This window comes from Anomalospiza imberbis, chromosome 6 (assembly GCF_031753505.1).
Source record: "Anomalospiza imberbis isolate Cuckoo-Finch-1a 21T00152 chromosome 6, ASM3175350v1, whole genome shotgun sequence".
Lineage (NCBI taxonomy): Eukaryota > Metazoa > Chordata > Aves > Passeriformes > Viduidae > Anomalospiza > Anomalospiza imberbis.
This window is the reverse complement of record NC_089686.1, coordinates 7,338,420-7,626,777: the sequence shown is the minus strand read 5'-3', so window position 1 is coordinate 7,626,777 and position 288,358 is coordinate 7,338,420. Positions and strand designations below refer to the sequence as shown.

At 42.8% G+C, this 288,358-nt stretch overlaps 2 protein-coding genes and 2 long non-coding RNA genes across 6 annotated transcripts; 1 reads left to right on the top strand and 3 right to left on the bottom strand.

Annotated features, from left to right (window-relative positions):
* Nucleotides 1–73,605: 73,605 nt before the first annotated feature.
* On the bottom strand, nt 73,606–246,014 carry BRF1 (BRF1 RNA polymerase III transcription initiation factor subunit). Of its 2 annotated transcripts, XM_068192214.1 has the most exons (18): nt 245,700–246,014; nt 232,156–232,236; nt 202,804–202,977; nt 177,457–177,488; nt 168,655–168,727; nt 159,416–159,565; nt 157,734–157,827; nt 147,949–148,075; nt 146,943–146,982; nt 146,760–146,852; nt 145,796–146,074; nt 121,613–121,674; nt 119,403–119,484; nt 119,249–119,304; nt 117,166–117,422; nt 82,639–82,690; nt 79,428–79,596; nt 73,606–77,259 (listed from the first exon to the last, which is right to left on the bottom strand). In XM_068192214.1, the coding sequence occupies exons 1-18, from the start codon at nt 245,884–245,886 to the stop codon at nt 77,222–77,224; spliced, it is 2,046 nt and encodes a 681-aa protein (XP_068048315.1). In that variant the 5' UTR covers nt 245,887–246,014; the 3' UTR covers nt 73,606–77,221. The 2 variants fall into 2 exon arrangements, with proteins under 2 accessions (XP_068048315.1, XP_068048317.1); XM_068192216.1 differs by lacking the exons at nt 168,655–168,727; nt 177,457–177,488; nt 202,804–202,977; nt 232,156–232,236; nt 245,700–246,014 and adding an exon at nt 161,938–162,314.
* On the bottom strand, nt 90,744–97,489 carry LOC137475185 (uncharacterized). Its single transcript, XR_010999730.1, has 2 exons — nt 91,009–97,489; nt 90,744–90,858 (listed from the first exon to the last, which is right to left on the bottom strand). It is a non-coding gene; the product is annotated as an uncharacterized lncRNA (long non-coding RNA).
* Nucleotides 163,279–166,747, top strand: BTBD6 (BTB domain containing 6). Of its 2 annotated transcripts, XM_068192218.1 has the most exons (5): nt 163,279–163,895; nt 164,145–164,439; nt 164,636–164,726; nt 165,000–165,118; nt 165,356–166,747. In XM_068192218.1, the coding sequence occupies exons 2-5, from the start codon at nt 164,234–164,236 to the stop codon at nt 166,386–166,388; spliced, it is 1,449 nt and encodes a 482-aa protein (XP_068048319.1). In that variant the 5' UTR covers nt 163,279–163,895; nt 164,145–164,233; the 3' UTR covers nt 166,389–166,747. The 2 variants fall into 2 exon arrangements, with proteins under 2 accessions (XP_068048319.1, XP_068048318.1); XM_068192217.1 differs by having other exon boundaries at nt 163,279–164,439.
* A 10,961-nt stretch (nt 246,015–256,975) lies between the features above and the next one.
* On the bottom strand, nt 256,976–264,644 carry LOC137475177 (uncharacterized). The gene is made up of 3 exons (XR_010999724.1): nt 263,687–264,644; nt 262,028–263,399; nt 256,976–258,769 (listed from the first exon to the last, which is right to left on the bottom strand). It is a non-coding gene; the product is annotated as an uncharacterized lncRNA (long non-coding RNA).
* Nucleotides 264,645–288,358: the final 23,714 nt, after the last annotated feature.

The window sequence follows — 288,358 nt, the reverse complement described above, 5'->3', positions numbered from 1 at the left end:
TGAGGGTCATTCTGTTTGAACTGTTTCATCTCAAAGATCTTTTGTGCATCAACATATACTATAGAGGGCAGCAGTTTAGACAAAAAATGGATGGAAAAAACTTGAACGGTAAACACGGATAAATGTGGAGGAGGAATGGAAAAATACAAGTGTTTAACAACAGAATTGTAATTTCCTAATGAAACAATCAGCAGAACAAAGAGCTTCTCTCCCAGCACAGGGAGAGGCAAATGGAAAGGGAGAGCCTTGGGAAGCCAGAGATAAGAAAATCACATCTGTTGGACTCCCCTGATGGTGCTGGCCACCAGCCCTTAACGATCCCTAGCAAAGCTCTGTACATGTCACTAAACCAGTGTCCAAGCTTTACCAGCTGGAACAGTAGGCACCCAAGTCCAAAATGAGCCAGTTTTATCCCAGAACATCAACACTAAATTGTTCATGTCCAGTCATAAAAAGGATTTCAGCCTAAACAGATGGAGTTTAAAGATTTAACAAATGGTCAGTATAACACAATAGGGTCGCTGAGTTTCTGCTCCTGGACACAAAGCCCTGGTGGTAGCTGTGCCCATGCATGAATTTGCCATGAAGGCAGAGGGGTTTTGCCCCCTGCCTCAGGCTCACCACTTGCTGTGAACCAAAGGGGGAGGGTGGGAAAGGGGAGCTGCAGGGTACAAGTCAAAGGGGGCACAGTGAATGATGTGTCTGCAGCGCCCATGTCACACTGCCTGAAAGGAGAGCATCCCAAAGACAGAGGGCTCAGGGGCACACAGCAAAGCTGACAAACCTGCCAGCCTGGCAGTGCTCATGGCGATGAAAGGGACACCAGGGGTAGAGGAAAGGTTAAAAAAACATCAGACCAAGGGATGAATTGGAAGGGATGCAGAGGGAAAGTAGAGATGTAAAGGCAAACCAGGACCCCAGATGAAGTTGAATTTATAGCAGCCAGACAGCACCACTCCCACCCCTTTAGCAGCTGGAGCATCAGTCAGCTGAACTCTAATGGAGTCAATTTGCTGCTGGAAATAATGACTAAATTACTCCCATTTGACCACTGAAGAGGCTGAAGTCAAAGTAGATGAACATCAGGAGGTAACTGTTAGTGTCACCGAAACTGCGGGAAAAACAAAAACCCTCCAACAACATTTTTTAAAGTTAGAGAGCCAAGGCATTACTTTATTATCTGGATGTATCACAGGAATCATCTCATCCACATATAGCCCAGATGAGCAGAGAGAATCATTCCATGACACATGACTTTTTCAGATCTTTTATACAGTCAAAACTCATAGAAACGAATTAGGTCAGTGTTCATTGGTCCCAAGTTCTGTAGTTCTTAGTATTTGGTCTCCTGTTAGATCTGGATTTCTTTCCTTCTGATGTTAACTAGATCTTCATTCCTTGATTTTCTTACCAGTCTTTTCTGGAGGAGATGTCTTCAACTCTGCCAGCAGCAGAGTCTGGGGTAGATGTTTGTATATGGCCGCTGATGGCCCTTTATCTTTTGGGCTACTCCCAGTCTGTTGATATGTTGAGCTCATCAGACACCACCTGGTGGAAAAATGCCCTTGAAAGACACTTAAAATTCTTTTTCCCGAGGCAAAGGCAAACAAAACCCCTTGACTAAAGTTATATAAAAATCTTTAAACTGGTGTGTTTTCCAACATTAGGAGCAGGCTGATGTGTTGTGAGGGTTTCTTTGCCTGCAGAGGGAATCCCCAGCACCCTTCAGCAGCACCAAACTTCTCTTTCTGCAGAGCCCTTCTATCAAGCTAAAGTTTCTGTCTCAGTTCCTGCCAAGCCCCAAGGAAAGACCGCTGGGCCAAAATGCCAGCTGATAAATGAAAGGGTTTATTTGAGGAATAAACAAGGGACAAGCCTTACAGCAGCAGCACTTCTAACCCTGCCCTGGCCCACCCCCTGTTGACAGTGGGGAGAGAGGATCAATCACTGAAGAGAAGTGGAAAAGGGATATTGTTTATTTACCATTTCTGAACAAGCAATGGCAGTCACAATCTTTGCTTTCAGCCCTGGTAGCTGAAGCTGCTGAGGGTACAGCAGCTCCTGGGGAGTTTCTAGACCAACACCCCTGTAAGAATTTGTCTGTCAGAAGATATGTGTGATACAGCACTGCTGGAAGGTCTGAACAGCATGGGAGAACCAATTTGTCTCATGAGAGACTCCTACAAAATCCTGGTCCAAGTTGTTAAAAATAGGTTAGAAACTGTTGTAAAACAGTTGATAGTTGCTAAGCATGTACTGTTAGTTTGGTTATGGTAAGAGGAGTTTGAAGGGGCAGTTGTAAGAAATACGGTACTCAACATACCATATTCCTGTTTTTAACAAGATGGATTCAGTTCAGCCATTTCACCTGGCTGCCTCTGCCCATTGCAGGATGAAGGCAGGAGCCCAAAATGGAAACTAACGAAAAGTGCAGATGAATTCCCAAGTGCTCTAAAATAAGCAGAAGTTTTGCCAAGAGGCAGATCCAGAAAACCACTTAGGCACCAAAGCCCTCAGTATTTCTCTTGCAGGCTCTGACAGCAGGTAGGAGACATCTCCTGGCTAAGCCCCTCGGCTCTCCCCAGGGGCTGACCTGCCTCAGGCCCCACAGCCTGCTCTCACCAAATGCTGAATTGCAACAGAGGCCAGGCTCCTCCTATTTAGATGCTGCAATGCCTGGCTTTTAGGAGCACTTTCTTTTATATTTTTAGGGGTCTTCTTTGAATCTTTTCCCAAGAGCCATCAAAGTGTTTATTTCCTCATCCTATATAGGCAATTATTCTGTTACTGTTCCCAGGATAAAACCAAGGGTGAGGCCCTGGCTATACAAGCCTTGTGTGACAAGCCCTGGGAGACCTGTCAAAAGGGAAATGAGACTGAAAGAGATGGTTGCCCACCCCACCTACCCCTCCCCACCTCACCTCAGTACCAGTTGATGATTCATATGCTGCCTGTCACTCAGTGGGAAAGATATTGCAACACTCCATCAGCATCACCTAGCCCTGATCTACACAGACATCCTTCAGAGAGGCAAGCTTCAGAGTTAAAAGCAGCAGCACCCAAAGGGAAGGAGCCAAGATATTCCACAGTGAGCCTGTACCACCTGAAGATGCCTGAATATACTCCTGTGGATATACAGCAGATCAATAACAGGTCCCAGACTGTGAATCCACTTGTATCCCTTGTTCCTGTCACCTCTTCCACTCCATCTTCCCCATGCAACTGTTTGAATGAAGGATCCCTGCAACCCCCCTGTCACTGACAAACTTTGGTACTTTGTCATTTCAAGAGCAAGTGTTCATTTTATTTCTTACAGGAGCTCAGTAGCCCTTGGCCTCCCTAGTGATTTGGCAGGTTTGAACTATTTTGAAAGAAGTCAAAAGAAAGTTCCAACAATTCCCCACTCCTGAAGATGATGAGGAGCAAATCCTCACACCTTGCAATAGTCAGGGCTGTGCACACAGAAATGGCCTTGGCACAGACTGCATTCACTGGGTGCCTCTCAGCTGCTTGGACCCCCTCCTTCAAATTAACAAAGCTTGGCCTTGAGAAGGAAGGGGATCTCAGCCTATTACATGCTCTTGCATTTGCTCTTTGAAATGCACTTGCATTTTCAAAGCACACTTCAGCTGGTGGCTGAAATGCTCCCTCCTGGCTCCAGGCCTCCTGGTCACCTACCACGAGCCAGGAGAAGAGCACCAGCAGGAGACACTGACAGTGACACTGACAGTGACCTCACCCACAGTGCTGCCCTGCCATTGCAGCGGAGATGCCCTGAGCACCGGGGCTGCAGCCTCATCCCTGGCTCAGAGGTGGCCCCAGAACCAAGGGTCACCATTGCTCAGAGGTGGCCCCAAAACCAAGGGTCACCATTGCTCAGAGGTGGCCCCAGAACCAAGGGTCACCATTGCTCAGACGTGGCCCCAGAACCAAGGGTCACCATTGCTCAGAGGTGGCCCCAGAACCAAGGGTCACCATTGCTCAGACGTGGCCCCAGAACCAAGGGTCACCATTGCTCAGAGGTGGCCCCAGAACCAAGGGTCACCATTGCTCAGAGGGGGCTCCTCAGCCCCAGCATTCAGATCTGCCATCCTCATCTTTTGGCAGGAGCCTGATGTGTGAGTCATGCCTTTAAACAGATTAGGGATACAGATAAGGCGCTCTGCACATTATTCGTGGCAGAGCTGCAGGTAGTGGATGAGCAGAGCTGTTTTTGGTCATCTTCCTAACTGGAATGATCTTGCCCTGCTCATGGCCCAGCCTCCTGCCCTGCAGCATTAGTATGCAGGTCCCAGCGACTCCCAGGGTGAGTCACCAAGTGTAACACATCACAGTGCAACCAAAGCTTTAATAAACAGGGCTCTGGATTTTTCACTTTATCTCTATTTCCATAATAAAAGCTTTCTGTTATTATCTGTGCACGTACTTGTCAAATCAGAGTATTCACAGGGATATTTTTAATTCCCAATCATTCAATAACTTATAAGGAATGCAGAGCAGACACGAAAGCCAGGACACCTGGGGTTCTGTGTCTTGGAGCACAAGCACAGCAACGTAACTCTGAGTGAATGTACTGCATATCTGCCCAGGAAGATTTTCCAGCCTTCTTCAGACTTATCCTTGCTGAGATTAAACCCTCCCAGCAGTGGGCAGCTCTGCACTTGCACTGCACGAGGGTCAGTGGTACTTGGCACCTCATTTGCCAGCCAGGGTAACTGGCATTCCCCAAGTTCATCTGTCAGATCAGACCCAAAGAAGGAGGAACAGCAGCTTCTCAAAGAGAAAAAAAAAATCCAGCTGAGCTTGGTAGGAAAGTTGCCTTGAAGACAACTTGTATTCCCCAAGGGCTGTGCCACCTTTCTCACTGAGCAGCAACCACGGCATCCCAGACTTCACAGCCTGCTGCTGACACTGCTTCTAGCTCGACTCCAGGGTAACAGCCCCTAAAGCAGGGACTTTCTGCAGTCTCCTCACGTTTCCAACTGTTCATTTGGTGTGGCCTGGCTCACCTTGGCATGGAGACAGACAAAAATCAATACTTGACCTATCTTTATATGTCTCTGACATATTTCTCTTCAAGACTTCTATCGTATTTGTTTACCTACAATGAACTAATGTTTTCCCGATTTTCTAATCAATATTAGCTAGGACTTGAAAAAGGTGCTGAACAAGATAATTCAAAAATGATCCAAATAAATCAATGAAGACAGCTAGACTACAAAGTTATTACTGTCATTGTATTGGGGAGGGATGCTGGGCCAGGCTGGTGTTTTGGGAGTTTGTTGTATGACTGTGCAACAAAAGTCCTCAGGGCTGGACTTTAGTGATACCTCCATAAATTCCTTATGCTCACAGTCATGGAATAGATAAGATAGGCAGTGGAGATCTAGAAGAAAAGGTTCACATTTAGAGCTGATTTGAAAACTGGTTTTAGAAAGCGCTGGAAGAATGAAGGGGTGAAGGGAGACTGGAGGGGCTGATGCTGGGATCTGTTCTAGAAAACCAGAGAGAGGAGAAATAAGGAAGAGATGAGGACAGGAGGACATGGACAATTCAGGGTGAAATCCAGTCTAGAGAGGGTCAGAGAGCCCAGAATGGAGGCAGGTCCCAAGGGGCATCTCCACCTGGTCCCTCAAATTAGACAATTAGACTAATTGCCTCCTGACAACAAGCTGTTACAGGAGGCTGCAGCTGTGCCCCTAGAGCCTTGGCAGCCTGGTCCTGCCCCTGCTTTAGCCTTAGGAGAGGTGCAGGTTCCCCTCAGGGAGCAGTGGGGTGGCACAAGGACAGTGGGCTCCTGACAATGCCACCATGCTGGAAAGTTCCAGGGTCCTGCAGGTCCCACAGCTGCTGCAGGGAGAGGGCAGAGGGTTTCTGCACTGCCAGAGGGTGTAATTACAGGAGTCCACTCAGAGGGAGCAGGGGCACATTCAAACCATTTCACTACCTTTGAGAACTAAGGGCTTCTGCATTGTTTTCAAGGAGAATTCTTTCCACAGGGTGAAAGGGAGCACCCCAAGGACAGAAGGAGCTGAAGACTGGCAAAGGCCTGCTCTAACCCAGGAAGCTGAGATGCAGAGATCCACAGATAAGGCTCAGAGATGCTCTGACATCCTGGCACCATGTGGAGCCTGTGCTGCTGCCCGCTGCCCAACAGGCTGCCACAAACAATTTCCATGCCAGCTTTGTCCCTGCCCTCTTCTAGCCTCTGCCCCCAGCCCTACTCCTTCTGCCATAATCCCACATATGAGCCCAACTTTGAAACTCTGCCTTTGCACTGTTTTTTCCCCTCTGCAGTCAAAATTGCTGCAGCTTAACCTCAAGAGGGTGAATCTCCCAAAGAAGCAGAAAGGCACTGCTCTGCACGGCGTCTGCTGAAACCCAGCCTGACTCACCCCATAGCATCCCTGACACTGCACACCAGCACACATCCCTCAGATGTCTCACCCTAGGTGTCACAGCCATTTCCTTCTGTATCCTTCCATCAAGCAGAGGCCAGTTCTGTCCCTATGACTCACTAAGGACTTTGTGAATTATGTTTGGGATTGGTTTTCTGCCTGGATTTAAAAATTGCCAGAGATAGGAGCCCTGGTGATCTGACCCAAAGCTCCCTCTGAGTGCACTGGATGTACTCTTCTTTCTCCCCTGCAAAAGGTGAGCAGCAAGGATATCACAGTGTTTGGATGATGAAGGCCTCTGGCAACAGCAGATAATCCTTTCGGGCATCCTAAACCTGGAGAGCTAAAACTACACGAGGAAGTGAGCATGAGTTTCATGAGTTTCAGGCTCAGGCCTCTCTCTCCAGCAAATCCTGGTTCAAGTTCTGATAAATCCAGGCTTAGGGAAGCGATTTAGGAATGAGCTGCCCCTCATGGGCACTGCAGGGAGAGGCTGGGTAGATCAGGACATGAATTCAGAGACAAGGTAGCTATAGGGACTGCCTGTAGGGAGCAGCCCCTGGAGCAAGCGTTCCCGGAACAATACTGGGATTTACATTCGAAGAGAAATAGCTGATTGCCTCTGAGGACCTTTTTGACATTCATGGGGTGCTGGCAATCAAGAGATCAGGATGTGAGAGCAAACAATGGCACTGGTTTCTTGGACAGTGCAGATAAAACCTCTGGGAGTAGGGTTAGTTGTGGAAAATGCTGTTGCTTCTTAGGAAAGAAAGGGAGTGGAGGACTTGGCTTCTCCTTTGGCATGACATCTATAAAAGGATGAAAATAGACCATGACTATCCCCCCTGCCTTGGTCAAAGTCATGCCCTGACCAGGCTGACCCACAAGAAATAGCAATATCTATATTTCCTTCTGCTGTACCAATGGGAAAGTCCTTCACCTTTTTTGGATTCAGCTTGGGCATCTGCACAAGGCACTGTGACACACTGAGAAGACATTCCTCAAGAGTCTTTTTATGTCCCTACTAATTACCTATATTTTTAATTGCAGAAGGGAAATTTTGAAAGCCACACAAAGAGCAAAATCTAAAAGCAGATTAGTGAGGTGAAATAGAAATGCCCTGAAAGTATACATTCAGGTAGCAGTAAAAAGACTTTGTGTTGTTGCTTAGAGGCATACACTAAAAGTATATTTTCAGTGCCTGGCTGCCACAAATAACTGCACTACAATTAGATGTGTGTATTATAAAATTGTGTGGGTGTGGTAATTATCACCCTTTGCAGCAGAATATATTTATACAGATCCTAAATTACAGCAGAAAGAAACATCATTTGTGAAGGTTTTAAAAAAACATGTTGGGAGGAGGATTAAACTTTCCATTTTATTTTTGGGAAGTATTCTATGAAAAAGTAGAATGCATCACATGTTGTGTTGGCCTAGGAATGGGTAACTATGCAGTCAGAGGGAGAGGCAGCCTGTGTAGGTCCCTATTTATCACAGGAGTGTGTAAGTGTGCTTTTGTGTGTGCACACATCAGAAGGACCATTACAGTGCTGCTCTGGTGCTGCTCTCTGCCTAAAATTCTCCTTGCAGCAAACTGAGTGTGATGTAGCAATCCAGACCTCACTTTGGGTGCACAGCAGCTCACACCTGCATACCTAGGATGAGAATCATTTGTCTGTGCAGCATCATCTCACCTTTTGGTAGGACTGCACCTACCAAAGCAAATGCTTCTTCAGCACATGGAAATGTCATGGGTACAGCTATGGAGAGCAGCTATGCCCACAGGGTATTTTCTCCAAGAATCTTCCTTTTTCAGTTCTAACTTTTCAGTTCTAACCTTGCATTTGGTTTCCAAATGCAAAACATCCTTGATCATATAATCTACTCTAGCCTGAGATTGTTTTCTTATGCTGTAGTTCATACAGCAGACACAGATGAATCCATCACAGCTTCCACCTTTGCCTCTACTGTGATTTTATGGGAGATTCTTTTTATCCCAAAAGTGTTTCTATTACACATGGATCCATCACATTTATCTCTTATGTAAGACTGCTTAAGCACTTTCTTGCGACCTCTTAGCATCTGCCTAAAGCCACTATGGCTCATTGCAATGAGATGGAGCTTGACTGGGAGCTTTTTATTATTTGGAATCCAATATTCCCAGCTTGCATATTATATTTGCAGAAGCCTTGTGAAGCTTTATAAAAATTCTGTCACATATATTCTATTTTGATAGGGCTATTTTCATTGTGTTTCCAACTCTATTATTTAAAAATTGTCTAGCTCGGTCTCCCAAATACCATTTTCAGGCAATTTCTTCTCCTAATTTGATGAGCATCTCCTCTGTCTCTCTCTCACTTTTTACATAGCTCTGTTCAAATTTTCTAAGAGGTCAACTTAGAGGGCAGAATGTGTTCTTTATAACTGGTGTATTCTGGGTTTTCTTGACTGTTTAAACGAAATCAATACATTATCCTTCAGTGATGTTGTATTGATCTGCTGAAGGCTGTAGTTTTATTTGGTCACAGCTGAAGGCTGTAGTTTTATTTGGTCACAGCATTGCTCGTGTGAGCTGGGGGCCAGAGGTCAGCAAGGTCATGACTCCACCACAATAGCAGGTTTTGGTGTGCCTCATTTCCTCCCTCACCCATCAGCTTTTCAAAGGCCTGGCAGCACCGGGGTGATGAAACAGAGTTGGGCTGATGAAACAGTTGTCTGCAAATTCAGGACAGAGCAAGACGGATCATTGGCTGCTCTTTGCGCTGATACCACACAGCAGGATGATGGAAGTTTTTTAGGACATCCTTGAACTAATTCCCAAAGTTACTGCCCTCTGTTGCTACCAGAGCTCCCTCAAGGAGTGCTTTTACAGGATACCCACAGCCAAGCACTGTAGTAGAAGGATCAAGACCAGTGCACATCTGAGACAGCCCCACCAGCAGCAGAAGCCAGTGCTGCGCCAGTGCCTCTCTCAAAGGCTGCAAGGAGGTTTACATGGCATGCAGGGGTGCTTGTGCTCTCAGCCCTCCTCAGCTACAGGCCCTGTGTGACACTGGGGACAGATCTGGCTGAGGAGGTTTCAGGTGAGGTGTGTGGGCTGCAGGTACCATCTGGAACAGTAAATCAGTGTTTCCAGCCACATTTCTGACCAGAAATTTGTCAAGGCAGTTTTTCCAGCTTGCATAGGAAGGATTTTCCTACCTACCCTCAGTGAGCACCTGGTTTCTTACAGTGACACTGATCAGGCTGGCAGATCTACACTGTCCACACAGCTCTGGTCAGATCCAGCAAGTCTATGGATATTTTTTTTTTTTTTAGCTATGTATTGGAAGAAGCAGTAGTGCTGTGAAAAGAGTATGAATGCTGAAGACACAAGGAAAGAAAAGAAACCAAACAATTCAGTTTTCACAAGAAAAGCTATAGCAATAAAGTCTGGGCCTACAAACTAGTACTGCAGCGAAGCATCACTTCCAAATCTATCAGAGAAGTTGCACTGTTGATCAGATTTGAAGGTTTTAGAATGAACAGACAGACGAATATCCCAACATGAAAACATCAGGGACTCCTGAGAGCAGTGGAAAGGGCCAGCACTAGAGTCAGGTTTCTGAGTTTGCTCACCAGCCATGGCACATCCTTTTATATCAGTGTACAGAGAACCAGCAGGCTGGCAGAAGCAGATAAACAGAATTTCAAGTGGAAACTGTTAATGGCACTACCACTCATTAGAATTTTACAGTGAATGACAATTTTCCCCTAAAAAACTTTTTTTAAAAAAGTATTTTGGCAAAAAAAATAGAAGCTGTAGATCCTGATAGGAACTCTAGTTCCTTTTTTTTTTTTTTTTTTTCTGTTAAATTGTCTACAGTGCCAGATCCTCAAATGTGTTGTATTTCTTATAGAGCATCAAAGCTCTGGGAGAGGATATGTGAGAAGATTCAAGTGTTGAAAAGGAGGGGGCAAATCTGAGAAGCACAGAAGGATAAAGACTCAAGAAACACCTAGAACTGAAGCAAAGAACCACTGCCCTACTTTGGTTCCTTGACTGAACAGTTTAATAAAAGCCACAGTTTTCTACAAAAGTGTCTACCAAAAACCACATCCCACAGGCTGCTCCCTCCTAGACACCTTCAGCCTCGCAGGTTTGCAGCCTTCTCCATACAGTCCCAAAAGGATCCTCATTGATCTTTCAAGGATTTAAGGTCAGAAGTTCATCCAGTCTGGATGAACTACTGCCTTCTCCAAAACAAAGAGCCACGCCTGGCCAGGGCTAGCCTACAACTGCTTTTGGAGCTGCTTTTTCCTGGCACAGACCATAAGCATCAGAGCATCCTTGCCAGCCACAGAAAGGGGCCACAGGTGGAGCAGCACAGCACACAGCACTCTGCTTCTAGAGTCGTTTGGGAATCATGGAATCATTAAGGTTAGAAAACACCTTGAATATCACCAAGTCCAACTGTTATGAAGCTGGATGTCTCCCTACAGAGCAAAGGAGATTATTGCTGTGCTCACCATGCCAGAGCCCTCCTGGGGCATGAGCCCCCAGCCCCCTGCTCCACATGCAGTCTGGCAGCAGTGCAGTTGAGTCCCTTCCTCTAGGTTTCCTGAGTTATTTCAGGGCCAGTGAAGATATTTTCTGTTATAGATGGATAATGAGATAATCCATCTATAACATTTTCTTTATGATACGATACCGATTTACAAGATATCCTTCTAGAATATATTTACTTTTTTTAGTGAAGAGGTTTTCCTTTGTGATGTAACACAGATTTATAAGATATTCTTCTGGAATATATTTACCTTTTTGACCCAGGAGGAAAAAAAAAGCTAACAGTATTAGTGATATGCTCTACAAAAACTATGGCAAAAATTTAAAAAACCAACAACAAACAAAATACAAACAAAACTTGAAAAGATGTAGAAGTTTAATCTCAAAAGTTTTCCCTTTTTTGCTTGAACTTGAGATTTGATGAAAGGCAGAAATTAACAACCACTTCAGAAGAGAACAAGAGCATTCAGCCAAAACCCTTGAGATTTTTCATTGAAGATTTCAGCACTCTTGTTTTGGTGGTTCATTGTTTCTATGTTGATGAAAAATCTGTGCAAGAATGCTTTCCCCAGTGGGTTTTGAAAATTTAAATTTGAAGTTCTTGCTTCTTTTATTGTGGTTTTTTTTCTCCTATGAGCCCTTCTCACCCAGGTTTACTATTTTTATATTGAGTCCCAGCTGCTAACTTAGCCTTGGCTTAGTGCTCTTACTGCAATGATGAGGCATTTCCATTTCTGATTTCTAGCATATGTTGCACTTAATATAACACTGCCCTTGTGCACCAGTTACCCTGGAATAATGGCTGTGCCAGCAATAGAACAGGGGTATAGTCCCTGGAGAACAACCAGGGCATGAAACCTGTGCCAATATGCAGATGTCACACAGTTAATAGAACAATGATAGATCCTTGAACTGTACAGAGAGGTATTTTTGTAATGTATACAGAAATATGTTTGATACTGCAATGAAAGCTTCTTTTTTTTTAGATTTCTCTTAAATGAACTTGGAAAAAAATATCTGCAAAAGAGCCAAGAGATAATGACGAAAACCTGAACAAATAATTCCAGGGATGAGGCACCTACAGTCTGAGCTGATTATTTTCCATTTCTTAGGTCTGTAGCCTGGACTAGATGATTGCAAAGACCATGTTCCCTTGTAGGATTAATGGGACTTTATCCTTTTCAAAGAGGAAGAGACACTATACTGCAAGATCTGCCTTTTGCAAGGTTTTTTTACAACTTCTGTTTTGGGAAACCAGAGCAGAGCATCTGAAAAGAGAAAATTAGCAATGGATTTGAAAACCACTATTGAACACAATTAGCAAAGATTATTTGCTGATGGCTGGTACTTTGCATGATGCTGTGAGCAGTGTCACAGGAGGTTTTCTAATTGCTGTGTTGTGCAAGATGCTGAGCTTCCTTCACTTCTGGAGATAACAGGTGAGGCCACGCCAGTCTCACCAGTGACCTGAGTGAGTTCTGCACCAGTCAGGCTTTGTGACTCAGATCCATTTTTGCTTTATTCTAGGAAAGACTTAGCTGAGCCAACATCTTCAGGGACACAAGGTGAAGTTTGCAGCTGCAGCTGAAGCAGAGCATCTCCTTGCCCTGGGACCCAGCCCAGGCAGCCTTTGGGAAGGTGCAAGCTGGAATTTCTGGGTGGTTTGGCTAAATCTACACACCAGACCTAGCAAGCAAAACCCACCTTAAAGCCCAGCTTTTGGCTGGTGTAGAAGTTTTTGAGACCAGTGCTTATGTCCCATCCACACAAAGGCAAACACAGGGCTGGGAGCACTTGCTGAAGGAGCAGCTTTCCCTTCTGCAGGAGTATTTGTTTCTGCTTCCAACTAAGTCAGAAGTCAAAAAGAAATTCTATCCAGGAGATAAACAGTGCATTACATAAGACTTAATAAAAAGTAAATTGTCATCAGATTTATCGCAGTTAGAAAAAGGCTCTTCAGTCTGTTGGCATAAAATAAGTACTAGGTTTTAAGAGGCTAGTGAGAATGAATGAAAGAGTATATTTGGAGTTCCATGTCCTAAGGCTTTCTGTGCAGGGACCTGTCAAGCTTTTGGAGCAAAAATGTTTCAAAATATTTTTTTAAGGTCATAAAATTGTATAAGATATAACTCAGAAGCATCAGGTCTTGATCAATTTTGCTTGCATGTGTAGTATTAAAACAAAACAATAAAATCAGATTTAATATTCCACAGCGAATTCTGATCACTGAATGTTTGTTTTCCTCTCCAGGTTGGACATAAAGCTAAAATATCAAAGTACTTTTCAGAACTTAAGTTCAAAGATTATTTAAACTATGAAAGATCTTATTTTAACATCATTAGAAACAGCTTGCTTCAAGGCTGCTTGGCACAACTGCATGAGCTTATGGTCCTTGATGCCTACTACAAGTAGATGTTTGTGAGTTCATTGCTCTTATCCTTTCTGTGGGTTGGGCTTCATACCAAGCATATATCTCCTATGATGCCTCTATAGGAACAAAACCCAAAGTCAGTCAAAGCAGAAAGACCAGTAAAGGAGCCAAGTCTGTGCTGTGGGCAGTGATTTTAGGATACAGACAGACCCAATCTAATAATGTTCAAAACAAGAAGCTTCAGCTCAACAAAATAAATATTTTTATTTGGGGGAAAAATACAATTTTAGGGGATTTTTTCCCCTTATGGATTTTTTTTTTTTTTGAGAATCTCTGTGTCTAACCAAAACTAAAATGCAGAATATTTTACCATTTGTTATGGATAGGAATATTACATTTAATCTAAGGATCATTTAAAAACCCAGCACTGTATGAACTGTGAACTGATGATGTCAGTTCTTTGTCCTTTAAACTGACACTTTCCAGTAAATCACACAAAAGTCTCAACAGGCAGGAAAGACAATGACTCTTGATTGGAAAGAGAAGGAAGCCAGTCAGTAAACTCAGATCCCAAATAGCTCCAGCTTTAAGCCAAGCAAACTCCCCAGTTTAATGGTTCACAGGGGAACACATCTATACAGTAAAAGCTACCAACCAAATAAATTCCATTGCCTTCCCCCAGACTCCCCTACTCCCACAGGTCCTTCAGACAAAAGTCTATTTCCCTCCTTAGTTGTTAAAATTATTTTTAGTGCTCTTAGAATACAGAAAGCAGAAAAGGAAATAAAAAAACAATAGAATTTGACACAAAAGCACCCTTCTCATTAGGGCTTTTTAAATAGCATTAGAGCTCATTGAATTTCATACACTATTAACATTCTTACTCAATCCAAGGCAAACCAGTCAAATCCAAATCTATCAGATTTTACAAGCAAAGGAATATTGCCAAGTTCTAATATTTCTCCTGCATTCAATGTCAGAATGGGGTATGGAGTCTCTTCCAAACTCCAGATTCCCTCGTTTAAAAATCCCTTTTAAATCTACTACTCTGTGGTGTTAAAAAAAAAAAAAAAAAAAAAAAAAAAAACCCACTCAACAACACAAGCAAGACCAGAGTTAAAAAGGAAGTTAAATCTTGAAAGCAACGTCTAGGCAGGATCCTCAGACAAACAGTGTTTTGGGAGTGAAACTGGCTTTAGCACAGCAATCAGCCAGGATTTGAGATTAAAAAGTAGCTAAGACCCTACCAGACAAAGCCTTTGTGCAGATAAAGCTGACTGTGACAATAATAAAGCCCCCAAAGACACAGAGGCATGTCTGAATGCTTGGCCAGTCATCACCAAGCTGCCTCTTCGACTGGGAAAAAGCAGCCAGGGTCCCTGGTGCCACTGAAACCAGTGAGACCAGGCATGGGCTGAAGCCCAACAGGAGATGCTGGTCCCTCCAGTGCTGCTGGGTTGAGTCCTTCCTGCACAAGCACTGAAGGCTCACACAGATAACTGCAGGGATCTGCAGTCTCAGCCACCTCCACACAGCCTTGCTAGAACAACTTGCAAAACCTTGGTGGGAGCTGCGTGAGGTGCTGTGGCTGCAGGAACAGCTGCCTGAGGTGTGTGTGTGTGTGTTTGATACATTTTCATTGAATGGTTGGCGAATAGAAGCGATAAGGAAGAATAAAGTCTGTAGTTAGAGCTCATTTTGTATGGTATGGGATGTCTTGGGGGTTTTATGGGTTTAATATATTCTCTGCTCCTGCTGGATCTCAGCACAGACCTCCAGATGAGAATATCTACTTGAGATGCAGGTTGCACTACAACTCATTTATAATGAATATAACAACTTGTGAAGTGGATTTAGAAGTCATTGAGTTATAGATTATTTGGGTAAACGGGGCACAAGCACTGCAGCAAGAAACCCATTTAAATATTAAGGAAAGCTATAAACTGAGAAAAGAACCAATGACAGGGTAATATCATGTCAGAACATGCCCTCCAGAGAGGGACCTCTACTGTGTATTGATCTGAAAGAGCTCCAGAAATCATTCTGCAAGCCCATAAAGCTCAGCAGTAAATGCAGAAAGGTGAGCTGCAAAGGCCGGCAGAGAGATGGGATACATAAGCTGGACCAAACCCTGCCAGCCTCATCTCATGAGTAGTTTCTCTCCCCTGGTCTGTAGCACACTCACCAACAGAGTGTTAATCAGTGAGTAGGAGTGGAAGAGTCACTCCCTTGGACTGAAAAGCCATTTCTGGGAGAATTTTTACCCTCTGTGTATCAATTCTGCTACTGTTCACAGGCACTTTATTAAAATTATTGATAACTACTAGTCATCCAAATGTTCCCATATCAGAAGCAACAAACAGGGTTTTCAGACTTGCCTGGCACTCTGCTTAGTTCAGAAAAGTTTCATTAAAGTTTCAGAGACCCCCTTGAAGCCAGCATTGTTCCCTCCTGCTGCATCATACACATAGCACATCCAGGTGAGGTTGTGTGATTCAGCAGGAAGGGCTCAGCAAGAGAGGTGAGCACAGTCAATTCAAGGACACGTAGCTCCTGAAAAACAAGAGGTTCCTGTTTGGCATGCAATTTGCAACTCAAAAGCGCTGTTACACTTGTTTATCCTCTTCCCTCCCTCCTGCCCTTGTTTAGAGAATGCTCTCCCATTTTTTGCCGCATCAGGGAAAACAGTGCATGTGGCGGATGGGCCAGGGGCACCCGACACCGCTTACTCGAGGCTGGCAGCTGCTTTTAGCGTGAGCACTGAAGCACGCTCCTTGGATGATGGAGCACTCTACACAACATTAAAAATGCCGAGCAACAAAATTCAGGGAGAAGTGCAGGGGACTGTGAAGGTGTGAACTGTTGTGCAGTGGGCACAAAGACAAACACGGTCCCAGTGAGATGGGGACTGGGGAGAACGAATGAACTCAGTCTCAGCGTTACACCCAGTCTTAATCAATTTATAGCAGGACATTATAACCGGTAATAACAATCTAATGGGAGGGCATAGCTGGCACTTCTGAAACCCTTGGATCTGAAGGTCACTCATTTTATCATCGAGACAATCTTTTAAAAGCCCCGTTGGCGTGAACCATTAACGGGAGGTGATCAAGGCTTTTAATCTAAAGCCTTTTATCCACAGCAGGCTGCGGTGGCACATCGCGCACCTGAAGACTGGGAGCATCACCGAGCACACAAGCTGGCCCCGAATCAGAGTGCCCGGACATCAGGAAGGGGCTGCACACACAGCACATCAGCCCTTGCGGGCTGCCATCCGCGCTGGCGGCCAGCGGAGCGGCGCAAAGGCGAATTCCTGCGCGCAATTCCAGCCGGAGCGTCTGCCGCTCCAGCAGCCGGCTCAGGCTGCGCTGGAGGCGCCGCGCCAAAGGGGGTGGCTTTCATCAGGGCCAGACTTCTCCTATAGCAATTAGTGGCAAAGCCTAATAACAGGATTAATTAGGATATTGCCAGAAGAGACTAATTGTCTACTGCAAAACTGGCTCTTTACCCCGTTTCTTGGCTGAAAGGTTTCTCAGTGACCTGTGTGAGAGCTCTGCAAGCCAAATGCAGGCACAGTGCTGAAATGAAGCAGAGAAGGGGAAAGCATGGTAAAGGGCTGTGAAGGGAGAGAGGGAAAAGCTCTCCATTCACAGGGCTTCTTTATAAAGTGTATAGGCAATGTCCCACTGAACCTTGCTGATTAAAGACATTCCAACATCAATGGGTGACAGAGTTCCTTCTCTGATAATATTTCATGAGTTCCAGAGCTCACAGTTTCCTAATGGATATCAGTGAGCAATTTCTTTTTAATCATCACTGAAGAACAAGAAAACAGGACCCCTATTTTTCCCTCAGCTGTTACACTAATTTATTTCAGGCCAAAATTAGAATCATGTTAATTACAACTAATCTAATGGCTTGCATTCCATGTTTTACCTTTACAGCCACCTTAACAAGGAGACACATCACTTCCTTATTAAAAATGAAACCAAACCAAAACAAAACCAGAACCAAACAAAACAAACAAATTAAAAAAAAACACATTGCTTTCTGCAGTACTTTTTGCATGCAAAGATGCAGAGATGTATACACACCGAACTTGTATTACTCTTACACTTTATAAAAATCTAGGAATTGGAAATCATATTGCACTTTAGAAATATGAACTACTGGATATTCCTCTTTCCCAAGATAATAAGAATGAGGTATTCAGTTAGAGTTGCATCCTGAAAATCTGGTCCTTACTATTTTGCTGTTGCCCTGGGGTTGTGGATTAGAAATGTCCTAAGACAGTAATACAATTCCACAGTACATCCATCTCAGTCCTGCCTGGGATTGCATGGGAAAAGTGCACACCAGTTCCATACAGATCTGTGAAGGTTTTCAGAAACATTCCGCATCCTAAACTGTGGCAAGAGGCCAGCACTTCAAACATTTTTGGTTACAGTGAAATCCCCCAGGACCACAATTTGGAAACATCAAAGCTCAACATGCTCCCCAGCATTCTGCAGCTGCTAGTCTGGCACCAAACAGTAAAACCGTAGCTGCTGTGGATTAAAACTGGCATGGTTCCTCTCTCACCTATTCCTTGAAAACAGTTCAAAATCCATTGTTGCTGCTTCTTCAAAGGCCTGTACCTCTGAAAAGCACATCAAAATCCACAAGTGTGAATCAATGCTTTTGAATTTTGGTGACTCTGCCTTGTAGGGTGCTTAATCCCACTTGGGATTCCAGCTCAGCAGCAGGTAAGAAGCCAGACAGGTGATCTGTCAAGAAGCTATCAGGAATTCCTTAGATGAGTCTAGCCTTGAGAAAGACCTTCAAGAAAAGTCTAGGCCCTTGAGGAAATGCAATTAGTCACCAACAGCTCACTCCTATCCTTGTCTCGCCCACACCAAATGACTGCAGTAAATCCACCAGTGGGAATTGCACACTATCCAGTTTCCTGGTATTGTGCCTCTGCAAAGAGCTCAGATCACACTAATTGCTACTTCATGTTCAGGACATTGCAGAAAAGGGAAGAAAGAAAGGAGAAAACAAGCAGAGAGCAGTGGAAACTGGTAAGAGCTCGATATGAGAGGGAAACATCTGGAATAGTCATGAGAACATTCTTCCAAATGGCTGTGAATTGTCATTCCCTCCTAAGGGACCTATGAAAAAGGAACTGTGTGTAAGGGCAGCACTCACCCTGGCTTCCCCCATTCAGAATCAGCTTCTAGAAGAAATTCTCTTTCAGACTTTGGAGAGAGAACTTGCCATTCTCCCTACCCAAGCCTGACAGTAGGACCTGATTCCCTGGCTCACAGGGAGGCTGCTGAATAAATAGGGAATTTTTGTTCCATCACCAGAGCAGTGAGGCTTCCCAGCAGGCTGAGCAATTGCTCTGAATCCTGACATACCAAGCCAATTGCTAACCATCTCCTGACAGGATATTTTTGTTAACACTGCACTTTTGGGATGCTGGATAATCACATGTTCTCTCTCCCTTTTATTCCTTCTTTCGGTTATCCGTGTCAATATTTCACTGAGTTAAAGTAGTTACTCTATTCTCCTTCACCTTTTCCCCCCCTGCCACCAGTATGATTTTATTAAATTTACTTACTTGTTTATTCCAGTACAAATTTCCCTCATTCTGAAGCCAAACAAGAAGAAAAGTTGAATTTAGAAAGATTTGAAATTCCTGAAATAGATGACAGCTGAGAAAAGACTCACTCGTATGTTAAATCATTCAACTTCACAAACACCCTTCTCTCATTTAGGCTTGACAGATGTAAATGCCAGCCAGGTACTACCTGCTAGTAATGCTATCTATACTCAAATTAAGCAAAGGCATTATAGAAAATCCTTTTCATATATGTTAACCATCAGCAGAAGAGTGGCTCTCTAGCTCCTTTTCCCCCCCAATTTTTCATTTATGTCATGTACGGTTGTGGGAGGACAGGCGTAACATTTTCTTCAGGTTAAATAACTAAGAAATCATCAAATGCTCCTAAATCATGTCACAAGTTCTGCCAGTGTCCTGTCCTAAATAACATATTTTTTTATGCAACCATGAATCAAAAATACTGACTAGGCCTGCAGTAACTGCAGTCATGAGATAGCAAGAGAAGGTAATCTATAAGAAAGCCAGTCTTCGCAAATGTACACAGTACAAAAATGCCTACCAGACAAAATAAAAAACTGAAGGATTTTATCCATTTAGAAACCAGGCAAAAAAAACACATTCAATGCCAGATTGAAATTCAGACTGAACAGGAGGTTTCAAACCAATTGCCAGGTCCACCAAGCAGCAGCACCTTCTGCTGTGCATAGCAGACTCCTGGTTACATTGGCAGGTGCAGAGAGATCTGCTCCGGGCATGGCACCGAGGTCGTGGCGCCAGCTCACTGAAGGTCACTCTGAACACAATATACTCCAGAGACCTGGCTTATCTCAGCTGAAAATTACAGGGGGTGGAAGGATGGGATGGTGATAGGCTTCAAATAAAAAGATCCCCATATTTGAGGTTTTTCACTAAAATAAGGTTTTCTATCAGGAGAATTGCCAGCTGCAGTCTGAGACCCAGTGGCCCCTACTCACAAGGTGATACACTCAAACAAGAGGCTTACAGACTATGATATTTTCTTGTTCAGTGTGTGAATGCCAAGCAAATACTCAGTCAAAACTGGTTGTTTTAGAGATGGAAAATTGGATGATTGCAATGCTCACGTCTTTGTGGATGATGCCTTGCACTGGGAGGAGGGAATGGGAGCTTGTGAATAATGCCTTGCACTGGGAGGAGGGAACAGAGCCTCTTCTCATTTTTATACTGTCCAGGCAAATGAACAATCAAAAATCCAGGGACAAGAGATTCAACAGTGAAAAAAAAAAAAGATAACATCTTCCATCTGACAGTCCCCATGCCAAAGGAGAAAATCTTGGACGTCCACCCTGCGGGCCCCAGGATTTATCAGGATCTGAGCCCTTCTGTGCCAGGAACTGTGCAGATTACAATAGCATACACATAACCAGCCCATACCCCAAAACACTTGTAGAGTGTTTTTAAGAGGCTGTCATTAAGTAGAAAGAGGGGGAAAGGCAAATACAGGTCAGTATCTTGGGTTTGCTATCTGGAGTGAGACAGTCTCACCCAGTCACCCCCACACCAAAACCTTTACCTCCTGCCTCTCTCCTTTCTTTAGCCCCATGTGCCAGGTGAAACCAGTTACCTGTTTGACGCTGACAAAGAGACCCTTTCCCCATCATATCAGATCACTCAAAGTGCTTGGGAGAGAGAAAACACATCCCCAGGTCTGCACCCGATTTTCATTCTGATTCTCCCTGTACGACCTCCTCTGGAAAAAAATCTTGGGATGTGGTATAGGTAAATACTTCCTAAAAAAAGCCGAGGACCTCAGGATGTATCCTAGGGATGACAGAAACTTGTGGCACATACAAGCGGGCAGATCCAGTTCTCTGTCTTTAGCTCTATCTGCAGTGGTGAAGTTTTAACAGAATTGTTCAAGCTCCTTCTCAAGGCTGACAACGAGAGCTGCGTTCAACTCTTGTTAACTCTATCACTCACTGGTGGGTTGTCCCAATGTTTCAGACATCTTCCAAAAAACTTCAGGAAGAAAACAAGGTATTTGCTTTCTCCACTTTCTTTTTCATCCAAATCAGTCATGTGTTTTCTTGAGGTGGCTCAGCTCTGTGGGTAAGACAAACTCTTGTAAAGGGACAGAAGGAGGCTTGATGTGTCCTGAGAACTGCAGGTAGCTACCACAGAGCCAGAAATCCTGGGGGCAGCCACTAGGAGAACAGCAGGTTTATGCATACAGCAAGCTGTGGCAGCTCCATCCCAGGAGCCTTAGACATGCCAAGACTGAGCCAATATAAAAATCTGCTCAATAGAAACGTGCCTCAGAGCAGCAGCTCCAGTGCTGTGAGCTCCACAGGGGCAAGCAGGGCAGAACAAATCCAAAATCCCCTGCACAACCTATCCAAATGTCCTGCTGGGACAGGACCTGAGGACGTGTAATCTCTGGTGAGTTGCTGAGAGTCTTCTGCCTGTATGGCCCCTTGTGAGACCTCCAGACACTCATCCCTGCCCAGGAGGTTCTTGTATACTGGTAAGGTCAAGACTTGGGCAAGCAGCAGCAGGGAAACTCAGTATCTAGCACAATTATGGCTGTAGCAAGTCAGAGCAAGTGTTAGTGTGCTAGACACTGTACATAAACAGCGTCAATAAAAAAATTCTGAACATATAGGTTGTAAAACTGTATATAGGACATTAAATACATAGAATACCAAATTCTGCACTACAGTTCCCCTTAGATTGTTGCAATGTGTCAGCTTCACTGTGTTTCAGACACACTCAGATGTGAGCTCAAGCTGGGATATTTCCCTCCTACCCAGCAGTGTAGCCTATCCTCAGGGAAGAGTTCAGAGAGAGGTATTCCTCACTGCAGGGAAAACAGTGGTGCATTTTAAACCCACCTCTAAATAACCCTGACAGTCTCTCAGAAAAAAAGGATTTGGTTTTCTTTGGCAGCAACGTCTGCTGCACACCCAGATGGTTTCTGTGCCCACCCCAGCAGGCTCAGCCCAGCCCAAAATCTGTCAGAGTCTCTGACAGAAGCAATCACCAAAGAACAGCCCTTCACTTCTCCTGGAGATGCACAGAAAAATCCCTTCCTCTGCAATGCAAATTCCAGCTCTCTCCACACCTTTCACACGCCCTCCTCTCTGCTACTGTCCCTGAGCTCAGCTGCCACCAAATCTGACTGATGAAAGGTGGCAGCTCTATTGTATTAATTCCTTCCAGAAAACAGAAAAAAAGCCTCACATGCTTTTCATATCAAACCCATGGCACATTTCAGAGTTTCTCTGCCTGCTCTGGCTTCTCTTCTGCACGAAACGTGGCCATTGAGGGGAGTGCTCCCCAGCCTAGGAGATGCTCTTGTCAACCAAATGGCAGATTTTCACTCACTGTTATTTTCATATTAGATTAAGATTAAGTACGCTCTTTGGCTGATCCAGTATGATAGCTGCCAGCAGCTGCTCCAGTCTTAGGGACCCAAGCCCTGTCTGGGTGGCCTGAAAGGTGTGCTTGTAGAAGACAGCTGATGTTCTCCAGTACATGAACTCACACCAAAGGTGCAGTCTTAACAGAAAATTAACAAAAGCCATACCCCTAAATTTTCCCAAAGTAGGAATCCTTTTATATACAAATCGTCATGCTGCATAAACTCAAATTAAAACACCTCCTGTAACTGCATCTTTATTTTAATGACAGCCTGCTTTCATCCTCATAATCCACTGCCCATCATACTACTATAGACAGTTTTTACAGCTTAAACACCATCTTGATATCAGGTAATTGCACCAATCTGTGAAAAGTTTCTCCACATGACAGTAATTCCCAATAAACAGTCATTTGATCACCTGTATCTCAGTCTTTTTCTTTAGTTCCATTTTAGAAAGCCTGAGCTATGGTTTGTCCCAATACTGTGCCCTGAGTGTTGGCAAAACCCCTTCACCACAAGATTAACCACAAGGAACGGATCTGGACCAAAGAACCCATCTTGCCTGATAAAAAGGTTATTTATTGACAATATACACAATTTATTCAAGGCAAAACACAATGAGGGAGACAATTGTCTCTAGTGTCTTTAGGATTTAGTGTTTTCCCTCACTACATTTGCTTTCTAAGCAAGGCAGCTCACTCACCCCCTCACCCTAGACTGGGTCTTTCTTGGAGGGCATCCTCAAGCTCAGAGTCATCTTTCCAGAATCTTCCCCAAGTTTCTGACCAAGCCTTCTGTCTCCAGAACAAGCTCAGCCCCAGCAGAAGCAAAGCAAATGTCCCCAGGACACCCAACCCACGTCAGAAAACTGGCCCAGGCAGCCAGCTTTGTAATGAGCACAAATCAGTCAGAAAAGCTGAAAACACTTGACCGTTGTCTTCTCCACCCGTGTATAAAGGAAGGAGCAAAGCTCCCAGACTCCGGTCACAGCCGGAGGACTCGGAGGCACAGCAGGTCCCAGACGAGCCCCAGAGAACACAAGGCAGCAGGATATGGAAACTTCCCTTGGCATCCAGACATGCCTTTTACAAAAGCAGGGGAACTAACTGCATTTTGCCACTCCTCAGTTTTGGGCCAGTTCCCAAAGGCTCTTTGTGCCCTGCCGGGCGGAGGAAGCCGACCACCCCGAGGAACAAAGGGCTGGGGGACAGCCCCGGCTTCAGGCTGGTGCCGCTCTCCTTGGCAGCAGGCTCTCCCCTGAAAATCCCTACCAAGCCTTTTCCTTTGAGACTTTGTCCAAAATCCTCTGCAGTTTAGAGACTGCACAGCATTCAGTGGCCTTGGAGCCAGACATTCCTCTGCATTACTCTACTGGCCACAGCAGTAGGGAATGGCTCTACAGCAATTCCTGGGAAACTGAGAGGAAAAGCAATGGGTGGCCAGACATGCATCACCTCCTTCACAGATTTCTGGTACAAGGTGCAGCCCTGCTGCTGGAATATAGGAGTCAGACTCTGACAGAAGAGGATTATTTTGAAATCTAACAATGAAGGACTGTTCTTCTCATTACAAAGTGAAAAAGAGAATGAGAGAGGGAAAGTCCCTTCTGCAGTAGTTTCTCAGGCACGAGAGAGAATATGAACAGGTTTTTGCAGGAGCAAAAGGGGAATTGGGGTCACCCCATTACTCTTGTACAATACTTTGCCATGGAGAACAGCTGCACATTTAAAGAATGATTAAAGTGGATGCACATGCAGACGTGCCCATTTATTCAGCACTGCTCCTTGGGGCCCTGCAGCCTCAAATCCCACAGAGGGGTGTCTCTCCCTCCCAGCATGGTCCCCACACCCAGATGGACTGGTCTGGGGAGCTTCACAGGTCCCCAAGCACACAGGAAAGTAGGGCTCACCAAAATGAGAAGTATGTCTCTCTCTCTCTCTCTCTCTCTCTCTGTGTCAGGCCATATCTCTGGTTTCCACTCCCAAGCACAGCAACACTTCCCAGCCCACCCAAGTAGCCCTTTGACTTTGTCAATGAGACCAAAATTCTAGAAAAGGACAAGGGGAATTCATTAAGTTGTTTTTACAGCAAGGAAAGACCCTCCCAAGTAACTTCACATCGCCAAGATGACCAGTCAAAGAACAGCCTTCACCCATTACCCATGTCTGCTGGCCTCAGAGGAGAGAGAAAATCCCAAAGCTTTTGGATGACAAACTGGAACATAACTGGAACATCTGCATCTAAGCCGAGCACAGGAGGCAGTGTGGGTGAGCAGAGGACATGGAAGCACTTGGGGACAAATGCTTTCTGCCATGGCTCCAGCACTACTGTAGCACACAGCCACTCCTGTTCCCAGGGTCCTCCATCCCAGCTTGCTGTAGCTGGAAGCTGGGAATGACCTCGGCTGGGATGGGTGCTCACATGAATTTACTGGTTCAGGAAACTCATCCACCAATGGGTTTACTGAGGAAGAAGCTACCACACACTCAGGTCATCCAAAGTCCTTTGCCAGGCCACTGCAGCACCACATGTCCTACCAAACCCAAATGTAAAAAAAATGGAAAAAATTTTATTGACTGCCACAAAAGTAAGCGGATAGTAAAGTCATTCACTATGGCCAGTGCACTTTGAGTTTGGGAGGTTATTTCCTTGCTCCTGGGGAGATGTGGTTGGCTGGGGATGGGGATTTTCTCCCTGTCACTCTCCTGTCCCAGGCCACATAGCCACACCCGGCAGTGATAATGGAGGGGTGAGAATTTGCAGCCCTCTCTGGAAAACCTTGATCTGATTTATTCAGTGTATCCTCTCTGTTTTCTATGTTAGGTGCCTGGCATCAGTCTGTATTAGGAGTAGCAGTTCAGCCTCTGACTTGGAAGAAGTGGGGAAGACCAGGATGGTGTTTTTTCCAAAGCTGAGAGATCCCACATGCCTGAGGAATTTCCCTCTCCTGCTCTATTAGTAGCAGTAGGAGTGAGTGATGGGGGCACAGCTGTTATCACATTACAGTCTGAAGTGCCTGTGCTCGCTCCCAGCTTTCCCACTGGATGAGAAGTGTAAACACCTCTCCCTCACAGCCCGTGCCCCGGCACATGGAGAGCAGCAGCTCCACCATGGAGGTGGCCAAGGAGACAGTGCAGCAGGCTTTGGGTTTCCTGCCAAGGGAGTGCAGGGACAATCCAGCACAGTGAAAAATGATCTGAGGGGCTGCGCTTCGAAGTCCCCCTGCTCTGTCTCTATCAACTCATTCCTCATCCAGCTGCTACGAAAATACTCCTGGAGTGCTCAGAGGTTATGTACTATGGTTTGGCCATTTGCCAATTCCATGAGGATTTTTTTTTTTTTTTTTTTTTACTATTACAGCCTTAAAACTCCGACTAGAACTGGGTCCTACAGCACAAAACTTCATTGCTACAGTTTAGCTGCCAAAACATTGCATCAGCCATCACAATAGCCTGGCACCAACTAAAGAAATACAGCATCTTCTCCTTGTGCTCAGCTCAGAGCACAGATGTCAAAGTCACCAATGGCTGGAGCTGCTTGGAGATTTTGGGATGAGACTAAAGTTTTGTCAAAATATTCAAGTTCCCTGGAACAGGAATTGTTTTATTCAAAGCCTCTTCAGTCTGATAAATATTAGCTTGGTGCAAGGCAGAGGTTTCCAGTAGGTCAGCAATGAGAACTGGGACCAGTTCAAAAGCAGGTGATGAATGCAGGCAAAAGTGCAGGGCCCCAGACAGCTGTATAATGTCATTGCAATGTTGGCCACCATCCTGATAACAAAGCTGCTTTACTGAGCAGCTGCATGGTCTAGGGACATCCACTTGCCAGAAAAATGGAAATATTTTACTAATGTTCATAGTGAGATCAAAAGCAGACATAGAGAAACCAACATTTCTGGCCAAAGAGACAGCTTAGTTTCCAGACAACTGTCTTCAAGATCTCAGATCCAACTCTCTGCCTCCAGTCTCTTTGCATTCCTTGCATCCTCACTCAGACATCTCACCTTCCTGAGGATTAATTTTCCTTTGGTTTCCATGCTACTCTTCTGTCCTGTTTCTACTCATACCTCTCTCACAATGTCTCTGAAGATCCTCCTCACCTCCCTTGTCTCCTGATGAGAGGGCCCTGCTCTCAATACTGCCTTTTCCCATCGCTTCCAAGACCACTCCCATCCCGGACACAAGTTCAGCAATCCCCTCCATGCAGGTGGCTCCTGGTTCAACCCTGACCCCAGACTGCCCAAACAAAGTCATGCACTGTCCTTCAGCTGCAAGCTTAGAGCATGTCTCTGAGACAGATTCAAGCCTGCCTCGTCTTTCCACATCAGAGCCAGCTAGGTCATCCTTCCAGGGGGAATTCCAACTATAGTTTCCACCCAGGATCAGCACTGCCAAGCTGAACCTTCCAGGTTCAGTCCTAATACTGCTACACAGGCATGGCCTTTTCTGTCATTCTGAACAGCCAAAACCCTGGCCAAATTCTCAGCTTCTCAGTTACTGCAGCATCATCTCTTCCATCCCTCATAAATGCAATCCTCTCCCCTTCTGAGCCACTCTGAAGCCTACTGCAGAGACACACATTTTGCATCTGTGTGCCCTCAAAAACTCACCCTGGAGCACCAACTCCAACAGAGTCCACTTTCTTTTCTTTTCCACCTACTCTCCCCACTACCTATTATCCCTGGGCCAAGAGACCACCTCCTAAGAGCTCAGCCTGAGATACAGTTTTCCACAACCACTCTTTCAGACAGGTACCCTGATGCTCTACAGATCTGAGCTGATCCTTCAACTTCCTCTTTGCTACAACACCTCCAAGAAGCTGGATCCTTCAAAAGTTTCTGCTGGCTGGCATAATGGCACTGATCCTTTCTGCTGCCTTATCCGCTGTCCCCACCCACTGTTGCTAATCCTGTATTTAGACTGCAAACTCTGAATTGCACCTGACACAACCAAGTCCTGACTGAGTTAGGAAAAACAACTGATAATAATAACATCATACACCTATCCTGACTACCAGCCTTAATTCAGTCCTTGAAAAAGCTTTAAGGCTCCTTGTATTTTATCAGTTCCATTCACTCCCTAAAGCACTTAATCCTGAACACACCACTCTGGTCTCAGTGCATCTTCCTGGAGCCCATCAGCAGTGGAATCACAGCAGAAACTGTGGCCATACCCGCCTGCCCCGCACTCAAATAATGGAGAAGCAAAGATCCTGTACCCTGTTAGCAGTTCCCAAGTATCCAATAAAGTTCCTACATGAGAATCCAGCCAGCTGCCTTGTCCTGCTTGAGAAAGGTGTTATTGTCCTGCAGCTAAAGTAACATTTTATGGGCTTTGATGGTGTGCTGGGCATGGACTTTCATGAGTCACCACACTTGCAGCATTGTCATTCCTGGGCAGGAAATAATTCGGACACTGCTTTAGGCTGTGTCCAAAACACTGTTGCTCATATTTATGATGCACAGCGTGTTAGTACCACAACACCAGGCATTTTTAACTGCACACAGAGTTGAGCAGAAACCAAGCTCTAAACTGATTTTTAGGGTTGACACTAGATCCAATTTGGATCTTGCCAAGCTGTCCAAGCTCAGGATTGGCCAGTAGCTGTCTCTCATTTTGGGCCCAGGAAGGCCAGAGGCAGCTGTTCATTCTGATTTTGCATGGCCAACCCAGCTGCTTCCTGCTCCATCCACACGCCATCAGACATTGTCAGTTTGGTTTCTTTGGACCCACAGTGGCAGGAACTGGTCTGGAGGAGCACTGGGGTGGCTGTAATGGCTACACTGTGCCAAGATCACTGCGTCTCATTGGAACAAACCAGCAGGCACTGCAGTGCAGAGCTGCACCAGGCATTTTTGCTACTGAGCAGGTCCTGGCCCTCAGCATGACCCATCTATCCCACTTCCAGGACCAGGCTAATGTTGCTGTGCAGCCCTGTGCCAAACAGCTGTGTCATCCTGCTCAAAGGCACCTGGTGGGCTCTGACTCAGATCAGTTTGATGCAGATGTGCTCTCAGCCAGCTACAGCCATGATCCTGCCTGGAAGGGCTTTCAATGCCATCAGTCAGACAAGCAAACATGAATTTGGGTCACCTCTGCCTGTAGTATTTTTTCCTCATCCCAAATGTCCTTCTTCTCTCCTTCTCTCAGTCCCAAGGACTCTCCCTCCTTGTTGTTTTAGCAGGACAGGGAGTGCTGGAGCTGCCAAACTGGGCATGTACCTTGGCTGCATCCTGACCTTGTGTTGGAAAGAAACTTGTTTATCCAACTTCCTACAACACCCATGATTCCACCAGAAAAACCATCCATACATGGAAAATTGATTTACAAGTCCAAACCCCAAGTTTGTTTCCTGTGCAGGGTTAGTTTGCTTTAGCTCTAAGAGGGATGCCTGCTAGACCACAACAGAATGACAGTAAAAGCTGTGCCCTTAGAGTTCCCAGCAAGCACTGCCTCCAGCAAATCAACACAGACTTGTAACAGAAATAAATAAATAGATACATAAATACTGCCAAAAGACACATTAACCTGCTTCTAATTGGGAGAGTTACAGAATGGAAAGAACATGTGAGAAGCATTAGGAGTAAAGCAGGGCAGAACAAATGCCTTCTCCAGACCCATTTTGGAAAAAAATTCTGCTAATAAGGAGCCCATGTTGTTGTACAAGAAGAGAGTCTCTGTCATATTATTCCCCAGCACCTGATGCACAGAACAGCAAAGGGCCTCCTGTATAAACAACAACTCTGCCCAGGCCATTTTTAGATCATGAAGATGTTGCTGCTTCTGAGCCTGTACTTCAAAGCAGCCAGGACAAACAAGGTTCACACAAATGTACGTGAAGAGAAGGTAAACTGCCTAGGAAGGCAAAAAATAAAGTCCAGGGAAAGGAAAATATTTTATGAGTTTTCTTGTAAAAAGAAAGTTGCATGGATGGAGGAAACAATCTGGTATTTAGCTGAAAGACAGCACCAGATGAATGAGAGAGTCCCATAAAGACATCTCCCAAAGAGAAATGACTGCAGAAGACTGATAAATCACCTCAGATAAATGAGCTGGGGTGCAAACAAACAGGCAGTGTCACTGAAAGGAGATCAGCATTTGAGTGTGAAATAAAAAGGCCCTGCGCTCCTCAGACCTTCAGACAGGACCAGAGTGTGCAGCCAGCTCACAAGCAGAGGAGATGGCCGTGCCCAGACCCAGGGACTCTCAGAGCAGGGCCCACATCCATGCAGCACACAGATGTATTTCCATATCTGAGGAAAACTCACTGCTTTTATCAATGGGACCCAAAATCTGACCATGACAACCTGGTGGGTGTGCAAAGAGGGGCTCCAGGGTATCCTTTGGGTTTCACAGTAAACACACAAAGAAAACATTGCACAAGAGCCTTCCTTCAGCTACTGCTTGGAAACTACCCACAGCTGACAACACAGCTTCTCCATCAGGACAGTCTGAGATGACCCTTTTATAAAATATTGTCAACATGCATCAACAGTTATTCAGATCCCCTGAGGCTTTCCACAAACACATTGAGGCTGGACATAGTATGCAAGGTAGATCTCCAACATCCCACCTGCACACCAATACTCCATCTAATGCTTTTTGCCACATCCAGATAACATCTCTCCTTAATCAGGTTTTGCCAGTGTTTCCCCCTTTTTGCTGGAAAAGGGAGGAAGTCTAGCCTGTCCCCACTACTCTGAAGTTGACTTTCAGAAATACAATAGTTTTGTCGCAAATCTCCTCAATGTATTGTATCAATTCACCTCCACTGCCATAAACCATGTGAATGGGCCTCGGTGTGTGGGAGACAGTCGAATACAGAAGGAGCAATTCTCAGGCTATGAAAGGAAAAGGGTTGGAAAGCTCCCAAAAAAAGGTCTCGTGCAGGTCAGTACAGGAGGCTCAGCTCTGCACCACTGAGGGAGGAAGCGGCTTCGTGTTACTGATAGGTGAGGTGTGTGAAAGAACAATAAAATGCTTCAGTTGTGGGACACTTCAGGTTACACTTGGACGTTTCATGTCACACCTAAATTAGCACACGTCAGAAGTGACATTTTAAATGGCACTAATGCCACTGAGCTGCTGCAACAAAAGCTCAGGGTTTTATTACACAGGGTTTTATGAAGCTCTCGCTTACAGAGAGGCCCCTTTACGCCTGTCTGGCACTGGAGAATGGCCTTACAGTGGGTGCAAACAACATCACATTCATCTTTGTGCCCTCCACACTGGCAGAGGGCTGCAAAGGGGCCCTGTAGCAAAAACAAGACCTCAGTCCAAACTATTGTCTTAAGGAATTATATAGTCTAAATCGCCAGAGTACATATTTTCTTCCATAAAAAACTAGGTTCAGAGGATGGCTTCACAAGAAACAAAACTTTAGAATGTATAAGCTGTAAGATGCTATGTCAGTTTTTTCATTGGGTCATCACAAAAATTTCCATCCCATTGTGCAGCTTTGCTTTGTTAGCATTTCTTTAACATTGCTGATGAATCCATAGAGCACCTTCCAGATGTGCAGTTTGGTATTTCAGTTTAAGAGCATCAGTACAGCTGGACTCTTCCAGCTGAGCTTGTTTTCCTCCAAATTCAGAAAAATAAAATATATATACACATATATAAATAAATGCAGTAGTCTTCCCTGAGCTTAGGTCATTTCAGATCTAGGTTACTTGTGAAAAATCAGTCCTATTCATTCACAGCCAATTTCTGCTTTCCCAGATACTTCAATGGGAGCCCAGCCTTCCACCACCAGCCCCAAATCCAGGCAGCACAGTCTGCTTATGGGTAAGGCATACTCCTACAGGCAGAGAAAATGTTTTTAGCATAGCTCCCCCTCCCTCCATGCACTCCTGCACCCCCAGCAGTGCTGCTGCCAGACTGTGCCTTCAGATCCGTGAGGACACCAGGAGAAGGACGGGGTGCCCAGCGAGCGTCTGGCTCGCAGACACAGCCGCGAACGCCGCGGGTTTGCAGCAACGCTCGGCAGCGTGCGGCCAGGAATTAGGTTAGCACTGATTGGGGCAGGCTGGCAGGAGCATCCTTTGCTTTACCCATAGACAGGCTGGTCACATGAGGAACAGCTGGAGTGCACACAGAGCCTTCTTTAATTAAAGTGCTACTCGCCATTTTTCTGGCAGCGCTCCCAGAAAAGCAATAAAATGGCAGCAGAGAAAACAAATACTACATAACACACTTCCACTCTCCTTTATGTTCCCAAGACCCCCCCTTCTCCCCCAAGCCTAATCTCCTTACTTTCTTTTTCTTTGTTTTTTGTTTTTTGTTTTTTTTTTTTTAATTTTTATTTCAGTTAATAACCATTCCTCATTTGTGACAGGCTAGGAAAGGAAAAGGTCAAGAGGGAAGAAAAAAAGGGTCAGGAGAATTGAAGAAGCCATTCACTGCTGTTCATGATTAAACATGTGGAACAATGTACCTGCTTATTAGGACATCTCCTGCTCCGGGAGAACATCTGCAGAGCGCACACACCTTTTTCGGAGCCGCGAACGCACACTGGCACCTCACGGGAACATAACAGCATTCACATGCCAGTCGTTATGGAAACATTTTCCTTCCCCCACCCCTTTCTCCCTTGGATCTACTGCTTAAACAAGCTTGGGATTGTCAACACACCAATAGCTGTTGTCTTATCCCAAATTAGCCAAAGTTCGTTGTGTTTCTCCAACCTCTGGCTCTCATCAGAGGAGCCCAAGGAGAGAGGAGCGGTGCCTGTCCTGCAGCACACAGACATTTCACAGATGGATCTGTTCCCAGCGAGAAACCTGTGCAAGGATAATAATAGCCACAATGCTATTTTTGTTGTTGCTGTTGTATTATTAGGCTCTCTCCAGCACAGGGCACGGAAAGAAAAACACAGGGACACACAAATCAAAAATGTGAAACCAAAGACAGGTACACGTTTGTCCCAGGACAGAGGAAATGCATAATCGTCTTCTGAAGGGGACCAAGGTTATCAGGGACAAAGGTGCTGAAACACAAAGGCTGTTTCACTCCAGGAAAGCATGTTGGAGTTGAGAGAAATCAGGAGCTAACTCAGTTCATGAAGTTTAACTGGAGTGTAGTGGGACATGGGGTGTGAGAGCCAATCCTCTCCGAATGCAAGGAAGGAAGCTGGACCTAAATGAAAAACCAGTCCCAAATCCTTAAACCCAAAGCCCACAGTGGAGCTGATCTGAAACAGAGAATGTCGGAAATCTGGATTTGAGGTTTTCAGCTTGAGCCCATCTCTGTGTCTGAGATTTACAGTTTGACATGTTTATATTGAAACAAGATGGCTATAAATACAGTATATTTTTCTCCCAGTAGATTCTAAGGAGAGGAATGTTTAAAGCACTCAGCAGGGGACTAGCACAGCTCCCAGTGAATTTAATTATAAACTCTCCCTGCTTTTGCTCCAACTAGTTTAGGCTGGGAGTAGTTAGACTGCTTTTGAAAATCCCGCTTTATTTTTGAATAGCTGCAAATCATCTATATTTATATAGCTGGATGTACATCCTAAGAACATACACAAGAACATATTTTTTATTAGCACAAATCAGAAATTTTCCAAGCAGAACTCTTTTAATTTAGAGGGTAAGGAAGAGAGGACAAAATTAATTCTGTGCATAGGGGAAAAAAATAGCAATTTTGACAAAGCAAATTGATATTGTGAATAACCAAAGAAATTATCCCACTTTATATCAGTTGGCCAGAACCATTACCTCTCAGAACTGCTGGCATAGCCTCAGGTACTGTGGATGGAGGGATGGACCTATTCTCTGCCACAGGCTGGGATTTCTGGCCAGACCACATGCCCAGTCATTCACAAGACTCATTACTGCTTTAAAAGCAGCCAGGTATCATTTCTGAATAAAAGCAACATGGCTATTAACTTCTTGGGCAACACTGGCCTACTTAAGAGTTTTATCAGATCTATCTGATAATCCATGGCAGGGACAAGAACCTCTTGCAAAATTTTATCTGTGGCCATGTAATCCTGTGTGATTATTTTTTTCTCATTGTCTGAGCAGAATTATTTTGTCTCACAAGCATTTCTGGCATTTCACTCCGCACAGAATGAACCAGTTTTAAAAATGGAAAAAGGTGGAAGGCAAAAAAGCTATTGTTGATGTACAGAGTCTTTAATTATAATACTTTACCTTTGGAGAAAACTATTTTTCATTAACTGAACGGGTAGTAGTATATGATGGCGATTAAGTTTCATGGAGCTGAGTCCAAAGTGGGGAAGATAAAGTTACAACTGAGAATTTACTTTAAGTCCAAAGCCAGCTTCTGTTTGGAGAGGTGTTTGATGGAAAACTGCGCTGCTTCTAACTAAATGAGGCTTAGATAGGTATAATTTTGTATGTATTAAAATTAGGGCTCCTCTAGGTATAAACTATGAAAGTTTTCACACAATTACCACTCTTGAGGACCACAGAGAGCACACAACATAAAGAAACTGCCACTTTTTGATTTAATAAATGAGACCAAACACATGCTTTTCCCTTGGGAGAAGGAAATAGAGCCATCAATGAGCCAGGTTTAACCAAAATAACTGAATAAACTTCAAAACCATTCACTCCAGTGAATTCTGCCTGTTCCAGTCTAAGGGAAATGCTTTTCTTCCTCACTCTGGTTTTCCTGACTTGGGCTGTCTCTCCTCCTACCTCCTGTGGACCCTCCAGCCCCTAAGCCCTGGATGGAGACTCAGGGCTGTGTATGAGCGTGGCCTTTTCACCCCCCTGTGCTCCCTGCATTTAATCCAGAGGTTTATCCCAGGGAGGATAAGTGCAAGTGGGAATTTCTCCACCACAGGCTCATTTGGAGCCCAGCCCCTCCAGCCAGGCAGTGACCTGCCCCCATCTCTCAAGCACCACAAACAGAGAAAGAGAAAAGGGCTCTAACTTCTTCATTAACCATTGTCAGCACAGGGAGCAGAATAATGGAGTAAAAAGGTGGGAAGGTAATGAACAGACACCATCTCACAGGGATGGCTTGACGAGACAAATATCAGACGCCGAACAAAATGCATCCCCTCTTAAGTGGCATTTCTATATTTAACACCATCTAAAATGTGATAATTTACACTGTCACAACATGTCTCTTAGAAACAGTCCCATTTTACTTGCAGTCAGCCAAAGTCTGGAACTCAAATTCCGTCCTCCTTTCTTGTAGGAAAAAAAAAAAAAAAGAAGGAAAGGAAAAAAATGAATAAAAAATAAAAGGAAAAGCTAACATCTAGCAGAGCTGGGTATTTATTAGACTTTATAAAACTCCATGCTTCTGTTGTACATAAGACAGGCACAAAAGGGGCCCCCAAAGTGTTATTTCCCCAGCAGTGTGAAACAAGTGGCTTATTCAGTAAGTTTTCAAAGAACAGAGGCAAATGGATTATCTCAAGGAGAAGTTAAACACAGAGAAATGCACTGTAGCTCACTGTTGGGTTTAGCTGCCTGCTGGATGTGGAGGAAGGGGGAAAATCTATAAAATCTATCATCGTGGTGTCCAGCTGAGTCTTTACACTTCTCAGGGAAATCTGAGCTGTGAAGCACCAACAGCTGTTTTTCTCCCAACTTGTGAAATCACCCACAGAATGAAAGTGTTTTCTTAAGAAATTCTCAAAACACAGCAAAGAGGAGCTCACTAAATCCTCTGGCTCCTGAGGCCGGGTCAGGATGACAAGGTTTTTCCAGCCTAGCTGTGACTGTCAGGCACAATGAGGTGTGATTTGTGACCAGTGTAGCTGGGCTGGTGAAAGCCCCAGTCCAGGGAGAATTACACAGGCTTTTGCTTGTTTTCCTTCATCCAGCCCCACCAAAACACAGGTTACCTGCTCAAAGCCAAGTCCCTCAGCAGGGGTGCCTGACCAGTTCCCCACTCCCAGCTTTCCAAACAGGGGCAGATTCAAGGTAGGATTGAAAGTCCTCTTCACTTTGCATGCTGGCACAGTGCTCCTGGGATCTGCTCCAATAGGTGTGCCCAACACCCAGATCACACACAAACCCAGTGTTTTCTTAGGTCTGTAGGGTAAAAAAAAAGAAACACCTTTTACCTAAAAGTGTTCAGCTGCAAAGTCCAGGCAGTGAGAGCCAGGACCTGAGAGTGACCTTGTAACAAGAGCAATAATCTTCCTACCTAATTCAAAAGCAAAAAAACTGTTCTAAATTTGGATTTGTAAGTTGTTATCCTTTGTCTTGCTGAGACTCAGATGTTTCTGGTCTCTTCAGGATGAAGGATACAAGGGAAGGCTGAGGATGGTGGATAAAAGTGAAGGATGCAAGGGGTTTTATGAGCAGTCCCATGGGATGATCAACACAGCACTTGGTCCTGGGGCTGTTTATTGGGCACAAAAGTAAGAGACTGGTACCAGAGCGAGGCAGAGCTGCTGAAGAGTGGGGGACAAGGTCCAGCCTGACCACGACACAAGTTCCCCAAACCCTGGGGTCAGCTCAGGGAGCTTAGCTGAGCCCTTTCCTGGTAGAATCCAGCAACTCTGTGCACTGTTTGGGCTAATTAGTTTTTCTTTACACCAGAGAAATTCTGGCTGCCATTTTCCAAAACAAGCAGGTCCTTAACACAGAGATACCATCCACCAGTAAAATGAGTTTGAGGATTTCTGCTTGGCACAGCAGTGCAACAGGCTGGAGGAGGTAGACCTGATATATGAGAAAGCAATTTTTTTCAAGTATACAGGGAAGCTGCTATAATATCCTGCTTCATCCAACCTGAAACAGTTTGGGTTGCACTTGCTGAGTACTCTTAAATGTATAAATAGTTTCAGGGCATTTGGCACCTTTCACAGATTGAGAGACACAGCTGATGTCTCTTCTGCTGCAGCATCTCAGGCATTAATCTCAGTTCAAATCGCATCCCTGTTGAATTCAAAGTTTTTCTCCTCCAGAAATAGCCTGATCATGCAGCTAACAGGGCATGTCCAGGGGTGGGCACAGCAAGGTCTTCCCACACAGAGTGATCAGAGTTTCTTTCCTCAGCTTGGCTCAGCAGACAGAGAGATAATTTGCCTCTTCACCCTTCTGCCCATTCATGTTTCATGCAAATGGTAGAAGAGATGGAAATCAGCCCAATTCCAAGGCACCCTCATGGAGGGCAATGACTGAGATCCGAGCCCTCCTCCCAGGGTATGTTCAGAAGGGAGAGGGTCAGGACAGGTATTAGTATCTGTTCTGAATGTCCAACCTTTCACTCTTATTTGCAGGACTCTTTTTTTGTCAAATAAAACATCCATTTAACCCCGAAACACCTTTTTTTTCTTTTACTCTGCAAATCCCAAACCAGTCAATTTGGGGCCAATCTAAGTAATTACAATAATTGCTTTAATGTTGAGCTATTCACTCAACCTAAAGTAATTTATTCATTCAGCCTATTGCCCTTCACCTAGACTCCAGGTTTTATTCCACCCAGCAGGGGTGACACCCAGCCCAGAGTGCCTCTAGTGTCCCACCACCCCTGAGGATGGTCCCCACGGCAGGCAAGGAGCACCTTTGCTCTGCATCTAGTCGTGTCAAAACATCCAAAGAAAAAGACCAAAATAGCACCCTCAGTCCTTGTCTTACTCTGTCTGCAGCAGAGATGTGCCAGTTACCTAATGGCATCAAATTAACAAATGAACAGGTCTGGTAGACCAATTAGCAGAGAGTGCAAGCAATTTTCAAACAGGCTGCAATTGTCAGCTAATGACCTTGGAAAAAGCTTTTATTTTTCTGGCTCCCTCAGAAAAGTCCATATTAAAATTGTTGATAGCTGCTGAGTGTCACTTTTTGGGCTTTCATGTCATGGAACTGAGCTGGGTAAAAAAAAATATTAAAAAAGGGGGAGGCCAAATAGGTGTAATTCAAGCATCATCTCACTGCCTTGGCAGTCATTTAAGAGCACTGCATCTTTGCTCAGCAGGCATATCAGCTTCTCTCTGGGGCCATTAACTTCTCAACACCCAGTAATGCACCATGCATCTGCTGGAGCATCACAGGACAGGCTGAAAGATCATCTCAGGTGCACCCTGCTCTTCCAGACATCACTGGGGCTTTCCTTAGGGAAAGGCAGCTCCCTACTTATGCCTCCCAAGGAAAAGCCTGGAACTGAGTCTTTCCCTCTGCCCCTCCTATTTCTTAAATAAAATCAAGCCAGTGTGTTGACCCACAGAAAACTGTCCATCCCCATCCAGGAATTGCTAATTTGTGTGTTCCAAAGGTCGGTTACACCTCAGTGCCTCCCAGGAGAATACAGTGCTGAACATAAGGTGGGATAAGACAGATTTCTGCATACCAGAGCATTTCATTCGGGACCATGCTGATGTGTCACTTTATCTTACATCAGCTGGCCCCTTCCCAGGGTCTGCCATCAGTCCTGGAGCTGCCCAAGAATGTACAGCCAGTATCACACAAGCCCTCTGGGCTGGAGAGGGAAGGTTTCCTCACCCAGAGGAAGCTGCTGTGGCTCTGTTGAAACCAGCCGAGTCCCAGTGGTTTGCAACAGAGAAGGGAAATGACCTCATGGGGAAGCAAAATTCCAAGTGCCCGGGGCATGCAGGTTTTGGTCCTCATTCCCATCCCTTCAAGGTGGCCCAGCAAAGTCTCAAGAAGATGGCCAGAAACACAGAGCATGTATTTGGTTGGCTTGGAGCTCCCCAATCCCTTCCTCAGGCAACTGGAGTCCATGACTCCCAGAGAGATCCCTCTAAAAAGGAGAGTGTAGAGAGGGAGCAAAATAGTCCAGGAGAGCAGAACCACTGCTGATTATTTTTCTTGATTTTGCCTGTGATTTTGATATATTCCTTTGCAACACACCCACGACATTTCAGGTGCTCCCTTCTCTAGTACCCAACTTTGCCACACCTGGGAAGGTCACGCTGGAGTCTCTGGTGGTGATCCCCCAAGGGCTTCCTCGTGCTGCCATTTCCACAAAATTCCCAAGATCTGAGTGTCTTTGAGACCTCCATGCCTCTGTCAGCTGCAGTTGGAATCAACTGAGAGGCTCACCCTTATTAAAGGTCAAGAAGATAGACTGTAGGTGGATAACTCCTGCAATTGTGTGTGTCTTGTTCCCTTAGGAAAGCAGGTTAAAGATGGAGTGGAAGGGATTTCGGAGTGGAAGCATTTCTGAAAATGCTTCAGAACATGCTTTCCTAAGAAATATACTGCATATCCACAACTCCTCACAGGAAAGAGCAAGATGAAAAGATTTTAATGGTAATTTGCCTCCGAGGAACAAATTATGAATTACTTCTGGCTCAGATGCTCCTGAGTAAGGGATCAGACCAAAATGAGCCTGACAAAGCCTTTGTAATTTCTCCTTACTATGAGGTAGTAATAGCATCATCTGTCCTGCAGCATCAGGGTCACGGATGATTGTGTAAATCAATAAAGTAGACAAGCATCTTTCACCTGAATCAGCTACTCTGTGTGCTGTTTATTTGGTACCATTGTGACTCAGAAAACTTAATTCCTATTCTGTTATTGGACCTGGTCCAAGACCTCAGCAAGCTCCTGTGCCTCAGTTTACCCACTATAAAACGGGGATATTGGCATCAACACAGTTTCAGAAAGGGCTTGAAAACAGACACTGATATTAAAAGGTGATCATGACAAATCTCTTGCTGTCACATAGCCTTCAGTGTTCCACAATTTGCTATTGCAATTAAAAAAATAGCAATTCAGTACATCTCCACATACAGGTGTTGACAAGCTGTCTCTCAGGCACCCTGGGCACTACCAGAAGCAAGAGATCAAAATAAAGTGTAAAAATGGGCTGCTACCCCTCCTTTAACTCTGCTGTCTTCAGTTGCAGCCTTGGAGGTGCCTGATGCCCGGGGCTTGCTTCCCTCATTGCCAGTCTGCCTTAATCCCTCCCTGGGGGTGTTGGGATGGATCCAGTTTGATTTGGTCTGCCCCTCTTCTCTTACCGAAGAGTTATCAGGGTAGTAATGAAATTTCCACAGGCATGGCACAGGCGTTGCCAGTCCTGGCTCACAGCCAGGGAATCAACACCATAACTTCATAAAGACCCTCCCAGACTCGTTTGCTCTGCTCTGTTTTGGGCCAGGCATTTTCACACGGGCTCCATCCCCACATCACATCTGATAAGCTAAAGGGCCGAATCATTCACCTAAATAAGAAGTGGGAGCCAAGAAGTTTCAAGTAAGAGAGAGGATATTTTCTGCTGAGATAGGAAGTGAGATGATGAGCTGATAAGTAGGAGAGATTTTACGTGGCTATGAATGCGTTGTGTTTATATGGCCTTACACCATAAGGGTGAGTTAATAAACAAGATGTACTTATATGGCTATCTCTCACGTCCAGATGGTGATAAGTACATTGTAATGGCATAACTCTACATCCCATAAAACCAGATTAAAAGGCATGGCTTCTTTTAGCAACAAGCCGTACTCTTTCTGGACATAAATTTACTTTATATTTACTATTTATTTATAATTTACTTGGTATTTTTTTGACATTCACCGTGTGTATGTGTGACAACGATTACATTTCATGCACTTCTCTCTGTTTGCATGCATGTATTTGTACCTCTATCGCAGACTTATTCAAACCTTTTAGGATTCAAACATGTCCTGCTCCTGCTGCTTGAAATTTCACCTGCACACCTCAATAAAAACGCTGGGTTCAGAGCACTGCCAGACTGGGTTCACCACACCAGGGAAATGAATACCCTGATTTGAGGTCATCAATTTGCAATTACACCTAACACAAGGCAGGTTAAATTAACAAACAAACAAATAAACGTGTTCCAAAACGAACCCTTATATTTCAAAAGTCCATAGAAACCTCATCCACCACCACCACCAAAAGGTCACTTCTTATAGTCACAGGATGTAAACTGAGAATGCAAAAGTGCATTCACACAAAAAGGGTGAGGGGAATAACCAAGAGTTGGTGCAGCCTTGTTGCTCCCCCTCATTAAAATCAAGCTCCCTTCAGCCCCAGCACCACTGGTGCCCCACCAAGAGGAGGCAATTCCGGCAGTTTTCCCGCGGGGCTGGGGAGAGCTCTCCTCTCTTTGGAAGTGCAAATGTACTCAGTTGGGTGGCCAGGTGCAGCCATCTCCTGTGCTGGGAAGCCATTAGCAAGTGACTTAAGTCCTGAAGGAGAAGCTGCTCAGTCCCACCCGAGCAGGTGCTCGGCGGGAAGCCCTTCCCATCCTTTGTCCCAGGAGCCCCAAACTCCGGCTCAGCTCCGTCCCGGCTATGCACATATGCTAATGCTCGCACATGCTTCTCCAGCCAGCTGGACCCAACGGGAATCTGTCCCTTTTGGATGCAAATGCCCCTTGGAGGGGGCTGATACCCCCATTCTTATCTGGGAGAAATTCTCCTGCTCTGTTGGAGATGAATCGCTTCTGCTGGGAAACATGTTGCAGGTGTGAACACCTGCAGAAGGGTGCCCGCTTGTATTTTCTTTTGAAGTCAATCTCAAACAGCATTTGTCATTCATTTACTGTGAAAAAACGATTTCTTTTTTTTTATTGAAGTCCACTTGAAATTTCCTGTAAATCATGGTTTTATTCCTCCTGGCACATGAAGGGGATCTGCAAAGGGGATGAAGGGGAATTTGCAAAAATGTGCTCATTTTCAACTTGCTTTCCTCAAAATCTCAAAACTTCTGGTGCTTTCTCCTTAGGTGTAATTCTGAAATGAGAGCTATGTTTTAGAATACAATAACAGTAAGTTTGTTTTCTTTTAAGAGCCTTAGCCAGGGGTTAAAATGACAAAAAGATCCCTTAAGCAACAGCTTTCAAATTTCCTTTTTTGCAAAGAAGTATAACTAACCAACCCATTTCAGATGGTGGAAAATTATAAATGATGGAGGGAAACTGCACACTTGGGTATGTACATGAAAGCAGCGAGTTGCCCCAAGGACACCACTGCAAAAGCCCTTCTTTTATACTGCCTTTGGCAGGGGAAGAAAATGTTTAAACACATTAACCAATTTAAATAGGCAAAAGGAAGTTATTTCCTTCAGAAACTATAATGCACTGTAAATCAAAGAAACTTTCTGGAAAATGTAGTAGACATGAGATAACAGATAAAAGACAAACCAAAAGAAACTCAACTAATTGCTACAGAAAACAAAAAAAAAAGTACGTTCAAACTCTGTTACGTTAGATCCCTGTTCCCTGGGAGCACAATTTTCCTTCAAAAAGAGAAAAGAAAGAGGCATGTAGATCTGGTTTCTGTCTGCCTCAGTTCATCCAATGTGTGCCCAAAAGATAACCAAGAGAGTTTGGTCTGTGCTGTCATACCTCTTTAACATCTCAACTAGCCAAAGGGATGCTGAGGATGTCAGGGAAAAGAACAGCCCTGTTGGACCCACCTTTGATCTTTCATATGTGAGTTATACAAATAAAACACTGCACATTAAAACTGTTTTGGTCTTTCCATTTACTGTGATAGAGAGGCAATGCTGAAGCACAGAGATGACTGAAAGGAGAGAGGGTGCTGGGTCAGAGGATGCAGAGCTCGCCTGGGGACATCTAAAGACCATTTTATGAACCAGGCTACAGTTGAAGTTCATAGACCAATTTTACTGCAGTGCTGCCCACTGAGCCCCAGTTAGCAGGACTCTTGTGGGGGGTGTAGATATCTGTGTCTGCCAGGTTACAGCCCATTATATCCTTGCAAATTGTTGTTCCTCTTTGTAGATGTTTTAGCTATTGAAGGAATCCCTGAGAAATGTGGTAGCTCTGGGACTAACAACCTGTTCAGCCAGCCCTGATCCAGGAGGGCTCACACCGGGCAGAGGAGCTGTGTGGATAACCGTGGGTAGAACCTGGTTTGCCTCCCCCAGCCCACCCTGACAGGTTGCATGTATCACAACTTAGTTCTTTCTGTCTTCACCTGCTTTTATCTACAACGTGGGAGAAGGATTTGTGATTTAAATGTCTGAGATCATTGCTTCAAATCGCACCTACCCCTGCTGAGAGCCCGAGACAGGTGCCAAGGATGCTGTTTGATAGTCGGCAACATCAAGGCTGACTCAGATGATGAGAGAAACCTGTCCTCTGCTGAAATCAATGAGAGGCCTTTGCAAAGTGCCCTACTGTTCTGTTTGTGAAGCATGAGACCCTGGGAACACTGTTTGGTGTATATATATTTTGTTGGCATGTTTCATTACGCAGCCACTTGACATTTTCTCCAGAAGGGCATTGCTCACTATAACAAACGAGTTTGAGCAGCGAGTCAATGCCAGCCAGCCAAGAAGAGCTTTCACTGCCTCCTCTGTCTGCAAGGTTAGAAAGCTGGGAGGAGAAGAGAAATCCATTTATTCTAGCTGGGATCATGGTGTGATCACCACTGGGGATGTGCTCAGCACAGTTCAATCTCCAGAGGTCTGCTGGGGATGAGGGCTGAACCCTCTGGGGTACCCCAGGACAGTGGGAGCTGTGGCAGGTGAAGTACTCTGACAATTCAGGTGCACTGCAGGGAGGTACTCAGCCTCCTGGCAGACCTCTCAACATCTCTCCATCCCTCCATTACTCACCTGGCAGCAACAGGCACAAGAAAAACCCAAGAGAGCTTAAAGCCAACAGGAGCTCATGCCTGGGGCTGTGTGTGGAGCAATAAGGAGCCAAGTGTCTGCAATAGCTGCTCAGTAAGTGAGCACCATCTCTCCTCAGCTGAGACAGGCTTTAGTGGAAGAAATAGGTTGTGACAGAGTAAGTGAAGATGATATCATGGGGAATTAGGGTTGCATGAGCAACCCTGAACCTGGCCTTCCCTAATGCCAAGACCTGAGCAAGGCTCTGGGAGCAGCAGTGGGATTTCTGGGGAAGCAGCAGCCCACACTTAATATAAGAGTAATCACATGGTCAATAAAAGTATTCCAGTTTTCTGTTTTTTTGAAACCTCCTTATTTCCCTCAAAGACAGAAGGGATATAAGACCTTCATAGCACCATGTTGCCACACACATTACTCAATTCCTCCCGACAAATATTGCATTACACCAGGTCACACAGCCCTACAACATGCAAGATAACATCTAAGCCATGGGGCAACCTAAGTATCTCTGCTTTTTCAGCCAAAAAATATGTATTCACTGTGGTCTTAGGGCTTCTTCATCTGCTTGACCTTCCTATTCTTGTCTCAGCCCACAATCTTCCAAAAAAGTAAAGGTTTCTAGTTAGAGGTGAAGGTTAGTTTGAGATGTCATGGCCTGGTCTTAGTGCCCCCTGGGATAACCCTGCCATGGTCCAGTCCACAGCCCTTCCCAAGCACACACAGCTCATCCAGCAGTGGGATTAAGACACAGAGGTATCTGTGGCCAATAGGACCTTTCCACTCCAAGCTTCAGCTCTGAACAGTTATCTGGGTCTGTGGGTCCTCCCCTTTACCTTTTCCTCTGGAACGAGGTTTCAAATCAACTCAGGTTTGCTCTCTCTGGAGACACCAGAGGACACTCCTCTGCCACACTGCATCAGAAAAAAAAAATCAGTGAAATGGCTGAGACAAATCTAAATAAGTTAAATAGTTTTAATAGCAGTCAAAAAGTCTAGTACAAGACCAGATTGTCTGGCCACCTCTTCCTGTTCTCCAGGCTCTTAAAGCAATGCCTGTGCTGAGCTGAGTTTTACTTTGTTAGCAGTAGCTTTTTCTTTTTTTCCAGACCACTGCTTCTCTTCTTCTTGGGGACATTTGCCATCTGTTTTATAATTTCACCATTATCTGATGGTAGGACTTAATGACCTTTCTAGACTTTAATTAAAGTTTCTTTCTTTTTAAATCATCTTCATCAAATTCATGTTTCCAAGCCACCTCTCTTGTGAATATTTTATCATTCTGACTGCAAGGATTACATGACAGAAATATATTAATTACTTTTTATTTTATCAAACTGATGAATTAATCTGTGATTGGGTATGAAAAGGGTAGAAAATGTCTCCTGAAGTCTACACAGATGTCATGTTAGTCATTCTATGATTCACTTTACAATTTTTACACTATTTGAGTTTTCAACTGGAAATGCAGGCTTTAGCAGTTCAAACCAAACATGTGACCAGCCAGTTAAGCCTCGTTAAGCATTTACAACAGCTGAACCTGGCTGCATCCTGCACAGAGCAGTGGCATCACTTTCCCCTGCAGAATGTGCTGAAGATGGTAGAAAGGAGGTAGGAGGTCATTATCTACCCCAGGTGGAGGGACCCGGATGGGAGCACTTGGGACACCAGCTCCAGGTAGGTGACCTCTGAGCAGGGAGATGCTTCCCCAGTCCCACATGGAGCCTTTCCCGGTGCTCACTGTGGCCCTTTGGCCAGTGCTGCAGGGCTTCTCTGCGTGGAGGAGAAATACTCAGTGACAGGCTCCTTTGTCCACTGTGGAATTCTTTGATGGCTGCTGTCAAGACAGTCAGGCTGAGCTTTAGCATCTCTGCTCCACTCCTCATCCATAAAACAGAAGGAGGAGAGAGGAACACACTCCTGTACGTCCCAGGGAGCTGTGGATAAACACATCAAACTCTGCCGTGCTGTCAGGCGCTGTGTCTGTGCGGGGACATTCAAACTCACAAGCTTAGAGAGCCAGCCTCTGCTTTTGAGTAATCAGCAGGACAGGAGTGATTAGTCTCCCCCTCTGCTAGCTTCAGACAGGGACACTTCTCTCCAGGCAGGGGAGGAAGGGAGGAACCTCGGTTGCTCTGTTTCCTCTGCTGAAGGCAACAGAGCCCCAGCGATGAACTGTGAGCGCAGGCTGGGCAGCATCTGTTCACCTGCTCTCGCTGCCAGGGCTGCTGCTGCCGTGGTGCTTCGAGGGCACACAGCTGGAAGGGAAAACCTCTACAGGGGCTGAGAGGTGTTACTCAAATTAGGAACCACATTTATCATTGAACCACCTGGAATACATTGATCTCTTTATTGTGCTTCTGCAATAGCACCACATGGAAGTGTCACAAAAATCTGTTTGTTTAATATTTTGTAATGCCAAGTGTGAGGTTTTACAAGAGTATGGCCAGAATGGAATTAGAGGATTAAGTAGCCCAGTGTTCAGACTGATAGTTAAATCATGAAAAAATAGGAACTATTACTCAACAAACCTCTTAGGAAAGCAAGGAACAGGTAAGATGAGTCCATCCCTCTCTGGTCCCAAAGTATTCTGTGGTCTCATGCAGCCCATCCCTGCCAGCAATAGGGGAAGAACTCTGAAGGCAGGTCTGGAGCAGTTTAACCTCAGGTGACACTGCATTTGTGCTGTGCTCTTCTGTCCCCTAGAAAAATCCCTATGGCAAGGAAACTCCGCCTTGAGTTAATAGTGGGTGATTCCAGACTCACCTAAGGGAAAGAGAAAAAGAAACTGGGAGATTAAACTCTGGATATTAAAAATGGGGCCCTGGAACATCACAGCAAGTGTCCAGCTCCCTAACACATTCAAACACCACTAAATGTGCTAACAGAGTACATGCACACCCTGGCATGAAAATTGTCACAACAGAGCTCAGGGAAGGAAGAAAAGTCTTTCTCTGGCAGGGAGGAGCATCCCTGAACCCCAAGGAGTTTGTGAAGGACACCAGTAATTTCTAACAACCAAAAGACAACACACTACTGGTATACTCATAGAATACTGGTGTTTAGGCTGTCCTAAGCCCCACCACTGCACTTCTCTCTCTCAGTACAAGCTATACTTGGAGAAATCTGCCTTTGTTCAGATGTGCAACTGTACAACTGTGTACAGCTCTGAACAGCTGTGCAGAGGATACCTCAGTTATGCATGAAATATGCATAAACTGATACTTGAGTTGGGAGTTTGGCACCAAAGGAGAGCCCTGGCTTTATGAGAGGGCTAGAACAGGAAGGGAACAGAATGTGAGCTGTCTCTCCTCAAAGGTATTGAGCCTCTCAGAGTGAGTGAGAACACCAGCAGTGCTGGAATATCTGCATTATGGGTGGTGAGAGGATCCATGGAGGATCCTCTGTGTCATCTGGAAGCCAGATTGATGCTAACTTCCAGTACACAATCCTCAGGGACACTGTATGTCTTGAAAAATGTAGATGTGAAACTTACTTTTAAATTGGGGGAGCAAAGGGACACTGTTTTCACTAAAGCAGGACAGGGAGCAAGGATTCCTCTGCTCTCTTTTTGGTTTCCTCTAAACCATCTGTGCTAATTGCTGAATTGTTTTGTGCCTTGGTTTCCCCTGAATTGTTTTCCCCTCCACCCCTGAGAAGTGTCCTAGAAGTTCACACAACCTCAATAGGGACACAATATTTTTCTTAACTCTTTTGGCACTCTAACCGGACAGTGCTGTGCCTGTCCATCTGTCCATCCATCCCTCCACCTGCAGGAAGCATCACTCAAGTCTGTCCCCTTACTCTGGCAGGCTGTCTCTCTCCATGCACCCTGCTGTGCCTCTGCTGCTTCCCTGATTCCCTGATTCCCTGCCCTGACTGCAGAGTAAAGGATGCACAGGACGCTTTGGGACTATTAGCTGCTCTGAAAACAAACCCTTCCCATCCCACGCTGGAGTCTGCCTCACATACCAACACCTCGGGGAAATAACTCAGCTCCACTGCCTGCTGCTCACCTCCCTGACCAGCTGATCCCACTGATGGTTCCCTCCCACCCAGCACCTTCCCGCTGAATTTACGGCACAGTCCAAACATGTTGCACTTGGACTCTTCCCCTCTTGCGGCTGGAGAAGGAGGAGTAATTGGGTTTGTCACCTCTGATGGCACACCCAGAGCCCAGGGAAAGCGAGCCATTATTCTCATTTACAAACAGGTAGGTAATCTCTTCTCACATGCCCTCAAAAATCTTTGTGCTATCGGAGCAGGCTGTGCAGATTAGCCGATACTGGGAGATTGTCTTCAGCAAAGCAGTAAAAGCCTTAAGTGCACTAGATTGGTTTTTGATTGACTTTTGGAGGAATAGTATATCAGAAGAATCCCAATATGCTCTCCCTGTGGTACTTTAAGTGGATATAATGGTCAGAACTGACAGACAGTAATGAGCCTTGTAGACAGGGGCAACTGTATGTTATTTAATTTCCACTAAAGAAGATATCTCAGCATGGAACCTCAGGTCTAAGACAACACACAAACACTCAACAGACAGATTTTCTTTCTAACACTGCTGAAGCACAGGGTGGTGCAGTTCCCTCTACTGCTTAAAATTTGGGGGCAAAAATCTTAAATGTCACCAGGCAAGGAATGCAAATAAAAAATTACTTCCTCTTTGGAAAGGCTGAGCGAGAACTCTCTCATACACCCCACTTCCTACTGTCTAATGGCTTTCACACAAATCAATTCAAGCTGAAAATGTGAGATCACTGATTAGTATCCAGGGAATTTCAGCTTGGATGTGGGAGAATGGATCCCCTTTGCATCAGACAGCAAAACATGGACACCCTGCAGCCAGGGATACTGTGGGGTTTTTCTTTGAAGTTGTGAGACTTGAAATAGAGTTTCTTAGAGAACGTGGGTTAATTACCCTGTTAGACACTCCACACCAGGTCTCAGGAGGGTCTCCTTGGCTTTCCACTATCTCCTGATTCAGAAAGAGGAGAAGCTAATTTTAAAATAACACTTTAATGAAAATTCCAGACGATCCATAAAACATTTGCTAAAATAAACAGGCCTGGTTGGGTGCTTTCATCCACTCTACCAAGATGTAAACAGACTCCTTTCTGACTCACAGCACTGCTGCTTTCTCATGGTTTCTTCCCAGTGGACAGCAGGACACTGAATTTCAGCTCTCTGGCGGGGTCAGATGGGGCTGAAGGCAGAGCAGGCAGCTGCCAGGCCAGCAGGGAGGAGCCCCTGCCCTGTGCATCCCCAGCTTGGACCATTCCCGGGAGAGAAGCGGAGCCAGCCCGCGCTGCTCCAGCGCCCGGCCCATCACAGGGTCCTGTGTGCTCTGCTCCCAGCAGTGCTGGAGTCAGCACAGCAAACCGGCACAGCAAACCTCTCCTAAGCCCCCTCCCAGCACCTCATCCCACTGGCTGGCAGAGCCCATCCACCCTCCATCCCCTTTCCTCGTGACAGGGCGCTGAAGTGGCAGGGGAATATATTATACTGCCCCTGTTCTCATACTGTTGTAAATAGTTTTAATGGATTTATGACCCTCCCTTCAATTTCTATAGAGCTTGCCCTACGTGCCCCTAAAAACTGGAGTCATTTTTAATGTTTTTTCCTGGTTTTCTCATTTTCCTCTTGGTTTTCTCAGCAGTTACCCCATGGGTCTGTGCTGCAGCCTATCCACTTACTTCCCTGTGCTCTCATGTCCTCTTTTTGTTAAGTCCCTGACAGATTTGGATAAAATGACCCTAAGCCTGGAGGTTTTCCTTTATGCCAGCTACAGCTTGTCCCCTCACCTTCTGAAGTCAGGGCCGGTGCCAGCCGGCAGCCGCCGCGCCCTGTAAATGTGCTTAAAGTCCTGACACTGTTTGCCACCCGGATGGGGAGCAGACTCATCCAGCCTGCTGTGGGAGGCACAGCAGATAAGAGGCTAATGCAAAATCTATAGGAAATTAGATGGCAGTAAATCTGCTTGTTTAATGAGAGATTCGGGCGCTGAGGCTTGGTCGGCTTTCAAGAAAAGAGGAATTAGTCGCTGCTCAATCCGTCTGCTGCCGAAGCAGAAAGACCAATATTGAGAAAATGCTGTTTGTGTGCTCAAGATGTGTGTCCAAGGGGTCCTGGCTGGAATGCACTAAAATGTGTGGAGCCCCGTGCCAGTGACAGCCCGTGAGTCCCTGACAGCCGTGCCTGGAGCCACACACAGGGACACGCTCTCCCACGGCAGCCCTCAGCCCACGTGGATCGGGTGGATAAATGCTTTTATATGTCCCCAGGGGAAGGGAAAACATCGTGTCAAGGAGCTCCAGTGGAATTCAGGGCAGGCCTCAGCGTGGCTCTGTGGAGTGGCCTTTTAGGGTGCTGTTTTCAGCACACAGGCAAGAAGAAGCCGGGTTGTGGCCAGGGCTGGCCATCACCCCAGGGCTCAGCAGCTTCTGCAAGGGCTGAAACCCCTGCCCAGCTACAGCTGCTCTGAGGGGCTGATGGCAGCACCCCAGCATTCCACCCCCTCGTGCCATGTTTCTCAAAGTCCTGCTTTCCGTTCACGTGCAAGTTTTGAGTGAATTAAATTAATTCACTGGCAGTGAATTAAGGGGTTAAAGGCTGCCTAAGAAGTGTATTTCTAATCCCACCAAGCCATCACAAGCTATTGCTTTTCTTTAGCGTAATGTTTTACTAAATTTCTCTGTGGTTTTTTTTTTTCAGATTTTGCAGCATTCTTTTCTCTCTAGAGATGGTCTGAGACTTGCTATTTGTATGCCTGGGGATGCACTGGATATCTGTGACCCCACCCACCACAATGCCATCCTCCAGCCCACATGAAAACCCAAATCACACTTGCTAAACTGAGCCAGAGGTGATAGAGAGGCTTTTCTGGTTCTCTTATTGTAGCAGGGGGCTGTGACAGCAGGGACACCCAAGAGTCTCCATGATTTAAATGGGTTTCACTGATTAGATAAGAGCTGCAAAGCCAGCACAGGCAGCTCCAGAGCTTGCTATGACTGTATGTAGAATATTTAAATAACAAAAGACACACACACAAAACCCCTGGTTGTCCTGCCTCTAATTACAATCCCATAAACTAATACCTGCCACAGCATTCAGAAACAAAAATTCACATAGGTGCAGTAATTCAACACACTGAGTTAGCTACAAAAATCTTTCCAAACTCATCTCCTGATGCCTCCCCTTCCCCTCCCAGTGGGATGAGAGCTCTCGCCTTCACAGAGGCTTTACAGAAAAACTCACAGTTTGTATGTTCATTTTTACCAAGCTCTCCATCCCTCATCTCTGGCTCAATGGGCCTTGTCCTTAGAGGAAAGTTCAGGGAAATTAACCCACACAGGAAACAGCTAAGCAGGATTTGTCTTGCCTCTCACGTTGGGAGTTGAATGACAGGGAGATGTGATAAGGCTCTATAAGCTCAGGAGTCTGGAGAGGGTGAGCAGGGACTGATGTCTCATTGCCTTCCACAGCACAGGAACAAGATGGCATCAAACCAGTGGATGGCAGGTTAAAAACAAACAAAAAAGAGGGCTTTCTAAAAGTAAAACAAAACAAGAACAAAACCAATAAAACCCGACCAACCAACCAAAAAAACACAAAGAAACACACAAAAAAAAATGGAATTAAAAAAAAAAAAAACAGCTCTGGGAGATCCTTGCAGCACTGCCCTGAGGATGCTGAGGGTTTACCTGGCTTCAAGGGGAGAATGAAAGAATGAACATCTCCACAGCAAATAAATCTGGGCATGGTGAATCAGGCTTGGAAAGTGCCTGGTAGGGGCTGGGGGTTGAGGAGGAAAGCCACTGCCTCGTGTTTGTTCTGCTCTTGCCCTTCTCCCAGTGTGACCAGGATCCAGGCATCCAGCAGCCTGTGGGATCCTGGGGCTGTGTCAAACCCAGCGATTCCATGGACTGGGCTGGAGCAGCCCCTCCAGGCCAGGCTCCAGGGACACTACAGCACCAGAGGCTGCAGACACGGGCTGCTTCCTCAGGAGTGTCCACAGCTTAGCAGCCCAGGAAGGGCACAGATCCATGAGATGGAGTGTGCAGAGCAGCAGCCAGGGCTGCCAGGCTGGGCTGGGGCTGCCCCACACCCACACACGTCCCATGGCACCGTCTCTGGCTGCTCCATCTCCAGCTGCACACTCAAAGGAAAAACAGCATCGAGTGCTTAGACAGGGGTCTTCACTTTCCACCAATTTCTAATCAGCGGCTAATTAATTCTCAATGCCCCAGTGAGGTAAATATATCTGTTTCATGCATTAATACATATATATATTATGTTTGATCTTTCCTTAACAAGTCCCCGTAGCCCTGGAAATCCACACTGAAAACGGAGAGAGGGGGGTAAAAACAGCACCAGCTTTGAAATCCAAAAGATCTTCATTTGTATGTGAGATTGAAAGTAAAAAGAAAATAGTTATTTGGCAGGTCTGTTTCCACTGAGGGATTGGTTTGCCTCAATTTGTATTTAATAAGTGTACCACCAAAAAGTATTTAATGCATAATGTATAATATAATACAACTAGCACTACACTAAATAATATCCTCTGACTTTAAACATTTATGACTGTATGTGACTATTTCTTTTGAATTTCAAACTACACAGAAAATATTTGTCAGCAGTAAAAATAAGCTTGTGATAGATAAATAAAATATTGGCGCAATAAACCCGAGCCATGATGTGCCTATTTAAATGCATATATACCTCTATTTAATGCAGAACAGTCAATGCTGGTTTTGGATAACATTCTACTAATGTGTACACTACAATATAGTAATATTCAACATCTTTTTCCCTTCAGCTGCAGAAGAATTGCCAATTCAGTACAACACTTGCTGCTAAAGGATATGTTTATACCTTCTCATTTTTATAACTTCTTGGTTTTATGCAAAGATGAAAGAAATTGTTTCACCCACATACAGACAGGAGATTTCACACCAAAGAGTATTTAGATGACATAAATCCAATTATTGCCATTTTATTTAACTGTAGTTTTTACATTTCTGGGAACTGTGCACTAGGCTCATTCTCTTTACCCAGGGAAGCAGCAGCTTTCATGGGAACCTTTGGGACAGCAACAAACTGAGCTCTGGAAAACACATGAGCATTTTTAGGGCCATGCTTTGATGCAGTTTAAGTACATTCCTAAGGCTGGGAACACATTTAAGTGCTGTCCTAGCTTGGGCTGAGTCGATTCAACTTCACAACTGTTATCTGAGCTGGGCCCTGAGCTCTTCTATTTTTGTTTTTATTTTTTCCAATTGGATCTGATATCACACTTGGCTGGCAAGATAAGATGCAGTACTACAGCAACAGACAGTCTTGTCACTATGATGGTTATGTAGATCAGAGCCTAAAAGTTTGTCCCTCCCAACATTTTTTAGTCCTTCTGTTGTTCAGAAAATTCCTCATCTCTGGAAAGCTGCCCTGAGTTGTCACAGGAGACCATCCTGAAGGACCTGATGCTCTTCAAGCCAAAGTCACACTTGACAACACAAATGTCAGTTCACCCACAGCTTTCACATGGGGCATGATGCCAGAGGCAGGACTTGGGGGCATAAGATTGGGAGCTCCACACAGGAAAACAAGCCAGAAATATTAAGGTGCAAAAATAATTTTTTTAAAAAAATGAAGTTCTCAAGATGGCCAGATTTTATTAGCTTGGACTGAACTTTTTGGGTATGTTCCAAATTAAAAAAAAATAAAAAATGAGGGGAGTGGAATTCTTGGAAATTCGGGCATGAAATACATGGCTTTGTTTCAACCTTCATAATGAAAAAATAACAAAGTCAAGTACCAGAGCAGTCAGACTTTATGTTCTCAGTAAAACAAAATATTTTGCTTAATATTTCACCTTGCAAAAATACTTTTAAAAATCTACTTTGAACTGATCTAACCTGGGCTTCCTTCACATTTTGGCCAAAGAACAAAAAATAGAAATCCAGCATTTGCACAGTTCCCTTGTGTTCTTGTGGGCATCCCATTTTGTTCTGACCCAAAAAAGATCTTTCAGTCCTCTGATACTTGGTGAAAGAGAGCACCTGGGCCTCCCACCTTGCTCTGCTCAGGATATGGAAGCTGAGCACAGGCAAGTGTCTCAAATGTCTTTAAAAGCCTCTAGAAATTCTGTTTCCAAAGAAAAGTTAAAAGTGTGGAACAAACACAGGTGACGCAGAACTATTTCCTTGAGTGTGCTGAGAGCCTGGAACAAAGATCTATGGGGTGCCTCTCTCAGCTGATGGAGAGATGGTTCTTTCTCCAGCTCTTCAAGGCAGCATAGGAAAAAATAACTAAATATATAATCTGGCAATCTCCGTAAATAGCAATAGGTCAAGGACATGCTCATTTTGGTACAAGGAGGCCTTTACAAGGCACTCAAATTATGAATGCTGTGAAAGTGCTGAGTTAACCTATCTGCTGGTAAGTGCAATTTTAACCCAGGGTGCAGGCATTCTTGTGGCACACACTTGTCAGGGTGGGGTCAGAGTCAGGAAAAGATGGTTTCTGAGGCATTTAGGTCTGTGCCACTGCTTTATTACATGAGAACCAGTGATAGCTCTGAAGTATGGGCCACATGCTGCTCTCTGTTATACCGGATTAAATCTGTAACCCATAGGGGGCTAAATCTGGGTTTACACTTGCTTTGAAAATGCAGAGTCTGGTCTCTGCCCCTGCACAGCGTCAGGAGGTGCAAACACTTGAGACAGTCGCTGCAGCATCCCCGGACTGCACTGAATGCAGCATCCTCTGCAACCCAACCCTCGTTCATGAGCACCCAGCCAGTTTTCCAGCCAACCTATCAGAGAAAAACGGCCACAGCAGAGCAGAAGTATTCCCAAACTGTGAACCATTCAGTGTTTTCGTATGCTGCTCGGTTGATTTTAATGAGGTTTCTTCAAAGAGCTGCAGTGGACACTCTGTGCTTTTACCAAGAGCCGTGCAACCTCCATCACCTGAACTTCAATTATCCAATTTCCCTGGTACCTGGAAAGGCAATGCATGGTAATTACACTGAAAGTTATTTTAGTACCTCAATCATTCAAATTTCGCCAAGCTCCTCATAAATTCAGAGAAGCCAAGGTTATGCTATAGACATGGGTGTGTTCACATGTCAGCTTTAGGTATCTAAAAAATTAAAGACTTGACAGCAATTTAGAAAATGAGTTGCTGGGTTTTTTCAAACACCAGGGAGATCAAAGGACTGATGCAATTTGGCGAGATGTTGTAATCATTAACTGTTTCAGAAGGGATCTTCCAGCCAAGTGTTCAGCTTGAGGAATTGTTTAGAAATGTACAGGATAGCTCTGCATCTCCCAGCCTCAGAACCAGCACAGAAATATGCATGGGATTTACTGTGACAGGGAAAAAACCCTCCTCATTTGGAGTTGAGCTAATCTCAGAACAGGACAGCTGAGGCAGGAAAAGCCATTTAAGTAATGTCATGTTTAAAAGGCCTGGTCTGACCTTCATGTCTATCTGCTTTCTTGCAGGGCTGCCTCTGAAGTGCTGTACAACATAAATAGCTTCTGCCCTGGGATTTTAGCCTGAGCTTAGCAGAAATGGCTCTGGTGGCTGTGATGCACCCTCTCGCAGTGATTAGTCACTGAAGTTTTCCAGTTCTTCTGCCATTTGGGGCATGTGTTACACTTCTATTTATCCAGACATGATTGGGGAGGCTGCTGATTAGTAGTGACTGAGGGCACTCTTACTCAGCAAACCTGTGTGCCAGATAAAAATAGCAGAGAGCACATAAAAGGGGAGGACGAGAACCGGCCCAGCAGAGAAGGCAGCTTTAGGACACAAAGTTTTCCTTCAGCCTCCAAGTCTGTTGGAGTTAAACTTGTCTCCAGAGTCCAGTGATCAGACTGGCAGGGACTGCAAGGACTTTCTTGCTCCCTCTGTAGCTCAGGCAGCTTCCCAGGGTGAGTTACACAAGAAATTGCTGTTGCAGGGACTTCAGCATTGCTGATTTGCTCAACCTCCTCTGCCCCTTTTCTGACGCATTTACAGTTCTTAAAAAAAAAAAGTCCTGGGTCACACAGGGTGTCAAGAAGTTTCTGTAACCTATGGCAGGGTTTTATGTGGCTCCTCAAGGTGACTGCTGGGTTCAGGAAGAGGTCAGAAGCAGGATCCCTAGAAACTTTTACGCACAGCTCAGCCTGCAGCTGCTGCAGTTTTAATAATGCTTCTCCTCAGCTCATCGCCTCGCGTCTGATCCCGTTTGCACCCTCATCCGTTCTCTGGTCTCTGAATGATGTGGTCACTGACTGGAGCTGGGGAACAGCAGGGGGGATGCTCACTCTTCCCTTGCACTGCACAGAATGTCCTGCAGCAAGGAAGGCAGAGGGGGACCGTGCTGCTGGTGGAGAGAGGGAGGGAGGCAGGGAGGGATGCACAGCCCTCCACGGGATGCCCACATGGAGGACAGGGCTTGGTGCAGACACAGGAGCAGGCACAGTCTGCAGAAGCACCAAGGCAGGCTGATAAAACATCAAAGCCTAACTGAAAGCAGAGCATAAAACAAACCAAGTGGCAGGCACATGGATGTCCTTATTGGCTTTAACGATGTTATCCATTCATTTAAAAGCAAGCACACACACACACTTTCCAGCCAAGGACCTCGGAGGGGCTGGCAGGCGGCTACAGCGCCTTCTTGGACTGGGCCTGAAACCAGAAGAGCAGCTCTAATTCCAGCAAAGGTTTTGGGACAAGTATTTCATGACATTTCCAAGCTTTGTCTGACCTGGGAACCTCACAAAGTTTCTCAGAGCACTGGCAAGGACAGACTATATATTAAAGGCCTCTTAAAAGCCCAGAAATTCTTAGCACATCCAGCAAGCTGCCAGCACCTGATGGAGCAGAATCAACAGTCCTGACTGGACAGTGAAATCACTCAGAAACATTCAGCCTCAGGCACTCACTTGTATCAGCAATCTGGGCACTGAACGATTCATTCGAGCATTTCTTCTCACCACATCTCACATGTTGTAAAGGAAAAAAAAAACAAACCACCAAACCATGAGACATCTTCTTAGTGCAAATCTAACTTGCCAGGCTCCTAATCCACAGCTCTGGATAGCCAGGGACATCATTTCTCCATAGGGTTACCTAATACACCAGGGGGTGGGATGATCCCATTATCCTCTGGGAAACCTTGGGATCCCCATTAGCTATTTGTAAATTCATGCTTGAGGTTTCTCTTATAGCTCCTGCCTGGACATAGCAGTGCTTCCAAATGCTCCACACAAGTCCACAGGCCCCTCCTGTGATACCTCATCCAGTCCCCTGGATTTACAGTCTCTGTCACCAGACAATGAAGGAGGGGTGAGGAAAATCGCAGAAGTGAAGACTGAGTGAAGTGAAGATTTAAGAAGCCTCCAGTTTTGAAATCCAGTTTCCAAAGTTCGTCCTTCCCATTGGACCCCACAGCTCCAGTTGCAAACAGAGCCACTGAAATTACCCCAGGTTTGATCTGGTTTTAACCAAGGGTTAAAAGAACATGTATCCAAAAAGGATATCTTTAACCGGGCTCAGTTCAGAGATTCAGTGCTCAGTCATTGTCAGGGCAGAGCAGGGCACTGTGATCTGACCCTGACATGTCCCTGTTTCTGTCACATCTAGACCCGTCCAGCTGAGCCCCCAGGGACCCTGGAGAAACCATTGGTGCCACAAAGGCACCTGGTGAGCAGAAAGGGTTTGCAGAGCTAGTAGAGACGCTGAGGAGCGTGCAAGTACTTTGGATTTCCCTAAAAAGCAAAAAACTGCTTGGGAGAGAACAGAGGTTTGGTTGCCTCCTTCTGTCAAGACGGAAGTTCACATCCCTCTCTAGAAAGACCTGGAGCAACATGTGCCTCATCCAAAGTCAACTGGCATGAATGGGAGCTGGGTATTAACTTCCAAGGCCAAAACTTCCAGTCCTTAAACAAACAGAATATGAAATACAGACAGAAAGTGCCCACCATTTCCAGCATGTTTTCAAGGAGCAGTGTTCACTCCCTGAGATTGAGGAGAAATCTCACTAAGACAACAGGAAGAAGTTAATAAAGTTTTTCCATGTGATGTTTATTTGGTGTCAAGTATCAGCCAGTTTGCCCATCTGGGATATTAATAATGCAAATAGTGCTAAAGGTTGCTTTGCTCAGAAAAAGCCACAGGAACTTATAGAGTTCATTAGACTCACATATTTCCTCTCCTCCCATTTAAATAAAGAGAGAGGACACCATGCCGTTTCCTTTCACACAAAAGTGTTGGGCTTTGGCAAGGTTTTTACATTATTTAATTAGCCCACTCAAATTTCACTGAATTGGGAATATTCTAGTGACAATAATATCCCTCTCCTGCTGAGTATCAGAAGGTGGAAAATGAAAAGCTCTGTCATGCAAATGCAGCCTCAGCAAAGTGCCTAAGGTGGCTGGAAAATATCGTTTAGTCCAATTATTCTTCCCGCGATTCTTGTGAATTTGGGGAAATGAAAATGAGCCAGAGATGTTCCCCTCTCTGAAACCTGCTGCTGCCTCACCCCATGAAAAAGCCACTCCACAGATCTGCCTTGCCCACTGTTGGTGCAGTGCCCCAGTGCAAACACATCTTGCAGTCACCAAAATCAACCAATACAACACGACCCAAAATATGATTAGCAGACAAAAGCCCGATCCAGATCCTAATGTAAAATATCCTCCTGCCGTTCATGGGAGTTAGAAGCAGACAGATGACTCACTGATTGATATATTATCCTGCCCTGCCAACACATCTGGGTACATCGCAAAGTGGAAAACAGTGCATTAATCTCTGTCAGAGGGAAATCAATGGGAATCAGGCACCTAATTCCCTTAGCTGCTTTGGGAAGTCCCACCCTTTCTCCACTTACCATAAATCAAATTTAAAAGAAAATCTTTCTCTGCCTGTGAACATACTGCATCTGGCCCGCCATGATCTCTTCCCTCTGAAATTCATCCCTCAGCATCTGCTCCTGGGGCCTGAGGACCAGGTGCCTCCATGGCTCTTTCCAAGGCCCGTGGATGATGCTGCAGGAGGCTGTTATGGTTTTGTTCCCTGAGTGAGAGTCACCTCCTCTGTACCCAGTTATCCTCGAGATGGTAGGTACAGGGGAAAGCAAAATGAAGGTGACACCTTAAAATAAATATAGAGCTGAGAATCAATCATTAATTTTGCAGTCGTGTACCTGCTGGCTGAGCTATTCTGCTCCTCAAAGCACTGGAGCTTCTGCCTGCAGTAGGAGCATCAGTCAAAATCACTTTTGTTATTGGGTTGGTACCAGTTCAGCAATTTAGATACATAACTATGAGCAATCACTTCCTCATTCCTGGCTTGCCATGTTCTGGGCAGGATTTTCTGAGGAAAAGCTGATTAATCACAGGAATTTGAGGATAACAGAAGGGCTGAGCAATATGAACACCAGGTGGATTTGTCTTCTGCACAATATGGATCTGGGTCCACAGAGTGGCAAAACGTATTCCATGCTGCCAGGCTGCTGAAGTTCACTCCCAAATCTGTGTGTGGTGGGCTGAGCCCCGTACATTTCCCACAGAGGGAAGAGTTACATGTGGAGGAGGTTTCCTGAAGAAGAGGTGGTGCTGCCTTCAGACAAAGAGGAAAGATATGACCACCTGTCCACCCCCCCTTTTCCACACCTCTAGAAAGCATCTCAAACCAAACTATGAAAGTACAGGGCAGCCAGGCTGGGGCCAAGTGGACCTGGCTCAGCCATGCCTACAGAACCCCCCCCAGCCCTGCTTCTGCTCAGATCCCTCCACCAGAGAAGATGTGGCTCACTTCCAGCCTGGGCAGCGAAAACATCAGTCTCCAGTATCCACTACTGAACAGCAGTACCACCACCATGCTAAAAGCAAACACATTTTCTTTTTTTTTTTTTTTTTTGGTCCTCAGGTGGTGGTGTTTTGTTGTGGTGGATTTTTTTTTCATCTTCAAAAGACATTGATTCGTGTTAAATTGTATAGAAATAATTCTCCTTTCACAGCACCGCCTAAGTCCCTTTCTGTCACAAAGTCCCACCTCTATAAAGCTGTTGGCCTCCTGCCTATTAATTTTCTCCTTCAGAAATCAGGAGATTTCTGAATCAGAAGGACAGGCAGAAGTTATCCCTGCAGAGATGTGAGCTCAGCCAGGAGCAGGGAGCACTGTAGGGCCCCAGCTGCAGCCCAAAAACACAAGTGCTTCAATACAGAACAGCGATTTTTTTATTTTACACTCTGATATTGCTGCTGCACCAAAGGAGTGATGCAAAAACTTCCCAGACAAGAACAAAAGGCAGGAGAGGAGCAGGGGCATCTAGTTGGGGGCAGAGGATGCAGAGCAGCTTTCTCCAGTGCAGGAAGGAAATGCTTTGTTCAGAGCTTATGCAATTGAAAATGCAGATTCAAATGGACCCGAAGAGCTCACAGATGCATGTCAGGCTGGTTAAAGCAAAAGGGAGCTGGAAGGGTTGGCTAACAAAGGGAAGTTTGACTACAATATTAACAAAATTTTTAAATTAACGTTTCTTTGTGAAGCAGTGTTTCCAAAGTTTACACATTATCCCTTACTATAAATACTAGAGCAAGCATGCATTAAATGTAACTTACATTTCAGGTGTGTGTGTGTGTAGTAAATATTTTAAAATACACAGTTTCTCTGAAGTGAAATCAGATATCTGGACTGAGATCAAACAAAGTGTTTAGAACAGCTTTTTTTTTTTTTTTTTTTTTTTGCCCTTCAGTGTTTTAGCTCAGCTGGCAAATCTGAGCATCCATCATCACCCTGCTTATTCTTCCATCCTGTCTGATAATGCATCTCCACATGGGCATCAGAAGCTGTGGTTTCCCATAAAGCCCACCTTCCAAAAGCACAAGTAAATCAGCCTCAACAAGCCCCACAAGAGCTGCCAAGGAGCAGAAAAAACACATCTTGGAAATGAACTAGATCAAATCAGGAGCTGTGCATTCGTTTGACAGGTTGTGTCCTCTGTAGTTAAAATAAACCTACTGTACCAGGGATGTTTTCACTGTAGTGCACAAACATCAAGTGCTAAGAGCATTTCAGTTTATTGCAAAGAATCTGTTTCCCAGCAGCTGCTCCAAATCCAATTGCATTTTTCTCTGATCTTGCTATTTTTGCATCTATCAGAGACTTTAGTCTCCTGCTACTTCTACAGGATCTTAAACCCGACTCTGACAGGCTTCAGGAAGCAGAACAGCCCTGAGAAACCCCTGGCAGAGCAGCCTCTCCTCTTGCAAGCTGCTTTCCAGTTTGTTCATGCTGTTGCTGCGTTAATGAGGGTTTGCAGGCACATAAAAAAAAGTGCATCATAGAACCAGAGAATCACAGATTGGTTTGTGTTGAAAGGGAACTTAAAAAATTCTTCTAGTGCCAACCTGTTCCACAGTCTCTCCACCCTCACAGTAAAGAATTTCTCCCTGCTATCCAATCTAAGCCTCTCGTCTCTCAGTTGGAAGCCATTCCCCCTTGTTCTGTCATTCCATGCCCTTGTAAAAAGTGCCTCTGCAGCTCTCCTTATTTAGGTACTGGAAGGTGCTATAAGGTCTCTCCAAAGCCTTCTCTCCAGGCTGAACGATCCCAACTCTCTCAGCCTTTCCTCACAGGAATGGTGCTGCAGCAGAGCAGTGTCCTGAGGGGCTCCCAGCTCATCCACACCTCATCCTCATGGCAGAGCTGATAGCCCCCCCATCTTCACAGCCTTCCCTGAGTGTGCAGTTAATAAGTACAGGGGAAAACATGAAATCCACAACTGTTTTGTTTCCTCGAGCCTCTGTGCTGGCCCAGCCCCAGGCCAGTCCTGTCCCACTTGCTGGCAGCACAGCATCATAGCAAAATAAGGATAAAATGCTCCCCCCAGCCATCTGAGCCTCCTCTGGCTGCTTTCCTGGGGGTAAAGGGATGAGCTCCATCGGAATAACAGTGCTGCCTGCATAATCCTACAGCAGGAGTAAACATTCAGGCTTAACTGTTTTGCAGGCACAAACTGAGTTGGCACAGCAGGAAGATGCTACCCCAGTGCATCAAGACTGCAGGTGGTAGGGCTTATCCCCAAGAACCTGAGCTCCTACAAAAGGAAGATAACCTCATTTTGGCTGGAGGATCTTAATGCAAGTTGGGAAACTCCTGTTTCATTCATTCCAGCAAAGCCCCTTTGCCCCCATCCCTTGCAGAGCCTGTGGCAGCACAGGGAGGCAGAGTGCTGGCTGGGATATCACTGCTGGCAGGGTTTGAACCAAAGCTGGGGACACAGCTGCAAAATCAGATGGTGGCTTGGCACACAGAATTAACTGAGTGTTATCACCTTCCTGGCCTGAGAGTGGCTTCCACAGCACATTAGGATTCCTGAGTTTTATCCTTGCCCATCCACAGCATCTTACCTTGCCTTTGTTTGCCAGCTCTGCTGCCATGGCACCCTGGCACACATCTGGAAATGCCATCATAACTGAGGAAGCAAGGCAAAGTTTTCGCTTGAAAAAGAAATGAATGCAAAACAGGTCAAGTTATTTTTAGGGAGACTTTTGCCCAGGCCCCATCAGTGGGTTCTTTCACCGAGTGATTGGTGTGACACTGCAATATGATGTGTGCTAGGAAGTGGTTGGTGGGAAAAGAGCTGGCAGGGAAAAAGCCAAGAGCTATAAAGGTGCAGGGGAAAAAAAAAGGAGGTGAGATTTCAGCTGTTAACACACAGTTTCATGTGTGCAAGCAGCACTTGGCACCCGCAGCGTGAGGGGCGGGAGTCGTGCTCATTGCTTTCACAGGTCACCCTGCCAGCCCTGGCCCTCCACTGGACCCACAAACAAGGCAAAGCTCATGTACAACCCAAGGATCGGGTGCTGCAGGGGATCTGCATGCCAGAGACCTCCATCTCCCAGGGGCTGGAGCCACCTGGGGTCCCACTCACCTCGTGTATGGGCCCTGTGGGGACTGGATGCTGCTCCACGGGAGGACAGCTGGCTAAGACACTTGTACCCACCACAGATCAAAAACAGTATTTGAGCTAATTAATGCCAAGAGTGATCATGAAAATCACTGCAATCACATCCCTCTTCCCATGACATTGCTGCATCCACTTTAATTGGTTTTCTGTTGGCCCAACATCTCTTGGTTTCTAAGCAGGAGACGTTTTGCATCACCAGTGCTTGACCCTATTGAAGACATTTCCAGGAGCCAGCCCCAGGCAGCCCTGGAGGTGGGATGGAAGGATGGTGATGCCTATCAGGGGGGCAGGGCAGGGCTTGGGATCATTCATAAGCACATTCATTTCATGTTGCTGCCAGAAGCAATCAGCAGCAGGACAGTCAGAGGTGTTGGCATGAACATATTGGTCATTACATTCCAGACCCATCCTCTGGGATTCAGAGAGAGCAGCCTTTATCTCCCTCTCCTAAATAAACAGAACATAAAACCAGGAGAAACTCCCCAGAATACCAAGAAACCTTCCAGTTTTCAGCCTGGTTTACTTCATGGTTAATTTATTCTTATTTATTCTTATGCAACCTTGGGGATTTTTGCTTTCTATTTTCCCCGGTGCCTGCCCCTTTGAAGTATTTTTAGATTGAACTCAGATCCCCTCCTTGCCTTTGCTGGGTAAGACAAGACACACTCTTCTGAGTCTCTCCTAAGATAAATGCTCTGTTTTCCTACCAATCTGCTCTCATTTACAGCCACATCACAGGAATGACCAGGACATGAGATCTGGTAGTCCAGGGTCAGGCTTACACAACCAACTCCTTCCCTTTGGGGCTGCACTTCATGGTGACTCTCCCTTGTTCAGCATCCCATGGGCCAGACATCCCTTCTGCAAATGGGTCCCAGGCACTAGAGTGAGGATAAGGACACAATTCCTGTTGTGCAAGGTGGTCCTGTCATAGTCATAGCATGGTTTGGACTGGGACAATAAAGATCATTTAGTTCCAAACCCTCAGCCATGGGCAGGGACACCTTCCACTTGTCCAGGTTGCTCCAAGCCCTGCCCAACCTGGCCAAGAACGCTTGCAGGGATGGGGCCACAGCTTCTGTGGTCACCCTGTTCCAGGGCCTCACCACCCCCACAGTAAGGAATTGCTTCCCAATATCTGGTCTAAATCTGTCCTCTTTCAGTTTAAATCCATTCCCTCTCATCCTATCAAGATGCCCTTATAAAAGGTCCCTCTCCAGTTCTCCTGTAGCCCCTTTAGGGTGCTGTAAGGTCAGCTCAGTGCCTTCTCTTCTGCAGGCTGAACAGTCCCAGTTCTCCCAGCCTGTCTCCATCAGCAGAGATGCCTCAGCCCTCTGAGCATCTTCGTGCCCTCCTCTGGACTTGCTCCAACAGCTCCATGTCCTTCTTGTGTTGGGGCACTGCAGAGCTGGACACAGTGCTGCAGGTGGGGTCTCACCAGAGCAGAGCAGAGCAGAGGGGCAGAACCACCCCCCTCACCCTGCTGCCCATGCTGCTCCTGATCCAGCCCAGTTTATGTTTGTCCTTCTGGGCTGGGAGCACACACTGATGGGTCACAGTGAGTTTGGTGCCAACCAAGACCCCAAGTCCTTCTCCTCAGGGCTGCTCTCTATCCATTCTCTGCCCAGACTGAATTTGTCCTGACCCATGTGCAGGACCTTGCACTTGGCCTCATTGAACTGTCCCCACAGCCCAGCAGGTGACTGGGACCTCCTAAACCAAAGCTGAGGAAGGGAAGATGCACAAGATCCAGGGATGCAAAGAGGAACACCCAGCCCTCCTTTCTGCCAGCTGCTGTGCCTCTATCCACACTGTGAGAATCAGTGGTGGATGTCACCAAATGCCCTCTTGCTGCCACTCAGGATCCAGTCCCTCCCAGCAGGATGCCCCAGGGCTTGCACAAAGCTCCTGACCCAGAACTGTTTAGTGGCTGCCCCCCTCACACCCCAGCAGCTCTCAGCTCTGTGGTCCTGCCCCCACACATCTCAACTTCTCCTCTCTCTCAGGAGCATTTTTGGGAATTTCACAGCAAGGCAGCTCCACGGTGCTCAGCAGTGTTTGCCTGGGAAACAGAAAGCAGCAGAAGTGGTCTAAATACTTTCAGGCTTCTGGCAGTTCACAGAGCAATACCCCAGGCAAAGAAAAAGATATCTTGATTAGAATAATTCTAATTGTCTTTTCCTTCGTTCTTTCTACAGAAATTCCAGTCTAAATTATCATCTAATTTCAGAGAGCTCCATGACCAAGATTATCTATGAGTCATTTGTAATTACGTGCCAGATTGTATTAAAGCATGAAAATACAAAGGTTTCTCATCAAGTACTAAGGGGGTTGGGGGAAGAGAATCAAATTACATTGGAGCAAGATAACTGTTCCAGCCACTTTCTGATTCATGGCATCCAGCAAATGCAAAGGAAAAAAATTGAGAAAATTCTCATTTTAATAATTGTATAATTGTGAAAACCGACAAATTACAGGAAATCTCAGTCTAAGGCTGACATACCATCCCCTTCCAGTGCTGCTCTAGAAAAGACTGTAAGGAGCTTTAAGACTCTCCCATTCTGACTCTGCACTAGGTCCCATGGGAATTTCTACAGCAGCTTCACCCTGGGCCTGAGTTTAGTGTTAAAAAGTGGATAAAAACTGCCCGTTTAGAAATGCAGTCTGTATCTATCCAAACAGCTTTAGCTGGGGGCAGCAAACACAGCAGCTGTCTTTCTGCACAAAAAAACCCCACTCCAGCAGCAGAAAACATCCTGGGACTTCTGCATCTCTCTCTGGCAGCCTCCCTAGCCTGACTCTCCCGGGACAGGAGCTGCACTGGAAAACTGGGACTTCTCTCCCACAGCAGCAAATCCATGGCCCCAGTTCTGCAGCATCAGTGAGGAGCCCCAGGGTCATTCCAGGCATGCTGGATGCTGTATTTGAAACAGCCAGAGGGAAGCAAAGGAGAAAATGTTCTCCATGTGGAAGCATGGGGAGGAGAGGGGATATTGGAATGAGGGTCATTGGCTGCAGGGGCAATGTTTGGGGCTGTGTGTCAAGGGAGACCCAGATGACAGCCTTGACAAGGCTCTAATGTGTTCACTTCATAAACAAATGCACATATGAATTATAAAAAAAATATTAACATGCTGTAGAACTTGGATGGGACCAATTGTCCTTCCTGAGAGAACTGAGTCCTGTTTTTCCCATATAACTAAGCAGTCCTAAACAGCAGGGAAAAGTCTCTAACCCCAACAGCCATGTAAAAATAAAGCACAAGATGATGAGAGATTCCATGTGATACAAAGGTCTGGGATGAGTCTCCCCAGAGATTTTCACACCTTTGGTTAACTTGGATGCTGCCCTTCCAGCCAGAGCCAGGGCTTCTGCACCTCCCTGCCACTTTCCAGGGCAGCTCACACCCTCCTCTGCTGTCCACAGTCACAAACGTGGCAGGCAATTCATCCTCACCATCACAGGCACAGCTCTTCCAGAGAGCTGTTTGGGGAGGAAATGAACTTCTTTTGTTTTCCTTGACTTTGCTGATGGCCTCTCACAAACCTGCAGGCAGAGCTCTGCCACAACCCACAGGAATTCCCCACTATCCTGGGAAGGGGTTGCACTGGGTTTCACGCCCTAGAGTCCTGCTCACAGGTTTGCCCAGCTTCAGGGAGAGATCAGCTATAGGGTTACACAGGTGCCTTCAACCATGCTTGGTTGACACAAGCCAGGTGAAGAAAAATGGCAATAATAGCACTTATTTACTCAAGCAGCACCATCATAAATCTGTTTGGAAAATCCAGGGAGCAATTAAATTTTTAAAAATTGGCATCTACCATCCCTAGCTTTCCATGGGAACCATCTCCCTCATTCCTGGGAGTTACCCTTAAACCATCCCTGCCAGCTGACCCCATGACACACCTCACTGTGAAAAGGATAAGCCTCCACATGTGCCCAAAGCACAGCTTTGAAGCCTTCCAGGGGACATGAACACTTTCTCTTTTACTCAGAAACTCAGTCCCTTCCTGCTGCCAGGAGATATCCTGTTGTTTTACCCCACTGAAATGAGGACAACTTGTTCTCCGTGGGATGCAAGTGTTTCCTGGAGCCTCAAGTACCTGCCCTGCTCTTTAGTGACCACTTGCCCCAGGGAAGGGCACTACCTCCCATTTCCCTTCCCCATCACACTGGTGTGCCTGAAATCAATGAGATCCTTCAGGAGAAGCATCATTTAAGAAAGAGTTCCAGAGGCAGATGGAGCAGACGCTTCTGGAGGGATCAGAGCATCCTGGGAATCTCCCTGGAGGGCTTCTAAGGAGTCCAAGCCACAGCACATGGACACAGGCACCACAGCAGTGAGCCAAGGGACAGGAGGAGACCCACAGCATTCAGGATGTGGCTTAACTTGGCACACATGAGCTTCAGATTTCACTGATGGAGCCCACATTAAACAAGCACAGGCTCCAGGATGTGACACAACTTTAGTAATAAAGCTTCAGTGTGGGAACTGCCAGAGAAAGAAGCTAGCAGCAGCGTCAATAAATGTGCAGGGCGAACAGGCCAGCTGCAATTTATTCTGCATGTGCTTCAGACATTTCACATTGTCTTCATTCCTCACAAAGTTTTTGTGATGCCTGTCGCATGAGCATGTTCTGAACACCAAATTTAGCCGCAATGAGCATTGCTTAGCAGCCTCACAAATGCTCCCCCTGCCTATTGTGGAGGGGAAAATAAACAAATTATTAATCTGAGATATTTATGGTGCAACATTTTACGATGACTAGTCAGCCTGGCTATACATTAAAAGCTCTTTTGTTTTGTTTTGTGGCATGCTATGGCTGGTTAATAGTAGAAGGGAGGCACTCCAGCCTTTCCTTTCCTCAGAACAATTAGGACTATAAAGGAAAGGTGAGACAGGTGGGAATGGGATTTCCTCACCTCATTCCTGGTGCCTACAAGATTGACACTCTGTCCCAACAACTCACCAGCAGTTCCTTTACATTCAGTGGAGAGCAACAGGCAGCCCAGGGAGTCACGAAGCTAAGGCTTTAAATGAAGGAAAATATTCCTAGAGAGTAGACTGCCATATGTATATCTGTGGGTGTGTCTGGCACTGCCACACCTGAGAGCCCAGAATGGTGAATTTGGAAGTCAGTGAGATAAACAGGCCACATCAGTGGTGCACAGTCAAAACAGAGCAAGAACGAGAGTCCCTGTATGTTTTTGTGTGACCACAGAGACACAGGTCTGCTTCTTCCCAGAGCACCCTGGCATGGAAACCTTCCCAACTGCAAAGGTGTTTCTTCACCCACCTGAAATGCAGGGCTCCTTCCTGCCCCTTTGTCCCCTTGGCCACCACACAAGCCAGCACTGCAATTTGAGAGTTGGAAACTGTAACCTCTGCAGTGCCAAGCCTGGCAGAGCTCTCAGGAGTGGGCTGACTGGAATTCTGCAGGAATGACAGAGCTGTGGGTGGCAATTTGCTGCTCATCAGCCCCGTGGCCACTTGAAGGCTGCATGCCAGGGCTCATCACGTAGGCCATCTACTGCAGGGGGCAGAGATGCTTCTTGTCTGTCCCTGGCAAAAGGAGGGATTGTTTTCTCTTGGCAAGTGACCCTTCTTTCAGGATAGGGCTCCACAGAAATACCCACTGCTGGACAGAGGAAGCAGCAGAACACGACAAGGGTCTGTGTTACCCAAGAGGTGCTCAGGAGCTAATGGGGATGACTGCAGGGATGGTGACAAAATGACAGAGGATGCTTCCTATTTGATATTAATATCACAAAGCAGGGGAGAAGATGAAGAGCTGGTGCTTCCCCTGACACATCCCTTCACTACTGGGATCCTGAAGGGCAGTTCACCCTGATCTCCGCTTCCCAAGCTCCTCCTGAGCAGCTGGCAGGGAAACATTGCTTTTTGAGGAAGGAAACTTCATGGCAAGTCTTTGAAACTCACAGGGCTTTTCAGACCAACTGTTATTTTCCTCAGGGCTCATAAGTAGAGAAATTCTCCTCTACTGAGTGTTAATATCCCAGCAAACTGTCCCGTTTCCCCTTCTATGTATTGGTCAGGGCATCTCTAACAAGTCTATCACTAAAGCTCCTACACACATTAGAGATGTTATTTCTTGCTGGTGTGTAGCTGGTCCTACACACTCTATCTGGAGAGGAAGGGGAAGCATTTCCTTGAGGATCTGTGCCTAGCTGTGAAGCTCTTCCAAATGTGAAAAACAAAGCTTTTGAGATTGGATCAGCCAGATCTAGAAAAACCTGGAGGACAAAGGTCCCCCACAGTGCAAAAAGCTGACACTGAATCTTGGCCAGGTGTAACACGGTCAGCATCCAGAGAAGGAACAAAGGATTGGACAGCCTAAGGAGGTAGCCAGGCAATTATTCATTTAGGAGGCATTTTTTGTTGCTTTTGTGAAGCGTGATTCATTTCTCAGTATGGGCATGGAGAGTCGATCCTCTGGCTGTGCAAATGAATCAGCACACACTCCCCTCTCCCTGCCCCCATGAGGCTGAGACCCTGCACAGCCAAAAGCAACCCTTGGAAGAAGCTGGTCTGAGAGTCAGCAGCTGCTCACACCACCCCAAACAAGAGTTCACATGTTTAAAGGGATAGAAACACTTCTTGTCAAGGACTGGGTGTTGTGGATGTGAACATATTCCTGTAAGGCAGCTCACACCTCCTAGGAATGTGGCACTGGTTGCTCAAGAGAGAAATACAGAACTGGAAGAACCATCAAGGCCTGGAAAGGGTTTTTTTGTCCACAATGTTCCTACCTGCTTCCAGCACAAGCATCTTATGCCTCAGGAAATTTAGCAAGAGTGGGATAAGAAGGCCAGGTTTTCACAGGGCTTTCCCACATGGACAGGGTCTCAGTGCTCTCCAGCCTCATTTATCTCATCCCCACATGCTGCTGATGCTGACATCCAGAGATGTCCAGAAGGAGTTGACACTGTGCTGCACTGCCTGTCAGGGGGCTGCTTCTAAGCTTCCCAAAAAATGTCTTGACTGCAGCAAAGGAATGAGGCGAATATACAAGAAATGTACTATTTCTCCTGAATTGCATCAAGTTAATGATATTTTCCTCCCCCTTTGCACCTCTGTAAATCAGCACGTGACTGTGGGACTCAACAATGTTGCACTGATGTAGAACCACACTTGGAAGGGAACTGGTTGGTGTAAATCATCTCTTTCCATTTCCTAGTACATAATCTAGTGCCAAGTTCTGTCAAAAACATGGAGAAAACATTCACTAGATTATTCCAATGGCAATAGTCTGTCTAAACACAACTTTAAATGTCTGCCATTAAAGTTTTCTTCATCTCATTAAAGCAACTTGCAAAACCATCTGCTAGCTAATGAAGAGTTTTTAAAGCTTTAATATTTTATTTTATAGTGAAATATACAAAGGGGAAAACAGGACAGGTATTTAGAAAGACAATGGCAACAATCTGCTGTTCCTCCACAGAAAGCTGATGATGTTCACTCCCATGGCTAATTAAAGTGACTGAACACTTCAGCCCCCTTGAAATTCCTTGTACATATAATACAATTCCTATCTCAGGATATTTGCCTAACACACAGCAACTGAAAGCAACACTTCCAGGAACTATTTCTCAGCATCCTTCTCTTCCAAAATACCAGTGACTGGTACATTACAGAGAAGGGCAGACAACATTCCTGTTAAGGGTCTCCGTGCACTTGCCAAAATCCCTTGGTGGTTCTAGATTCCCTCAGCCCTCACATTCACTTCCTTGAGTTACTCAGAAATCGAACAAGAGATGAGAAATCATGGTGAGATCATCAAGGACAGTGATCAGCCAGACTCAGAGCAAAGGCTTGGGCGAAACCCCAAGGGACAGCACTGCTCTTTCCAGGAAAAGGAGCTGTTGCCATTACACCCCATCCCTTTTCCTGTGGAGTCACAGAGCTGGGCAGGATCTGGCTGTAATCACCAGCGGGAGGAGAGCAAACTGGGCTCATGCCCCTGTGAGCAATTAGTGGCAAAGGGTAGCCACATGGAGCCATCTGAGATGGTTCCACCACCCCCTCAGCAGTATTAGGGAACAGACAGCCCATTTCAGAGCTGAAATGAGGAATTTCAGGTCACAGCTTACCAGACCAGGTCTCCTCCACTTGCTGCTCGCTTCTTCACCTCTGATGTGGGACATCCTTGGTTCTGATACATGGACCAACTGGTACTTTCACACTCCATGTTTCACCATCATTCTCTGTGCTGCTTTCCCCTGCTTTTTGTCTCATTTAACATCTCTGCTCCTCAGTAGTGATTGCTTACTCCTGCTGAGCACTGAGGACTCTGCTCAGAAGGAAAGCTGCAATCCTAAGCAGAGTAATTGCAAAATATGGCAATAGAGGGAGTAACTTAAAAAAACACACATCCCACCCCAAAACCCCTCAAAGCACTTTCTTGGATAGCAAGCCACCCTATGGTCCTATCAGCCTTAGATATAACCAAGAATTTAATGACAGCTAAGCCTGACTGTGAAAGAAGGCTTGAAATTAACTGGCAGAGCTACAGCCTGCCTTTCAAAGCTCTGCTGAGTCCTGTAATGGCTGTGTCTTCATCCTGCCTACTGCTGATCTTCACTTGAGGTGTCACAGATGGCCTTAACTGCTTATCTCCTTCTGAGCTTCTTACCTGCTGTGGTAGATTAACAGATGGGACTGATGAATGGGCTGAATGCAGCCCTTGGGACCCCTAAAGTACCTCTCTGCAGCGTGATTAGTGCAATGGTTCTCCCCACTCACATAAAATTTGTAATCTTCTAACTGATGTACTGTCATGTCTCACCTTTGGTGTAGCCCTCTGCACTCTGTGCTACATCCACAGGCAGTGACAATACCTGGGGTCTGTGCTGGGCAGCTTTACAGGGCTGGTACCACCCCTGCTGACAGAGACCTTTTGCCCACCAAGAGGCCAGGGGAGATCACAAAGTCCACACTTGCACATGTGCCAAGAGCACTGGCCAAAGTGTTTCAGACGGCATCTTATTCATGCAGTGCAGCCAGCAACTCTGAACCAACATAAATTACACTGGGAAGATGAACAAGATAAAAGATCCTTCATCTTACCACAGGCAGAAAATACACTCAGACTCTGTCTCGTGGTGCCTGATGGCCCAGAAAGAAAACACAATGATTCACATCGTGCTGATTTGCTGTTGGAGACCTCAGAGCTTATCATAGGTCCTACTGATTTAATGCACCACGCAGCAGTAACTAACAATTTTTCAGTGGCCTTGCGTAAGAGTTTGCTTGAAAGCAGTGAGTAGAGTTTTGAAAACATTTGCTTTAGCTGTATTTTATGCCATGCCAACCCTGAATCTTACCTGAATGGTGCTGGTGCGTGTTGGACTCTCCTCCATGGAGCTCCCAGAGCATGGGCAGGAATCACATCCGATACAAGGATTAATCTGTTTCCCAGACTCGACACTGTGCTGAAGAACTCTTATTCAATTACAACACATCCAGCTCAGAGAAAGGCCGTGACCACCTAGAAAGTTCTGACAACCTCAGCCATCCCCATTTATATTAAAAGCAGCAGAACAGATAACTCTAGATAACTCCTCTTCGCTGTTTAAATAGACATGGCTTGACAGAGTAAGAAGGGGACTTAGCACAGTATCTGGTTTTACACCAGGACTGGTTTTACCCACAGTACTCTCTTTTACCCCAGAGCACTTCTATTCCTTCCTTCACTACTGCTACCACCTCTAGAGACTGTTGGTAACAGCACAGATCCTTGAGTGATGTGAACCAGCAAAGCTCTTCCTGCCTCATGCTCACTGCTTTTTGCACAGGCCAGTGCACATCATTACAAAGAATATTCCCTCATCTTTCTGGTTTTAATGCAGCTTTTCTCCTTAACATCAAGCTACAACCCTTAAACTCACTCTAAATAATTAATATCTTTTTTTTTCAATGATAGCTCACTATCTCTTCTTCCTCATCTGTCTTGGTGTCCTACCTCTTTCAATACCATCCAATGGACTGCTCAGGCTATAAATGATGAATATAATGCAGGACATACCATGAAAGAGAAGAGTCAGAAACTCTTGTGTGGAAAATGGACAACACTGCCTCACCTCTGCTGCTGCCAAGATGCAGCTTTTGCCCCTTTTAGTCTCTGTGTACAAATCCCTTTTACTTTTCCCACAGAAGAGCACTGAAGAAAAATTACCTAGAAATCAAGAGTGCTGGTACTGTTTCTTTTCATTGCTCTGTTCAAATTCCTTTCATTTGCTGTATTTTTCTGCTTTTAAAGAATTGAGAAACTTTACTAGGAGCACTGAGAGCACTGAGAAAGCATTCTTGCTGCAATTTGGCAATAGAAATGGATAACACAGTGATTGCCATCCCCGTGCCCAGTACCGTGTGACTTACTGCCCTCCCACACAATAACAAATGTACACTTCAGGCTACAAGTTGTTAAATCCTGTGCTCCTGGAGTCCCATGGCAAGAAGGGAATTTTATTTTGCATTTTTATGAACTGTATGTGCCTCCCTAATTTCCATGAGAATGCACAACAGGCCCTGTAAGAAAAAAATAATTACAATGAAGCAACTCACCAAGTAAATTTGTTATGCCTTAAGTCCTGAATTCTCACTGAGCCTCCTTTCTCATGTACTTAACTCCTTTTGTTAAACAACCACCACTCACCAAGATCACTGCCAGGTATCAGGGTGGGCAAAAAAACCCCTGAATAATGTGCTGTAACTCTTCTTATACAAGAGACAGGAGTAGAAAACTGCAACAGCCTCTTCTGCATTACAAAACAAACATAAGAACAAATGTGTATGACCTACTGGTGACAAATGAAGGTAATATAAAGCCTTGTAAGATTTCAGCTTTATTAGCATTATTTAACTTCTGAGACCACTAAAGGAGGCATATTTGATGAATGCAGCTGTGGGGACAGAATGGTTTTTGTTATGAAAGGCTGGTGTGGCACAGAAGAGAAAAATTAGAGGACAAAGCCAAGAGCTGTACAGCTTGGGAAGAGCAGAAAAGATGAGGCCAAGGCAGTCAGTACTTTTTAACAGCTCAGATGTTAGCAGGGAGAGGGCATCCGTGATGGACACTGCTGGAGAAGTTCCCAACTCCCAGGGGAAATGGCTGGAACAGCTGAAGAGAAATTCAGATAAAAACATCCCAATGTCACTGAGAGCAGACGTGTGCCTTGATCACACTATGGGAACAGTGAAATGCTGGAATGACACATACTGCCTTATCAAATCTACTGTTAATCATCCTTTTATAGGCTAAAACTTTGCAGGAGACACTCCTGAGGATCCAGTAGAACCTCCTTTTCCAGCAAAAACTAAAAGGAGCAAACACCCATCTGTACAAAGGGCAGATGTGAATTTTTGTCTCCAAACTGTGGCAGCCAGATGTTGATAAAATAACACGATTTTTAACTCAGCACACACCTTATTTATCAAGATACAACTTTCAGAAAGAAGCACTGGAACAGTTCCACTAAATACACATAACATATACTGTTCCCACAGTCAGTTAATTATACAGCTGAGTGGAAAAGCCTCATTAATGTTATGCACTTTACAGAAAGTATCTACATCTATCAGTGGAACAGTATCTTGTAAAAAACACTTGCCTGATTGCTGTGTCTTCCTTTTAGAGACAAAAGAAAGCTCTAAATGACAAATTTTGGCCACGACCAACCAATCATGCAGCAATCAAAACTGAACATTTTTAAGAACTAAGATAGAAAAATCAGAAATCATCAGGAGAGCATCATAGTAACAGATTGGCTATGTAAAGTTTTTATTTTTTATTTACAGCAAATATATTACAGTAAAAAAGGTTAACATGACTCGTGGTTGTGGAAGGATGGTACATATGCATACCTCAAAAAGGTTTCATTTCCTTGGCACTAACTGAACCGAATACGAGGATTCAACACAAAAATAAGAAACAGAACATTTATTAGGCAAACTCTAACTGTACACATCTGCAACTGGGGTTTCAATCCAATCCAAAGAACACAAACAAGTCATCAGGATGGCAAGGACTTTTTCAATGAACATGTTTAACCCTCAAGACAAGGCTGTCTGGCACCATTTAAAAGTTGCTATACTGAACACACTGATTTTAAAGAAATGTCACAGATGATTAAGACACTGAAAATGCACTCAGCACAGTGAAGAAGCCCATTATTTTCCTTATTTCTTTTTTTTACTCCCACAATACCAGAGTGTTAAAAGGCTGCATGGCAGACAAGCTGGATGCAACAGCTGGAGAATTTTGCCTGTCAAGCAAAGTGACTTGCAGCAAGAGATGTGCTTTCTGCAACAAACCCAATGATACACAGCTTATGTGGCTTCAAGGAAGATGATCTAAGAATGAAGCCTTATAAGCTCTTTACATCATAATCAGAATCCTGAGAAAAGCAGGATCCAAATTACTCCAAGTGAATTTGGGCTTACTTATACACAACAAAATTGTCCAGATATACCAACAGTAGTAAACAGAGTTAATGCAGTGTTAATCCTTTTACATTTTAATGACTATCTATAAAAACAGAAACTAGCATGTTCAAATCTGTTTACATTTCCTGAGCTTAGTTAAAAGAAGAAGGAATGAACGTTACAAAAATCCCAGTAAGTCACCAATAAATTAAAAATGTACATAACCACTATAGCTTAAAAAGCTCAGAGTGAAGTCTGCCTATCCAATATGCTTTCTTTAAGAATCCTGTACAGAAACCATGCCATTAACTTCACCAGCAATACTGAGATGCTATAGAATTGTAGGTCTTTTTTTTTTCCTTGCTCTTCCAATAGATTGCATGATGGCCTTTCCTAATCAAATCATATGAGAGCATTAAAAAACTACAACCCTCTACTTGCAGTGCACAAAACAACGTTCTCAGCAACACAATGTACTACTGAAATTCAAATTTCTTAGCTGTAGTTATTTGGGTGGGCTCTCAGCTCTCACACACAATACCACCACCCTGGCAGCAGGTTTGGTATCCTGTGGGGGAACAAACCAAGAGACTGGACCCTCAGCAATATCCATCTTAGCCCATCTTAGCGGTTTCTTTAAGAGCCAACATCTTGCATTTGAGAAAAGCACTCGACCTACATGAGTCATACACATGTTTATTTATGCATGTTTATTTCCTGCATAGAGAATACTGTGTACCTTGGAATAAAACCCAAGCCTTGAGAATATACTGAGAGTATATTTGTAGCAGTGCTATGGAAGATTAATTCAAACCCAAACAATCAAACTCAACGGTCTCAAAGACTTGCAGAGCACAAACTTTGATAAAACAAACCACTTTTTAGAAAACTGACTGCTTATAGCATAGCTTTATTTTATGGTGTAGATAAAAGAGAGGTAGAAAGGTGTATCTCCTCAGTATCAGTTTCTGTGCAGTATTTATAAAATGTCAGAAAAAAAATCTATAGCTTTTTGGTGAAAATGTCAGCTTTTCTCCTAAGAATTATAAGGAATCTCTTCTTTCCACTTAAGTGCTGTAAACTAAGTAACTGGAATCTGGTTCAGAAGAGCTGCTCTTTCCAGTAGCCTTACCACACCAATTTTGTTACTAAGTTCTGCTTCTAATAAGTCACTACAGAAATACTCCCGTACAGGGCTCAAAAATTCCTCACAGATACAACCCACCAAACCATATTTACCAACCAAACAGTATCAAGTCTGCTCCTAAAAAAAGCACTCACTCTTGCTCGACTTGCATGATCCATCTTATGCAAGCTACCAAGAGGGATAGAGAAGAATGGAAGTATGGAAGGCCCTGTGGCCCTTCTCCTCTTTGGTGATGACCTCAGATGTGAGCACCATGATCACCCTGTCTGGCAGAGCATCCTGAAGCAGCTTCTCCTCCTGCCACAATCCAATCTCTGCAGCAGGAGGATGGATGGTGCTTTAGTAATGAGCGCTCTTCAAAAAAGGTAGGAAGGAAGACCCGACCAGGAGACACAGCTGAACAGAAACCATGCTGCTAAGATAAATATCCATCTTTCCCTGGTGTTAAGAGAAGCCTGCAGCACTACAGTTTTCATGATTGTCACCAGAGAAGGGAGGGAGATGGAAACATCAGCTGCAGACATCAAGAGTGTGATCCAGAGTGCAGTGCATTTCCCATGGAGCTGAGAGCCTCGGGCCCAGCCATGCCAGGGGAAGGCAGGTCAGAGGCACCAGGGTGGGATCTGCCCACAGGGGCTCCAATCCTGCTCTCATGGCACTGCCAGAACTGATCTATCTGTGACAGAGGACCTGCCTGCTGACATTTTGGGGCACACAGGGCTGGAGCTCCAGCTTTATTCACATAGCAACGACTGTTCAAGGGTGGGATTTGAGCCATGAAAGCCAGGCTGCTGCATGGTGACCTTTAATTTACCCAGTGAATGCTAAGCAAATTACATTAAATTAAATTCAGTCAAAGCAGATGCTAGCTTATTTATTAAAAAGCTCAGCTTTCTCTTTCTTTCAACTGGTTTTAGAGACCAGCAGCTCTTGGGAGCAGACCTTCACTCTAACTTTGTCAGGCAAGAGCAGCTCCACAGAGATGGCCAGAGTGACTCTCCTGCAGCAACACCAGCCTAAAGAAGACATGGCTTTCCCTAAGAATGCCCAGCAACAGCTCATGAGCACAGCATCTTTGCCTCCTTGCTCCCTGCACTTCCTACCCAACTCAGGTGTTCTCCTTCCTTCCACAAAAACCACACCAGACTCACACTGGAAGACAGTTCTTCATTGCCTTCTACTGTCAGATATTTCAAGAAATCTATGAATTAACTAATGTACAGAAGTATTTACTCTGTTTCAGAAAACCAGTGCTGCTCTGCAAATATATAACTTGTCATTAACTTCTGACAGGGGTGGGTAAGGGAACTCGTATACAGTAACATGGTCGCATTCACAATCCAGGATGGAAACATTTCTTTCTGTCAGTTGTAGCACGATGAGACAACTAATGGTCCTGTACTCAAATAATCAACAGGCCCTGTCCTCCAACCTGCTCCCTTTCAGCAGTATGCCTAAAAGCAGTCACATAAATAAGAGATGTGCTGCTTTCAGCCACACAGGCTTCATGCACAGTCTGTTTTGTCTCTTTTGTTCTCTGGAAACATTACTCTCATTAATTTAATTTTCCATCTGTGATCCACCAAAATAAAAATAAATTCAAGTAGGAATCCAAACTGGTTATTGCTGGGTTGTGGGTCAGTGTAAACTGACCAGACCCAATGCCAACCTCGAATTCACTTCACAAAAGTAAGGATTGTTTGATTACATTTGCTGACCACAGACAGCTTCTTTCACTATTCATACAGTTTGAAGACCGAAGATTTGCTGGGAACAAGACACAGTCCACGTCCCCTGGAAGTAAATGGAGCTAATAGCCATCATCTTCATCCATATCACAGCCATAATCTGAAACACACAAAGACAAGGGCATATAAAAATGCAAATATTCCGGGTAGATAGAAAACACAATAGAAGTATTGCTTCTTTAAGGTTGTTTTCTTGCTATGTAACTACAAGATAAGTTTTGCCTTAGGCAAGCATTTGAAAAATCATCTGTTTTCTTAGGCCTAAGTAAGTTCTTGCATGTACTTTCCTCAATGAAATAAAATTAGTTTTAAGCATGTATGTGTAAATATCTCTTCTCACTTGTCATTATACCCTCATTTAGGAATACTTGGCACATGTATAAGTGGAATACTTGGTTTAATTTAGAGGCTAAGGTGATCAAGCCTGATTGCCACAAGTGACTTGGCACACAGTGGCTGATAAGCAGCAGCATTACATTTACAAGTAGGCACATTTTTCACCAGATACAGGCACCAAGGAAAAAGCTGGTTTGTTTATATTATTCATGGATTTATGAGCTGAAATTGCAAGGGTTCAGAGATAGCTCAGAGTTCCCATCAGCATCAAAAGAGCCCTGGAACGAATCCTGGCCAATGCATCTGACTCAGATCTCCCCTATCTTCTTACTTCTAGACTTAAAATCTTTGCCCAGATTTTTAAATCCAGTTTTGTTTTCTTAAACAATACTGAGTGCAAAGACTGTGCTGTGTGTCAGAAGGCAAGTCTGGTATGTTTCTAATGCACCAATTTCTCTTCTGTGTGCTTCCGAATGCACTGACACAGATATTTTCTGCTGTGCACATGAACCTATGGATAATTATTACATATGAAGAAAGTTAAACTTTATATTACAAATCCAATACAGGGCAACATCTCACCCAAAGAGACAAGCAAATGCTCAGAAGCAGAATTAAGTGTAATCTATAATGATTTGTGTAGAAGGGGTGAAGTTCACCATCTGTAATTCATGTAGTTATTCCAAGCAGACAAGTCTAAAATCCACAGAGAAAGCAGCTAGGAAGAGTTATTTGCTGTTCTGAGCAGCTCTGTACACCTGCATTCAAATTCTGGGAATACTCCTTTTCTTTTCCTCTTTATTTTTATTTTTTAACTCTAATTTTTCAGCTGTTGTCCAGACCAGACAGGGAGTAGTGGAATGTTCTCAGAATGGTTCAAAATTAGTAACATTTACAAAGAAAAAAAACTCAGTGACCTTTATTCTATTTTTGTGGGGGGTTTATTAATAAACATAGACCCACCCTCCCCCACATGGATGCCTTTTCTTGGGAACGTTATTCTAATAATAAATGCAGGCAACAAACTGTTTTTCCTACAGTTCAGCAATTATTTTCCAGCAGAGAAATCAATTTAGAAGCAACAGACACTTTTGTGAAATGTATACATATTGTCCATGAAAGCTAAATGAATAGTGATGGAAAGATTTCTGCAGTAAATAACATTTCGTTAGGAAACTTATTCCCATCTTGAGTCTTCACAACCCATAATTAGCAGCTCCCATTTTAAAAATAATTTTGTGTTATTTTCAAAGTTTAACTTCTAAAGGGAAGTTTTTAATAAAGGATAAATGTGGATGTGTCCAGCTAGGAAAAACCACAGTGGAGAGGAGGCTGCCTTTTCCTGCCAGCAAAGAAATCTAATTAAACCAGCGGCTTTGCTGGCTAACCCAAAGAAATTAGCACACATCTGTGTACCATACACGCACCACCAATGCCATTCCTGCACTTGGTGAACATCTGCTTCCTCCTAACACCTTCCCCAGAAACAGAGTGTGATGATTTCTTGTGTTTTGAGCTGGACAGACACGTCCCCAGGGCTCATGGACAGCCTGGACATCCCTGCAGCCTCCACTGAGGAGGCACAAGGAGCAGGGAGGGGAGGCTCAGGGGGCTCCAGGCACAGCCAGTGGAGGGGTTACTGACCCCCTAACTCCTCAGATCCACCTTAATAAACCTAATTCTGGAAAACACCTCACACTTCAGCTTGTTCTTAAGAAGCCCTCTTAGCCTAAAGCTCGAGATGCAAAGTTCTCTCAGGAGGAGTCTCTAAGGTCAGCTTTCAGACAAGGGTGATTCCAGGCTTCCCACAGGAATGGGCAATGCTGAAAAGGCTGCAGGAGCTCCAGGTCAGGGACAAGTAGGAGAATCCTGTGTGTCCCCAACCCTGCAAGAACAAAGCCCACAGCACCAGAGATGGTAGCCCCAGCTCACCATTTCCTCCCATTAACTGCAAGGCGCTCATGCAGTGATCTTCATCTTCTTCTACCTCTTCCTCTTCCACCTCTTCATCGGGGTTGTAAGCTACTGGGCCACTCTCCACAAGCACAGCTGCTGGTTTTTCTACATCAGAGGCTTCAGCTTGTGCATTTGGAAAGGTAACCTGCATAAAAGAAGAGAGAACAGTAGAGCAGCTCTTCTTTTGGTCCAATATTTGTACAGAACTTTAGCAGCTTCTAAACAATAGGGACAGGAGAGATGGAAGTTCATGTCCAGTGCTACAGGTTCAGCTGTTCTAATGGAAGTCTGAATGAAAGTCAGGCAAAACCACCCGGTTTTCACTTAGTCCAGAGCCAGGCAACTGAAATATCCTGTAATGGTAACAGCAGAACAAGGATTTTCTGGCAAGCACAAGGGGAGGAGAAATTTGGGAGCAAAGGCTCCTCAGTAGAGCTCTGTGGGAAAACTTCCAAACCTCTTCCACAGTGTGCTCAATTCACATCAGGCCTATTACAAAATAACAACGTTATTGACAATTTAATGATAGCAAAAATGTACCCTTCAAATCAGAAAAAGCCCAACATGTATTAGTTTTGACAGCTCTGGTTGGATTTATTTGGCGGCGCAATGAGCTGTGGAACAAATAGCACTCTGTAGACAGCACTTAATGTGATGGCAGAGCACTCAGTTGATAATACACACTGGCACCTGTACCATTACCTATGGAATTCAGCAGAATAATGATCTCCAAACACTAACTTGGGAATGAATCATTGACAGGACCTGTTCTGTCCTCCCCAGCTGCTCCAAGGTTAGGCAGGACACAGAATGGAGGGAGAGGAAGGGCAACACCACAAGGGAATAGAGGTGAATTTGGAGTAGGTAATGCTGTCTTTGGTTCACTAAAGAGACATCTGGGAACAGAGCAGGAAGCAGCAACAAAGCCTGTGCCAGTACAGCCCAGGCTCTGGTCTTTCTGCTCTTCTCATTTTCATGCTGTGCTCATTCTGGAGCTCCACCTCCTGCTCTCATCCAGGGAAGAAACATCACAGGAGCTTTACCTCCATCAGCTCTGCAATAGGGTATTTTCCACACCCATTCTGTACTTGGACTGTTTGGTTTGTACACTACAGCCCATGGCACACAGAACCAGATAATTAGCAGCAATTTGAAGAACCTTAATGATTAACTAAGAATGCTGTGTTGTCATGTAAAGAATTCTGAGAAGGGAATATTGACAGTACCTGTCACCAGTCAGCTGTTACCAGCACTGAGTTATCTTCCCTAGTAAGAAAGATGGAAAATACTGGGACCTCTTCCTTGGAAGGACCAGTGGTGAAGTGCTTCTAAAATGAATGGTCCAAAGGAGACCAAAAAACCCCAGCTCCTCTGGTCCACACCAAGAGAAAAGTGCCACAGTGCTCTAGTTTTTAAATTACAGTACACAACTATGTACTGCTGCATGTTCTCCAGTGGAATTGGATATAAAATGGATAAAATTGATAAAAATGATAAAATGCTGCAGTTTATGTTTATTTATTTATTTATTTATTTATAAATGTATTTCCGTGGGATGCAGTAGCTCCCAGAATCCCTGTAACTCCAGGCACTTCAGAGATACAACGTAAGAGAAAATCCCTGTACCAGAAAGTTGATAGTCTAATTATTCAAACATCAAAGCTGTTCCTGAACTTGTCATATACCATGACAGTCAACCTAAAGAATCTGCCTGAGTTTTTCAAAATCACCTCAGGGTTTGCTCCAATAGCTCATTAATAGGGCAAAAGACACCCATTAATGTTAATAGAAAATCAAGTATTTAGATATTCGGATCAGTCAAAGACAGGTTTTCATTATTTTTTAATGCTCAAATTAATCATATTATTTAGAGGAACTTCCATCCAGTTTATATTTCCTACCACTGCTTTTGCCTCTAGAGTGATCAAATTGTGTCCATCTTGGTATAAGCAGAAATAGACACAAGAGTTTGAAACAAATCAGCATCATAATATACATCAATTTATATGTTTAAAAGTATCCATCTGCTCTGAAAAAGTGGGTGAATATAAAGGAGCTACAATAGAGTCATTATTTTTTAAAATTGCTCCATGCTAATTAAAATGTGACCTTCTTCTAATTATCATGTCCACTTCCAGACTGCTGTACTTCTAAAAATGTGCAGAGTTTTCTAATGAGCACAGAATAAGAAGTGAAAATGTATTTCCCTAGGCAGGATATCAAACTGTTTCTGAAAATCAATGACTTTTAGTCATGTTAAAAATAAGGCAGTCAAACAACACCTTTAAACAGAACTTCCTGAATTCACTTCCAGACATCCTGGACTGGAGTTTGATACTTAGCTTTATTTATGGATGGGCAATTGTCAAAGGTGTTGAACTACCCAAGGGAACTGGCTCACTTTCACAAGGGTGTCAGTGTCACACGTTCATGGGCAAGAGGGACAAATACCTTTGGTATACTGAATTTTTAGATATGCAGTAGACAGTTTGTTGTACACAAAACGCCTGTGAATACTCTGTACAGCGTGAAAATAATAGTGAAAGAAAGCAGCTATCATTGTTACCCGGTTTCACTATCAGAAAATAATCATGATCTCTCTGGGAGGTGCACAAAGCCACCCAAGGAGGGCTTCTGGCAGGGGCCGGTTACCAGCACTAACTCTTCTGTGGCACCATTACATTTTCAAACTAGACAAACAAAGCAGAGTAAGCCAGGCTGTATAGGGTTAGCTCCTTCCACACTGGTCTCTGACAGAAGCCCAGCCCATCCCTGGGGTCATCTCTGGCTGCACAAAAGTGGAGTTTGCGAAGTCCTTCTTCTCTGTGAGGACAGTCCAAGTGCTGAGAAACAGGCACGAGTTCTGCCCTCTCCTACCCCTCCTGACCATTTATTTGACAAGGAGCTTTTTAGCTGCTTGCAGGGAGTTTCCTCTTTTTTGCTGTCCAATGAAGCATCATGAGGCTGTGCTAATGTTCCTGATGGATAAATAAGGCAAGTCTGGGTTAGAAAACAGCCGAGCTCAGCTTTGCAGTGTTCACAGTAACCAATTCCTGGCCTGATCAGACAAACAAGACTCATTTCTTTTACCCTTATCCACCACATGACCACAGCCAGGCTGAAAATAGCTTGTGGGAATTTCCAAACTCAACCTGTTACACCAGGAGAAGTGCTGGACTTTTCATACCTCTTCAGTGGCAGCCTTCTTAGCAAATTGGGTAGAAATCAAAGGTCTTAATCTGCAAAGAAAGAAAGAAAAAATGCTGAACAGCAGAAAAGTTGCACAAGAGTTTGACACAGAGTATTCATTCTCCGAACAGTGAAAGCACTTTGCTAGTGTTATGTTGTGCAATTACTTTTTTAATGATTTAAGAAAAAGAGCAGAGAGCCACAAATGCCACGATAATTAATACACACATTCCCTTGGAAGCATCTGTCCCAGATCAAGGTAATAATAAAAGATGCCAGCACAGTAGCAAAACCTCATGTCAAACTGCAGCCCCAGCTTCTCCCCAAGGTTTTTGATATAGCTGTGTTTGTCACATTTTACAAAAATTGAAAGAAAACTGATTTTTGGAAGAATGCAGACATGGCAAGACTGGGCCACACTCTGATTACCTAGCACTGGTCTATAACTGCTTCTCTGCATCTGATGATACATAGAGGATACCAGTAAGATTATGCATGCAGGATACCATCATCATGACCAGCAAGAATTTAACATCCAGCTACAGAAATCATCAAAAAAAAAAAAAAAAACAAAAAACAGGGATGCTGAATACCTTGAATGAGAAATGACAGAAACTGAACATAAACATTTTTTAAAACTCTGCATCAGATGTGAAAGAGACCTGTGTATCTGGGGGAGAAGAGCTGGATCAGTATAACTTTACAGCTAAGTGTTAAATATTATTACTTCTGAAAAACATTTCATAGTCTCTTGTTTCCTTACTGCCAAGAAGGCTGTTCTCAATCCATCATTTAGTGTTATTTTCTGGTCTCTCCTGCTCATCTAGATGTATCTAGTCATGAAGAGGATGACTTGCTTTCTACAGAAACACTGCTCAGACAGTTCCTCAAGCACGTCTTTTAACGAAGTCTAGGCAAACAACTTAATGAATACCAATTTATGCCTCCAGAGATACAGTCTTTTATGATAAGCAGTATTTTAGTCTCATTTTTCTCTTAGTCATTCCTCCTTGTTAACACACAGAAACTCTTTTTTTCCTACTAATTTATTTATTTCAAATAATCAGCAGGAGGAAACAAAACCCCAGAGAATGAGCAGGGGAGACTCAGATCATTGTTTCCGATGGTGGTGACAATATTAAAATACAAGATATTAGCTAAGCTCCAGAAAGGTTCAAAAACTGGTCATCTCTGAAATGCTTTGCAGGACCCAAAAGGCATTTCAGCAAATCCAGTAAGGCGCCTCCTCCCAGCAGATCAAAACAAAATGAAGCTAAGGGAATGTTTCAGGAGCAGTGCCACTGAAGAATCCAGAACACATTATTCTGCTACAGATACCTCTTGTCATATTATATAATTACAAAAAATTTCAAAAAAGAGAGTCACTTGACCTATATAAATATCTATTACTTACAAATCCTGGTCGACTTCTGGGCTCAGAGAGATTATATTTGAAGACATGGACACACTCCTCCCTATGTGCTCAGCCTTCTCTTTCTGTTATCTAACCCCAATTGTAGAGTTTTCATCTTTAAATGTTGTCAAGTCCAGCCTGCTGCAAGGAGCGGGGGTATCTTCAACCTGACCAGGTTGCTCAGAGCCCTGTCCAACCTGACCCTGAATATTTCCAGGGACAGGGAATCCACCACCTCTCTGGGCCTGTGCCATTGCCTCACCACCCTCATAACAAAAAAATTTCTTCCTTAATTCCTGAGATTTGAGAGTACCTACCTACTTTCAATCACTCTTTTCCAAAAAATCACTGTTTAGATGCTTATAAACATATGAATGCAGCAAAGCCAAAAGGTTGCATAGCTGAAGGATTCTAATTAACAAACAGGGAGTGTTTCATTGACGTGACTGAAAAACACCCAACATTCTTAAAAAATAAAGGACTTTTATTTTAAATTCATAGTCATGATTATTGCAATTAACATTGTACCAAAGATAGCACCTTTTCCCTCCTGCTACCCAAAGACATCAGACCTCCCTGGAGCACCCTGAAAATATTTCCTCCCCCCAATTAAAATCAAGCTGTTGAGTAAGACTCACAAGGTAATCAGAAACTGCTGACATTTCTTTTAGTGCAAATTATACATGTGCTCACACAGTGAAGAAAACAATCACAGCTACAGGAAGCAGAGTAAACATTCCAGTTTCATTTTAATTAAAATGGTCCCCTAATGAAAATAAAAAGATTCACGTTTATGAAAAGCCTATTTGCAAAAACTTTAGTGCTACATCCAAGAGCCCTTCTATACCATTTCTCAGCAGCAAGGGACTCTCACACCCAAACTGAAATTAAAGCTGTATTTCTGTTCCATGAGAGCCACTCACAATATGCACATCTTCACTTCCTTACTGCAAATACAGCACTGCCATCTGATTTGGGCAATACAGTTTCTCTCTCAGCATGGTATAAAATGCATCCAAAAGCAGTGGGGTGGATCCTGCTCCTGCCATGGATGGTCAGCACCTGCTGCGGGCCAGATCCAAGGGTGGATCTCATCACCTGGGTGGAATGGCCCGGCCCACTGCCCCCCATACTATCTGCTTCCTAAAACACCAGCCACAACACTGGAAAAAGGTAGAACCATCACAAAAACTTATTTCCCCACAGAAATAATGGCTTTGATTCAAACTACAGCTATAAAAGTTATAAATATATAACCCTCTTGGCTCTCCTTATGCCTAGGGAGAACCCTACTCTTACTGTACAAAACCGTTTAAGAAGGTTTTATAGTTGGGATGTTGTTTTGTTTCTTAAATGCCCCAATGTCCTGACCTCCTTAAACCAGAGCAGCTGCTGCCACACCAGCCATATGGAGCAATAAATTACTGGCTGCCATGGCTACAGATACAGGCTCCTTCTGCTGTCTGGCTGCACCTCAGAGGGTGGAAAAAAAGTGTCTTCATGGAAAAGCATGACCGCTTTTGAGGCTGGGACAGGTCTGAGTATCAATGATCAAAAAGCACCTTGAAAAAATCAGTAATTGAAGTACCTTATCCAGCTTTCACTGGGCATGACTCAACCTCATCTGTAGAAGGTTACCAAAGGACACACATGCACATACACACTACAGAAGAAAGATCCTGTCCATCAAAGTCCAGACTGAATTAGAGGTTCACAAGCTCAATAAATAATAACATCCTACATTAAGGTACAATTCCATATATACTGAAGTGACAACAGCATCCGTTTAAAACGTAATGCTGTGACTGGGAAATAACGGGGCTCCTGGTCTTCCAAAGTGTGCCAGTTGTCGTTCACTATTTATGACGACTTCTAGTTTGGGGCATTTTCCTTTTGAACTTTGCAAATTAACACAGTACCTTGTGGGAGAGAAAAACAGAACAAGCAACTTTCTCAACAGCAATGTAAACCGTAAAAGGGGATAAAAAAGATTTCACACAGCCCCAAGTGTGTTACATCCACACTTCAAACTACTTCAAAAATTATGCAGATCTACTAATGCTCATGTCAGCCAACACACATAACACTGGAAGCAGATTATCTTGACATGTTTGTGACAAAAACTAATGGCATGGTACAAGGCATCAGAGGCTGCTCCCTGCCGAATCCACTCCGCTCTCAGCTGAGATGTGCACGATAACGACTGGGTTTGTCCTCCAGCTTAACAATTTAAAAGAAGATTCAATATAATAGCTCCTGACAGGGCTGGAGATCACACAGACTGAACTTTCAAAGTGTTTTTCTCTGCAAAACAAGCTGGCTGTGACAAACAACAGTTTTTATTTTGCTTATTATTTAATAACAAAAGATTACACAGCATAGTACATAAAAGAGAAAGAGCAGTGAGAGGTAATAAACCCACCTCACTTGCATCAGACTGTTCATCCACCAAAAAGTTTGACAATACCATAACAATCTCCTCAGTTCAATCCTACAAGTAATTTGGGAACTCACCCAAAGCTCTTTTCTTACTGAATTTTAATTTAATCCACCCATGTAGGGAACATCTTATTGCTGCTTACCGCCCATACTAATTTTATACACGGATGGTCCCAGAATATGCAATGGGAAGCAGAGATTGAGCAGAGCCCACAGCCACAAGCCTGCAGTGTAATTATGCAGGTCGTCCAAGACAACTGCCCATGAAACCTATATATCCATGCACAGGCCTTTCATGTGCAAGGACAGAAAAAACTATTGAGAAATGACTCAACAAGAGACAGGTCAGGTTCTTCACGCTGGCCGAGATCCTCCTCCCACCTGAGGCCAGATGGTTTTGCCTCAGGAGGTCAGTTTACTAGACATCTGTGTGAGGAGGAAATTAATATAAATGTTTATACAGGCTAGGAGTGCCCTTTAATTAGGTACTGTCAATGTTATCCTTACCGGAAAGCTGGGATTACCTCTCTGCAAGGATTGAAATCTCTTCTTGGAAACACAACAGCATCAGGAGATACTGCCCACTGTCCTGCCATTGGGTCAGGACAAAGGGGTGACCCTCCCAGGCTTGGATGACTGCTGTTTTCCAGAGGGCACAACAAAGGCTGCAATGACAACCATAACCCTGGAGCACTTCGGGGTTTGCACATCCAACTGTGGATCCCACCATCTTCTACATCTGCTTCTGCCTGAGAGCCAGATGCTCATGGGAGCCTCTCCCTCCACCCAAGAAGAAGTGGAGGCACACAGCCAAGGCCAGGGCTGGCCATGACACCCAAGAACAGCAGCATGATGCCCTGAAGACAGGAGCTGGGGGTCAGGGTGTTACTGCACCAGCTCAGAAGTCCAGATACAACCACAGACACCATCATGCTCTGCAGAATGACGAAGCACCTGTGATGCCCGCACCTTGAAACCGCGTGTGCCTGAACGTGAGGTAGGCAGGTGGTTTTGGCTTTCTCAAGACCAAGCTCTTCACCCTGTCCAGCTCGCCATCACTGTGAAAGCCCCAAGGAGTTTCCTTGAGTCACTCCCCCACGTGCCAGGGCTGCAGAGACCCCAACTAATGGCAGAAAGACTCTAACGAAGAGCATGTCCAAACTGCAATGAGCTCAGCTCTCACACAGCAGGATCCTTAGGAGGTGGCTCAGTGCTGCCAGCTGTACCAATGTGACTGATGGAGCAGCAGGCAGGGTGTGAACCCTCCTGGATACTAACAGACAGCTGAGCCAGTTCCTGCTAACTCTGCTCCAACATCCCTGTGTGAACTCCAACTCCACCAACAGCCAGTGCTTTCGTCCTGTTTCCAAGCAAGCAACACTATGGAAAGAGCCATTTCAAGCAGGAAAAAAGCAAACTGAATTGACAACAAAAACTAAAGTGAAATGAGGAATTGTTCCCACTTCTGATTCTCACTCAGTCCTCTTTCATGCTGGATCAGAGGAGCTTGGCTTTCATCAGTGCAGCACCAGACAACACGGCACTGAGAACATCTTCAGTGCTGATGAGAGCAGCCTCTCCCAGCAAGTGCCTGGAACTGAGCACTGAGGGACCAAAGCTCGCAGGAGGAAACTGGAAAAAAGTAAGAACCTCTATCATTCACAAAGGAATAGATTTACCACTGAGGAGCTAAGCACCTACATCACTCACCAACAGGCTTTTGAAAAGCAGGAACTTTGCTAGTGTGTCGTGAGTTAAACACCTATTCCAGGCTTTTTCAGAGAGGGGCAGGGGCTGTAACATCTGTCTTCAATAACCCAGCTCAGAGTGGGCAATATCTTTCTGCTTTGCTGCAATGCTTTTCCTCAATTAGATGCTGGAAAATAGCAACTTGCTGTTCTTCCCACTGACTAAACCAACAGATTTTCAACAGCAAAAATGAAAAGAATGACATCTAAGGCCAACTCATTGGGACCAAATAAAATGATGCTCCTGCAGCAGATCCCAAACAATACCTCCACATATCTGCTTCTAAAGGAAATTGCTGCAGACCATGGGAAATTACAATTGCTTCAGGACAAGACAGGCTGACTGATCTAATATTTCTGGTTGACACACCTTCTTCCTGGGTTTGTCAATAAAGACACTGATGAGTTCATCTCTCCACAGGTCAGGAAAGTATTAGTTGAAAATATGTTATTCCTTTCACATGGAAATTTTTCCAGATGAAATGATGGCAGCAAGGCAAATCTGCACCTTGCTGAGAAAAGCTACTTAAAATAAGGAAGCTATGAAGCATTTTAATGAAGGTAAATGAGTAATCATAATGGCCTCAGTTAAGCACGTCTAATGGCAGTGTCACTTTTAAAACATGGGCGTGAGACAACTCATGTGGTGACAATCCATATGCCTTAACTACCGTGTAGCACCGTCTTTCAAATGGTAACAGTGCAGAATGCAACTGCTATGGCAGAAAGAGCCATTATTAGCAGATAAGGCAAATAAAAATAAATTTAAAACGGTGCTTGAAACTATAGTAACAAGAAGTGAAATTTTAAAAGTTAAATGAACACATTATCATCTCAACAGAAGGATTATGCTATTGAAAAATTCTCAGCAGTAGTACTGCTGTCTGTTTCTGGTGCAAATGTATTTTTCTAGACTCAAGCAAGGAGGATTACAGATATTTGCTTTTGGACAAGTGTTTTGATCAATCTTAACCTCATGAAAGCTTCAAATGAAGCAAAAGATAAAAAGAAAACACCTTAGTAACCTGCAGTCTCTGGGAACAATTCATTGAAGTTGTTATACCCAAAGGTGATGCCAGATCGATCGCTGGATCTTCCCTGTTGACATTACAAGGACAAAAATCATGCCAGACAAAAGAGGAACTCACTTCTTCCACACCTCTAGCAGCCTATACCACCAGGTAAATTCAGTTTCTCTCATCCAATTACGCAGGCAAAACTAATATTTCAGAATTCAGGCAACTACAGATTCATACAAGTAATCCATCAAGAAATAAAGATGGATGACTGATTTTTTTTTTTCCTTGTGTCTGGTCTATTATCCATTAAAGAACAATTTCACTGGCAGCCATCTGGAAATCAATGTATTCCAAGCTTTATTTTATGATTACCAACATTCCCCTTCGTAACTCATTTCTAATTATAAGCAATAAATCATTCCTTCTTACTTGTAATTTATAACAGCCAATTATGGCAAACCTCTTATTTAAATAGCAAATCTCACTGTAAAACATCACATATTTTGAGGTATGCACAGACCATCTAATCAGGCAGCCGAATGGTAGAACGATGATTTAATGTGGGTTTTGCAGCCACCAAGAAGACACAAGTGGAAGAATCCACCCTCCCTTGTGGCCTGTACAAACCAGAACTTTTCAAAACTGAAAGCACAGGTCTCATCTGCCTGACTTGATGTAGAGGAGAACTACATGCAGCAATAAGAGAGCCAGGACACAACTCAGGGAAGGCTGGTGTCAAGGATTCCCTTTACTGTGTGAGGAAATTATTAAAGAAGCTGCAGCAGAAGAAGCTGTAAGTTGGTTAAGTAAGAACTTCTGGCAATGTCTAGTTTCATTTCAGGAACTAACAGTGAAAGAACACAGCTCTAAATTTAATATTTAAAAAAACACAACTCAAGTAGCTTTTCCCATGTCTGGATTTGTGTTTGAAATGGGCTGGCCTCCTTCCCCCAAGCCAAAGGACTCCCCCATGCACCGCCCAGGTGCTCAACATCACACCTACTCCCTGTTACACGGGTTTTGTAGGTGTTAGCATGGAGTGTGAGCAAGACACTCACTCAGATCACTTCTCCCCATCCCTCCCAGCCAGGAGAGGATCAGGCAGAACAAAGCAATGAAACAGTTAGCAGAGAAAAAGTGTCACCAAATAAATCCAAATTCTTCCTTTGGGGAGAAGTCTTCAATGGTGGTTTGCTATGGCAACCCTTACCAACAGAACACCAGCAAAGACATGTAGTGGAGGATGTCAGATGAGACCAAACAGGGTCAGTCCAAAAGCACAGGCAAGGACACAGAAAAAATTTTAGTTGTATTTGTTCTTCAGTGTAGGTCTGAGTAACAGGCATGTGAGTGCAAACACAAGAGAGAGGCTTCTTATAAATAGCTCTGCTGGGATTTGTCCATTAGGAAAAAAACCTCACTCTTGTCAGAAAAGTATTTGATACAATTTTGGATACAGAATTTATTACATGAGAAACTGATCTCGGGAACGTGGAAGTGGTTCCCACTGAGATTTTATTCGGTCATCACACAGCTCGAGTCTGTTCCAGCTTCACATCGTGTCATCTGGTAAGCGTTTACAGTAGGAATCTAGGGAACTGGATTTGGAAAAAATCCATCACAACTGACCTAAATCTGATCTGACCTGAATAATCAAACTGAATACCAAATTCAAAAATGGCTAGACCAGAGAGAGGAGCAGGAATTCTTCAGCTGCAGGAGATATCTCACGCTCTCCTTGGCCATACATTGAGTTAGGCACCCCCCTTTTCTTTTCCCAAACAGCCATGGCAATGGAGGCTATGGGAACATCCCCTTGTTCCAAAGGTGTCAAAGACAAATGCACAAGTGCTGGATGCTCCACTGTGTTCCCTTTCCTTTTGAAACACCATTCACTCATGAGAGAAGGTGGTGGTGCATTCCTCCCTGCCAGGCCGCACTATGATCTAAGCGAAGCACCTGGAAATGGGGAATGGAAGAGAGCACATGAATAAAATCCAAAGAGAATGCTTTGGAAGGGCACTGGTGACCATGTCAGTACCATCTGGCTGTGTCTTTGCCACAGAGTCACCCCAGACGGTGGCCTTGGCTGACGTGGTGCCGCAACAACCACCGGGAAATGTTTTCTTAGAGCCATGGGCACATCAGCCCACCCTACAGCCACATGTCAAAGTCACAACCTGCACCAAGCTGTGCCTGTACTGCTGCTCCAGGGGGTTACACTGCCAGCACTGCTTTATTGCTAGACACTGAGCTGAAGAGGTACAGGTGCAGCACCACCTAAGCAACACACAGAAACTCGCCATAGATGGATCATTATTTACAGAGACCTTGTAGTGATGTGTTCAACAGAAAGTTTCACCACTTTCAAGATTCCTTATCTTCTTTTTATGAGAGATCTAAGTATTATTTATTAGTCTTCTCCACACACAAAGCTCAAAGGCATTTTAACATCTGGTTTACTCTCTCAGCAGTGAGAACAAAAACACTCTGAAGAAAACTAAAAAATCACTGACTTGATGTCGGTGAAACTTGGGCAGTATTTCTGGCAAAAACTTTGAACAAGGATGCAAAAAACAGCCTGCAGAAAACTAAAGGGAGGGAGAAACAGACACCAAAGCCTATAAATTTAATTTTGAAAATAAGGCGTCATTCTTATTATGCCTGTGGATGTGTATCTTCCCCATACAGAGTTTGAAAAGCTTTATATAAACTATACTTCTAAGCAAGCTTGTAATTAGCTAGGGGCAGGCTTGGCTTTAATTACAGCTTGAAGAGGCACACATTATGGAAATACTTGGCTAATAACCACAGTGATGCTCTGATGATGGCTGAGGTCAGGCCAGCATGTGATTGCCATGCAACCCCCTGAGTACTTTCTGTCCTGTGTAAACTGGGCTCCCTAATGAAGCAGCAGGACGGGTCTGTCGGGTCTTCCTCCCTGCTCTGCCATACAGGCTAAGCCAGGCTTTGCTGGCAGCAGTGCTGAGATGTCCTGAGTGCCTGCATCTGGCCTCCCTGCTCCTTACAAGAATGCTGCGGGATACTTGTTCTCACCGCACCTGGAGATGCTGTGCAAGAGGAACCTGACAGAGAGAGATGAAACTGCACCATTTCAGCATCAGGCAAGAACAGGCTGCACCCAGTGCATGAATTGGTCAGATATCAGCATACACTGTAAATATATACACTTTAACCTGTACAGCTTTTTTCCAAGTTAATATGAGGTTGATCCCACATCCCATCCCAAAAACCCAACAGGATACTCAACAGGAAGAATATACCTCCAATACAAAATTCCTGCAAGTTCACACAGCTCTCTCACAATTTTGGACCCAACCTTTACTGGCATGAGAAAGGACCAGAAAGTAAACTGCTCTTTATTCCAACCTCAGAAACTGCTTGCCTGGCAATCTCTGCTTGGGTATAAGTATGCATGGATAATGAAGTGCAAAACCAATACAAATCACTGGGAAAATGGCTATTTACCATTGAATATGACACAAGCTTAAAATATGCCTTGCTACACACTGTGGGTGCTTGCTCATACACTCTGTTATGAACCAATGCATCACTGAACTGGGTCACAGAAGCCCTTCACGATCTAGAAGTCCTGTCTCCTTCACAATGCATTTGGTACAGATAAAGAGATAAGTATAAAAATGCAGCCACATTTTTTTACAGAAAGAAAATTCCAAATGGAAATGTTATGAAGGAAAAGAATACTAACTGATGTTTTAAAATCTGTGTGCAATACGTGCAACTGCAACTGCTTCTGAGGGATGAGAACACTGCTGCTGATGTGGGGAGCAGACAGCACCATCTTCTCTGGTGTGTGTAAGGCTGCACATCTGTGGTGAAGTTATGAGCTCTGCAGGGGATCCTATGGGTAAAACAGACTTACTTGATAGTGACTTGCTTTAATACAGCTTAATACTAGTGTTAACAGATATAATTATCCAATAGAAAGCTCACTCTAACTGCAGGGGAGATGCCTCTCACAGCCGCTCATGCTGGTTTAACTGGATCAACTGGAAAACCTGTCCAGGTGGAGACTGCACTGCCTGCAGTCAGCTGCACGTGGCTGGTGAACAGGGGGCACCTCTGGGCCACCAGTCCCCAATCTGGCTCAGTCAAAACAAGCCAGGTCAGCCTGAGGAGACCTCTGCTAACTATTACCTTTGAAATTGCTGGAGTTTTCACAATCAGTTGGAGAGCACTTGCACAAGCAGGTCAGGCAGCAGATTGAGCACGGAGAAGCTGAGTTCAGCTGGGAAGATGTTTTCCTGACCTTGGCTTACACCCAAGGCTCCCAACACCTCCTTCCACCTGGAGAGGTGGAAGGCTGACTCCAATTTCCAACACTCAGATGGCCAAAATTTCTGTAACTGGGAATCAGCCACTCCCAGTCAAAGCAAAACACGGCAAAACCCGCGTGGCAAGATCTGTGTAAAAATCCTTACTCCACCTCAATTTTTCACTCAACCTTTCCAAGAAATTGAGGCCCCTGTTGCGGAGTTCTTCAGCCAACAAAAATCCAGCTTCTGAGAAGCACCAATGTAAAAGCCAGGCAAGCAATTCTTCCTGCTGAACATCCTCTCCTCCACTTCACTGTAGCAATGGAAGATGCATTAAAAAGGTAAAATTACTGCAGCTACAAGGCTCCATGCAAAAACTGCTCATGCATATCCTCTGCTCTGTGTTCACAGAAATACCGAGGGGCTGGAGTTGTCCTTCAGCGTTGTGCTGCTCCATCTGAGAGGGAGTCACATAAATGCTGTGTAAGCTACACTCCTACCACAATTACTAAGATATGGGCTGTGAACAGTAAAGGAAGTTCAACTGACCATGAAATGTGCAAATAATACAATAAATAGATATTTATACACTGTCTTAGTTATACAGATTTCCTCCCTCCCATCCAGTCATTCACATTTTGTCACCGTATTGTGTCTAGTTTTTCAGATAATTTTGGACATATAACAGATTTTAGTACAACTCTAGTGACAATGTGTAAAATCTTAAACAAATGCTATCCATCTCAAATAGATCCCTGCTTTTTCCTTTGTACTTAGCAGTGCGTGCTCTCCAACCCCGTCGTGAAATAATTGTATTGAACAGAGAAGCCAGCAAATTTCCACTGTAGTTCAAATTCCTCTAAATACCAACCTATGTTTGAAGATCAATTTAAAAAAAGTACTTTCTGGTTAATCTTCTGCCTCTTTTTTTTTTTTTTTTTTATTTAATAGTTTGAACTTCAACTCCTCCCAATAAAAATTCCCAGCAAAGAAACCAATATTCCTGCAAGACCTGAGCTACTTGAAGTGCTCAGCAGCATTGTGAGGCTGGGTATGCACAGCCCCTTTCCAGGCTTTGTGCAGCACGCACCCTCTCCAAAGGCAAGGGGCTCCCTGCTGCACACAAAGACCAGGCTGTTTGGGCTGAAGTCACAGCTTCAAAGACCAGCAGCACAGAATTTGCCAACTCGCTTGGCCATTCAAGCAAATGTCAACTGAAACAAAAGCACACGGAGGAAAAGTTGTTACCGAACGCCACACTGGGAAAATAATGCAAATTTGTATCAATGATCAACTTAGCTTTAACTGAGCCTAATGAGCAAGCTGCTTACGTTCTTTTTTTTTCTTTTTTTTTTTTTTTTCATCACCACACTCATTTTGCTCTCTAAAGGCATTTCTGAAGCATCAGTTTTGGAAAAAAAAAGATTAAAAAAAAACAAAAAAACAACCAGTGACACCCTCCCCTGCTTTCTTAAGAAACTTCAATGCATAAAGTTTAGATCTCCTACATTCTGTACTTGGTCAAAATATGCAGCAAATGCCTAAGAAGTGCTTGGCCCCAGAGAGACAACAGTCTGCACAGGCTCACTCATAACACACGCCCGCCTTTCAGCTGTTTAATCTCTATACACTGTATTTCCTTTATCAGCACCACAGCATCGCTACACTTTGCCTTAGTTTTTTGTGTCTACAAAGTATCGTGAGAACATCAATACTTGGCAAGCTAACACTTGGGCTTTTAGCATGACATCACAGATCTCTGGGTTACTTTGCTCCGTTGGTTAGTAAAATGTTACAGCAAATAAATAGTCGTATAAAAGAGGGCTTTTTGTTGTGTGGGTTTTTTTTTAAATACAATTTAAGTGCTATATTGCAACATAAACACTTTTTACTGTGCATGTTTTTATAGAAAAAGTTTTACAGAGTAAACTGCTTTAAAGAAACTGAATCAGATTTAACACACACACAATAGACTTACATTAGAAATTAATTTGGTAGCAATTTATGATCATTTGGTGTGAATTTTCACAGTCATTCTTACAGCAAGAATGTATAAGTTCAGAAGTGTTATGTTTTGCCTGGCTCAATGGGGAAATTACAGTTCTAAGGTTTTTGTTACCTCTGAGCTTCTGAGTATTAATAATTTATTTGAAAATCTTAATACAAGAGAACAAGAAAGCAGCCTAATCTCTTAAACAAAATACATGTTTCTACCATAAACACACTTCACACGAAGGTGCTAAAACCAATTGCCAACACTGGCAAAAGTTGATCAATCCAATATTGAATTCATTTACTGCCTCTATATCTTCCCACTGAATTCTGATGCCCATGTAAGCAGTCCTAACCTTCAAACTCCCCATCCATCTCACAGGATAAATATGAAAAAATACACTTCAGAGACAGCATACGAGTGATGTGGTGTTTGCACCAAATGGCAGCACCACCCAGAGAGCCCGGGAGCAGATTTCTCTCATCTCTCAAGAAAAGCAGTCTGGGGAGGTGCTGTGGCTGCAGTCGTGCCCTGGGCTCCTGGCCCACCACCCCTGCTGGCAGCACAAGGAGTGTGTTTGGCAAAACCACACGGGAGCAGCTCCGCTCGCCTGCCATGCGCCGATCCCGCGGCCCCCAGTAACAGCTGTCGGTGTTCAGTGCACTTTAGCTCAGACAAAATCTACAGGGTGTTCCAGCTCCCAGGAAGCTCAGGGCACAGGCTCAGGAGCCTGGGATCACCAGTCGCTCTCCTGTAGACATCACCTGAACAAATCCTCCAGGATGATGCACGAGAGGCCAGGCTGATGCTGATGCCTGACCCACCAAACCCAGCTCTGCCCTCCTCCCATTTCCCAGTTTTCAGAAAAGGACTCCATCAGACTCACCCCAGCATCAGCAAGAGCATCTCAGACCCAACCAAACCCGACTGCTCCCAAATGCTGGTATCCACCTTGGCCAGCAAGCAAGTCCAGGTGTGTGCCCTCTTACACAACCAGCATTTTTGCAGCCTGGCTTTTGCTTTCCTTTCCCTCACACATTTCAACATCACAGTTCAGATGAGAAGATGTGAAAGCCCCTTACAATTTTTAAGGATACCAACACCCTGAGTAGGTATCTTTAGCAGCAAGAGCTAAAAAGTGAAGATTCTACATGTCAAACTGCAACTCAAAGTTGGCTTTAGTTCTGACAGGAACAGCGTGCAAGCCTCATATTTATTAAAAACAGATGAAACAAGTCCCAATTCTTTTTGAATAGCAAAACTACTGACGAGACCTGGTGGAGTTTAGCACAGTGGGAGGTTCAGCTGTCTATCACCACACGTTTAAACACTTGAGGTCTCTGCAATAAATGTTGAATTGAATTCACCATCAAAAGACAAAATCCATGTTCTATCTGCCAAAATCTTTAGCAGCCTAAACAGAAAATGTCACAATTGATTTTCAGCAAGGGTATAGAAATAAAAACCAACGTTTTCTAGTCTTTAGGGGACAGATAGATAGACAGATAAACAGCATGACAGACATATGAATTTATTACTGCAGGTAATTTTTTTATTCCTCCTAAGCAAAAACTAGGCTTCAAATGGATTGTTACAGCTAAATAGATTAAGGAAAAAAAAAAACCCCAAAAAAAAACAACTAATGAGTAATTTTATAGTTCAATTCTCTGGTCTGTCGCAATCATCGGCCTAGAGGTATAAAGCAAGCAGATTTTTTTTCTAAAACACCACTGTTTTATTTGCATTAAGGTTAAAGAGCTTCCTCTCTCCTTGACTGGTGTCAGATATAGTAAAATAAAACCAGTTGAAAGGAGAAAAAAAAAAAAAAAACCTGCCCAGAGAGATTAAAAGTGCTGTTTTGGAGGCTCTCCTCCTCCCTCTGCACTTCTCTGACAACGTCATGAACTACCTTTGGGCTCACTGCACACCACAGAGCTGCTGCTGGGCTCTGTCTGCAGAGCCCTCCCAAACCCGCCCCCCTCGCCCCCGGCCAGCTCCAGCTCTCGCTGGCAGGAGATGCATTGCTGGCCATGCAATTCCAGCAATTGGAACTCCCTCTTCTCTCTAAATTTAGCATGGGTTTAAAACTCCCGATTTAAAGAGTGCAGTGAAATACAGAGCAAAGGAAATGTGAGCCAGCGCCTGCAAACTCTCGAGGCTGACTCCCAGCATTTCCTGAGCACACGATGCTGCAGCGGCTGCTGAGCTGATAAGCAGTCTGCTCTGCTCACAGCCAGGCTCCCACGTCTGAGAGGACTGTGAAATAAGCAACTTCATACACTGCTGTAAGGGAATTAATGCCAATATTAGAAAAACTCATTTGAATAATCAGGCTCTGCAAAATGCAGGCCTACTAAGCAGCAAGCCGGACCACTTTCAAAGCCACCACGTAACCTGTTTTCATACAACCCTTTCGACATGAAAAACTGACCTGCACCCAGCATCAGATTTTAGTTTGCCCCTTCTGTTTGCTACACTAAAAAACCAAACCAAACAAACAAACAAAAAGCTTAAAGCAGCTGCTCCTACTTGAAATGGTAAAACATCTGTGAGAAAGGCCACCAGAGTGGGGAAATAATTAGCTGATGATTTGTTTCTTTAGGACTAAACCCACTTTAACAGGGTCAACGGGAGCAATGGTGGAGAGAGGTCAAGACAGCTCCACTTCACACCAGCACGGGCTGCAGGCAGGAGCTTTAGGCTGCCCCCACTCCAAAGAGCATGTGACAGCCCCACTCATGCAGGAGAAACAAACCAGCCCTGGTGGTTTACAAACTCCTTTTAGGATGTTTTCAAACCCTTTTGCACTTCTACTTGTGTGAGTAGCCAGAAAAAAAGAAACTTTTCAGGTGCTGACTTCAATGAAGGGAGATGAAACTGGCCCAGCCTGGCATCCTCATCCTGCCCTTTCACCCATTAGTGACTGGGACATGCAGCATCCTCTGACTGCACACAGTTATGGTTCACCTCCAGCTACAAAGGATCCTTGGACGTGAGTAAATGCTTCACCATCACCATTTATCTTTCTTCCAGTTCATGAGCGCACTAAGGAAGAAATTCAGACTTTGTCTAATTAGATAAAGCTCCAAAAGGAGACAAAGATCTTAATTCCCTCCAGTATTTGGCCTTCAACCTGTATTTTGACTACACTGCTTTCTAACACAGCATCCAACCTTACCACCACTGAGACTCCTAATGTCCCAGCCTTTTCCTCACCTGTATCCCAGCTCTATCATGCCTTGCGCTGCTGTTTCCATCACCTACACCCCAAAAGCTTGCACACTTCCTTGTTCCTGGGCTCCTCACTCCACACTCTGGATGGGGCTTCAGCATTTTCTCCAGATCAACACCACTATTTTCTCTCCTGCTGAAACCACACTAATGACTCCCATTCTCTCATTTGCAGAGGCAAATGGTTCTCCAAGACAGGCCTAATGCCTCCCTAATCTGTCACATGCTGTTCCTCCAATGAGTGGACCAAATTGGTCTTTTTGTAGAGCCTCATATCTAATTTGCAGTCCACTATCTCTTTATCTTTCTCAGCCTTATGGCTTTTACAGCTTCTGCGCCCATGTTCCTCTGCATTTCAGATTGTGTTTCTTTGGATGCATTAGCCTGGATGTTTTCCAAGATGCTCTTTTTTATTTCCTACTCTCAGTTATATTTTTTTTCCTTAGCAGCACTACTTTGCACAGCCATTTTCAGTCGACTTTGCTGTATGACTCACTTTATTGTCTCCTGCAGATTTCATTAGTGCAGTTCTCCAAATCATTATGGGGTAGGACTGAATTTCATGCATTGTTCAAGCTTTCCACAAAACATCTTCTTGCAAGTTAGCACCCTCCTTGCTGTTCACTTTGGCAGCTGGGGAACTGCTCCTCAAAAGGAAAGATCTTGGGGTAAGAGAATCTGCCTAAACAGAGCAAGTTTCTTAAAGTGCTAAGAGGAAAATGCTAACAGAGAATCCGGGTGTGTTATCATCAGCAGCTCCTGGAAGACTTTGGTTTTTCCCATGACCTGTTTTGTTAGGTATTTGAAGGTAACTCCTTGCCAGGAACAGATGGTGTTCAAGCAGACAACTGGCAAAGGATCTAGAAGAGTGCACTGAGATGGTGGTGTGTGAAAGTCTGGCCCGTTATCCAAAACAACGGTATGAATACAACAGGAGCTGCCAAAAGGCATTGTTTTGGAAAGAAAATGTAGTAAGTAGGACAAAAAAACCCTGTAGGTGACGAAATTTAAGAAACTTTGTGATACAAGGATGGTGCCTTGGCTATTAGCTCAATTTTTGAATTTGTATCAAATAGTCTACAGATGGCTGGAAGTGAGCAATGCTTTGACACGTGCCCGCATAAAAGAATATGATAATGATCTTCCACAGATGTGATGGCACAATTAAAATAGCGGACAAGAGAAGCACTTTTTGAGAAACACTCAAAACCAAACAAATCTTAATGCTCCACCAAATGCCTTCAAGTGGCTGAATAAATTTCCTCGCCATTTTTATTCCAATATTACCTTACTTCAGACCAAAAAAAGGATAACACAGGAGACCTTCAAAAGAATTACACTATACATTATGTATGGGTTTCAGATAATCTCTAACTCCAAAAACATTTCATTTTCAGAAATTGCATACTCCCCCAGCATAAACATTTCTAATGATGCAAAACAGAATCAGAAGGGATCCATCCCCTTTCTAATGCTAAATATTGCACAAGTAACTACCATCTTTGTAGTCTCAATGCTGCATCAATGCAATATCCAAAACAGAATACAAAATTGAGAATAAATTGTTAGGAGATTACTCTTCAAGAAAACTATTGCCAGTGAGCTCCTAATAAGACCTGTCACTTTGACCTTCATGCATATTTTTTAACACCTTCACTTGCTGCAATGTTTGTGTGAGTCTAAGTGCAATGAAGAGCCCATTTAGGGAGCAGTCTCTTGGGCATTATGCCTCAGCAAGCCACAACCTTGAAATACCCATGGAACCATTTAAAATATTTACAGCCCCCAAGGTCAAGCTCTGGAGTGCCTGGACAGAAATCTATCACACTCTGAGAAATGGAAACATTTCTGCCAAACCTCCCTCCCTGAAAAAAGTATGCTTAACAACAATGTCAAAGAATTGTTTTAAGCAAACCCAGCAGATATAAGGAAACTCACTTTTTTTTCCCTCATAATTCACCTCTCTGCAAAACACAGATAACATTAATCTTTAGAATGCCCCCTATAAAATTAGGAAGGAAGCCTAACCACAGATTTCATGCCTTTATTTTGAATGACTGTATTTTTGGGGAGCAGGGGATGCTGCAGGTGTGAAGCCAGAGCCAGCATTACAACTCCAAGTGCCAAACACTGCAGCAGAAAATCCCCATAGAGCTGTTTACCAAAGACTGCCCTGTTACTCTATTACTCATCAGGGGGCAGTGGGGCCAGAGCAGCAGCTGCATTTCAGGTTGTGATGTAACTCACTGTATTGCTGCAAAGCCTCCCTGAATGCCCTGAGGCGTCATCACCCGTTCATGCCAGCTCCGTATTTCTCTCATATCAGTGCATGTATCTACCACGTAATGGACATACAGGCAACTCCACACTTTGCAACATCACAATCCATTTGGAATTCACTTTTTGCCCCTTAAGCATCCCTCCCTGCACATTATCTGTAAATTATTTTGATTAAGGCATCTTAAGTACAGTCAAATGATTTTGATTATGATATGATGTTCTCCTAATTGAGCAATTCAGGGAAAGTTCTAGTTTTATGCAGGCACGATTTTGAGAGAAGTTGTTCTCTGTTCCTCCCACTTAAACAGCAAGTTGATCTTTCTCATCCTAACCAACAACTGAAGGCTACTGAAGAGCTACAAAGCCCACAGAATGATACTTGCATAACCATTAACTGAATGTTTGCTGCAATCAAGACAATAATTAAAAGCCATTAAAAACAAGCCACAGGCTGACCCAGCATCAGTCTCAACCCTTTCAGGCAATGAGAACTGTCACTAGAAGTGACAACTTTCTGGCTCATCAGGACACTGGCAAAAAAAAGGCCCCAAGAAATCCTGTAATTTTTTTAACAAGATCCTAGTCTATCTCACAAGTGAGGTTTTCCACTGCCAGATGGTCGATAGGAATGCTAATGGAAAGAGTTGAAGCTGAAATAAATCTGCCACTTTTAATCAATCACAGACAACCATGTCATCAATAAGGGACTCGTGTTATGACAAACTCCCTTTGGTTCTCTACAAGCGAAGTTGATAAAATGCATCACATCTATGTATTCATTACCAATATTGGGCAACTCGAACATAGATGTTTTTGAGGGTTAAAGGTGATTTTTGAGGTTATTCCTCCCCTAGCAATGCAGTGATTTTGGATTCATCTTGAAAAACCAACAGTTACTAAATGTTAGAAGTTATTTAGATAGGAAAACAGTTGGGAAAAAAAAAAAAAAACAAAACAAAACAAACAAACAAAAACCAACAAAACCAAACCCTACATCACTATAAGTTCAGAAAGTCCCGTTAATTTATAGAATCATAAAACAATTTGGGTTGGAAGTAACCTTTAAAGGCCATCTAGTCCAACCCCCAAAAATCAGCTACTACCTAATATAAATGCACTCCTGATTTCCAAGTCTTTGCCCACACAAACAAGGTACACTCTCCACTGTTTAGAAAAGATAATTATGAAAAGATAACTTTGCAATATCCTGACACTCCATCTATGTCTCATAAACTCCACTCCAACCCCTCCAAACATCTGGTGACCACAAGAAACTATAAAGGCAGAAATCACCAAGATAAACAAGCTCCTTTGTGAAAACTGGAAGTATGAAGAGGAGATTCAACAGAGTTCCCCCATCAAAGGGGAAGGAATCAAGCACATGCCACACAGCCATCAGCTGTAGAACTGGGGATCTTGCTTCAGGAAAGGAAGGGAATGACCAAGGTAAAAAGATGGCAACCAGTAAAAAATTTGACTTTGCTACTTCCATTGCTTACTGGTTGTTTTCCAAACATATTTTTAACAGAGACTTCCAAATTCAGCCTCAGTACGGATCATATCTTTTTACTTTCACTGACAATTGTCCAACACTGTTTCAAAATGTAATTACAAAACCAAGACTCCACGATTAGGTGAAGGAAATCTAATATTTTCCCAGATTAGAGGCAATATGGTATTCAGTTGCTTGAAAGAAAAAATAATAAATTACCAAAGTTACTATAGCACAAGAGCAAACAAGTAATTTCAAATCCATTTACAGTGACACAGGAAATTATAATTAGCCCAAACTTCATAACTTGTCTATCAGTACAGCAATAAATACATCACTAAAGATGCTTCTGCCTCCTCGATCAATTACAAACTCACAGTATCTAACAAACAAAGACCATAAGTCAACAGAAAAAAAATTCAAGGTGGATTAGCAGCTCTCACTGGGAAAAATCAGGCTGACACAGACACTCCTTTGCCTTCCCTTCATCGGCCAACTGAGAGATGACATCTTTGCAATGATGAGCCACAGAAATGAAGCAGTCACAGTTTGCTTGGGTTTCTTGGGTTTTTTTACATCCTCATCCAAGAGTAATTGTGCTGGACAGGATCACCGGAACAGTGTGCTCATTCTTCAATATAATTTTGAAGGAATATCGAACTGTGTCTGCACACAGAGAACACTGTGGATCCATTTTATGAAATAATGAATGCCAGGATGAGTATCCTGATATCTTCGAAATTTAAACCCAACAATTTTTATTCCAGTAATAATACTCTGAAAGATAATATGTTGGAGTTATTATAGACTCCTGCAGCATCATAGATTAGTTTCACAGTATTGATTCTCAGGAGACCAAAATGGCAGATACGTGAATGTTCCCTACAGTTAAATCAGTGAGCTCCTTTCAGCGTTTCTGAATTATTATTCTCTATTTTCCTATTTAATTTTTTTATGCCTTTGAAGTTCTGAAGGAAAGAAAAACACAGCTATTTTCTCCTCTTCATGCAAAATGAAAGGTTCTTTTTCTAGATTTTGAGAGAACTGCAGTCAAAAAAAACATGCTTAGGAGCCTGTTAGACAGAAAAATAATAAATCACATTGAGATATACTTGGTAAGAGCTGAAGAAAGATCATTAAAACAAGGATGATGCCCATCCAAAAAAGTCTCACAAAATAAGAAAGGAAAATATTTGCATCAATAAAATAGACAGCATCTACAGTAACTTAATTACCTGAGAAAGCTGCAGCAGAAATTGGCAAAAATTCCAATGTTTTAAAGTAGATTGTTTCACCATTTTGTCCCAAATGCATGCACAATGCCTGAGTACATCCATTTAGGCAAAGGGCTGCCTCGTAAGGGACAGAGCCTCACCATTTTGTGTGGTGCCTGTATACATACCAAAAAATCCCATATACATACCAAAATACACATTGTTCTGGTGTGAGAGCATGAACCAAAGTCCACCAAGGTCAGTGAGACAAACTCCAGGCCGAGGTAAGTACAGAAAATCTTCAGGTGATCCATTAACAGAAGATTTGGGAGATTGGCATCATGAATCACTTACCTAAAGCATTCCTTATCTCATCTTATGACATTTTAAAAGCAGCTACATCTAAATACCTCCTCAGAAATTCTCCTGAATATCAGTCCTTCTGCAGCGCCTGGCTTAGACCCTTTGGTTATGGTGGTAAATTGAGAGTGTTTAAATCATTTCAAATTTACCCTATTAAGTGAATTTAAACTGGAAGCTGGCCAGATATCTCTGGAGCAGTGATGTGGAGCAGAGTGCACAGGCAATAGGAGCTCTGCTGCTCAGAGTGCTTTAAGAAAAGATAAGTCTTCCAATAAAAGACTGAAAATCTTCATCAACTTTGAAAATTACTTGGAAGTAGAGCCTGAAGTGGGTCACCTCTGCTCCACCATGTCCCCCACAGCATATGCCAACACCCTGCCCCAGCACAGGCAACCACAGCACAAACATCAACTCCTAAAACTGTGGTCTGTAGAGAGGTAGGGTATTAAAGGTCTTGATTATGATGCAAGAAAAATCCTTAGCTATTTCATTTGCTTTAAAATAGGTTTAAAAATGAAATCAGCAGATACTGAAATTGAAAAGAGAGGGAAAGTAATTTATACAAAAATGCATCTGTTCCTGTGGTTGGCCTCTTACAAACACTCTGCAAAAGCCATCTGAAGTCCAGACTTCCCTCGGTTGCAAATCCTATCAGCAAATGCTGAACCATAAACTTGAGTTTTCCAGTGTGTGGACTTCACCAAAAAGTTAATATAATGCTGTACTTAATACCTGTGAGCTACTGAAGTAGCAACAAAATAATGAATATATACTATATTGCAAGCTCACTCAGTGCCTTGGATCTCAGGATTTCCTACTGCTTCATAATTTAAGAATTCCTTAAGTTTTAAGGAGTAATTTTAAATTGTGACCCAAAGCTAACAGAAAACTACAGTCTAGTAATCACTGGATCTCAGAAATGTTGTCAATTCTCCCCACGAGATGGAAATAAATGCATGAAACCTGCATTTTCCTCTAACAGCTATCTGAAGAAATTTTTCTGTAAAACTTGTGTGTGTGTATATATAACTGCATGTGTAAAAAAAAATATCTATAATTTTTTTAAAAATCCAGACTCTGCAGATTACTATGTTGAAAGGCAAACTTTCAATGCGATGCAATTACATTCGTATTTTCTGCCGTTGAACACAGGAGTTATTTATCCACTCCTGGATAAAACACAGGAAGCACCTGAAAAATGCTGGCTCAATAAACCCAGCAAATCTCCCAAACAAGTTTGGGCAAACGAATCCCGGAGTCGGGTTTCCCATCCATCATGTCAAGAGTGGTGGCTTGTTTTTCCAAGGATGGCCAGGCTGACCTACAGCCAGGGCTGCATTGTTGGTGCCAGCGGGGGAAGGCTCCGGAGCAGGAGCAGGCTGTGCTTCCTGAGAAATCCCTCCTGAACACAATGGGGCTCCGGGAGACAATGGTGTCTCCGGCTCCTTTTGATGTTTGGAGTTGTTCTAATCTCTTCAGGTTAGATTAAGAGAGAGGCAGCCAGGGTCAACAAAGGTCAGCGAGATGAGGTTTATTTTTACAGAAACCTTTCCTTTCCATCCAAGATCTCTCGAGCTACTCAGTCATTTGCTATGAAGTTATTTTGCATTATACAGAATTTATGATTCCTTACAGCTTACACACACCATATTTTACATTTGACTCAGTTCACTGGTTACAGAAATGTCCAAACCTCAGTGGCTTTAAATCCTTAATTAGCCCTTTTTCTTTGTCTTTCTGCCCTTCATGGCTTCCCCACACTCCTTATTTTTTTTTTAACAGAACAGAAGCAACTATTGTCATCTCATGCTTTTAGATTTGCTGAATTGATATGGCATTAGGTTTATTTTCATGAAATGTATGACAAGGTCTATCTGAGCCATACAAGATCAATGTATAAAATCCAGTTAAACAAAATTATTTCATTACCCTAATGCTTTGCTCTTGAAAAGGAACAAGAATATTTCAGGAAATAACAGGAAAATGAAAATAAGAATGGATAGAAAGTATCTCTATTCCTACATGGATTTATGGAAATTTAAGGTATATATAGTCTGGACTTTTCCCATGATGAGACTAAAGCTTTCTTAGCAAACTTCTCTCTTGTACTTTTGGAGTATTTATGCTCTGACTTGAAAAATAAATTACATGTGATCTGATGGTAAGGCCCAATAATGTTTTATATTCCAGATTTCCCAGGGGTTGAAATCAAAGGTGCACCAGACCAGGTTGTAGGCAAAGCAAGCTCTCAACTCACCACTGCATTTAGACGGTTTTAGAGGTGGGGCAACAAATGAACCTGTTGGCAAACAGCAATTCTTTTGCACTGTCACATCACTGAAAGCCGTTGATGATCCTCATCTCCTGGACACTGTCCAGAGGTGGAGGAGAAAGCTCAGAAGGTACAGCCTGACACGAGAACACCCAGACAAAGCCCACAGTAGGCACCATCAGTGATATATATGAGCAACCAAAGCTGCCCTCCCAGACATCGTGTTCCACAAACAATCCACACAAAGGAGCTCACTGTTCTGCTGCTCTGTTCCCATCATATTTCTCTGTAATATTTCATTAGGTATGAATAAAGTGCAAACATGTCTAAAACGTGCTGTATTTGCATATCAAATTTTAAGCCAGTATTGCTTGCACACAGTTTGTCTAGCAGGAAAAAGAACAAGCTTCTAAATCACCTCCAGTTAAGAAGCACCTTCAGGCACAGAATTAACCCTTCCATTGACTTACTAAGCCCAGACTGGACAGTCCCACCTCTGCCTCCAGGAACAAGGCAGCAAGTGACACTGCCTTGTAATAACCTGCTGCAGTGCTTTAAATTACCCTGATTTCTGTCTTGCTTCTCTTCATCTAATAATTTGATTCATTGTTGACTTTCATCTCTGTTATTAATTCATCAGATGACTGATTGATTCAACTACAGCTTTAATCTGATGATTATCTCACTCAACTTCAGCAACAGCTTTAGCCAGGATTCCAAATTATTTTGTTTCTTTACTGCTCCATGATAAAATCCATGCAGAAGTGTGCAAAGCCATTTTTCTCTTAAAAATACTATGTTACCCCTCTAGACAGGCAAAGATAACCTTACAAGATAAATATGCCATCCGCTTCATTCCACTTCCAAATCTGTATGCGTGTCCTTCATACTTCAGATTAAATATCTCAAACCACTCAGATTAAATATGCTGATAACTTCTTAAAAGAACACTATGCTGTAACAGCATGTATTTCTTTCACATAAATACCACATCTAAAACCATTTCAGAATAAAGAGGTGACAGACTACTGAATACACATCTGAATACTTCTGTTCTGAATGTGGCCTGAGAGGGCTCTCAATGTCTAACATCTTTCAGTGATTCAATTCAGCAGGAAAGTTACAATCAACTCTGAGTATAAATAAAGATTTAAAATCCGTGGCACCATGTCATGCTGTGGGCTGTTACAGCCTCACTGTATCCTTTAAATTGTCTGGGTTTTGACAGCTGTTGAGCCAAGCAATGCCTGGGAAGAGTGCTCAGGACCAGAGGTTCTCCACTGCAGATGGACAGCAAGTCCTGAGGTCCACACATGCTGTACTCTACTCTGTGTCTTCCCATCTGACCTCTGTGACAGCACATGTGATCTGTTCATGGGCATAACTTTGGAGGAGACCAGAAGATCTACAAAATGTTGGTGGTTTCCCTCCATCACACTTTGTAGGTCACGAGGAAGGGGGCTGTATGAGAGAAGAGGAGATGAGCTGCTCTAGAGCAGGTCAGGAAGTGTCCTCGGTTCTGAACATCCTGAACACAGCAATGGGTTTGCTCAATCCATGCTCTTGCAGCACTGGAGGAAAGGGAAAATGCTGGGCAGAGACTTCAGACTTACAATAAATTGGAAATCCAACAACAGAAGAAAAAGTTAAATTTGCTGCATATATCTTCCAAGACCACATGTAGAAGTTATCTCAGAATGTTTCAACCTATATTTAGCAACAACTGCAGCCAAGGTAAAATTGAACTCAGTGAGCGCACCAGCAGCATCACTGGGTAATGGAACAGCACTTACATAAATGACTCAGTTACAGCACTCTAGCTGATTTAAAACTAATTATGTGGATGCTGTTAAATATTACGTGAGCAAACAGTACTTCAAGTTTTGTAACAAACTGCTGCAACTTTCCAGGCCTTTACCCTGCCATGGTGAAAGAACTGCACCCCTAACCACAGAATGGCTGCCAGCCATCCCATCTGGAAATGCCTGCACACAGCAAGGAACAAGAAGCTTCGTGTGACTGCTCCCCTAGCTTGGGTATTAGCCTTGGTAAAATAATGTATGCCATACTGCAGTGAGGGAAAGTTAATATTTTGTTTGGTTGGCTCCTTTCCCTTCAACATTTTACAAATACTCACTGAAAACTCAACCTCTCTGACACATCAGACATACACTTCCCGTGGTTTAAACGGGAAAAATGAGCAGACACACACTGTAAAGATCAACAAGCAGACCCTGCTGGAAAAGGGGTCAAAGAAAAATCAATTCACAAAGACTCATTTTCCAACCGTGACAAAAAAAGAAAAAAATAAATCAGAAAAATCTGCAGACTGAGAACAAGCATTTCACAGTGCTGAAGCCCTCTCAGCCACAGGACATGCACCTCCAGGGTTTGATAACAAGACACATAACACTTCCAATTTTTTGTTTCTTCCCAATCTCCTCATCCCTGCACCACACATAAACATATAACTATTTCTGCTAACACGCTATAAAGTTCAAGACACTGCACATACATATTTATATTGTCTCCCATTAGACCCACTGAGTGCAATTTGGAAGAAAAAAGCTCGCAGAGTCTTTTCTTATAACCAACCTGAAAATGAGAACATAGACAAACAAGGCACTCGCAATCCAACTGTCACACAAAATTATCTTCTGGGCTGAAATTGCTCCTACTTGGTTTTAAAATGCAAGAAGAAATTATTTCAGACAGTCACCAAAAACCCCTCTGCATTTTTGTGCTGCCCAACCACCCTCCCCCGGAACCAACACGGGGATGACTTTCTTGAGTGGGAGGCAGAAAAGAAATATCCAATTTATATTAAACAAACAAAAAGGCTGCTGTAAAAATAAGGAGACTTGACCTGGGTCTGGGCCACAAGGTCGAGCTGGATCAATGCCTTTTTAGTTTTAAATTGAAGGCATTCTAATAATTTGGGGTAAATTGAATAGAGCACTGGATTTGGCAGATTCTTGTTATTCCTGAAACACTCACACAAGTCTAGATGTGTCCTCACCCAATCTTGAAGGGTTTATATATTTCTCAAAGGTTCTCATAACTGCCAGTAAATGACAGCTCAGGAATACTCCTCTGCAGTCCCAGCAGACAATGCTCCCTTATCCTTACACTAAACCACATTCTGACAGCATTAAAAGTCTGTACTATGAAATTTGAAAGCTCTTAATGAATGATGTACAACTAGGGATGGATGATTTGCAGCATCACTGAACTTAAATAAATTGGTACAGGTCACATCAAGGAGGCTTTTTTACATTATTTCCCCTATCACTAAGCTATTTTTTCTCCAACTGTATTTTACAGAGTGAGGATACAGGAGGGTTAATTACCATACTGAAATTCTGGCATTTTATTCCAGAATTCAGAAACTAATGAACCCCAAACTGGGATTTTTAACAAGAATACTCATTTTACTAATATAACATGCTAGAAAATATTTTAAGTTGGTTTCTCTTGACTCATAGGCAGAACAGGCATGAAAGGGGAAATGATTCACCTCCCACAGAAGGAAGGAAAGAACTAAGGGATGAAGGAATGAGTTTTTTGCTATACTCACCCTAAGAAATGTGACAAGAAGTTCAGAGATGCTGGAATGAGCAGGGAATGACTGTCAGCAGCAGCTCCTGCAGCAGGCTGGGGACACAAGCCATGCCAGGCAATGGCTGGGTGGGAGCTCCATTCCCAGTGGTGCAGAGCACAACCAGTGTAACACTACCCATACCTGCTTCAGAGCTTAACACAGCTGTATTTTGAGAGGTATTGAGCCCGACAGATGTGAAATAAAAATGCTATTGTATCAGGGGGATTGATCTTCAAAATAGTCTGAATAAGAATAAGCATCAATTCCTGACAAACACCTGACAGCTTCTGTAAGGACAGGTTTGGGAGAGTTGAGGGGGGGAGGTTTGCTTTGTTGAGGCATTTTTTGGTTTGTTTTGGGGATTTTTTAAAAGAAAAATTTATTCTTTCCTCATCTTTCTGTCCTAGCTCAGGGTCAAGAGAAGTGAATTTCAGGGTACACCTGCTGCATCGTTGCCTGGACCCCAAGCTGGCTCCTGCCTCCCAGTCTCTCAGTGGCATTTCCTCAACTCTGCATCCTCTCAGAGAGAGGTGTTGCATGCAGAAGACGATGCCTTTTTCCTCCTGTGTCCTCACTTACTGAGGAAGGAAAGACTGCTGGTCATCACATTTCAGAGTTCAGACACTGAAACCACACACTCTCCTTTAAAACATGTTGGGTCAGATCCATTTCTCTCCCTTTCTTGCCTCTGCTTTACCTCTTTATTACAAAAGGCTGCTTAGCTCACAGGAACAGCAGTAACCTGCAGCATTAGCCAGGTTACAACACTACAGGCTTGAGCAGATCCACTCCTCAAATCAACTGTGAACAAGCAAACTCCAGTGTCAGCTCCTTTCAAGGTCATTCAGGAGGCTCTCCCACAAAGAGCTAACTTTAATAAGGAGATGCATGACTTAAAAGGCAAAACCTTGGAAGCCTTGAACTCATTTTTTTCCTTGGCTTAGCTTTTTATAAATAAAATACTAAACATAATTGGTATAAGCTTGTCCCTCTAAAAGTTACAAGATTGGAAAATACTGGTAGGATTTATTTAAAGTGGAGGTACTTATCAAATGTCACCGTTTTCCTGTTCAAAATGAGTAATCATTTTGATTAACCTTTGATTTAAATTATTATATACCACAGCAAAGCAGAAACACACATGAAAATACACTCCAAAGAAATTCTCAAAGCGCAGATCACATACGAAAACAGTTATGTCCAAGTGGTTAGAGAATTTATTCACCATGTACACAATATTCAAATGACAAACTGACTCCACACACTCTCACCATGTGTACCCAGGAATCACAGTGCCTGAACCCTGCAGCCAACATGAGACTGCTTCCATACAAAACACTAAATAATACCAAATAACAACTAAACTGAAGAATAAACTCCTAACTACCATCTCAGCAATGAATCACAGGATCTTCTGTAAGAAATTTTATTCCAGGTGGGAAATCAGTGTTACCCCTTTAGTCACATATAAAAAGAAGGCCTAAAGCAGCACAAGAAAAGAAATAAAATTTAGTATCTCACTTTGAGTAAATACACATGAATTCCAAACCCTGTAACAGAATTCAAAGCAGAGAGAGAAAAACAGGAAATCAAAAGTAAATTGGACAAAGAGCCGAAAGCAATCCTGAAAAATAAAAATACATGGTAGAAAATTAAAGCATATTAAGATCTTATCTGAAAGGGTCCATTTGTAGAGAGAATGATCACCAAAGCTAGCACAAAAAAGACTCTCAAAAGCTTCATATCCACCAAATATAGGGATCTGTCCCTCATCAGGAGCTTTGCTTCATCACCAATTGCCAACCTGTAGGCACTGGTTGCAGACACCCACCAGCCCACCAGACTCCACTGCACCACTTGCAAAGAACTTCTAAGATATTCATTCCCAAACTTTTAAACTATTATGCAATGTCATTTTTCTTTACAAAAAGGTTCTGAACCAACAACTCTCTTCTTGACACAGTGAATCAAAAGTGCTCTAGCTTTTATAATCACCTTGTTTAACTAATACAAAGGTTTTACGATGCCCAGGAGCTCCTTAGATTATTCAAGCTGAGCTTTGTTTCATGCTGGTTTGGATTGGCCTCAGTCATTTGGGAAACATGAGCTGATGCTCCTCCCCTCCACAAATACCAGTCTCATAATGTAGAACTAAAAATATTGTACATGGAAAAACCCATTTCCTTTGCTTTTATAAAAATCAGTGACAAGCCATGGCCAATGTAGAATAAGCATTCACAGAATCATGGAATCATAGAGTAGTTTGGCTTGGAAAGGCAAAGAGCTTTCAAAGGTCACCTAGCCCAGCCCAAGGGACAGCTTTCACTGGACCAGGTTGTTCAAAGCTTCATCCAACCTGGCCTTGAACACTTCCAGGGATGGGGCATCCACAGCTGCTCTGGGCAACATTCAGACTTGCAGCTGAGTTTGGAGCAGCCAGCCTTACAGAGCAATAACCCCATCCTGGACACCAAAAAGAACAACTACAAACAAGGGTGGAGGCTGAGGGACGCTGAGGGAGGCAGCTGAGGGCCTCTCATTGTTTCCCCAGGCTCCTTTGGCAGTGTGGCATTGCAGGTCCCTCCAAAGCATCAAAATTAGGCTTCTGCCCATATTTTAGTCTCCAGGGAAATATGATTCCAATTAGAGACAAGAAAGCACCAAGCAATTTATCAGGGTAAACAAGATGTCGCATGCTAGGCTGCAAAAAAGCATCACATACATTCTCCCTAATAAAGAAGATTTTTCTGGAGTTGTGACACGCATTGAAAACCTAACAAAATGCTAACTAGAGCAGGAATTTGAGCAGCAGAACAAGTCCCTGGTACTGAAAGGGCACAATTCCCAGTACCAAAATTCCAAAGCACAGGTGGAGCCATGCACCAAGCTGTACTGGCAATATGGATAGTTAGCAAACACAAGGGAGACTGTGGAGAGAATCTGGAGGTGAATTTTCAAATCTAATCAGATCTGAGATCACTACCAAGGGTTTTTGTCATACTCATAGCAGGCATGATTTGGTTTGCTATTATATATTCATACGGTCCCATTCAGAACAACCTTGTTTCATTACAACAGATTCCACTGTGCTTCACAGTCCTGCTTCATTTCTTCCAAGGCAAATTCTTCAGGAGATTAACCTGACACATTTACTCCCCTGATAATGGATCCTGTCTTTTCTGATATCATTACCAACTTCAAGCACATAGCAAGAAATAGGCATCAAATTTTTTAAAAGTAGTGACTTGAAAGCTTTCTTGTTTCCACATTTTCTTGGTACAGCACATTTCACTTTACATGTAATGTTGTAAAATTCAGCTCAAGTAAATATAAAATAAATTATTAAGTCTCTAACCAAATCCTTCCAGTCCTAAAAACCCTCTTTATTGAACTTGAAGTGCTCCAGTGCATAGTACAGCTCTAACTACAGTTCAAATTTTAAGAAGCTTGAAGCAGCAATTGTTCTTTTCTTGGAGTTCAACATATTATTCTTATGTTTCATATGCACAGAAGACATTAGTGAAGATAAACTGTGCAACTGGTAATTGAAATTAGAGTTGCAACATCTATTATGGTAGCATCCACTGTGCCACATCTTCAACACACTGGGAATGAGAAGGATTTTGCATATGAAGCACCAGTCGTGATACTCTCTGGAACAAAAATGTAATAAGAAATGGAATGAAATACATTTACACGACATAAAGTTTCCTAAAATTACTTACATTGTCATTATTAGTCTTCTACCATCTTAACAGACAAATTAAGTAAACCCCCAGTACAATTCTGGGAGATGTCTGAGGAAAGTCAGGCTTTTTCTAAAGCTTGAAAAGTTCACAGTAAAGAAACCTGTTGAAAACATCAGTTTCCTTCTGAAAATGCAGATGTATGTAATACCTGCCCACCTAACAAGGAGAAACCTGCATAATCTTTGGAAGAATTCTTTGAATTACTTTCCTACCAAAATTGAAGAATTTACCAAACATTTCTGACATTTCAAAATTAGGATTTTCGATAAAATAAGATGTAGATAAAACTATACTGTCATTGAAATCCAAGTAACCATTAAGTGATTACAGTATCAACAAAGCTCTAATAAAAGGGCCACCAACTGAAAGACTATCCACTTCAAGCATATTCCTGGGACCTGCTTAGCATTTCAACTCTTCATAAATTTCTTCCAAATCAACAGCTTTTTACAAGACTGTAAAATTTGCCTATCATTATCACATCAGGAAACAAAAGCTTTGCTGTATTTTAACTGATTAACATAGTAACTGCTACTTTATGTGATATTAAAAAAAAGAAAAAATACCCAGACATTGCACCCTCTCTGGTTGGGGTACCCGTTCTTTAGGGATAACCTAAAGCCCTCTCTGTGGAAATAACAGCACAGACTATTTTAGAGCAAGAAGCAATTAGAAAGATGGAAATTAATATCAACTTCCTATTTCCAGAGTGCTTCAGACTGTATATGAAGATGATTTCTAAGACACATGACAAACTTGGCTACATCATCTGTCCAAATCTGGTGTGGTAAGTAAAATGACTTAAAAGGAAAGCAAGAAAGATATTTATCTATCTATATATATATATATATATATAGATAAATTTCCATTTTTATACCGTTACAGGACCACTGCTTTAATCACCAAGAATGAGTATTCATTTCCCATCCTGTAACTTGGTACTCCCTGTACTGGCATCTTTTAATTGGGATCAGGACTAAAGAAATAGCTCTTTAAAATCTGAGTACAACTCCAATGAACTAAAGGACTGAATGAAAGCCTGGTTATCCACGGTGATACTGCAGTCAGATGCAGCTTACTAAATATTTCAAATACATAAAGGTAAATATGCAGGCCTATAAATCACTACAAACCAAAACAATAGATGATCGTTAAGGTCCTTTCCAACCCAAACCATATGATCCCATTTCTGCAAATGCCTCCTGGAAAAAGACAGATTATCTGCTTCATTCATTTTCTAATGAGCAACGTTCAGAAGTTTTATTATTATTAATTGCATATAAATTATCATGATTTTTGTATCCCTGGGAAAGTATTTAGCCATTCACCTCTCAAAGGAACAGTGCTGAACAAAAGGCAATGAATGCAAGGCATATAAGAACAATGCAGAACACAGAAATTTATGCATGCCATTTAAAAGGCATGGCATTTAAAAAAATCAAAAGTAGTCATAAATCTTTAATTATAAGGGGAAAAAAAAAGCCCAACTAATGTTTGTCAAGTCCTTGATATTATTTAAGCAAGAGCACTGCCTAATTCAGGAGTGCAAAATCTTCTTAGCTCACTTATTTGCATGTATCCTGAACCATCTCTGAAGTGCCCTGCTGCAAAATTCATTGTATCCGAGACCTGCTAATCATCATCAGAAAACTCTGTTATGCATCTTAAGGATGCACTTTAGGCTCTCAAGAGGAAAAATAAATACGTTTTATTAGCTGCTTTTGGAAAATACTGATTTGTATTTATTTAGAAACCTTTTCAAGTTGCACCACTGTTAAATTAAATATTTATGGCATGATTTTCCAAAGAGTTTAACACCTGTTAAGAGTTTTATATGACGACTTCAACAGGAGTTCCAAGGGCCCAGCATTTCTGCAAACCTCAGCAGTGACAAGGCTGGGATGTGGCAAAGGAGCTTGAGCTTGGACGTCACTGCTGAGCTCTGAAACGCAACCAGGATCCTGCCCAGCCCCTACTTCCCACCCAGCAATGCATTTCAGACAACTGAATTGGTCCTACTTTACTGGAAATACCAGAAATATGACTCATTAACACCTGTTAACTGCAAATAAAGCATTAGCTAAATGCTGTTAAATTAATCCTCAATGCATCTTCCCCATCCTTTACTAGTGGGAAAGTTATGAGCAACCTGCAGGGGAGCCTGACATCCCCAGTGAGTCAACAGCTGGAAAGCAAAGCTTTTGATACTGAGAATGAGAAATCGAATGAGGATGAAGCAAAAATACAGAATAAAGAGGAAAATATGTCTGATACACTGTAAAAATCTGTATCTGGCGACAGTGGGGCCAGTGACTCTGGCATTTGGCTTCTCAGCTCAAACTGAAGCCCGTGCCTCTGGCCTCACTGTCAAATGAAGTTAAAATAAGGGATTAGGTTTTGCCATCCTTATTCTCCTCAGCTTCTGAGGGATTTGCACTTACTATCCTTCCCAGCATCATGTTTTCAGGTACCCCATGTATCCTGCTCTTTCACAAACAGATGTTTTCTCACACTGTGTAGGTGGCTGCCCTCCTGCCCTCCTGGGTCCCTTACACAGTTTCAACACATGCCTAAATCTGAACAACCGGGCAAAGACAACATTTTATATTTCAAAATTAAATACTGATATTTCCTTGTGGCATTTGGCCTATAATTCTGGCAGTAAATAAACAGGCAATAAATAAATAAATAGCATCTAAGTAAGAAATTACTCTATGCCAAAATTATTCAAATGATGATCCAACGTGACTTCATAAACCACAGACAGATAAAACAGTTGAATATTGCAGATTGGACACATCAATCTCCTTATACATTTTACTGCACACTACAAATCTGCCCAGCAAGTTGAGTATTTCTCTCATTAAAAGAGGAGCTTTCATCACACTATAAAACATTTTCAAATGTAGACCAGAAAACCGACAAGCATATTTACCATAAAGCTTTGTGTTTGTGTCATCAATTAACAACAAAAGTTCGGAACAAAACTAAAATAAAAGCTAATCAAAGCAGCTAGCTGTCAAAACAGATGGGAACTATAGTTTTCAAATCAAGCAAAAGGAAAAGCTTTCAAACATTTAGTGTCATGTCAGCTCATACACACAACTTAAAGGAAGGACAGCAAATGTCAGGATTTTATGAAGAAAAGATGTCCCTGACTGATAGATTTATTTATGAATTTCCAGTGATTTTGTGGGTTTTTTGGCTTTGGGACAATTAACTCACACCTAAGCAGACCTCTGAAACGTGAACTATAAATAAGGTGTCACCATGACAGTGCAGCAAAATAAATAAAAACAGAGCCTCGACATTATTTTAGCCTCAAACAAATGCTTCAGTCCCTACATTGTCTGGCTCAGAAAGATACATAGACAGTCTCACAGACAGAGATATAAATGAACAATTGTAGTACCTTTTTCCCACACTGTTTACAGGGTTGGCTATATTCCTACTGGCAATAGATTTTCTTCTTGACAGCTTCTTGGTGTTGGTGCTGTCATCAGTGCTGTCATCCTCTTTCTTTGGTGTGTTACTTCCTTTGCTGTTCAGGTCCCTTAGCACATTATAATTAATTTTACTTGAGATTTTCTTCTGTTCTAACATCTTTTCAATTGCCTCTCCTGCTGTGCTGGCTTGAATTGGCTCCCGCTTCTTTGCAGATTTCTTTGGCTTAATTAAAATATAAAATTAGTGATGTAGAATACAAACAAAGTTTCCATGAAGCAGAGGGGCAAGCTGGAGTGCAGCAGTCCTGGCTCAGGCGCTCCTGATGTGGGGGATGCAGGTGATGTGCCCAGGCTAAGCCAGTGCTCCATCTCCTGCCACTCAATGGGATCAAAGGGTCTCTTTTCTCCAAGAGATGAATGTTTGCTTTTCTGCCAAATGCCCAGAGAGTTTATTAGAAATTCTTTACTTATTAGAGAGAAAGAGAAGAAGGATGGGCCATTTTTCACATAAGAAAAAAAAAAAAAAAGGGGAGTGAACTCCTTCTTAGAGGAATAGGGACCTCACAGCATCACCCAGCATGGAAATAAAGACTCTCCTCTGCTTAAACTACCTTTAAAGCGAGAGTGAAGCTGGGTCATGACTCCCCAGAGCACTGACAACAACACAGAACTGCGGCCGTGTTTCAGATCAAATCTGAAGGCAGCATGGGAAAGGCTCTGCCCAACTCCTCCTCCACGCTGAAAAGGGCCCAGAGCAGGAGCAGCAGCAGCTTCCCAAGCGTGGGCTGGCATGGGACAGGGAGCAGGAGGCTGCAGGCACGGGAGCTCTGTCACCTGCAGCTGCCTTTCCCAGGCACAGGCTGTGAGCCCAGGCGATGCTGTGCAGAGCCAGGCAACCAGGAATGACACCGGAGAACATTTCCAGCCGTGTCCCATGCCTGGGTAGGTACGAAAAAGAAAACAACCCAGAACCTCTGTTTCTCATTTGGCATTTTCCTATTCAAAGGAAGGTTTTAACACCAAGCTCTGGAGGAGATTTATTTTTTAATGGATAATAGCCCCTCTGTTTACCTACATGGGTCAAGTGCTACCTTGAAATTGGAAAGCACCATATTAATCAAGTTCTACTCGAGCTGTCAGAAACAATAAAAGGTTAGAGAAAAACTCCTGTGTTGTCCGAACAAAAAAGTGGGTGTTTGGGCTACTTGGCAGTGCCAACGAGTTATACAATTTTGAAAATTGCTGGTAGACTGCCACGTCTGCATAAACGCAGGATGAATGAGAAACTCTGAAGTATAAAACAGTGTTTCATTGTCTGGTTTTGTTTTTATTGTTGAAATACCTAGGGGAAGCAGGAAACTCTGCCTTTCGCATTAGTCGGAAAAAAAGATAGAGGATATACACGCTAAAAACTAACATGGTTTTAGCTGCATGTGGAAGATTTGAGTTGTCACTTGCTCAATTACACCAAATAGTAATGCTGTAAATCGTGACTATACAGCCAATTAGGCTGCTTTAAACTGCTAAACATGGAGACAGGACATGCCATTTGTTAACATAACCATTGCATTCTTTATGAAAGGTAGAACAAAATACCCCTTCAAGTGACTGTAACAAGGATCTGTTCAGTTCTTCATAAAGAAATCATTATTGTAAAAGCAAAGAAAGCTACTGAAGTTATGGCAAGTACAAACAAATTCCCCATGCACACGTTAAAAAAAAAAAAACAGACGTCTTAAAACCTGTATTTTAATAAGCAAGCAATTAGAACAGCAATCATAAATGCAAAGAGCTAGCTCTGACTTTGACATGCACAGAATTTTCTCATAATAGCAATTTAAAATAAAAGTTTGGGCAAGAAAGTGTTTTACTCACCACCTAAAAAAAATACAGGCTTGCAATTCAGCAACAGCTAGATGTACTGTAGCTTTTGCTCCTTTAGTGGTGACCTGTACCATTATGCCCATACATCTACATGAAGCTGATCAGCAGATATAATCAATTTCCAGGACATTTTCAAACAGACACAATTAACACTTAATTTAATACCTTGTGCTCCTTATAAATGCCAAGTTCTTTCTCTTTTGCTATTCTTGCTTCCTTTTCTGAAAGATGACAAAAGGGTAACCAGCATGAAAATTACACAAGACTGCATATTTCAGCAACACCAGCCAAAAGGCAAATTTCAGTCCTACATATTTACCTTTTTGTTCCTTCAAATAATCTGCATTTTCTTTCATCCACAGCTCGGTTTTTATCTGAGCTTCAGCTTCATTAAGTATATACTAAAAGAAAAAACAAATTTATCTACTTTCAGAAATCAAATTGAAAACCACAGAGCAAAACTGAACTGAAAAACCACTGGCAAGGTCATTCCATATTCCATTTCTAAAAATACATTAAAAGAAAACATGAGTGACATAAGACAATCAGAGAGTATTTCTAGTAACATCTGAAGCTGGCACAAGCAATAACCTGTTTTCAAAAAACAGTGCTTGGTTTCCAAATTATGATGAAGTGACCAAAAACCACCCAGGACTCATTATACATGGTCTGTTAATGAAACAAAAATGATCCTGGGTTTATGATCTTTTTCAGATGACACAAGAGGTTATCATGACAACGTGGTTGTCTGCAAGTAATTCTGTGTTTTGATGGTGGTCTGTAATTCAAAACAGGATGGGAACCATTGCCCTGTGCGACCAAAACAAAAACATGTGTCTTCTGGGTAGGTTTCTGTGAAGCTTTACACAGAGATTATTAGTTCAATGGCCACATCTGTGTGAAGGAAACCAGCTCAGATTGCTGGAGCTTTAGCCCTCTAGATTTCAGACAGCTGAGTTCAGTAACCACATGTAGACATTTTGCAGTTAACTCCACCTAGTCTTGGTAACCTCTTTAGTGGGAATGGAGCTGTAAAACACATCTAGGACTATTGAATCACAGAAATAAATAGACAGATAGGTAGCAATTACTTAATTGTAGATGACCTAAACGTAAAAATTAACTCAGTATTTAGCACAATTGCCAATGAAACAAAAGTTCTCTACAGATGATGCTGTTTGGGAGTGAGAAACAGCAGAATGGAGAAGACAAATGAGGTCATCCATCATGAACAAGACACTTCCGTTTTAAGCAGTGCACCTGAGGCTTGCAAAATTATGTTTAAGTGCAAGAAAAGCAATCTGAGGTTTCTCCATCTTTTGGGTCTGAGCATTCAAGACTTTCTCCAAAGTAAGATGTACATCTAGGATTTCATAAGAAAAATAATTCCAGTCAAATGAAAGTAATGCCGGGAGGAGTCCTTCCTCCAAGGGCTAAGCAGGAGAGCAAATGGCTGTGCAAGTCCTGGTTTATCAGACCAATATTTTCACTCTTTCATCTGCTTCTATTAAAAGTGGGCCATAACAGTAAAATCCACTTTTCCCTAGCTCAGTTATTCATCCCTCTTAGGCTTTCAGAGATTTCATAATCTTGGACTTACAATAGTATAGTCTATTGCCACAGAGATGAACATGAAGTCATAAAAGCAGAGTTATGACCTCATCACAGAGCCTAGGAAGAGCAGAAAATGCGTTCTTCCCCTGTGATTGTTTTAATTATGGACTGGCTATGGTGAAAAACCTCAGCCTTCCTGCTCCCTCCATTCAATGTCTGCTCCGATCGTGAGACCCTAATGCCCAGCCCAGCAAATCCCACCTCACAGCAACGTTTTGGAGATCAGTAATTCCTGTGCAACCTCATCAGTCTCAGTGATTTTGTACCCCAAAATGAGTTTTTAGCACTGGCATTATCTGTTCAAATGACACTGTAAACCAGTGTGGCAGCTGGAGAGGGCATCAGGCTCAGAGAGCTGGACTGTGGCATATCCAAGTGCTGACCAGCTGTGTGGCCTCCAACGAGCCCTTTTCCACAGCCATGGGTCTCTCCCACTCAGTCTGTATGTTAAATGGTATTTTTTGCTGCCACACAAATAAAAATAAATCCAGAAAACATCACAGTAATCTTTGGAACTACATAAGAGCCACACATACTGGTTTTGCAGTTTGGTTTCCATGGCAGCCCCCTATGTTGAATCTATCTTAATTAAATAATGAATGTAGAGCTCCACCAAACTTTTTAAAGTTCTCCTTTGGAATAAAAGACATTCTAAAACATAATTATTCCAGCATGTTAAAAGCAAGCAGCAGCAGCAGCAGCCTCATAAATATATATGTAACTTGGGCAAGGAACACCAAATTCACAGGTTTGCATGAACATTAAATTTCAGATCACTGAAATTGCTCAAACCTCTCTATAGATCAGAGAGAAGAGGCAGTTGCAGAGAGGATAAACCAGGTAAAAACCATTTTGTTGTTCTCAGGTATCCAGACAACCAGGATAAGAGACACCAGGGACAACAGGGCACCTTACCCGATCTATTTCACTGTCGTCGATTCCACTCAGATCTAATTCTCCATCCCCTGTATTCTCACCTAGAGAAGAGAACACATTTTAATCAGCCCATATGTTTGTCCAATACCTATTGCAACTTAAGTACTGCAGTAATGTAACACTTCAGGACTGTCCTTCAGAGATTTGTATCCTTCTGCCTTCATCCGGGTGGTTTAATGTGCTGCTGAGTATTTTCAATACAGAACTTCATGCACAGAAATTCACCACATTGGATTAATTTAAAATTCAGGAACGATTAATTTAAAATTCAGTCTTCATCAGTACTAAAAATCTGCCAGAGACTTCCAGTCGCCTTTTTTCCCACCCATTTTAATTTACAGCCACAAATGTTCAGCAGGAAGCTGGGGAAATAATTTCAAAAAGATGACCACTTTTCTTTCATCATAACAAAAATTTATCTGTTAGAGCATATAGGTCAGTAATTTATCTCTAAATTATGACTTAGAAAACATTTTCTATTTTCAGGGAAGCAGCACAGACCACTGCTGACAGTTACACCACGACGTTCTTCTTGACTTTCTATAATTACAATTTCACTGCAATTTTGCTAGTTTGATAGTTATTAAGACTTCTGAAAACAAAATTTCAAATATTCCATCCATTAAAAAGCATAACAGCACAGAACTGAGGCTTAATTTGGGACCGGAACAGCGTACAGCTGCAAAACCTGATTTTCCACATCACATTAAAGAACTACAGTAATACACTATTAATGTAGTCCAGGTAGAGAAGAAAACAAATTATTTAACAAAGACTTATGCTGGGGAATGAAGCAATCATCTTGGTCATCTCCATTACATCTAATAAAGATCAAACAAGAGATGACCTCACTAGTTCACCTGCAGAAAAATATAAACAAATTAAGTTTCAACAATCAACAATAACAAATTAAAACCAAAGTGGTGCAGAACAACTTGGCATGTTCACAGCTCCCACTCCCCAGTACTGGGCATGTGCCTCCCCACAAACCAAGATATTTTAATGGATATTTGAATGGATATTTGAATTGATATTTGATATATTAAATGATTCCCCAGCCTGGTGCTCCTGCACAGTGCTGGACCAGCAGAGGGTGATGCCAGGATCCAATGGCAGATCATGGCAACCAAATGGTAAAGTCAAGCAAAGCTTGGAATTAAGAGCATTCCCAGAAGATAAAACAATGATCTGCTTGGCAAAAGTCAGGGGTTTAAACCAGTTGCCTGAAATATGTGAAATAACAGGGCCGGGAATCCAACCAAAACACCTGGTTAGGAATAAAGTCTGAGCTTCCTGAGGGGGTGCAAAGTGTATGGCTGCTCAACTCAACAGACATTCCCTGGGATCAGCCACTGAGCACTCACAAATGTCTTTTCAAAATCCACCTTAAACAACCAACAGAAAGTTTTATACTTTCCACCCCAAGCCACAAACAAAATGAGTTTTAACCCCCCAAAAATGTCCCATCACAAAGAACAGCAAAGAACCACAGAATGGTTTGGGTTGGAAGGGACCTTAAAGATCATCCCGTTCCAACTCCCAGACATGGGCAGGGACACCTTCCACCAGACCAGGTTGCTCAAAAGTCCCATCCAACCTGACTTTGAACACTTCCAAGAATGGGGCATCCACCGTTTCTCCAGGCAACCTATTCCAGTGTCTCACCATCCTCACAGAAAACAATTTTTTTTCTAATATTCTGCCTAAACCTTCTATCAGTTTGAAGCCATTCCCCATTGTCCAGTCACTCCATGCCCTTGTAAAAGGTCTCTCTCCAGCTCTTCTGTAGCTCTTTAAGGTACTGAGAGGCTTGAAATGGGTCACCATGAAGCCTGCTCCAGGCTCAACTATTTCAGTTTTCTCAGCCCCTCCTCATAGCAGAGGTGCTCCAGTCCTCCACAACACTATGGTTTGATTTTTTTTTCCTGAGATTATCTCATAAAAGTAATATCAGGTTTACCACTTCAGAAAATGTGGTGCTAATTTGACCAAAAAGGCTTTAAAGAACATTTTTCACTGTCACTACATTTATAAAGTAATTGTATTAGTCTCAGGCACCAGATTTATAAAGTAATTGCATTAGTCTCAGGCACCAGATTTACTTTACAACCCTTTTCCCCCAAAATACTTTAGAAGTGCAGAAGATTTTATAATAACTACATAATTGATCAGTACATATGTTTTTCTTCTGGTCTGATCTCTGCACAGTGCAGTAAGAGCAGAACTTTCTGCACCAGTGCCAGCAGCTCCTCATGCAGGAACCCTGCTACCAGTCAGGACATGGCCAAGCACTCCCTGGCTTCAGGATGGGGAGGAAAAGCAAGGTGACTAAATACATAATGCAGCTGACTGATATTTTTTTAGCAAAGCAAAATCATTCAAAGTATGGAGAGGAATCACCCAAGGGAGTGCAGGGTATTCTTCAAGACAGTACTGTACATCTCTCCTGCTGGAACCGAGACAGAAACTTCCAGTGAGCAAAATGGCTGAATTTTCACCAAGGAAAGGAGCAAATACTGTAGTCCACTGTCTGAGACACCTTCCCAGGAGCTGGTCTACCTGGGTCCAAGAAATGTTCCATCACATAAAATAAAACAGCTCAACAGCAGAGTGCAAGGGGAGTCCAGACCAGGATAACCTGGCTCCTAGGTCGGAAGGAGTTCATACAAAAATGGGACTTGAACTGCGTCTCTCATATTCTGGGTAGCACTTCAACCACCAAGTTGTAGGACAGAAGGGGGGATGGCCTCCACGTTAAATGCATTACCTACCCCTTGTTTTCTCAAGGGGAGGATAGTTTTTTTGGGAGAAAAACCCCATATTTTCAATCTGGTTTACCTGCATGAAAAAAGAATTTATTTTTCTTCACTATTCATTGTACCAGATAAACTAAATCGGCCACTGTCAACACAGGCTTGGAATTATCAACAGAGAAAAATGGAGCCAAGCTTGAAAATCACTAGTAAGTTCTGAAAATCATAGGTTAGAAAACCAAAACTTGGAAGTGGTGATGGACATACTTACTCTTTAACTTTACATAAAATTGATCCCAATATTTATTGTAGTAAAAACCACCAAAGCATCTTAAAAACAATAAAAGTATCCCACTGAAATCAAGCTGTCACTGCTCTTCATCATTACACACCTTGCTCCTCCTATACCTCAATATATTTTTGGATCAGAGGTTTAAAATTTAATATGTCACAGTACAGTAGGTGCCTGTTTTCTTATATAGTCCTAACATGCCAGACTGAAAACGATGCAATTTCAGGCACCATGAACAATTTCACTTGTCATTTTAAATATGACTTGTTACTGAATTAGGTGCCAGTTTTTCTCATTGGATCAATTAGCAACAGGGACAGAAAACTCATTCTCCAACTGTTAAATTGCAGAGAAGAATCCAGAAGCAAGTTACATGTAATAAGCATTTCTTAGACCCCCATAACAGCAGCAGAGGGAGTAATTGTAGAATATCCCTCTGCCTGCAAATCTTCCTTTTTCCTGCCATGGCGATAGGCATTCATTAAATGAGTTTTTCAGAAGCGAAGGTGCCTTCAAATCCCTAGTATAATGCTTTCACTGAGAAAAAAAAAAAAAAAAAAAGTTTCATTACAGAATGCCACTTCAAAATAAAACGCATCCATTTTGGCATGAAAATTTCCATGGCAATAGTTTCCAACAGGAGTAGACCCTACCAGCCACAAGTATTTGTCTGCTTGATGCTACACGGCTCACTGCAGGGCATGGAAAGCAAACCCATTGCTTTTTTATATACCAGAAAGATCTTCCTAGCTTTTCAAAGTGATTTCTAAATTATCATTTTATCTTTTAATAAAAGGGTCGAAATTAAATGTTTGACGAAATAAAAACACAGATGTAGCCAACATCTGGTCCAGCCTCTTAAGAGCTTATTTAAAAGCAGTAGCATCACGTGGCACAGCTCTGAGACATCACGGATTTCTTCTGTTAACAAAAACAACCACTGTACTGCAGGGCACAGGCAAAAAATAAGTTGGGCATTAAGAACAACAACACTCCTCCCCTTCCCTCCAAATCCAGCTGTTAAATGAAAGGATCACCAGGAAGAGCTTAGAGCAAGGACCAGCCTACTCCATCCTCACCCAACACCTCTGTAGCAAGTGGAGGAGGATGGGCACTTCATCAAGGGACTGAATCAGCTACATTCATATTACCTAAAGCCATCAATCCTCCAGCAAGCTCCCCAAAAATTTAAAAATAAACTCCCCACCAAAGCCCTCCCTTTACAGCCTTCTAACATCTTTCCAACCAATTCCAGTGGACATGAGGGCTACAATCAGACACTGGGGATTAGGTCTGTAAACCTGTAGGATTATTTACTGTTCTTGTCATTACTAAATACACACTAAATCGTCTTCTAACACACCCTCTCTGCCCCTCTCCCTACCTCTGTGCAGCCAGTTAAATGTATACACAGTGCACTATTACAGGGATTTATTACAGAAGAATCATTCCACTCAATATATTTTAAACCCTACATTTTTAAAAATTGCCACGTGAAGAATATGTTTTTCTGTTTCTATTACAGGAGGCAGCACTATTTATTGCTCTGCTCAGATAAGAGGATTTCCTTACAGACAGAAATGGAGGCTGAACACTTCCCAGGAAATCCTCTAGAGCAGATATAATAGAAAGGCACTTGGTCCTCTGGTCCTATCCAGCAAATACATCCTTCACCACACCGTTTCATAGCACAGAGTTTAAACAAAGAACCTTTCCACCTACTTGGCACAACACCAGACACTAAGCACCTCCAGTATTCCAGAAATACTTTGGAGCTAGAGTACGACAAAATCTGAAAAGAGTTGGGAGATACATTTTCAGCTACAAAAATCCTTATGCAACAAACCAAACAACCTGAGCCCGGGGCAGCAGAACCATTGGGATTGTTTGCTGCTCTCCAGGGAGGGATTAAATCCAATGGGAGCCACAAAAAGCTCCTGCAGACCATGGGAGGGACCCAATGGGCAGAAATGCTTTAACATCTCAAATTGATGAGCGATGCCGGTGCCACTTTGGGGAGCTGCAACGAGTGCGAAGGGAAGGCAGCGGCTCAGTGTCAAAAAAGGTACTGCACAACCACACCAGGATATAATTGATGAGCTGATCAGAACCCATCTGGGGGGGGGGAGATAACTGATTTACCAGAGGGAGTGAAGGGAACCGTCATTAGGATGGGTAACTGGGAGGGGAGCAGACAAAGTGCCCTGGTGATCGTGCTGCAGGGACCAGGCAGGGAAGAGAAATGGATGTGAAAATGCTGCAGCAGCAGCACAGGATGAAGTACAAGGATCAATGGGTGTGCAAACGAACACACCACACATCAAGGCGTGAGCAGAGTCTGTGGGGCCATGTGAGCAGAGAACACTGAGTTTCACTAACACAGGGCAGGAGTTTCCCTCCAGAGCAGACTGGGAAGTAATCCGGGCTGTTTTAAACTGCTGCCAGCCCCACTGCTCCAGGTAAGGTGCCTCTTTGTGCAATCCCAGCCCTCCCTGCCATGCTCCCATCCCACAGCATGCACCCTGCAGCTGCCAAGGGCTCCAGTTCCCCCAGCTCACCTTTGGCAGCTCAATCACGTGCTGTCACAGAAGGAGCACTCCACAAAAACAAAATGTAAGGGCAGAGCAAGATTAATTGCACTTGCTGACGAAATAAGGTCACAAAACACAATGTGTATTCTCATATTTAGGAGAAAATGTTTTTTACTTTATTGTACTCGGAGCCACCTTGAAAATTACAGGCTACTCCTTCACAGTGCCAAAGCAACACCAGGATTTAGGTCTGGTGGTGTACGGAGCACACGAGGCCAATGCACACAGCATAAAGACAAATGAAGTCTGTCACTTTATTATTTCCTTCTGCCAAGGCAAGGTTAAGGGTTCCTCTCCAGCCAAAGCCAAGTTTCCAGCCTGCTAGTTCCTCAGAGAAAGCAAACACATCACAGCACACAGAGCGAGGCCCCATCTTCCCAGAAACATTCATTCCTGCCGACAAGGGATGGTGGGGAGCGCTGCCGGCTGGCAGCGCGCTGCCCGGCAGTGCCAGGGCACGCAGCCCTGCCTCTGCAAGGCGCCCACTGGCCAGCTCCTCACACTGGGACCGTAAGAAGAAAGCCCAAAACAGTGCAAATGAAAGGCAAAGAGGGAAAAGGCACAATTTAATTAAAAAAAACAAGGAATTCCACATACCCTGCTATTGCAGCTGTGCAAGGTCAGCCTGTACAAAAGCTGGGATGTACAAGCTCATCAGCTATTTCCTCACTCCTGTCTACTGAAAATAGGACTTTCTCACAAAGCAAAACAGAGTAACAGCTAGGGCCAGCCCTGTCTGGTTGGCAGGCACTGCATTGCATTGGGCTCATCTGCTGCAGGCAGAAGATTTTCCTACAACATTGCCCTTAATGCAGCGCAGAACTAGAAACCCATCTTTATTGAGTGCCTGCTTCCATTTCCCCACACTGAGACTCAAGCTGCAGATGCTCTGTCTGTCCTGCACAGCTGAGTGACACCCGACAGCCTTCCCCCATCAGCTGCCTTCCTACAGCGGTCTCAGAACCATTACCCCGTCACAGGAACGGAATTTCAGATTTCTGTGCTTAACGATATATGGGAATAAATTATGAGAAAAGCTTTTTCCTGCAGTCAATCACTCTCACAGAACTTTTATTAGATAGTGAACATATTTTTTACAAATTAAATTTCAATTTTGAAAAAAGGAACACCTAACCAGCAACCCCGCTGCTTTCCTGAGAGCACATCCATACTGAAACAAATGCTATTGTTTCACCTCATGGTCCATGGAGGACTAAGGAAACCACATCCTCATATTTTATATCCAGTTAGAGGTTATACTACTTGTCTAACAGACATGGAAACTTGTTAAAACTTAATGCTTCAGAGAAACAGTTAATCTCTCCATTCTTTCCAGAAATCCTCCCTGCAATATATATTTTTTCAAAGCAGGTAGTACAAAACCAGTCCAGCAATAAACAAAACCCTTCTGATTCTGAAGAATTTTCTTTGAAAAGGTACGCTCATATTCATTGAACTACATAGCAACATAAAAAGCCCTTAAGAAAAAAACCCTTTCAATCTCCCAAAATAAATACAGCTTAAAATTAGGCTTTTGAACAGAAGAACATCTTGACACTGTCCTCAAAATCAGCAGCAGATGTTCTTCTTCTGGAATAATGTTCATGTTCCCCCAACACCTTTGGAAAACAATGAAAATGAGCATGGTTTATGCAGCCTACTTGTTGCAACCTGTCGTTCTTTTCTGAGCTCACAACCCCACTGCCATGACTGAGTGCTCAGAGAACGGCTGCTCTGGACAGTATTCAAAAGAATTATCTTTTGCTGATGAAACCAATAACCAATAATCAAACTGACCAATACGCACCCAGAAACATTCTACCTAACTACCACAAATGACATTTTTCAGTGTCAAACTCTGGAAAGTGTAAGAGCTCCCATGCACAGACACAACTCTTCTCCAGCCTGTGATTTCTGCACCCAGCAGTTCCAAGACTGACCATGGCACTAGTGCCGAAAGTGCCACACACTCACACCTCAGCCTACATCCATACATCCACCCCCTCCTGCCTGAACAGTTATGGACTTAAAACTTTTCAAAATGAGAACTATAGAGACAGAATTCCCCTGCTTATTGTGCTTTTCCAGCCGATCACCAATTCCCTGCTGTAATTTCCTCCTTTGCCTTTTATGCTGTTCTTGGCATCTTTTCTCCCCTTTCCCTTCCCCCAGCCTCCGTTCTTTTTTTTTTTTTTTTTTGGTGCCTTCTGGCCTGTATTTTCTGCATTTTTTAAAAATCTGTGCAGGGGGATCCAAGAGTAACAGTTTATACAAAGGGAGAGACCAAGGAGAAGAACTGATCAGCATCTCAATCAGCTCCCCTCTCCAAACCCCACAAGGGCAGAGCGCTGCCGTTATCTCTGGCAGAGGGCAAGGGCAGTCCAACAGCCTGGAGAGCCGACAGCAAAAGCAGCCAGGCTCAGATCCCACTCCAGCTCGCTCTCCCCATTCTGACAGACCACTATGTAAAACAGCAAGAGCACTTTACACCCGAGCCAGCCACAAAGGGAACAGCTGGCTTCATGTTTAAGTGCTGAAGCATCATTTCTGCAACTTGCCAGGTCTTGCTGTGGGCACTAAATGCTCGGCTGTCCGTCCCTGCAAGCCCAGGATCCTTGTCTGGACAGCACTCAGCCACCCCAGCATATGTTTTTTTGGGAAGTAAATCTCCTCCTGTAACTCCCCACGTCAAGTAAAACACAATGGTGAGCTCTGCACTACATAGAACTTAAAAGCAAATCCTAGAATTCTGCTAGGACTATCATAGTTATTTTTTTTTTTAATTGTGAATCAATTTCTGTTCCACCAGGAAAAAAATGTAAATGTATACAGCCATATAAGTATATAACATACACAACCTGATCTAGTGGGTGGCATCCCAACCCATGGCAGGAAGTTGAACTAGATGATCTTTAAGGTCCCTTCCAACACAAACTGCACCAAAGAGCTGCTCTGGGTCAAAATCAGCCTACTAAAATAACTTACCCAGATGAGCAAGAAAGTGAAATGAGTTGAATTTTCCACTTATAACTCGGATCTAGTACACCTTACCATCTCTTAGCAAAGGTGGGCTGATTTCTACCCCCTCCTTTGAGGTTCAGAGCTCATCTATGGTAGATCTGGCTGGTAGACCAGCCACCAGAAGCCACCCAGACCACAGAAATGCTTCAGCAGAAAATTATTAGCATTAAGACAACATCAAAACACAGAGTATAAAATTATATACCCAAGTCTTTATTTAGAGGAAAAAAATCAATTTGTGTCCAGGCTATTTACCACACTGTCTGGGCGGGCTGAATGGTGAGAAGCTGTTAACAGAAAGAAAATTATTAGGTAAGAAATTTCTCATTTTGTTACCCAGCTTCTTCCTTCCTTCATTGCTAATGAGAAATAGCAAATAGGGAATTACAGAGATGGGGAGAAGAAAGAGAAGATAAAAAATTATTCTTATTATGAAATAGAACAACAGACAAGAGCAGAAGCTGCCCTATCAAAAGCAAGGTGGGAACCTGGCCCACAGGAAATCCTCTGAGGTGGATGGGAGCTGGACTCAGAGCAGGTACCAGGTAGAGTTCCATGTTGCCAGGACCATCAGAGACATGGAGCAGAGAGAAAGGACACATAAGACCCTGACTGGTTTGGTGATCAGGATCACCAGTAGGGGTTTACAGACATGGAGGTAGGAGATACTTGGTTTGAGTTCTTAAGAGGTGGCAGCTACAGAAATGCAGATCTGTGGTGAGAGCATCAGCCATTATGCAGCAGAGACCTGCAGCCAGCACAGACCATGTTTTAAAATAAAAATTACAGCAGTTGCACTGTTTCTGGTTAGATGAAGTGCCATCTTTTTGTCTCTGACTATGCCTAATGGCTGAGAAACATGTAGGTGATAAAGTACTTCTCTGCAGGAACTCCTCAGGAGGATGGGCTCCATCCCTCAGCTCCTCCTCCTCTCCCCTGCAATGAACCTTTTCCCCAGGGCATAGTAGACAGAGGAGAAGGATTTTAATATCTTGCCTGCAGCAGCTCTGAGGCCTTGGCATTTGGACAGACGGATCCATAAGCCCAGCACAATTAGCATGTGTACTCCATATGCTTGAGATCCATCCATTACAGTGCTGCAATGCCCTCTGACACCACAACTCTCCAAAAGGAGAAAGTTGTGGAGAAGTTCCTGGAGAATAATTTGTTTTATCCTCCAAGAACAGTGGAAAAAGGCACTTTTGTGCACAGGAGGTTGTGGAGAAGCTGGAGAAATAACCTTTTCCCAACAAAGCCCAGCAGCATGATTCACCTATAAAGCACGGAGCCAGTTTCAAAGCCAGCCTTTCAAGCTAATGGCTATCAGAAAGGCCAGCCATCTGCTTGTGCAACCTGTCCTTATGATTAATCTCAACATCTGACTTGTATATAAAGTTTATATCCTAACAGGACTATACTTCATATGCCATTTTAGCTAAGTTCTGTATTGCTGATTACAGTTTCTCCTCAATCTGGCCATCCTCTCCAGGCTACAGGCACACAAAGGACCCTGCTTAAATGTTGATCAGGTGCACAGAAAAGCAAAGACTTTGGAAAGATTTTACTAAGTCTCAAAAACCTAGCAAGCATTTCAAAGAGCTTACTGGAAAAGACAGGTCCCACATCCACATGTAATTAATTCTTTATTTAAATATATTAGGCTTCTATTTAACACGGTGTTGCAGAGGCAGAAAGTAACAAATCATGTCTCAGTCTGGAAGGACTCATGACTCTTTCTGCCATGCAGCCATTTTATTGTACAGCATGTGGCATAGTATCAGAGTTGTTCTTTAATTAACTGAACAATGATACTTTCTGTGGAGCTCAATCCAGGTCCTCCACAATACACAGTATTATGGCACCCATTTTCAGGAACATGAGTACATGTCCACAGCCCACTGGGAGAGAGTGATGTTCTTTTCTTGTATGAATTCATTTAAATACATTCAGCACCACAGGTAATACTCATCTCTCTGAAATCAAGAAAGTTTATTTTGAATTAACAAAAGCAGAGTTGTCTTCTGAAAATAAGTTCTGGATAACATTTTACTATTTCATTACAAAATCCTGGCAGATAATGATTTCAAATTCAGATCTTCTATTCTTCTACAGAATGGACATTTATTTATATATTATTTCTTTTATTTCTTTAGGTAAGAATAGATGGATTGTTCCTTATGCTAGTTTTAACTAGGCAAATTCTTTCCACAGCAACCTTTAGCATCATGAACTGTGCAGTGAAATGAGCCCAGGATAATGAGGTGACAGAAGTGACCAGTGAAGGAAGAGCTTGCAAGATGCACATAAAAAAAGCCCTGTCTCTTGAAGGAGTAAGATTTTAAGTCTTGCTAGCAAAATAAAGCAGAGAATACTAAGTCCAGACAAAACACTCCCATGCAATCCCCTTCACTCCATCAAAACCAACATAAAAATCATTAAATGCTAAAATAAAGTCAAGCAAAGGAACATTTCTGTCAGCAACTGCCAACTGAAATGAATGACCTGGGTTGAAAGCGTTTGCTGACGTAGCTACAAGTTGCCACAAAGGCTTGAGGGTTGTGGCAGCAAACTGGTCTGTGGAACAGCTCAAACCAAGACCGAGGGGATGAAGCTGGAGCTTTGACACTCAAGGGCCTTCTGGGAGCAGGACCACCCGCATCCCTCCCTCCAAACCGGGACTAACAGAGCCAACATTAGGCCAAGTCACTACTTCAGGCAGCAATGGGAAAGAAGCCAGGAATTCCAGCCTTTGGCCAGAAGAGGTTTGCAGGTCGATGACAGCACCTTATAGCTCCGACACCACTGACAGGCACCAGTGGGGCTGTGCCAAGACCTCGGTACCCCGGCATCACCCGGGGAAATCCAGAAAAGCAGCACCCAGAGGCTGTGCCGGAGGCTGCAGAGGCACAGATCCCAACATCTGCATCCACAAAAGTTTAATTCTCAAGGTGTTTCTCAGCTGCTACCAAAAGACAATTTAACAACCGCAGTGACACTGCAATCAACCAGCTTGGCTGACCGAAATGACGCATCTGTCGGCCATAAAAACTCACAGAGTACGTTATTCTGCATTTTACCCAAAAGGAGAGGACAGATTTGAACAATACAAGTCATCTAAATCACAGCCTTAATTGTGCTGGCACTTCAAAAAAAAAAGAAAAAGCAAACCAGGAAACAAGAACAATTTCAGGCTTTTGTGTTAATTTTAGATGTTACATTTTCCTTCACATTGTAGTAAAATCAACATTAGAAATCTTTGGATGAAGCAAAGAAAGTGAGGAAACTTGCCAATTTTTGAAGAATCAACAATTAATGTTACAGCAATTAATTCAGAAGCATAACTACATGATATTGTAGGGTTCCCTGTGTGTTCTCTCCAAGTGATTTCTTAAAAAAAAAAATTGAGCAACAAAATGAAGTAAAAAATGTTCTGTTTATATTTTTTTCTAAATTACCAGCACTGCAAACTCATGCTGGTATTTGAAAGTCAGTCGGGGCTCTCCTAGTTATACATCCTTATTATCATAAAGATTCCACAATTGGAAATTACTTTTCGTGACACTTGTGCCAAAAAGAAAATAGCTCTATTGCATCTGCAGAACTAAAAGTAGTAAATTGTAATAAACATTCATCTTTGTCACTGGCTCTGCAAACCAATCTGTTCAGCACGAAGGTGCCATTTTTACACAGTTGCTTTATTACTACATAATTATTGACAGATCAGCCAAGTGCTCTCTCAAGGAAGACCAATCTTAAAAACGAGCTTTTTAAAAATTTAAGTGTAAACCTTGGGATAGAAACTAGCAGTTAGGTTTCATCTGACATAAACTTTTAAAGAGGAAAAAAAAAATGGAGGGACAATTTTGAAAAATGCTACATTTGAGGCAGGCATGAAATTGAAGCAGACAAGAAACTTTAATGTGATAGAAAGAAAGAATTGGGGACATCTGTACTGAGAATAAACTGTAAGAAGCAAGAGGAATTATCAATCTAGTGATGTGCCAGCTCTCTGCATTTCAATTGCTTCACAGGCCATACCATAAAAATTGTTTGCAATGAAAGAAGTATGAAGCATCCCTAGATTTTATTGCTCCCTGTGATATTTCCCCCATTTATGTGTGTACACCAGTTGTAGCCTTTCAAGTACAACACTGTTTCATATTAGCACCTGTTTAAATTACCTGCCCACAAACATCGTTCGGTGTTCAAAATGCCTCACTATTAAATTTTCTGTTTCAGTCAAAGCACTTCAAGAGTTTCTATCAAGCCTTCAAAGGCAAGGAAGTTTCATGCAGGTTTTCTGAAAGTCAAGATAAAGCAATAAACTTTGAATTTAAAAGAAGGCTTTTTCAGAAGAGAATTTGGCATACCTTTTTGAATTCCCTCCCCACCTTGTTAAACCAAACTTCTTCACTGCTCCCAGATCTCTAACTGCTGCATTTCAGGAGCTGAACTTCCAAGCATCAACCTTACTCTCTAAAATGACCCTGCATGTAAAGTGACCTTGGGCAAGAGCATACCTGAAATTGCCAATTCCATGTCACTGACAGATTGTAAAATTTGTCCAGCACTGGAACCTCAGCACAAGCACAAATGCCACTCTCAGCCTCCAAAATACACGTTCTTTGCCGCTGCAAAAGACATGCTCTGAAATGCTCCTCCAGCCCCAGCTGAACTGGGGAAGCTGGTTCCTTCCCCCCCGATTCAGCCCTGTTCCCCTTCCTTCTGCTTCCCCCCCACCTTCCACTGCACCTGCCAAGGTGTCACTCCCTAACACACATCCATCAAAATAACCCTGCCATTAAAAACCCTGCACAAGCATGTGACATTTTTGACAGAGCTGGGTGAGGGAGGCAACCATGCATGCACTGCTGCCAGCAGATAGGAGGGGGATGAGCCAGTAAAGCAAGGCACTTCTTAACCTCAACCAACAGCACCCACAACATCCCAACATACCTGCTCTGTCTTAGACTGGAGGCCAAATCCAAACAGTGCAGTATAAAACAGGGAAAGAACTTGGGACAGGAGCTTTGAGGTAGTCTTGCAGCAGCTACCAAGCCATGAGACCCAAAAGCAGTGCTCCCACTAAGTGCAAAAAAGTCTGGGTTGAAGTGAGAAGAGAAACTTCATGGAAAAGCAACTTCTCACTGAAGTATGTTTTATTTAATGGAAGCCACTGCCAGAATACAATACTGCCACCAGTGACATCATTTCACGTTCATAAGATGCTGCTGCATTTCAATACATGACTTGGTAGTGTAGATTTGCATTTTTCACTTTTAGCTGGAAATTAATAAGAACCATTAAGCATAACTCCCCAAATCAGCCATTTGCCCTGATCCCATGCTAGTGTTAAGGATTTGGTCACAGAGCACTATCTTACTTCCTTCCCATCTGTGAGCACACAGTGGCTTCCACACCTTAACTAAATTAAACCTGGCATGTAAGTAGTGTATTTGCTGAAAAATGGTACCCTTCTGCCCCCTGCACAGCTGTTTACTTCTAGCTTCTGTGCTTATACCTGTCTCAAGAGCCTTGTTCCTTGCTCCAAATTTCTTTCCAGGTACTACTTAACAGCATTATTTACTCACTCTTATTTCATATTCATTTCCTTATTCCTGCTACACAGTTGTAGATATCCAGATCTTTCATAACAGAAAACAACTTCTACATTCTTATGCGTACATGTGTGTTTCAAAACGAGAGCTGTGCCTTACCTTAAAACTGCTAACTTCAAAAATAAAGAATCTTCTGCTTCCTTTCAGCAAAACTTGGCTGCAGAAACTCCCTAGAGGCAATTGTTTGCAATTTTCCCTTAATTTGCAGCTGCCCCTCCCTTGGCAGCCTGCCAGCATCCCCTCCTCTGACCGCTTGGGACATTGGCCCAACGCAGTCCACCCAAGCCGAGATAAAAGATCACAATTTTTGCTATTAATAACCAACCCAAAGTTGCTCTTATCTGCCCACTTCTTTGGCTCTGCACCACTGCAATTAATGAACACCGAAAACTCTACCCGTAATTTTTTCAGCCCTGCTGAATGCACTCTGGTGAGTGCCTATGAAATAAAATTAAATTGAAAAGCTGAAGAGTACAGTAGCCTCATGTTGACAGGTCACTCTGATTCCAGGTCAAAGCAGACTCTATATTTGGCTGCTTTGATTATAATTGCTTGCAGGATAAAAAATAAATAGCAATTATCTCATTGTCACACAAGGAAAAAAGACCTAATAAATGAACCAATCCTAAAGTAACATTGAAAAACAAATTATTTCAAAAGCAATCAGGAGAAGTAAAATTCAGTTTCCAGGATTGTTTTTAATTGCCAACAGTGTCAACATTAATATTCTTCCTATTGGATAATAAATCCCTTTCAGTTATGAAAGCATTTAGCAAACTAAAAATGCCAGACTACAATTATACAAGGCTAAACTCAGGGCTCTTTTCATCCCGAGTCCACAGTGCCACAGCTGAAATCCCTAATTACAAGGGTCATCTACACAAGTCGCAGTCCAGCCCACGCATCTTGCCTGCTGTGACAGTCTCACAGATTTAAGACCAACAAACAAAACAGATGAAGTGTTTAGGGGTGTGACGAAGTTAATCCTTAAGAGGATACAGGAATTATTTTTTCAAACTAAATTCAAAGCTACCAAACAAAAGCAAAACAGCACAACCGCTACACGAAACCACTAAAACCTTGCAGAAGCAGCACTCCATTGAAAGGGTTTACTTCGGTGGATTTTCAGTTTCCAGGTACCGCCTGTACCAGCTGAACCTGTACCACGAGAAAATAAAGTACTAAATGGAGGATTATTTTAGCTTTTTCAGACAAACCCAAGTGGTTGGGATCCACTACAGCACTGCACACAGATTTATCACCCACCGTCTTAAACCCAAAGTAGCTAAGCCTTGCAGATCTCCCGGCGCTGTATTTCCCTCTTCCAAGGCCACGTTTTGTGGCTCCTTGACCTGGGTTAATAAGTCTTTATTCTCAATAACAACTGGGACCATGGAGACTCCCTGAACTGAACCCAGGCCTCCACTCCTGACATTTCAGATACCGTGATGAATTGCTGGGATAACATCCCCCTCAGCAGTCAGCTTTCCCTGCAAACTTAGTGTCCTTTCTGTAGCTGCCGCGCATTTCACTTTCCACAGCTCTCTAAAGAAAAATTTTGGTTGTCACTTGAGGCTTTTGATGACTTTTCTTCCTTTTTGGCAGAAGGGCAGGGCAGGAATGTCTGTTTCTTCTGCAAAGGAGCCACCCACCAAAATAACTGTGAGCATTACTGGGCTCCAGTTCTGGCAGGTGCAGAAAAGGATCAAATAATTCTTATACCAGCAGGGAGTTCTTTTAGCCAGGTTTTCTGAGTGCCTGTGGGTGTCTGAGTCATCACCACCAAACATCACCTCCCCAGTCTTGTTTTAGTCTGCAGTCTATGGGGCTGAGGGTGGTAAAACACTGGAACAGGTTGCCCTGGAAAGGGTGGTGGATGTCCCATGCCTAGAAACATCCAAGGTCAGGTTGGATGAGACTGAGCAACCTGATCTTGTTGAAGATATCCCTGCTCACTGCAGGGGGCTTGGACTAGATGACCTTTAAAGGTTCCTCTCCAAGCCAAACCATTCTGTAACTCTATGATTCTATTTTAGCCAAGGTTTAAGAGCAGGATAGTGATTCTTTAGATGGTTACACTTCCACTAATTCCTTGAGAACTGACCCCCAGAAAGACAGGAGAAATTATAAATGCCCCTGAAAGTATCGCCCATGCAGAGAACCAGCATCTTTTCAGATGCTTGGGAATGCAGAGAGAAGAAAACCTTGTAAAGAAGCCCCAACAGAAGGAAAACCTTAGACTGGCACCCACAAATGCTGAGGCATGTAAGTCAGCCACAGAACACAACCCTCCCTTAGTATTTGGGGAACAACTGTTTATGCAATTCTGTTATTTAGGTACAGAAAAAAGTCCATTTCTAAAGTCCCAGCTGAGCTTCTCCTCCCTGCTTGCCCAGCTCTGTGCTCCTTAATCCTAAACCTAGAGCAGGTGACAGCAGACCTGGACTTCCCATCAACACAATGGAAAACAACGGATAAAAAAACCTGCTGGATCTGGCTGCTTCTCCTTGCTCCACTAAAAAGCAGGATGAATGCCACAGCACAATCATGTCAATTATCTCACATGGAACAACACCACAGAGCCCCCTTTCCACACGCCCAACCTCTCCAAGCCAGAGACACAGCCCTGCTGCCACCTCCTTCTCCAAAGAACCCGTGGCCAGCAGCCAGATGAAGCAGCCAGAGGAAAGAGCAGCTTTTTGCCCTTTCTTCCCTCAAGCAAGGGAGGATGAGGCCTTGAGAGGCTGGTTAGACTCATCAAAGAGCAATGTAAGGCTTTTACGCTACTCCAACTGAAAATAAAGCTCATTTTCCACCATGCTTTTATTAGAGAAATTCAAGACAGAAAAGACACTGCAGTCACAACACAGCAGGAAAAAAAAATTCCAAGCCTGGAAAATCTTTCAGGATTTTAACATTCTCCACTCCAGACCAGAAAACAAACCAAAAAACAGGACGGCAGAAAAGTAAGAAAGAAGGAGAGAGAGAAAGAGTGAAAGAGAGAAAGAAAGAGAAAGAGAGAGAAAGAGAAAGAGAAAGAGAAAGAGAAAGAGAAAGAGAAAGAGAAAGAGAAAGAGAAAGAGAAAGAGAGAAAGAGAGAGAGAGAGAAAGAGAGAGAGAGAAAGAGAGAAAGAGAGGAAAGAGAGAAAGAGAGAAAGAAAGAAAGAAAGAAAGAGAGAAAGAGAGAAAGAAAGAGAGAAAGAAAGAAAGAGAGAGAGAAAGAGAAAGAGAGAAAGAGAGAAAGAGAGAAAGAGAGAGAGAAAGAGAGAAAGAGAGAAGAAGAGAGAGAAAGAGAGAAAGAGAGAAAGAGAGAAAGAAAGAAAGAAAGAAAGAAAGAAAGAAAGAAAGAAAGAAAGAAAAAGAAAGAGAGAAAGAGAGAAAGAGAGAAAGAGAGAAAGAGAGAAAGAGAGAAAGAGAGAAAGAGAGAGAAAGAGAGAAAGAGAGAAAGAGAGAAAGAGAGAAAGAGAGAAAGAAAGAAAGAAAGAAAGAAAGAAAGAAAGAAAGAAAGAAAGAAAGAAAGAAAGAAAGAAAAAGAAAGAAAGAAAGAAACAGAGAGAGAAAGAAAGAAACCCTCTCCTCTAACACAGTTGGGGTAGGAGGGGGATAACAGGACAGCCAGGCTGGTCAGCCAGATGCTAAGGGCCTTTATTCACAGGCAACATAGCCAAGTAAGGTTTAACAGATGGGTCTTCTTCACTTGGCTCAGGAACCTGAACCCAAATTTCCAGTATCTTTTCCTGACCCCAGCACCCATTACTCCAGGGCACTTCTTTTTGACCAAGACTTCTGACAAAAATGACACAAATTTTCCTATAGGGAGTGTCTGTATTGACAACCCAATCCTTTGGAAAATTCCTAAAACAGCCACAAATGCCATAAAAATGTATTCATATGATTCAGCTTATGCTTTCACTCAAATTTATCCCCTTGATGGCTCTAACAAACTGCAGGTCTCTCTCCAAAACCCCTCTCTAAATTTGTTTAAAAATCCTTCAGCCAAACTCTATGATTAGTTTTCATCCCTTAACCTTTCTAGTTACTCAAGGCATGAATATGGAATGAATTTATGGCATTCCTATCCCGTAATGAAATGCAAAGATCCTGCATGAAAAAGCACGCACATAGATTCTGGAGTGAGACATGCACACTCAGTACTTGTGTGTGAGTGACATACATAGCCAAGTAAGAAAATCTTGTCATCTGTAATTCACACCCAAGACTTCAGGTATCAAAAAACTGCACTCAAAGCAGCTGGTGGTCTTGTATCACCGTGCTGGCTGCAGCAAGCTCTTCACATCTCATTAACGGCGTAATGAAGGCTCAATCAGGGATACAGCCTATCAAGACTGCCAAGCACAGGCACACAGAGGCCAGAGGAGAAAGATCAGCCTGTACCAAGCTTTTTATTGTCTAGATCTTGGAATTGGGAAAGAGCTAGTCCTGCCACAGAAAATATTTTCCAGTGAGCAAATGGTACAGGGAGACAAAAATCAAACCCTCAAAGTGCTTGGAAGGCTGTGCCCAAGGAAGGTGGCACCATGCAGGTCATGCGCAGGGCTCATTTCTACAGGTGGGGCATAAAACCACTGAAGCAATGGGGGTGCTGAAGCCAGAGATCAGAAGAGCAATCAGGATGGGGACATGGACCCTTGCACTGATGACCAAGTGTCCCTTCAATATGTAACACAATTAGTACTACACTTAGCAGCTTTATTTCTCATGAATGCAGCAATTATTTGTAGTAGGGCTTCCTAATGTTCTCTCTACTAATTGTATCATAGAATCAAAGAATAACAGGTTGGAAGAGATATTAAAGATCATCTGGGCCAACTTTTCATAGTCTACACAAGATGGCCCAGCAATCTGTCCAGGCAAATCTTATCAGTGTCCTATTTTGGGGTATCCATCACTTCCCTGGTGAGATTAATCCAAAGGATGATCTCACCATGAAAAACTTTTCTTTCCAATCAAAATCTCACCCTTTACCCCTTGTCTTTTCCATTTGACTCCTTGCATCCTCTCTGTAGTCACCCTTTAAATACTGGAACATGGTGATGAGCCTCTCCTAACACATCTGTTCTCAAGATTGAACAAAGACAGATCTTTTTGTATGTAACATATACATTTTTACATTTCCAAACAGTTGGCACTGATGTGTTCAGACAAAAGCTGAGGAAGAAAGGATGCTGGAAGAAGAAATCAGTACAAAGAGGGATCCAACACCCAACCACTGATGGAGCAACAGCACCAGCAGTGAGCCTGCTGCTCACCACCCTGCAATCCATGCTGGGATCCCAGGTGGGGTCAAAAACTCTCCTTGGCACATGCCTGCAAGACCCTCAAGCATCCTTCCATGGCAGCTCAGACCCTGCCAGAAATGTCACATTTCTGCAATCTCCCCTGCCCACAGTGCTGCTGGCACTGGTCATCTGCTGCTGTCAAAAAAAGGAGGAGGGTAGAACACACATGTTTCTACTGAACCTGCTCACAGAAGGACTGGTGAAACCCCAAGGCCAGGATGAAGACTGAGGTAGGAGCTGGCAGCTTCAGAAGACAAAATGCAGAAGACAAGAGCAAGACCCAGGAGGATGAGCCCATCCCCACCTCATATCAAATCACCTATAGCCATTTTTCACGTCCTCCTTGAATAAGAAGCTGAACAGTGCTGGTGCAGAGGGACAAGGACCACGATCAGTGAGCACTGCCTGCACGGGGTCTTTTACACCCACAGAAATCAATGGCAATGTCCTTCAACCTCAGCCCCTGCCACATCATGCTTGCAGCAGTAATGGAGGCGTAAATACGAGGAGCAATAAATGAGCAAAGCGCTAATTGTGAAGCTTTCCCATGTATTCTCTGTGAAGCAGGAGTGAGTGCTGGGTGCCTGAGCAGGCACAAGATGGTACTTGCACAGCGATTGCTCACTGCTAAAGCCGCTTGCTTTCATGGGGACGTGCAGGAGCACGTTACCACCCACCGCACACACATTACTTGAAATTACTGCCCTGAACGACTGCATGTGAATTTTGACTCAAAACAAAACCTAAATTGGGTCTCAAACCTTACCTAGATTATGAAGGGGAAGTTATGCAAAGTAATTAGGTAATTTACACCCTATATTTTACCTTTATCTCTGCTATTATCAGACCTTTCCCACTTTTTCTTCATGTGGCAAGAGATGAACTGGCAGAGTACAGCCCAGTGTGGGAAGGAGACAAGGGACAGCCAGCAAACAGCAAAATGACAGAAACACCAAGAAAGATTATAAAATATTTGAAATGGTATAAAATAAAACATAAATTGCAGAGAGAAATTTCACACCAAAGGGTGTTATCTCTTACAAACAAACTCTATGATATTTGATTGCGATAGTCTCCTAGAAGAAATGGTGCACTTTTTGTGGAGAATCAGAAAGAGCATGTAGAGTGTGGAGAGGATGCTGGGATGCTGCATGGCCAGGAAAATGGACAGACTGATGTACCCAGTCTCCATCTCTGAAACTGAGATCTCACCATAAAGCACTTTTATAATGAAGAATAGGAGACAAATAGTTTGCAAAGACTCAAACAGTTTTCAGCTCAAAGTCTCCGCAAATTAATACACTTTGTAGGAAAAAACAGTCAAATGCACTGTTTATTCTAGGCACTTTGCTGCCTCAGACTCATTAACCTGGTACCTTACATGCAGTCTTTGTAATGCAAATTTGTTAAAATACTGTGCTTTTCATAAAACATTCATACAGACAAGCTCACATTGCACAAATACCAATTGTAAGTGGAGCACAAATACACTTACTTTTTCCTAATATTTCAGCTCTGCACCTAAGTCTTATCCGCATAAGCAGTTTGTGAGAAACCTGCTGCTGCTGCTGCCACTGTAGCACAAAGGTAGAAGATTTCCCAAAGCAGCTGATGTAGACAATTATAAAGTGTATTACCACGTGCCAAAGCCAAATGAAAGGACTTTGTAGAAGGTACCTGCAGCAGAGGTTTTTCGAGGATGAGGGATTATTACAGCGGGGAGGAGAGACACCCTGCACTTAAGGAGGCCAAACATTGCACATATTGCACCTGTTTGATGTGCTCCTATTCAGGAGCCACCTGCCCTGTCTGCAGCACATCAGCACAAGAGCTTGCTGGGCATCCTCACCATGGAGCACCAGGCACACTGCTTCCAGCTGCTGAACTGGCTGGACATGATTCACCCACCCAACAACAAGAGGAGCCCAGCAGGAGACACGAAATCACCTCCTTAAGGTCTCCAGCTCAGCTTGACCCACACAATGAGAGATGACTCAGGGCTGGAGAGGGCTAAGGGAAGGAAAGGTTCCTGATTTAGACCTTACACAGCTGTGGAGAAGGACCAAAACATCACCTTCAGGGCTCAGTGTTACGACAGCACTCTCCCTCCTCCACTGGACTTAGATCTTGGAACATGAACTACCACAGCAAAGCCATGGCCAGCTGCAATTCACAATATAAACTGCACTAAACCAAATTCAAATACACAGGATAAACACCGGAAATTTTGTGAGCTTTTCCTCCTTCCTCCACGTTTACCAACTACTTTTGTTTCAAGACAAACTACAACTGTGCTATCTCAATTTAAACTCTGAGCAACTGCTCTCATCCTGTATTTAGTTTTGAAAACTGTCATTTCTTTCTCAGGCCTGAAAAGGGGCCCACAAACCTGGAAAACATCTAAGTTTTATAACTGTACCAGTTGGTTTGACAGAAGAAAATACTACCTTCCCAGAGCTATGAGGCAGAACTCAACAACATTGCCTGAGGTGCCAGAATCATCTACACTGGCTTTCATCAGGTTCAGAGCTACGACACAAAGGTAACCAACGTGAGGCATCTTAACAAGAGGTTTTCTTTATTCTGCATAATGTGCCAACTGCAAGCCAGGTGTACTTCCCAACCTGTCTGCTAGACCTGGTTCCCACTCACCCAAAACACAAGGTTCCATTACTGCTCCTGAGCACAGATGACTTCCCAAAGGAAACCACGTCCTCAGGGGGATGATGCACACATCACTGGGATGCACCCACACCACACAGGCAGCACATGGCAAGGGCCTGGAGACTGGGAACTGCACCCAGATTGACTACCCTACAGTACAGGCATAAACAAAGTGAATGGAACTTAACACAGAACTTTTAATAAAATAATAAATAAATTTACAGAGTCTTAAAATAAATTAACAGAGTCACAAATCAAAGCAACAAAGAAATCCACACAAAACTCCTTCAAACACCCTCCTTACCACCCAAAGAAAACCTTCAAATCCAAATAAGACTGGGGCAAGATCTATAATCAAAATAAAACCAAAACAGTAATTTTGCATATGTGCTTCATAACATGTTAAGAAAATAAGTACTTGTTTAAACACCTGCAATGATTTCTCAGATGCAGGAGAAGAGAGTGAACGTACTGAAACCTGCTTGGTTTCGAAATTCAGTTCATTTGGCACATCCTCCACTTTTGCAAGAAAACAAACAGCAAATGCAGACAAGCCATGGCATGAGCAGCCTTGCACTCTCCTGCCTGAAGCCCAACTCAGAGGAACCTCCCTGGCTACACCAGCTTAGTTTCATCTTTACGCTCAGTCCTCAGCCTGCCCATTAAAATGGTCAATAGCAATGCCAGCTGAGAAATGTCCATCACTGAGAACTCCTTTTTACAGGTCACTGGCCAACCAGACAACAACAGCTTCTAGCCACGACTGACCTCTCTGCGACACGAACCGCTGATTTCCAGGAGAAAGACAAGCCATGAGCCATCCGTTTTCTTAATCGCAATTAAAGCAAAACCAAAGCCACACAGCTGTTTCTATATTTCTTTGTACAAAATAAAAATGTGCAATCATTTTTATTGCACATGCTATGTTTCTGGAGATTGAACACTAAGGTAATAAGAATCTGAATGTATTCAGTTCATCCGATGTTGAATAGAAAACAGCATCACAACAGTTTGGGTAACAAAATGTTTTGGTGCACAGACCTCCAAGTAAGCTGACAAAACAGATTCAGAGGGGTGTGTCTTATGATGGAAAAATTAACTGTGATAAAGAATAAAATGCCCCTTAGATATATTGTTTTCAGAGTCATTAAGATGCAAAAGGAATTTAAAAAAATGCCATCTCCATAAAGTCCAAGCACATCTATGAAAAAGCAAACAAACCTGCCTGGATGACTGACTGTTTGCAATACTGGCTCTGGCAAAACTGGCTTCTTTAGTTGATCAGTCCTGCTCCCACTGTGCTATACAGAGCTGTATGATGCAAATAGATCTGTGGGTTTTAAGAAAAATGGAGCAAAACCAGCACGATACACACTGAAGTTCGTATCAAAGAAAAAAGCACAACACCAGTTATTTCCTCTTGCAAACATTTTAAGTGTTTGCCATTTGCAGACATTCTCAATCAGAGACAGACTGCATCATGTTTGACTCCAGTAAAATGTCTCTTGAGAAAGTCTGCCTTGATCTAAGATTCTCATCCTTGGGTTTTAATTTCCAGTCATATTTACAGGAATCTGCTTCTTCCAATTTCCTAACTGAGAGTGCATGGCTTGAAATATTCCAATCAGCTATCATATGACTACAAATCAACTACCATCTTAACCAAGAGATGCACATTATCAGGTTTCAGAAAATAATTAGGCACCCCAGATTTTCCTGCAGCTTCCAGAGAGCAGATGTCAACAACCACGTCAACAACCAAGACCACTGGTCCCATCCAGCCTTGCAGCTCCTGTACCCCGACATCTCAGTGACTGACAGAATTGCTACCACAGTAACCAACAAGATACATGGAAATGACACAACAAATCCACAGCTGGCTGACTGTGTCCAGTTTCTGCTCTGAGCTGAACTCCTACTCACCAGGCTCTTGGTCCTTTGTGGATATGCACTCTTTGATGGACTCTGTTATGCCAAGACTAGCAGCAGTGGGCAATGGGCCAAGCAAGGATTCCAGTGCAGGGGGTCTTACAAGAGTTTCATTTCCATTTCTGCATTCCCCATCTTCATTTCTTTTAACTCTATCCTTCTCATTAAGTTCATCATAGAAGTCCTTGTTTAAGTGATTAGCAGCTGCTTCTAGTTCCTCATCTTCTACCTCCTCCTCTCCAAGAATGCTAGAGGCATTATCTTCTATAGAATCTGTAAGGGGAAAAAACCCAACAGATCATTGCATACCATCTGTTACAGAAACTAAATAAATACAGAGGCGCTCACTTAAAGAATAAAAATCTTTAGAGGAAATCTGTAAAAGAAATACACAATATTTTAGTTCAGTGTACGAATACATGGAGTTTCCAGATGCTCTTCAAATTCATTACCTTGACTATTAAAATGTATTTTTGTGACTACAGTCACCATTTAGAACAGAAGCATCATCTTATCATAATAGGTAAAAGGGCTTTGTGAGAGAAGTCAGCTATTTCCTGGTAAAATTACAAATTGAAAATAGCCAGTTAAACCCGCACAAAGCCCTTCCCTATGGGAAGTCAACTGGGGAATGTGGCGACAGAAGGGTCTAGAAACTGGTCCACTACACTTCCAGTGACAAAAAGAAGCATTCTCAGGTGCCAGTGCCAAGCTTATACTGCACCAGGAAAGAAAAACAACTGAAATCATTAATGAACTACCCCTGCAATGAACAATGTGGTTGTTTTGAAGACTGATTTATGAACCACCTATTTGGCAGAGAGAACCCCAACGCAAGAGATCTTGTACTATGCAAGCATATATATGATCACATTTATCACCGTAATGTTCATACACTCCAGACTGCCAGATCTGAGCTCAATACTATTTAAGGAGTCATAAGACTTTATAGACTTACCATCTTTAGTGAAATTTGCAAATACACCTTTTGCTTTTGGTCTACTGTTTTCTAATTCACTCTCTATTTCATCTTGGTAGCTCGTTATTTCTCCTGTGGTGTTGAAATAAAAATAAAAACTCAGCAATCATTGATGCAATATTGAAGAAATGAGTGATATGTTACACTAAACACAACTCATACCTTCAAAATCCTCCAGCTTTTTTGATAATGCCTTTTCAAGCTGAAATGACAATAGACAAAATAAACATGAAATTACTAAAAAAATATGAACAATTTTAAACTGTTTGTGAGCTGTACATAGAGACAGAGAATGGCAGGGTAATTCAAAAGCATAAGCAGGTTTTGAATCACCACTGAAATTACTTTGTAGTGTCAGACAGGCATGACAGGTCTCAAAACTGACCAATTTCAAAATGTTATCTCCCCCATCTTTATACTTCAAAAAGAGCCTCCAGTCTGGCAAGCTGTAAATAAAAGGCCTCATTCTCCAGCAGTCAGAGCCTGTGACTGTGCCTGTAGATGTGAGAAGTGCAAGGACAGTGCTGAAACTGGAGTGCCCACACCAGACAGAGCAAACTGGTGATGGCAGAGTGAAGCTCTGCCCTGCAGCACCTGGCTGGTTCATGAGAACATCACTAACACCCCTACAGACCTTTAAATGATAGCACAGTTAGAACAAGCAAAAACCCTAACAAACCAATAATATAAGAACTGGCTATGGCAGCAGTAAAATCTTTTCCTCTGCTGCCAGCTTTAGTTCATGATTTGTAAAGAAATTAAGCCACATGAGAACTAATCTCTGTGGAAGTGGGTATTGTACCACACAAAACCACCAGCAGTCTCATTAAAGTAAATGGGTTATTGTTTTCATATCTATTTTAAAAATGTTCTCTGTAATGGCACTTCTCCTAACCACAGGTACCACCTTAGAAACAGTGCATGGTTTCTAATCCCATGACATTTTTAATTGGGAAACTATCCCTTTGTCAATAAAGCAAAAAGTATCTTTAGTTAATGGGTACCATATGCACTAATGCTCATTCCTCTCTCAAGAACCTCAAAATAAATGTACTAAATCTTCCCAAGGGCTGGTCAGTTAGGATTTAGCATTAACTAAATTCAAAAGGGATTGCATGGAGGGAGGAGAGAGGAAGGAACCACAGAAAGCATCCAATTCAGATTTTACCTGCTGTATCTTCAATTTTTTTTGACCAGCTGTAAACGAAGGAGGATCACATTCTTCCTCCAAGTCAATCTTCATAAATTCATCTATGGTTAGCTGACTGGTTGGTGTATCTTGAAACTCTGTCAACCTATTAACAACAACCAACATCTATAAGAGCTCCTTTGAAAGTAACAAAATTTGCAAACTGCCAAGCTATGGAATAAACATGTCACCCTTAGCAACTCTGGCTCAAACACAGACTACTAAAACTGAAATACTACTAATTGTTTCATCTGCTGCAAAGAAAGTATCTTTTCACATCTCAAATTAGCTTTTGATTTCTTAGAGTATGTAACATACTTTTTTTTTGGATGAACAAAGACTGAACAGAAATACTGCAGCCCCTACAGTCAATTAAGTATAGACAAAACTAAGACAAGAAACACAGCTCATTCCTCCCCTCTCCTTGCTTTTGTTATCAACAGCAATAACAAAACAGGTTCACCAAATAAAATATCTGTCATCCTGGTTTAGGAGTTTGCTCAAAAATCTTGCTGATATGTCATCATGATTAATTCACACAAAGCAAACGTTAAAGTAACATCTCTTCAGCAGGCTGGAAGAAGGACAAGAAATAATCTTCCCAGAGCACACAGAAGCAGTAGTAAAATAAATTGATCATTTGCACATCACACAGATTAAATAGATGGATGAATATAATTTGACAATAATAAACTTTGGATTTGTTTAATGTTTGCATTTTAAAAGTTCCTACCTATGTGAGAGATTGGACTGACTCCATGGGGAATTGCCATGAAAGCTGATGAGTCTTTCACAGGAATTCAATCTTAAGTAAGACCACGTGGTCGTAACTTAATTCACAAATACCAGCATTTTATACAGGTGGCTGAGAATAAGCACATCCATTTTACAGATGGAGAAAATGAGACAAAAGGTTAAGTACAAAGCCAGGTCAGGAAACGTCTGGCAGAATGCTTCTCTGACAGAAAGTGCCCTTTTAATAATATCAACATTTTCCATGGGAAAATGGCAGTGATGGGTCTGCAGCTGCTTTGCTGGAATATTCCCATCTTTCAGAGGAAGCAGAGCTGACAACAGCTTCCATCTGCAAAGCGAGGGAACTAAAAATGGTGATTCAGTGTTCTCAGCACAGGACCTTTCTGCATTTCTCTCCCCCTAAAAACAGTTGTGGTTTTCTCCTCAGTTCTCTCCTTTACCTCTGTTGCAACAAAACTCTTACTGAAGAAGGAATTTTCTCTAGGACAGAAATTCAGTTTCCTGCCAATACCAGGGTCAGTGCCAAGAGCAGAGGGCCATACTCTCCTACTATATCCTCATCAGTCTCTGTGTTTCATCCTTTATAAACTGAGGAGCAAGACAAGACAGCCCATATGGAGGGGTGTAGGTGGGCTGCAACTGCAGGACACTTTGCCTGGAGACATCCCACTCCTGGACCAGGGGCCACAGGCAGCATCTCATGTCATGAAATGCACAGAGAGAGCCAGGCACCTCTGTGTGACTCCAACAGCAAGCAGCACACTAAGCCCATGCATGGCTATGCCAGGCAGAGTTAGTGCTGCTGAGGAGAGGAAAGCCTCTGAAAATTAGACTTGCTTTTGGAATTCAAGCATCTCCACAAAGCCCCAAATTAGCCATGTACTTAAGAGTGACTGACAGCCCAAACCCTTCCCTCAGAGTACCAGGGACCAGCTCCCTCCTCCTCTCTTTCAGATCAAATTGGAAAGGAGGATGCTGTTGGCAGCAGCAGCACCCAGCTTTTAATTAAAAGACTAGAAATCTTTCTTGGCGTTAATGGGCTTCCAACATGCTTTACCCACCGTCAAGGAGGGAGCCACATCTATCAGGTTAGCAGGAAAACCTGGCTAGGGCACTATTATTATTAGTATTAAAATTCAGGATTCACTTAATGCCAAACCCATACATCATTTGAGGAGCATGGATCTTCCCAGTCACAATCATTAAAGAACAGCCATCCATCTCTCCACGAATGAATCATGTACTCACAGACAGCCCCACTTCAGCAAGACTCTTCCTCTCAACCAGCCTCACCTTATTAAAATATTACTCTCCTCCCAGTGTTAAAAGCCAAGGTGCACTTTGGCAAAGACACCCAGTTTGTTTATCCAACACTTGCTGTGAGTCTGAGATGAGCTGCCAGAGCCCCACCAAAGCAGCACCACCTCTGCGCATGCCGAGCAGCCAGGAAAACACCAGGAGCAAAATACATGGAGCCAGGCTGGGGACAAGATGACCATGCCTGGGTGTCAGCACCTAACCCCTGCAGTCACAGACACCTTGGGCTCTGCCTGTCCCTCTCCTGCCCACAGTGTCACCTGAGTCACGTCCCATACCCTGCACCAGCAGACGCCAGCCCTGCGGTGAGCCAACGTGCCGGAGCTGGCACGAGCTCCAGCCCGAGCCCCAGCTTCCACCCCAAGGCAGGATGGGTCTCTCCCAACACCTTCAGTGTGGCTGCACTAGGACAGGGCAGACTACATCGTCTTTACTGCCAAGGAGCTCAAACCCACAGCACAGCACGGTTCAACCATCCGACCAGCACCCAGTCCCACGCCCCTGCCCTCCTCTCCTCAGTCCTGGTCCAAGCCAAGCGGGACAGGGCTGACCACCCAGGGGGAGGGCTGCCAGCATCACAGTTTAAGCACAGGCTGGTGGTGATGCAAATTTAGAGCAGCACGTTATTTTTTCACTTCTCTCAAGCGCTGCCCCTACGGCTCTAATCCTTCTCCCAAAATGAGGAACCATCCCTGATGGTCAGGATCCCAGCTTGAGCATCACCTCTGTGGGAGAGCGAGCTGCACACTCAACAATTTATCCTTTAACTTGATATAAATAAATACCTGTGTTTGCCAACCACTCGCCTGCCTCAACATTTTACATTGGCTGATATCCTGTCTACATATTTTTAAACATTTCTTTAATTTTATCCACTGTTTGGACACATGCCACCAAGGCAACAAACTGATGCTGCAGCAGTCTGCACCACATGAAACAAAGCAACATTAGTTTGGCAGTTAAGAAAAACTGACACAACCTTAATTATAAACACAATAATGTCAGGGGCAAGGGAGTGGCTTCATGAAAAAAAAAAATAGCTACAGGCTATTTTTTAAGTCCCACATAAAAATGCTATCCAAGTTAATTTTTTACTTTTGTTAACCTAAAGAAAACTAATAAGAGCTGCCACTTTAAGTTATGCACAGACAGAGGGAAAATAAACAGATATACAAATTAAAATATTATTTCCTTGGCACAAATTCAAAAAGGCTCTAAAAATTGAAATTTGGCAGACAAGGATTTTCTATTTATAGTCAAAGCAGAGGCAACCACTAAAGCTCAGGCTAAGATTCAACTTCCAGTATAAATCATCCTCTTACAGTTTCTCATAGCAAACTCTTTCAAGAAAATTCCTCTGGGAGAAAAGTTTTTTCCAGAGCCTAGTGTCATCTGCCTCTAACCCCAACCATTTTTTACAAAGAAAAAATTCCACAGTTGTTGTTTCATCCATTTACAGACAAAGCCACACCTCTGCTTCTGATAAAGCACTCTTGTGCACCAAGGAGTAAACTGATTCTATTCACACTTAATTTAACTCCCAATAAGGGAAAATGGGTCAATCATTTTGAAGTTACATGCAATGTCCTTTTCACTTGGTTTTGTTCCAGGGATACCCTCCAGTGGAGACTCTTGAATCCAGTCTACAGTGATGGAAAAAACAGACTTGTGTGTGCAGCTAAGGGCTCGGGTTCAGTGTTTAATTCTGCAGCAGTGGGGAGCAACAAAGAACACAAAAGAACAAAGACTTCTGGACTCCAACTCACAAATCCTTCAGGAGCCCCAAGTTCAAAGCCCAAGAGGGACTTCTGAGGACAGACCATTCAGGAACAGCCGCGGTGTCCTTCTACCTATACACAAACAGCATCGAGCTCTAGAAAGCAGGCAGCATGAGCAGAGCTATGTCCCTACAGAAGGGCAAACTAATTACAACTGCAGAGACAGTTGTTTTGTTAAAGAGGGAATGTGGGGTTTAGCCAGAGCCATCAGTCTTTAAGTTACCTGTTGTGAGAGGTCTTTTTAAAGTTCTTAAAGTATTTTATCAATGGATTAGAAAACGAATAAACTGAATATGCCACACCGTTAGCAGAAATATATGAAAAAGAACTTTTATTGCAAGATAAACTGGTGCTAGTAACTAAACTCCCCTGAGTTTTCCCAAATTAACAATATAATTAAAACTGTAAGTAATAACATACATGATATCTATATACTCTTAAGTGTCCTATCAACTACAAATATTCTAGCAATAGATCAGCTGATTTGACACCTCAGATAATTCCAGACTCTAGAAAAAGGATTTAATTTTATGTCTTAGTGAAGAACCAGAATACTGCAGAACATCCCCACAGTTTTAATTTAACCCTCATCAGTGCTTCCTGCCACTCCAAACCTGTGCACCCATGGCAGAGAAGCTCAGAATTCACACTGGTGTTCAAACCATCACTATTTCTATACTACAAATCCAACAGTCTATTGCATCATCCTTCTCTCCTTATTTTTTTTCCAAGCCACACAATGTTTACACATGAACTATTTATGGAAGTATGTAAACATATACCCTAAAAGTGATATTTAATATAGAACATCTATCTGAAACAGTTATTAAATGCTTCCTACAAGACATAATAAAAAGTTTTCCAGAAGCCACCAGTAAGTAGATAAATAGAAATCTCCTGATATGTAAACATGGTACATATATATAATTTTACATGTATTTGCAGTAATACAAAAGGTAGTTTTAGGCCTGTATGAATATCTCATTACTAAAGGTAAGGACAAAATCAGAGGTGATCCAGTTGCTGTGGTTTTACAGCTTACAATTTATCACCCGAGCTGTGCTAAACTATTCTGTCTGTTCCCCGGCCAAATGCAACTGTTAAAGAGAAATATTCTCCCTTTACACAACTTCCACCATTGATACACATCACCTCTTTTTGCAATGGACTAAGAGCATACACACAGTCATTTACTTCCAATTAACAGGTGACTGATAATTTATGGGGCTCATTTGCTGGCAACTCTCTGATGTTTCTCTAAGTATTAAGAACAGGTATCTCTAAAGATTGTACTAAATAAAGCACCCTTTAGAATTAGCTCCTCTTACTTGCTCCCACCAACCCAGAGATTTAAAACTGTCACAAATTCATTAGCATAAATTTTAAAGCCTTCATTCTACAAATGCTTACACACAGAGTTAACTTGTATTAGCACTTGTGACCCACTATCAGCCCCTGGAAAATCCCACCAGCACCTCCCTGGCCATCCCAGAATTCTGTCAGTCTAAACCACCTGAAAATTATTCTTCTTTTTTCCCCTCTGATTCAAATGCTCACACCATGCTAATGAAACAAAATGTGTTAGCATTCCTTAAAATTCTTCTTCATTAGCATGGTTCCCTCTGCTGTGGTCTGTCAAAAGCACTCTATGGAAAAGAAAAATAGAGCTGTTTAATTTCTCAACAACCACTCAGATGAGGAAAGTCAAACACAGGAAAACTATTTACAAGATCTAAGCCTGAGTTAGTGCAAACAAGTTACTGATTGTTTCAAAAGTAAGACTCACCAAATAATTTTGAAATTTTACCATTAAGTATGATGTACTAAAATATATTAGGAATCTAATTAATGCATTAACTAGCTAACTGTATAGAAGCTGGACTTATAAAAAGGAACATTGCCTGTGAAATTGGATTCCTCAGAAATAAAACCTTTTTTTTTTTATTAAACCAGACTATCCAACTTACAAAGGTATGCAGTATCAGCCCACATGGATCAAGTTGTATTTTACTCACCATACTAGAAAGGTTTCTGAAATCATCTGTAAGCCACTTGAATTGATTTAACTGGAGACATGAGATATTTCTCAATTTAGCTTATGGCAGCCATCAAAGGAACTGCTCAGTTGCTGAGCTGAGATCAGAGCAGACACCACCACCAGGTCCTTCACATGAAATAAATTTCCTGGCGTTCTAAACACTTCTCTCCACATCACACTTCAGGCAGGAGCCCTGACATGACTCTGACATTCTGAGCATCCTCAGCCCCTCCATGCTCAAGCACCTCAGGTGGCCAGCTCTCCCTGATTCACTGGATACCCTCCACAGAATTTCAGCATGGCTGTACCCAGATCACAGCCCAACACTGACTTCTACACGCCTTTCCCTTCAGTCCTGGCCTTGACAGGGCTTTGGTGTTTTGAGTAACAACAACCTCACAGCCACCTCACAGCTACCCATGTCCCTGTTACCTTCCCTTCTCATCCTGACTCCAGACTCATGTACAGACTGGCTCCTATCTTTGCCTGCTCTCTCAGGCATCTGTCCAGCTTGAGACAGACACCAGGTTTATGCCAGCCACATGTTACAGAAATGTAAAAAAAAAAAAAAAAAAGCTGCAGGCAGTACATTCAGGACATTTATCTCTGCACATAAATCTTTAATTTTTCCAGAAAATTACCACCTCAGTCGTTGAAACAGCCATAACAGGGTCCCCAAGATATAAGCAAAGGACCCCATTTATGAAAGTCCCTGCAGCATCTACAACTGGTAAATTAAGCTCCTCCGTAACAAGTCTTGTCTTCTTTCCCAAAAATGAGGTTGTGAGAAAAAGAAACATTCACCTCAAAAACAAGCTATTTAAACCCATTCTGGCCTTTTGTTCCAATTTCTTCTAAATGAAGCTTTACAGCTTCTGAAGTTCATCACAAACAAGTTTTTTAGCAGATAGTACTTTATGGAACTGAGAAGTATTCTTTAATGCAAAAAGCAGTTCAATTTAAAAATAAAGTGAACAAGTCAAAGCAGCAAAATGCAAATGTTAAGATAAGCTGATTTTTTTTTAATTCTTTGGAAGAAGTGCCTAAGATCTTTGAACAGGCATAAGGACTGCACAGTATTAGATAATGCAAAATGGACAAAGACTTCTGGACAAGTATCACAAAAAATACTCTTACTGAAGATAACACAAAATGTAGAATGCAGAGAAAGCATGCAAGAGGTGAATAAAAAGATGAAGGGGCAGAGTATTTAAAGGCTAAAAGACAGAGGTGAAGACAGGTGCATTGAACACAGGCACAAATGTGAGGACTGAACTAAATAAAAGGACTGGGTTTATTAAAAGTTAATTTCTGCTACCTCCACAGATGATTACATAGAAAATAACAATTTGACTAATTAGCTAATATTTGTACTTTGAATATATAAAGTGATATATAAGTTAATATAATTTCAATTAGACTGGAAATGAGATAGAATTATCAGTGCATTTATTAATATTTAATAAGTTCACTTGCAACAACAGCAACAAGCTTTACATTTTAATTGTGTGCTTCAAAACATAAAGCTAGAAGGCCCTGCAAAGTGACTACAAAGTTTTCTCTACCAATATTACCAAAAACCCACTAACATTAAAAATAAACAAGCACTGCTATTTAAGCAAACCTGTGCCAAATTAAGAACTCTTGGTTGGAAGATGCGTGACAGCACATGTGGGCCAAACTTTGTCGCTTTTTCCTTCCAAAACAGATTCCCCTGATGACCAGGTGGTGAATTTTTATGACCTGGAGATACTTCACATTTTTGTGAACCTCCTCCTAAGAGCTATCCCTCCAGCTCAGAGCAGAGAAAGAGGACACAGCCTCCAGGCAGCAGGGCTTGGTGCTCTCCAGCTGATGGACAACAGGGTGAACTAACCCAGTCCCACCAGCTGCTCTGCAGGACCAGAAACAGGGCCCTTCTCAGGGAAGGGCTGCCACCCCTTGCTGAGGGTCTTCCCCAAACATTCCCAGGAATTCCCAGTCAGGATTTCTTAAAGAGCATCGTTCCTGCATCCTCATGCACACATTGCTGTCCCCCCCCAGGCAAAGACACATCATGTGGGGCCTTCCCTTGCGGATTTCTGCCGCGGGCACCAAAGCAAACCCAGCTTCCAATGGTCTGTGCTTCCCCAGGAAGCCAGCTGGGAGCTAAATCAAACCACACAGCAGATCCTGCAGGCTCAAGTGTCAGCATTATCTGGACTCGTGTTGGGTTTCACTTCTGGAGCTGTCAGGGCAAAGCCATCAGCAGTGAGTACAGCATCCAACACCTTCATAAAACACAGCAGCAGCTACTCTTTACCAACCAGAGTAACTATAATTAAAAGGAAATAAAACTGCACATCAAACTGAGAAGCAAAGGAATTTTTAAGAATGTGAAATAAGTTCTTATTCATTTAGACAAATTCTATTTGATGGCATTTTGAAAGGAATTCTTGAAAGAAGAGGAAAAACACTAGAGTGCAGAAAGAGTTATTCAAAGGTATCTTTTTTATTTGCCTTCGTTAAATACTATATAACGTGCTCTTATTTGAAAAACATCAATCAAATTTATAGATTCGTGATAAATAGTTGTAATTATAGCTGCCTGAAAATAATTCAGCTGTCACGTTTACCCTGTCAAAGTAAATAAGGCTGTCATTTTAGTTGATGTGTGTGACTTGAGTAAACATTTCAAAGCATGAATTTTGAAGTAAGATTTTCTCGCTTGAAACAATTGCTCAAATTAATTTCCCTTCCAACTCTAATTTATTATGCTTATTTTCTTAGTAAGTACAAACTCTTTAGCTATTTAACCAAAGCATCTTGGAGTAGATTGTGATGCATAACTCATTAATCATACAAAATGCACAACTGAAACACATGACCTTTTGGCCAGAGAAAAAAAGGTGGCATTGGTACTGCTCCATCCTTATAGTTGTAGCACCCTGAAGCATTTACAACACTTTAAATTTATCCCTACACCACCCACGCATAGTTGGAAAATAACATCATTCCTGTTCCACCAATGAAGACCTGGGACAAAAACATTTTCCACAAATAATAAGTGAATATTTTTAACAAGTATTAGGCTCAGTTGGATGTCCTTAAGCTGATGCCAGCAAGGTGAAGAGAGACACTAAGGAAGCTTTCTAAAGACACACCTTGGGGGAACAAACATCAGAATATACTGGTGAGAGAAGAATTTCCAGCTGTGGGCAACAGAAATCATGGTATTTTTGTTAGGTCACTTTTAACTCAACCTATGGGGAAAGAGTATGGTACAACTTTTCAAAAGTAAAATGACAGAAAGCGGGTAACTGCTTACATCATTAAACTATGGAAAATACTACTTGATCTTTAAAAAAATAAAAAGGTACTTGGGAAACTCCCAGGAGATCCTTCACTGAACTTATCATCAGGTTCACTGCGCTGCCTTCTATTTATTAGCAGTGCAACACTACCAAAAATGAACACTTCAGCAAAATATTTTGAAAAGTTCTGTTCAATAACAGCTTAAAGACAAGACTTTTCATCACTTGGCTTCTGGATTAATGAAAAAAAAATCTCACAGTAGACTGTCAGCTTTGAGAATCAATAATTTTTTTTTTCTGAGGACATGACAATACTGTTAACATTACTGACATAGCATTATTTTGCCTTCAAGTCTTCACCTGTTAAACAGGTAGAGTGCTCCTTACCATCTTTGCAGAGCATTTGAGGCCTTACATAAAAGACAAGGTGTTAGTACTTTAAAATGGCCAGCTAAAACATATACTTATTTGATTCATGGCACTTACAAAAATAACCTACTTTTCTCCAATATACATTTATTTTAGGCTATATCACTGTTCAGTACTGTAAACCAAAGATAAAAGCAGTAAGACTGCACTGACCTTTTCCTTAATGTAGACTCACAAACCTTCACCACCCTGATGACCTCTTTAACAGTCCGTCGGAAATCATGCATTCTTGCTGCCACTAGCAGAGCTAGAGAACAAGCAGAGAAAGTTTATATCAAAAAGAGGGAAATTTCCTGAAGAAAAGCAGAAAACAATCAGGCAATTATACCCTCTCTCTGTCCCTGTCTTCAGCTAAAGAGCTGTAAATGCCTGTGCTAAGCTGTGTCCCTGAATACTGGTGATGGACCTGACTTCACAACATTTGCTTTCTACCCGCTAAGCCAAGTGCAAGTTGCACCTTGAAAAATTCTGTGCTTTAACATTTGGGAAACCATGGTTATCTACAGCACAAGAATATTTCAATGACCACTTATTTTCAGTTACCACCTTTTTAGCAGAACTCACTGAATTCTGTCCAAAGTAAAAAGGTCTCCAGAGAAACACTGAATGTGCCTAAGCTGGTCTCCTCATTGCTGCCACTACTATCCCTGTCTTGCTAGTGCCCAAGTGCTCTCCTGCAAGACCCTCTACACAGCCAGATAACCAGTTGCATTTACATGCTGTGTTGATTCAGAGCACCAGCTCTGTTTTGAAGCACCACCCCCACTCATCATACAGTAGCTCACTGCATAGAGCAGTTTTAAAGCATTAAAAAGCGCTTTTTTATAGAGGAAACTAAACCAGAGCTCCACTTCTGGTGTGTGTTTAAAGTGCTCCTAACAGGAACATCAGGGCTGAACTAACAATTGGTCATTTGAGCTATGTGTGACACAGACTTTTAAGCCAGGGAACCAAACTTAACCCAGTCCACAGTCCAACATGTGAGCTGCATATTGCATGGATGGATGGATGGAGGGGGCTCAGCACCACCTGCTTCCATCTATTGATCCGTGTCTGTTGAATTAAATTACTTGGTTGTATGGATATAGCCCATGTAGCACATCAAAGAGCAGACTGCTCTCCCATAGCCTATATTCAAACTTTTAGCAATGTGCAACAATCAAGTACTATTAACAAAAAGGGGCTAGAAATGTAAAAAAAAAATTGCATAGTCCTAGATTCTCAAAGGTTTGAGCAATACTTCTCATTCATGTATAAACATGTAAGATCTTTCAAATAAAATAAAGCACATACATGAACTCTGTGACTACCTACACTCTTCATTACTCTGATCCCACTGGCTACTATCTTTTAACCTGGCCCTCCCAAACCCAGAGGTTTTATGCAAGCATCATGACAGCGATGGATCTTGGAAAAAGTTGAAGAAAGAGAGAAAAATAGTTTCACAAAACAGGTCAAAGAGGGCACTACTTGCATAAGACTCTGTGTAAAGACACAAATCAAAGTGCTTGTACTAATGGTGTCATTTTAGCTGACAAAAAAAACCTTTTAGCAGATAGAGCCTGCAGAGTGGGGGCAAGAAAAGCACCAGAAAGGAGCTTAAAAAAAATTCAAACTGTAAGCTACAAAGGGTCTGAACAAGTACTGCAGGAGCAAGGGCAAAAACAAAGTTATACTTTCAGAAACTATTTCGATGAAGACCTATATAATCTGTCTGACAGAACAAAACCCCTAGAAGGTGGGTATCACCAATGAGAAGGGGAAGGCCTCATCTGGCCCAGGCTTCCCCATCCATCGTGCTGCAGGGGAAGGGACACGGCCAGGCTGAGCCGTACCCGCCCCGCAGAGCCCCGAGGGTCGGCGCCCGGTGTGCATCCAGTCCCGCTTCATCCTCTGCAGCAGCCTCAGAGCCGTCATGGACACCTCGTGGTTCTTATCCCCGAACTCCAGCATGTGTGCAAAACGGGGAATATACAAACATGGATCTGCAACAGAAAGTAACAGTTATGTGTAACCCTAACACCGATTTAGGAAATGCAGTGCAGCGAGGCTGCTGGGCTTGTCCAGCTTCACCTCAGCAAACACAGACTGTGCTGCTGGGCAGATCCTCCACCACTAAGCTTTAGAAGCACTTTCTTAGATAACCTAAACCAAAATAATTTCTTGCTCTCTAAACAGGAGATCTTTAAAGCACTGCACAAAGCACCGACACGCTTTTCAGCATCCAAGGCTGCACATGCTGACTGTGACATGTGAGCAGTGACACTGGAATCAGGGAAATCATGCCCAAAGTGAAGCATTTACAAATGCTTTTGATGAATGAGGACACGATTTCGGCCCAAAACTTCTAACATGTCTCCCAAAACGTCTAACATCTCTCTTCCAACAACTTTCAAAAAGTAACAAGATAACTTGCATGTTTCATCTCAAACCTAACTACCAACTAAGCTTGAAAATAAATTAATTTGCTTAAATCTTCCCTAACAAAAATCTAGTTACCTTCAAAGTTAATTCCAGCCGCTTCTCAGACTCATATTCCAAGAATACAGAACACTGTTTATTACAGACACTAAGGCAGACTTCCATCAGCATGAAGTGCTGGAACACAATTAACATCACTAGCACTATGACAATTTACATCGGCCACAGATCTGCCTCCAGATGTATAAACTTATTTCAGGCGTTGGTGTTAACAGCTTCAAACTAACCAAAATATGTCAGTACAGACTGTGCTCTGCCTAAACCAATTTATAATTTATCAAACAATCTTGTAAAAGCTACACTTAACACATGTTTACTCTTAGTTGAGATATCAATTTCTCATTTCCTGCCAGCCTTTTATCACTTGACCGAAAATCCATGATGTACGGTAAATTGTTAACTATTAGTCTCAACTCAATTTCCTCTGCTGATCCCCTACGTGGGCACTTAAACCGATAAAGATGAACATTCAGCTCAAAATACTGTCAAAATCTTAGGGATTTACAGTTAATCAAAGCAGTTTCATTTAGCACCAAGTTCTAACAATGATGCCCTGTTGCTATCCATAATTACCAAGATCACACCATAGGTGATAATGCCTGTCAGCCCCGCAGAAGAATTTAAATGAAAGCCACTTATAAAGCAATAACTTCCAACCTCAAATTCCCCCAAAAGTGAAGAAATTCCAGGCTGCCGTTCCCTCCCAAACATGACCCAAAAATTTAAAGGTTTAGGAGAACTTTACCAATCTCCATGATTCTAGGGACAGGTGTTCTGCACTTCCAAGTATGACTTTATGAAGTTCTACTCTAGAGAAATGACATAATCCAAATTCAACAACAAAAACCCCAACCTTTCAGAAGCCATAGCCTGGGGTTCAACATACATTTAAACTTTCCTCTTGGCACTACAGGAACACATAGCAATGCCTGGTTTGCTTTTCCGTCTCTTCTTATCCAGAGAGTGCCCAGCTTCAGCTCCTGCAGCCGCCAGAACCGAGCAGACAGTATGCTGGCCACATATTTTTTTAAACATACATCACTTATTTCCATCCCCCCACTAGGATGAGAATTACATGAGTAAGGAATTCCAACATCAGTTCAAAGGGAGACAACTAAATATCTCCTCTGGGTCTGGCCCTTATTCTTGCCCAAGCCAATGGCAAGAGATGTATCTACGGCATCTTAGTTTCTATCACCAGCTTCAAAAGGTGTCTCTTTATTTCTCCATTCATTCTTTCAACCCAGCCTGAGTTCTGGGGGTGCCAGGGGATATGGAGACTCCACTGTATTCCTAAAGTAGTCAAACCCTTTGAAGGATCTTTTCTGTAAAAGGAGTTCCACTAGCTGAGTCTATTGCTTCCACAATCCTGTATCTTGGAATTATTTGTTCCAAAAACACTTTAATAACTAATCCTGTAGTTGCTGAAACAATTGGAAATGCTTCTGGCCACCCTGTTAGCTGACATACTATAACCAGAAGATATTTCAACCTTGCCACTGGGGGTATTTTGGTAAAATCCACCTGGCATCTTTGAAGGGAGGTACAGTCCAAGACCTCCCTCCCCTGGCAATTTTCTTTGTAACCCTGTTATTTGTTTTAGCACAAATCAAGTAACCTTCAATAGCTCGCTTTGAAGAGGTACAACAATTACACTCACCATTGTCAGGGGTACCCTCTAGTAATTGGATTGAATTAATAACACTAATACACGATGCAAACAAATAGGCTCACCTTTAGCAAAACTCCCTTTTCAGTTACCACTCATCAATCAATCCATTATTTATGTGGAGCCAAACTTTACAGGACCAAACTTTGGCTAGTTTAGTAATATACCAACTGGACCAGAATTACCATCATTCTATTCACCACATACCTCACCAGACTGCGAGGAGCAACTCTCAGCTCTCTCTTTGGAGCTGAGTTTCAGAGCTGAATTTCGGGAGCATTTACACATTTGCATTGTAGCCATTCAGACATTTGTGCTGGCATTAATGCCCACAGGTCATTTGACAAAACATTGCACATCGTTAATTTGAATTCTGAAGCTATCAAACAGCCAGAAAATGAATACGTGGGTGGGTTTTAAATAGCAAGCCTTAAAGAAACCAAAAAAAGTAGCACAGTGAATATATAAATCAGAGGCTAAGCCCAGGTTTGCATATACATGTCCTGCACGGATGCAAACGTTTGAAAATAAATAAATAAGAACTGATAGCAGCTGCAAACCCCAAACACATTGCTTCGTTCCAGGGGCACCAAACCAGCACGGGTGCTCCGAGGGCGCCCTGCTCGCAGGAGGGTCCCCTTTGACTTTGGGTGACCTCTGGGGCTGCAACCCCTCCACACGGGAGCAAGGTACAGTCGGGAAAAACTCCGTTGGTTATCCACACAGGGGATGTTGGAGGCCATGAAGCAGATCACAAGAAAAGCATTATTTCATGTTTTAAGAAAGGAGCATGTGTTCTGCTGAAGACTTTCCCTTCTCTCCTGATCCCAATTCTGACTTGGAACTTGAAATTTTGGAAGAACTTTGATGCCACACAGTCACTAAGAGGGATGTAAGAACAATTTCGAGTTGGGCTCCAACGAGTGCTTCCTACTGAAAGCGGCAGGGCCCGCAGCGAAGAGAGAGCCGATCCCCGCGGCACGTCACCCCAGGGAACGGGCACAGAGGAGGGGACGGTCCTCGCCGAACGATCCCGGAGGATGGGCGGGACGGCCCGGGCGGGGACGGCGCGCACAGGGAGGGCAGGGCGGCTGCGGGGAAGGGGAGGAAGCCCAGCAGCGTCCCTGGTCCGGAGCAGCCCCGCCGCGGCCGTGCCCCCCGCGCCCCGGGCGGCGGCCCCGCGGGGCAGCGCGGCTCCCCCGCCCAGCGCAGCGCGGAGCGGCGGCGCCCCCGCCCGGGCCGCCCGGGAACGGCGCTGCGCGCTCGGGGCCGCCCCCTCCGCCCCGCCGCCGTCCCCCCGCGCTGCCCCGCGTCCCTCCGCGCCCGTCCCGCTGCGGTCGGAGCGGGGACACCGGGCGGTGCGGGGGCACCGATGGTGGGGGACCGCGGGGCTCGCTCCCGGCGGGCGCTCGGCGCTGCGCACGTAGGCGCGGGGGGGCGGGTGACGGGCGGGCGGGGACGGCCCTTTCCCCGCCGCGCCCCGGCGCTCGCCATTGGCGCGGGCGGCCGTGACGCGCGGCGCGGCCGCTGCCTCTTAGTGCGGGAGGCGGAGGCAGGGCCCGGCAGAGCCGCGCCGAGCCCGGCCGCGCAGCTCTGCATCCCACCGCCGAGGGAGCGCCCCGGGCAGCGCCGCATCCCTCCCGCCCGCCGCGGAGGAGCCGGGGCGCCCCGCGGGCAGCAGCGCCCCTGGCGCGGGCGGGAGGAGTGCGGAGGAGCAGCAGCAGCAACAACGGCGGCGGCGGCCGCCGCGGAGACCGGAGCAAAGTTGGTGCGAGCGGCGGCGGGGCCGCCCGGGAGCGGGACTGCAGGGAGCCGCCGCCTCGGCTCGGCCCGGCCGCCGCGGATGTGCCCCCGCCGGGCCGGGAAGGACAGAGCGGAGCACTGGCAGCGGGGATCGGGCGGCTGGCTGCGCTTCACCCTCGCCGGGCTGCTGCACTCGGAGGATTTGTGGATTGACTCTCGCTCCTGACCCACCGCCTCTGCCGGATTCCTGGGGTTTTGCTGCTGGATTTTGGAATTTTTTTTTGTTTGTTTCTCCTTTTTTTTTTCTTTTTAAATTTTTCTCTCCCCGTTCCTTGGGGAAGGAACTGTCTGCCGGCCCTGCTCGGGCTCCCCGCTGCAGTCGTGGCAGTGCCGTGGAGGCTGGGACCCCCCCACAAGCCAAGGTGAGCGCTGGCACTGATCCGACACAGCATCACCCCTTTCCCCCTGGAAAGGTGCGTCGGGCCGGTAACCAAAGAGCGGGCACACACTCCAAAAAATCCAAAGGCCACCCTGCATCTAGAAGCGTACAAAATATCCCGATAGTGGGACTCGCATTTGGGATCTGTTAGTTCTCTTGCTCATGCCACTGCCCCCTGGTTGCTTCAATGGCAGGATCATGAAGTGTTTGACTTTTTTTCTTCTGCTTCCAGAGACCTTAAAGAAGTCCAAAAAGAGTGTGAGGTCAAACGGCAAGGTGCCAGGATGCTATGAGATAGTGCCCCTGTCCCTGAAGAAGAAGATGGCTGCAGAACTTTACCCTGCCAGCACCAACACTAACATTGCAAACAGCAACGCCGCCGCCGCCACCGCTGCCAACAGCAAGAAGAACGCCCTGCAGCTCCAGCAGAGCGCCCAGCCGCCCCCGCCGCCCCAGCTCCAAAACCTCAACAACAACAACTTGGAGAGCGCCAACTGGCAATCCTTCCATCCCACGCTGCGGGAGAGGTAAGGGCCAGGCCCGCCGGACCCTCCCCGGGCGGGCGGGAGAGAGAGAGAGGCGCCCGCCCTGTGCACCTGCGCCCCGGCCAGGCGTGAGCGCAGGGCTGGGCTGGAGCCCCGGGGGCCGCCGGCGGGAGGCTGGGGCACCGGGCGAGGGGCAGCCCGCGGCTAACGGGGCTTCTCCCCCCTCCCCTGCTTGCAGGAACGCGCTGATGTTCAATAACGAACTCATGGCTGACGTTCACTTCATCGTGGGCCCGCCAGGGGCATCCAAGAAAGTTCCTGCCCATAAGGTTTGTGCAGATAATTTTTGGCTTTTTAATGCTGCTGTGCAGGTCGCCTTCTCCCCCTGCCTTACAAATAGGTTCCACTTTTTTTTCCTAATTATAGCTCTTGTCTAATCCCAGAAGTAATTCACATACACTGCAATTAAAGGGAGCAGTCTAAGGCAGTGTTCTGCTTCCACTGCAGCTTGTAACTTTCGCTAAATGTAGCTTTTAGGAAAGCCTGCACGCTCAGCTGTTCCTGATCCATGTTACTGAGGCTTCTCTCTCTTTATTTTCCAGTATGTTTTGGCAGTTGGTAGCTCTGTCTTCTATGCTATGTTTTATGGCGATCTCGCAGAGGTCAAATCTGAAATCCATATACCAGATGTGGAACCTGCAGCCTTTCTAATCCTATTAAAGTAAGTGGCCACTACAAGTCTGCTAATTACACGGACAGAATCAAAGTAGCTTATAAAATATACATCTCCTAATTGACATTGTGCAATATGCACTTAATGCTGTTTACTTAATGTGCTGACAAATATTGAATGTCAGATTCACTGCCAGCAAAGACGAATATAGATTATTTTCATGGCCTACTTTTTTTTTTTTCCTGAGAAACTAATTTTTTTTTCACCCCCCCCCCCCCAATCTAGATACATGTATAGTGATGAAATAGACCTGGAAGCTGACACAGTTCTGGCTACACTCTATGCTGCCAAGAAGTACATCGTGCCGGCCCTAGCAAAGGCTTGCGTCAATTTCTTGGAGACCAGCTTAGAAGCGAAGAACGCTTGTGTCCTGCTGTCTCAGAGCAGGCTCTTCGAGGAGCCAGAGCTGACGCAGCGCTGCTGGGAAGTGATTGATGCTCAGGCAGAAATGGCACTGAAGTCAGAGGGCTTCTGTGAGATAGATCAACAAACACTAGAGATCATTGTAACCCGGGAAGCACTCAACACCAAGGAAGTGGTAGTTTTCGAGGCTGTTCTCAACTGGGCAGAGGCTGAATGCAAAAGGCAAGGGCTGCCGGTTACGCCGCGCAACAAGAGGAATGTATTAGGGAAAGCTTTGTACTTGGTGCGGATTCCAACCATGACTTTGGAAGAGTTTGCCAACGGAGCTGCCCAGTCCGACATCCTCACCCTTGAGGAGACTCACAACATATTCCTATGGTACACAGCCGCAAATAAACCCAAATTAGAGTTCCCCCTGACGAAAAGAAAAGGACTCGTGCCTCAGCGCTGCCATCGGTTTCAGTCGTCTGCGTATCGCAGCAATCAGTGGAGGTACCGGGGGCGATGTGACAGTATTCAGTTTGCCGTAGACAAACGGATATTTATAGCAGGACTGGGATTGTATGGGTCAAGCTGTGGCAAAGCTGAATACAGCGTCAAAATTGAACTGAAGCGCTTAGGCGTTGTCCTTGCTCAAAATCTGACAAAGTTTACCTCCGACGGCTCCAGTAACACCTTCTCTGTGTGGTTTGAACACCCTGTGCAGGTTGAGCAAGACACGTTTTACAATGTAAGTGCTATTCTTGATGGTAACGAACTCAGTTACTTTGGACAAGAGGGAATGACTGAAGTGCAGTGCGGGAAAGTGACGTTCCAGTTCCAGTGCTCCTCGGACAGTACTAATGGAACCGGAGTACAAGGAGGACAAATACCTGAGCTCATTTTCTATGCATGATGCATTTCACCTTGATTGTATTCCAGTGCTGCAATGATGCACATTAAGGGATTTTTTCAGTTTTACTATGAACTCTGCAGCAGTATGGAATGTTATGCTACTTACCTATCTGCTACATCAGGCTATACAAATAAGTGAAGGAATGCTCTTGAATTTAATCTTATTTTATTTATTCATAAGCTATTTGACTTAATTATTAAGACTGCAACATGCAGAAAAATGTTAAATTTTGCACGTACTGTGCATTTATTTTGTATATAGATAACTAACTTGCAGACTGCAGCTGATTCAAACAGAATGTTCTAAACTAGAGCAGTTTACGAATCTGTGAAATATAAAATGTTTTTACTTGCCCTAAATCCTGTGTACTTGATCTTTGCTGACCTTATGGCTCATGTGTGTTAATTCATATACATCTAACAGGGGTGATGACACTGTAGTCTGGTCCCTGTATGCATCCACACCCAGCAAATAGGAAGGTTCCCTCTCTTGGTAACTGAAACTATCCATCAGCAGCCTTTATTTTCCCTTCACGAGAAAAAGAGCTGACATTTGAGGGTTTTCTGTGTGTTGGCCAAGTTGAAGATAGACAAACCATCAGTGTAATCAAAGCTGATCAAAATCATCCTGTGGTTATATTTGAAAACTCCTACTGCCCCTTCACATGCAGCGTTTTTGTTAACCTCCAGCCTGCCCACCAAACAGCAACACTGCCACTTGCACCTGTCAAACTACATCCCCTCTTGAATGGCCAGAGTCAAGACACACAGATGAAGTTAATTAATTCACTGACAGGGCTGCATCACAAATTTAGCCCAGGGCTGTATTACTGGCAGACGCTATCTGAATTTACATCCCATCCTTATACAGAGCAGCACGCATTAGAAAAATACTTGCAAGATGGTTCACTTAAGATTACTAATTAGCAATAAGCCACCTTAAAAAAAAAAAAAGGGTGTTGGATCTTTCCTCCTGCTCTTTTTTTGAAAACACATTCTCAGGCACTATCAGCAATCATTCTATGCCAGTACTTTCCTCAGAAAGTGATAGAAGTTTTTTCTCAAAGGTCTTATCATCATAGCTGAGCCAATTAAAAATATTTACTGGATTTCATAATTCTTAGGATGAGCTTGGAAGAGAGTAGTCAAACAGCAGTCTAAACCAGTATTTTTTTGGTGTAGAACAAGCACCTCTACATCTAACATGTTTGCCTTTTCTCAAGCTGCATTAATTTTCACCTTGAAACTAAGCTGCAATGCAAATCCTGCCTGTTTTCTCTCTCTAAAAAAGAAGACCAAGAAAGTAACGAAAAATAAGAAGGGAAATGGATTACTGAGAACAAGACCTCATTACTGAGAACAAGACCTCAGTAGCAGAGCTGGAGCTGTGCTGCGCGGTGCCGCGCGCCCGGGTGCTGCTGTGGCGCTGCTCCGTGTGCGAGCTGCTGCTCCCCTTGCTGCAGAGGCAGCAGCCCTGTGCCAGCCCAGCTCAGCTGAAGGGGTGTGCCTGTGTTGTCCTCCTGCAACACAGCCATCTGATTCTCTCCATACAGATTAAAGAGAGTGGGAGTGAGAGTGGGTAAAGATGCAGGCAGATAATTCCTACACAGAGGTGGATAACAGTCACAAGACCTCACTATAAATGCACTCTTTTAACTGGAATTGGCACAAAGTCCCTTGGCTTAAACCCACACCTACAGAATGGCTTCCCTAGGTGGTGGGGTTTAACTTTTTGACAGGTTAAACCCCACGTTCCTATTACAGTTACAATTTCAGCGTTGACTTACTAGAAGTTATTCACATGTTTGGAAAAAGTTGCTCCTCATTTTCCACCAAGCCACTTGTATTTCAAGCACTGAACAGCTCAGCTACAGGTGATGGATAGATAGTAAATTTGGCAAATACTTATCAAATGTTGCATCTGTGGAATTGAAGCATGACAGGCCTGTAGGAGCTTGCTGACACACACAAATTTGTTACACTTCAGTCCATTGTCTTAGTATAGCCCAAATTACTCTTGGAAAAAGCAACAAAACTATTTGCAAAAGAAAACAGCACCTAGTTCCAAAAAAGCTCTTCCATAAAGGAGAACAGGCTCTTACAGTCAGTAATTCTTTCTGCCTGGATTGATTCCAGCTTCACTATTAAGTTACTACTTGAGTATTAACATACAGTACTATGTATATATACATACATACATCTTTTTTTTTCAAGCAACCATAGGAAAAAAAATACTCAAATAGTCAAAAAAATTATTAAAAAAATACCTATGGCTGGAGCATTTATGCAGAGTTCTCTGGCCAACACAAGGAAAGTTTTTCCCAGCACATAGACATTCACCTATTAAAAGACAAAAAAAGCATTATGTAGATCATAAACCACAAATGTTTTTAATAGAACATTTATATGGAAAGGAGAAAACCCCAACTTTTGAAATCTTAACCTGCTTAAAAAAATTCAAGTTATACAAGCAATATTCATATGTACAGGATAATACTCAGTGCCTGTCAAAATCTGCACAAATTAGCAATGTAAATCAAAGCATAAGTTTATATTGAAAAAATTATAAAAATTGTTCATCATGCTCTTCAGTGGGCTCAATAACTGCTCTGTAGTACAGTTTTTCAGTTGTCATGTTACATCATAAGGCATTAAGTAGATTTAAATATAATATCAGTATATATAAAGTGTCATTTATCTTGTACTATTACAAAACCTGAACAAATACAAGTCAGTGCAAATTTCGGTTCTGCATGATCAACTGTAGTGGCATAATTAAATATTGCACAAGCACACCACCAAACTTTTCACCAAGTCAAGGAGTGGTGCTACATGCCCCAAGGGTTATTTGTCATATCTTGCTGTTTGGACATTGCCTCAGATCACATTAAAAACATTAAGAACAAAACAAAAACACAAAATAAAAAAAATCAGAAAAGCCCTAAACCACACCAAACCTGCTCAGGCACCAGGGACAGAGCTCTGCTCCCATCCCCTCTGTCACTGCTGCACCCAGGAGGATGTAAATTGAGGGTAGGAGTTACTCTTCATACTCTGATTTGCAATTTATAGCACAGACAACCATATTTGTATTTTACAAGTCTGAGGAAGTTTTCTTTCTCTATCTTAAGATGTGTTTTTGTGGTCAGCAAGATAGGCAGGATATACTCCAGTTCCCAATCAGTCTCAAACATTCCCACGGAGCTCCGTGAACACCTTGCTTCCCCCAAGGCATATGTAAAGGTCAAGGTTAGTATAAAAAACTCCATCCTCCTACACTCCAAGCAAGTAGGTTTTTGGTTTGTTTTGAACAATGGTATATGCTCTTGCTTTTATGGAACAAAATTGCCCCTCTCTTTCCTATGCCTGGATAGTGAAGGTGTTCACTTAGCAGTCAATTACACAACTGAGTTACGATTATGGCACAAGCCTATGGAATTAAAAAACTACTGCTCTTTCCATTTCATCAAAGAGCTTTGCCACCATTAGGTTAAAAGCAGGCTTTCCTCCCAAGTGTATAGATGGTTCTACCAACCTAGCTAAAATATATGTATGTCAACAACAACCAAACCCCCAAACAACTGACATATTTTCACCTAGCCCTTCAAAATGTTTACATGAAAATGCTCCTAATGTGTATTTTTCTGAAATATATTTAAAAATCAGAAATTAGAACTTCAGAGATATCCTCAGAATGATAACATATCCTGAAAGTGACTGTGCAATCAATTATATGTAATATGATGGTAATTCATTCCATGTTTATTGAGAAATGAGTGTATTTCATTCTGTATCTGACCAATGGTTGGACTGGCCTAGAAGATGGAAAAATATAGCCTTAAATTTTACTGCTCTTTTTCTTCCTGAAATAGCAGACAACATAGAAGCACTATTCTAGGGGAAGGAAAAGAGCAAAATATACCCTCTGAATGAGAAGTCTGTTTTCTAGGAAATAAGTTACCAAATTTTATACAGAAAAAAAATACACACCTACTGACTCTGGCAATTCATACTGGAGCCTGAGAGCATGTGACTTTCCATGAGCCGCTGAGACAGAACAGATATCACTAAAGCAAAATGTCTGCAGCATTTCAATTGGCTTTAGATTCACTGCAAGCTCAAAAAGGGTTGTTTTGACCTTTTGTCTAAAAAATATTAACATAAAGAATGAGTGTTTGGCTGTAATTTCAGCCTTCTAAGCTGGCCGACCAAGTTACTATAAATCTTGAACCTCATCACTTAGATCTTGTTCTGCAAGGACGATTTCACTGCACAAATCAATAAAGTTACTTCAGTGGAGCCAAGTGCATATGACGTTTCCATTAGAGGCGTCACAAACTCATCTAGTTCTCTCATATTAGTCTAGAAAAAAAAAAACCAACATAAAACTCTAATCCAAACAAGTATTTTTTCCTTCTAGCCTTTTTCCTTGTCACGACATCCAAACACTTGATGTTTGTCACCATCAAACAACGTCACTCTCTAAGAAACCCCTCCCAAGCAAACTTTCCATAAACGCAATAATAAAGAGCAAATAAATATGAAGAGGCATAAAGAAGCAGGTATTTTTTTTTCTAGTGAAGTTCTAACAATCAAAGTGATTGCCAAATTAAATCTAAAGCAAAGACAAATGAATAATAAATGTGCTCAGTTACTATTTATCCTCCTTTCCTTGGACTAACTCCTGATCTATGGTTTATTTGAGAAGTAATGTACTTAAATCTAACTTGCTTTTCCACTTCACCCACATCATCAGTGTTTTATGACTGACTTCAAGGTGTAGGCAGTGTATTTGCACAAAATAGTGAATTAAAACAGAAATGGTAAATGAGGGAATTTCTTTCTTTTGCTCACAAGCCCATTGCTTTGTAGTTTCTGCTTACTACCAATTTATAAAGAAAGCAAAATATACAGTACAGTCCATGTTCTCTATTTTTTTCCTCATGAAGCTCACACATTTTTAATGCCAGGGTCACAAAAAGAATCAGGAATATTTAATTGCTTCCAGTTTTTCTGGCAAATCAGTAGGAAAAAAGACTTCAGGCCCTCTCAAACAATATGCTTCCCAACTTTAAAATTTAACAGATACTCACAGGTTCTGGGGCACTTCTCATAAATGAAAAATTAAAGATGGCATAAAGTTCACCCAGAAATTTGTAATGCCATTAACTCCTGAAACATGATATTTAAGATCTCCTGGGTTTAGTGGAAGGTGGCCCTTTCACTAAAATTTTATTCCGCTATCACTGATTTCAGCTATTACTCACATGCACACACAGATCCCGTGATAGAAGAGATATTATATAAAATAGGCATGTAGAGAGGTCTTTCTTTACTCTCATCATTTGGTTTTTCTGCACTCCATTAAGCTTAGAAAATTAGGAGAATTAATTTAGAGGCCTACTTTAATTTCTAGTTCTTTCTTCATTAAGAACTTCTTATAAAAATTCATATACTCCAATCCATCAAAAGCTTAACATTGCAAATTTAGAATCATATGACATTTGCATTTATAAAACCTAATTTTATAAGAGTTCTTAGAATGGTGAATAAACAAAAATGCCCTTCTAAAAGGATGTCTCTGGCTTAAATTTGAATTGGTGCAGCTTTGAAGCTTACCACATCAACTTCAGCCTCTTTTCCCCTTAATTTAAAAGGATCTACTGAAAAACAGTATTTCTTCAAACTCTCCCCAGTCAAAACTGCTGAAGTGAGACAATTGCTCTATATACTTTCATAAGATTTGTGCTCTTTTTTTGCAGATTTTCACCATACATTAAAATTTTCTAAACTTGATGCAATCACTAGGTTTAAGCATCAATACCTAATGCAAATGAGGGGTGTCAACCTCTGTTAGAGAGGAGATTTTAAAATATCTGCATACCCCCATAGTTTTTACCTTCTCTATTCTCTTACATTCAACTCATATTTAACAGAGTAAGTTTACAAGCACGTGGACCCATCACAGGTTTTTTATTAAAAAAAGAAAAGGCAAAACAAAAAACCAAGCAGCTTCTTTAGTAGGAAGACATTTTTCAGACAAAGAACTATGTGCTCACCAAGGCACTGCAAAAACTTCTTTTTACAGGAGACCTTAAGATTCTCTAAGATGTTGTCCTTTACCAATAGTTAATTTCTGTTCTCATTATCAAACACATTATGTTAATTTAAAGGTGCATTTAGTGAAGGAATGGCTTCCAATTATTCAGTCAAATCTTCACAACAAGATCCTTCTACTTGTTATGCTCTTTGCCCTTCACAGTATTTTTTGGAGACAGTCTTTTCATTTCACATCTGTCAGTCATCAGACACTGATTTCAAAGGGACGCTTCCAGAGAGACTCTTATCCTTTCATAATTTCCTCTTGCTTTCACATCATGCCCGATCTGTTCACAAATACCAATATACTTCCACCTTCAGAAACAACAACAAACACCTCATTTCCAGTAACACAGGAATTCGTCAGTCTAACACCTCCCCGAATTTTAAACTCTCTTGGGGAAACAGAGAATCTCCCATTCATACAGTTACCAGGTTACCAGGTCATGCTAACTTCTGGAGAGTAGCAAAAAAATAAAGCTGCTACCATTGAATGGAACTTTTTGTTTGACTGTAAGTTATAAAGTTATAAAAGAAAAACCCTTCTACAAGCAATTTCCAAAAAGGCTTTTCAAGACTATAGTGTGGCATTCTGGCAAAGTACTACAAATGGTGACAGTGGTTAAGATATTCCTCTAGAAAGACAAAGACCGGGCAGTTGGAACACAATGAGAATTCACACTGTGAAACATCCATGGCTGCTTGCCTAAATAATTAAGCAAGCATGAAAAGCAAATGAGTTTTTAAGGAGAGTGTCTGTTGCTGGGGGAAGAGGCACCTGTGGTTATTTGATTCATTATTAACATTTCTAGTGTAGTAATGCCTGAAGGTCCCAAACAGGTTGTTTAAATTAACTCAATCAACAGCAATTTGCATAGGGGCAATAAAGGCAAATACAGTCAACATGTTAATAACTTTAAATGAACAAAGGGTATAAAAAACTGAAGCAAACCAGTACAGTCTTTAAAAGAATAATCTATTTTACCTATCTCCATGCAATAAACCAAAACATCCTATTTTTTTTTTGATCCAGACTGCATTTAGAGCAGTCAAAAGGTAACACACTAAAATACAAACAAGTGCCAAAATCAGCTTGTCAGGCTGTCGATCAAAAGAGGCACAAATCAAAATTAAGCAGCTTCCCTCTCATACTGGGCTTTAAAGCACTGCCTTCAGCCATGGGACTCCAAAGGAGACTCTCCTGCTAATCACATCCATGGCAGTCCTGGAGTTCTTCCTCCAATACCACAGCAGTACAATAAGCCATTATCAAACCACCTATGCAAGAAATCAAAGAGTAAAAATTTCCAATAATCATAGAGGAGTCAGGGAGCCCAATGCTGCCTTTATAGTAAATAAAGGAAAACAAGTGTTCAAAAGTAATTCACAATAAAAATCCTTCTAGACAAGCAAATACTAGACAAACTGCAGATGAAGAAATAGGGGTGAGAGTTGTGTTTTGAAGTGGAAGAGCGATCGAGCAAGTACTAGTTACTGATTTTCACTTCTTGGGCTTCCTCTTCCCTTACACAGAACCACAGTGTAGCTCAGGTGAGAATGGATCTCCATCAGGTCTCCAGCACAACCTCCTGCTCCAAGCAGGCTCAGCCACAAGAACAGACCAGGTTGCTCTGGATCTTGAGAGCCTTGATGGATGAAAACTTCAAAACTGCTCTAAACTACCTTTTTCCACACTTGGTTATCCTCATAGTGAAAAACCTTTTCTTGATATCAAGTAGAGACAACCCATTTTCATTAATTACATTCATTGCTGGTAATTTTCCTGCTGAACACTCCTATAAAGAGCCTGGCTCTTCAGATGTCCAAGATCTCTTCAGTGAACACCAGCCTTGTTTAACAGCAGGACACACCCCAAGGCATGCTAAAAATTTTATTTTACTAGGCTGAAACTGGGGATCAGAGCACTGCCAACCTCTTCCCTAAAGTCTTTTACGACCCCATGACAAAGACCATGACACTGGAGATTACAAGAGACTAAAAAACCCCAGCCATTTCTGAGGATGTGAAAGGCAGCCTTTCACCACACCGAGGTGAAACGTCAGCCAAATAGTTCTCCAGGTGCAAGGAATGGGATGCTTGGAAAGATGGGAGAAAACCTAAACTGTTCCAACTTGGCCAAGGCTAGACAGGCTTTGCAGCTCTCCTAAACAAGCCAGGCCTGTCGCTTAGATTGGACTAACAAAAAAGCAAACAAAAGGCCTGATTGCAGACCTCTCTAAGGACTATATTTGCAAGTAAAATGCAGGATCTGAAAATATAAGCAAGTACTTTCCCTGTCCTTCCAACTCAATCAACAAGCAGCACGACTGCTCGGCACAAGGAAGGCGCCTGATTTGTAGCAGTGCTCTGGACATTTTCAGTTCATTTCAGATCATGCTTTGAAGTCCAAATGTATCAGAGGCATTCTGGATCCAGCAACAGTTTCAACAGGAGATTTCCAAGATGTAAGATGTATTTTACATGAAGATAAAACACCAAGGAAACTGCCTTTCCAATTAAAAAAAAAACAAAACAACTTTTTGTCTTTTCCCAAGATGGCAGCAATTTTGAAACTCCAAAAATTATTATGAAAATGCAGCAGTTCCCCAGTGGAACAAGACAAACTCCCACATCTCAGTCATCAGCATAAGAGGAAAACTGATACAACTTTTTAAACAGACTGCCATTAACAGCAAAAATTAGTCTCCTCTATTGCTAAGTTTTAGCAGCATAATACTATCCTAAAAGCACATTACACTGTAGGGGACATCTTTTTTTTTTTTACAATTCAAGAAAGACAAGAAGAGCAGTTGTACGAGTAAAAACAACAGCATAGGAAGGCATTCTTAGGATTTCCTCTACCACTTTTTTTCTAAACAGAGCAGCAAGAGAGAAAGAATATAAGTTATGTCATAAAACAAATACTGAGTTGCAGGTAACAGCAGATTCAGGATTTGGTTAAGTGGTGGACATGGTGGTGGTTGATGGCTGGACTTGGTGATCTTGGAGGTCTTTTCCACCCTTAATGATTCTATGATTTTTTTACCCTCAAATGCACTGAAACCTATTTCAGGGTGGTCAGTAATTCAGTCAATGGCCTCCATGAAGAGAATCTTTAAGGATGCTTCATGTGATGACTTTCTTACAAAATTCCTGCAGCCAGAAGAGCCCTGCAGGACCCTCACCTCCCACTGCAACTGAGCTGCTCAGGAACCTTCTGAAGAAAAATCTCAATATCCACTATTAGTTTCCAAGCAAGAGCAGGTGCAGGTCAGCAGCAGCTCATTTCTTAGACTTCAGATGTGATTTTTTTGGTGATATAAAATCAACAGCTTTCTCATCTCACCAAGAAAAACAGTTACCTGGACCACTATGATGTGTGTACAAATTTTGTACAGATGAGTATGAACAATTTAATACTTTGAAAAGATAGTACCACTGCCACCACTACTACTACTGCTCTCACCTCTTCTTCCTTAAGAACATTTATATCCCAACTTCAGGATGGGAGAGTAGTCCTTGGAAAAAAAAAAAAAAAGGAACTTCAAAGTAAAATAGTATCATCTAATGAACTGTTTTTAACAAACTAATTCTTTTTTAGGTTTTGTGGGCAAAGACTTATCTAAAGCAGAATGTACTGAAATTTACTGCCTGGGCCACAAATGTTTTGCTACTAAGGTGGCTTGGGAGGGGTTTTTTTTGGCTCAGTTTGTAGTTGTGGTTTTCTGTTTGGTTTGTGGTTTTGTTTGTGGGAGTTTGTTTGATTTTTGGGTTTTTTTTCCCTTAACAGACTTGGGGATCGAGGAAAAAAACCATCAAGCTGGAACCTGAAAAACTCATTTATGTATTCTTAAACAGGACCTTCTGGATAGGCAGAGTTAACAATAACATTCAACATTCCTGTTTGCTCAGCTTCACCTTAAAGAAGCCATAAAGTAGAGCTCATCAGAAGACATAGTTAAATGCAAATCAAGATACTGAAATGTTGGGTTTTTCTCTTTCAGGGGGGTTGATTACTTCCCTACTACTCATATATTTCTGTCTCTCCCATCTCCTCAGTTATGCCTGTTTAACCTTTTGGTCCTCACAAGTCACATCTCAGAATCTTTTCTGGCTGGAATGCACAGAGGGGAAAAGACAAACCATTCAATCTTTCTGTTTCTGCTGACAATACATCTTTTCCTTTTCCTCTTACAGATACAATACCTCTTCTTCTAGTTCACATTGTGACTGTTCTTCATATTACTGTGATCATTCTATTTCAAAACCATCACCATGAAAAATTACCTGTGTTTAGAAGGAAACAAACCTTCCATTCTACACATGTACTGTTTGGTTGTAAGCAATCAAAATCATTCAATCAGAGTTTAAAAAGAGAAGAAAGTTACTAAATTTCAGAATTAAAGATGCATTTGATTATTGCAATTCCAGCAGATTGCTTCAAGCAATAAATAGTCTTCAGAGGGATGCCATTTACCAAGACAGCTGGGAGGACAAAAATAGATGCAAGTAACCTACTCACATTGTATGTAAAACAGTTGTAACAGAGAGAATGAGGGTAAGACAACATATGTCAGTAGAGCTTTCTATTTCCACAGATAGAGCAAGTTCGTATTTCTCTCAAAATACATTTTATAAAACACAGTTCTGAAGTGCACGACTACATTTACACAGCATTACCTACCAAAAAGGTTATTTCTGTCGTCAACAACTGTTGTTTTAAAAATATGCAGCATCTGACCCTGTGCCACTGCAGTGACTCTGAGTCCTGATGAAAGGATCATACTAACTCTTGCTACGTTGTTTGCAGCATTAAAAGCAAAAAAAAAAATCGACATTTAATTTTACAGAAAAATTACTCAGATTTCCAAACCCAGTGATTTTCCACTCAGAATTTTTAGAGAAAAACTAAAACATCTTAAACTTTAACATTAAAAAAAAAAAAGTCAAATGAAAAAAGGATACAATACCTGAAGTAGGTCGCTGAGGTCAAGTAACATGTCTGTGAAAGAAGTCAAGGAATATCCACTCTTCTTGAATGTGACAGTATTTCTTAATTTCATCTCACCAGCAAGCCAAAGAAAGGGAAAAAATAAACCCACGTTAACTGTCAAAGAAACCAAATATGGCTTAGGTCAATTCACCACTTATGCTAACAGCCAACATCCAGTTAATTTTTCAGCTGCCTAAAACACCCTGCCAGCACCTGCTGAATTTACTGCTCAAGATGACGCAGCAAAGTGATGGTCTCAAAGAACAAGCCAACAACTTGTGTGACCTACAACACTCACCAGATCCTGCAGCCTAAGAAGGACCCAGTGGTCAGGGGGTCCTCTGCTCTGCTCAGCCCCATCTCCAGCGCTGGGATCCCAGCACAGGAAGGACACTGAACTGCTGGAGAGAGTTCAGGGGAGGCCACCAAGATGATCAGAGGGACGGAGCAGCTCTGCTATGAGGAAAGGCTGAGATAATTGGGGTTATTCAACTTGGAAAAGAGAAAGTTTTGGAATGACCTAATTGCTGCCTTCTGGTACCTGAAGGGAGCCTACAAGAAAGATGGAGAAGAACTTGTAGTGATAGGACAAGGGGGAATGGCTTCAAACTGAGATGAGAGTAGGGTTAGATTGGATATTGGGAAGGAATTTGTTAGTGTGAGGGTGGTGAGGCCCTGGCACAGGTTGCCCAGGGAAGCTGTGGATGCTCCATCCCTAGATGTGTTCAAGGCCAGCTTGGATGAGGCTTGGAGCAACCTGGACTACTGGAAGGTGTCCCTGCATGAGGCAGGGGGTGGAACCTTTAAGGTCCCTTCCAACTCAGGCCATTCTATTATTCTGTGATAACTAAAAACAGTAATAGCATCAAGATAGAACGCCCTTATTACACTTGAGAATATAAAGCATCATCAGTCTCCTATGCCAGCTTAGGAGCACAGAAACACAGATGGAAGAGCAAACTAAGAAAAATGAAATTAGTTTCTTTTGTTCTCTTCTATGAGGACACGTCAAAGAGCTGGGAAAGGAATGCTGCTTTGGCTGCTCCCTTCTCCAGCCAAGCAAATCAGCTGTTACCTTTCAGTTTACACTCCCTTCATGATATCCTGCGCTGCTGCAAAATATTAGGTCACCATCTACTCATTATAGGCACACTTGGAAAACATAATAGTTAAAAACAAGCCAAACCACTACAAGTTTCCATTAGATTTAACTGAAAGCAAGCACACTTATGGGTGCATTGTCTAAACACTATCCAAAATAGAGAAGGAAAAAATAAAAGAAAGCACCATGAAGTCAAGGTGCAAAGGTAGCCCTTTTGCTGCTGTTAATCAGCACATGCTGGATGTCCTATCAGCTACTCAGGTGTGGCTCACATGTTGTAAAAGGGTTTTATTATTAAAAGGAGTGTCAAGGGGAAGTGTGAGAGAAGGGGAGAGAGTGAGGCACGCAAAGAAAACATGTATGCAGGGCTGTGTGTGAGTTTTTGTATGCATCACTGTGCTAAGAAATCAAGCATTAAATAAAATGCAGGGACACCAGTGTAGTTTGGTGCATGCTGTGGTAACATAAATATTAGTGAATGTTCTTCAAGTAAGCCAGAGTAATACAGTGCACATTTCTCCTAAACATTATCAGCTGTGGAAGGAGAGTAATTCAGATAACATAATCAGTTTATACATAAGCATTTTCCTTGCTAAGAACTTTTATCCTTGAGCATTTCTACCTTTAGTTTGCATTCAAAATTGTATGAATGTACTCCAAATTTGTTAGAAAAATTAATATATCATGTTACTATTATTTGGCAGAAATTAATTTCCACATTAAAAACCACAGCATAGCTGGGTAGTTAATTAGCTGAAAATTCAGTATGGCTCTGAAAAAAAAAAACAGAAATCCATTATAGGTAGTATTATGCAAGACATTACAGTAATCTGAAATTTTAACACAGTAAGGAAACTGCTAACAAAAACCATCTGTAAAATACGCAGCTTAGAAATCTACACAGAGCAATACTGAATTCAGTGCAAATTTTTTGTAAAAGTGAAAAAAGAGAAAATGGAAAGATGTTAGCAATGCAATTGCCAAGGAACCATAATAATTGTCAGCTCAAACAGATCTAGGAAGAAATCACCATGCCAATTTTGTGCTCAAGAAATATTCTAAGTCTGAAAATGTTCCCAGTTCATTATTGACTTGAAGTGCCTGATTATTCTATGTCCACCCTGAGATACTGTCCCCAGCGAGACAAAGCAAAATTATCACTCATATCTGATAGATCTCACCACAATTTAGGAGGGAAAAAAAACCTAAAACATCAAAAGAAATACCTCTCATAGGTTATTGAGGCACCAAAGTGAGTAACTGAGTGGTCCTAGAGCCTGGCTGCTGTCACTGGAGACAGAAGAGGAGTCGGGAGGAACATCAGTGCCAAATGCTAATTCAGATTTTAGGTGAGCTAGAGAGATGCTTTTCTAACCCAGGCATTTCAGTTACAATCACGAAATCTGCATATCCAGAGTATTCTTCAACCTCCTCAAACTGTTCAACACACTTTGGTGGAAAATCTAAACTTACTAACACATTACAAATGCTTAGGCTTTACTACTGCAAGGAAAACAGCCCCACCTTTTTATGCATTTACAATGACAGAAGATCAGAGCTAAGGATTGGGAAATTCACAACAGGGTTCAGGCAACTCTGAATCAGTTTAGAGCTACACTATAGATGCTTTAACATACAGTTCCTTTGCTCCTTAGAGAAGTTAGTTCAAATGTCCGCCAAAATTGTAAGCAAAGGTCACAGTAAAAACATGGTGCTTCTGGATTTCATTTAAGGTAGCCTCCAGCAATCTCTCTCCTTGCTTAGATGTGTAGCTACTACAGCAAAGCAAAAAGGGAAACTTGAGTCATGCAGTAGCACTGGGTTGGCCTTTACTATGAACATTGTGGGCACGATTATCAGCAGGAAGTGGTTGTAAAAACAGGCTGTTGTTTTCAAACTCCTTTTCAGAGCTGGAACAGTCCAGGAGAACATACAACAACAGCTGAAAACAGCAGATAATACTTAATATGTATTCAAAAATTATACAATCCTAAGAGAAATGTTTTCTTTGAGGCTGGAAGAAAACAATGATCATTTTACATATGGAGACTGTTACCCACATGGAAAAGCTCCTGAAGGGATGGAAAGCTACTGGTACTGTAGATAGACCCATGCAAATAACAGGGTACAAGGGGACTTAGGTTATAAATGAGCCCAAGTTAAAAAAAATAAATGGAAAAAATAAGCATTAACAGTTTAAACTGTTTTTCCTTTGCTATTAATTGTTTAAGCAAGTTTCACCAAGGTATGCAACTGTCTGTCCATCACTAGAAATGCCTAAATGTCTAAATCAAGATAAGTCTAAAGGCATTATTTCAAAAAATTAAATTCAAGGGAACCCTTTGGCCAACATGATGCAAAAGGTCAGATGGAGTGGCCAAAATGTTCCTTTTCTGCCTTTATAATGTGGATAATATGAGAACTCCATGATTCACAGCAGTAATGATCTCATTCTCAGCACCAGAGGAAACAAAAGTTCATGAAGAAATGAACAGTACCGGAAACCTAAAACCCAAAATACCAAAACAAGCATGCATTTGTACTTCAGAGAGACCTACATTTTACATATTCCAGCAATCCTAAAGCACTTGTGCAGCAAAATCCCCCTGACTTTCAATAATAACATCTAGCAGGAGGCAAATCTGCCATTTGCAGATTGGTGTCAAGGAACCGTGGCTGCAAGCCACTCAGGAGAAATCTGACATCCATAAAAGTCCTGCTGACTGTAATGAAGTGTCACCTTTATTCAGCTTAAGCTAAAATGCTTTCTGTTTCTCACAAAAACTAAAGCCAGATCCATTAAACATATAAAATATTTAAACATAATATTGTTATACATAATTTTCTGTACTCAACAGTAGCAATTCAGCTGGTTGCAAATAAAAAAGCAAAGCCTAAAAGGAAACGTGTTTGAAAAGCAAAAAAAAAAAAAAAAAAAATCTGAATATTAGAACAAAATTTTCTCAAGTTCTTAATGAAAATAATTGTTTGCAATTTCAGTATCAGGGCTCTGGATAAACTACAGAACAAATGGGAACTTCCCAGAAGCACTTTCTTTAACAAACACATGGAGAAAAGACAAAAGGAAGGCTGAACACAGAAGTGGGGTGATACCAGGATGAAAAACTAGTGACAGCATTTGTCTGGCCTGTAACCCAGTTTCCAGACTTTCAGATCAATACCCAATTCACAACCTTCCCCTTCCATAATTTCATACACCATATGATTTCTGATCGTGACTTATCATGATTATACCTCTGTTGCTTTACAAACTTTCACCATTTTAATTAGCCATTAATTGAGACTGACTGACAATGTTAATTGTTTAAAGTAAACGTTTTTCTTTCCAATGACACCCAACTAAAACAATTAGAAAACAATACCCAAACGCAATTGTTTTGTAGAAAACTCATTTCTGACAACTCTAATGAAAGTTCTGCCTCAAGGCTGAATTCCCACAGAGCCAGCTTCCAAAATTTCTTTGGTCTCCAATTTTGCCTCTGCAAAGAAGTCCATATAGCACAGGCTGCACTCGAGTACACAAATAAAAACAGCACTTAACAAATGAAACTGCTAAGCACAAATGCCATTTTTATAAAAAGCAATCTTTATTTATGTGTAGATTAATGCACGATAAAAAAAGAACTGCATTTTGGTCTGTGGGGTGTTTTTCTTTGCACACAGCTGTATGACTGTGCTTCATAAAAGGGTATTGCTCTAAATTCTGTATTCTAAAATCCCCAAATTGAAAAGAAAAAGCAGTGCCCCACTCCTTCGCCATGTCTATCAGGATGCTTCTGCAGCAGTTCTCTTCCAGCACGTGCAGCCTCACTGCCTTCCCAGCCAAGACACAGTCAGCAGCAGTAATTCAGCATGGTGCCAGCACCAGGCAGATCAGAGAGCAGACGGGCATTTGGGGCTGCATTCAGCCTGCCTGATCCCGTGCCTTTAACTGGAAGGGTTACAAGTGGGGCTTTCTGGCTCACCTATTATAGCCTTTGACACCACCTCTCCCCACCTGCCTCTCCAGCAGCTGCAGACAAATCTGGGCTGCTGCAGATGGGAGGGACCCAAGGCCTGTGAGCTACATCAGCCTTCAGACTCAACACACGTACAGTTCACTCTTTCCTAAACTAATGCTGCAGCTTTTCTCAATAACTGTCTTCAGAGTCATTGCCATTTAGAGGAACATTTTCCAAAGCACCCAGGCTGGCTCAATATGCAGGGAGCATTCAGCACTTCTGAAAGTGCTGCCCTTGGAGAACGTGGTCTTCAAAGGACTGGGGCTAAGCTGTGCTCCCATTGTTACTGACTTCAAGTAAAAAACCTGTTTTGTGGGGTAGTGCCAAGTATTTACACGGTCACGTGTAAATATTTAATAGTCACATATAAATTTATAGCACAGTGCAACACAACAGAAAAAGAAGTAAAAAATACATTTCTTGTCTCAGAATGCTTGTACAGTCAACTTGCAATTATACAGGGTATCAAAGGGATAAAATATGCAAAGAATATCCAGACTAAGCCCCTGAAAGATAATCTAGTTATTGTATTTGCTTAGGGAAAAGAATATTTAGGCATAGAATGAAAATGTAAATATTAATTTAAAAGTTCTGAGAGACATGAGGTTAATCTTCAACTTGAATGATGTGGCCATGTATAAATAACAGTTGGCTATATTCAAACAACAAAAAGTCTCCAAACAAGAAAGAGAGACCCCATCCCCTGAACAGTAAATTGAACAAGCACTGGTGAGGGAAAACAAGAGAGGTTGCTAGGAGAAGCAAGGTTTAAGGAAGAACTTGAAGAGCAGGGCTGGCAGATGAGAACGGGAGAGAGGCAGCAGGAAAGGAGCAAAGCTCAAGCTGCAAGGGAAAGAAGAAACCAGAATAATTTGTAAAATCACTGCAGAAAACACAAGCAGGTATAAAAGTGCACAGTCTAAAAATCTGCAGAGAGTGACAATTTGATAATAAAGTGGGCTTTTACAAAGAAGCTGGGAAGGAGGACATTGATAGTAAAGATTTAAGTAAATGTAAAGGAGTTCAGTTCTCTCTCTCTTTTCTGTGTGTACAAAGTCTCTAAAGGTGACGACTCTTGTACCAACAGTGAAAGAAAAGTTCTGAAGAAGTCAGAGGTGCAGACTTAGAAGAACTATTCTGAGATGACTCTCAAGTATTCAGCACAGCAGCAATGCACACATTTGGAAATGTGAAGCAGCTGGCCAAGAGAAGCAGCAGAGGAAAATCACTGCCTGCTCAGAGGTGGCAGAGGAAAACCAGCAGAGCCGTGAGCCTGACACTCTGCTTTTTGAGAAAACTCCAAAAGCAAGAGTTTGGAAATATGTAAAAATATGAAAAAAAAATCTGCCGTAACTAGCTTGATTGCAGTTCATTACCACCCCCACCCCATGGCTGCTATTTGTGCAGCAACATGGCAAACCAGCCAAAGGAACTGTCTGAAATTAACAGTCTTGTCTTTTTGCCTGTTTTCAGCTGGATTAACTCCCCAGCTCCCATGTAACTGCATAAACACCACGGCTGATAGAAGGCAGGGGATGGAGTGAGGGAGGACTGAGAAAGCAAGGCCAAAGCAAGATAGCCTCAGAAAGAAGTTGTGCCAGCTCACAGTGGCTTAACACATTCTCTAAAACTAGAGCCTGAGACAATCTCTCCATCACCCATCCCGCCTTCTCAAATTTCTCTTTAAAGTTTGCACAGTTTTTCCCAGCTTGCTCCAAAACACAAAGACCTACCTTATCTGAAAGAGAAGCCTTGAAACAAGTAAGGAGAAAAAATGAGTAACTGTACAGTAACTGCATTATAGCAACCCAAAATGTTATAAAAATGATAACACCTCCCTTGTTTTAAGTACAAACACAGTTCCTGTGTGAGTTGTCACAGTACCACTCTGGTTTTATCCCCAGTAAGCACTCACCTTCTTAAAAATAGAAGCATTACAGTGCTCAATTAAATCAGAGTAAAACCAAATTCTGTGGACACAGAATGTTTTACATTTCCCACGCCAGAAGCCAAGTGTTACATCTTAGCTTTCATACCCATACTGAGGCAAATGCACTGGTATTAAGTGCTCCTGGGTGAATTATCTCAGCAGACCTTTGCTGGGATGGGAGCATGGCAGCTGTTGTCCCTGCACTGGGACATGCACACAAACTCAGATGCTGCTTTTCTCCCAGGACTTGATTTATCCAGGCATAGGCATGATCTAATATCACACACATAAAATACTGTCACTCATTTAGCAAAAAAATTTCTGACACTAGAGCCTTTGTTTTAAGAGAAAATACAGCTTCAAAGGGAATTAATTGCATCCTTGCCCTTCCAAGGCTGCTGGCTCCTTAATGGCCTTTGGTGGGAAGTACAACAATGGGATGTGTTAAATTTCCCACTCTCAAAGGCCTTTAGAGAACCATCTCAGCATGTATCACACAACACAATGACAAACCCTTCTGTATCAGATGCCCACAGGCACACACCTGCAGAAACCTTTCATTACCTGAACTGCACCAAAGGGAGCCCTTGTGTTCTGGAAGTGGGCACTACAGAAATACCTTTCCCCCAATGGTGTATTCCTGCAGATCAGGAAACCTCACCTGGGCAGGTGGAAGAGCTCTCTGCGTTCTCACCCTCCCTCACACCCACAGCACTCCACTGGGAAAATGGCAGGTGTCATGGCTCCATGGATGGCTGGCTCTCTCTTGGGGCGTGCATGGGTGGAGCAATGCTTCCACAGATGCTGCCAAACTGTTAATTACTATTCTTGCAGTAATCAAAGTTTGATTAAAGGCATTACAGTAACTCCCAACAACTTCCCCAATCACCTGTGCTTCTTACAGAACTTGAACTCAGTGTGGAGCTGGAAATTGGGCTCTCAGGACAAGCTCACCAGCAGTGCTTGGAAGTCAGGAGAACACCCCATTTTTACAGTGGCTGAACTCCTCAAAGCAAAGTTCAAAACTCCTCCTGGTTTAGGTATTATCAATAAAATGAATACAAATACATGAAGCTGAACTGATGCACTGCATTGGTGGGTTGAAAATTCCTCAGCCCGTGCTTTCAACTTAAGAAATGCCTACACTAAACCTAAAAAAAGATTCCTGCAAGCTCACTGTAGCAGAAAACGACGTAAGTCATAACAGCACCGAGGTATGCTGAATTTGGTTTTTATTACAGAGTTGCCTTATGGTTCATAAATAGCAGCATATCCCAAATGAGTTACTAATAAAGCATTTCACCGAATTATATAATAATGCATCCTCCTCTTTAGAGTACCACTGGAGGAGTGTTCAAGGGAGGTTTATTGGGCAACAGGAGAGGAGAAAACTCAATTTACCTCCTTGGACAGCTACCCAGGTATCTTGGGATATGACAACAGACAGAAGCACTGAGTTAGCACATCTGAAATTACCAACCTGTGGACAAGATGCAATATGCAAACACGTCTTCACTTCTACTTCCCAGCAATGCACAAGTGAGAGATTGCCTTTAGCTGTCACTGGCAGGGTAAGAAGATACTTTCACTGACACTTTCTGTTCAGCCCAACTGAGCAGAGCTCAATAAGAACTAAAAAAAACCCAAAAAGAACTGCAACAGCTTTTGTAACTTTCAAAATACCAAATACCAATTTAAAATACCTTTCAGGGCTAGGGAAAAGTGATGCATAATACCTTGAAATGAATACAATTCTCAACATGACACATTCTCTTTAAGGACCTAATATACTTGATTTTAAAGTTAAAACAAATTTATGTCTCAAAAGGTTGTCTCGAGAACAAGATTAAATTTGGTTCTTGAACAAGCATAATAGAGCAGGTGGAGGGAGGAGTTTGCATATCTGAGATTTTAAAGGCAGCTAACTTTTCAGAGAGTTAAATTACAAGAATAAATCTTTGAGGTGATCTATTAAGCAGGGACAATGCAGTCACAGGCATTTGATACACTTTGTATTTTATCTACACAAAAGGATGGGAAACAAATGCTTCCCTCTGGGAATCTATCTTTCCCAAGGAACTGAAAGGCATAACCCAGAGGGACTCTTGGCTGTGCCTCAGGACTCTGGATTTCTGTTTCCATTTTTGCCACTGCCTGACAAAAAACATTCCATCCTTTATAATGTTTTTATAATGAAGATAACAGTTTCCCCTTCCTTGGTAAAATGCTCTGAAATATCCTGATTATCGTACTACTATAATACGCATTTTGACTCTGGGGTTCCCGAGTCTCCCCAAAAGGTCACAGAAATAAGCTTTCAAATGTATTTCAGCTGTAATACCCCAGCAGGTGACTAACTTTATGGGCAACAATTCTTTTTCAGACCAGCTCCCTGCCTTTGAAAGACCCAAGCTACATCCTTTCTATGCAAATCAACAAAGAAATCTGTCCCCCTGTGCAAAACATGCAAAAGGGTTTAAAAGCTAAGAGATATCCTGAACTTCTTACAATAAAGAGATGCAAGAGATGCCACAGATTCAGTCCCTCCTTTCAAGTATGAGTCCTAATTTTCATGCTTCTATTATCCAACACACGTAGCTAAGCACCTCCTACAATAACTTTAAAATCCTTTATTCAGTTTAATATTTAATTCAATTTTGTACCAATTTGCTCTAAAATCACTCAGTAAGCACACATATCAATTATCAGTGTTTAAAAAAAAAGATAAAGCAAGTGTCAACTCATTTGTTAATGGTTACACATCTTTATGATGGGATCATTAAGGATAAAGGAAAACTCTTTATTGGGGCAAGATGTGTGGGGAGAACAGAGGGTAGGAAGGGGACAGAATACCCACACTGGTATCTTGCTGAAAACTTGGGTATTCAGAAAGCAATCTAGTACAATTCACTTGTCAAAGATTTTGGAATTCTGTTGGCATTACTGTCAATATTTCCTTCACTTAGGCAGGAACTCTCAAAGCATCTCAAGGCAATGTTGCACAGCATCAGTTAGTGAACATACTGAAGTTAATTTACTTGCAAATGTTATTTCTGATATTCTTAAAAGTTAACAACTTTCATTAAATATGTTTAATCAAGCTGGAAAGTAAGGTGTTTTCCTGAAGTGTCATTTTAAACTTTTATCCTTTTATTATCTTCTTTTGAATGCTGTAGCAACGGCAAGCACTTATCTCACGTCTCTCTTACAGCACAGAGACTGCTCTGTCATTATCAGTTTTTAAGAAGCTGTAAACTTATCTCAGCGGCTGGAATTTTTCATGAGAGAAAGCAAAAAAAAAGTCAGTAATGATGTACATATCATCTGCCTCTGGGAAAATAAAAACTGCCAGTGATATGCTGGGAAAGATCTCCTTAGACGCCTTTCACGGCGTCTTGCAGCAGTTTTATTGTAAGCCAGCAGTGTGATTTCAAATAACGCTAACCAGCACGCTGATGGCAAGCTCCTAAAATACAGCTCTGCTCTGAACAACTGAGAATGCTATTGTGAGTCTCATGTTTACAGCTGCTCACTGATTGTGTCATATTTGCAAAGCTTTCAAGAAAAATGATAACTTTTTTCTCACCAGTGAGATTTATAAATTCAGCCTAGAATTTTGCTCAGTGCGATACCAGAGCTAGGGCAGAACTTGCTCCTCTTGGTAATTTTAGCTAAAAATTCCAATGAATTTAGCTAATATACTTGGAAAAGTAGAGTCTAGCATCTTAGAAAATTTAAATAGAAAGCAATATGTACAACAAGGCTCCTACATTATGAGAGGCAGCAGTAAGAGGTATAGATAAACAAAGGACAGAAAAATATCTACATCTTGATGAACAAGTCATTTTGCTTCCCTTCTATGCCTCTGTTTCTCCAATCAGAAGATGAGGATACTGACCTTCTCCATGAAACACTACAAATTATACACCTCCACTAACAGCACCCTCAGCTGGGAAGAGGCAAACTGGAATTCCAGTACTACTGCCACAACTGTCTATGCATTAGGTCGAGAGAATAATATATAATTAATACATTTGTAAATAAAAACCCACACAGGAGTAACCTTAGAGAAAGAAGCTGAATTAGGTATACCCACCCCCTCTCTAAGCTTGGCCATTCACCTACAAAAGATTCCATTTGTTTGCCTTTCTACTGGCCTCATAATTCCCGTATTTCAGATTGCACAGCAGCCACAGCTTCAAAAGGAGAATGGGCAGTGTTTGGCACTGACTCCTCTCTCAGCTTTTAACTCCTCTTACAGATGTAAATCTGGGGTGTGTGCAAGTCAGGAACAGGTTTTAGTCACCAGTACTTAAAAAAAACCCAGAAATTAAATCAATGAGCACCTGCTGTGTTGCCCATCAGAAGACAGACAGCTCCAGACTCTGAGAAAAGAGAAATTCTCCATGCAGAGCACCAGCCAAAAAACCTGCTCTGTGCAGAGAGACACAGCTCAGCTGCACCCCTGTTCAAAGTGTCACCTACCCATCAGTTCTACATGGCCCCAAGAACACCAGCTCAGGGACACTGGCACTGCAACGGGAGCTGCTCACTGTGACTTCAGCAAAGCTGAACACGTGGTCTGCCACGTTCTTCAAGCCAAGCTGTTGAGACATCATGGCCTGGCTTGCTGGCCTAGGCAAGCATTAAATTGGCTGGACTGCCAGGTTTGAAGGGCTGTGGTTAATAGTACAAAGTGCAATTAGCAGACAGCTGCTGCAGGCATCCCTCGGGGACAATGGTGTCTCCACCAGCAGTGGGACAGGGAAGCAGAGGCACCCCAGGCAGGCATCCAGATGGCACCGAGCTGAGAGCAGTCCTACAGCAGAGGGTGGGGCTGCACTCAGAGGGACCTTAGGAGGCTGGAGAACTGGGCTAACAGGAGCTGCATCTGTCTTCCAACTTCCTAAAAAGCCTCACACACAAAGACAGAGTAACCCTTTGCTACAGTACGGGCTGGGGCTGACCAGGTTAAAAACAGCTGGCACAAAGGAGCTGCATGTCCCCACAAAAAAGCTGAGCAGCAGCCAGCACTGGGCTCTTGCATTGACAAAGGCCAAACAGGTACTGAGTTGTGTTAGCAAAAATGCAGCCAGCAGTCCAGGGAAGTGGATATTCCCCTCTATTGACTACCAGTGAGGCTGCACCTGGAGAGCCTTGGCCAGATCTGGGTTCTCCAGTACAACATCAGAGCGACACTGGCACGGTTGAGGGGCTGGGACACGTGATTTACAAGGAAAAGCTGAGAGAGCCTGGCTTGTCAGCCTGGCTTTAGAGGACACCTAACACTCTCTGCCTAATCAGAGGATACAGAGGAGCCGAATTCTTCTCAGAAGCAAACTCTAGCAAGGAAAAATCTGTTTACATATTTGGAAAAAAGCCCTTTTGCATGAGGTAGTAAAGCCCAGAGAGAACATGGCATGTCCATTGCTAAAGACAATCAACATTCAACCAGAGTAGGGCTTCAGGAATCTACTGAGCATGTAATGAAATGGGGAATGGAGAAATTACTTCCATAGGCCCCTTCTAATCTAAATTATTCTACAATCCTCCATAGGGCACAGGCTTTTCTACATATTTCATCACCTTCATCACCTTCATCACCTGTATAGATACATTACCTATACAAAGATTTCCCTGTATCACACTTCTGACTGCTGGAGAAACAGTGGAAAATACACTGTATTGTCTTTCATCCTACCCTAGAGCCTGTCAGTAGGAAGGAGTGTTGTAATGAAACACTTCTGTCAAGTTATATTTTGAAGCTTCTTTATTTGATGCTGCCCTCATGTCGTGGATACTACCTCTCAGCCAATGTTCTCAGCTCCTGATGGTGCTCCCAAATTCTCCAGCTGAAACAGGAGGAAAAGTGACCAGTTCACAGCTCTGCTGGGAAGGCTGCCAGCATTATCAGCAGAAATCAAGGACTGGAGCATTGTCTTGTTTCACCATTGAATGACTGTGAGAAACAGCTGAGACACTGAAGCCACCCATTCAAAGTCTGAGGAATGAGAACAGCAGCAGTCAATACTTGAGTTGCTTTCCTCTGCCACAGGGAGAGTTTAGAGTCAAGGTGAATGATAATAAATATTAAACTAGACATTGACAAAAAGTATTTTCCACTGAAAAACTACAATCTGAATATGCAGTGGAAATAATTACTGGCAATGAACTGGGTCCTCCAGATGTGACAAGAATGCAGTGATCTGGGAGTCTCTCAGAGACAGCAGCACAGATGCAGTCCAGCTGCTGCATCCTCTAGAAGACTGATCCTGTAAGGACCAGAAGTTTTCAAATGGAAAAGAAAATTCAGCTTAGATCCTGCAGAAGCTAAAAGCACTCACGTGGGAAAACCAAACTTTGAACTCCAGATAAACATAAATTCAGTGTTCTCTGATCCCAGGCACCAAGCGAGAGGCAGCAGCTGCAACCTCCACATGGCTCTTTAAAAGAAGATTTCCTCAGTAATGACTAAAAATTATTTTGCATTTCTTTCCTCATTTCCCTGGAGATCAAAGATAGTCCATGGGTGATTTCAATGGCAAATTTCAAAAGAAATTGTCTCAATTTAGACAGCCCAGCTCTTTTGTCCAAAAGTGAGAGCCAAAGAAAAGCATCTATAATCTCACAGCCTTCAGAGATGGATAAGCAGAACTGCATTACTCTGAAACCATGGATTCATTAGGGAAAGAAAGAAAGAGTATTTTTAATGCAAGTGAACTAGAATGGGGCAAAATCCTTGCAAAGTGAGGGCACAGTGGTGCTTTCTCAGAAACAAGCAGATTCAGGTAACCTCTCAAATTTTCTGCAGTCTAATTTGAAACACCAGCATCTTGTTTGCCCTAGAGTTGTGTCACACATTACAGCCCCTGAAATGACAAAACCAACTTTGTTTTCCCTTGGAAGCTGCAAGGCCACTACAGGCACAAAGAAAAGTTTAAAAGACCAATTCAGAAGGGAAAAAATACTGTAAAACAGATAAGGTGAGAATTTCTCCTGACAATAAGACAGAGGCAATGTTTGGAGTTCTGGTTTTTATGCAATAAGGACTTTTCCATTTCGGTTAATGCATGTCAGGTTGCTGAATATGCATTTACACTGCACAGTCTTCTCTCCATATTAAAAATATGATAGCCTAGTAGAAGTTACATGCTATTTTTTGTCCACACTAAAAGTCTTCTTTTTTTCAGTCTGTATATCTCCCCTCTTTCAAAACTTGCTTTCCATTATGACATATGACAACATAAAATATATTGTTCACTACTCCTCCTTGCATATCAACACAAAAGGAATCTGAAGAGCACTTGGATTTCTACTCCCTGCCTAGGCATAAGCTAAGACGTTATTTTTGAGAGCCAAGCTGCTCCTTCATTGAAGAAACAGCAATATATCTCCATTTAAAAAATACTGATTAGCAAATCTCATAGCACTTTACTAACACATGCAGCCAAAACAACACTGAGACTACTGTGTTTCTTCCAAACTGGAAGGATGTTGAAAACTTAAATGATTCACTTACAGCTGATCTAAAGATGAGAGCTCCACAATTTATGTTTTATTGTCAAATGTTTAAAGGATTAAATCTAAATAAAATACACATTACACAAGCTTTAGAGCACACGTTATCTTTAACATCTTATTTCCAATTAGCAAGTCAAAATAAAGAAGACATGGGGAACATCTGGCCTCAAAAGAAAAGCTCTGGAAGAAATCAAGATTTTGGTTCTTTTGGGCTCATTTAAGGCTGCTGTTTTCCCAGACTCTTGAAACTGGGTGAGATGGAAAGATTATTCTCTCTCTCAAAGAGGGGAAAATAGCAGACATACCACCATGTGATTGAGTATTACATCATTCATACTTACAACAATACTGAGCCAGTCTGGCAGTTGAACTGAAAAGACATTTTCTTTTGCCTTCGAGGAAGGACACGGAGTTGCCGTAAAGGCAGATGAAACAGGGAAAAGTTAGAAAAGGCTCAGCTCTCCATTGCACTTGGCATGAATTACAAAATGCTAGAAATGTTTCATTGAGAAGCAACTCCAGTATGAGCTTTGCATATGAAAATTACATCATGCAAACAAAATGCTAGTGACAAACATCTGAAGGAAAAAAGACAGCTCTTGAGAAGGACCTCTACCCATTTTTAAAAGGCTTATACTTTACTGGGATGTAAGAAATCATTATCAAGACCACTTTCAAGACATAAGGCCAGGTCAGGTGTGAGAATGAATCCTGTTTTTACAAAACAAATTTGACAGGTAATATTGTTTCTCTGATATACCTTCATTTTGTCCTTAACACATCAAAAACTGCCAAGACAGAAAAAGCTGTGTAAGACTTAAGAATAGGATGAAAGTGGACACAATTTGAGAAAACCTCAAGCTAAAATATTTGCAGATAGCAAGCAGAGAAGGGCTTATAGGTCTCAATGCACTGGCTTTTGTTCACCCTATTTTGCATTACTGATCTTAATTAATCTAATAAAAAGAATTTGTGTTCTGAGGCAGCATTCTTACTGCATTAAAATTCAAATACACAATCTCGTATTTTAATGAAAGAAAGCATTTAATTTTCTAATTGACTTTTAAAGTATTAAAATGCATAAAATATTAGTGGTGGCTACAACCAGGAATATTTTTCAGTGACCAAATCAAAAACATCAACCATAATTGACTATGTTTGCTATCAGGATTTATTTAAACAAAGCATCAGGTAATGCTTTTTTCTTTTTTTTTTTTTCCTTAAGAGGAGCATGGCCATGCAGGGAAGGAAGGGGAAGCATCTCCTCCTCATCCCACACCATATCCAGCATATCCTCTGACAAAAGCAAGAATGTGCTGCACAATGACCAGCTGTACCCCACTGTTTTTATTCAGCTGGTGTTAGCAACATATTAGCTCCCATCAGGTCAAAACACCACCCAGCTATAATTCTGGTTTTGCTGACATAAGCCCCAAAATTCAGATGCAGAGATAAACCGTATTAAGCAAAGAGCCAACTTAATTATTTCCTCTTTCAAACAAGCTTTAAGAAGATTGTTAAATATTTATTTTCACAAGCATGCAAGGATCGCTGAAGGTCAAAGACATCAGAGGTGTGATCCCTTCCTTATCATCCCTCCTTTGTATTTATTTCCCTGGAAGGAGGCCTCTCTGCCATCACACTTCCCTCCCCTCATCCATCACCCAGAACTCATCCTGACGTTGTTCCTGTGGTTATCCCCCATGCCTCTGCCACCACCTTTCAGCTTCAGCCCCTCTCAGTGCTGCCAGTGAGGGCTGTCCCTTGTATTTCTACCCCAGCATTACTGATGCCTTTGTATCTCTCCTGCTCCCTGCTTCTTTCCTTGTTTCACCTTTACCATGAGAATGTCTCATCCGTTCAGACACCCCAAAGTGGAAGTTAATTACTAAGAGGACAAACCTTGCAATTAATTTCATTAATTATTATTTTTATGCATGCAATAGCAGACCAGTATTGCACACATTAAAAATCTGGCTGAGATGCTTCTGTTGCATTTCTGGGTTACACAAGGCCTGACATGGTGAGCACAGGGTGAGACCTGAGCCAGAGCACAGGGCTGCCAGACACTTCTCCTAGCCATACAAAATGTAATTCAAGCCCACAGTGACAAAGGCTTCAGTGAATGTATCCAGAATCCTGTCCCTTCATTTCAAACGGCAACAGTGATTCTTGTTTGTCCCAACACAGAAGGTATGATGGGCAAGGGCAAAGGAGCTCCAGAATTAAAACAATGTAGGTGCAGCAGCTCAACTGACTGTAAACCCCAGGGGTATCCTGAGTTCAAAAAGGACCCACAAGAATCATCTAAGTCCAACTCCTGAACCGGCACAGAACACCTCAAGAATCACACCCTATGTCCAAGAGCATTATCCAAATGTTTCTTGAGCTCTGTCAGGCTTTGTGCTGTGATCACTTCCCTGGAGAGCTGTTCCAGTGCCCAATCACTCTCTAGGTGAAGAACCTTTTCCTGATATCTAACCTAAACCTCCCCTGACACAGCTTCAGGCCATTTCCTTGGGTTCTGTCACTGTCACCACAGAAAAGACATCAGTGTCTGCCCCTCCTCTTCCCCCATGAGGAAGCCACAGGCTGCAATGAGGTCTCCCCTCAGCCTCCTCTTTTCCAGGCTGAACAACCCCCAAGACCTCAGCTGCCCCTCGTGTGGACCCCCCTCACAGCTGTTCACCATCCTCGTGGCCCTCCTTTGGACACTCTAACAACTTAATGTCTTTTTTATATTGTGGTGCCCAAAACTGCACCCAGAACTGGAGGTGAGGCCACTCCAATGCTGTGCTTTGAGAAAAAATTGCCCAGAGAGAGACACTCTGCTCTGCAAAGCAAAAAAGCATTTCTGCAGATAGATTTCAAAAGAGTATTATTTGGACTTCTACTGTTCAAAATTTCCCTTAAATGAGGAAAACAAAGCTATCAACACCAGCCAAAACCTGTAATCTTGATAGGCCATCTTGTGACCCTGTCCCCCTCTCCATCTCTGCAGATGGTTTGTTTAATGCTGCATTATGGAAAAGCTGACAATTTGAGCCACCTGCTGTGTACCAACATCCTGAAAGGAAAAAAGTTTGTCACCCCTCTACACAAAAGCTGGTGAGAATTTAATCAGTGAATTTAATGGGGCATGATCAGGTCTCCCCTTGGCAGGACCAAAGGTCAAGCTCTATTTTATCCAGAGTTAGTAACAAGTGAACAGAAAAGCAAATTTTCAGAGTGTGCAGTTCTTAAACAAAACACTAGCCTGAGCACACACATATGCGTGCAAAATTGCAGTCCTCCTGCTTCTTTTGGATGATATATTTAGAAATCCTATTAGCTGGAGAGATCAACATTCTTATCTGAATTTCCAGGATGCTGTAACGTGCAAAATTAGAGCAGCTCTCTTAAGTGGGTCAATTATCACTACTGCACTTACAGCAGCTTTTCCCCTCCCTCCCTGCAGCATCCGTAATGGGCATTTGGCACAAGGATTTCAGCAGTCAATGTCGAGTTGACACAAACCACAATGTAAAGTTCCCTTCCCCTTTTATATTTTCAGAATCTTAAAGGAACAAATGAAATCACCCAAGTACAGAATCTCCACATTAAAATGGCAGGCTCCCAGCAGAAAGCCTCGATGACTTCCAGAACGGGGCACCCCCCAGGATAATTCCAGGCAGCAATCATGCCCACTGTTCTCCTGCCACATCCGAGTCAGGCACAAGTAAGGTTTATGGCTTTCCTCTCCAAGGGATGAGAGGAGAACCTGAGGGCCACTAATCATGTCCCCAGCCCTGTCCCCCAGGGTGCAGGGCCACACAAGCAGTTTGAAAGGCTTCAGGTTATTATCTCCTCAAGAAGGAATCATCTTTAAAATTAAAAACACTGCAAAGCACCAGACACAAGTGGAGCAATTCAAGTACCCAGCACCACTTCACATGCTACAAAGACATCCAGAGGAAATACAGGCTCTCCTGCAACACAGCTGGAGGCCAGGTGAGATATCTGAGAGGCTCCTTCTGCCTCACTGTCCCACTGCTGCCCACCCATGAGCAGCCCTGGCAGTAAGAGGATGCAGCAGGGAAGAGGACAGAGTCACACAGGGGAATACATGATGTCAATGAGCACATGGAAAGGAAAATTTTACTTTCCCACCAGCTGGAAACATGAAACATGTCATTCTCTCAGCACCGCACTTGCTTTATACATACCTCTTTATAGGGAAAAAAATGTGTGAGGCAGGACTGCAAGTGAAAGATGATATGATTCTCCTTCATTCCATGGAAAAGCAGAATGGATAGACAGGCTTCAGGTCATGAGCCCTGCTGCTGAAATTCAACAGGTCCAGCCCTGGCTGGAGGAGAGGGTGATGGGGAGAAATTAAGGTGCAGAAATTAAATTTGTAATGCTGTCCCTGGCTGCCCTCTTCCCTACATCTTCAGCATTTTCTCATATGGTACTAAATAGGAATGATCACAAAAGCCAAGCATTACCAAACACCTAACTCTTTGGAAATCTATGCAAATGACATGGGGCAACAACAGTCACACCCTATTTAAGGCAGCAATTTTTCCTTAATAGATGAAACTCTTCCAGCTAAAATCCATCCACTCAAAAACAGCAATTTTAAGACTTCATTTTGAAATTATGTGAACAAGGCTTTTGCAAGCCTTCAAGTCCAAGCAAATGCTTCATTAGGAAACATTTCTTCACCAAGAATGTGGTCAAACACTGGAACAGGCTTCCTAGAGAGGTGGTCAAAGCCCTCAGGGTGTCAGTGCTTAAGAAGCATTTGGAAAATGCCCTTAACAACATGGTATAACTTTTGGTAAGCCCTGCATTGGTCAAGCAGTTGGACTGGATAATCATTGTAGGTGAGTTCCAACTGAAAATATTCTACTCAACTTACTACAAAGATCTTGGCATCTCTTTCCACACGTGAAATGAAGTAATTTGCCTCAGTAAATATTATATGTATTTTAACCGTGCAATTTAAAATCCATTTTTATTCTCATATGTCCTTGTCACACTCCACACTTGAACAAAACACATTTTCAATGCAACACCAGTTAATAAAAAAAAAGTAAAAGGTCAGTTACTAAAAAGAAAGTCCTTAACCAGAGAGAAATAGAAACTGGTTTTATTAACCTCCCTAACCACAGCTTTAAATTTTTCTTGATTAAAGCCTAATTTCAAAAGTTAACTTTTTAATCAGGAACACTAGGGCCTGCTGGCTCCAGGAAGTTTTAGTAGAGGTCAAAAGATTGCCGGAGATCTAATTTTTCATTTCTAATAAAAAAGGAAGTCTTGCCCTTTTCCTTGCAAAGACAGACCTTGAAGTGTTAGCAGAGAAACAAAGATTGTATCCATCAAAGGTTCTCATGGCGAGGCTGTACAAAGCTTCCCAAGACCACATGGAGGTGACAGAGCTGCTAATGCTTGCAGGGAATTAGCTGAACTCTTCTTGCAAAGACCAACATGGCAGAAAAGCCAGGAGCTGCTGCCTAACCAAGGATTACAGAGACCAGTTCCTCATTCCATCACAGATTTTCTGGGTAACTCTGAATGTGTCACTTAGCCTCAGTTCTGCACCTGGAAATGAAGATAAATACTCGCAACTTCCCTTTCTGTGACATGAAAATAAACACATTAAAGCAGGAGACTTTCAAATAGCTTGGCAAAAAAGTACAAGTACTGCAGACAGATAGGAAATAACAAAGTGCTGCCCCATTCAGCTGCCCAGCTTTTTCCCAAACCCTTCTTGCCTGCTGGGATCCGGCAATGCCTTAGTGATCTTCCCTCAAACAAAAGGGAGGTTCACAGGGCAGAGGAAGCTGGGGAGGAAAAGCTCCTTATGCTTTCCCACCCAGCTCAAGTTTACATCTGCAAGACTTGTAGGCACCAAATGTTCTCCTGACAGCCTTCTGCTCCCAACGCCCAGACTGAAGAGGTTATTTTCCTTATACATTTCTCAGAAATGCTCTTTTGCAAACAACTCAAGAGAGAGGCCTCACTTGGCTGCCTCGGTCTGACCCCAGGAGGATCCCACCTCTGTTCTCTGACAAAAAAGAGCTACCAAAGACCCCCTGAATAATTCAACCTTAGTCTCAGAGGCTGCCCAGCCCAGAGTCTCCCATCAGAGAGACTGATCAGCTTTTCTGGAGGGAGGAAAACCTGCCCTGAATTTACCTGCAGAGGCACACAGAGGGGTATTTACACAAGATGGCTAGTGAGACTAGGGCTAGGGACTCTTCTCATGTGGAAAAGGTTTTATTTACTAGGCTCTGACAAGACAGGATTTGGTTGACAACTAAAGGTGCATTTTTCAGAGAGCTTCAAAGGAAAAGAATAAAAAAATAGTATTAAAAAGGTATATGTGTGTGGGATAAAAGACATTTGCCATGTAAAATGTTGCTAGAAAAGACCCCAGGTGGTAGCACTGGAAAATATTACACAAAAGAGTGGACAGTTGTACAGTTTTTCTAACCGTTGTGTACAGTAACAGGATTACAAGCAGAATGAAATGTTCCTTGATTAAAACAAACTGATATCCCACCTGGAAAATCCTGGCCAGGCTGTCATTGTTCCTGAGTGAGCCACAGGTTACAGCTGAGCCCATACGTCACTCAGACACCCTGCCTGGCTCTTCCCAAATTCTCTCTCTCGGGAACAGTGAGAGCAGCTAAAGCGCCCTTTGTTTCCATTCTAGCACGTGCAGGGGTGGAAAAGCTGTTCAAAACATTAGAGAGAAACAACTCAGGGCTGTTACTATTCCAAGAAACAAATTAAAAAGGCAGAGTCTGAACTGCCCAGAGCGCTGGCAGTGCCAGACAAAGTCAGACGTCACTGGAAACGCTCAGCATCGCTCGGTCCCTGGGAGGGGGCTACAGGTTCCATCACACCTGAGGGTTTAAAAACCATCTCATTCAGATGGATTTTCTGCATTATATCTTTACCTCTGACACTGATAATGCAGACACATGGACACATTTTATAAAGAGAATAATAAGCTGAAGTTTTTATAGGCAACTCATCAGAAGGATGAAACACCTCCCAGATCCAGCTAATAGCCAGCAAGCTGTTTTCCCTGGAAAACATTAACACTGACGAGCAATAAAGGAAGGCAAATGAAAAGCTAAGCCAAAGTGGCTGCACTGGGGGAGGTTGTGTCATATAACCTAATAAAAAGCATAAACTGATGTAAAATCAATTCACATCTCAAATAATACATACAAAACTTTCCAAAGGATTACAAATAAAAGCTGCTCTTCAGATTAATAAATTTTTAGTTTCTCCTTATGTTGTGCAACTATTTTTTCAGATAAAAAAAAATCTGAGTTACCAGAATATTTTGCATTTTTGCATTAATTAAATAACGCATAAGAACCAAGAAGAACATAATGTTTTCCTATTTCAGGCTGAGGTTTATTCAGGCATAATTCAGACTGCTCTAGTAGACTTGGCCAAAGTATTCTTCACATTTTCACAGAGGCTGGCTGATGACACGTATATTATGAAAAAAAGAAGAATAAGCAGATAACCATGTCAGATAAATGCATTCCACTCCCTCAAACTGAACTTGCAGACACAATTAAATTCTCTTTTCCCTCTCCAAATGCTTCCCACTCCTTTGGTTCTGCCACAAGAACACAACATTTCTTGTCACTTCAGTCCCTTACTACATCTCCCTGTCCTTTCCCAGGCATTTTTGCTCCTCCTACCATACAGCTTTTTAAGAAACTACTTAGTGATGTCTTCTACTGCTAACACTACGCTGTTCCCAGGTAACATCTCCTGCCTCCCCAACTCCCCAGTCACTTGGATAACTCATTTGGGCCACCCAAAATTAGTGAGCTGCCCCTCAGTTCTGAGGATGCTGCTGCCCTTCGCTACTTCTTCCACGTCACCTCTTTCCTCTAAAATACTTCCACCAATCTTCAGCTTTTAACTTCCTTTTCTAAATTTCTCCCACAGTTCTTTGTTAGAATTCTAAAATGAACACAATGACAATGAACACTTTAAACTCAGGAACTCGGTCGTGCAGTGTATTTACATGCTGAAGTGTTAAAAATACTGCAAGTCCGTTGTACAGAATTATTCAGCGTACTGTTCCTCTTTCCAAGCCCTCCTCAGCACCTTCTCCAGAAGACCAAAACCAATGGCAAGTTTATTACCCTGAATATGGATTTTAATTCTTGTTAAAGCACTTTGTCACATGGCCATCCTCTCTACACCTGCTCTTGGCCCCTCTGCTCCAAAGGCCCTGGGAACACCCCTGCCTCCTGTGGCCCAGGTCTGTACTGCCAGATTTAAGCTGGAAACAAGTATAACATGCTGATAATGATCATCATAATTAATCTACAGAGCCTTGAACATATCTTAATTTCAAAGGTCAGCAATTTGCACCCATGGCCCTCAGGTTTTCAAGTTTCAATGAAAGGAAAAGATACCAGAAGAGGAATTTGTATTCTGTGTTGAGAGTCCATAATTTATTTGGGCTTTGTTTTTTGAACTACATTGGATTTTAAATAGTAATAGAAAACAAAACAAACAAACAAACAAAACCACAGCAGAACACATGCAGAAGCTGAATGAACTCCTTCTCCCAATGTGACAAAGGTTAAATTCTTAATATCAACTACAAAATGAGGTTTATCTAATGGATTAAAAAAAAAAAAACACTAAAAAAATTGAGCTTTATGGACATGCACAACAACCTTTTCATTCCCAAGTAGCACAGTAACTGTGCAAATGAGGGTGAAGTATTATTGATATAGAAAGACAAAAGTCATCTTTGCAGTTTTATTCATAATTTACTCCCAGTATTTAATGTGAAAGTGTCACACAGGACATTATCTCCATTTAACAAAGAAAGCTGGGAAATTCATTTAGGGATTTATTAAGTGTCAACCAGACCAGTACATCTTGCACACAAGTGAAATACATGCTGAAATACTTTGAAGAAGGTTAGAAAGCAAGTAAATTATTTTTGCTTTATTTGTTTGCTACATGTTAGCACCACTTGCTGCACAGATGGCTGTACATTGCAGTGTACCTATCTGCCTCTTACAGCCCACATTTCTTCAAATGCTTTTTATCCCAATTGCTGGGGAAGAATGGATTTGCAAATTACAGCTGGGCTATCATTCAGAAGAATCAAATAACAACTGTAAAAAAATTACTTAAAACATGACATGAGCATAGATATAACACAGAATCATAAAAGGGATCTTAGAGATAATTTATTTTCAACATCCCTGCCATGGGCAGGGACACCTTCCACCAGACCAGGTTGTTTAGAGCCCTATCCAGCCTGGCCTTGAACACTGCCAGGAATGGGGCAGCCACAGCTGCTCTGGGCAACCTGTGCCAAGCCCTCAGTTTCCTCACTGTAAAGAATTTTTTAATAGCTAATCTAATCCCACCCTCTTTCAGGCAGTTACCAGGAAGATATATTATCAAAATATTGGTAACACCTTAAAATCAACACTGTCTTTATGGCAATGATAGAGTGCTACTGTTCAAAGTTCACATGGGGACCTTACAGTAGGAAAAACCAGTGTAATAGGCAAGCCCACCTTTTAATTCCATTATTCCTGCAATACCATATTTTTTTAAACATGCAAATACAATTACCACAACACTACTACAAGATCAGAAAGTACTACTTTTAGAATACTGAATATATTTTATGAAACAACAAAAAAAAAATCTCAGTCTTAAAAGGAAAGCTAAACTGTTCAACTGCAAAAATATAGAATGAGAGCAGCAATCTAGAAAAAGCATCAAATCAGAATACTGAAGATGTGGACATACTATTTTAAAGTAAAATGAAACTAAAAACAGAATTGTAGAATGGTAAAATGACAGAATGGTTTGGGGGTTGGAAGGGGCCTTAAAATACATCCAGTTCCAACACCCCTGCCATCAACCTTTCACTAGACCAGGTTGATCAGAGCGACAGCAAGAGAAGTAATTGTTTGATACTAAACTCTGAATTCCAGCAACTAAAACACAGCATAAAAGAAGTAAAAATATATTAAACAAATTCATTTGGATGTCATCAGGATTTAAGGCTTATGTGGATTTCAATTAAGTTCCCCAAGACAAAAGCAGGGATGGTAAAGCAGGGAGTACTCACTTGGAAATCTGTCCTGTGTGCACCTCCAGTCACTGATTTCCTGTATGATTTTTAAGCAAATTTCAGAATTTTTAAAATATCTTTTTTTTTTCAAGAACTAAACCAGGAGTGATACTGTCCTTTCTGCAAGTATCAGAAGAAGGAAATCCAAATAGGTTGATGAAAAATCCACTGGAACTCTAATCTGTCCCTTGATGCTGACACTACAGGAGGTTTGGGGTTAACTGTCATTTACTTTAAAAGAGAAATAGAAAATAAACAAAAAAACCCACAAATAATAATAATAATAAACACAAATAATAAACCCTAGCAAAGCACAGGGGAAGTGCAATTTTATACTTGAAGCAAATGTTGTGAAGGAGAAATTCAGAGTTAGTGATGAGAGGCAGAGTGACATTTATAGCATTAAATACTAAGTATTGTGCATTTAGAAAGGGAACAAATTCACTTGAACCACAGGAAACACTCCCTTTCACTTCCATAAAACCACCAATGACCAAGTCAGCCCTTAAACACTTACCTTTTCACATTTTGAAACAAGGTCTGACTGGGACAGTTGACTTGCTAAAAGTGGGTCTTCTATTTATTTACATTTTATAACTGTGAAAGGATACGAGGAGTTCCTTCTGTCCTACACACCAGGTAGAGACAGGCAGCAATGACGTGGGTCCTCTTTCTGCCCCGGGTTAGATGCTTGCTCACAGCCATCTTGAAAAAATTAAAGGCAGTATCCAGACAATGTTGATTGAGTTGAAGCTGGTTTCCCAAGTGGTGAATCTGGCGCTTCCCTAGGAAAATTAACAGGGAAAACAACAGGTTAACAACTATGCTGTTAATGTGCTTTTAGGCTGGGGTCTTTTAGTGTTGGGGCGGTTTTTTAAGACAAAATTAAGGAGGCAGATTTTGGATTTCATCTCTTCGTGAAATACAGTGACCTCTCAATTTTCAGGAACTACTTAGCCTGAGCTCCTCAGAAGAAAAAAAAAAAAAAAAAAAAAAAAAAAAAGCCTTGTTTTGGACTGCTAAAATTGAAACACATGCTACCAATGAGCTCTGGAAAACTAAGCCACAAACATCAGTCCCACAGAGGATCCAAGCCATAGCCAAGACTTCTCAGACAAAAGATTATGCCCCTCTCCCTTAACATCATTTGCCAATTAGCACTTGATTAGCTGTAGCCAAAAACCAGAGGTCATGATGTGTTTGACACTGACTGCAAACAGAGAAGACGTTTTTCTGCAGCTCTCCAAGAAGTGATGGAGTTTGCTGTTCCTCTGTCCACAAATGAAGTCCACAAGGACAGAGCTTTGCTCCTGGCTTGCCCGAGATCCCAACGATGGGAGGCACTTCCTTCCTCCAAACACATTTCACACCCCAGCCTTCATTTGAGGCTCGTCTGCCAGACTACTTAGATTAGCTTGTGGCTTCAGGAAACAAATGTGCCTTCACCCTTAAATAAAACAATAAAAAGAAAAAAAGTGTGTTTTGGATGATTCATGGCAGGAAGTGGTCCAGCTGCTGGGACAGATGCGGGAAGCAAAGTCCAATCCGTCCCCACAGCTCCAGCTTCAGAAGGATGTGCCGAAAAGACAGCTTAAGAAAAAGATGGGGGAAGTCATGAGGAAAACAGAGCATTCAAGTTCCTCAGCATACGGGGTCAGACAGCACATCAAGAAAAATCCTTTAACTCAATGTGCCGGGCAGATGTTTCCAGCACATGTATTTACAGGAAACTCATCTGTTCCCTTCAGAGATGTCAGGAGCAGCTTGTGGAAGGGGCACAAAGGTGCCTGCCATGCCCACCACTGCTCACAGGAAGAGATGGCAACCACACGATGCTTCCCAGAACACCACCAGCTCCTGCACAGATCACACATCTTAATGCAAACCCCTACACCATCATCACTAATACCATGGTAAAAAAGCTTCACCTCTGAACACCTTTTTGCCAAAGATGCTGGTTTTAACAAGAAGTGACTCCAGCCAGGCAGCTGGGGTCAGCGGGACTCCGGCCAAACAGGAGCTTCCACAAAGCAGCAGCTTCTCCTTCCTGCACACGTGGAAATTACTGCACTCATCACCAAGATATCCTTTAAGGCACATAGGTCAAGCAGGTGTAACATGTTTGGACAGTGAAGTAAGAGCAGAGGAAGGATCCATCACCCTCCATGGGAGGTGTGGGCACGATAAGCTACTCAAGGGTAATCCAAAGCCCATTAGGTGAACAGTTTTTCCACTGCCATCAGCAGGCCCTGGACTGGCACTCAGCAGCCTCGAATACAAATACCACATCTTCCTAAAATTAAGGTACTAACTAGCACCTGGTCTTTCCAGAATTTTATTTCACACTCTACAGTCTGTATGCTGCTTCTTCTGCCCCTAAGAAAGAATCAGTTTATACTTATTTGGGGTGGGAAATGCACTTGAGTACTAAAAACACATTTTGCAGCAGCAGCAGCAAACCAGCTTCCCTTCAAAAACAAAGAACACATCAAAAAAGGAAAAAAATAACATAGAGGAAGATACTTGAAATTAATTTCTCTCATAAGCTATTTTCACCACTGAGCTGCTCCCATCCCCAAGCTACCATTAATATTCTGAGTATTTAACCTTTTCCTAATTTCAAATGTTAAAATATAATTAATTCATCATAATCCATCCTAAGAAAATAGTATGCTTGTTTGAGTAATACATGCTTTCTTAGCTGAACTCTTCATCCCCCATCAATATTTTAAAGTAGAATTACTTTAGGGGTAATTGTCTACTGGAAAAATACCAAAGAGATCTAAGAGAAAGGTACTTGTCTACTTAGGAAATGCTATTTCTCCGAATGCTTTACTCAGCCTTCTGCAGGCCAGAGAAGGATTTAATTCTGTGTGCTAGGACTCCCTCAAGCTGCCCTGTGGTATTATATCAGTCATACAGTTTGTGGGAAAACAAGACAACTGTTACACTGCTGCTTATCTCCAAAAGGAACAACTTAATTCAGGACAAGAATCATCCTAGAAATTATGTGTATCTTGATGACTAACTTGGTTTTGTCCTTATTTGTGAGACGAGAGAAAGAAATGTACTGCTTACAGCATCATCTAAGACAAACATTTACATTTTGCAACCAGTCTCCTATTTACTAAAGAAAGATCAAAAGCTTTGTTGTTTCCCCATCACCACCTCCACCCCTTGAATTTAACATGACAACAAAATTCTATTTTTCTGGTATCTTATGTAACACTAAGAAAAAAATAGGTGGAAAAGTTAGCATTAGCAAGTTTGCTTCTAGATTTATCCACAGGAAACTTCAAGATACCCTTTACCCCTTCTGGTTCCTTCCCAGATTCAAGAATGCACTTCACAGAGCCCAAGAAAAGGCAGATATCAGCTAGATGGCTGTCACCCCAGTAATGCAGTACACAACCAAGCCTTTGTAGAGTGCCCTCACCCTAGTCAGATGACAACCAAATGTGTGTCATTTTGTGACTTCCAACCTTTTCCGCCTAGCTGGCCAATCTGACATTTCCAGAGCTGAAAAATGTGCCTCTGTAACATTTTATTTAACTATAAATACAGTGATTTAATCTGTTGGTATCTGAAGAGCAGATGATCATACATAAAGAAACTTTATTGGGCTTTAAGAAAACAACTGATCAAAATAAACTCTATCCAATGCTCCAGTTACTGCTGACAAACAAGAAAAGAGGCCAAATACTCATTCATACCGCCAGTGCTCAACATGAGAAGTCCTCAAAACTGAGCAGTAGCAGCCACAAACCTTGCTAAGCATTGGGATGCTGCTTCTCCAGCAGCAGGGTCAGTGCAGGGAGGAGCTGCTGAGCAGCTGCAAGCTCCAGGGCTGGGAAGATGAGCGATTCCCTCCAGCAGACCTACAGCACTGCATTATGGCCATCAGCCCTTGAACGTCCTCCCACTCCCAGCGCTCCTTGCTAGCTGGGTGGCATTTTATAACCTTGCATTGCTGTTTCTCTCCTGCCTCCGTCTCTGCTCTGGCTGCCAGCGTGGCTTCAGTGCCTGCACTGCCACTCTCACCGTGTGCTCCCAGTGAGCTGCTCCAGCCAGCTGCAAGGATGCAGCAAGCCTGAGGATCTCAGCCAAAACAGTGGGAATATCCAACAGAACAATGCAGTTTATTAGCAATCTGCTCCACTCGGTGTTCGCCTGATTGCATCACAGTGTTACAAACGCCAGTGAACTGAGATTCTCTGCTGGATGGAAGAGAGCTGATACACCTTTAAACCCTACCATGATCTGGGTTACAGAACACTCACAACACCACCTTCCTGACTTTCTTATCCATTTTATCCTGCAGGACAGCTTTTAAAAAAGTTTCATTGTGACTCTGCTCTAAAAACCTGCAGCTACTATCTCAGTGCAATAAAGGAATATCATCACATGGTACAGTCAGAATTAAGTATTACGTTTTTTTCCTAATTGCTATGTAGAAGCACAAGTTATAACACAAAATATATAGGGGTAAAACAAGTCTCTTAGTAGATGTATCTTTTATTAGTAACTTGCAGTAAGCCTTGTCTCTTTTGGGCCTTACAGGTTTCTGACAGATGCTGGGATTCTTTTTTTAAACCACAAGAAATAGCACCTTTGAGGTCAAAGCCTACACTTCATCCTGCCCTTGCAATTTAGTGATGCCAAGAGAATTGGTATCTAAGTACCTCTGGGAGAAGGGCAGGGAACAGTGTCTTTTTAAAAAGGCAGGACAAGTCCAACAGCAAGGTTTAAAAAATCCTCCCCCATCCCTCACCAGTAAAAAGTAAGAAATTTTCTTTTAAAGAGCAAAAGAACAACAGTCTAGAAACTACAGAAATGTTGCAATGCACTGAGCACACACCACGCAATTCCCATTTATTTCTCAAAAGGCTCATCATACCATAGGGTGGAGGGGGAGGCAGGGGGAGAAGTGAGAGAAAGAGAGAAGTTTGCACTTCTGTAATCAACACACAAAATCAAGTTCCCAGGCTACCAAGTAGTAAAGTTTATCACGCTCCTGAATCTGCAGCAAAAAACAAAAGGCCCTTTTCAGCTTTCAGTTCCAATCCTACTAAAAAAAAAAATAAATAAAAGTGTTTCTACCCATCTACTCCCAGCATGCTGAAAGAAACACCATCATCTTCTCATCCGATGCCAACCTCAATGCTTTGAACTGGCACAGCAGACCTGAAGTGACAAGTTCACACAGGAGCACAGAACACTACTATCCTTTTATTTCGGATAATTTCCATTCTTTTGACAGAGGAAACGGTGGTTATTACAAAACAAAATGTGTAGGCCAGAAATCACTGTCAAAAAAAATAGATTTGCAGAATATCTTGGTTCTATTAAATGCTTACACAAGAGGCAGTTGAAAGCAAAACTGCAGCTTAAGTTATAATAAAAGCAAAGTAGAAAAAGAGGGAAAATCAGACATATTCTTTACAAGCAATTTTCTTTCTTTTATGATCTCGTTACTACAGAAACATCTTGTTCTCTTCCCCAATGGAAGAGGAATCATACCTTTTTTTGGACCCTTTAAAAGTCAGTAATGTCAAGCAGCTACAGCTCTACATTACTCTTATCTGGCTTCTGCCGGCTCATCTGCAGCCTTCCCTTCAGTCTGACAGAGGCTGTGTCTGACAGAGGCTGTAACACTGCTATTTCATATACTTGCCAGGATGAATCACAAGTTTCTAGGGAAATAAGAGGCAGTACAAAGCCAGAGCCTAAATGAATTGTTATTACGATACTAAAGTGCATCATCAAAATCCAGGCATATGGATTTCCCCCCCTTTCTGCAATTTGCTCAAGGGGCCCTGAAAACTAGTGCTACCTGAAGCAGGGAACAGTCATGTTAACAGCACTAATCCTTCTTTTGCAAAAAGGATTGTTATGGTAACAAACACTAGATTCTATTAAAAGAAACATTTCGGATGGTTTTCTCTTGGATATTCATTTCCATCATTTGAATTGCTTTACCAAATGAATTTTATGTGCAGATTTTGTTCTGCATTAGGGTTTTCGTTCCTTTTCTTTCTTTGAAAAGGCTGCCCAAAAGAACCCCCAAAAAAGGGAAAAAAGAGCAGTTTTTATGTGTGAGCATCCCTGCATGCTTTGTCACATCTTTCAATTTCAGCAATTCCCAGCTCAAAGCCTGAATGAATTTCCTGCTCTTTGCTCTATGCCAGGCTTCTATGTTATTTGTATTACAAATCAGTAAAACAAACAAACAAAGGCACAAAAGGAGCAGACCGGTGGGGCTACACTCATGAAGGCTGGTCCCAGCAGCCTAATCAAGGGGAGAGTCCTGTGATCAAAGACAAGAAAACATTTAAAGGGAGGGAAGCTGCAGCGCTCACACGGAGCATTTCCAGCACACACGCAATACTGGGAGCCAGGAACAGCTTCATCCCTGTGAGCCTGTAAGGAAAAAGGCCAGTGAGCAGCAGTACAAGTAGCAGCACAGCAGGACACTGCAGCAGTGCTGACCCAGCACCATAACAAGTTTAATTTCATCAAGGTTAGCTAAGAGTTGTTCCCAGTAACACCTAATTGCCCGTGAGGAAAGTGATGACCATGCTGGCCTCGTGCCCACGCTCTGCCTCACTCAAGCCTAGCTCCAAATCCCTGTCTTGCCATCTGCTTGTGGGTACACCCCATGTCCCCAAACCCAGGCTCTTGCACAAGAACTCCCCATGGGATGTGTCAGTCCCCAGGCTGAGCAACCTGAAGCCTGGGAACACTTGGCCCCGCTCCGACTGATGCATCCTCAGTGCCCATGCCACCTGGCAGACCTGCTTCAGGGGCTGCCCAAGGGTACACTCTGTTCCTGTTATCTCAGCAGAATAAAACAGTTCCTGGCCCTTTCCCTGTGATATTTCACCAACTGTGCCAGCAAAACTGTTTGTGGCAAGGAACAGAAAACCAAACCAGTAAACTGACCTGTGTTAAAAATAACCTTGTGAAATAAAAAAGACTTAATCCAGACCTGTTTACTGAAGGATTGATGCCTCCTCTTTATCTCTGTAGGGCCAGACCCAGACTAGTTGATTGCAGAAAGCTGTATTCAATTTCTCTGCCCGCTGACAACAATCCAACCCATCCATTTTGCCTCCCATGAGAGTGCCCCATCTACCAGGTGCAGGTCCTTTCTGTCCTGGTAAAGCCCTTCCAGAGCACGTCAAAGGCTCATTCACTCATTCAGCTGAAGAGAACAACCATGCATCTTTAAGATTAATGTCTTAAAAATTCAGATGGTGGTCACTGCTGCAACCACTTTTTAAATATTTGATACTAAGCTACTTTTCTGTCACCTAGAAAATTTGCCATTAACATCTCTTCTCAGCACTTACCTGTACTTATTTAAGTATTCATTCCCTCAAAATTGGCCCTTGTATTCCATTAATGCCAAAAGAGGCCTGCAAAGCACCCACACAACTTTGCCCACCCCCCCTCCTCAAGCCCATTTTTCATTCCCTGATCCTATGATACCACTCCCTCTTTACATATACAGCAACTGTCCATTTCAATTAGTTTTAACCACTCTGAAAAATCTGGCATCACAAGTGGTTCCTCTGATTTTCTGCATGCAGTTCCTGGAATTCTGCTTCCCTCACAGGTGGCACTTCTTCTGCTGCCATTTCATTCCCATTATCCATCTAACTGCTACCCACACTTCAGCAACAGACTGGAAGCCATACAGGTGATGCAGGGGCTGCAATTAACCTATTGCTAATCTTGCCCATCATCCTCAAGACAGCAGCTTGCTCATTTCTTAACCCTGCTTAATTATTCTTCTCAGTACAGCTAAAATCCTTACTGAACTTCACTTATGGTGTCATGTTGGGAAACCACAGTCAATGCTGATATTAAAAGAAAACAAAAGCAGGAAAACTCCAACAAAACCCTTATCTGTTGATTCACCAGCACTGAAGGAATTGGATCACAACTGTTTTAAATGAAGCTAAAGCCCAAGCTGTTCCTGCAGACAGCGTTCCCACCTCCAACATGACACTTACATGGCCACACACTGATACAGATGAGGGAATTTGCTGTGCTGAAAATCAACCCAAACAACAAAAAAAGCTGAATTTTAATTTGGACCAGTTCCCTCATGTAACTCAACAAGCAAGCCTCCCAAGCCCTGAATGCAGAATGTGGCAGGGGCGAGGAGAAATGCTGTCAGCAGCCACATACACGTGGATCAACTTAAAGAAATGTGAGACTGAAGCCTAAATGGGTCAAAGAGAAAAGTACACGCTATCCCTACACTTCCTCCTGCTTCCCTGCTACTGCTGCCAGCCCTCGCTGCTCCTCCTGCACAAGGCAGCTTACACAAAAGTCTGATTACCACAGTTTAAACAAATGCTATCGTGCTCATTAGTTATTTGTCTATTCGAATGATTCAGGTCGTTTCTGATTCAATTTGAAAGAAAGCAAATATGGGCTTTTTTATATCCAAAAGTTTAGCTAACTGAATTTTTTTTTACTCACTGAAGATTTGCAGCTGTTTCAAAGTTGAAACAGCTGGAAAGCTGCACTACTGGCAAGAACTGTAAGCACATGTATGATTAATGTAGCATAACCTTTACCTGTCTCACATCAAGGGAATTGGAAAGAAAAAATTGTAGTATCAAGAACTTTTAGACAGTGGTAGCTTTTGAACATGCAAGATTTCCTTCTGAAAGCACCACCAGTTAGGCCTTGCTTTAATCTTCCTCTGTATTATTTGGACAGCGATTTTTTTTTAATTACATCTTAAAGGACAGTTATTCTTAGAGATTTTTCTATATCTGTATACATGTAAACCTTTTCCCTTACACTTATCAATTACCAGTTGTTACTCTTGTCACAACAAGAAACTGAACATTTCTGCCGTCACACAGCATTACTGCTGATCCAAGCACAACCTTCAACCACCCAAAATCATTTTTACATCACTGCAAGAAAAGAAAAAAGAAAAATACTTGCTCATTACATAATCTGAAGTTTTTAAAAGATCACTTTTCAAAAGTTTTAAAAACCTGCAATTCTAGCATTTTGCGAATGACAGAACCTATTTCATACTTTTACAACGTAAAAAGCATTTAACAAACAAGCAACTGTCATCAATCGACCCAGCTAGAAAAATTCATGAATACAGCACAATATAGGAGAAAAATTCCACTGCCTATTGGTAAAAGTTATCAAAACCTTTAAAACAAAACAAAAATGAAGACTGAACACAAAGGGATCCATTGCTGCAGTGGAAAACTTTGCAGATGCGAGCAGCATATAAATCAGTGCAGTGTTATCTGCTCAGTGACAGCCAGCTCTCCTGCCTTCCCTGCAGATCGGGGCTTTGGCAAGGCACGGCAGAGTGAAAGCTGACAGGAGCCATTTCTCAGCCTTGCAAGCACCACGGAAGGCGACAGGAGCCCCAGGAGTCGCAGCGCGTCTCACCGACGAGGAGGATGCAGGAGCTGATGGTATCCCCTGCCAGAACTGCCACTGAGACCCAGGGACAGGGACAGGAGCAGAAGTAATTGAGTTACCACAGCTGAACAATTACCACTTCCCAGCTGCACTGCAGCAGCCATTAGATAAGGTCACACATACTAAGATTGTTTAATAAAAAAACAACAAAAACCAACCTTCCTGTTTAATCCATATTCCCTGCTATAAAAGCCAGGCCAGCCTTTCCCTTTTCCTGCCAAGAGGCCCCTGTATATCCCCATGAACCTTCCCTACTTTCCTGGTCCACCTTTAACACTCACCTTTTATAACATGTCTGAGAATTTACTTGTCCTCAGACACATGCAGAACAATTTTCCTCTCCTAGCATTCAGCCCTGCTCCTCTGCACGCCACTTGTTCTGTCAAAATACAATTGTCAGTGGTAAGTTATTTCCACTCTCCATCATCCAACTGTGCAGGCAGGAAGGACCATACAGACAGACACTAATACCCACTCTGCTCTCAGCCTCTACCTAAGGTTGCTGCTTCTTCCTCAGGACTGAAAAAGGCCTGTGAGCCCAACACTACTTTTGGGCGCTGATTTTCGTTGTGGCGTTTGTTTTTTGGGCTTTGAGGTTTTCTTTCCTTTCTCTTCCCCTATAATTCCACATACACATCTAACAAAGGGCACTCTCTCCACATCCTGACCCTACCCAAATGGCAGTCAAAGAAGATGACACAGTCATTTTCAAAGTAAAAATTTCATAAATATAAACTAATTGGCAGATCTCTTAAATCATCAAAATACATTGAAATACAATGAAATGGCATCAAGGTAAAAGGATGCAGAGATAAGTAGTTGAGGGGGTGAAGAAAAAGAGGGAGTTATTAAAGATATCAAAGGGATAAGAGATAAAACATGATCTAAAAATGGAAGCAGAGAGAACTGAAATCAAGCAGGGAAAGGCACAGAGCTGTTACAAAAGCAAGAAAGACTGTATTAGGTTAATACTTATTTAAGGTATTTTTATATGAAGCTGACAAGTGGTCAAATACTTATTCCTTTATACAGAAGGGATAAGAAACCTGGCAGTGAGGTAAGACAGCATCAATCTTTATCCAGGCTGCAGCTGAAGAATTAAATTCTGCCCTTAGCTTGTCCCTGGCAGCTGAGTCCATCAGCTACAGCATTCATGCAAGCAGTGTGATTGTGCAGGGGCTGCTCTCCTTTAGCACCACAAACGGCCTATTTAGATCAAAGCTACAGCTGCCCTTGGTAATTGCACCTCTGTCCTGCCCAGAGATGACAGAAGACATTATGGACAGGGCTTCAGCCCCTGTTTTGCATTTCCTTCCCTTTTAAACTAAGCATAACTGAAGGTTGCCACACATCTCAGCTAAACCATGTAGTGAATCAGTGATGCCATTTATCAAGACAGTCTCTTGTGGTATCTACTTCAGCCTGGAGTTGGAAAGAGATTTATGTTCAAAGACAGAATGCACATATTTCAGGAACAGCCTTGTATTTCTTTAAACAATAACATTTGTGTAAGTAAGATGTACAGATTGTTTCAGTAAGGAATTAAAACTACAATGCCATCTACATATTTCTAGAGAGCTAACATGGCCCTCTTAGAAAGTATTTGGCATCTCTGAATAATATTTATCTGTATGTTTGTGATGCCTTCCATTTACATGAGGCTACAATTTATGTATGGCATGTCATACACCAACAACTGTTTGGGATGAGGAAATTCTCACCAGACTTTGTTCTTCTCCTCTGGAGCCCTGATCACCGTAGAATAAAAGATTGAGAGCATGGCTGGGAAATAGGAGGTGGATGTTTAAAGACCCAGAGATTGAACTTAGAACCCTCACCTAATTATCTGACATGATTTGTTAAGAGAAAAGCAGATGATCATCAGATCTCTAGAAGATGAGGGAAGTTTAAGCCATAAATAGATATAAGCATGAGCTCATGCTTAAGGGCAAATAACATGAAATTAATGTAAGCACTATGTTAACAGGAGGACCTTACAACAAAACTCACTGGACCTCATAACAGTTTCCCAAGGGAACTGGTGGAAACTCCCACTGCTTGGAACATATGAATCCAGTAAGGGCAAAACACAAGAAAAATTCATGACATGGAATGATGCTATATAAGAGAAATGGGCTAAGATGATTTACTAGGTTAAAGGAAGTTCTTATGCTTTTGCAAAACTGTAACCTTTAGAGAGAGGCTGCTTTGCATGACAGAATCATTCTGTATTCTGAGTGATCAGAACAAGGGAAAAAAAATCCCTCCACCCTTTCCTCCCCAAGTAGCCACCACTGCTGACTTGTACAACAGCCTTGAGCCTGCTCAGTTTGACACAGAACGGCTTGACCTGGACAGCAAAGATCCACCTACTCGAGTTTCCGCCTCTTAAATTTTTTTTTCCAGTCACCACTCCATTCTAGTTTTCCTAAATTAAATATTTATTAAACATTAAATGGCATTAATTATTTATTAAATATTATATTAACAGCACATCCCACCAAAAAAAACCAAAAAATCTCAACACTTGTTCATGCAATAAAATCTGAGAATTTTTTTCTATAACCAAATCTTCAGATACCAACTTCTTTTGCTCTTCTAGATGATCCATTTACCTCCTGTGTGCCAGTCCTCAGTAGTTAAAGAAAATTTTAGGTAAGCACAATTACATTTTTCTGTTCTTTATGTGCTGAACCTCAAAGATCAATTACAAAAGGGCTTTTTCTGTGCAGCCTGACTCCAAGATAGGATGTGAGATCATCCATTAAACATACATATCCAAGACTAGATGCATTATTAATTCCTTTTCCTCTAGGTAATATGGTATGGTGAAAAATAGCTACCAGAGAACGTACTGACTACTGAAGACTTAAACAGAAATCAGTGGATTTATGTGATGATTGCTACGTAGCATCCTAACAGATCTCATTAAAGGAGACATGGATTCTTCTCCCCTGATACTGCCACTGCTCCTACAGGATGCTCAGCACAAGAAAGAGTATTGATTGCAACAAACCCCCAAAATAGTCCTGAGACCAGCTGAGAGAATGATCTATCTGAATTTAATATTGCCTGGGTCTGACTACAAACAGGTCTAAATTTCATAGCATTTTCTGATTGGTGACAATGTTTAGAATTTTATTTTTTTTAAATAAGCTGACTATAAAACACAACCTGCCTCAGAGTTTCAATCAGGCAGGTGCTCTGAAGACCAAAATGAGCTTTTTCTTCGACTTTGTGGAGCTGTAATCAAAAAAGCTGCCCTAAGGAATCGCTTAACATCAGCATCATCTTATACCTAACTAACATATTGCTTCAATACAGTCCACAGAGTAAATTCTATTTACTGACCTATTTCAAGACCCACAAAAATAAACAAACACTTCAATCAACTGCCTGCCTCAGACCTGTTTATGCTACGAGCAGCTCCTCACTGAAGGCCTGAAGTTCCATTGCTATATTAATCAGCCTCAAGGACCATGTTTCCCCTCTGCAAAACAATTATCATCTGGCCCTTCCTACCTTTTGTATTTTACTCGAGTGTTATGAAAAGCAGACGGGCTGATGAAATTCTGCACAGCTTTGTGCAAGATGACCTTACACCCACATATCCATGACCCTGGCAGCTACAACAGCAACAGGACACACCAAAATTCACATTTCCCTGTGGTCAAATGCCACTCTACTGCACTGTCCTACATCAAGAAACATAGGTGCTGCTTTGTTTAATCCAGCTTTTATTATCTTAAGCACTCAACTCCTACTGAAAGCCATGCTCCTATGCATGGGAAGCTGAACTTGGCACAACCAAACATTTCTGAGGGCCTCAAATCAACTGTGGTCTTACCCTCTAGTAACAGTGCCTGTTATCATTTTGAAATCAGAGCACTCAAACTTTAACAACATCTTGTTGCAAGTGGCTGTTGTTATGTCATCTCCCTTTTATGCTTTCTACAGACTGAATCAGGAATGGATATGTGACACAAGGATCCTTCTTAGCTTAAGAGGGAGCGAGTGCTCCTGGAGGAGATGGAAAACCAGACATGATCCCCTGAGCTGAGCCATGGAGGCAGGTGACAGCCCTTGACTTCTGCTGCAAAATGCAGAGGTGACAATTCATTCCAAATGTACTTTTTTAAGAACTTGATTTTCATTTCCACATGACTGCTTGCACTCCCTTATGCTCCCCTTTTTCTTCTGCTGAAGTTTTCTTAGGATATTGAATTTGGTATGCAATACTCAGTGTCACTGTAATCCCACAACTTGACTTTGCTGGCATGACAAATCAGTGTTTCTCAGAAATCCCAAACAACCTCAAAGCTTTTTTCCCCTCTATGTCAAAGACCTTGATCAACATCAAGTTTCCTCTTCTTCTTAAAGCTGGAATCAAACACTGCAATGATCTCAGAATGAAATTTGTCGTACATGTCAGATCAAAAAGCAAAGAGCAATGCTGGGGGTAACAAACTACCCACACATGCAGTAGGAAAACTGTGTACCTGATGGCAGAAAGAGCACTGCTGTAATCCTTCAAAATGAACATTTTTTCTATTCCCAGCTCCCCCAGATCTATAATAGGGTACAAACTACCCTTGAGGAGACCATCTGCCATCAATGCATGGTGGACTCACCATGGACAGAGAACACAAAGAGACAGAAGTATGTTTATGATCCACAGGATGTCTAACAACTTTATTTTGACCAAAGCTACAGATACCCATTTTCTCTCAAGAAAGAAGCTGGCAGCAAGCAGGAGTTAACTTTTAGTATAGGCCAGCTGGAATAACACAGACCACTCAGACAACAAACGTCACCTCACAAGCACCCTGGATTTGTTCCAAAAATCACTTGAAAAGTGGTATTCTTTCTTGACACACTCAAGGACTGATTCAGCTTGCACCAGAAGCAAGATTTTTTTTTTTCCTAGTGCTTGTCAGGAACCATAGTTTCTAAATCTACTTTGAGATGCCTTTGAATAGTCTCAAGATACACGTTTTCCCACAGTATCACTAAGCAACCTTGTAAATTATTTTCCTTGTATTTAAGTTTAAAAACAAGATTTCATGTAGCTAAATATGTCAGATTATTTCCCCACCTCCTACCTTCTAAAAAGAAGAAACCTTAAGATATAGAAATCTTTTTTTAAAGTGCAAAGGGACTGTATTTGCAAAGCTATTCACCCACATTAGCACTGCTGTGAAATCACTTACAGGATTTCTGCTGACATTCAATAATTTTACTTCTAGCTATTTTCCCTGAGCTTTCCCAATGAGGGAGCAAGCAGACATAACACCTGCTTGGATGTGGCAAGTTGCATGGGGCTCAGGATAATAAGGCAACCCCTCTAAAATCTCCTAATTTATAGATGCTGATTTGTTGAAAATAGGAAGACAGCTTTGTCCTCACCTTTGAAAATTAGGATGAATTTGGATTAGCAAATTGTGAGGATTCATCTCACATTTAAAATGGAGGCTGGTAATTAGAGAGGAGTGAATGATAAATTAAGAGCTATTAGTGATTTACTGCATTTTCATATAAAGTCTGTTTTCCTCTATTTACTCCACAGCAAACGTAGAGTAAAAAGCAGGAGAGGACACACAAAAACCACATCCTGAACACTAGATTCAACTGGACCAGCTAGGCCTGTACTTTTCATCATTTTATTTTTTGTAAGAGTACTTTCCCTATTCTTCTGGGATTAGAAGAAATCTACTTTTTTCTTTCATAATAAATCAGGTAAAATAGCAGAGGATGAAGTTGCCAGGGACAGTTGAAAGGGGAATTCCAACATCCCCCCCCACATCCCACCACCACCCCTTGCACCAGCTCCCAGTGCTCTGAAGATTTTGTGCTGAGACACAACCCAAGGAAAAAAGACAAACAATCCATCTTGTACGGGCATCAGCCAGAGCAAGAAAGAGAAATGAGACAAGCCTTGGCAAAAAGTGCAGCCACAAGCCTTGAGTGAAGCTCATCAGTAACACACAACTTCTATGCTTTGTCTAAGGCTACAGAAACCTCATGGGATCACAGAATGGTTTGGGCTGGAAGGTACCTTGAAGATAATCCAGCTCCACCACCCCTGCCATGGGCAGGGACACCACACCAGGTTGCTCCAAGCACCATCCAACCTGGCCTTGAACACTTCCAGGCGTGGGGCAGCCACAACTTCTCCAAGCAGCATCAGCCACTGTCTCATCAGCCTTAAAGAGAATAATTTCTTCCTAATATTTAATCCAAACCTAACCTCCTTCAGCTTAAAGCCATTCCCCCTTGTCCTGTCACTACACGCCATGAGCAAAGACATTCACCTCCTAATCTAATTTACAAATTGTCTTTTCCCGTGTAGAAGTACTTCTATGCATCTGAGCTTGCACATATATGCACACGTGCCCAGTGGAACCAGAAATGCATCAACTGGCTCTGCCAAACTCTGGAAATAAGTACCAGGATGACTTTTAAGGATGATCACCCATGCTTCAGCACCTGTGCAAACCCGTGAGAGTGTGGCTGGAAACCACAATATTTATGTCTCCCTTTTAGACAAGATAATGTGATGCTTTCTAAAAAGGAAGGACACTGGAGGTGGCTTTGTCTTATACATCAGTTTTGTAAGGACAGGAAACAAGAAACCTCTGGTTCCTTAGTTCTGTATTGCTACCAAAAAAACCCTCAAGCCTCAGACCAGACCTAATGACCAGTCTCCGCAGAGCAACCCATTCTCAGGAATTCATCCTAAGTGGATGGACTACAAAGCAAAGTAGCAAATTCCTGATTCCTACTGTAAAAATGGACAGAGTGCTTTCCCTGACTATTGATTTATAAGAGCAATCAAATAGCATATTAAGGTACAATGGAAACACTAATCAATATTTTCTCTCTAAGGAATGACAGCCATACAGGAGAAGGTGTGGGTGTAATTCCTGTGCATCCTAAGTGATTGCAGAAACCCAGTTCTGTGTAAACCCCAGAAACTGGAGCTGTGATCCTAATCTGCTTTCTTAATATTATGCATTTCATAATATATTACCCAAAAGTACAAATAATCAACTGAGTGACATTAGGGCACATAAAGGAAGAGTATACAGCTTTCTTCCAAAAATCCCATCTCTAATTGATTTTATTAAAAATCCATTTATATGCTCATTCACAGAATATAACTTCTTAGGGAGTCACACATTTGGATATAATTAGCCACTTGTTTTATGACATTCAGTGCTAATGACCTTTCTTTGAAGAAAGATCCATGTTTGATTTTTCTATTGTTCAAACTTAAGATAAGCCTCTTTGGGTTGAAAACACAGGAATCCTCTGAACTGACTTTAAACACCTAAGCAGTCAATGGCCTTTCCAATTAATTTTCACTGTGTTTGTTTGGGACAGCTTTGTTGTAACAGCGTGAAGGCTTTAAATCGTGGTGATTAAAGCCATCTTCTAGCTACATATTTGGTGTCCCAAACAATAATGCCAAGCAAATACAGCTCCTGCTGACAGCCAGGGCAGGTTTACACAGCATGGATCAAAACCAGGCTTCAGTATGCTAAACCCAGCTTGCCACACCAGAGCCTGGGTTTGAGGGACCACGCTGTACTTCTCTCTCTGCTTTTTAAGCATCATTTGCTTATAATGTCTATTAGAAAACAAAGTTAAAAGAAAAATCTCTGTGTAGGAAATAATAATGTTCATTTTTCAAGTGTTACATTCTTAATGTAAGAAATTACATCTAAAATTACAGCAATAATAATGCCTTCAGGAGGGGTATGCATCTGAGAATACTTCCCCCCTCCTGCAATTACTTAAACTTCTTTCATTTCTATCTACATGTTTAGCACTACTTAGGTTTAGTCTAAGCAGCCTAGTACTTAGCTGTTTTTATTGTCCAAAATGATTCAATTATTTGAGTACAAAGAGGAGGAAAACATCTTCATCTAAGTTTGCAACTTTAAACTCATTATTTCCCATTCCACATTTAACCATAAACAACCAGTTCTGCAAAGCCTTAGGAAAAAAAGCAACTTTTTTTACAACTCTAATTACATTACAACTGCTGAGGGGAAAAAAAAATCACATTTTATATGTATGTTGCAAAGTTTTTTTCTAAATAAGAGAAAAAGTATTACATTTGCTGAAGACATTGAAAAGAAATTGTGCATTACGAGCCTGGATTTCTTTTTTAAAAGAGAGTCTTTCCAGAGTATACTGGAGTTCTTGCCCTTCCAAAGTCACCAAGTTAAATTACATCTCTCATGAAACAGGTTATGTCCAGCTTATGAAGAGACATCACTCTTCAGCCTTTCACTTTTGCTAAAACAATCAATATTTGCATATTACACTCCTTCATTCCTTATTACAAGTTTTCATAATCTCAGCACCCAAGAAGGAATCACACTGGCCACAGCCCAGGCATGGTCCCACACAGCCAGCATCCAACCTCCTAAATTATCCCATATAACATTTTAACATCAAAGATGGTCATAAACCATGTGAGAGAAAATTCTGCTCTGAGCAGCTCTCACAAGAGCAAACTCAAAATTTTCAGGAAAGGCTCTACTTTAAAGACATGGTTAAAGAAAGAAATTCTCTTTCTCACCACTCCTCCCATGAAATTACACTCGAATAAGTATGGCAGTGGCAGAATTGAAACTTATTTTCCAGGCATGTTTTGAGCAGTGTGTAACAGCACCACCTGGTGATTGAGGCTGTACAGGATTTTGAAAACATCCACTAAGTTAAGGCATAGTCATCAGCACAGGAGAACAGCTTTTAAGTCTGGTTGTGTACAATTTGGCTTTTTTTTTTCCATTAAAAATGCATGCAATTTTTACCAGCAAATGGTAAAATTTTGTGATTCTGTTGAAAAATTGATCAAACTCCTCAGACCTAACATCAGCTGACTTCTGACAGTAAGTAAGGAAAACTCTTGACATAGGAACACCCAGTTTAGTAAAATACAGTAATTGGTTCAAATGTTTTAACATATTGGGTTAACCAAACGATTGTTTAGAGCTTTGCTTTGTAGTTTAGACAGATAGAAAAGCCACCTCAGAATGAGAAACAGTCAAGCCTGGGTTACAAAAATACTTGAAAAATATCAAACTGGATGTCATGTATGTTGTATTTTCTAAACTGATTAATATATAAACAGAATTAGAATCTTGGTCCTAAAATGCATTACAAATTTTACTGCTGCTCCATTGAAGCATCACAGAACATCTCATACACACTGCTGGAAAAAATCCTTAGGGATCCTGAAATGAAAATGTACTCCCCAAAGATGTCATGAGCGACAAGAATTCTATTAGAGCTGAGCATTTCTTCTTCATCACTCCTTTTAAGTTGTGACTAAATTAGCACAGCCTGCACACTCCAGGGTGTGTGCTGCGAGGAGGGAGGGGGAGAAAACGGAAGATATCAAGGCCTGAGGCACTTCAAGCGGAGAGCATCCATCTGCCAGCAGCAGTCAATGAACAGAACATTGCTAGAAGTCTTCCCACTCATATTAAGTCAAGCCAAAAGAACAGAAAACACCTTCCTTCACTCTGACTGTGCAGGACTGAACGTAACAGGACAGTGGGTTATAAATAAATGTTTCAAAAACACTAAGAGAAAAAAGAAAAAGAGAGAGAAGCTCACTACGCAGCTCTGCGTTCAGCCTCTCCTGCTGCAGAACGGGTTTAAGAGGCTCCTGCTCATCTCTGCGTCACCCACTCCCTCCTCCAATCTATGGAGCCATGTGGAGGAGTGAAATGATAAAAGGTAAACAAGGGTTGGTTCTTTCCACTTTTTTTATTTTGCTTGTGAAACCCAGATCTTTTCACTGTCCCAGTAAAGAGGTGCACTGCCCAAGCCATGGCCCAGCATATTTGTATGAAGGGGGTGGGAAGGGGCAGCTGAGGGATGGGAAAAGGCTGGGATTGAACTGTTGCTGTTACAAGGTGGAACTGGACTCCAGAGCTGCAGGATTCTGATGGCAATACCACCCAGAGTTCCCAACCCTTTACACAACAGCCCCTTCCCAGACACCACACCAAATCAGCCCTTTGGGGCTAAACCTATTAACAACAACCTGCAGGGAGAGCAGCAAACCCCAGGACTGCAATCACAGGTCAAAGAGAACCTGCTTGTGTGCACAGAGCTGTTGGTCAGGCTGGGACCAGAGTTTGGTTTTGAGGCTTTTGGTGGTTTCTTTTTTTGAGCAGGGGGCTGACATAGGTCAGTCTGCTAATAAATTTGCTGGTGTGGCTGTACTGGATACAGGAAGCTCCCACTGACACACATTTCACACCTGATATAGAAACCCAGTAGTTCCTGAATTTTTTTTCTGTTGTTATTTCTGCAGAGGTCCACAAGTTTAATGCTGTGACTATCATTTCAGAAAAGCAATCTTCAAAAAAAAATGCAATAGCTCCAAAAGCAAATCACACTTGCAGACCCTTGGGCTTAGGGAATGCTTTCCTATGCTGCCACATCATCAGCACTCCAATTTATTCCACAGAGCAAAACAAAAAGCACTTTCAACACATGACAAGAACTCAGCACTATCAGAGAACACAGCATTAAAAAGCAACAACAGCCTTCCTCCTCTCAAGTTTTGAGCCTCAGTGCCTATAAAAAGACAAAAACACTTCAAAACTCACGTTTCAATGTTTAAGAAGTCCTATGTCACAAAAGTGATGTACATTTTCTTTCATTATCAAAAAAGAAAGCAGCAGTTACATGGAACTTAAACCAAAGCTGTATTACCTGGAGTATTACCTGCTTGTCTAACAACATTGCAAAGCCAAAATGGCTTAATTCAGATGCTTGTTAGAAGAGGCACATTACTAACATTGAAATTTATAGATATTACTAGAGGGGAAGGAAGGAAGGAAGGAGAGAGGTAGTCACCTATTTTCTGCCACACTGTACAAGAAGGAAGATAAACCTGTTAATACCCAAATTCATTTCCTCATGAAGAGTACTATAAAAAGCAAATATATTTTAAAAATTAGCCTACTAGGTAAACTATGTTTAAGTACAGAATTGCTCTCAAGAGAAATGACAGGTTTCAATTATCTACACAAGGCTGCAGGGAGATAAATCTCCATCAGTGAATTCCACAAATGGGATCAGTATCATGCTACTCTGTCACAGAGAAACTGTCAAATTTAACAGAGACAAATTTGGAGATAAAAAAGGCCAAAACTCTAATATCCAAGGAAGAAATTTCACAAGTGTGCAGAACTTAAGAGGGCATTTCTTCTCTTGTTTGATAAAATGAAGGAGAGATTTGTGCTTCCCTGCCACAAGAGTTCTCTTGCCCACAGCCAGCTAATAAACCAAGAGACAGAGCAGAGACTATAGAGGAGACAGAGCAAAGGAATCATGAAAGATGCCTTTAACTCCAGAGTCACACAGGCCAGTTCAAAGCAGCTGAACATGCAAATATTTCTAGTTATTAGTTAATCAACACAAGTCATGTTAACTCATTTGATTAAGAGTGCAATTTTATTTTTTTTTCAGCTTCAAAGACAACCTTCAAAATTAAAAGAAAAGGTAACAACAGAGACTGTCCTCAGCCACAGGACAATCTCTCTGTTACTCAGTCACATACAGACTGAACCAACACCTCCGAGGAATTTTAGAAATGCCTTTTCTAACTTTTCCCTTTTCTGGCTAAGCAAACACAGGAACAAAGTTAGGAAGGCCAGCAAAGCTTGACTCACATATTTCAACCCAGTGGACTGCTGTGCTCAAAGTTTTAAGTTGTCAGTCAGCCTCTGGGCAGAATCTGGGCATTATCCCCAGCAGATCATCTACTCTTAAAGGATCCCAGATCTTCTTCTTAGAAACATAACAGATCTCATTAAAGGACACATGGACTCTTCTCCATTAAACTGTCCCTGGAAAGATAAAGAGCACATCAAAAGCATCTCCATGACAGGTACTTTATTCATCATTCCACAGCGAAACACAAAAATGGCCAAGATTTAAGACAATAAAAATTTTCAAATTTCAACTCAAGTAGAAACTAATGAATCAATGTATAACCAAAAGGAGTTCCCAACCCTTTACACAACAGCCCCTTCCCAGACACCACACCAAATCAGCCCTCTGGGGCTAAAGCTATTAACAACATGCAGGGAGAGCAGCAAACCCCAGGACTGCAATCACAGCTCAAAGAGAACCTGCTTGTGTGCTCAGAGCTGTTGGTCAGGCTGGGACCAGAGTTCCCTGATTACCTGACGAACTCAACTCGTCTTTTAACAAAGGTAACTGGACATGATGAAGGACAGGGTCTCATCAGCAAAATGAGATTGAAGAGATTCTCCATGTGCCTAAGGAGAAGCCAGAGTACCAACCAGAAGGATCCCAGCTCCTTCAGAGGCCTCTGAATCAAACTTTAGAGTAACAGGGAAACAGCAGAAATTTTCTGCTTTTACCCAAATTCTTGCAGTAACTCATGCTGGCTAAAGAGTAGGTTTTTGTTTGTTTTCCTTAAGTATGTGTTTTCCCTATCTGTTCAAGTCTTTGCTGATTAGTACAGTTGCCTGCAAACCCTGGAACATGAAGCTCTGAGAAAAGTGTGCAAGATACTGAGATACCCTGAAGATTCAGCCACCAGGGAGTCCAGCATCAGGCTGTGGAACTTAGAGAGGCTGCATCGAAGCAGACGACCAGGAAAGCCCACAGTTACTGACATCCAAGCAACCATCAGAAGCACAGAGGTCCAGCAAGCTGGAAGTCAAACACAACAGCCCAGTAACACCAGGGAAGTTCCCTGTTGAATTGTTATGTGCTCAGTAACAGCAATCACAAATGTGAAAGGGCAAACAAGCGGGGAAAACAACATTCCTTTAAAAATTGTTTGATCAAGAAGTTAAGGACCAAAGAATTAGCATTCCAGGTCACAACTTTTTTGCATTCCTGGCTCTGGAGCATGTTCTGATGAGAAAGAAAGAGTAATGAAAGTCAAGAAACACTTATTCAAGAAACAAATATGTGAGTGTTATGGCTAGGACACATCCATAGTTTAGCAGATGCTGGAGAGGGTGGATCTACAAGACAGGAGGAAAGCAAGCTGTGAGTGGCCTCAGTGGGAAGAAGTTTGAACTTGTTAACATGCAAAAGGCCAGAACAGTTGGATGCAATTCGTAGTTCAGTTTTGGCCATGTTAACTCTATGTCAACAAGGAGATACACAAATACAGACAGATTCAGCAGACACCAAAGCCTACAATTCATTACCCTTATCTTCAGAGATGAGTGACTGGGCTTAGTCAATATAGACTTCCTTTCAGTGAGTGAAGAGAAACAGACGCTTCAGAGAATGAGTCATTGACTTCCTTTCGGATTAAATTAATCACACCCTAAATCTGTCTGCCTCTATGCAGAACCTCTGAAAGGAGATGAGAAACAGGAGCTCACACAGACATCTAAATTTTGCCACCTATGTCCAGCCATGACATAGGACTAGATGGAAGAGGTATGTTGGGGTTGAAGAAGTTTACCAAGGGAAAAGGTTGGACTTGAAATATCAACCACCAAACAAAACAAACAACAGAAAATCCACCACCCAACCAAACACACTCACACATGAAAAACATGTAATATCATCCCAAATGAAAAGGAGAAGATACCCCCTTATCCTCCTTCAAAGAGAGATGGGGGAAGTTAACATATGAAATGTGAAGATGAAGGAAATGGATGAGAGAGAAATTGCTAATGATAACAGAGGACTCGTAAGGGACAAGGCAACAGGCAGATCAAAGGGTAAAACTGAAGCAATGGTCTGGCTGGAAGAGGAAGTATTTCAAAGCCTTAGTGAGTAAAGAAATTTAGGAAGATATCAGGCAAAACCAGAAAAGGAGAACTTTAAGTAATGATTAGTTTAAAAGACACCAAGAGAAAACTCGATGTGGTGCTAATAAACACAGAGATGAGAGGATTAGGATTAGCTTCTATCGCAACAGAAATGAAGGCAAGAAGGACAAGATAATGGCAGAGAGCCTAGACTAGAAGTTTCATTACTGAAATCAAAGCTGGGGACGGGAATTGATACAGGAGAAAGAGTCAAAGAAAAGATTGCATCTAACGAAGGCAAGAGTCTGGAAGACTTCAAAGCCAATGCACAGCTGCAAAACTACAAATTCACGGTGGAGTTACCGACCCACTGTGGAACAGCTCATGTGCCTGGAGTTATGAGATGGATGGTAACAGGCTGCACAAGGATAGACAGGGAAGGTGACAGGGATTCATTATATACAAAGGAACAGCCTGAAAGTGTGAAGCTCTGCTGAAAAATGATTGACAGGCCAATAAAGAGTAGACAGGTCTGCATGAGAGGCAAGACCAAAGGAAATAGTCACAAGCATCTGCCATAGACCATCTGATCCTGAAGATGAAGCCTTCTTTAGAAAGCAGGAAGACGTCCAGGTTCTCATGGTGAACTGCATCCACCCCAGCAGCTGCTGTAGAGGAACCATAGTGGGTCACAGGCAATCCAGTGGAATTCCAGAGCACATCAGGAACAGGTCAAGCAGAAGGTGTGATACACCTACCACTCTTTGGAATGGAAGAAGTGGTGGAGGATGCAAAGTCTGATGGCAGGCTTGGTTACAGAAACCCCAAGATAAACAAGATCTTGAGGGGTGTGAAGAAGATGGGCAGCATAATTACAACACCGGATTTCAGAGGGTTTCAGTTGGTTCAGAGAAGAGGTAGGCAACTATCCACAGTAAAGAAAGACTGAGCAAGGGCTCCCTTAAGCACAATCTACACACACAAGTTAATTGGACTTGGTAGGACACATCTGAGAATGCAAAGGGAGACAGTAAAAAGAGTAATCTCTGCCATCTTCAAAAAGCTGTAGAAATTTGAAGAGGTTCTCTCCGACTAGAAGGCAGCAAGCATCAGGCTTCTCTTCCAGAGGGTGAAGTAGGACTCCAAAGGTGGGTCAGGCTCCTCTCAGCCTCTTGAAAGGCTACAAATCTACCTGGAAAACATTTCCAGACATACAAAACCCAAGGAGGTTACCAGGAATTGCCAGCACAGATTCAGTGAGGGTAGGTCATGGCCAGGTGCAACAGCTAGAATGCAGTCAAGATAAATTCTAACTACAGCTCTTCCCTCATCCCATTTCATCATTCTCCCTGGTAGCCAAATTGCAGAGATCTGGACTAGGCCAGTGAACAGTAACTTGGCTGAAAGGCTGGCCTGGTTCAAAGAGTAATGCTCAGCACTTTCACCATCAGACTTACACTGGGATCAATTCTGTTTAATAACTTCATTAACATGAACAATAGGCCAGGAGGTTTCCTTTGCCAGCCTACAGATGACATTCCATTGGAACAGTGGCCAATGTGCTGATGGGCAGTGCCTCTATTCAGAGGAATCTTAAGATGTTGCAGAAATGAGCAGACAGAAGCCTCATGAGCCACATGCAAATTTTTCTGCACCTGGGACAGAAAAACTGCAGGGCAAAAACACAGGCTGGGGACTGTTTGACCTTTTTGCAGAAAAGGGTCTAGATTCCTCATGGACAAAAAGCTGAAAGTGGCTCAGCAGCACCCAATCACAGCAGTGAAGGTTAATTTCATCCCAGAGCCACGTTATTAAAACTGCAGCCAGCAGGTCCGGAGAAGTGATTACCATCCCCTGCTGAGCACTTGTGAGACTATATTTAGAGTACATTGTCCATTTCAGGGCTCCTCTGCAGAAGAGGCATTGGCATATTGGAGCAAGTCCAGCAGAGAGTCCCTATGATGATTTGGAGACTGCAGCATGTGGATGAGGCTGACAGATGAATTTGCTGAGTCTCAGGAAAGCTGAGGGAGAATTCTCTTTGGTGCCTTCAGCTTTGTAGGAGGTTATAAAGACACAGCCAGAGCTGTATCACCAGAGATGCACAGCAAAAGGACAAGAAGCAAGAGTCGTATTTCATCACAGTTCTGACTTGACACAAGGAAAAAATTCCTCACAGTGAGGGTAACCAACCACTGGAGAACAGGTTGTCCAGGGAAACTGTCATATCTTTCCTTGGTAAAAACTGAAGCTGAGCTGCCCTAGGCCCTCAGCAGCTTAATGCAACTGCAAAGCCACCGTTTCATCAGCCTCCAGAGTTCTCTTCCAATCTCAGTTATTCTAGGATTCCACTATTCTCCCTTCCCTTGCTGTTCTAGTTTTGTTAAACAGTGCTCTCTGTTCCTCCCCTTTGGATACTTCTGTTCTTCACATGTGTAATATATCGTCCTGTTCTAATTCACAATGTATAGTTCTGGGAGGATGCAGAACTCTCCATAATCACTTGTAACAAACCAAATATAAAATGAGTGATGACAACAAATGTTAAAGAATTAAGCAAATAGTTTAAATGTAAACAGTAAAAAATGAATTAAAGACCATCTTCAGATTGGTCTTCACTTTCCCATTTAGCATTAAAATACTGTTAGCTATGTTTTGGTATTTAAGAGGACTGAGGGAAAACACAAATTCATTTAAAGAAATAATTAAAACCACACCACAACAGTTCAGAAATTGGATAAAGCTAGATGCAGCTGCAATCTTCAAACTTGGTTTAAATCCAATTTGAATATCTGCAACTGAAACTTTCAATAATCATATAATATATATAATCATGCCATTGACCCTCCTTCCCCTCTCCCTTTTCTTTTTGGTCACTGAAGACTATTGAAAGTATCAGAGCTCCAAGTCAAGAACAACTCCCTTGTAACAACGACTCTGACACCGTTACAGTGACAGCAGATTGCCTGCAAGGAAACAAGAATAAACTGGCTATTTAGAGAGATTATGTAATGCAGCACAGAACAGTAAAATGGCATTTAAAGAGACATCACTCTGCATTTCAGCTCTGGAAGTAGCTGCAAATGTTGATCAATACTGTAGAAATTTGAAAAGGCTCAAGAACAGAGGAAGATGTCTTGTCAAAGAGTCCCCCCTCTGAGCTGGTATTTTATTCATAATTCTTTTTTAGAAAATCAGTACTATTTAACTATTTTGCCACATCCCTTAAGATGAAGTTGAAGCTGAAACACTATATCATCTCACAGATGTGCAGGTTTTTACTATAAAAATGAGGTCTGTGTGCACAGATACAAAGCATTTTGTGGGCCTGAGCTTGTTGAACTTGTGGAGCTTCATACACTCAATTAGCACAGTACTGCACTCTGAAAATCAAAGTGATTATGAACAAATTCAACAGTATTAAATCTTCTCTGCATAAATATTTCAGCAAGTGTAAACAAGACTCCAGTTTCTGTAAGCAGCCAATTCCCAAACAAACAGATGCAAACATAAGCTGGTTCAGAAAATCAAGGGAGAAACTGAACAGCCCTGCCCTGCTGCATTAAATAGAGAGGAAAGGTACAGCAAAGGCATGTGTGGTAAGGGAGACTAGCTCCATGTAATGGACATTCTTACACAAACATGAAAACTACAAAATGTTCAGGTTTTGCCCATGGCTTTGTTTAGAGCATAAATACACATATTTATAAAAACGCCAATGCACACCATGATTTTGTAGAAGAGTCCAGAACTGATGAGCAGTTACTTGGGAGATTTTTACTTTTGCATTTCTTCCCTTCAGAATGCATGAAAAAAAAAAAGTTATTACCTTAAGCATTCTAATGCAAAACTGTTCTTCATCTAATTCTAAACATCCTTTCATTAAAAGCCTCAAAAAACAGCAGCATCATACACTCAGCCAAGCCCAGCTGCTTTGCTGGTAATTCAGTAAGAGACAGTGAGTCCAGATCACCTCCCTTCCACCTCCCCTGGAAAGACAGACTTCACAGTAAGGAAGAATTTGGCCCAAACCACATGGGGAAGGAGTGGAGGGATGGAGGGATAGCAGGGGGAGGTGGTTGTTTTTAAAAACCCAGCAAGTCCCTGCTCCATGGCTGGACTTTTCCCCGCAGGTTGCTGGCAAGCAGAGCAGGCAGAGAGCGAGACCTGCCAGCGCTCTCGGACCACACACGGGCTCTCAGCTGCTCTGCAGCACCCTGGGGACTCCATCCACCGCCCATCCCTGCTTCCCAGGGCCTGGCTCTTCCCTTCAGCAGGAAGGAGTAACACGGAGCAGCGACAGCACAGGAGAGAACTGTGTGCTCCCAGCACCGAAGGCAGCAGCAGAAGCAGCAGAAGCAGCAGCAGCCTTGACGTAAGAGCCACCAGCGGCCGCCCTCGCAGGCTGTCCTGTGCCAGCATCCCCACGGGAGCGAGTGCAGCACCTCACCTGCAGCACAGCTAACTTTGGAAATGCCAACATAGTGGCACCAGCAAATAAATAAGTAGCTCAGCATTTTTTATAACTGTTTATTTTTCATACAGCAAACTACCAGTGCACTTCAGTTTCATTCAGTGAACAACTCCATACCTCTCCTTTAAAATACGTCCAATAATTTCATATACCTTGCTACACTTTCAAGTCTAACCATGACAGATATTTAACATAATTTCACCCCAAAAAAAAAGCCATGATCATGGGCCCACAGTAACAGGGTGAGATTTTGTAGGCTCATTGCCATAGCTCAATTTGCAATTAAAAACTATGTAAAGCCAGAAGTGTGATTAAAAGCAGCAGACAACCAGCTCATTATACAGCGACAGAAAAGAAAAGCCTTTCAAACACCAATTGCTCTACCTGAAATATCAGCTGCTGTTGTCATGCCTGGGACTGAGCAAGAACATCACTTAGCTCACTGAAAAGAACTTTCCCGGAGATGGATTGGCAGCATGACAAATGCAGGTTGGCTACAGAAATCAAAGACCAAATACTTGCTCCTTATATAAAGGATAGACACAGGACAAAAAAATAGAAGAAAACCTGCAAAAAGTTTCAGAGATGTGTAACTAAAAAGACAAATTATTTTCCTGTTTCAAGACTGTTTAGGAGACAAGTTCATGTAAATTAACTAAATTTTTTTGTATACGATGCTGATATACTTTAGCCAAGTCACAATCATTGTTTTTGATCAGGGAGGCCCCCCACACAAAAGCTGTGGGGAAGGAAGATGCTCAGACATATTCCCCAGCAAACACTCATCCAAGAAAAAAGCTGTGTTTAGATTCTAGAAAAACGCCTACACTGTCTTTACTTGTGATTACCTTTTGGCATAACCAAAAGGGCTTTTGAAGGATTCAAACACTCCACAAAGCAACAAGACAGATTTCCTTCCATCAGCATTTTACTTTTCTACAATTACAGACAACTGTGAAGTTCTTATGCACAAAAAGCCAATTTATTTTTAAAATGACTGTTCAAAATTACAGTTTTGATTAAAGTGCTTTAATCCAAAACCAGACTTCATTAAGTTTAGTGGCTTTATCCCACTGCTTATATAGGTTACATGTTAGACAGGAAATTTAAAATTCCTAAGATAGTAACTTCAGACCTGACACTGACATTAGCTCACCTAAAGTGCAAGCTTTATTTTGCCAAACAAACAGGGCTCAATACTCTTAAAAAGAGCTGAATAAAACATTCTGTATATCAAACAACCTGTATATATATCAGCTGAATAATGCTGAGTAATCTGACTATACTTCAATGACACAGATCAATCTTAGCCTCTCTATACCTCTGAAGATATAATATCAGATCAATCTTACTCTTCATACACCTACACAGGTATAATATAGGCAAGACTTTTCTGTATTGAGTTGCAAATGTAAGATTAAGTTAGGAAAATACCCTTCTCAAAAATATCTCCCCCAAATGAGAACCTTATCAGTAAAACCCATTTACATCCATGGTTAATTGCATGTCAGCTTCTGAGACTTTGCTATGACAGTCCATCAGCTGTCATCTCCAAGAGTCATGAGACAGGAGTATTAATTAAGCAAAAAATGACAACTCCTGTCCCTTGATATAAGCAACAGCAAACTGGAAGACCACTCTGCTCCTGGAATAAAAGCTGGTTTTATTCACCCTCCTTAAAGAGTGTAGAATATGGAGATCTCAATTAAAATGTAAAGCGTGTAATGAGAATATTTATTTTAATGTCATCTGTGCACTAAAACCTTTTTTCCATTTTTCCTCTCTCTATTCAATGATCCCATGTTAAGCACATGATTACTTATATGCATTATCTCACACTTGCATTGCTTCAGACCAAAAATATTTGAAGAATTATACTTACAAATATACATGAATAAAGTATTTCAAGAAGTCTGAAAATGGACTCAATAAAAAGTCACAATAGGTTTAACAGATAATAAAAAGGTGCAATGGGTATGTCAACCTTGAAAAAGCCCTTTTAAACCACAGTAATACTATCAGGTGCCATTACCCTTTGTCAGTCAGCTACATGAACTCATAAATCAGGCATAGCAGCCAAATGAGAGCACAATGAAAACTCAGCACTAGGCACACTTGTTCACTGAATGAGGGGCCTGCCAAGGTTTTGAGGTCACATTCAAAACTAAAAATTAATTGTATCAACCTTATTAATAAAAATAATTCATATCAGCAAGACTAAAATTTGCTAGTACCATTCTGTAGAGTTTTTGCTCGTGACTCCTTTCCCAGATTGGCGTGGAATCCTCCTCCTAGAGTCGGTGTTTTCCCTGCACCTATTAGGGGAAAAAAACAAACACCAGACATGTCAAAGAGAATAACATAATTTAAATATTAAAATAAAACATATTGTGCCAATATAGTCGGTATCTGTACAATCTACAATATGCCAAACTACATTAAGAAGGTCTTAAAGTACTTAAGACATCAAGTACCAATATTGTGCAAATTATTTCTTTCTTGGGGTACCATAAGAATTACATGGCTCCATAAACCCTCCCAATCTCAGTTCCAAAGAAACGACAAAAATCTCCCAATGTCTATTTTAAGCAGAACATGAAAATCAGTACTGTAAAACATTTCTCAAAATAAAGGAGGAAAAAATTACATAGTTGGTATTTTTGTCTGAAGAATATTCAATTAAGAATTTACAGAATTTTAATAGGTAATTATTGGCATTACAGAACATAAAACATGATTAGCATTCAATAATGACTGTGTTGGCTACTACAAATGTAACACTTATTTTAAAGTAACTTCAGCTTGTCATTAGGTAAACACAGCAACACTTAGGCTACAAAAACTGCAAGTCTGGAACTGCTACTTTTACACCCTGAAAGGTTGGAGACTTAAAAGAAGTCTGAGTTGTAAACCAGCATAAACTATAGGCTGGTTTGGGCATCCATGCCAAGGCTGAGCAGCCTGAATACAGAGATTGTTGGGAGTCAGTGGAACTACTCATGCAAACCAATCTTGCAGAACAGGGAATTAAACTACCAAGGACAAAAATAGTCTCCCACTGAAGCAGGAAGGTTTTTTTAAAAACAATCAGGGTACCTCAAGCAGGATATCTGAATCTATCAGCTTAGCAGCAAGTGAAACCAAAAAGCTAAATTGCACAGGATTGAAAACATGCAATTTGTGAGTAATGGACTTCTGTTATCCATGATGCCTACAGCTTTTCCTCAAGCTCTTGTGGCTGTTTCCTCCTCCTAGACTAGCTCTTCAGAACAAACTAGAAAGGCTTTGGGATAGACCCAGACAGGGGAATGAAGTCGCTCTGTAAAGCAGTTCAGGGCATTTCTTGTACACACCTAAATAAGATACTTCCATGGCAGGTACAACTGATGAGAAACTGTGACCTAAACTGTTCACTCTTACCAGACTTTTTTAGCTCCTCTCAGTTGCACTTAATGTACATCTATACTGAGAAAAAAAACCCAAATCCAAACAAAACCAAAACTCAGAAAAGCTAATAAGCTAATATTCCTACAGAATTACTATCAGCCTTCAAAGCTTATTTTTCCATATAACCTTTAAATCAGGTTTCCAGTGCTATCCACAACAGAAACCAACTTCACTTCATTAACAGATCCTTTAACAAAAAAGAATCAGTTCTTGTGGCAGTGCTGTCACAGTGATGCTGGTCTGTAGCTGGACAAGGTAAATCTAGCCATAACATAAATCCAATTTGGCTAGCCTGGCTCTTACCAGAAAAACAGATAAACAAGTCCCCAGTTAGGCTGGATTCAAACCTATACAGGGAACAGCCAACGCTGTTCAAACCTAGGTGCAGAAACACCACTGGCCAGAGATCTGGGCAGAGAGATACCCCAGCTCTGAGCCTGGGAAATTCAAATGCCCCATAAAAAGAAGTTCTGAACAATAAAACACATTGTTTGTCCAAGACACTCGGTGAGCTCGTGTCGTCCCTTGTCTCTGACCGACGACCTCACATAACAAGCTCTCACATAAATGCCCCACAGATTAAGTACTTCATCCTAATAAGAAGTGAAAAACATTCAATAGTGATCTCCTCACTGGGTACAGAGGTAACTCTCCCAGCTCTGTGTTTGACTATCAGACAGCAACATCTCCTTGCCACTCTTACAGGTACAGCCTTTTATTTCCACAAACACTTGAAAACAAACCAATGTAGCAAACCAGAGAGAGGTTACCAAGCTACAAAAAAAGGCATAACATTTTTGGTGTACATTTAGTAAGAATGGTTTACCTGGCAGAAAATATATCAACAATGGCAATAGTTTTACATTCCTTTTCTTCAGTAGCAAATCTAAACAGAAATTCTGCCTCCCATTTTCCTTTTTTTGTTGTTGTTGTTTTAAGGTTTGCTTTACTACAAGCTTCCTCACTAGTCTGATTTGCATCAGGAGAGCCCACACTGGAGCATCAGTACATGGGAGGAGGACACCAACCACAAGCCTGCACAAAACAATCTCACAGTGGTGATAAACAAGACTAATAACTATATAACTTACTCAGGCATTAAAATCCAAAATAATATAAACAAAATGAAATTTACTTGATACTTCAATGATTTTGTTCTTTAAGACCCTTTTTTCATTAGCCATCAAGCTATAACATCATACATAAAGTAGTTTCTTTCCAAGCCGTAGAGACTGCAGCAGACACCAGCAGAGCTATCTGAAAGACAGATTCTGCTATCAGAACTGATGTACCCATTTTTCAGCAAGTTAACTAGAAAGGCTGAACATCTCTACTTAGCATTTGTCTTTGAAAACTGACAGAAAACTAGTCTGTTGAGCACTTACACTCTCAGAACTGCAAACTAATGTTGCCATTGACTATGTAGTCCCACCATCAGCTTTAATCTTACAAGCAAAATGCAAACCAAACTCATTAACATAACTGTTTGGCTGGGTAATAAAAAGATAAACTCTTAAAAAAAGAAAACTGAAATCATCAAATTCATTTAAAGACAAAAATCCCTACAAAGCTAGCAATTTAAAAAGTACAAAGGAACAGCAATTGCTAGGCACAACCACATTAACATCCCAGCATAACTGCAATTTTTACATTTCTTGACCTTTTCCATTCTTCCCCCACAACTTCAAAAGTGAATTAAGCAGGCTTTTGGTTTTTCACATTCAGCTTTCAAGACATATAAAAATATATCCGAGAAGTATTTGCTGTCTTCAAGTACTGCCTGCCAAATCTTCAACACTAACACTACATTTCCCTAAGGGAACTCAAATGCAGTCCTTCATGAGGTGGTGCCTCCCACGGTCCATTGCCATCTACTCATCCCACCTGCTGAGGAGGGCCAGCCGTGTCCTGGGGACATCAGGCACAGCATCACCAGCGGGGTGAGGGAGGGGACTGTCCTGTCCCACTCTGCTCTGCACCGGGACAGCCTCACCTCCTGTCCTGGGGGCAGTTTTGGGTGCGGCAATATTCAAAAGACAAAGCCATGAGAGTGTCCAAAGGAGGGCCATGAAGACAGTGAAGGGCCCAGAGGTGAAGCCATACAAGCAGCAGCTGAGGGCACTTGGTCTGTTCGACCTGGAGGAGATTGAAGGGACACCTCACTGCAGGTCCAACTTTCTCCTGGGGGGAGGAGGAGGGGCACACCGAGCTGTTCTCCCTGGTGACCTGTCCCAGGACCTGAGGGAACGGCATAAAGGTGTGTCAGGGGAGGTTTAGGTTGGCTTCTAGGAAAAGGTTTTTCACCCAGAGGATGGTTGGGAACTGGAACAGGCTCCCTAGGGAAGTGGTCACAGCACCAAGACTGGCAGAATTCAAGAGGCATTTGGACAACGCTCTCAGACATTTGCTGTGATTCTTAGGGTGTCCTGTGCAGGGACTTTCATGATCCTTGTGGGTCCCCTTCCAACACAGGATATTCTATGACTCTATGATTACTTTTAGAAACTCACTCAGATTTGCAGCTTCGCATAACTGAAGCTCCCTTTTCAAGTTTGTTTTGGACATTTACATGAAATTTTGGACAACAGAAGGTGTGGAGAGATGTGTTAGAATCTCAGAAACACAGCTACTCCAGTTTTTGTGTGGTAGCCTCAGTGGGCTACACTGCCTTAACACAACAGAACTGAAGATGCAGGAGATCATGTCTGGAAACCTGATGATACTTAGTCTAAGCTCACACAGGTCCAGACCCAGACCATAACCCCGCATCATTCAAGTGCTAAACTACTTGTCAGAGCTGGGCTAACATGTGGACTCTACAATCTTAAAAGTCTTTTCCAACTAAACAATTACATGGCTCTACAGTACCTATCTCTCCATCAGCCAAAAGCAGCCATACCCACTCTGCTGTTCACAGCACAAGCACCTCAGCAGCTTCTGTTTTGCTACACCAACTTCCTAACAAAGTCACATCACTCTGCTTCTCCATAAAACTGCTCCTCAAGCTGTAAAAGGTGAAAGCAAAGCTTGCAGACTGGGGTAATCTTAAAACAGCAACAAAAAACCACAGGTAACAGGAACAGCACTTATCAAATCGTTCCACACAGTGGAGGCAAAGAGCAGCAGCCACGTGGGCATTTGCAGCTTAAAGGGAACTTTTCTGTCAGGTAGTGACATGATGAGTTTCAGATTCAACACCTGGAGGAGAAACAGATTCAATCCCAGCATTACAGATTTTGCTTCCTCTACATAAATGAGCAAGTGAAGACAGGGAATGAAGCTGCTTGTAACCCGAACTGCAGTGCACCTGCTATCTGATAGGACCAATTCTACCAAAACCCTCCCCTGTAAAATTAAACCCAAAAGCCACCAGTCCTTTCTTCAGGACAAGGTAAGGGCAAACCTTCTATTTCAAATATATGTATTTACAGATCCAGCATAAAATCTGGTAAAGAATGCAAACTGCATCACTCTAACGGCTTCATAACTGGGCAAGACAAGGTAATCTAATATTAAAAAAATTAATGAGCTTCCTACTGAAGTTAGACTATAAAAGTGAAAAGGAGGCTGAGTAAACCTCCTGCCACAAATCGTACCTATAAAAGCAGAATTATGTGATTCAAGTTCTGAAGATTGTAACTGAAACAATTCATCTCTCATTCTTTTTTCCAGGAAAATGAACAGGTCTGCAGGCACCAGAGCCTGCTGAAGCAGTACTGCCACATAAACTTACATAGACAAACTTTAAATCTACTCCATCATAGCTTATTTTCCTAACCACCAACTGTAGAGATAAATATAGTTGCATCCACCACAACCCAACTTAGGACTGCCCAATTCTATGAAATCACTCTGCATCGAAGTTATGTGCACTATTCTGCACTGCCACAGCTGACAGCAGCACCCTCTGTTGTTGCCATCCCAGGGAGAGGATGGAAAAGACTCAATGCCAGAAAAAGCTTCATATTAACTCTGGTGCACGATTGCCACCTGGAGGATTTGGGGAGAGAAGCAAAATTGATTTGATTCCTCTCACTAAAACATATAGCAGATGATTATTTTAGGTGGAAGTTCCCCCTTTTCCTTCCCAACACAGCATGATTATTAATTAGTTTTGTAATGAGAAAATCTGGCACAGAGTAGAATAGGTAAATATTCTTCAGGATTTCCATCAAAGGGTCTGCAAATCCAGCATACTCATACTTCCTTTCTCTGTATTGCAATTGACATAATGAACACCCTGTATAACTTAAAACTAACCACAAATTAGTGTCATCTCTAAAAACCACAAATATAAGGAAACTTGTTGGTATTAATATTATTTTAACTTTTCAACACCAAGTGTTTTCATTTCAAGTTTAGCATGTGCATTATTGGCAGAGCCCAGTTCAGGACTATTTGAGGCTGCACTGCAAGAAACATTTAATGTCAGGACTTGGTCCATCAATATCTTACATGGAAACTGATTAACAACTACCAATTAAAAACAAAACCCTTACTCTTTTCACTTTTTTAATATTTGAAAATACACAAAAATCCTTTATTTACATAAGAACAAAGTAGACAAAAGGACAGAATCCTACACAAATACAGAGTTCATACCCTTTCCCAACTGTCTCACTAGCAATCACTGTGACAGTAATTGATCATCTTAAAAAGTTCTACAGGACAAAAAGGTAGAGAAGATTAATGACTAGTAAGCTCAGCTTAAATTTTACATAAGTTTTTTTCTCTGTGTAGTCAGTCCCTCTCTTCTTTCCAGTTTGCTGACCATAACTTTTCATGTCCACAATCCCCAAAAGACAAATATTTAGATCAAGGCAAACTCTTGTTAAGTTCTGCATGCGAGGTCAATGTAGCTCACGTGCCTCAATGTAAAAACATAAAGATTTTAAGGATAAAATAGTAAAGAAAATATTCAGTAAGCTTCCACAGGTATATCTAAAACACTGAGCATACCACAGCTTTACTAAAGAGCTAAGGATACATTAAATCTGTCATGGGACACTGAAAAGTGAGAGTACACATTCAGGATTTCTGGCAGTGCTAATGGGTCTCTGTAGTAACTTCATTATAATTCAAAAAAAACCCTGCAATAGTAGAAATAAATTCTTCTTTGATATTCTAAAATTTGAACCAGACTACTTACAAATGTTGTGGAACCTCCTACACCAAAATCTTTAACAAACATTGTTGGTGTGTTAAGGATTACCAGTTCACAACTTCCCTTTTGCCTTACGAGCAAAAGCAAGAGGATAACCTCCCACCAGCCTCAAATTAGTGCACTGCAAACTCATGTACATTTGGAGATGCAGAGTCTTAATGCATGTTTGCTGTACCAGAGCCAGAGAGCCTGACTCAGTGCTGAAGAAGAACTGATGCTGTCAGTGCCCACTGCAGAATCCTGTTTCTGTGGCTGTGCCTCTGTATTTGTCACTGCCCTAAAACCTCCAGGCTTAGTCACTAAGTAAGTTAAAAGATATATTAATAATTCTCATTTAAATTTTTAGAGATGTGACTCTGAATTCTATAGGGCAGGGACAGGCAGAGCTGAGGGCATCAGGCACCTCCATGGGTCCAGGGATGGGCCGAGGCCAGGCAGGATGTCAGACTGCACAGGGGGGTCGGGGTCAGGCCCAGCAAAGGGAACAAGGTCAGACACAGCCCCAGAATGTCCAAACAGGGCCACAAGGATGGGCTGAGGCCAGACAGCACATGGGCCTGGCTCTACAGCGTCCATGGGTAGGGTAGGCAGGGCAAGGCAGTGGGGAGCTGGAGACCTGCCCTGCTGTGCAGTCCCTGGGGCAGGGGCTGACATTCCTGAGGACTGGGATGGGGTCCTGGGCCATAAGCAGCCTTTGGGAACCCCAGAGAGAAGCTAGTCAGTGACAGCAAGAACCAGCAGTACCTGGTTTGTGACCAAGATGCTTATCAGATCTGTTTTTCTCAACTTACTACCAAGCATTTAAAGGGAATTTCTGGAACAAAAGACGCTGAGCTTCCCCAGACAGTGTGCTTGAGGATCACAAGCTCAGTACACCTTGCAGCATCGTTTCTTTGTGCTGTATTTCTCAGTTACATCTTCCAGCTTGCTGCTATGCTGCTATGCTGCCTGCACATCAACCTTCCCAGGTGGGACTTTTCTTCTCCTTTCATTAGTGTCAGAAGTCCCAGCCTTCACCTTTCTCAGCTTCTTTAAACAAAAACCTGAAGAGAGATCTGGGCTGTCAGGTTTGCTCCATGCTCAGCTTTCTCTCACTCTCTTCAGCTTCAGTTTTTCTCCTGTCAGCTTAAAAAAAAAGAACTTGTGAAAACAGTTCCTCCCAACAATTACCACAAGACAGGGGACTCCCACCCAGACACAGTGAAAGAGCAATCAGAGAACTCCAGACCTTCAGACATGGCACACAACTCTTAACTTGCCTTTCTACAAAAGCAGCAGCCATCAAACCCGTGCAAACTGGCAAAGGGCTCGGCGTAACTCCATCCTCCAGGATGCAGTTATAGCATAATGGAGAGGGAGAAATGCACCTTGCTCTTAGACCCTGTGTTGCTGTACTTCCTGCTGGGATCTGTTCAAATGTAGCAACTGATAGGCTGCTAAGAACTTGGGTATGAAGAAAAATAAAAAAGCAAGACACATTCATTGCAATTAGCAGGATTCAAAAGCTTTCCAAATTTAAGTTAAGAAGTCAGAGTAAGTCTTTGGCTAGTCTGAACTGGCTATCAATTATAAAGTGAATAGTTATTGTTCAAAACTAGACTCAGCTAGGAAAAGTACATGCCTCAAACACTTTCTGTGCAGCCAGTAGAGTTCCATGGAGCTAAAACAGGCGTGATAACCCTTCTCCACTAATTCCTGACCTATCCACAGTCAAATCAGTCAGGTTCAGAAACCAAATTTCAAGGCAGGGCTTTCACAAGCTTCAAGACAGTAACATAGTTAGGGTGGAATGTTGAGGCTGGATTCTTTCCTGACTGTGACCACTCACAACAGAAATAAGAATTACAACTAACTAAACCAGTATGGGGCATATCAAAGCTTTCAGAGGACTTTCCTCTCAAAAAATAAACCAAACAAAACACAGTGGCTCCTCCTAGAAGGAGTTATTCCCTTGCTAGTGAAATAACTTAGCAGCTCATAACTCAGGAAGTGACAGGTACCTTGCAAGAAGAGCTGATTGTCAGTCTTTCAGACAGACAGCATTGAAAGGGTAGGATTAGCTCTGTAAAGCACAAAGAACATGATCTTCTTCTTGTGAAGTCTCAAAAGAACAGCTGTGCCAAATCAGACTGAAAGACTAGTCCAGTATCCTACCTCTGAATGAGAAAGCCTATTAATATACATGCCTACAGGGGCAACACAAAACACAGGAGGAAAGCTTGTTGTGATAGTTCTCTCATATAATCTCCCAGTTTCTAGAGATCTGTGGCTCAAGGATTTCCTGAACCAGAAATAATGTATTTTATTAATGGCCATGATACTTTTTTATTGTCTGCCCAATCATTTTAAGCACATGTAAACTTTTAACATCCACAACTTCAGAATCACATGGGGGGGGGGATGTTTCTGTAAAAACCAAAACCAACCAAACAAAACCTCCTAATGCTTCTGAACCTCCTACCTACTACCTCTGCAATCAGCTAGCTGCTAGATTTCTTAGCACTCCCTAGCTTTTGCATTATGTGACCCTGAGCAGCCGCTCATCCATGCTGTGTTATTTTACTGCATGTACAAATCTCTACTATGGCCCCATTCAATCATCTCTTTTCCAGTCTGAAGAGGCTGAGTCTATTCAGTCAGTCTAACTGAGAAGCTCTTCAGGAAGCTCTCCTCTTAATCACTCCATCCTCCTCTCTGTATCTTTTCTAGCTCTATTAGAGGTTTTCCTGGGGAGGGGGGAAGAAAAGAGAAACGCACCAGAACTGCACACAGCACTTCAGCTGGAGGTAACACTGTGGATGTGTAACAGTGTACAGACATGCTGTATGTGTTCCTTTAACTTCTAACATTCCCCTCACCACCCAGGTTCTTTTGTACCATGAATGAACACTGAGCAATTTGTTTTCATAAAGCTATCCATTATGACCTAGGGATTTCCTTCCAATGTTACCCTAGCCAGTCTGGATGTAGAAGAAGAAACCATCCCACATGTGGAAGAAAGGAAAAATGCTAACTCTCACAGCTCTTGATCCCATCTGCTATCTACCACCCATCCACTAAAAGCAACAGGTCCTTCTACAGTCTTTACTACCCCACATAATTTAGTATTGCCCACAAACCTCATTAACTCACCAGTCATGATCTGTTTTCCAGATCATCAGTCCAGATTCTATGGAATTTCACTGTCACCTCCTGTACTCTCTAGAGGGTATTTGTTACCATTTGAAGAGCTACTCTGCTCTGTAAAGACTTTTCCTTATCAATGACAGCTCAGATTCTATAAAAGCATCTGGTGAAGGATCCTGCTGACCTTCCTTTGAAAATGCAACATTCTGCTTTGTCCACTTACCAAAAAGGCTTCTGGTGAAAGATCTTGCTGAGCTTCCCTTGAAAATCCAACCATCTGCTTTGCCCACTTACCAACCTCCTTAGAAAGCTCCAAAGGATCTTCAAGGCAAGCCACTTTGCCAAAAAGCATTGTTATCCTATATTTACCTGTGCAGAACACATATTTTGTCCTTGACTACTTCTACCTACTTGCCTCATCCTGTGCATGTAGATGTGGCACTCAGGAACACGGTTCAGTGATGGACTTGGCAGTGCTGGGTTAACAGTTGAACTTGATAATCTTAAAGTTCTCCTACAACCTAAATGATTCTATGATTCCCTTTGTCCAACACACTTAACTAGCCTGCATTTTCCCAAGACTTCATGGAGAGCAGAGTAAACCCCCTCATTCACAGCCAAGCACAAGCCCACGCTTTCTCAGCACACCAAAAGCTCAGCTGCTAAAACATAAAAAACATTGAAAGGAACTTTCCAAAGGACTCACACATCTGCACTGGAAAACACTGGCTACACCAAACTTCTTTTCTGTGAAAGGCATCAGTGTTGAGGCTTCCTACACCAGGCACATAATTAGCTCAATGTAAATGCTGCCAGAGAAAACTTAACTGTGATCTCACACCGTCCTCCAACCCTGAGAGGATAAAAGAAGGGATTGCCAATGTTTTATAGGGATTCTACAGGACTTATCAGCAAGGACTTGGCCACTTTGTGTTAATACAGAGAAGTGCAGGACTCACTCCTTCAGTAAACAGATGCAAGATTCTGACATCTTAATATGTAGTTTGGCAAAATAAAAGGTTTTGCTCCATGTAAAAAAGAAAAATCAGTGTCTCAGTGCTTTCCACTCCCTTTTGCTTTTTTATGATGAAGGTGAAAATAAATTATTAATAAATGCATCTATATTCAACATGCTATAACACGCAAACAGAAGCTGCTGTGGATCTTGAAAGGATTTGAGGAATATTGTTGCACAACCAGTAGCTCTGAGCTCCACAAATACCAAAAGCCCCGTTCAATTCCCAGCCCTGCAATAAAGAACCTGACATCCCTCATCTTTTGTAAACCTTAGACAACGTTCTCTGAGACACCCAACCCTACTAACCATGAGCCAGGGACTCAAAAACAGCACCCCAGGCACCTCTGACACTGCAAATGCTCCACACAGTAAGACTCTGAGATCATCAGACCACAGTCCAAGGAGCCTCAGACCAAGGCATTTCACTCAATATTGGTGGAAATTTACTAATATAATCAAAAGTCACTGAAAGGTGTAACTTACCAGAAAATGTTGCTTTCAGAAAGTACATGGTTTCTGACTTAAAAGAAATATACATTCCTTTGTAAATTCTCTACCCTTTGGAGAGACACAAAGTCCTTCTTACACAGTAAATTACTTTTCTCCCCATTCCAGAGGATTTTAATCAGTCATAAACACAATAACAGACAAGCACACATGATGAAGACACTTATTGCAGTACAAATACATCTTTTCAGACTAGCTTGCATCACTCAGTTTATGTTGAGGAAAAAAAAATATTCACAACAGAAGCACCTGTTTTGGAACGTAAAGAACTGTACCAGCGTAAGTAATCCATATCCCAATTTCCTTAAAATATTTCTGGTGTGAAACAGGGCCTGCACTCAGAAATCACAGACTCAAGACCTACAATCACATCTCAAGACCTACACAAAAAGAAAGGCTATACCTTAAAGAAATTTTGTTAAGCACTGTGCAATTCATCCATAAGGGTAAAAAAAGCCTCAGTATGGTGCATTTCTCTCTTTTCCTTTAGATTTATTTTTTAAGGATAAAGGCATCCCAAAATGTGCTCTAGCCTGTTTGCCATCTGTCCTGCATAATTTTGGGTGGGAGGGAAAAAGCAGAACAAGCCCTTAAAAATGTAGTCTCCAAATCACAACAGGAAAAAGTGAAGGATACAAGAGCCACTTATAAGCTGTAAAAAAAGTAGTGCCAGCACCCTGAGTTGGAAGACAGGAATGGCATCAGACAACTCCTAGCCTACAGTAAACTCCCAAACTCCAATTTGCAGTGCTGTATTCTCCACCACAGAAAGAATTCCTCCTTCTTCCCCACAGCTATACAATCCAACAGAGCCACTTGTTTAACTGCTAAGCTCTTTCCCATGCTTTTGCTTATGTTTCTTTCTCTTTATACACATTCCCCATACAGATTTTCCATCTCTCCCCTTTCAAACAATACATCATCCCCACACCCATCTTCCTTCTGTCCCCTTCTAAACACTGTTTTCTTCTTGATGTGGCCTTTTTCCATGTTCTGTCCTCCAGAGCATTCACACAATCACCCCAACCCAACTACTGACAGGAGACTCTTGACCCTTTACGTACAGTCTGTTACTCCTCCTCGTGCCCCTACATATTCCCTCTATCCATTAAACACCCAACCTAACCTTTCCTGTCCTCTATCCCAAGTAATTTCATCTACCTCCCCATTTCCTGTGCACCTAGCCCTTCCACAGAGCCCCAAACTTTCTCAGACATCTGCCCCAGTCCCTCACACATGTAGTCCATCACACTCAGAACATCTCTCTAATCCTGCACAGCTCTTTTCTCCTATTCATCCTAGCCTCCCCCACCCCATTTCTGTCTCACCCTGCACAGCACACTCTCCTTCTCCCCATGCATTGCCTCTCCCATTTCCACTCTGTGCAGCAGTAGGTCCCACATGCACCATCCATACCCCTTCTTTGCAAAACATGGTTTTCCAGTCTGTCCCTCACACCTTCTGCACAGCACCCTTTCCCCTATACACTGTCTTTATCTCCCAGCACAGCGTCCTTATCTCCCCTATACATTGTCCTCACTCCCCCACGCAGCATCCCTATAACCCCACCCTCTGGCAGAGCATCTCCCCATCCCTTTCCCCACACCGTCCCCTGTGCCCTCAGCCCCATGCCCTGTCCCTGAACTCACAGAATCACACAATCAATTAGGATGGAAAAGACCTCTAAGATCCCTGAGTGCAACCTATAACTGAACACCACCTTGTCAACCAGACCATGGCACTGAGTGCCACGGCCAGCCTTTCCTTACACATCCCCAGGGACAGCGATTCCATCACTGCCCTGGCCAGTCCATTCCAATGTCTAATCACAGAAAGGAAATTCTTTCTAATGTCCAACCTAAACCTCCCCTGGCGCAGCAGAAGACTATGTCCCCTCGTCCTGTCACTTGTTCCCTGGGAGCAGAGCCCGACCCCCACCTGTCAAGGAGTTATAGAGGGGCAATGTGCCCCCTGAGCCTCCTCTTCTCCAGGCTAAACAACCGCAGGCTTGTGCTCCAGACCCTTCCCCAGCTCCGCTACCCTTCTCTGGATGTGGTCCAGCCCCTCAATGTCCTTCCCGAATTGAGGGGCTCAGAACTGAGCACAGCACTCAAAGTGTGGTCTCACCAGTGCCCAGCACACGGGGACCATCACTTCCCTGGTGCTGCTGGCCACACTATTCCTGACAGAGGCCAGGATGCCACTGCCCTCCTTACCCACCGGGGCACGCCTTGGGCTCGTGTTCCGCCGCTGTCGATCAGCACCCCCAGGTCCTTTTCCGCTGGGTCGCTCATCCCTGTGCTCTGTCCCTGATCCCACACCGCTCGCAGCCCCTTCGCCCTGTCCCCGTCCACGCCTCTTCCAGCGCCCTTTCCCTCCTGCCATGTGCCCCATCCCCGCAACACCCTCTCTCCATTCACCGCCCGCTATTCCCCACACCCCGTTCCCCGTGCCCCCGGGCCCCCTCTCCGCACGCCGCCCCCCGCCCCGCCCTGCCCCGGCCCGGCCGCACTCACCGTCCAGCGACACGAACTGGCCCACGGCGGAGGAGCCGCCGCCGCTGTTCTCCACGAACTGCACCTCGGACACGATGATGTTGTCCTCCAGCACGGAGCCGCAGCCCGTGCACACCGCGTCCCCGCGCGCCGCGTCCACCTCGATCTCCGCGCACCCGCAGGCGCCGCACACCCGCCCGCCCGGCATCCTGCCCGCTGCACCGGGACGGGCCCGGCCGCCGCCGCCGCCGCTCGGCACTGCCCGGCACAGCCCGGCCCGGGCCCGCGCAGGCCTCGCTCGCCGGCACCGGCACGGGGAGGAGCGCGGCGGCCGCCGCCAGCCGCCCGCTCTCGCGAGGCTTCGCCCGCCGCTCCCGCCCCTCCGGAGCGCTCCTCCCTCACGGCCCGCGGCCCGCGGGGATCCGCTGCTCTGCCGTTGCTCTGCCGCTGCTCTGCCGCTCCTCTGCCGCTGCTCTGCCGCTGCTGCTCGCCCCCAGCTCCTGCTTCCAGCCCTCCGCCGTGGGTGGGCAGGGATGCTTTCCACCGGACCGGGTTGCTCAGAGCCCCATCCAGCCTGGCCCTGAACATTGCCAGGGATGCGGCATCCGCAGCTTCTCTGGGCAACCTGTGCCGGGGCCTCAGCACCCTCTGGGCATCAATCAAGTTCATCAGTAAAATTCGTCAATAAAATTCGTCAGTCAAATCTGTTCAATCGTTCTGTAATGCTGAAATGAAAGCTGTTGAGGCCCAATGAATTTATTTCAGTACAGCACTTCGAGCCCTGCCTGACAAAGGCAGCATAAAGTTGAAGTCTGGTGCTTTGGAACTCTTTGTTTATTATTGTAGAATTACAGAATGGTTTGGGTTGGAAGGGACCTTGGAGATCATCTAGTTCCAGTCCCTCTGTTTGGACAAGGACATTTTCCACTATCCCAGGTTGCTCAGAGCCTCATCCAGCCTGGCCTTGAACACTCCCAGAGATGGGGCAGCCACAGCTGCTCTGGGCAACCTGTGCCAGGGCCTCAGCATGGCCACAGTAAAGAATTGTTTCCGAGTATTTAATCTAAGCCTTCTGTATCTCACTTTGAATCCATTCCCCCTTGTCCTGTCACTACAAGCCCTTGTAACTAGTCTCTCTCCATCTTTCTTTTAGGGTCCTTTCAGGTACTGTAAGGCCACAATTAGGTCATCCCAAAGCCTTCTCTTTTCCAGGCTGAACAATCCCCATTATCCCAGGCTTTCCACATAGGAGAGGTACTCCATTCCTTTCATCGTGTTGGTGGCCTCCTCTGGACTTGCTCCAAGGGGTTGATGTCCTCAATGATTCATAGAATCACTGAATCAAAGAACTCCATTTTCACCCAAGTTATTGCTCACTTTAGCACTCAACCCACATGTAGCAAATCAGCACCATAACACAGATGGGAAGGAAGCTGAGCAGAATAGCTGCTGTAGCTGGATGTTTGTATAGACTTCCATCTGTCGGCTTTTGAAATGCACCATTAATGCAGAAGCAGGAATTTTCACCTTATAAAACTCAATACTGTCAGTATCTGTCTTCCACGAAATGACTCAGATGTAGCCAGGGATCAGGTACAGACCTCCAGGAACTGACTGGTACAAATGTACCATTTGTACATGGTACAAAATGACTTGTTCATTTACAGACACACTGGGGCACACACTAAAGCAATATCTTTCCATCCTGAAAGCTGAGCATCTTATAGGCCTCAAATTATGTCATTTGCCTAAAAATCTTAAGGTGCTGTGCTTTGGAAAAGAAAAATAGCAGTATCATAATGGAGATTTTACCACTATGTACACAGTTGGTCTTTCTTTATATTCTATTCACAGAGGTGTATTTTTTGAAATAATAGCGTTGGGTCTCTCCAGATTCCTTCTGCTTCTGGAGGTAATTTCCTTCCTGAAGTTCCTCCTGCTGATGATGAGGTAATGTGTGCCACAGTAGCCAAGCATGATCTCACAAAATTATACACTGTGTAGATAATACCTGGGGAAAATTATATTCTTGATAAACAATCCCTGATAGGCTCTGACAAAGGCCAGCATGAACACAAGAAATCCTGCAGTGAGCAGTTTTGAAATATCTTTCCATTAAAAAGTTTCTTTTTACCTCTCTTTGGTAGAGACTAATGTAGTCCTGTCCCGTGAGGACTTAGGTTTCACATCCCTTTGAAAATTGCTGGTGTTTTATTTAAGTGTTACAAGAAGTTTCTGTGAGTCCCAAACAAGGTTCAGAGTGTTTCACTTTGAATGTGAGCAGCAGAGGGCCTTTGTGAAAGCCTAAGATACAGCTGCCGTCCAAAGAAAGTATCTCATTTAATGTCATACAGAAGAAGGATGTCTATTCTAATATTTATCTTCTTATAAGGTGAGGTTAATGATGATGAAATAAAATGGGTTCCCAGTCCAGAAGACTTCAGTCTTTGCCTCTCACTCATGAAAGCTTTCATATACAATATCCCTTAAATATTTCAAACATTTCCATAGGACTGTTTTCTACCAGCCAAAATATAAGTAATTTTTCACCTCTTTAATTTCTTTTCCTATTCTGCTTGCTAGAGGATTAACTAAACTTCTTTTGACTCATAGCCTTGAGCCTGCTGAATTAATAACCCCTAGGTCAGTTTATTTAGGCTTAAAAAAATAACCATTTAGTAAATTGTCCAAAGCCTGAGAGTAAGAGCTGGTCATTTAAAAATTTGTATTGACAAAGCTCCTTTCCCTGCATTATTTTGTCCTTTTAGTTAAGAGGAGTAAAGGACCTGCTTTCCATTTCACCTAATCATGCTTAATATCTCTTATTTTGCCCCCTAAGTGTGCCAAAAAGTGGTGATCAGGATGTCTGTTAGCCCAGACCGACCAATTTCCTTCCTGCTGTGCCTCCAAAAACATCAAATACAATCCACCTGTGGATGTATGGTTTTGATATTCAGTTGTTGAGGTTTCAAAGAGAGGAATTATTCTTATTTGCTTGAAAATTATATATATTTTTTCCCTACTGCTCTTACAGCATCAGGAAGAATGAAAATGGGGTGTACAAATCCAGCCTGGAGTGTGAGGGAATCCTACTCTGCTCCTGCAAATGCTGTGCAGCACAACAGGAAATATGCCAGGGCAAGCTGATGACACGTTACTGGACTTCCACAAGAGACAGATCCTCCTCTATGAACATTAAGATTGGGAGCAGCTACTTCAGTGCCAAATGACAGAAAAGCCAGAGCCTTTCTGGCTTTTTGGTTGTAACTCAACTTTCTGGGCACTGAGTTTCCCAACACACCAGCCTGCATGGGAAATATTTTCATTTTTGAGGTGAACAAAACTTAATCCCTTAATTTTATCAGCTTCTGTGAGCATCCTCAGCTTTCTGGCATTTCAGCTGGAATTGTTCCTCTTAAAATCATGCCTAAGAGCGTTGATGAAGTCACTCAAGAAGTTTGAAAATGCACAAAACTTGAGGCAAAAGACAAGCAGAGGAAGCCTTTTTTGGTTTTGGACGGTCCGAGATAAGGCATAAACTATGCAGTCAACCTGAAAGTTTACACTTTGGAAATGAAGTCATAGGGTTACTAGACAGAGGGGTGGGAAAAAGGATTTTGAAATGAATTAACCTTATAGGGTGATAGCAAGTGCATACTTGGGGTTTTTTTGTCTGTGTCAGTTCAAACTTTAGCATTCGGCTACACTGGTGATGGACACGAGGGGGCACCCAAGGAAATGAAATCGTCGAGGAGCTGCAGTGCTCCCAAAGTTCAGGCTGATTTTCCATCTGTTTTACTTTTGTTTTGGTCTGTGTATTTTGTAATTATTTCCACACATTGTTTTCATGACGCTCATCAATGAATGGTAATTGAAAAAGCTTTGGGGGGAAACATTCTGAGAAGAAAAGATTTTGGCATCTACTAAATCACATCACTGCTGTCTAGAGATAGCACCTGATGGCTCAGCTTGGTTCCTGAGTATATGGCAGAGACCCCGTGGCTTTCCCAGTTACTTTCCCAGGATCTGTGCCGGGTACAATTCATAGTACATGAGGACAACAGGAAGCACAAATTCTGTCACTTAGAAAATCTGCCAAGAAATTAGCAGAGGAAAGGTCCAGAGGTATTGAGCACAAAGATCCAGAAGCTACCACCACTTGAGGAAGTCTCTCATAAGCTGGAAGCTGTGAGCAGCTATTTTGCTCTGAACATTTGCCCCTGCCAACACACCACTTGAAGATGCATGACTTGTCAGTGGGTGCTTTTAAGAAGGATGTAAGCAAAGTAAAAATAGATGTGTCCTCCTGGTTTCTAGCAATCTGCAACTTAAAGATTCACCAGCTGGAGGCTCATACACACTAGCAGACTTTTTATCACTTTAATAAATTTTTTTGTCTGTGTATGCTTTGAAGAACTACAACATCTGGTGCTTTGAGGTATATCAATATAGCTCGGTAGCAAGTGAAAAGGTTTAAAAATGGCCCAAACATTTCACTTGGCAATCCTGTTCTTATGCTATAGTCAGTGGTGAAAAGTTGCTCCCATCACACTTCTTTCATGTCACTTGGGATTTTTTTTCTCCTGTTTTATAATTTCCCTCAATCATGATCACTTCAGAAGAATGTCTCTTTCTCCAGATAAATAATGTGATGCTGATCAGACAGTCCTAACACAAAATAATCTGTTCAGGGAGTCATTTAACAGGAAAATCTTTTTAGTGAAACATTGATTATGTTCTGCACTGAATAACTGCAGGCCTTCATCACTTGGGGATCTAAGCACAGGCTTGCATTCTTATAAAAATGCAATTCTGATTGTTTTCAGCTCTTGTATTCTGAAATTTATTTATTATAAAATTAATGGATTCATCACTCACCATCAGAGAACCATTCCAGTCAGACAAGTGCCTGTTTAAGCAACTGTTTGCATAAGAAAATTGAACTGAAATGAGGAAATCCCAGGTTACAGGTCTCATTTTTGTGTGCACACTTGATACTTTGATGCAAATATGTCTTCTGTACAGCCTAAAAATGAGGCCTTCACTAAATATTGATACTCATGTGCAAGGGTAAAAAAAAAAGGGACTTGACACCGAATGGTTATGCATACTCAAACACAGAAGCAAACCACAGATCTCACAGACTGTTCCTATTTTTTTCCCAAATTTGGAACAGAAAGCCAGAAATTCAGACTAAATGAACTGGAAGCATCAAAAAGTAAATATGAGCCTCCTTTAGTTCTGAAGAATAAGTTTGAAAAAATAGCTGTGCAATGGTTCATTACCTGCTTTAGCATCGAGGTAAATTCAATGCAGTAAATTCAGTGCAGTTAAAAAGTATATGTACTATAAACTCTGTAAAGTACCTAAGATAGTGCTGACCATTTATAAACTATACCTGGCAAGTTACAGATAGGATTAAGAGAAAAGACAGCCACTTAAACAGGAGTTCACGAGCGTTGTGTCAGGACATTAAAAACCCTGCTGTCACCAGGCAGTATTAATAAACTCTCTTTATTGGCATTTCTTAGGCAGAAGTCTGCCATGACCAGAATGAGTGTGCTGGCATCGAAGGAGAGTATGCCAATCAAGTGTTATGGAAGACCATGAAATACCTGTGTGTCAACATAGACTCACAAGTGTGTATTTTTTAATGTCATGAGCCCTTTGGCCATCAGGGACTCCCTTCAGACTGAAACCTGCAGCATTAGGAGATTATTGCTGCAGCCACACTCAAGCCTCTGCTCTTGCCAGCATGGAAGAGAGGCTGGAAGCAGGGTCAGGAACAGAGTGTCCTCCTTCACACAGCCCGTTAGTACCGGGCTAGTTCTGATGGAGCAAGGACCTTGGGTCAGTACGGGCTGGCCTGTGGGTGAGGCCAGTTCTTGCCTGTTTGGGTCATACAGGACATCAAAGAATTGTCCTTTCAATGAGCCGTGTGTCATTGCCAGCTTTTCTGACAGGAGAGTCCCAGTGCCTCAAATATGCCAAAGTTATCCAAGTGCCAAAGAAACCATCAGTCAAAACTGCAAGTGCTGTCTACTGTCTAAAGCTATGAGCAGGCTAAATAAAAGCACCATTTTACTTAGAGAAGTCACAGTATAATAACTTCCTGTCACTGGAGAATTTTCAAGAATTTGGCAGATTTCCTAGTTTGAATTAGTTGAATAAATTAGACAAGTAACATTTTTCAGAGGGCAGATATAAAAATGTCTTGAGTAAATCAAGTTGTTTCATACCAGTAAATTGAGTCAGCTTAAATTAAAAAAAAAAAAAAAAAGAAAAAAGAAAATTACTTATATTTTCTTTAAGTGTGGCGTTATCACAGGGAAAATCTGCCACAATTTTTTCAAAATGAGACATTTATCATCAGCTTAGGTCTCCATGAGTGTATTTTTTTTTTAATTATAAAATAGTTTAAGAGAAACATTTTAGTACTGTGCAAGCACATCTTCCCTTCCCCAATCTTACCCCAGGGTAGGAAGTTTCTTAAACAGGATCCATCCCCAAAGAGGCAATCTTGCCATTTCTTCAGAAAGAAGACCACATCAGTAGCACAAAGGAGAAATGCTGTCACCACAGCCGTGCCAATCTCTGTTTTACTCAGAAAGAGCTGGGATCATCTCTGTCTGTATTTTACAGTTCACCTTGGTTAGTTGGGAATTGGGAGCCACAGAACTGATGGTGTGAGTGAGGGACAGGTCTGGAAATCAACACTTGCCTGGGAGGATCTGTTGGTTCACATCTCTTGGCTCTCTGTTTCCAGGTGCTACAGATTCAGACTGCCACCTGTCCCCATTAAAATCACAGTTTTGTTTTCTTCTTCCCCATCTCATGAGTTAAAAACGTTTGTTTGTTTGTTTGTCTGTTTTTTCTGTAAATTAAAAGTGGGAATCTGATATAACAATATGCCAGTAAGATCTGGAGCCTTTGGCTTGCCCTTCCATTGTCTGTGCTTCAATCAGTCAGCTCACACCAAGATTATAAAAAACCTGACCCAGGAGTTTACAGTCTGAAGCCCAAATTGAACAGAGCAGTCAGCAGATTATGTATTCGACCAAACAATGAGGTCTTCAGTCCCTTTTTGAACCAGTTTTCATTGCAGGGGTTATGTTTGCATCATATTGCTGAGAATTACACAAAACTATTATTTTTGAAATGAGTACAGTTGACAACAATGCTGTCAATAATGCAAGTTGTTAGTAAAGTGTGTGTATTTATAGCAGCATGAGAAGTATTTCAGAGAGCTCTTAGCATGTTCAATTCCACATCCACATGCACACAACATTTCAGAAAATGTAAAGCTTAACTACTATATGCTTTCCTTTGCAAGGGAAAGCTAGAAAAGGATGTTCCCATACATTTTCTACCTATGATATTTTACATATAGAAAGCCCCTATTGAAAGGGCCTTTATATATGAAGTCAGTAGAAAGGATGTCCAAAAAAAGAATAAAATTATAGTGCTGGCATTTCTAACAAATAAACTATCTTCCCTTGCTAGCTTATCCCATTCTAAACAGTAACTGTGGAACTTTCTTCCTAATAAAGCTTTAGAGCTACTGCCATGACTTCTCACCCATGCTACAGAAATACTATCCAGATGACCAAAGATTTTGTAATGCAGCAAGCTGCAACAAATATCCAGCTGAAACAGCAATTTAGTGGACTCAGAGCAAAACCAAATTATTTTTATGGGATATAAAATTATGAGGAGCCTTTCCCAATATATTCCATGACTAATGATCATCAGCCTGTACAACAATGACACTTTAGCCACTCCCTCTGTGGTCACCTTTCATTTGCAATCATCAAGTCTCCTAAAAACAGGAGGAGAAATTGCAGTTTAAAAGTGAGATTTTATCAGCTTTCCCAGACAGAACCAGATTGGGAAAGAAGAGAAAAAGAAAACTTCCTCTCATAACTTAAGGAGTAAATGAGCAACTAATAAACATTCTAATTTAATAAGTGCACATATCCTGCTAACAAATTTTCTTTTGAATAACACAACTGAAAGGTTGATGTGGTGTTTTAGTTTGGTTTGATTTTTTCCAAAGAGTAAAAGTAAATCCCATAATTAAATTATAGCAATTATGAAAAAAAAAAAAAAAAGAGCAATGTGCACATAAAGTTTAAGCTGGGAAATCACAAGGCAAATTTCATTTTCCAGTTTGGAAATAAAATCCTAACCTGCTGATTTATGTTCCCTCCACACCATTTTTCACTCAGTGAAAACAGCACTGGCCTGCATTGACAATTCTCTTGAAAAGCCCATGAACCTCTAACAGCATTGCTGAAATCCTGCATTTCTGCCATAACAAGCCTGGCAGCCTGGGCAGAGCTGATGTCACTGGCTCCAGACACGTATTCTCCACGTCAGCAGAGCTTTGCTTTGCTGTGCTGACATGGGGGATGCTGACATGCAGCACCCACGAGGACACAGCTTGCCCTGGGTCCCCTGCATGTCTTCATCGGCCCAATCCAATCCAGCAACTTCTGGGATTGAAGGTGAGACTTTTTCAGTCAGCTCCTCTGCAGAGGAGCTCATAGCACACATTCTGTGCTACCAGGCCATGGCCTCTTTCCTTCTGTACCTCTGCCCTCCTGCACCACGACCCATGCACAGCTACCTCTGCACTACAGAGTTTTGGGGGAACGCCAGGGTGTCATCTAACTCCATGCAATTCCACTGGGTAGCTCATGCATGGTTTTCAACCTCTAATTTGCCACAGGATCACTACCTATCAGTTTTCCACCATCCACAACGCTGCCACTTCAGCCTGTCACTGCCACATAATCCCCCCTAGGTGACATCTCCATCTGGGCGTAAGAAGTTTTGTGCTAGAAAAGGTCCTGAGAGACTGAAATGACAAAAACTAACCAGCCCTGAGGAGGTCTGGGAGAGCAGCAAAGTGCTGATCAGGACATTCACCGATGTAACACTGTCATGTCTTCTGGGAAAACTTCATCAGAATGGGAATCTTAATGTAAACAAATGACTACTTCTGGATTCTTCCAGCCCAGCAGGCCAGAACAGGTAAATATCTACTATCTCAGCATTCCAGCAACTATTAGAAATACACAGATAGGTTTCAATCATGCTTAATAATTAACAGTAAGGAAGGGTGTTTCAAGTATTGTGTTAATCAACAGGTGCTAAAGGAATATGACTTTTTGGAGGCAAAGTTTGGCATGACAGTCAAATTTTTCCATACTAGAAAGCACAGAAATACAATCAGCAAGACCACTTTCTTGCTTTAAGTCTCAGTATTTGAACAAATGAGTCACTGATACATGCTTCAGATATTCCTACGCTAAAACTAGATTATAAGTCATATGTATGAAATCCACTCCTGTGCTATAAGCTGCCTGTGACAGCTTTTTCCAAATACTGACCTAGAGAATGTCTGGTATGTTCAGACTGATCTAAGAAGTCTGGATTTTATATTCATGATCCCAATTTATAAGCGAATGTCACACAAATGGACTTGTCTCAGTGCTGATTTCAAGAACTAAGGAAAATGCAGCAACAGAAAAAGCTTTGCTGATCCATTGGCTGAAGAAGCCAAGTTTCATCAGATGTATGTTCCATTGCTTTAGTAATGGGAAAACATGGATTTTTCTGGCAGCATCTGAGTATAAATTAAAGAGTTCATGACTGAAACTGTTAAATATGCACTATTCATTAGTACATGCAGGAAGAAGTGTAGAAAAGAGCTGTTATAGGTGCTCTAATGACTAAGATAAGGGTCTAAGATTCAGGAAAGCTGGATATAATTGCAGGCTCTGACACAGACTTTCCTTATGACCTTGGGGCTACTCACCAGATACTACCAACCCCAAGTTATCCAGCTATACAATGAAGACATGTTTAATTCAAGCCCCCCCACTCCATTTTGGTTGGTTCTCCTATAATGTTACACAGAGACATGGTCCAAGACGGAGATTTCTTTGACTATGAGGGAAGGGGGGGGATGAGGTGTAAGAATCCTCTCAGAGATGAATGTGATTTGATCCAAGAAACAAACAAAACACACCTCTGGCAAGCCTGGGGGCTGAAGGAGAGGTTTCATCCATGCAGGTGGCATGGAGTTGGAGCTGGAGGACACAAATTGCTGTTGGGAGCTTTAGCACTGTAGGGACGACAGACCCACCTGGGAGGAGGCTGTGGGTTTTACTATCAAATCCAAACTTATCTCATTTGACTTAAATCAGAGCTACAATGATTTGCACCAGAAAAACAGCTGGTTCTGAAACCAAAATAGATCCTTAGTCAAGGGCATATTCCAGGGCTTGAATCATCTTTAGCAAAGGAGAGGGGCTCAGTGTCAGAGAGCTTGACAGGGAACATGGGAAAAGCTAACTGACCTTTATGGAGAATGTCTGCACAGGGAACCAAGGCTTAATCCTCAAAAAGCCCTGAGGTATCACTCTCACTGGTGCCAGGAAATTTGTGCCACTCTAAACAGGCAGGCACACTTACCAACAGAGCATACAGATCCAGATGCTGTGTGTGCCTTGATTATTGCATAATATTACCAAATGGGATTTTTTTTAAACCTTTAAAAAATGCCCTGCTCAAAGAAATCCGGCTTCATTTTTCAGAGGTCAGTAAAAGGACCAGTTCATTTCTTTGATGTAAATATTAACTGAGCCTGTTGAATCTGCTCTCTCACAGAATCAATTCTTTCCCAAAGAGAGTAAAATGATATCTTGTCAGACACAATGAATTTCCTTTTTGCCAACCTGGAATACCATCACTAGAGCACTGAGTGAATTGATCTGGGATAGCTCAGGAAGTACCTTTAAAAAGTGCAGTATCAACAGCTTTGCCTTGTAAGGATGAGGAGCCCTTGACATACACAGATCTCCAAATTTTCTATAAAGTTAACTGATTCCTTGTAAAACATTTTAAATCTCTTGGCAAAACCACTAAACCTTTATGGGGATGCCTTGGTGACTTGCCTTTTTGAGCTCCATCTCCCTCCTTCTATTTCTTTTCCAGGTAAGAGCAAGTCAAGAATTACAGAGTTCTCTGGTTCGCTGCTGTCGTCCCTGGACACTTTGCCACTGACAGGGATCAGCTCCTGCATTTTGCTCACCACTCCAAGTGCCATTGCATTGAGAATTATTGACATTGCCACCGAGGGGGCCATAGTTGTGTGAGTATAAATAAACACAGTGCTAGGAAAAGACACTCAAGGATAAATAGCAAAGGTAGTGCATTGTGTGAGACCAGAATAACTCTGTGCTGTTCACTGACAGAACCTTCTGCTGGCTGTTTCCAGCCAGGGCCCTTGTCTTCTTCTGAAAGGCAAAAAGCATGTGTGGCTTCAGAAGCCATGGGGCCCCTCTCTGTCCCTCCAAGATGGTGACACTGAGAGGCTGGGACCCACTTATGAGTACACTGCAAGTAGCAGTGCTGGATATCCAACATCTGCCAACATTCTCAGAGCTGTGAAGATCCCAGGGAAATTACCAGAACCTGTATGGACTCTTCTGTCTCTCCCTTCCTTGCAGTCACAGGGTCTCTTCAGCAGCCCCCTCTGGCAGGGTCCAGTTTTGGGGTTTCACCCATGCTCTGTACCCCCAGAGGAGGCTTATGGATGGCACAAGGGAACTAAAACACACAAATAATCTCATTGAGAGGCAGAAGCGTGACAGAAAGATTTGGGCTAAGTCAATTGGTGTATGTTCCCTCAATGTATCTCAACAATTTGGATGAGAAGGTCTTTGTGTGCCTGGGGCTGTGAGGGGAGAGAAGGATGCAACAGGTCCATAATGTCCATGTTTTGATGCAGTGGGGGGGTCTGAGTGAGAGCCAGGGGTCTGTTCTGGACCAATTAAATACCAATTTGATCCTACACTAATGGGTGCCAAAAGAGCCACACTCCTAGCATGTGTCTCCATTGATATTAATGCATCAAGGACAAGCTTGGCTTGGATGATAACCGCAGATGAAAACCACAGAAAAGTATTTTGTCAAAACACAATACATGGACAAGTTCCTGATTTTCAATGGAACTGACAAAGGTTCACATTTGGAACTCATTGGAAAGCTAAAACTATGTTTTGGCATTTATAATGGTGTTTGTTAATGTCTTCTTAGCACTTGAATTATGTTCTTTTACTCTACAAAGTTACTATTCCACTGATTCATTTTTTCTTTGTTTGTTCTATTTTAAAGTAGAACATTCTGTAGAAATCCAGAACTCAAAGCCAATTCATCTGTTTTGTTCACCCTGGTACAGCAATGTTTATTTTGAAATTAATATTTTAATGATCTCTTCCAAATACAAAATAATGAAAGACAATTCTTATCCTGCATTAGTTATTGTATTATATGGAAGCCCTTTTAAGCAGTAAATTCCTCATGATATTAAGGCTAGATTTCTGTATTTTTACCTGACTTTCCTGCTTTGCTACCAGCCTTCTGCTCAGTGTAGTACATCAGTTTTCCCTTTGAAGAGAATGTTTCCTCTTTAGTAGTATTGTAGTCACAACAGTCAGGTATTTCAGACTGTGAAGAGAAGGTCAAAAATTAAAAAATAGTATCGTTCTACTCATGCCCAGGGGATAGTGACAGCAATCAATCCCTGTTTGGAAATGAAATTAGAATAGCACAGAAAGCAATTATTTCAATGCAGATCTGTTCTCAGCTAGGTTCCTCACCTTTCTGTAGTCACACAACTTCTGCTGAAAAATTATACCTGGGACATTTGGACTGTCATTAACCAATAGTTCAGACTTAACATTATGAAGAAGTACTACTCTTCAAAGAGATTATCTAAATTGTCTGTTTCATTTCTTATAGGCACATGCAACTTTGTCCTGCTTAAAGTTACATCCTCACTACAACATTATGCTCAGTTCTTACTGGGTTTTGCTCAACCAGATTTCATCATCCACAGAGCTGGTTCAGAAATACTGTGAGTTTTGCTCCAGGACATTCATGGCTCCATGTACTCAGTCAGCAGGGGATGCAGTGTCTTGCTTGTCCAGATACACATCTGCTGCTTCAGGCCTGGAAAATCTGTTTGCGCTTCCAGCCAGAAGTCTCCAGAGGATTAAGCAGCCTCCAGCAAAACTCCTCTGAAATAGTGTTGAAATAAAAAATGTTAACATGTCCAAAACACTGATTAAACCCAAATTAATCTTGAAGCAGTTATGGCAGCCCTTCTGTGCATATGAACCTGCTGAACCAGCAACTGTGCAACATCTGAAGCAGCAGCCATTCAGGGACAAAGTAAAAGCAGAACAAGAAATCCAAGGTCTGCTTGGGGTGTGTTTCAGAGAGCTTGTCTGCTGCTAACTCCTGAGTGGCAAGTCCTTCATGGCACTCTGCTGCCATTGTAACTTCTGCCAGCTCAGTGAGACAAGAACAGATCCACCATCAGCTGCTTCAGTTGATCATGTTGATGTAAATTCCGTTTCAGAGAGGTCTCAGCCCACCCAGGACTCTCATTAATCTGTTAGGGACTCATTAAGTTCTTCACCAACACCTTGAGTGAGCACTGGGAGGTTCAGGCCAGGAAGTCCTGCAGTACCTACAGCACACCTGAAGGGTAGCAGATTAGAGTGGAGCAGCAGAGAGTGCTGCTTAAACCCTGTCATCCTCACAACCACAGGTTAGAGTCCTTCCTGACAGCTCTGGTTCCTGGACCACTACTACTACCACCACCCTCTCATTTAGATTCCCATGTCACATGGGTGATTTGGGGGCTCTGTGGCATTTAGGACAAGCTACGTTCAACGTTGCATAATTTAAGGCACATTTCCAGGGAATTCAGCAGTGGGATTTTCTTGGTCTTCCTTTCACTACTAATGTCCATGTAGAAGCCCTTTCTGTTGCTCTTCCCATCGTCACCAGCTATCAGCTCAAGCCCAGTTTGGCTTTCTTAATCCCATCCTGTGTAGTTCTGCACTGCTCCTTGATTGCCTGTCTCTGCTCTCCCCTGTTATGTGTTTTCTAGTCAGTAGTTTTCTGCATGCACTGCCTTCTTAACCTCCTGCATGACAGCAGGGATCATGCCTGGGCTTTGAGGAGATGGCCTTTGAAGACCATCCACTCTAAACATCCCTGTACTCTTCCCAGCAATATCCCATGACAAGCTGCTTGCTAGTTTCCTGAACAAGACAAAGTCTGGTGTTCTGAGCCCAGGGTCATTTTTCTGCTACTCACCTATCTCTGCTTTCTCATGGTCTTAAATTCTACCACTTCTTGGTCTCTCCAAGGCTGCCACTGACCATCACAACCCCAACCATTACTTCCTTGTTTGTGAGTAGCAAATCAATCAGGACATCCCCTACTCAGCATGGTCAGCACCTGGGTCAGGAAATCATCCCTGACCCACTCCAGAAATCTGGATTTCTTGCCCTACTGTGTTTCCTGCTCAGCAGATTTTAGATCAGGCAGTCAATCTTACAAAAGCTGGAGCTTGAGACGGTGACACTTCTTGCACTAGTGAGAGAAGGCTGTTTTGTCTGTTTTGTCTGTTTTGTCTTCTTGGCCAGGTGATCTGTAGCAAATGCTTACCAAGTTGTTCCCAGTGTTGGCCTTCCCTCTGCTCCTGGCCATCACACAGTCCATAGCAGAATTACATGCATGTGGGCTGCTCCTCTCTGTGCAGAGCATAACTGCCTTTCACATCTCACCCTCCTCCTTCTAAAATGCACATATCCACCCATCACAGCTTCAGCTGTTAAAGCTCTTACAGTGTCTGAGTACAAAGGAGCAATGGGTGGGTCAGTACCCTGCCCATCCAGGTCTGCAATACTGTGAACACTGTGTCTCCCAGTCCAGTCAATATGGAGATCCAGGCACCATCTCAAGATGACTTGCTGAAACACCTAAATTAGATGATGCACCTTCATCTCTTGATTATTACTCTGAGAAATGATAATAATAGCCTTGGGGCAAGGCTTTAATCCACAATCCCCACACATCCCATTATAGTTACAAACACGTCATGCATACTCAGTCAGGTTCAGTAGAAAGAATAACTATTTTTTTTCCAATGTAGTAAAGGCAGATGAACAATGGAAGCCCTCTCAAAGATCTAGTTTCTATTTCCTTCACAAAGTAAGGGATTTCCCTGCTTGCCCAGATACAGTCATGGTTGGTGTGCTTTTGTTGGCTTCAGATAGGAGAGAAAAAAGGAAGGAACCAACAGAAGGGAACCCATTTGAGGTCAGACCTCATCAGGACCAGCAGACTTGGGAATTTGTGTCCAGAAGTGACTTGTTTGTGTTTGTTTCTACTGTTTTCAAGGAAAGGGGAAAAGCATGTTTATTCTTCTGTAAATAACAAGATCACAGGGAGAAATACACTACATTTACACAAGCATTGTCTCTTCCAAATAGAAAGGCTGTGACAGGTGACAGCATACTTGCAGCCTATTTATTGAGCCTTAGTATGATCTCTTTCACATGAAGGAATAATTAGGGAAAGAACAACTTGAAATTCTTCAAATTGCAGTTTGGTTTCTTTCCTTCAAGCTGTAAAAATCTCATTGCAGACATTTACAATTCAGTTTGAGCCACAGGAGTTGTAACTAGTTTGTGTTTTGTCCTTCCAGTGCAGTTTCTTTAAAGGATGAAGGTCTTAGTCCCAGCCTGCACAGGAACACATATCACCAACATCTGGAAGCAGGAAAATCCAGAAAGGAAATCCAGAATTTAAGGAAATCCAGATTGACAACCTCTCTTCTTGCAGCAAATCACTGCCTGATCCAGTTTCCAGTTTGACTGTTGCTCCTTCCCGCAGTACACCTGCAGGTAAAAAAGCAATACAAGCAACACACCCATTCCCAGGTGAGGAGCAAGTGAGGTGATGGTGCAGCTGTGTCTGTACAAAGGAGCTGCTAATGGTCCTCCTTGAGTGGACGAGGTTGGTTGGTTGGTGCAGTTTTGGCTTTGAAAGGATAAGGGAGACAAACCACAGAATAAACAGGAGCAGTAAGAAGCACCTTTAGAGCTCTGTCAAAGAGTGCTTTGTCTATTTCTGAGGGGAACTAAATATATGAGCTAAAAAATATTTTCCCCCCAGGCAGAGAGGAAACACTGGTGGGATCAAGAAACACAATGGCATCTTTAACTGCTGCAGCACCCATTGCAGTGAGTCCCCATTTTTAGGGACAAAAGCTACATTCCTTAACACATATAGAAGTGTTAGTTCACTGGTCTCACTAGAGCTTAGCACTACTAAAATGCCTTTATGATTACAAGCAAAAATGGACAAATACTGTTATTTTGCTGATGAAATGCTGGGTTGGTTTTTTGTTGTTGTTGTTGGTTTTTTTTTTTTTTTGGGGGGGGGGGTTTTCCAGAAAAATGCACTGTTCAGACTACCTTGGTATTCCATCTACATCAGGTACTGGCCTCTAAGAGGACAAGAAGAACAGTCTGAACCAGACAGACTGGAGACAGGACCTCCATGTCCTGCCGTGCTGGCTCACAGAGAACCTGCTGAGCACAATGGGTGCTGCCTTCATAGGCTGCTGCTCCAAACCCACTTGCAATACAAGTAAAATGGACTTGAGCTCACTTCACTTTTTTCCATACCTCAAGACACCCAACTACACATGATGGTCACCCCAAATCCAGCTGCCTTCCCTTGCTACACTGCCCCCTTTCTCACAGCTGCAAAGTCTGAGACTCCCAAGGACAGAGTTTCCTTAATTAATCATCAGGCAGATTTTTTTTTCTTTTCTCTGTCTCTTTTTCCATTTCTGAGTTGCGACGTTTCCTGCCAACGTTCTGCTTGGAATGAATTTCTTCAACAGAGCCATATAACTTCTGAAAATAGATACACTGGAAAGCCTGACACGCCCTATATGGAGCCTGTGAGTGGCAGAGCCATAATCAAAAGAGAGTCAAGACACTAGGCCGTGCTAGCAGCATTCAATTAGGCTCTGAGCAAAGCAGCCCTAAGAGAAGAAAGTAAATGGGAACTCTGTAAACGCCCCCAGGCACTTTTCATCACTCAGAGGCATTTCAGTTCTCTTTAGGGTGACCTCTTTAGAGTGACCATAGCTCAGGAGAGTTATTCCAGTACAGCTGGTATGTTCAGAACTCTTTGAAAAATAAAAATTCTCGGAAATAGCCAACTGCCGTGATTTCCTGCTATGAAACTGCATGTAAAACCTATGGGGGAAAGAAGCCAGTAGTCATATGATATGTCTGAGCTCTGCCTATCATTAGCAAGGGTGGGTTTTTCAGAATAAAATTCTCCTGGGCCAAATAACAGGAGAGTGATAAATAAAGCTTGTCAACTGCCCTTTCTGACTCACTCTCTCCTGTTCAAGGGTGACTCACTGTCATGTGTGAAAGGCTGCCAGGTCCTCCTTACATGCTGAAACAAGCATGGGTTCTGTGTTAGACACACATTACCTCAGAAAAAGCAGACGCTGCTGAGAAGGCAGCCCTGGAAAGGTATTTCTCAATCCTTTCTGAAAAGTTCAAGGTTGTTGTTAGATTACCACAGAAAACTTAGATGCAAAGTCCTGGCTGAGGACTTGGCTGGTGAGTGCAGTGTTTTAAACCATGGCTTACTAGGACCATGAAGCTTTACCAGGTAACTCCTATGGAGTGAGCCAGCCAGCATGTTCTAGGTGCAGACAGAAGTAACCGAGACCCTGTCCAAGGAAAATGGCATAAAAAAAGCAATCCCTTGTTGCTCACTATTTCATGGGGCTGCTCCCTCAAGGAGCCTGTGAGGAGCCTGCAGAGGGGCAAACAAAGCACGTTGAACATCATCTCGGAGTGTTCCTTAGCAGCACCAGCAGCTGCTCAGCGCTCCCTCCTCTCTGCACTGACAAGGACCTTGCAGGTAAGTGGCCGTGCACAGAAAGCTTGTTTGCACCCAGGAGCTTTGCTGCCTACGTGAGTGTGTGCTCCACCCTTTGGTCTCCTCCTGGCATCCCGGGCCCACCGCTGGCCAAGTGCGCAATTCTATGAAATCTCTGCCCCAGGCACTAATAACAAATCCCAGTTATTAGCACATACCACAGTCTGCATTGCCCTGCAGACAGGTGGCAAAGGACACCTTGCCCTTGTACTCTTTCGAAGGCCCCGTGCACTGTCTGTTGCGGTGCCGTGACAAAGCAAGGTGCTTTTGCAAGGACAAGCATGCTGGGATGTCAACTCACAGGTCCCAGAGTGCCCTGTGCTGCAGCTAGAGGGACACAGCTGCACCTGTCCTTTAGCACACAGAGGACTCCTAATGCAGGAGCTGACAGGTTTCTCCCAGGACTAAGAGGGGAAGATGTTCCATAGCCTTCCTAGCTCCAGGAATTGGCCAATATCTTTCTGCATCATGTAGAAACCATGCTGCCACGGGGCAGTGATAGCACAGCTGCCTCCTGTGTGTTCCGCCAGGTGTGCACCATCCAGGAGTCACCCATGCAGCTGGGAAGGACACTCGCACGTGCTTTGACTCAGAAAACCTGCAGCTAAAGCCCTATCTTAAGGTCTCACTGCTGGAGTCCTGGATGCTGAGAATTTTAAAATTTCTGTGGTGAAGGGCACAGACCCGCAAGAAAATACTATATTTGACCTGAGGCCGTGGAGAAGGCTTCCAAAATTGATTGATAGCACTGGGATTATGGGTGTGTAGTTTGATTAGAAGTGTGTAATATCACTGGTTGGAAGACTTAAGAGTTTAAGGTTTTAGAATATAGCAATATATATGGGGCAAGATGGAGGTTTTAGGGGCAGTGGCTGGTTGTTCTTCTTTACCTTCTTCTTCCTTCTTCTTCATGGGTGGTATTTTGTAATTGGACAGAAAAGTCCACATTGTGGACTTTGAGTGATTAGTAATTGGGTTAAAAGTGAAAATAATTTAGGTGTTATTTCTTAATTGGCTAGTTTAGCCTTAAAAGACCTTGTTACAAGAGATAGCCATTTTGTAGCTTGTTAGTAGAATGCTGTAAACTCACCTCTTGTAATATAGATAAGAAATAAACACCTAAGCCTGAATGCAAAATATTGTCTCAAAGGTTTCAATCCCAACCTTGACAGTGGAAGAAAAAAGAAGCAGAAAACCAGCATCTCACCACCATTTTTCCGATCATATGATCACTAACCTGTCTGCCCAGAATGAAGGTATAACCTAGAAATGCTAATTTTGAATAAAATCACAGAATGGTTTGGGTTGGAAGGGACCTTAAAGATCAACAAGTTCCAACTCCCCTGCCAAGGGCAGGGACCCCTTGCACTAGACCAGGTTGCTAAGAGAATAAAGAGTGTACCATCATTTATATAAGGAAGATATAGAAGCCACACACAGTTCTAAAGATATATTTTATATTTATTCTTCTCTGGTAGAAGGTTTACATCCCCTAAAATTTCTAAGAGGTCATATTTAAATATTTTTACTGTGTACCAGAACAGATGTCTAATGAAAAGCTTAAAGAGAAGCTGCAGGCCACAGCAGCCTCATCCAATGGTAAAAGGACTCACCTGACATGGAAAACAAGCCTAGGCCACAATGCTACTTAGGCAGTTAATATCACATGTGCCAGTCTAAGTGAGAAGATGAAGTATTAGCTGTGAACCTGCACTCCAAGTGTCTGTCTCAACCAGGCAGTGCGGGGCCATCCCACAGAAGAGATCCAGTCCCTGGGCTATTGGTTACTCCAGAAGAAGTACATTTCTCATCATAATTGTGCTGAGAGTTTTCATCCTTTTAAAAGCTGAACCACATATTGCAAGGGTGAAATAATTGTATTCTTCTTATCCTGCATTCATATATTTTACTGAAAAACTTCCAAACTGGCACTAATGTGTCAAATTTCTCTTCTTAGCAATAATAAAATATTACACCTGTGGTTTTCTTGCACTGTTTAATAATCCATTAGTTTTCCATTCATGTTTATCAGCCATTACCAAGTCAGGATCTCATCCTGAATTTTCCTTGCTAAAATTTCCATTTTAATATTTGGCAGGTACAGATAGTTTTATAGGTAAAATAGTAATAACTAAGGTTAATTCTATCCAAGAAAAAAAATTAATGATATGAAAGGAAATTAAAAAAAAAAAAAAAGTGAACATAATATATTAGAGATTCTGGAATAGTTTCCTTCAGAAGCAAAAATTCGCCATTTTTTTGGCTCTACTACATCATGTCTCCTGATTGTTTAGAAAAACAGAGTTGACATTGAAATAAATAATCATATTCATCTGCAGGTGTCAAAGCAGTTGTCAAAATCAGCTAGGGAAATAATCTTCTCAAAAATGGCCTAAAGAAAGCATTAAGATGAAGGACCAGGAATTACAGCCTAGATCTCCAGTCACCCAGCCCAGTCTCTCGTGTCTCAAACTCCCCCAGCTCTGACAAATGAGTTGAGCATCTTAAGCTGCAATTTCAAAGTGATTTACTGAGCAAAGTGAAACCATGCTGTCCCACGGACAGCACTGCTGCCAGCTGCTCTGACTGCAGTCACCTTCTGCCATTGCTCTCTGGAGCACAGTGCTGCCACTGCTCAGCCTTCCTCTGGGGCTTCTCAGGGTGGCAAACTGAAGTCATCTCTTAGGATAAAGGAACCACTTGTCCTTGTTCTTCCTCTTCTTCCTCTTCTCCTCCACTGTCCCATGGGGTGTGCACATCCAGGATTTTAACTCACTACAATGAGCTCCAGTGATGCCCGTCCTATTAGAAAACATCATGTTAATCTGCTTGACACAATGAAGAAAAAAAAACAGGAGAGAGAGGGACAAGTTTGTAATGTTTCCTAGGCAAACCAGCAAAGAATTTTGCCTCCTTTAGCAGAGAATGCTTGCTCTGCCCCAGGGGAAAACAAATAACCGTGCTTGTACCCTCAGCACTTTGAAAACCCCTTGTGTTCATGTCTGGAGTGAGCATGCACACAGCATGGATTACAGACATGCCAGGGAAGCTCCCTGAGAGTTTGGTTCCTTTGCATACCAATTACATGACTCTGTCTGTAATGTATAAAGCCAAGATGCTCGGGATGCACCCAGTGATCCCAGAGCATGCACAGAACAATTACAGGAGCTTGTGCAGCAAATTTCACACTCTCAAGAAATACCAGACTCACTGGTCATGTGCTGGAGACATGTCCAAAGGTTTTGTATGTGCAATGCTGTAGCATTCATGAAGGCAATTCTTAATTTCTCATTTCCAAGCAAAAGAAGAGTTAATTCTTAAAGGGAGTTTTCCATACACTTCAACAGAGCAAAACTGATTTACTGATAACTCAGTAGTCCTGAGTTATTGCAGTTAAAAGTACTGCAGTGATACTGCTGTTAACCACTGCTGGATGGGAAATGGAATTCCTCTCCTATGGCATACCCAGGCTTGAAAGATTTTGTGTTTGTCATTAATCAGGAGAAAAGGTTCTGTTTCTATTACCATCAAAAGTGTATGTTTAAAGTACAATGTAGTAACAAAATTACTTTTTTGGAATAAAGTATATCAGTCATTTCTGATCAGAACATTATTAAAAACTAAAAGTCAAGAAGACTGCAGAAGTTGGAATTAATCATGAGCAAGGAAACAAACCCCATTGTGATTTTCAGAAGTTTTGATTAATTTCTGCTTAAGCTTATATTAAGGCATATTTCCTTTCCACAGAAAAGGTAAGATTTTTAAACAAGCCCTATGATTGGTGGTAGGTGCTTTGCCATCAGATAATCAAGAGAATTATCTCTGCAAGCTTCAGGCTCTCTCAGGTCTCTCAGAACCTACTCTCCTGTTCCTCCTGTGCAGACCAAATCCTCAGTCCAGTGGCCCCTCTCCCAGTGAGAAAGATTTAGGTTTTATCCTTCCTTATGGCACTGCAAAATCCATGTATGGACCAGTGAAGATTTGAAAGCGCTGGTTTTTTAAAGGTATGCAGACTGATGAAGCTAGAAACAGAGTGAGCTCAGATGGATTCCATCTTGCTCAACTCTGACCAGTTTGGCATAGTCTTGGCTAGTCTAACCTGAGATCACCACCCAGTTTCCCTCAATAATCAATGGAAAGAGACTGATGGGATGAGTCGCTCTGTGGGGGTTCCTATCACACACATCTATCTCAAGAGGCAACAATTCACTCTCTGGCTGAGCTTCTTTATTCCACAGTGGCTGTTCAGGCAGCTGAAGGCATGGTCTGACTGGACAGAGAGTGTTTAGGCAGCTGCGGGCACAAGATGATCCCCACCCTGAATGACAGCATTATTATCAGAGAAAATATCACTACCAAATACCAGCTCATTGCATCTCACCTCCAAGTGTCTGCTTGCTCATTAAAAATAACAAAATCTGGCTTTTCACTCCTATGTAACATTTGTCATCCCTGGCATAAACTGGATCAAATTCCTATAAATCTGATCTCTACCAAGTCTGTTCTTGAAATTATGGCATCACGGGGACTGCTGGGTATCATTTGGAACTAAATCCACAGTTCCACTCTTTCAAGGAAAAGCTTCCCAGTTTATGAAGTACAAAGTATAATTTGGGCCCAGATATTCTGTATTGATTCTGCTGAAGCCCTGCTACAAGGCAAGTCTCACAAATGGCTGCTGGAGCTGTATGTGGCAGGCCAGAGGAGCTGATTGGCATCTAGAAATGTCACCAAGGGCAATGGAAATGAAAGACTGTACAATTTCTTACCTGCAGAGATGAAACAATGAGGCCAATGATGAGAAGAAATCTGCAGAGCAGACTTCCCAGAGGGACCTCAGGCTGTGCTGGGAACTGTCTGGAGTCCAAGAGCCACCAAGGGACTGAAACTCCCCAGCTTAGGGCTCCAAGGGGAAAAGGTTTGGGCTGAAAGGCAAAGAGATGGTATTTTGCAGGGACACCTAGGCCCTGGAGGTAAAATTTTATTCTATGCACTCTGCCCTACAAATAAACTACTGGGGGAACCAAAAACAGAAAGGAGCATTTGTGTGTGTGTGCAAGGGAGGGACACACTCTGGGCTGACACTCAGTCACACTCTCTGTTTATCTTTGTGACTTTTTTACCTCAGAGAAGCTCCGATCTTTGTGCAATGATGTTTTTCTCCTAAGGCAGCAAACAAGGGCACAAAATTAATAGCAGCAGTCGTCCTTTCAGTCCTCTGAACAGAGCATTGAATATGACTCATGGGGCTATGCCAAGCTGGCATTCCACCTGGGCAATAAAGTTGTTGCTGGTAGATCCTCATTAACAGCACGCAGAGACCCACCGTCCAAGAGAAAGATGGGACTTCTGCGTTGCCTCAGATGAAGAAAATGCAAAATATTGTATGGCTGAGTTAATTAAATCTGACGGAGAACAAAGCTGGTTGTGATGAGCAGGCGAGGCTCCCCTGCTACGCTATCTAGACTGAGCTCTCTGCATGGGCCCCTCAAAAGTGGTCAGCGCTGATCTAACCCAGTTCCCACTGAAGTCAATTAAAAAACTCTTCCTGACATCACTGGAGGAGCAGCAAGCAGAGTTACTGGGGGCAAAAAGCCAGGACAACGCTGAGACAATAAACTTGAAAACCAGGAAGGAGGTGCCTGATGTATCTCCAAGAAGAAATTTAAAACATGCCCAAGAACAACAAAGGGCCTTTGTTAAAGAAGCAGCAATTTGCCCAGTGGAAGCCAAAGAGATGCTGTCGCCACCCACTTGAGCGCAAGATGGTCACACAAAGCCAAATGACCATCCATCATGGAAGTGCCCATTAAGCAGAGGGTGATGCACACATCCCAGCAGCCACTCTGTTCCCCTGGAGATGGCACAACTCACCCTCATGGGAATGCAAACACATTTTCCCTGCTAACCTACAGATCCCCACAGGTCAGGCTTGGTCCTGCCAGCTGCACAGGAAAGCCTGTCTCCACATCAGCTCAGCATCTCCTGATGTGTCCCTTACCTTCCTGATAACATCAAGTGGTCCAGACCTTGACTCCCAGCTGCCATCACCCCAGAAATATCAATGCAGAGCAGTCCATGAAGATAGCACCTTTCAGCCCTTTAGCTCTATTTACCATCCTTGGACTTCTATTTACTGATTTTTTGATCAAGAAAACCATGTATCTCCATACCCGGTTCCCACCAGCCACAATCCTACTGATGCTTCACAAATATACTAGGGAAAAGAAGCTTGACAGCATGCACAGCATGGCCCTTTGCCAAAGAAAACTCCCCAAACAACTCCAATGATTTGGGTTCCTTATGGATTCTGTTAAAGAACAGCATTCTGCCTTCAGAGTACCAGAGAAGAGAAACTTAAAATGATCCCAGGTACTTAAGCCTAAATATGAAACCCAGATTCTCCTTTTAACATTATACAGCTCATGTGGTATCTGGGAACTAAGATCTTAGTTTAGCAGAGAAACCTATGTAGAAGCCAGGGAGAGAAAATAACACTAATAATTAGAGATAAAGAAGGCCAGGGGTCTTCACCCTTTTTTCTCCCAGTGCATTCTTCCCTGAGGTGAGGCACTAAGCCAAAAGACCTGAGTGAAGTAGTTTCCTAAAATAAGTACTGAACTAGAAGGCACCTCCCATGTCTAGGACACAGTTGCTAATTAAGAAAATACAAAAAAGGGTCAGGAAAACATCCTGGAGCAACCAGCTTCAGGACAGGACTTGTAAGAAATTTGAAAGAGTGAGCAAAAAGCATCATGGCTTCTAGTAACATAACAATATTTATTCTTGACTTGACATAGCAATATTGATTTCTCAGAGCTGTGAAGGCGATGGGGTGAGTTCATGCATAAAAGAAAGAGGAGGCCAGCACAGCCCTGTTTGCCCCATTGATGCAGCTCTGGGAACACTCTGTATTGTTCCCATCGTGACAAAAGCCCATAAGGAAACTGGCACCACAGAAAGGTTGCACAATCCTCATAACTTAAAAGGAGAAAGCCAGACACACCTATTCCTTCCTTAGCATTGGAGGCACAAAGGGACTAATGCTAGCATACACAAATAACAGGTCTGCAGGAACTCTCAAATTCCAGTCTGGAATAGTGTCAAGATAGGATGTTAATGCTGCATTTTACAAATCATGTAAGTGTAAACTGAAGATGATCTCCACCTAAGCATCCCTTTTTACAATTTCAGGGAAAACACTTCTGTGAAACACCAATAATTTCATGTGAACATACAGACATTTGGCAGATCTGGCAGAGAAAGCACTTTACCAACGTAAGTGTATAAGATTTCATTAAAATGTTGCTATGGTGAATTGGAATGAAAAGCAACAGCTTCAACACCACCATGAACCCACAGCTGGGTTATAAGGAAATACAGCAAAACTGGGGCTGATACACCATCATGAGTGTCTCAGCTTTTTAATCTAAACATTTTTCATGTTAAAAAAATAACTCATCAAAAGTAACCTTCCCCACAGTTTCCATTTCATCCAAACCCATGTGTGCTCAAAAAATTCCTAACTATCTTTTAATTAAGAGTGCTAACCAGTTCTGTCCTTTAGCTCTTGTACTTGGCTGTTCATATAATGGTCTGGAAGGATCCAGATAACATTTAAGGCTGGAATGAGTCAGCCTGGAAAAGATGTTTATATAATTGCAGCATGGTATGGGAAGTGCCCTATATTATAACAGGCTCAGCATTAGCCTAACTCGGAAGGCAGCTGTAGTCAGCCACCCTGCTATGAGTAACTCAGTGAGCCCTCTCCTCACACAGCACCTGCCTTACATCAGCTTTAAAACACAGCTCTTTTCCAGCCTGTGTCTTTCCACAGCCTGGACACCAACATCCCAACCCCACCCAGCCTCCAGCTGTGATGGAAATACTCAAGAACACAGTTTCACTCCCATGCTGGTGGTTTTTCACCACTAGATCTCTTGCTTGTCTCCATCACTCCCTTTCACCAGGCAATAGGAGTAGCTGAGGAGGCAGCAGAGCTAACTGCCTGCTCTACCCAGCTGCATCCAGCTCTTAAATCCAAGTTATTGCAATAAGTTCCTCCAACTGATTCTGATAAGCACAGACATTAGGACCACCCAGTAAGTAATGAAATGCTGTCATGACCCTCCCTGTCCAACCAGAGAGAAGTTTGACTCTGCTCATCAGGATTTGGGAGCAAGAATTTGGCACAGAAGGCTGCTCCCACAGTGCCTGGTGGAGAGCTGATGTGTCAGGATCCAGGGGAAACACATTCTTTTTCTGTGTCCAGCACCTTTTGGTATGGGACACACTATAATGGGAGCCCTGTTGGGACAGCAATTCCAGCCCCCTTTGACTCCATCCTTTCGTGGGTTACCTTCTCCTCTTGATTACAAAGAAAGCCAGGTTCTCCCACCCAGCCAGGAGCAAGGCTGCCTGGAGCACTGTTGCAGGAAGGCAGGTGCACATTTGTGACTCCTCTGGGGGACTGGCAGCAGTTTCACACCAGCTGACTGAAAGTTTTCATGAAATTGCTCTGAGAGGATCCCAAGGGACTCGAGTGCTGTGTGGGGACTGCTCCTTTGTATTGCCAGGGAAAGGAAACATTGTGTGAGGACATGCTTGGCTGGGGAAAGAGTTCCTAACACTAGTACAGTGTATAATCTCTCTGTCATTACATTTTCCTTCCATTAACCATTTTTTGTGGTGTTTAGTTGCTGGCCAGGGTTAAACCACACCATCTTCATCACCTGTTTAAAATCCCCTTTTTCTTGTCCTCATCATTCCCTTAGTTTCTCTCCCTTTTCAAACACCCTCTCATCCTCTCCTGCCTTCTGGTTCTTTCTTAAATCTCACTATTCATCTGTCTCCCATTTCAGCCCACAGCTGGGACCATCACTGCTGAACCTGGTTGGTCTCCATCACTCTGAAATAGCCATGCACCACCTTCCCCACTCAGAGGGGAGATCCTACACTTCTAATGCCCAAGCACAGCCCCTTCTTACCTGTACTCCCTGCACATGCTGTCCTTCAGGTGCATTGTCTCCCTCCCTTGCTAGACTTGTCTTTATGCAATCTCAGACTTGGCAGAAAAGAAAATTTATGCAGGCATAAATGGCAACCAGAAGGCACCCAATGATTTGCTTTCAAGATTACGTGGGAGAGGCAGGGGTAAGATTCAGGGCTGCACTGATTTTTGCCCTGCTGACTTTCATGTCGAACCCATTAAAGTTTTCTGCTCCTTGTACTCAGCAACACTTCTGCATACCAGGGCTACAGCTCTCCAGTCTGGTAATCCAGAGCTCTGTTGCAATTCATTGTGGCCAAGTCAGTAGTCAGCAGCTCACCAGAGACACTTATGGAATTGGTTATGAGATGAGACAGTATTGCAGGAAGGTCAGGACACTTCTCTGTCTCATGATCCCATAGGTCTCTGTGGCTCCTTGGCCCACAAGACATTTATTGTCCTGAGTATTCACTTGTGTCGTGCAACAGAGACCTTGACCCTGGGCTGCTGAGGCCCTTGACAGAGTCCCCAGAAGGGACTGGCTTGCTTTGCACTGGGCATGTGGTGCTGCTGTGCCATTCCTTGAGGATGAGGATACAGTACACCTTGGCAAGGTAGGCCCTGGACACCCCTAACTTCACCAACACATCTTCTCTAAAATATCACAGTCCTTTTTAAAACAAAAAGGCAACAATGTTTTCAGGGAAGGGGCTCTGGACAATAAGGACACAGAAAGAGTGACAGTTCCTGAGAAGCTAGTGTGGGTTTTAGGCACCCAAACCAACATGCTGGCTGACACCACCATGAAGGGACCCCTCTGGAGCTGGTTCAGATGCTTCCAGAGCAGCTGGGCAGTGCTGGTGGGAGGACAGGGGCTGGGGCTTGGGCCCAGATGGTTCTTCTTGCCCCACACAAGGTATAAGCTGCATGCCCACAGCCCGTCAGGCTCTGTCTTTGATCCTGCATAGCTTAGGAGCCCTTCCTGAAGCCAGCATGGAAGCCCTGGGGGCAGGGATCCCCAGGGCTGGCTTTGTCACTGGCAGCCTGGAGCTGTGGGTCTGGCTCTCCTGGAGTCACCACTTACTGCTCTTCAAAAAGGCCCACGAAGCGCTTCGGGACCGCCTCTAAACAGGACCGGCTGACACTGCAAGCCTGTATTTTAAACCAATTCAGATCAAACACTAAGGAAATTCCAAACCAAAGAGCTTTCTATTTCCTCTGCTTCCCCTGTAATCCACCCGACTGTCTGCCGGTTCCTGGGAGTGCTGCTGGCCTAAAAGCTTCCAGCCTCTTCTCACACACAGAGGAGTTGGTTTTATCTGCCCTTCCTTGATGGGCTCCAGCTCTAAAGCTTCCTACCCAACCCTTCCTTAATAAATTGAAACAATTACTCTGGGCTTCTCAAGGATAATTGCTAATAAAATTCAGCAGATTTCCCCCAAAAGACATGAAAGGGTTGGAAGCAGAACCATAAACTAAAGGAGAAAGAAAATGCAGGACAGAAATAATAGCTCTTGTTCCATTCATGTCTCATCCACTGCTGGTGAGTTTTTGTTCTTAGAGTCACATATTTCAGAGATGAATCCTCCCAGGCTGTCTCCAGTGGGGAAATGCCTCATGCTCACTGCTTTGGAAAACTGGTTAATTGTTTTTAATGTTATTTTACAAGATCTTCCTGAATCTAAAAAAAAAAAAAAAATCGTGAAAGCCTCAGGCTTGGATTTCCAAAGAATCAGCAGGGCATCAACAAAGGACAAAGTCACAAGAAGCAAAAGATGTCCAGATTCGTCCTGACTTTCTCCGACAGGACCCCCTTCCAATACTTTATTTTCCAAAAACAGTTTAATGCACAGAAGCAATGAATTCTGAAGCCTGGATGATCTGAGGTGTTCCCTTGAGGGGACTCTGATACGTCTACAAGTATCAGTGGTTTAGGTTCAAGACAGCTGAGGAGCTTTTCAGACCATCAGGTCTGGCTGGTTATGGACAAAATTAGACCCAACAGATGAGGTAAGCCTCTCAGATAGGCAGCCCAAATGGCAGGAACCCCCAAACACACCAACGAGGAGCAGGAATAGCCAGCTTTGTTTTCTGTCTTGTTAGGTTATCTCACTGGGCCTTCAAGAAGAGCTGCTGGATGCCGGAACTCACCCCCGGTTGGGGTGAGCCCGGGAAGGTGGAAAAGTCTCTCCTCCAACCCATGTCTCCAAAGAAAGACTCAGTAGTCTTCAGCCGTCCGGTCTCAAGGTAGTTTATTGTGTGTTATCTAAAAGATTTCTCCCTGAGCTGCTGCAGTCCGTTCAGCAGTCAGGCAAGGGCACACACTGACTCCCAGGGGGCTGGTGCCTTCTTTTATATCATACATTACGTGTTAAATGTTTATGGTTTTTCCCCAATGCCCATCACCTGTATTGAACAGTGACTTTCTACTCTAAACCAATCTGTGAGTGCCAACACCACCAAGAACATGGAGGTTAGGAAGAAGAAGGAAAAAAGGACAGGGCACACCCAAGTCCCTCCATCTTAGAACTTCTGACCCCCATGTACAAAACTCAGACCCCTCTGTACAAGGCCTAAAACCCCCCTGTACAGCACTCAAAAACTCTTCCTCTCACTTTGTGACTACTTCTACTATAATATCTAAACTTTTGTGATTTCTTGTTCTTCCTGCAAAGTTGGTAAATTGTTCCATGGATCAGGTTCAAAGCCACAGGGGTTTCCGGCTGCATTCCAGGGTCTCAAATGCTTCTGACCTGGGCCTGGAACATACAAGAATGTCCAAGGGACATTCTGAGTTCCGACAGCTGGAGGACTGCACAGCGTTGGATGTGCCTGTCATATGTGAGCATGAGGCTGATAAAGGGCTAGGTGGGTCACCAAGCGCTGTCTCCAAGTAATCTGTCTGTTGGTTTAACTGGGAGCAAATTACAGGCATCACTAAGGAGAAACTTGAAGTGGCACTGGCATGTCTTGCCTCCAGTCTGTCTCTCCTTGTGGCACAATGCCAGCACCACGCAGGGAAGCAAAAGAGCCTCTGAAATTAAATTATACCTTGGAGGAAGGGGGAGGAGTTTTCTGCCTGAGCAGGCCACTAGCAACAGCCCTGAGCATGGGATTTATGTGGGATAGATACAGGAAAACAAATGACTACGCAATCTTCTTTCACATTTACCCAAATACATCAGCCTATCACAAACCCAAGGATTCTTATCACAAGTGTAATTTTATGTCATTCCAATTCTATTCTGTAGTTACGAAATCCCTTTCACAAGCTCTCAGAACTCCACCTTCAGAAACACAGTAGTTTTCTTGCTTGCCCCCATTACTTTCTAGTGGAAGATCATTCCAGAATTTTACTCCACAGGAGGGGAAAGACAGTCCTTGATACATTTGATTTGAAATATAGCACGTGAGTTTGTAATTAGGTCTCAAATAGGGAAAGAATATGTAATACCAGAAAGTTCTTCACAGCATGATTAACATCCCCCTGCTTCTCCAATTCAGCTAAGACACTAAAACAATTAAGGTTGAAGTTCAACATTAAATAGGACCTAAAACTGCCTTCTGTAATTTTATTTTCCTTACTGGTATTTATACTTCAGTAGATCAATATCCTGAATTCCTGCTTCTGCTTGTGGTAAGTGCCTGTTCTTTAATCTTCTCTTAACACTCCATTCAGATAATCCTGACAAGCAAGCACTTCCCTTCAGGGATGGTAATGAATCTAAATAAAGCCCTATTGTAGAAAAGGACAGTACTCAGTGTATGTTTCCCACCAATAGGCAGGACTCACTTTGAGGGCACTGCATGGCACAATGCACTGAAAAGTCTCATCTGGCAGGGTTTATCCAGTAGCTTATAGCTGATCCCTACTAACCAAAGGTCCCTTGATCCTGGGAACACAACCCTATATTGCAATAGGTCTGAACTCCCCTTTGTTTGAGTCTATTGCTGCATTAGCCCCACCAGTCAATGACAGAGTGAGGTGTCCTGACCCATGGCGTCCTTGTCCTTTACCAGCCAAGAGCAAGGCAATCTTTTTGTGAACTGCAGTCCAGAGCACTTCAACTGATTCTATGACCTTTGTGTAGTGAACTGTGCTATGGATTTCTTTATTTATAAACTGTTCCTTGAGCAATGAAAGAAACATCTGTAAATCTATGGATGTAGAACAAATCAATTCCTTAGGGACACCAATCCTCCAACACTTTATTCTTCAATCCAGATAAATCTGCCTGTCTTTATATCAAGGCTTCATGAACTGTGAAGCAAGTAATCATTAAGTGATTTAGAAGAATGGTGAACCAATTACAGGAACTATTAGACTCCAGAAAATCACAGGAGTTTGTTACAATCATAGCTTGTAATTCTGCTGTGCTTTCTCCCAAGGCCCATAACCCTCTAACACAGCAGCTCCTGATCTGTTCCCCTGGCATCCCCACTTCCACTCTGCAAGGCAGCAAATGTGGTCACACACCCTAACTTGGGAACTGCTTTCCTAGCACTTATTCCTCATGCTGTAACATGTTTCTAGCACCTAAGAGTCATCAGAACCTGCTTTGCAAAGTATTTAGAAATTAAGTCTTAAAGCAATGTCACCCACAGCACAAATTAACTCGCAGCAGACTCGGTTGTGACAATTTGCTGCTCTGTTTTGCAGGCAGAAATGGCTGAATGCTAATGTTAGTCCTGGGAAAGGGCATTAAGGGATGGTCATTTGGTCCAGGGGACTCACACAGATTTAACATCAGTGGTAGTAGAAATTATTTATTCAAATCACCTTGTGGACCCAGATTATTTGGTGGCCCCATTGCAGCAGGACTGGACCCTGCCACCACCCTGAACAGGAGACTGTGGTGATGCTGTGGCATGTGCACAACGGAGCTCACCACTCAGGGAAGGGCTGGGGCAAAGCAGGGTTCAAACCCTGTCAGAAAATCTGCCTCTCTCCAGGCAGAGGAGCCTGTGTCCTGGAGAGCACAGAGGACAGGAAGATGTGAGACATAAAATGTGAGACCAAGGGGTTTTTGTAGTATCCCATATATCCCAATGTAGCAAGCAGTTCCTGCTCACAAGAAGAATCTCACTGATTCTTACCCAAAAGACTGATCTATGATTCCAGATTTGCTGAGGCAAGCTCTATGTACTTGTATCCCTAATGTACTCAAAAAATCAAGGATCTGCCTTCCTTTTCCAGGTAACTCCAGGGCAGTTTTTCCCAGGTGAAAAGGTAGGTAGAAGAGCAGGGCCATGAGGAACTCCTCAAGTTTCTCATTCCTAAGTAGAAGGTGGAACGGTCACTGTGAAGTTTCCAGATCTGCAGATAGAGACATCACCAGATCATTATGAGAAAGAACAAAGTCTCTGCTCAAGGGCTACATTATACCAAATATTAGCAAAATGGCTGAGACCTATTTGTAGCAAGCACTCCACCCCACACTAAGACTTTGAACGTTTTTAGAGAACTACTGACACTCCAATAAACATCCTGAAGAGTGGATTGAACTGGGTATTACCAGAGCTATTTCCAAGAAACATGTTTTCTGCACTTCACCTTCCTTTAGGTGACAGGATAGAAAGCTTTCAAATAGGTGATAAAATTATTTCTTTGCATGTGTTCAACACATCATGAATTCAGTATTGTTTCCCACTGAACCACACAGCTGAGAGATTTTAAACCTCTAATATTTCCCATTCTGCTTCTCAATCAGGAGAGCAGTCCCTCCACATCCAGCTACACACAAAATTCTCAAAACAAACTCTACATGACATACCTCATACCAGCTACAAAAGGTAATGTGAGTCATTCACTTCTTTCAAAAGCAGAGCAGCATCTGAAAGCATACAGAGGAGAAAAACAGTATTTCCTCAAAAAATTGCTAATGTCAGCAGAAACAGCTTTCTAAATGGTGGAGGCAATGCCTTGCTGATGTGAAATACCAGCAATTACTCACATTTTACATCATCCAACGTCACGTATTCATGTTGTACCCACTTGGACAGCCTGTGCAATTCTCCTCCTTTGTCAGCCAGCCTTCTCTCAGGGAGCATGGCACTGCAATCCTCTTGGAAGATGCTGGTGGTTGACCAATATATAACATTCAAGGACACAGTGCTCATTCCAGTCTGAGAATATTGTCTGCCTGGTACATGTTCTCTTCATTGCACTCAGTTTCAAAGGGACAAGCAGTGAAATGTGCTTGGCAGGTATCCTGAACTAACTTTCAACTGTTAGAACTACAAATCAGGCTGGGGATGTTGAGAGAAACAGGACATTTCACCTCTAAGGTTGCATCTGAAGTTGCTCCTTTAGTTGCTAATATAATAAATTGCAACTGTATTATATAGATCAAAGAGGTTTTAAGTAATGGATGAAAGTCAGCTATACCATGTTGTGAATTTATAAAATTAGTAATAATAATAATTTAATCTTTGAAGTGCCTTACACAGATGAATTAATTACCTCACAATACTCTTTGGAGTAGATGAGAATTATTACCTCATTGTGAACGATCTGGAAACAGCAACAAAGATGCTGAATGACTTTACCAAAGTCAGACCAGGCTGAGCCTGAGCTAGCATTCAACACCAGGCATGTCTGGCTCTGTTTTTGTGTTCAGACCACTCATCCACCCTGTTGAAATGACAGCTGGCTTCCTGCTTCATGTGCTTTGTTCAGACATGATCCTCAGACAATGGGTGAAAATATTCCCACCCAGATGATCTTGTTTCTTTTTGAGCTAGGCTAGTCAAATTGAAATACCTCTTTAATGTCTTTACATGCATTTCCTGAAAGAGAGCATTTTTTTCCTTCCTTGAGGTTTTCCTCAGCTGCTGGATTGGAGCTGAGATACAGAGTATGAGCATGCAGCAGTATGATTTTAAATTACTAGCAGCAGTACAAAGAGGTCAACATCCCAAAACATGAAGATATATCTATTTCGACCTCTAGCTGACACTAAGAAAATATTTGGGTTGTGGTGAGGCCGTTGTGAGATGTTGCTTTCAAGAATACAGAAGCAAGGAACAAAGGGGCTTCTGGGGGTCCTCTTGCTCTGCCTCCTGCCCCATATGCCCTGTGACATGTAAACCCTTCCAGCAGTGTCCCACATGGCTTTAGGAAGATTTCAGATGCAAACTATCCCATTCCAGAGCTCTTCTTTGGGATCACTGAGGGAAGATCAGGCAGAGGTCACCACAGAGCCCACACCTCTCCCTGGAGATCTGCCGGGCAGAGTCAGCCGCGTTCCCAAACCCAGTGGAGAAGGTGGCTGAAGCTGCTGAGACACAGGCATGAAAGGTGTCTGCTGTAGCTGTGTGACCAGGACACAGGTGAGCAGCCTGGCTCCAGCCAGACAAAAGCTTGGAAAACGCCCAGCAGGGCAGGAGGCAGCAGCAGGCAGCGTGGGTGACCCACTGCTGCCACACTCCACTGGCTCCCCCTCCCTGAGAAAAGAGCAGGGGGGATAATTTGGGTGGTTTTAGGTTTTGGGTTTTTTTTCCCCCAGTGGTTTAAAAGGCCTGATAATGCCCTAATCCACACCTGCCACAGACATTCAAAGCAGAGTTAGGTGCACTTTTTCCCCTGCAGAGTTGTGGTTTCCCTAAAGGTCTGCAGTCCTCCACTGCCCACCATTGCAGAGTCACACACACCACAGGGAACATCACTCCACCTCTGGACACCTGGGGTGGCATTTGGCCCTCGCATCCAGCACAGCTCCCCCAGGGTGTGGGGCACATTTCTGACACATGACACACAATTTTAGCTGTCCCTCTGTAGTTCAGCTTGAGAGAATATGGACTAAATGTGAATTTTTTCTTTACTCCATTACATGATGTAATTTATCCTGCAGTTGATGATGCTTGGGTAAAAAAAAAAAATACTAGACTGAATTTACTTGGAACTGCTGTATTTATCAAGGCCTAAAGCTGCATAATTTGAAACCAAACATCATTATTTTACCTTCCAGATTCAAGGGTGTTAGTATCAGCTTTCCAGTACCACACACCTCAACTGAGTTTTATCCTCTGCAAGGAAGCAGTGTATAGAGTGCATGTCATAAATCTGTGATCGAGTTCTCAGACCAACAAAGCATTTATAATGCAAATTCTGTGCATATTGGGCACTTTCCATCAGTCTTAAGCCTGCTTTTCCCCCAGATATTGTCTGTGTGTGAGTTATTACAAAAGAAGTTCTCAAAGGTTGCCAGTGTAAGAAAGAAAAATGTGTATTTGTTCTTTTTTTGTCTTTCACGTTATGAATAACTAATGGGAAATTTGCTAAAGGAACCAGTTCTTTGATTGTCAGTGAATTGAAAAGACTGAGAAATCAAATGAAACCAGGCATTAAACTACACATTGCTTTTGGGGTTTTTAATAATATTTATGTAATTGTAGAATCTAAGTATCAGGAGAAAAGAAATTTGCTAAGAGATGGAATATATTTTGCATGTTCTCTGATATTCTGAGAACTTCAAAATAACACCAGATAGACTGTTCAGGGGACACTGGACAAAACTACTAGTAACAGCATTTTACAACATCTATGTATTTTTAAGAATTCCAAACAAAAATATCCCCTGGAAATAAATGAGGTCTATTACTTCTTTTTTAATTAACAAGAGAGACTTGCAAATCCTTACCTATTATTTGCAGGTCACCTTTAAAGCAAAATGACTCTTATTGCTGAAATCCCTCTGCCTACAAATTTAAACCGAGTGAAACTTTAAGCTTTCCTGTGACTTTTTGCCAGGTACTATTCAGCCAGGCAGCCACAAGGCTCTCACAGATTCTTACTCAGTCTAATTTGGTAGTAGAGGCTGGATATGGGACAACAGAATAATTTCAAGTCAGCAGCCCACAGCCCATGGGATGGTTAGACCGCAGAGATGAATATGAGGAAATCATGGCTCTAATCCTTTGACAAAAAGTGGTTATTTCAGCTTGCCTCTCCTAGTCTTCAGCTCCAGCTTTCTAATAGTGTTTTGCCACTCTCGGATGAAAAGGCCCACACAAATGCTGTACCTTTATGTAACACACAAGGGATTATGAGCCATGAAAGAAAAATAGGAAAGGTGGTAATCCAGCATAGCAAGACCTACCAGCACACCACAGGAAGGAGAAAATTCCACCCTTGTGTCTTCAAAATGCATCCCTGCAGCTTCTCACTAGTGCAAATGGCTGAATGACTGTCCCAGCCACTGTGCTGGGGCAGCAGGACAGGTCCCTGCCCCTCCGTGGGGCCTCCTGTGGCCCCTGGGATCTGCTGCAGAGGCAAACATGAACAGCAGCAACAGGATGGAGCTGGGAAGGGTGGGGAGGCTCCCAGATGGCATAGTGCTGCCAGGACACTGTCGGGAGTGAAGGGGTGACACTGCTTACAGCAGTGACCATCTGCTGTCCCCTAAGAACTGCAGATCCCAGCACATCCCCTCCCCTGCAGCCTGCTCTGGCACCAGGACTCATGACCAATGTGCTCTGCTCCTCCCAGCTCTGCTAAGCAGATTCCCTGGGTAACATTGTAGTCCAAACAGGGAAATGAGTTTTTTCCATTTGATAACATCTCCACAGCCACTTATTTATGCTCGTTGTGGCATTGATGGTCAGGAGCTGCAGAGATTTTCCTGGTTTTCCCAGGACTGGCAGCAGTGAGAGCAGCTGGTCCTGGTCCTTCTGTTATGGGCAGTGACAGCGCTCTGAATGTTAAACACACTTCAGCTTTGGGCTGTACAAGATTTCTAACTATATCAGGTCACAAATATGTGGCACAACCTAGGCCCTTACGTGAGAAGTCAGCTCAAGATTTGGAAGCTGTACCTGGAAATAATTCCCATATACTAAGGTAGGTCACTTTAGGGCATGATTTTGAGGTTTAGAATCTTTGGGATGTTGTGAAACATTTGGTTTTTCAAGCAGAGAATCTCTCACACATCATTCACAGCGGGTCAGTGTTGCGTATAACTGGTATTGCTTCGTTCACACCCAAAATTGGTACAAGTTATGCTGACAAAAGCACTTTTTGCCAATAGAAGTCAAGTCTCCATCAAGGGTGAGGTTTCACATTACAGCTAAACCAGCCTAAGAGCCAGTTGTTAATGGAAGAAGCATTCTTGATCCCATCAACATTTTCCCATCATTTACCTGTGTGATGATTCTTTATATTTGACCCCACAGCAAGGCAGATCCCTAAACTGTCAAAAGTAGTCATCCAGCAAAAATAAATGAGAAGCTTTCTGTTTAGTTAGCATTTTATATCAGTTCATGGTGGAGTCAGACAAGGGCCAGATAAATAAAAGGGGACAAGGGAAGGACCACACCTTGCAACAGACCAGGTCAGCTACAACCCAATAAAATGTTGCTGCACTACTGTAATACTTTGAAAGGATGAAAATACTTAATCTAAGACTTCTAGACAGGTCAGGTCAGTAAGACGGAAGGAACATTTCCTGTGCTTCCACCTCTTAAAAATGGCATCAATCCTTTTTGCAGTAGTTGCTAACTAGGGAAAATAGTCCTGAAGTATCACAGGTGTTCATGACCACGTGGAAGAAAAAATGGACAACACAATGTGGGGAAAGAAAATTTCCATAAAGCAACTTGTCCCTAACTTCCCTTATTTCCAAAGCCTTCCAAACACTGCATCTTTTCTCTTGTGGGTACTATTTGGAGGCATATTCATGCACTCAGAATCATTCCATGGATAGGTAAGAAGGATCTCAAAACAGCCTGAAAATTTCTCTCTGGCTCTGCTCTCTGCAGCCATCTCTTTCCATTTTTTTATACAACTGCATTGTGTATGTTGTGTTTCCAGTTGCTATTGCCAGCTGCCAAGTGCATATCTATGACTTGGCAGCCGAGTTACATATTTAAGAGGATGAGAGAAGCAGGTTTGGGAACAACCTCAGATCTCATCCGTGGCAGCCAGGCAGCACTGTAGAAACAGGCTTAGGGGAGAAGAGAATGTATGGAACTGATGGCTCATTGGCTCATTTTTAGAGAGCAGAGCTGTCAGCAGCCTCAGGAGACCACTGGCCCATCTTGACTCCAGTAAAAGTTGTGCTAAAAGAATTGGCAAAAGTAAGGGATGTGTTGCAGAGACCCAGGGCTACCTGTGTTAGTGTTTGAAGTGCAGGAGGCAGGGGAGAGAAACCTTCCTCTGTAATGGAAATCTGCTTTGAACAGTCCAAGAAAAGCATAATACTAAATTCTTGGAAAAAAACAGCTCCTTGGCATTTCCAGTGGAAGATGCCATAATAGACACATGGGATTTGGCTTTTGCTGATTTATCACCTTCTTTCTTGTGGGAATTACACACATCTGAGGGCTAAAAACTAAATAGATAATGTGAAGCAATCAAGATGTGATGGTGATGAGTTCCACAGGCAGCATCCTAAGTAACAATTCTTCTTCAGAGCTGGGGCTGAACAACACACAGTAAATAAGGTGTATGTTCAGTCAGAAACTACTACCTTCTTAGAGCCTACACTGCCCATTGTGTGCACTGGCTGAGGCAGGTGCCCTGCAGAAGAAAAAAAATTTAAAAACCTGTTAGTGCATAATTAAAAACATGAGGCATAAGCACAAAGAAAGCAAGCAACAGGCTTGCTCCAATTGTCATAATTCTGAACAACTGACCTTGAACTTTAATAGGCTTCTTTTAGTGTTGTTTCTTGTGGTGTTTGTGTGTCCATGAGCATCCCAGTAGCTGAGAACACTCAACAATATGTATATGTACCCATTCTTTAGGTATATCTAATGTTTAATTTGGATATCACACCCAGAAAGTAAACAAATGCATAAACTCAACAAAAATATCACTGACTCACCATCCAGTCATCCACCTCTTCTCTGCCTCTTTATTCTTGCTGTGTCAAGCCTCTGTCTCCCATACCCACTGTATTAATTTCCTCCTCTTTTCCCAGGGGCTGTTAAATGTCAGCCCTGGTTTCTCTGGGAATATTAGACTCCGTGTGTGCATTACTGTTTGTATTGGACACACAAGCACAGATTTCAATGTCACAGTAGCTAATACTGTCCATGACTACACCATTTACCTGCCAAGTGCTCTGCCTGCTCATTAAAAACAGGATCATGCTGTGTGAATGGAATAAATACTGTCCCTTGGGCAAAATACCATGAACATTGGTGCAGGTTTTCACTTCAGTTTTGTGCAACATGGAAGCTCCTAATTCCCTGTTTTCAGCAATTTGAACAGTGCATTCCTTGGATGATCCAAAGCAAAGGGCATTTTGGTAGCTGCAGTGGAACTTCTAGAGAGGTATCGTGTCCACCTCACATCCAGCACCAGCCGTGCCCCAGAACCAGAGCCCTGTGGCCTCACAGCCACATCCACAGCTCCAGCCTGGCTGAAGGTGCTGACAGGCAAAGACAGAATCAGATCCTGACTCCACACCAAAAGTCTAAGGGAACTCAGGAGGCAGCAACTGCCTGGCACCACTTACAGGCAGGCAGTCTGATTTTGGAAAGCCAGAAAAACCAGCTGCACATTCTTTCAGTGAACTCCTCGTGCCATTACACCCCCTGCGTGGTTTCATCAGATGAGATTATTGAGCATGAGCAGTTGTCAGCGCCCTTTTCACACAGCCTTGTGCCCCCAACAATCAACCTTTTGTTATTAAACTGCCTCTGACAGAAAGAAAGAAGTATTAAAAAGTACCTCATACTCAAAAGGTATTTTCAACATTTTGATTTTGATTCTGTATTCTGAGGCACTCAGAAATCTACGAACCTTAGCAAAAAGTGTCATATCTTAATTTCTAGTTCTTCTCAGGATATAATAACTATCTCCCTGCTAGAGAAATAGAGGGAGAAGAAAGGTGAAAACTTAATATAGAAATGCTATAGACAAGATCTTCTCTATTCAATTCTGTGAGCTTTGAAGGAAACTAGAAGGAAGTTATGGCTGGCAGAGAACCTGGCTTTTAGTTTTTCCTGCATCACAGAGACTTTTTACATTTATCAGAATTTTTAAATTAGTTATCTCCCACCTGTAGTGCTGGGGGTAGGACTAAGGACTAGCTACCATCAAATGTCTTTAACCAGGCTGTGTTAGAACATTTGCAAACACAAATGCAAATGAATGAGGTCTTCAGCAGGGAAATAAGGAGTCTTCCAAATGTGGTATTGAAAGAAATATGTGTACATTTTTAGATACAGCCTGGCAAAAAGAAATTCTGCTTTCATCCATGACGTGTGATTGCTAGACTGTCAGTGCAACTGTGCAGCAGCTCTTACAAGATTGACAAAATGTATTTCATGATGCTTGACAGTGAATATAGAAAGGCAACCAAGATCTCCTAAACCCATAGAGGTTTCTATAGCGTGCTGCCAAAGTACATAGCATTACCACTTCTGGAAGTGGTTTTGTCTCCTTAATCCTAGTCAAGATAGATTTTTAACTGCTGACCTGCAAATGAGTTGGAGCAGTGACATTTTTAACTGCTCCAGCAGGTAAGGTACAGGTGCTGCCAACTGCTACCTAAGCATGGGCAAGAACAACCTCACACTGCTTGGTCCAGGATGCAACAGAAATCTGTCAACTTTTGCACAAAAAATAGTTCCTGCATGGTGCGAGAGAGTATCTTCAGCAGTGGAAAAGGGGCAAAAATTTCCTTTACTCTCGATTTTCTTTAAGACTACAAAAAAAAGTGTTGGCTTTTAGAGGGAAATTTCTTCCGTCTCTGAAATTCCTGGCTGGTGCTGTTATTGGGATGACAAGGGGAACCAGCTTGTCTCTGTCTCCACCCTCTTGATGCAGGAGAGAGTAAAGGCAAATGGGTCATGCTAGGGTGGATCAGGGGGTTTTAATACTGCCGTTTCATATGTGGAAGTGAAATATGTTGTTGCATCTGGAAATGCTGGCCTGCCCAACTCTATAATCACCACGCTGCTGCAAGCAAGAGCTGCTCTAGAGGCAGGTCTGTGCTATAGGCTTCTGCCTGCATAAGTATGTGGAAGAGAGAGATGTGATACCTGACCCACATAGGTGTGCTAAAGAAGCTTTACTAGCATAACTTGTTTTGCTGTGGGGTAGGGAGGGGTGATAACTTTCCTGTGATGAACAACTACAGAACGTAATTTTGCTGCTGTAAGAGCATCCACATGCTTTGCTGCTTTAACATCCCAGGACTCCTGAGTGCCAAGGTGCAGCGTGCCTGACGGAGCAGAGATTAGACCACCGTGTGCTTTCTGAAGGGACACAGTAAGGGAAACTCATGCCAGGCACAGGGCCAAGGAGGAAAAATGAAGAACACCTTTGAGATAAGTCGAGTTCAAAATGCTGTTACACTGCACTGCACTGACAAGACTGAAAAAAAGGAACTTTAAGTATGCGTGTGGGGTGTAAGCCCATGGTTTTTAATGTGATGCCTCACATTTAATGTGAGTGCCAAGACTGGAAATGTGAATTTCCTGAATATTTTTTCTCTTTTTTCCTGCTCCTCATATGTATCTGCAGGAGTGGCTCACAATGAGGAAGACAAAATTTATGGTGCAGTCCTGCGATCCTTCATCTCCTACCTTGGCTGCACCCCACAGAGCCCCAAACCTTCAAGGAGAACCTAAATGACAGGCAGCTCCCAAAAGAAACGCTACCCAGCCTGCAGGGCTCCACGCAGTGCCTCCCGAGAGATAAAAGGCAGGCTGCTGGGATGTATTCATTCCTGCCTTTAAGATGGTATCACAAGGGATGAGCAGGGCTGCAGCCTGTCTGCAAGTCCTGTGCGCACAACTTCAAACAGACGCTCCGGAGGCGGCGAGGCCGGGCTGACGCACCCGGCCGGCCGGGTGGACACAGCCTGTCCGAGCACGTCCCCGTGGGCTGCCCTCAGACAGCTCTCTTGTCCTCAGCTCCCTCCGAGGGCTCTCACAGGCGCGGGGTTGTAGTAATGCTTTTGGCTTTGTCTTTTTTTGGCTCTTTCCCCTGCAAAGCGACAGTGGGGAATTGCAAGGCGACATGCGCCGCACGCAGGAGGCACGGCTTGGCTATAGGGGTTTAATTGGGGTGATTGAATTCTCCAGTGTTAATGCCACGGGTGTTCCTCTAGTTGAAATAACACCATCCGAACTCAATCAGAAAATACACGGAGCCATCAAAAGTTAATACAGGAGTTGAGTTGCACAAGTGCTGGGAAGTCACGAGCACTTTACGTTCTCCCTTACGGGCTTCGTCTTTCTTGCACAGCCTTGTTGGAGCGTGGCAAAGTTCAGAAAGCCAGGCCCAGGGTTTTGACAGGAGCAGCTGCTTTCCTGCGAGTCAGGACCGTGCACAAGGATGAGAGACGCTGAGTGCAAAAGCAATGAAACTGCAGATTTTAGACACGATTACTTTCCTGGCTTTGCCAAATTCATTTGAAATGTGCAACTGCTCCCCAGAAGGACATGGACACACCAAATGCAGCTGTTTGCAAATGAGGAGCAGCATTTGGGAAATTGACTTGATTTCTTTAAGAAACTGGGGAGGGGAGGAATAGAGACCCACTGGAGTCAGAGGGAAGTTTCCACTAACAGGATCAGAGTTCACTCTACAGTTAGTGCAACATACTGAAAATCAAAGTGAAGTTTTTCTCTGTTTTATAAACTAAGTGAATGAATGCCAGGAATCTAGCTCTGAGCTCTTCAAGTTTTCTGCTTCTTGCATTCTGGGGGCTTGTTCACATATTTGAAAGGCTACTTTGTGTCTCAAGACTACAAATCTTTTCCCAAGCATGTAACTCAGCAAAAGTTTCCAATCCCTTACATACCCCACGCACAGCCTTAGGTGTGGGGTATGTAAAAGGTGTGGGGTGGAAAAAACACCCCTTTCATAGGAAAAAAAATTACAACT

Coding starts and splice junctions, on each gene's coding strand:
- BTBD6 (XM_068192217.1), top strand. CDS start 164,075: ATGCCACTGCCCCCTGGTTGCTTCAATGGCAGGATCATGAAGTGTTTG. Junction 164,440..164,635: donor CATCCCACGCTGCGGGAGAG/GTAAGGGCCAGG, acceptor CCCTGCTTGCAG/GAACGCGCTGATGTTCAATA. Junction 165,119..165,355: donor GCCTTTCTAATCCTATTAAA/GTAAGTGGCCAC, acceptor CCCCCAATCTAG/ATACATGTATAGTGATGAAA.
- BRF1 (XM_068192214.1), bottom strand. CDS start 245,886: ATGCCGGGCGGGCGGGTGTGCGGCGCCTGCGGGTGCGCGGAGATCGAG. Junction 146,853..146,942: donor AAAGCTGGAGGATTTTGAAG/GTATGAGTTGTG, acceptor TCAACACCACAG/GAGAAATAACGAGCTACCAA. Junction 82,691..117,165: donor GTAAACAGTGTGGGAAAAAG/GTACTACAATTG, acceptor CTTTCTTTGCAG/ATTAAGACCTTTGATTTCTA.